The sequence below is a fragment of the Eucyclogobius newberryi genome, unplaced genomic scaffold (assembly GCF_026437365.1).
Source record: "Eucyclogobius newberryi isolate DKJ021-1_F unplaced genomic scaffold, fEucNew1.0.hap1 SCAF_7, whole genome shotgun sequence".
Lineage (NCBI taxonomy): Eukaryota > Metazoa > Chordata > Actinopteri > Gobiiformes > Gobiidae > Eucyclogobius > Eucyclogobius newberryi.
The window spans coordinates 5,493,428-5,697,762 of NW_027316389.1; the positions used below are offsets into that span (position 1 = coordinate 5,493,428).

Consider the following 204,335-nt stretch of genomic DNA (forward strand, 5'->3'; position numbering starts at 1 on the left):
ATGATGTCATGGATGTGGGTCTAATGCTCGTTGTGTGTGATGTCATGGATGTCTAATGCTCGTTGTGTATGATGTCATGGATGTGGGTCTAATGCTCGTTGTGTGTGATGTCATGGATGTGGGTCTAATGCTCGTTGTGTGTGATGTCATGGATGTGGGTCTAATGCTCGTTGTGTGTGATGTCATGGATGTGGGTCTAATGCTCGTTGTGTGTGATGTCATGGATGTGGGTCTAATGCTCGTTGTGTGTGATGTCATGGATGTCGGTCTAATGCTCGTTGTGTGTGATGTCATGGATGTGGGTCTAATGCTCGTTGTGTGTGATGTCATGGATGTGGGTCTAATGCTTGTTGTGTGTGATGTCATGGATGTGGGTCTAATGCTCGTTGCGTGTGATGTCATGGATGTGGGTCTAATGCTCGTTGTGTGTGATGTCATGGATGTGGGTCTAATGCTTGTTGTGTGTGATGTCATGGATGTGGGTCTAATGCTCGTTGTGTGTGATGTCATGGATGTGGGTCTAATGCTCGTTGTGTGTGATGTCATGGATGTGGGTCTAATGCTCGTTGTGTGTGATGTCATGGATGTGGGTCTAATGCTCGTTTTGTGTGATGTCATGGATGTGGGTCTAATGCTCGTTGTGTATGATGTCATGGATGTGGGTCTAATGCTCGTTTTGTGTGATGTCATGGATGTGGGTCTAATGCTCGTTGTGTATGATGTCATGGATGTCGGTCTAATGCTTGTTGCTTTAGCATTTCAAAACAATTACTGCCGCAACGATGTATTGAAGCTTCAAAGCAACAAAAAAACGAAATGTAGGTACAAAAAACACTAAACCCCCTGACGAAAAATATTTCGTCTTTTACATCTTCAACCTATTTTGAGATGATCCCTAATGGAGTAGAAGTACAGGGAGTACTACCTTCAAAATAAAAGCACAGCAAAACAACAAATTTGGGATTTTACAAAAAAACACTGTCAAATAAGGTTTTTGGGGTTTCAGTCCTTCACAGTGCTACTATAGGCCATTGTAGTAATGCAGTAGAAGTACAGGGAGTACTACCTTCAAAATAAACGCCAGCAAAACAAGATACAATTGTGTTAGAAATGTTTAGCTGTTTCAAATAAATCTTATGGGTTTTTTCCCTTATGACTCTTTACTGAGTTATGCATTTGTGTCGCTGTATTTACTTTAAGGACATGAGTAAATCACAGGCAGCACCAAAAGTTCTGTTCAGTCCATAAAACATGTTGAGTTTAGTTTCACTTTAGCTTTTCCAGGGTCAGAATAGTGGCCCCGCCCACTTCTCTGTCAGCTCAAACCGACTACAAACAGGTGGAGAGTTCCATCATCGAGCTCTTGGATTCATCCTTCTTTTTACTACAAACCCTCATTACGTTCTGTTCATTATCTGAGCTGCTCCGAGACAGTGACTGTAGGATTTTACAGGTTTATCAGCTTCATATGACGCAAAGACACTTTTTCACCCAATATGTCTCTGTCCTCAGGGTCAGAATGGCGGCTCTGAGGTCTGAGGACCAGTTCCTGTGCTCCATCTGTCTGGATCTCTTCACTGAACCAGTGACCACTCCATGTGGACACAACTTCTGCAAACGCTGCCTCTCCCAGCACTGGGACACCAGCGCCCCCTGCAGGTGTCCTCTGTGTAATGAGCTGTTCCACATCAAACCAGAGCTCAAAGTGAACACGTTCATCTCAGAGATGGTCTCTCAGTTCAAACAGGAAGCAGGAAGTAGGTCTGAACAAGAGTCCAGACCTGGAGAAGTGTCCTGTGATTACTGCACCAGTCCCAAACTGAAGGCTCTGAAGTCCTGCCTGGTCTGTCTGTCCTCGTACTGTGAGACGCACCTTCAGCCTCATCTGAGCGTGCCCGGGCTGAGGAGCCACCAGCTGACCCAGCCTGTGGAGAACATAGAGGAGAGGATGTGTCCTCAACACCACAAACCTCTGGAGCTCTTCTGCAGCACCGACCACAGCTACGTCTGTACCATGTGCACTGCTTTAGAGCACCAGTCTCATAAGTTTGTGTCTCTGAAGGAAGAGTTCGACCGGAGAAAGGCCTCGCTGCAGCAGACTCAGGAGCAGAGCAGGAACATGGTGGAGCAGAGGAGGCTGAAGATCCAGGAGGTCCAGAGCTCAGTGCAGCTCAGTCAGAGAGCAGTCGACACAGAGACGGCCACAGGGCTGCAGGCCTTCACCGCTCTGATAGAGTCTGTTCAGAGGAGCCGAGAGCGCTTCATACAAGAGCTCCAGGAGAGACAGAGACAGAGCCAGAAACAGGCTGAAGCTCTGGTCCTCCAGCTGCAGCAGGAGATCTGTGAGCTGGAGCAGAGAAGCACTGAGGCAGAGCAGCTCCAACACTCTGAAGACCACCTGCACTTCCTCCAGCACTGCACTAAACTGACGCCCCCTACAAGCCTGAAGGACTGGAGCAGTGTGACACTGGAGACAGAGTCGTATGAGGGAACTGCAGCCCGAGCTCTGTCTGAGCTGGAGGAGAGACTAAAGGAGACTTTCACTGAAGAACGTGAGAAGGTGTCTAAGGCTAAACTGAAGACATTGAAACTGTTTGCTGTGGATCTCACTCTGGATCCAGACACTGCACATGTTAAACTGTTTGTGTCCAGAGATTTGAAGCAGGTTCATCACACGGATGAGAGAATCTTCAAAAACAGTCCTCAGAGATTTTCATGGTACAATGTTTTAACAAAGCAGAGTTTTTCTTCAGGCAAGTTCTACTTTGAGGTTCAAGTCAAAAGGAAGACTGAATGGATTTTAGGAGTGGCCAAAGAGTCTGTAGAAAGAAAGAACATAAAGACTCTTAACAGTAAATATGGATACTGGTGCCTTTATATGAACAATACACATGACTACGAGGCCTGTACTGATCCTCGAATCCTTCTGTCTCTGAAGTCTCCTCCTCAGAAGGTTGGTGTGTTTGTGGACTATGACACAGGTCTTGTCTCCTTTTATGATGCTGATTCTGCAGATCTCATCTACTCCTTCACCGGCTGCTGCTTCAAAGAGAAACTGTTTCCATTTTTAAATCCTTGTAAAAACTCTGATGGTAAAAACTCTGTTCCTCTGGTCCTCACCACAGTGAAGAAGTGACTCTGGGGTTAAATATGACCGTTTGTGTTACATATATATCTTCTCCAGAGAGGAACTGGAGAAGTGTGTGTGTGTGTGTATATATATATATATATATATATATATATATATATATATATATATATATATATAGGGGGAGGGGTGATCGGGAAGAACGGCTTCCCCAATCTGAACCCGAGCGGTGTTCAGTTATTGGACTTCTGTGCTAGCCACGGTTTGTTCAAGCACAAGGGTGTTCATCAGTGCACATGGCACCAGGACACCCTAGGCCGGAGGTCAATGATCGACTTTGTTGTCGTGTCATCAGACCTCCGGCCGCGTGTCTTGGACACTCGGGTGAAGAGAGGGGCAGAGTTGTCAACCGATCACCACCTGGTGGTGAGTTGGATCCGCTGGCGGAGGAGGAAGCCGGACAGACTTGGCAGACCCAAGCGCATTGTGAGGGTCTGTTGGGAACGTCTAGTGGAGCCCTCTGTCAGTAGGGTATTCAACTCGCACCTCCGGGAGAGCTTCTCCCACCTCCCGGGGGAGGTTGGGGACATTGAGTCCGAGTGGACCATGTTCTCCGCCTCCATTGTTGATGCGGCTGCTCGGAGCTGTGGTCGCAAGGTCTCCGGTGCCTGTCGTGGCGGCAACCCCCGAACCCGGTGGTGGACACCGGAAGTAAGGGATGCCGTCAGACTGAAGAAGGAGGCCTATCAGGCCACTCTGGCTTGTAGGTCTCCGGAGGTCATTGACAGGTATCGGCAGGCCAAGCGAGCCGCGGCACGTGCTGTCGCAGAGGCAAAAATCCGGGCCTGGGAGGAGTTCGGGGAGGCCATGGAGGAGGACTTTTGGTCGGCACCAAAGAAATTCTGGCAAACCGTCCGGCGCCTCAGGAGGGGGAAGCAGTGTCTCACCAACACCGTTTACGGTGCGGGGGGAGGCCTGCTGACCTCGACTGGGGATGTCGTCGGACGGTGGAAGGAATACTTTGAGGATCTCATTAATCCCTCAGTCACGTCTTCCGAAGAGGAAGTAGAGACCGGGGACTCGGAGGCTGGCTCATCCATCACCCAAGCTGAAGTCACTGAGGTTGTTGACAAACTCCTCGGTGGCAGGGCTCCGGGGGTGGATGAGATCCGCCCTGAGTACCTGAAGTATCTGGATGTTGTAGGACTGTCTTGGTTGACACGTCTCTGCAACATCGCGTGGCGGTCGGGGACCGTGCCTCTGGACTGGCAGTCCGGGGTGGTGGTCCCTCTGTTTAAGAAGGGGGACCGGAGGGTGTGTTCCAACTACAGAGGGATCACACTCCTCAGCCTCTCGGGTAAGGTCTATTCCAAGGTACTGGAGAGGAGAATCCGACCGATAGTCGAACCTCGGATTCAGGAGGAGCAGAGTGGATTTCGTCCCGGTCGTGGAAAACTGGACCAGCTCTATACCCTCCATCGGGTGCTCGAGGGTTCATGGGAGTTTGCCCAACCAGTCCACATGTGCTTTGTGGATCTGGAGAAGGCTTTCGACCGTGTCCCTCGGGGTGTTCTTTGGGGAGTGCTCCGGGAGTACAGGGTCCGGGGCCCTTTGCTCAGGGCTGTCCGGTCCCTGTATGACCGGAGCAGGAGCTGTGTTCGCATTGCCGGCAGTAAGTCAGACCTGTTCCCAGTGCATGTTGGACTCCGCCAGGGCTGCCCTTTGTCACCGGTTCTGTTCATAGTTTTTATGGACAGAATTTCTAGTCGCAGTCAGGGGTCGGAGGGTGTCCGGTTTGGGGACCACAGGATTCCATCTCTGCTGTTTGCAGACGATGTTGTCCTGATGGCTCCATCAAACCCGGACCTGCAACATGCACTGGGACGGTTTGCAGCCGAGTGTGAAGCGGCTGGGATGAGAGTCAGCACGTCCAAATCCGAGGCCATGGTTCTCGACCGGAAAAAGGTGGCTTGCCCTCTTCAGGTGGGTGGGGTGTCCTTGCCCCAAGTGGAGTAGTTCAAGTATCTCGGGGTCTTGTTCACGAGTGAGGGAAGGATGGAGCGTGAGATCGACAGGCGGATCGGTGCAGCGGCTGCAGTGATGCAGTCGCTGCATCGGACCGTTGTGGTAAAGAGGGAGCTGAGCCGAAAGGCAAAGCTCTCTATTTACCGGTCGGTCTACGTTCCTACCCTCACCTATGGTCATGAGCTTTGGGTAGTGACCGAAAGAACAAGATCGTGGATACAAGCGGTCGAAATGAGTTTCCTCCGCCGTGTGGCTGGGCGCTCCCTTAGAGATAACGTGAGGAGCTCGGCCACACGGGGGGAGCTCGGAGTAGAGCCGCTGCTCCTCCACGTCGAGAGGAGACAGCTGAGGTGGCTCGGGCATCTGTTCCGGATGCCTCCTGGGCCCCTCCCTCGGGAGGTGTTTCAGGCATGTCCCACCGGGAAGAGGCCCCGGGGAAGACCCAGGACACGCTGGAGGGACTATGTCTCTCGGCTGGCCTGGGAACGCCTCGGGATCCCCCCGGAGAAGTTAGAGGAAGTGTCTGGGGAGAGGAAGTCTGGGAGTCCCTGCTCAGACTGCTGCCCCCGCGACCCGGCCCCGGATAAGCGGCAGAAAATGGATGGATGGATGGATTTGTCCTCACCCTCAGTTCTTGGGTAAATTGCACAAACAATAAGAAATATGAACGTTTCTCACACTTGCAATCATATCTTAGTTTGAAGCCATTAGAAATGTGCTAAAATGGTAAATATCTTTATTGAGGCTTAAGTGGTACAATGTGACTGGACTGTAAACATGAAACACAAAGAAGAGGAAATATCTCCTCAAACTATTGGAAGTTCAGAGTTCCAGGTTTTATGTGTTACATTGAATATATTTTTATTAGACATATCTGTTTATTCAGGAAGATTTCCATGACATTTTGTTTCAATAATGTATGAAAGTGCATCATTTATTCAATATTTTGTATTTTGTAAGTTAAATTAAGTCTGATTTGGATCTGAGCTGAGACTTGACTTACGTTTGCCTTCATTTGCTTTGGACGACACATGGACTTAATAAAGAGAAATAAAAATAACTTTCAGCTCTGTTTTCATGAACATGACGTTCTGTCAGTCTCTTTAAAACAAATACAGTCTCTTTTACTTCTCTTTCATTGTCTGAACACTGCTCTGACTCTCATCATTTACTGAGGATTGAATGTGGAGCTCTTCATCAAGAAAAGCTGATCATTGACATTTTGAAACAATTAGATCTTGATTTCCCTCAAATCTCATCAACTGCACAGACCGATCTCTAATTTAGCATCATTCCCCAAAGCAACAATTTTCACATTATCTTGTGTAGACAATATGTTTCCCTTGGCGATTCTGTCGTGTTCCAACGGCTTATTTTGAAGATCTGCCTCTGTCTGTTTGCTCCAGATCCTCAGTCACACAATGTTCCACCAGAGAACCTCCACATCAGGAGGAGATCACTGAAGAAACTAGAAGAAAGCAGAGTGCCACGCCTTGCTGTGGATCTCACTCTGGATCCGGACACAGCTCATGTACATCTGTCCAAACATTTGAAGCAGATTGGTCCCACAGATCAGCGGAACCTCACCAATGATCCTCTCAGATGTTCTTCTCATGAGGTTTTAACAAAGCAGAGTGTCTCTTCAGGCAGGTTCTACTGCTTTGATTTGGTCGGTTTATAGAGAGTTTATGTCTGACGAGCGGGAGTGGTGCACTGGCCACACCCACACAAACATGATCATAAAACCTACAATTATTAACTTAAGAAATGTGATGGCCAGCTAAAAGAATCAAAAGCCTTCTCAGCGTCCAAACTAATTATTACGGCTTTGTTTAGTTGTGTTTGTATTCGTCTCATTGTGTGTAAAGATGGTCTTATGTCGTCTTGTGTGTCGTTTGGTCATGAATCCTGTCTGATCTTTGTGGATTAAAGGTGCCATAACATGCTTTTTTCCACGTTTCGTAGTCTATCCCAAGTGTATTATTGATAATAATAAGTGTTGTGCAACACCCTTAACATAATAGTTAAGAAATATCACCCAGACCTTGGACCCCCTCACCAACCCGGAAATGCAAACGGCTTGGTTTGATATTCGCCCCCACCCTTGCGAAGAGCGATCTGGCTCCCCCGCCCAACCCGTGACATAGTCTCAGAGCGCGTGTGTGCCCCGCCCACCCGTGACGTAGTCTCAGAGCGCGTGTGTGCCCCGCCCAACCCGTGACGTAGTCTCAGAGCGCGTGTGTGCCCCGCCCACCCGTGACGTAGTCTCAGAGCGCGTGTGTGCCCCGCCCACCCGTGACGTAGTCTCAGAGCGCGTGTGTGCCCCGCCCACCCGTGACGTAGTCTCAGAGCGCGTGTGTGCCCCGCCCACCCGTGACGTAGTCTCAGAGCGCGTGTGTGCCCCGCCCACCCGTGACGTAGTCTCAGAGCGCGTGTGTGCCCCGCCCACCCGTGACGTAGTCTCAGAGCGCGTGTGTGCCCCGCGCTCTGAGACTGAGACGTAGTCTCAGAGCGCGTGTGTGCCCCGCCCACCCGTGACGTAGTGCGTCCCCCACAGCTGTTTGCTCTGCGGTGCGCCGCTCCGTGCGAGTGAGTGAGAAAGAGTCTACTTTGAGACTTAAATAAAACTGGTGTTTAATTCTACAGCGTGCGCAGAACAGATATATCTATATATATTTCACTCACTAATGTGTTTTTATGGACTTATTGGAAATAATTAATACCCATGTAACAAATTTACTCTATAGCGCCCCCTACCCATTGTCTGAAAAACTCAACATTTTCTGATTTGTTTGAAACTCATGGGTTATATTCTCCTCAAGACGCAGAATAAGAAAAAGTGCATCACAGATATTGTGTATTTTTCACTATTGGCCAGCAGGGGCGCAATGAATGACTTCACTTCCTCTTCCTCTTTTATTTTGATGGGACATTTCCTTCCGCGCCGCGGGCTTTGCATTAGCATTAGCATTAGAGTTAGCATAAGCGGCGGGTCTCTGTTGCTAGGTGACGGAGGTACAGGGAGGAGGGGGTGCAGCCGGGTCACCGAGCCTCTCTCTCCCTTTCTCCCTACTCAGGTCAGTGCAGAAGGTGCCTGGATCGTCTGTAACACTTACAAAATAAAGGCCTTTTTGTTTCAGAGATCCAGAAGGAGTTTTATTTTGACATGGCCTGACAGTCTTGACAGATTGTCTAAAGAATTAAAGTCCAAAGAATAAAGTCTAAAGAATAGAGTCTAAAGAATAAAGTCCAAAGAATAAAGACTGCTTGGTAGACGCATGGCTACCAAGCAGCGACATCAGTGGAAATATTAAAGCCTATGGAATGAAGCCTAAAGAATAAAGCTGTACGGTGGAAGCACCGAACGTCAAAGAAGGAGAGGAAGATGAAGAAGAGTCTCCCTGGAATAAAGCCGGTTGGTCTCTGAAACAACAACAACTATTCTAGTCACAAAGACATATCATGACCTCATGGGCTTTGTAACACCAAAGCAATGGAAGGAGTACTTTTACGGACTACGACAGTCTGAGGACTACGAAAAGTCTGAGGAATAAAGTCTGGCGGTAATGCAACAATTGGATGCCAACCGCCATAACACAACAACAACAACAACAACAACAACAACAACAACAACAACAAGACTAAACAATACGAAGTAAATAAGAGTTTAACTGGAGTTAAGGTAGAGGACGCTAGGCAGGTGAAGGTGACCCGGTTTGGAGAAAGATGTGACAGCCGGTTGGTAATGATAACACTTGAAGGGAAATGCCTGCATAGTAAGGTGTTCCTCGGATACGTGAGCTATGGCGTTTGGCCATATGTTCCACCGCCCCTGCGTTGCTTTAAGTGCCAGCGCTTTGGGCATATTGCAGCGGTCAGCAGAGGGACGCAAAGATGTGGTAAATGTGCAGGAGATCACGAGTATGAGAAGTGTGACGAAGGAGCAAAACTGAAGTGCTGTAACTGTGGCGAAGAACATAGCTCTGCCTACGAGGGATGCGAGTTTAGCAAAAGAGCTGCTAAGGTGCAGAAAATTAAGGTCTCTCAAGGTATATCCTATGTGGATGCAGTCAAGAAAGTGTCACGTAACGAGGTTAAAGTAAATACAGAGAGAGGAGCCAGCGCTGCTCACAGCCAGAGCGAAGTGAGGGAAGCCAGCGTTGCTCCCAAGAAGTGTGAAGGTTCCAAGTGTGCAGGTTCCGAGTGTGGAGGTTCCATGTGTGGAGGTTCCAAGTGTGTAGGTTACAACTGTGCAGGTTCCAAGTGTGGAGGTTCCAAGTGTGGAGGTTCCAAGTGTGGAGGTTCCAAGTGTGACGGTTCCAAGTGGGGAGGTTCCAAGTGTGGAGGTTCCAAGTGTGGAGGTTCCAAGTGTGGAGGTTCCAAGTGTGGAGGTTCCAAGTGTGTGGGTTCCAAGTGTGGAGGTTCCAAGTGTGAAGGCTCCAAGTGTGAAGGCTCCAAGTGTGTAGGTTCCAAGTGTGTAGGTTCCAAGTGTGGAGGTTCCAAGTGTGGAGGTTCCAAGTGTGTAGGTTCCAAGTGTGGAAGTTCCAAGTGTGTAGGTTCCAAGTGTAGAGGTTCCAAAATGAATGAGAATACCTTGGTTGTGGATAGAGGATTTTGTGGTCTTTATGGTGGATGTTATAAACTGAGCTGCTCAAACTCAAAGCAGAACTGAAAGGATCAGGATCATTGCTAAAGGAAGATTCCTTGGAACAAAAGAGCTTGATTGGACAAAAATAGAAAACCAGCTAAAAGCGCTAAGTGGGATTCTGAGTAACGGAGGTCTACTTTTAAGGAATCAGTGTGATCAGAGTGAAGATCTGGAGGTGGGGGCGGTCTCCTGTCCTCACCCAGTCTAATAGATGCACGGCTGCCAAGCAACGACATCAGTGGAAATATCAAAGCCTTAAGAATCAAGCCTGAAGAATAAAGCTGTACGGTGGAAGCACCGAACATCAAAGACCGAGAGGAAGATGAAGAAGAGTCAGCCCTGGAATAAAGCCCGGACTCTGGAAAATGGCCCCTGACAGCCTTTCTGCATTGCAAAGCATTAAATCTGGGAAATCGGATTGCAGACAGGATGTGTTGAATGGCATATTCTGTCTGATGCTCTCCCTGTCCAGGAAGGAGGTGAGGGTTTCCTTCATTTGGGTCCCTGCGCATGTGGGGGTAGATGGTAACGAAATGGCTGACACACTGGCTAAACGTTCCCTTAGGCGGCCATCAATTGATGTGGCGGTTGAGTTAAGCAATTCTGAAATCAAGCCCGTTATCAAGAGTCATGTGGTCGGCCTTTGGAAGGAATTTTGGAGCCACTGTGTTACTGGACGGCATCTCTATCACGTACAGAGTAGTGTGGGTCCTTGCAGGTCTATGGGCAGGAACGCGTGGGATGTAAGGGCCCGCATGAGGATTGGCCATACTGGACTCAATTGGTCACTGAGTAGGATAGGCAAACATCCGACCGGTATGTGTGGTCACTGTCGGGTGCCAGAGACTGTTGAGCATGTGCTGATTTGCTGTAAGGCTTATGATAGAGAAAGGGCCGGGTTGGCCTTGTGGTTTCGGAATAATGGGCGGGAGTTCAATCTGCGGAACGTTCTGGCGATCCAGTCACAGGGTTTGTGTCAGGCTGTGGTTGCTTACTTATGTAGCACAGGGCTGGGTAAACGTTTATAGAGTTGGGGGGTGTTGGAGACTGAGCCGAGGATGAGGAGCAAGAGGATGTTCTAACGCGCTTTGACTTCAGTCTGAGGAAGAACAAGCCCTGGACTAAAACTGTGAGGAGACCTTGCTCAACACCCGGTCTGGAGAGACGGGAGATGGCGGAGGAGAGTGGATCGGGGATGGAAGACGTTCTGGACGGCGTGGAGGAGCAGCCTTTTCTGCCTGCACGTGCCCGGAAACGTAAAAAGTCCCTTAGCTCGTCCGAGGGTTCTGGGAATGAGCAGCAGGATGAGGCTGAAGCTATTGATATCCGGGGTGAGAGCAGAGACTGTAAGGTGATCATAAAGCTTGCACAGGATAGTGCATCCTTTAAGGAGTGGAATTCAGTGGCATTGTCAAAGAGCCTAACTGTAGCTGTGGGAGTGATCAAGAGTGCGAGTGTCCTTAGAGATGGCTCGCTACTGGTCGTGTGCAAGGACGCGGCTCAGCAACGGAAGGCGATTGGAACTAAACGTCTGGGTGGAAAGGACATTCTTGTGTCTGATGCTGAAAGAAACACGGTCAGAGGAGTTATCGTAGGTGTCCCTACGGCGACGTCTGTGGATGAAGTTAAGGAGAATTTGACTGGAGTTACGGTGGTGGACGCTAGGTGACCCGGTTTGGGGTAAGATGTGACAGCTTGTCGGTAATGGTAACACTTGAAGGGAGGTGCCTGCCTAGTAAGGTGTTCATTGGGTACATGTGCTATAGCGTCAGGCCATATGTTCCGCCGCCCCTGCGTTGCTTTAAGTGCCAGCGCTTTGGGCATATTGCAGCGGTCTGTAGAGGGAAGCAAAGATGTGGTAAATGTGCAGGAGACCACGAGTATGGGAAGTGTGACGTGGGTGCAAAACTGAAGTGCTGTAACTGTGGGGAAGAACATAGCTCTGCCTTTGGGGGATGCAGGTTTAGCAAAAGAGCTGCTGAGGTGCAGAAAATAAAGGTCTCTCAAGGTATATCCTATGCAGATGCAGTCAAGAAAGTTTCAAGTAACGAGTTTAGAGTAAATACAGAGAGAGGAGCCAGCGCTGCTCCCAGCCAGGGCGAAATGAGAAAGGCCAGCGTGGCTCCTAAGAAGTGTGAAGGTTTCAAGAGTGGAGGTCCCAAGTGTGCAGGTTCCAGAATTAATGAGAATACCCTGGTTGTGGATAGAGAGGATTTTGTACTCTTTATGGTGGATGTTGTAAACTGTGCTGCTCAGACTCAAAGCAGAACTGAAAGGATCAGGATCATTGCTAAAGCTGCAGGGAGATTCCTTGGAACAAAGGAGCTTGATTGGGCAGATATAGAAAACAGGCTAAAGGCGCTAAATGGGAGTCGGAGTGATGGGGGTCTGCTTGTGGGGAGTCAGAGTGATCAGAGTGACGAGATGGGGGTGGGGGTGGTCTCCTGTCCTCGCCCAGTCTTGTAGATGCACGGCTACCAAGCAGCGACATCAGTGGACATATTAAAGCCTATAGAATGAAGCCTAAAGAATAAAGCTGTACGGTGGAAGCACCGAACGTCAAAGAAGGAGAGGAAGATGAAGAAGAGTCTCCCTGGAATAAAGCCGGTTGGTCTCTGAAACAACAACAACTATTCCAGTCACAAAGACATATCATGACCTCATGGACTTTGTAACACCAAAGCAATGGAAGGAGTACTTTTACGGACTACGACAAAGTCTGAGGAATAAAGTCTGGCGGTAATGCAACACTTGGATGCCAACCGCCATAAAAAAACAACAACAACAACAACAACAACAACCAAAGTGATGGAAGAGGGACTTCTAAAGGATAAAACGACAAAGACGTCCCATGACCTCATGGGCTTTGTAAAACAACAAAGACGTCCCATGACCTCATGGGCTTTGTACTTCCAAAGCAATGGAATAAGAATTTTTAAGGACTACGACAAAGTCTGAGGGGAGGAAGAACTTCTATAGGATACAATGACAAAGGCATTGTCTCGCTCATCACGCAGTCAGCGGTAGGCACGATTCCTAAGAGTGGTGGTAGTGGACATAGGAAGCGGGTGCCGTGGTGGACTGAAGCATGTGGTCATGCTGTTAGGGCGAGAAATGCGGCGTTTCGCCGGCTAAGGGTTGCCCACACTGAGGGTGCCCTCATTGACTACAAGAGGGCCCGCGCTGTTGTGCGGAAAACTGTGAGAACGGCCAAGAGTGCCTATTGGAGGCGGTATTGTTCCAAAATTGGGAGAGAAACGCGTCTCGGGGATGTTTGGGGGATGATTAAGCGGATGCATGGGGTTGAGCGCCGTCATGGGACCCTGGTCCTAATACTGAATGGTGTTGAAGCAGTCAGCGACGTTGACAAAGCTGAACTGTTGGCCAGCACCTTTGTGTCGGTGCACAGCTCTGACAATCTCTCACCTGCGGAAAGGCACTACAGGGAGAGTACTTTGGCCCAGAATTCTGAGCTGATTGGGCACCAGCCTTCGACTCAAGATGACCTTGACCTTCCGTTTAGTTTGTTTGAGCTAAGGAGAGCACTTTCTAAGGCGAAACAGACAGCCCCGGGTAAAGATGAGGTGTGCTATGACATGCTCTCTCATTTGACTGATGAAACGCTTGGGCTAGTCCTGGGTCTTTTCAACCGTGTTTGGGATTCAGGTTGTTGTTGTTGTTGTTGTTGTTGTTTTATGGCGGTTGGCATCCGAGTGTTGCATTACCGCCAGACTTTATTCCTCAGACGTTTCGTAGTCCTCAGACTCTGTCGTAGTCCGTAAAAGTACTCCTCCCATCGCTTTGGCGTTACAAAGCCCATGAGGTCATGATGTGTTTTTGTGACTAGAATAGTTGTTGTGTCAGAGACCAACCGGCTTTATTCCAGGGAGACTCCTCTTCACCTTCCTCGCCCCCTCCGACGCTCGGCGCTTTGGAAGTACAAAGCCCATGAGATCATGGGACGTCTTTGTTGTGTTCCATCTGCGTGGAAACAGTCTACGGTGGTGCCGGTTCTGAAGCCGGGTAGGCCAGCGTCTGACCCTTCAAGTTATAGGCCGATTGCCTTGACGTCGCAGCTCGGGAAAACGATGGAGCGCATGGTTACCGAGCGGTTGGATTACTTCTTGGAGAGTCAGGGTTTGCTTCCCGCGCACCAGAGTGGTTTCCGTAGGGGCAGGAACACCATGGATTCCGTGTTGTGTTTGGAATCTGATATCCAGCTGGCCAGGGCTCAGAAAGAAAAGGTTATTGCGGTGCTCTTTGATGTGGAGAAGGCGTACGATATGGTTTGGAAGGATGGGCTCCTCATTAAGCTGCGGAAGTGTGGTGTGAAGGGTAAACTGTTTAACTGGGTCCGGAGCTTTCTGTCTGGCCGGCGTATCCAAACCAGAGTGGGCGCTGCTTACTCTGGGGTCTATGGGGTGGAGAATGGGATCCCGCAGGGGAGTGTGTGTAGCCCTATCTTGTTCAATGTTATGATTAAGGACATCTTTGACGACGTGGATGGGTCTGTTGGGAGGAGCCTTTATGCTGACGATGGCGCTCTATGGGTGAGAGGGAGGAATCTCCGGTTTTACGAGGCGAAACTGCAAAGGGCAATACAGCAGGTGGAGCAGTGGACCCTGAAGTGGGGGTTTAAACTGTCCGTACGGAAGTCTCAAGTGATCTGTTTCTTCAATGGACATAGGGACGTCTCCCTTCGACTGCATGGGCAGGTGCTCGAACAGGTCAGGGAGGTGAGGTTCTTGGGGGTCACCTTTGACGAGAGGCTTAGTTGGCGTCGGCACATTGATGAGGTCAGTGGTAAATGCAAAAGGGTGAATAACTTGCTTCGTTGTCTATCCGGCCAGGACTGGGGGGCCAGCAGAAGGTCGCTCCTGGGTATTTATCGGGCCGTCATGAGGGCGGCTATTGATTATGGCTGTATAGCCTACATGTCTGCGGCTGAGACTAACTTAAAGAAGCTTGATGTGGAGCAAGCCCAGGCCTTGCGCATCTGCTGTAGGGCTTTTAGGACCTCCCCTGTCTCGGCGCTGCAGGTTGAGTTGGGGGAATTGCCGTTACGGCTCCGGAGGCTAGAACTTCTGTTGGCTTACTGGGTGAATGTGCAAGGTCATACGAGCTCTCACCCGGTGAGGGACTTTCTCAGGGTTGATGGGGGGCAGAGTGAGGCTGGCGGTATGATTTTCAGCCAGGTAGGAAATGCGAAGGCGCGGCTTGCGGGGGTTGGTGATCTGCGTGTGAGCCCGTCGGTGGCTTTGTCTGCTATAGCTCCGTGGAAGTTTGTCCCGGCTCCTGTTGATGTTAGCTTGCATGGCAAGCTTAGAGGAGTCGCTGGGAGGGCACCGCAGTTTGCCGTTCAAGCGCTCATCGATAAGCACTCAGGTGATGTGTTTATTTATACCGACGGGTCTAGGGATCCTGAGAGTGGGCGTACTGGCGCCGCTTATTTTGTGCCTGACCTGGGGCTAGCGGTCAAGAAGAGGTTGACAGATCGCCTTTCTGTTTTCACGTCGGAACTTATAGCGATACGGTTGGCGTTGGAATGGGCGGAATCTGCTTTGCAGTGTTGCGGCATTGTGGTGGCCTCTGACAGCCTTTCTGCATTGCAAAGCATTAAATCTGGGAAATCGGATTGCAGACAGGATGTGTTGAATGGCATCTTCTGTCTGATGCTCTCCCTGTCCAGGAAGGATGTGAGGGTTTCCTTCATTTGGGTCCCTGCGCATGTGGGGGTGGATGGTAACGAAATGGCTGATGCACTGGCTAAACGTTCCCTTCGGCGGCCATCAATTGATGTGGCGGTTGAGTTAAGCAAATCTGAAATCAAGCCTGTTATCAAGAGTCATGTGGTCGGCCTTTGGCAGGAATTTTGGAGCCACTGTGTTACTGGACGGCATCTCTATCACATACAGGGTAGTGTGGGTCCTTGCGGGTCTATGGGCAGGAACGCGTGGGAGGAAAGGGCCTTCGCCCGCATGAGGATTGGCCATACTGGACTCAATTGGTCACTGAGTAGGATAGGCAAACATCCGACCGGTCTGTGTGGTCACTGTCGGGTGCCAGAGACTGTCGAGCATGTGCTGATTTGCTGTGAGGCTTATGATAGGGAAAGGGCCGGGTTGGCCTTGTGGTTTCGGAATAATGGGCGGGAGTTCAATCTGCGGAACGTTCTGGCGATCCAGTCACAGGGTTTGTGTCAGGCTGTGGTTGCTTACTTATGTAGCACAGGGCTGGGTAAACGTTTATAGAGGTGGGGGGTGTTGGAGACTGAGCCGAGGATGAGGAGCAAGAGGATGTTCTAACGCGCTTGGACTTCATGGGCCTAGAAACGCCAAAGTGATGGAAGAAGGACTTCTAAAGGATAAAACGACAAAGACGTCCCATGACCTCATGGGCTTTGTAAAACAACAAAGACGTCCCATGATCTCATGGGCTTTGTACTTCCAAAGCACCGAACGTCAAAGAGGGCGAGGAAGGTGAAGAAGAGTCTCCCTGGAATAAAGCCGGTTGGTCTCTGACACAACAACTATTCTAGTCACAAAAACACATCATGACCTCATGGGCTTTGTAACGCCAAAGCGATGGGAGGAGTACTTTTACGGACTACGACAGAGTCTGAGGACTACGAAACGTCTGAGGAATAAAGTCTGGCGGTAATGCAACACTCGGATGCCAACCGCCATAAAACAACAACAACAACAACAACAATAACAAAGGCATCTCATGACCTCTTGGGCTTTGTCAAAGCACTGGAAGTCGAAGCACTGGAAGAGGAACTTTTAGGACTACGACAAAGTCTGGGGAATAAAGTCTGGCGGTAATGCAACACTCGGATGCCAACCGCCATAAAACAACAACAACAACAACAACAACAACAACAACAACAACATGAAGTCTAAAGAACAAAGTCAGGCGGTAATGCAACACTCGGATGCCAACCGCCATAAAACAACAACAACAACACTACGGGCGCCCCTTGACGCTGTTTCACGACTGACTCAACAGGGATTACCTTGGACTCTAGACTACACATTTCCTTTGTTTGGAGTAAACCAGTTGCGACTGAGATCCGGACATCATTTGGGAGACAGAGAGGTGGCTTTTTTTCTCGTACATGTATATGATTTTCGTTTTCTAATCCGAAATCAAACAACCAAAGCTAATGTTTCCGTCCTGTGACAATTGTGTGGTTATTTGGCTTCGCAGTGCTTGGTTTTGTATTTATGTTGCTTTCTCACATTTACTATTGTCTTTGGATCGACACAAACAGTAGATTCAAAGTGTTTACTTTATTTGTCAGCATAGACCACAAGAGTCCAGAAAGTCAAATGGCGCTCCACTCATTCATGCGTGGTACCTAGCACGTTGTCTCTTTAGCGCTAGCTTCATGTTCATTGTGTGCCTGGGGGAAATTGAGACTATTTTGTACTCTTTTGCTGTGTCCCAATCAATGTCCACAATCGTCCCAAACCCCTCATTCACTACATAGCCCTGTAATATTTCACAAACTTGAAACTCGCAAACAGTTCACTGAATCACAGAGCCGTTCGCTAGGTCAGAACTAGATCAGACACCAGCTGGCTCACGGAAGTCAGAATTGGCTCCAATATGGCGACCCTCGTGGCGGCCTAAAAAGACAATAATTACAATACGCGATAGGTGACGGAGGTACAGAGAGGAGGGGGTGCAGCCGGGTCACCGAGGCTCTCTCTCCCTTTCTCCCTGCTCAGGTCTAGGTTGAACACGATCTTCAATTTGTCAGGACAAAGAACTATTTGAATCGTAAACTTCGCAATCATCAACTATGAATTACTGAGCGTCATTGGTATAGCGCAAAACGCAGCAGAAAACATGGACGGGCGGGAAGGCGGTCGCGCGGGTGCCGGTCGCCATCATCAGCGCGAGCACATTTAAACTTTGATCTTTCCACTGCGCCACATCCTGTGTCGGCCGAAGCTCTGAGCAGTTCTGACCCGGAAACACTGCATTGCTTTGACATTAGATCCTCACACTTCCTCAAACACAGAAAACGTTTCAGCTCAAGAGGTCGACACACGAGCGGCTCAGAAAAGACTGGACCCTCACGAGTGCAGTGACTCTTCCTGCGCATGTAAACACCTTACTTCGATAGAAATCGGCGTTCAAAAGAATTGAGACACCCAGATTATGTGATTGCGTAATCGCACTGAAATTACACAAGGCTTGTGCGCATGCTCCACGACCCACGCTGAGGTATGACCCCGGAACAAAACCATTACAAGGAAGAACACAACACCAGGGTTAGCGTGCAATTTATGTGCACAATAACTAACGCGGACGTTACATACGAGATGAACAAAACTATCCATCTTGCTGTTGTTCGAAAATGCATTTGATAGTTGTTCATATGTGACGCAAAAGGTCAACAGGAATGGGGGGGCGCTGAAACGACGCATATCGCCACCTAGTGTTAGGAGGACAACACGTTCTTGTCAGAAATTTGACTTTCAAATCAAATCAATTTATTTTTGTAAGGCCCAAAATCACAACAACAGTTGCCTCTGAGGGCCACAGGGAGAAATGAATCAACAATGTCTGTGGTGGCGATGAAGTCAGACAATGTCTGTGGTGGCGAGGGAGTCAGACAATGTCTGTGGTGGCGAGGGACGATGTCCCAGGGTCCTCTGTCCTTAGACTCTCCTTCTCGGCCAGGAAAAACTACAAAAAAAACCTCTTTGGGAAAAAAGCGTAGAAACCTGGAGGAGTTCCAGTGAAGGAGAGATCCGACTCTCACAGACGGACAGACGGACACAAGGAGACTGGAGCTGGACCCACTCTTCAGGCAGAAGAGGGACCGTCTGAGTCGAGCTGGACCCACTCTTCAGGCAGATGAGGGACCGTCGGAGGCGAGCTGGACCCACTCTTCAGGCAGATGAGGGACCGTCGGAGGCGAGCTGGACCCACTCTTCAGGCAGATGAGGGACCGTCGGAGGCGGACTGGAGCCACTCTTCAGGCAGATGAGGGACCGTCCACACAGGGCAGGGACCACTTCACCAGGGGAGGGGCATCTGGGTCCACAGGTCCTCAGGAGTGAGAGAAAGAAAAAGAAGGCGGTGAACAGTTTGCAAGTGGAATCAAAAAATAAATATTGTTTGATAGCATAAGTAGTCAGAAGAAGATGATAGTGCTCAAGCTGTCATACTTCCCCCAGCATAGTTGCTCCTAGGGCAGCGTAGCTAAAGCTGTGGGTTTATGTTTCTGTTCCTAACTAGTCTGACCATAAGCGATTTCGAAGAGGAACGTTTTAAGCCTGGACTTAAATGAAGAGACTGTGTCAGCATATTTAACATGGGTCGGGAGCTGATTCCATAACACAGGAGCTTGGTAGCTAAACGCTCTACCTCCTACTGTACTTTTAGAGACTCCACCAGAAGGCCGGCATTCTGAGAGTGAAGAGCTCTGTTTGGATGATATGGTTCTATAGCATCTTTGAGGTAGGATGGGGCCATGTCATTTATGGCTTTGTAGGTCAACAGTAGAATTTTAAATTTGATTCTAAACTCGACGGGGAGCCAGTGAAGAGACTTCAGCACCGGCGTAATGTGCTCTCTTCTTTTTGTTCCTGTTAGTAATCTTGCTGCTGCATTTTGAACCAGTTGAAAGCTTTTTATGGAGCTTTTAGGACACGCTGCAAGCAGGAGTTACAGTAGTCTAATCTAGTCGTTACAAATGCATGGATAAGTTTTTCGGCATCACTTTTAGGCAGGATTCTTCTGATTTTGGCTCTTGTTGCGCAAATGGAAATAGGCTGTTTTACAAGCTTGATTTATATGAGCTTTAAATGAGAGCTCCTGGTCAAATAAGACTCCAAGGTTTCTTACAGTAGAACTGGAGGCTACACTGACATTGTCCAGTGTGACTATCTGCTCAGATAGAGCGTCTCGTAGATGCTTAGGGCCAAGCACAATGACCTCGGTTTTTTCAGGGTTAAGAAGCAGGTAGTTAAGTGTCATCCAGGTTTTTATCTCCTTCACACAAGCACTAAGTCTGTCTACTTGATCGCTCTGATCAGGTTTCATTGATAAATACAGCTGAGTGTCATCTGCATAGCAGTGGAAGTTAATGTCATGCTTTCTGATAATGTTGCCTAATGGCAGCATATAAAGAGTAAACAGAATTGGGCCGAGTACCGAACCCTGTGGCACACCGTAAATTACTTTAGAGCTTGGTGAGGAGCTCTGGTTTACATTAACAAATTGGTACCTATCAGATAGATAGGATTTAAACCGGCTGAGGGCTGTTCCTCCAACACCTACATCACATTCTAACCTCTGCAGTAGAATGTTGTGGTCGATGGTGTCAAACGCTGCGCTGAGGTCCAACAGGACCAGGATTGAGACCAGTCCATCGTCAGCGGCTAATAACAAATCGTTTGTGACTTTAACTAGTGCAGTTTCAGTGCTGTGGTGGGCTCTGAACCCTGACTGGAAAACTTCAAATAAGTTATTGTCCTGCAGGTGGCGACAAAGCTGTTTTACTACAACTTTTTCAAGGATTTTAGAGACGAAGGGAAGATTTGAAATAGGTCTGTAGTTTACCAATAGGTCGGGATCTAGATTAGGCTTTTTCAGAAGAGGTTTAATGACTGCATGTTTGAAGGACTGTGGAACATAGCCACTTTCGAGTGAAGTATTTATTATATTAAGAATAGGGTCTATAATTAGGGGGAGAATGTCTTTGAGGAGCTTGGAATGGGGTCTAGGACACAAGTTGAGCTTTTAGAGGACATAATGGCTGAAGTTATCTCTGCTTGATCAACAGCTGTGAACCTTTCTAAGTTTACAGGTGGATTTATATGGGACGTTAGATTTACAGCTTGGGCTAGTTCAGGGCTAATAGCGGGGGTAATTTCATCTAATTTATCTCTGATTGTTTTTATTTTATTGTTAAAAAATAGGAGGAAATCATCAGAGCTGAGTGTAGCTGGGATTGAAGGCTCTACTGCACTGTGACAGTTTGTTAGCCTAGCTACAGTGCTGAAAAGGAATTTAGTGTTACTTTTGTTGACTTCTATTAGATTTGAATAATATCTGGTTTGGGCCTTACGCAGAGCCTGCTTATAGGACAGCAGGCAACTTTTCCATGCTTTTAGGGATTCTTCGGTGTGAGAGCGACGAAATAATCCCTCTAACTTTCTAACTCTTTGTTTATGTGAACGCAGTTCTTGGTTGTACCATGGGGAGGCGCGCTTTGGCCTAATGACCTTCTGTTTTAACGGCGCGACAACGTCAAGAGCAGACTTCAGAGAATTCATGGTCAAGTCGACACATTGATCACTTAAACTGGGACTAAAGCTGTTCTCAGCAGGATCACATGACATGATCACATGACATGATCACATGACATGTCACTGAATATTGGCTCTATTATTTCTTTGAATTTTGAAATAGATTTTTCAGATATTGTCCTTTTCATTATAACTTTATTTTGTGGGACTGGATGATCTTTAAGAATAAACTGAAAGGTAATTAGGAAATGATCTGACAAAATAGGGTTTTGAGGGAGGACAATGAGGTCACTAATCTCTGTTCCATACGTTAGGACAAGATCCAGAGTGTTCTTTTGAGTGTGAGTCGGTTTATTTACATTCTGAGTGAAACCAATGCTGTCTAACAAGGCGCTGAAGGCATTACTGAGAGCGTCATCACCCATGTTCACGTGGATATTAAAGTCTCCAGCTATAACTATTTATCCCAGGCTAACACTAAGTTTGATATAAAGTCAGAAAACTCTGTTAAAAACTCTGAGTAGGGACCAGGAGGTCGGTAGATAACTATGAACAAAACTCCTTTTTGGTTTTTCATATTTGGACATGTGATTGACAGCATAAGGCTTTCAAATGAGTGAAATGCATTGTTAGTTTTAGGGCTCATGAGTAGGCTTGAGTGTGAGATCACTGCCACACCACCACCTCGGCCTGTGCTCCTGGCAGTCTGAAAGTTAACATGGCTGGGTGGGGTGGACTCATTTAGTCTGACGTAGTCGTCTTGTTGAAGCCACGTTTCAGTTAGAGCTAGAAGATCTATGTTATAGTCACTAATTAATTCATTAACTAAGAGCGATTTGGAGGAAATTGCTCTAATGTTTATCAGTCCACATTTTACGTGTTTATTCATTTGTATAGTTGTGTCATTTGTGATTGTTATTATCCTTAAGTTATTTGTTCTGACGCCTGAAATATTTTTTCTGAGATGTGACTTTTTGGCATTATTTGTACGAGGGACACGAGGGACACGAGGGCCACACACTCTCTATCTGTCTTGAATCTGAACACTTCACATGTGACAGAGCGGGCGAGAGTTCAGCGACAGAGGAGCGTCTTAAACTGCTGCTCTGCGCCCGGGGCTCATCCCTAGATGGTCACTTAACACGACTAAGACAATCGGTCAAATTCCGAACTAATAGGGATGTACCCTCCGAAGTCGGATAGATGCCATCCCTGCGTATGAGCCCGGGCTTTCCCCAAAACGCACTCCAGTTATCCAGATAACCAGCTGTTGAATGCTGAAAGACGGCTGTACAATTCAGCATTGATCCGATTGGGCAGGGGACCAGAAAATATTACAGTGTCTGACATCGACTTCGCTAATTCACTCACCGCGGCTACTTGAACTTTGAGCACCTCTGATTGTCTCCGCCGGGCGTCGTTACCGCCTGCGTGAACCACGACTCGCCGGAAACGGGTCCTACTCTGCTTTAAGATCCTAAGGTTTCCTTCGATGTCACCCATTCTGGCCCCCGGGTAACACCTAACGCTAGCAGCTGGCAGCTTCACGTCTCTAACAATAGAACTCCCGATTACAAGAGTTTCTCTCGTGTGTTCAGCGGGCGTGTGATCGCTGAGGGGAGAAAACCTATTATAGACGTGAAGCTCACGGCGCTCTAAGGTTCAGCGTTTAGCGCCTTGTCCCCTCCGAACTGTCACAAATTGGTCCCTATTCTGTTCCTGGTCTAGTCCCGGCTGCACGGGAGACGCTGAGGGGCTGAGCTCGGCCTTACTGCTACTGCTAATGCTAATGCTACGCCCTGCAGCGCGGTCCGGTAGCCCTCACGCTAAAACCGAACTATAACTGGACTTAAGCTCCTCTAAACAGCGGATCCGCGCTTCTAACTCCGTAACCCTGGCCTCCAAAACTACCACTACACTGCACTTCACGCACCTGTCATCAGAGAAGGAGCCAGGGTTCTGACTCGACATATGACAGCTCAAACAGGTAAAGGTAGATCCAGCCATGACGCTAGCGGCTAGGCTACGCTAGGCTAGTTCAGGCTGGAGCTAGTGAGTGAGGAGGGCTTTTAATCCACGAAATACTGAAAAGTGAGCGGCTTTAGGCTCCGGATTGTTTACGGAGAAATCAAACGCTCACTTTTGTGTATATGATGCGTAAATAGTGTGTATAATTTATGGATTAATCTGTAAAAGGCTCTAAGAACGAACAGCTCTGAAAACGCGACACACTCACCGGAAATGACGTCTGCATGCATACTTGGACAAGGACAGAGCTCGTCCAAGACCTCAAAACAGAATGTTATAAAAATATTTTTTTTCGTTTGCATGTAAATGCAGTGACTGTGGTGAGTACAGCCGTCGTCATGGACACAACATGAATGGACACAAGAAAGTCCAAAAAGTATTTAGATGATGTCGTTCTTCTACATTTCTATGATCCATTAGTGCGTATGAGCGTTAGAGAAAGGCACGCTGCCCTTTAGTGTAAAATCATGAAATACTAAATCAAACTGCTTTCTGTTTAGTTCAAACCTCCACAAACACGTTCTGAAATGATTCTTGTATTAGGTTAAAACTTCAGTGTCAGGACGTTCTCAAATATGCATGAACATGGAGGAGTTTAGTTTTCACTTTGACTTTTCCAGGGTCAGAATAGTGGCCCCGCCCACTTCTCTGTCGGCTCAAACCGACTACAAACAGGTGGAGAGTTCCATCATCGAGCTCTTGGATTCATCCTTCTTTTTACTACAAACTCTCATCATTACGTTCTGTTCATTATCTGAGCTGCTCCGAGACAGTGACTGTAGGATTTTACAGGTTTATCAGCTTCATATGACGCAAAGATACTTTTTCACCCAATATGTCTCTGTCCTCAGGGTCAGAATGGCGGCTCTGAGGTCTGAGGACCAGTTCCTGTGCTCCATCTGTCTGGATTTCTTCACTGAACCAGTGACCACTCCATGTGGACACAACTTCTGCAAACGCTGCCTCTCCCAGCACTGGGACACCAGCGCCCTCTGCAGCTGTCCTCTCTGTAAAGAGCTGTTCCACATCAAACCAGAGCTCAAAGTGAACACGCTGCTCTCAGAGATGGTCTCTCAGTTCAAACAGGAAGCAGGAAGTAGGTCTGAACAAGAGTCCAGACCTGGAGAAGTGTCCTGTGATTACTGCACCAGTCCCAAACTGAAGGCTCTGAAGTCCTGCCTGGTCTGTCTGTCCTCGTACTGTGAGACGCACCTTCAGCCTCATCTGAGCGTGCCCGGGCTGAGGAGCCACCAGCTGACCCAGCCTGTGGAGAACATAGAGGAGAGGATGTGTCCCCAACACCACAAACCTCTGGAGCTCTTCTGCAGCACCGACCACAGCTGCGTCTGTACCATGTGCACTGTTTTAGAGCACCAGTCTCATAAGTTTGTGTCTCTGAAGGAAGAGTTCGACCGGAGAAAGGCCTCGCTGCAGCAGACTCAGGAGCAGATCAGGAACATGTTGGAGCAGAGGAGGCTGAAGATCCAGGAGGTCCAGAGCTCAGTGCAGCTCAGTCAGAGAGCAGTCGACACAGAGAGGGCCACAGGGCTGCAGGCCTTCACCGCTCTGATAGAGTCTGTTCAGAGGAGCCGAGAGCGCTTCATACAAGAGCTCCAGGAGAGACAGAGACAGAGCCAGAAACAGGCTGAAGCTCTGGTCCTCCAGCTGCAGCAGGAGATCTGTGAGCTGGAGCAGAGAAGCACTGAGGCAGAAAAGCTCCAACACTCTGAAGACCACCTGCACTTCCTCCAGCACTGCACTAAACTGACGCCCCCTACAGGCCTGAAGGACTGGAGCAGTGAGACACTGAAGACAGAGACGTATGAGGGAACTGCAGCCCGAGTTCTGTCTGAGCTGGAGGAGAGTCTCACTGAAGAATGTAAGAAGGTGTCTGAGGCCAAACTGAAGCCATTCAAACAGTTTGCTGTGGATCTCACTCTGGATCCAGACACAGCAAATGTTAATCTGTTTGTGTCCAGAGATTTGAAGCACGTTCATCACACGTATGAGAAAAACTTCACAAACAGTCCTCAGAGATTTTCATGGCACAATGTTTTAACAAAGCAGAGTTTTTCTTCAGGCAAGTTCTACTTTGAGGTTCAAGTCAAAACAAAGACTGTATGGACTTTAGGAGTGGCCAAAGAGTCTGTAGAAAGACATATTAAAGACCCTCTGAACAGTGAATATGGATACTGGTGCATCCACATGAACAACACACATGACTATGAGGCCTGTACTGATCCTTCAGTCCCTCTGTCTCTGAAGTCTCCTCCTCAGAAGGTTGGTGTGTTTGTGGACTATGACAAAGGTCTGGTCTCCTTTTATGATGCTGATTCTGAAGATCTCATCTACTCCTTCACCGGCTGCTGCTTCAAAGAGAAACTGTTTCCATTTTTAAATCCTTGTTTAAATATTGTGGGTATAAACTCTGCTCCTCTGGTCCTCACCACAGTGAAGAAGTGACTTTGGGGTTCAAACATACAGGTCACAGTTTTCCACTGAAACTGTTGGAAATTAGTTACTGTGATTTATTTTACTTGTGTCCCAGAAACTCTTGAATTCAAACAGAAAGTAGGCGTTTCAAGCCAGATTCACATCTTTGAGTAATCCTGTGTCGTCCATTTTGGGCATCAATGCTCAGAAAACGTTTGCACCCGTCCCGTTTGCACCAATGGACAAACTTGATGTTCTTTAGAAAGATTCAGGGTCCATGTGGTAGAAGGTTCAGTATTGTTTTGTTGCTTAGTTTGTAGGTCTGCAACTGCTTCAGTATTATTTTATGTTGGTTCCTTTGAGGAAATTATGTATATGTATATAATATGAATATTTATATATATATATATATATATATATATATATATATATATATATATATATATATATATATATATGTGACTGACCGTGGATAAACCAGTTACAAGTCTACCCGGAGACATTTTGAGTTATTCACAGATTCTAAAGGTGTGAATTCAAAGCTATCCAATGGTGTCTCACTCATGCATATCTGATAATATTTGAGTGAGTTGTGGTCATTTGAATGTAAACAACTCTCAAAACCTTTCACTGAGAAAACTGCCTCTAAAGTTTCTCACCGGAGTGAGCCCAGAGTCACGGGGGCTCATTTGCATCTCATTGAGATAAGCCCTCCCCCCTGTCACACTGACAACCCCTCCCCCTACAGCTGTCACTAAAGACTCAAGAGGAGTGTTGTTATTGATGTGAACTGGACTTGAATCAGAATTAGAAGTTACTATATTAAAATGGAAATACTTGGATTACAAAAGAACCTGAATAGCATCAAAGAATCAGAATCAGAATCAAAATAGGGTTTATTGCCAATTGTCGATTTCCGAATTTACAGAATTCACAGGTGATTCAGTAAACAGATGCCAGGCCGGTATGCGAACTGCAACGGGTCCATGGCTTTGAATATATGAGATATGAGATAATAGATATGAGGCAGGCAGATAGGTCTGCCTGTCAATTGTCCGTCCAGGTGGGACTAGGACATGGAGATGTCAGCCGGAGGCATCCATCCATCCATCCATCTTCTGCCCCTTTATCCGGGGCCGGGTCGCAGGGGCAACAGTCTGAGCATGTTGCAGGTCCGGGTTTGATGGAGCCATCAGGACAACATCATCTGCAAACAGCAGAGATGGAATCCTGTGGTCCCCAAACCGGACACCCTCCGACCCCTGACTGCGCCTAGAAATTCTGTCCATAAAAACTATGAACAGAACCGGTGACAAAGGGCAGCCCTGGCGGAGTCCAACATGCACTGGGAACAGGTCTGACTTACTGCCGGCAATGCGAACACAGCTCCTGCTCCGGTCATACAGGGACCGGACAGCCCTGAGCAAAGGGCCCCGGACCCTGTACTCCCGGAGCACCCCCCAAAGAACACCCCGAGGGACACGGTCGAAAGCCTTCTCCAGATCCACAAAGCACATGTGGACTGGTTGGGCAAACTCCCATGAACCCTCGAGCACCCGATGAAGGGTATAGAGCTGGTCCAGTGTTCCACGACCGGGACGAAAACCACTCTGCTCCTCCTGAATCCGAGGTTCGACTATCGGTTGGATTCTCCTCTCCAGTACCTTGGAATAGACCTTACCCGGGAGGGAACACACCCTCCGGTCCCCCTTCTTGAACAGAGGGACCACCACCCCGGTCTGCCAGTCCAGAGGCACGGTGCCCGACCGCCACGCGATGTTGCAGAGACGTGTCAAACAAGACAGTCCTACAACATCCAGATACTTTAGGTACTCAGGGCGGATCTCATCCACCCCCGGAGCCCTGCCACCGAGGAGTTTGCGAACAACCTCAGTGACTTCAGCTTGGGTGATGGATGAGCCAGCCTCCGAGTCCCCGGTCTCTACTTCCTCTTCGGAAGACGTGACTGAGGGATTAAGGAGATCCTTAAAGTATTCCTTCCACCGTCCGACGACATCCCCAGTCGAGGTCAGCAGGCCTCCCCCCGCACCGTAAACGGTGTTGGTGAGACACTGCTTCCCCCTCCTGAGGCGCCGGATGGTTTGCCAGAATTTCTTTGGTGCCGACCGATAGTCCTCCTCCATGGCCTCCCCGAACTCCTCCCAGGCCCGGATTTTTGCCTCTGCGACAGCTCGAGCCGCGGCTCGCTTGGCTTGCCGATACCCGTCGATGACCTCTGGAGACCTACAAGCCAGAATGGCCTGATAGGCCTCCTTCTTCAGTCTGACGGCATCCCTTACTTCCGGTGTCCACCACCGGGTTCGGGGGTTGCCGCCACGACAGGCACCGGAGACCTTGCGACCACAACTCCGAGCAGCTAGCACAGAAGTCCAATAACTGAACACCGCTCGGGTTCAGATCGGGGAAGCCGTTCTTCCCGATCACCCCTCTCCAGGTGTCACTGTCATTGCCCACATGGGCGTTGAAGTCCCCCAGTAGAACAACGGAGTCCCCGGTCGGTGCACTGTCCAGTACCCCTCCCAAGGACTCCAAGAAGGCCGGGTACTCTGCACTGCTGTTCGGCCCGTAGGCCGCCACAACAGTGAGAGACCTGTCCCCCACCCGAAGGCGGAGGGACGCGACCCTCTCGTTCACCGGGGTAAACTCCAACACGTGGCGGCTGAGCTGAGGGGCCAGAGAAGTGGAAAGTCCAGCCCCTCTCGAGGAGATGGGTTCCAGAGCCCAAACTGTGCGTGGAGGTGAGGCCGACTATATCTAGTCAGTATCGCTCAACATCCAGCACAAGCTCAGTCTCTTTCCCCCCCCAGCGAGGTGACATTCCATGTCCCCAGAGTTAGTCTCTGTGTCTGGAGATCTGGTCAGGACCCTGCCGTCGACTGCCGCCCAGATCTCTCTGCACCGGCCCCTTATGGATCCTCCTGCGGGTGGTGGGCCCACGGGAGGGCAGCCCCACGTCGCTCTTTCGGGCTGTGCCCGGCCGGGCCCCATGGGGTAAGACCCGGCCACCAGGCGCTCGCCATGGAGCACCCATCCCAAGCCTGGTTCCAGGATGGGGCCCCGGCGACGCCGATCCGGGCGACGTAAACGGCCTTGTTCTTGTAGTCGTCATAAGAGGCTTCTGAACCGATCTTTGTCCGACCCGTCACCTAGGACCTGTTTGCCTTGGGAGACCCTACCAGGGGCTTGAAGCCCCCAACAACATAGCTCCCGGGATCAGTCAGGCACTCAAACCCCTCCACCACGTTAAGGTGTCGGTTCAAGGAGGAGTCAACTGGAGGCAGATCAGCTGAATTGCTTAGTAGCTGAAATTCCACAGGTTCTGCTTCACAGTGACTTTTTGCAAGCACCACACCTGGTCTCTTGGCATCAAAGCTGTAAGCAAATAACAGGACATTTAAGAAATGGCTAACTATTTCACATAAAACACTCATTAGCTCTTTTTTTTAACACAATGTGAAAGTTTCAATATAAATACCTGAAGTGCTGATAACTCTTGATCTTTGGAAGCCGTCTGAAGAAGGGACTCAGATGCTTCTGCCAGTCGAAGTTCTTGACAAACACTCCAACAAGCTGTGGGATACTGAGGTGACTCTCAGGAGAGCCGTTTTCCACTCCCTGATGACAAGGGCGACAATGTAAAAAAATGAGAACAGAAGAAACATACTTACACAACAACTTAAGCAGAACAGAGAGCAGCACTGAAGTTTTGCCAGGCTAATGTTTACACATTATAGTAGTCAAATAATATAAACTAACCTCAGTGATGTCTTCCAAAGTGTCAACCCTGGTCTTCATGTATGCTTGCTTGATAAGTCCAAAGTCGCAATCAGGGGAGAATTTGGTGTGGCCAGCAATGAGGAAGTGGATGTCCATTGTGCTGAACGAGCGTCGCCTCCGTGCTGAAAGCGCGTTGCCTCCGTGCTGAACGCGCGTCGCTCCGTGCTGACCTGCTGCACAGGGTTTGAGGGAAAGTGTATCTGTAGAAGACAGAGGGAGAGAGGGAAGAAATTAGATGAAGACATGTGACATTTGATAAGATATTCCTTTATTGTCCACACATGGAGAAATTTCATTGTTGCAACGCAGGAAGATACAGATTGGGCTTGAATTTAATGCGACCACTTTCTGAATAATTAACATCACGTAGTCTCTTGAAACTAGCTGTTTTGCGATGATATAATGTCTGTATCTTCGTGTTTTTTACTGTTTTTTACTGTAGCCCGCGTTAGCCGCTTAAGCTCGCTACATTCCAAGCTAGCACCGGGCTGTGTTCTTTTTTCCTCTGCTTAGGCATAACAAATACGGGCTTGAATTTAATGTGACTACCACTGAATAATTACCATCACGTACTCTCTTGAAACTAGCTGTTTTGGGACGGTGTAATGTCTGTATCTTTGTGTTTTTTTTACTGTTTTTTACTGTAGCCCGCGTTAGCCGGTGTTGGTTCTAATTACTGAGAATAACAACCAAGATTATGGTCTTTAAAATAAAAGTATTTATTCCCTACGATTACAAAACTAACAGATTAAAAACGCATGTCTTGTCCCTCAAGTTCCCATCAGACGTCTGTGCTCCTCATCTGGGGGCCTCTCACACACAGGACAAAGAATATGAATATTCATAAGAAGGTGGATCTTTTCTGGCACCTCTTGGTACCAGGCTGTATCTTCCAGGACATCCTAATATGGTCGTGAGATGCGACCCTTGACCCAGACAGAGAAGCTGGGGGAGCAGAGACAGATCAAGCAGACAGAGCGTGTGTGTGTGTGTGTGTGTGTGTGTGTGTGTGTGTCCAGTCTGCAATAACAATGAAAGGTATATTAATGCATTACAATATTAAATGCTTATTAATTCCTTCATTCCCTCTTTTGAACTCATTTAGGAGTTCACAATTTAATTAATGTGGTTCTGTAACTGAGGGAGCATATAGTCCCTTCACTTCCTACTTTATAAGTAGGAGATTATTATTTCATAATTATTCTCTTTGTAATATATATAAAAAGTGGAATTTTAGTCTGAAGGTTCATAGCCAATCTAGTCCTACGTAAAATTCTCTAGGAGGTGTCCAGGCAGTCCGATTGTATTGGAACTGAATCTAATCTTGCGTAGAATATACTGTCAGTCTGTGTTATATGTGTTTGATGTCTAATGTTTTCCGATGCGTCCCAAAGAAGAATACCTATTACTCTACCTATTATTCTAAATCCTTTTAAAACAATGACTGCATAAACTAACCTCATAAACCAACCTCCCTCTCTTGGACTGGGGAATACCCAGCCCACCTGAAAAAAGCAATGTAAGCGTGTGTGTCACCAAACAGGACCCTGGAGAGTGCACGTGTTAGAAGACCACCAGACCATCTCTAAGCCAGGTGGCTCAGAGATCAACCGAGTCCTAAAAGAAGCACTCAAACGGAGTCTACAACACAGAAATGATTAGCAGAAGCACAGGAAAAAATAAATGTAAAAAGTTCAATTTAGAAGGAAATGTTCTTTAGAGAGTCTCTTGTGGCAGGGGTAATCTGAGATGTAGATGATGATCCTCCTTTATCCACCGGTTTCACTGCGTGGGAGGTCCTGGCTTTGACAGTGAATGGACCAGACCAGCGAGGTTCAGTCCAAGATCTCCGGAGCACTTTCAGGAGAACCTTGCCGGGCAGAGGTTCAGCCGTAGCCGGGACCGCCTCCTTGTGGATCTGGGTGGAAAGACTAGATGCCCAAAGCATGTAATTGAGAAAACAGGAGATGTGTTAACATTAGGATATAGGGGCAGAAAAGATGTCCCAGTCAACAGTTCAAATGGGGAGTGTCCCGTTGCCCTGCACACGGTCTGTTTTACTGTAAGCAGAGCAAGGGGAAATACATCAAGCCAATTCACCAGTGACAACCATAATTTAACCAAACGTAATTTCAATTAAAAAAAATATATATATATATATTTTTGAAGCGTTCGAAATTTCCTTTGGGACTGGGGATGATAACAGTGCCAAAAGATGTGTCGAAGGCCAAACACGGCAACAACAGTTTGCAGATAAACATTCTTAAAATGGGAGCCTTTGTCAAATTTGATTCAAAGCTAGGATATGCTTTTGGCCAGTGGCAAGTCAATTATAGTCAAAAGGAAACATTTGCCACAAACTCTGGTACTTATGTTCATAATATAATGTGTGGGCCGTACCAGGGTGAGGCAAACATCAATTGCAGTGCGGTTTAACATGTGACGGACTTGGGCGTCAGTTAATGCAGCGTCTACTAGCGGTCCAGTGAGAAAAACAGGCTTCCCTTTGGGACCCCACCAGAAGCCAGTGTCACCCTGGTAACAATGATAGAGTCACTGTCAAAGCTTAGGCTTTGACAATGACTTCAGTAGATAATGTAGTGTGGAGAGCAGAAAGTTACTCACCATCCGACAGCGTCTGAGGCGATATAACCCGCCGCTCTCCTGGCCAAGCAATCTGCGGCCTCAGTGCCCCTGGAAACAAAGTCCTGCCCTTCGGTGTGGGCAGGGCATATAACAAAAGCGATAGCTGAGGGCAACACAGGTGCATAATCTAACCTTTTGATTAAATCTGGATGTCTGACTGGACCTTCTTTAACTGTCCTGAAATTTCCTTCACTATTCTGCCAGTTGAGTGACTATAACGCCCACGGCGTAAGCAAAGTCCAAGTAGATAGTCACCGGTCAGTCATCTGAGTCCCCAAGAGTAAGCACAATATCCAAGATCTCTGCACGTTCTGCAGATGGGCAGTAAAAGAGTGTAGAAGAATACCAGTCAACAAAAGAATCTCCTCCAGCTTGAACAACAGCAGCGGCAGCAGACAGGTAGCTGTCCCGCTTCCTGAAACAACAGCCATCAGTAAAGAAAACTATGTGTTCAATCAGAGGTTTAAAAGAAAGGCACAATATGACCTGGGAAACACAGTCATGAGGAGAAGGTCGAGGTTGTCAGCCATGTTGACACCCTCCACAGAAAATTAAGCCCAGTCCAAAGTGTGGTAGTGTTCTTCATCCGTTTTTCACAAATAAGTGCACGCAAAGAGGCAGTGAACAACGTATAGTCGGGTATGAACAGGCAGCTGTAGCCACAAAGGCTAAGAAAAGAGAGCATGTGTCCACAGTCATGGGTTAAAGATGGGTCAGAATCATGTTTTTATATTCAGGAGAAATACAATTATCTATACTAGACACTGTTCATCCTAAGAACTTCACAGATCTCCTACAGCATTGTAGCTTCTTCTGAGAGATTTTAAAGCCGCACTTGTGAAGCCTCACCAAGACATCTTTGGTGGCGGACAGACACGTTGAGACAGTGGGAGCAGCCAGCAGGAGATCGTCCACATACTGCATCAGTATGACTCTCTGGCAGCTGAAAGGTTGAAAGCATTTTCTTCAGCACCTGGTTAAAGATTCCAGGACTTAATTTGAACCCTTGTGGCCATCTAGTGTGTTGCAATTTTGCACCCTTGTGGGTGGAAGCAAAAACATGTCGGATCCCAGGAGACAGTGAGATGCACGTATGAGAAGGTTCCAGTATCTGCAATGGGGGAGGGGTGAAGGGTGGGGGGTAGGGGGGATACAGTTAATTGATTTTCCTAAAGTCATGAGCAGGTCTAAATTTAGAATTTAGAGAAGTCCTTCTTAAGTACAGGTAGAATAGGAGTGTTCACGTTAGATGATGATAGTTCCAGCACACAGGATGCCAATCAGTAACAGACGTTTTTTTAGTCAGTGGTCCTAAATCTTTTACCTGATGAGCCGGTGAGACACGTGTGGCACGCTACCCTCAGACCTTCTATACCAACCCAATTGTTCTTTGATCAGCTGACAATAAACAGCTACACCTTCTTTTTCGACCAAAATTGTATCAAATGCTACAGTTTTAGTATGTACTGACATTTTTAACATCAAATTTAGATGGAAATACTTCATTTTTGAACCTGTCATGAAACGAGTACAATGGAGGGAGTCATGTGGTGCGTGGTAGGATGCCAGAGTTCCATTCAGGGTGTCCATGCCTGATACTGTGCAGCCACGCCTTCTGTGATGTCGGTCAGGCGGGGCCAGTAATGCAACAATTAGTCCTTTATCAGAGCATAAAATAGTGGCTCCAGTCTTCATCAGGAGATTGCGTTCAAGCAGGTTCAATGTCAGTGTGCAGAGGTTAAGTCCATGGCAGAAATGAGTGAGTCCCAGAGAAAACAACCAAGGAGAGTGACAGCTCAAAAGTTGGTTGCGGTGGAGGGGGAAGTTGACAAGTGCGTGGCTCCGGTGTCCACCAGCATAGGTACAGCTTGTCCCTCCACCTTCACATGAAATATAGGCTCTGCTTGACATGGCTCCTGCCTCTCTGGACACCCATAGTATTCCTTGTCTTTGTGGCCAGTGTAAAACTGCCAACTGTGGGAGCCTCAGCATTTGGTTGTGCATCAGGTCGGGGCCTGTGCACAGTGGGGGCTCCTCCTCTTCCCCGGTGAGGAGCCGGTTGTGGGCAGGTTCGCACCCAAAGGTCAGTGGATCCACACTGCTAGCATGTTCCTTCCTCCCGTTGTTGATCAGTCTGAAATCCTCGACCACGACTTATTCCACCTTGGGCTCCTCCAAAGCCTCCTCTGAGTCCTCCCTTGAAACATCAACCTTTCTTATCTACATTGTCTTTTAGAGCTTTTACTTTTAAGTTTAATTGTTCCTGCAATTTCTGTGTCTCTGATTTGTTACCTTTTTCCTTGCTACGGTGTTGAGTCAAAGCGTACACCACGTGTCTCCTGAACCAAGCGTTATCACCATCCATGAGGTCAGAGTTCATATTTAGATGTTCTTTAACATTCGGGGGAAGGGCTGCCATGACTGCGGTCATGCATATTATTTTCTCATTGAGTTTCTTCCTGTTGCATCTATCCACTGAGTTAAACACTTCTGGAACCAGAGCTACGTGTGACCATGGACGTGACGGAGTCGACAGAGGATGCAACAACCCGGGCGATGGTTGATTTCCTGATTTGGCAGTAGCACAGACTGGGCATGCGGTGACGTATTCTCGGGAGTCCTTAGCCAATGATGGCCACCAGAATCTCTGTCGGACGGCAAATATGGTGCGAGCCACTCCCGGATAAACTGCAAGCCGTGAGGCGTGGCACCACTCCAGGACACAGGGTCTGAGACTCAAGGGCACAAAAAGACGTTTGGGAAGACAATTGTCCGGTACCTCATTCAGTAGCACTGCGGACTTCACCTCCTCCTCCACGGGCCACGTCACTGCTCTCACGAAGCCTCTTGCTGGTAGCACATTGTCCTTAGTCTCCTGTGATACTTCACGTTCATAAATTCTGGAAAGGGCCTCCGGCCTGACATTCTTAGCGCCCCGACGATAAGTCAGAACAAAATTAAAACGGTTAAAGAACAGGCTCCACCTAGCCTGCCTGGGGTTCAGACGTTTCGCGTCTCGTAGATACTCCAGGTTCTTGTGGTCTGTCCAGATGAGAAATGGAACCGGGGTGCCCTCCAGCCAGTGCCTCCACTCCTCGAGTGCCAACTTAATAGCCAACAGCTCCTTGTCACCAATACGATAGTTGGACTAGGCCTGAGTCAGCCTTCTAGAAAAAAAAGCACAAGGGTTTTATGAGTTATCTGTGACTGACCTCTGTGAGAGTATTGCTCCCACTCCAAGGTCCGAGGCATCAACCTCTACCACAAACTAGCTGGAGGGATCGGACTAAACCAGGATAAGTGCTTGGCAGAAGGCTTCCTTAAGCCTACTAAAAGCTCTGTCCTCGGTGGGCGTCCAGATGAATGGCTGTTTAGCAGAAGTGATACGATGCAGAGGGGCGGCCACATTGCTGTAACAGTGGATGAACTTGCAATAAATGTTGGCAAAGCCCAAAAAGCTCTGCAACTTCCTCCTGGAAGTGGGTGTAGGCCACTCTGCTACCGCCTTAATCTTGCTAGGATCCATTTCAATTTGTCCAGGCGAAATGACATAACCCAGGAAGGAGGTCTGGGTAACATGGAACTCACACTTCTCAAGTTTTACAAACAGTCTTTGGTTTAACAGCTTCTCCAGAACGGCACGGACGTGTCGTTGATGTTCCTCATTCGCCGAGAAAATCAAGATGTCGTCTAGGTAGACAAAGACAAAAATGTTCAGAAATTGAAAAAGCGCCTGGAACGTAGCAGGGGCGTTACAGAGCCCAAAAGGCATCACCAGATACTCGTGGTGACCATTGGGGGTATTAAACGCTGTCTTCCATTAGTCACCCTCAAGGATACGGATCAGGTGATAAGGATTTCTGAGCTTGGTGAAGATCCGGGCGTCCTTTAATAGTTCAAAAGCAGATGACATGAGAGGCAGTGGATAGCGGTTCTTTACCGTGATAGCGTTAAGGCCTCTGTAATCAATGCATGGCCGCAGGGATCCGTCCTTCTTTCCCACGAAGAAAAATCTCGCCCCGACTGGAGAGGACGAGGGACTGATCAGCCCCGCCTTTAACGAGGTAGAGATTTTCTCGTCCATGGCCTCTCGATCTGGAATTGACAGAGAGAATAACCGGCCCTTGGGAAGTGTGGCTCCTGGCAGAAGGTCAATAGCGCAATCACCGTCTCTATGAGGATCTGACTGCGGACCTCTCCTGAGAAAAAACTTCCCTTAGATCCTGATAAGCTTCGGGTAATCGTGTCGACTCACTACTGGTGAGATCCAGCGACATGATCTGACTCTGCTTCACCTGGCTTACTCTCAGAGTATTCTCAGTCTCGTCAAAACAAGTGACTTTACAAAAATTACTCCACTTGATGATTTCTCCGGTAGACCAGTCAATCTGTGGATTGTACAACTTAAGCCAGGGGTACCCCAACACAACGGGAAACTGGGGAGAACTGAAAACATGGAACGACAAATCCTCCTGATGATTATCAACAAATGTCACCCGTATTGGTCTGGTCTGATGGGTAATTGTTGATAGGATTCGTTCATCCAGGGCTCTCGCTTCCAGCGGGCTTGACAGTGGTTCGAGGGGAACCCGCAAGCGTCGTGCCAATGCTGCGTCCAGTAGATTAGCGTCTGCTCCGGAATCCAGCGGCATGAAAGTCTGAACAGAAACAGATATGAGAGAGACGAAGATGCGTTCTCGGACGACAAATAGCAACGTTGCATTCGCTAGATTGAGGCTTATGAGACTCCGATATCATTTACTTTGCTTAGGACAATTGGCAATCATATGTCCCTCGTTCCCACAATATAAACACAATACGATGTTCGTGTTCCAGGGGGGTTAGATGAGCTCGTCCAACTTGCATGGGTTCAACGGGTGTTTCGGGACTGCGGGGTGGAGTAACAGCCGTAGCTAGCACCTCCCGTTCACTGTTAGCTCTGACCTGTGGCTGACTGTAAAAAACGGCTTTCCCTGTTCTCCTCTCACGTAAACGATTGTCGAGTTTAATTGTCAAAGCTATTATTGCTCCAAATCATCTGGTTCGTCTCGAGGTGCCAACTCGTCCTTTAATTCCTCATTCAGACCCTATGGGAACAGCGTCTGTAACTTAAACTGTCCCCACCCTGTTTGTGCAGCCAGAATGCGTATTCCGAAGCTGAGTTGCGCAAATACAACTACAACTACTAAGGACTATTGCAGTAATGCAGTAAAAATACATAGAGTACTACCTTCAAAATAAAAGCACAGCAAAACAAAAATGTTGGGTTTTCACAATAAAAACACTGTCAAAGAAGGATTTTGGGGATCCAGTCCTTCTCAGTGCTATTATAGGCTATTGCAGTAATTCAGTAGAAGTACATGGAGTACTACCTTCAAAATAAAAGCACAGAAAAACAACACATTTGGGTTTTCACGATAAAAACACTGTCAAAGAAGGTTTTTGGGGGTTCCAGTCCTTCACAGTGCTACTATAGGCTATTGCAGTAATGCAGTAAAAGTACATAGAGTACTACCTTCAAAATAAAAGCACAGCAAAACAATGAATTTGGGATTTTACAACAAACACATATTTCTAAACAAACTTTTTAAGCTTTTTCAAGTATTTTTCCCAAACGTTTCAGTCATTTATAAGGAGCCACTTTAAAAAAAAAACATCAGTTTTTAAAATTCTAAAATTTACATACTCTGGATACTTTTCAGTAAATTTGGGCACAAGTTTGACACCTGTGCTCTAATGTGAACTATGATCTTTCCACTGCACCACACCCTGTGTCGGCCGAGGCTCTGAGCAGTTCTAACCCGGAAACACGGCATTCCTTTGACATTCGATCCTCACACTTCCTCAAACACAGACGACGTTTCAGCTCATGAGGCCGACACACGAGCGACTCAGAAAAGACTGGACCCTCACGAGTCCAGTGATTGTGGTGAGTACAGCCGTCGTCATGGACACAACATGAATGAGCAAGAGAAAGTCACAAAAGTATTTAGATGATGTCGTTCTTCTACATTTCTCTGATCCATTAGTGCGTATGAGCGTTAGAGAAAGAAACGCTGCCCTTTAGTGTAAAACCATGAAATACTAAATCAAACTGCTTTCTGTTTAGTTCAAACCTCCACAAACACGTTCTGAAATGATTCTTGTCTTAGGTTAAGACTTCAGTGTCAGGACATTCTCAAACATGCATGAACATGGAGGAGGCTACTGTCTTTACACTCACAAATATTGTATGCAGGTGTAAAAAGTATCTCCACTTGATCAATGCAAGGATAGAATATGATACTTCTTTTGTCAGTCTTTTGAAAGTACAGCTTTCCTTTCTCTTTCTCTTATATCAGGTGCTGTCACTTTAAGGCTCTGCTGGTCTCGTCACTTTGCCAGTTTCACACTGACACTGGAAACAACATGCAGGAGTTTTAAAGTGACGTTTTCAATCACAAAGATAGAATTGTGTTAGAAATGTTTAGCTAACCCTTACGACTCTTTACTGATGTGGTATTCTGATGGTCGTTAGCGTAACCCTTCTCGTCCATAGTGGCTAAACCAGACTAAACCATCCAATGTTTATAAAAGTCAACAATATCACCTGGGAGTTGACCCAGGACCAGCTAAATATAAAGGCACTTATGTTCGTTGCTGATAGGCAGAGACTTGAAGTTAGCAAAAATACATGTTTATTCATAGATTGTTAATAAATTAGTGGATTAGTAGGTGGACATTAAAGTTGGCATAAAGTAAGCACATAAACGCTCATGTCATTCACAAACAGTTGAATACTACCTGAGAGTGGCTTGAGCGGCGTAAACACCGGGAGACCGGAAATAAGAGAGAAAGAGAGGTCAGAGGCCGCAAGGTAAGGAAGGAAGTGCTTTTAAGACTGGTTGACGTCACCGCCAGCCAATAGAACGCCTGATCAGTGGTAGAGTCCAACTGCAGGCTATACTGCCACTCTGAGTTATGCATTTGTGTCGCTGTACTTACTTTTAGGACATGAGTAAACGACAGGCAGCACCTGTCGAAGTTTAGTCTATACAGACTGCGGGAGGCGAGGATCATTCTCAAGTTCTTTATTTGATGAAAACATGGAAAAACAGGCAAAACAGAGGCGTGTTGTTCGTCTTGCAGCTGAGATTCGACTCTCCACAAGATTTAGCTGTGTTTTATAAAGCTGTTGCTTGGGTCTGATAAAAATGGCCTGACCTTCGCTATGACGTCCGCTTTAAGATTGTTTACACTAGTCCACAGATAATCAGAAAATACACAGAATAGTTAAAATTCACAGAATAGTTCATTGTGACCCATTTGCAGCAAGATCGTCGTGACTCATGATAAATAGGACACAGACATGACAATAATTGATCAATATCTACACACCCAAAAGTTCTGTTCTGTCCATAAAACATGTTTAGTTTCACTTTGGCTTTTCCAGGGTCAGAATCGTGGCCCCGCCCACTTCTCTGTCAGCTCAAACCGACTACAAACAGGTGGAGAGTTCCATCATCGAGCTCTTGGATTCATCCTTCTTTTTACTACAAACTCTCATCATTACGTTCTGTTCATTATCTGAGCTGCTCCGAGACAGTGACTGTAGGATTTTACAGGTTTATCAGCTTCATATGACGCAAAGACACTTTTTCACCCAATATGTCTCTGTCCTCAGGGTCAGAATGGCGGCTCTGAGGTCTGAGGACCAGTTCCTGTGCTCCATCTGTCTGGATCTCTTCACTGAACCAGTGACCACTCCATGTGGACACAACTTCTGCAAACGCTGCCTCTCCCAGCACCGGGACACCAGCGCCCTCTGCAGGTGTCCTCTGTGTAATGAGCTGTTCCACATCAAACCAGAGCTCAAAGTGAACACGTTCATCTCAGAGATGGTCTCTCAGTTCAAACAGGAAGCAGGAAGTAGGTCTGAACAAGAGTCCAGACCTGGAGAAGTGTCCTGTGATTACTGCACCAGTCCCAAACTGAAGGCTCTGAAGTCCTGCCTGGTCTGTCTGTCCTCGTACTGTGAGACGCACCTTCAGCCTCATCTGAGCGTGCCCGGGCTGAGGAGCCACCAGCTGACCCAGCCTGTGGAGAACATAGAGGAGAGGATGTGTCCCCAACACCACAAACCTCTGGAGCTCTTCTGCAGCACCGACCACAGCTGCGTCTGTACCATGTGCACTGTTTTAGAGCACCAGTCTCATAAGTTTGTGTCTCTGAAGGAAGAGTTTGACCGGAGAAAGGCCTCGCTGCAGAAGACTCAGGAGCAGAGCAGGAACATGGTGGAGCAGAGGAGGCTGAAGATCCAGGAGGTCCAGAGCTCAGTGCAGCTCAGTCAGAGAGCAGTCGACACAGAGACGGCCACAGGGCTGCAGGCCTTCACCGCTCTGATAGAGTCTGTTCAGAGGAGCCGAGAGCGCTTCATACAAGAGCTCCAGGAGAGACAGAGACAGAGCCAGAAACAGGCTGAAGCTCTGGTCCTCCAGCTGCAGCAGGAGATCTGTGAGCTGGAGCAGAGAAGCACTGAGGCAGAGCAGCTCCAACGCTCTGAAGACCACCTGCACTTCCTCCAGCACTGCACTAAACTGACGCCCCCTACAGGCCTGAAGGACTGGAGCAGTGAGACACTGGAGACAGAGACGTATGAGGGAACTGCAGCCCGAGCTCTGTCTGAGCTGGAGGAGAGACTAAAGGAGACTTTCACTGAAGAACGTAAGAAGGAGTCTGAGGCAAAACTGAAGAAAATCAAACAGTTTGCTGTGGATCTCATTCTGGATCCAGACACTGCAAATGTTAAACTGTTTGTGTCCAGAGATTTGAAGCAGGTTCATTACACGGATGAGAGAATCTTCACAGACAGTCCTCAGAGATTTTTGTTGCGCAATGTTTTAACAAAGCAGAGTTTTTCTTCAGGCAAGTTCTACTTTGAGGTTCAAGTCAAAGAAAAGACTATGTGGACTTTAGGAGTGGCCAAAGAGTCTGTAGAAAGAAAGAACATAAAGGCTCTTAACAGTAAATATGGATACTGGTGCATCTATATGAAAAACACAGATAAGTATGAGGCTTGTACTGATCCTTCAGTCCCTCTGTCTCTGAAGTCTCCTCCCCAGAAGGTTGGTGTGTTTGTGGACTATGACAAAGGTCTGGTCTCCTTTTATGATGCTGATTCTGCAGATCTCATCTACTCCTTCACCGGCTGCTGCTTCAAAGAGAAACTGTTTCCATTTTTAAATCCTCGTTATAACTCTAAAGGTGTAAACTCTGCTCCTCTGGTCCTCACCACAGTGGTGACTGACCGTGGCCAATCCAGTTACATGTCTACCCGGAGACATTTTGAGTTATTCTACAGATTCTGAAAGTGTGAATTCAAAGCTTTCCAATGATGTCTCACTCATGTAGATCTGATAATATTTGAGTAACTTGGTCATTTGAATGTAAACAACTCTCAAACCCATTCACTGAGAAAACGGGGCTCAAAGTTTCTCACCGGAGTGAGCCCAGAGTCACAGGGGGGCTCATTTGCATCTCATTGAGACAAGCCCTCCCCCCTGTCACACTGACAGCCCCTCCCCCTACAGCTGTCACTCAAGACTCAAGAGGAGTGTTGTTATTGATGGTAACTGGACTTGAATCAGAATTAGAAGTCACTGTATTAAAATGGAAATACTTGGATTACTAAAGGCCCTGAATAGAATCAAAGAATCAGAATGAGAATAGGGTTCATTGCATTTGTCGATAAACATAATTCACAGGTGATTCAGTGCAACACAAACAACAAAAGATAAGATAAAATAGCCTTTAATGTTACAACGCAGTAGATACAGGGGGAAAGGACAGTAACTTATAGGAAGTTTAAAAAACACTCTTAATAGAAGAACTCTTATAAACAGATGCCAGGGCCAGGTATACGAACTGCAACGGGTCCATGGCTTTGAATATATGAGATAATAGATATGATATGTACACCACCAGAGTCCAATTACATCAGAGATCACATCCTCATCCTCTTCTTCGTCTGTGCACTCTTCTGTGCTGTGACTCTCGGCTCTTGGCATCAAAGCTGTAAACAAATAACAGGACATTTAAGAAATGGCAAACTATTTCACATAAAACACTCATTTACTATTTTTTTTTTTTTTAACACAATGTGAGAGTTTCAATATAAATACCTGAAGTGCTGATAACTCTTGATCTTTGGAAGCCGTCTGAAGAAGGGACTCAGATGCTTCTGCCAGTCCAAGTTCTTGACAAACACTTTGCCATCCGCCGTTCCAACAAGCTGTGGGATATTGAGGTGAGACTCAGGAGAGCTGTTTTCCACTACCTGATGACAAGGGCGACAATGTAAAAAAAATGAGAACAGAAGAAACATATCTTAAGCAGAGAGCAGCACTGAAGTTTTGCCAGGCTAATGTTTACACATTACAGTAGTCAAATAATATAAACTAACCTCAGCGATGTCTTCCAAAGTGTCAACCCTGGTCTTCATGTATGCTCGCTTGATAAGTCCAAAGCCGCAATCAGGGGAGAATTTGGTGTGGCCAGCAATGAGGAAGTGGATGTCCATTGTGTAGTGAAGCTTGGCCCCGGCTGCAGAGGGTTGGACGGAAAGTGTGTCTGTAGTAGACAGACACAGAGAGAGAGCGAGAGAGAGAGAGAGAGAGCGAGAGAGAGAGAGAAAGGAGATTAGATTAATACATATAACATTTGATTAAGACGTATATGTCTCTATAATTGCTATTCTGCATTTGCACTATTATTAGTACCTGCTGTGCAAAGTCAAAGCTGTAATGCATCCTGATGTCTTTGCTTGCTGGCGGTGAGGGTCCGAAAGACAGCCCATTAGATTCTGTTGTAGAGATCTGTGCGTGGCCTGCAGCTTCTGATGTGTTGGAGAAGCTGTTTCCACAGTGATCTGAAGCTTGATGTACAAACTGCAGGCTCACCTGAAAAACAGATGTTGCTTATGGTTAATTATACTCTAATCATTAAAACATGAAAATCACCAAAATAATGTTTTACACTTAACACGCTCCTTAGCAGACTTCACGTAGAGACAGGTCATGTCAGTCAGAGTGTCTTTGCCAATTCTGAAAAGGGGGATAAAAGGATTAGGGTTAACAGTAATATGGGAATAACACGCTTCACAGATAACAGTTCACATTGTGACGTTAACGGTGTATTTAAGATGCAAAACGCGGAGATATTGGGACATCTGCCCTCGGCTAGCGATGCTAGCTAGCTCACTTGAGATAACACTGCTCGTAAAAGGAAAACACTTGCAGAACAGCACACCAAAACATAAACATACACTCGAGTTTAAAACCGGCGCACATTAAAGTGATTAAAAGCGGGTGTTTTAGTCGCAAAGCTTTCCTGGTTCAGCCGTCCTGTTGTCTCTTCCAACACCGTGCACAGAGAGACACACAGGAAGCTGATAATGGCCAGGCAAGCGCGTGATTGGTTCGAGTGACGCAGTGCATGCGTGACGTGCAACGTACGTAAGGCACGTGACCAGAAGTGGTATCGGGAGTTGTTGTTTTTTTCTCTTCCCACGCCGAAAAATAACCCGATAACATAGCAAAGTTTAGCTTACAACTTAGCTCCGAATAGCTGCGTTTAGCTCCGGGCTCTGGGGCTAACAGCCGGTTTAGCACCATAAAACACACACAAAGCACGACCCACACAACCCACGGGCCAACCCACGCCGAAAAATAACCCGATAACATGGTGATAACAGCAAGTAATCACATTAAGCCCGTATTGCAGAGTGCACTGAAGCAACATGTTAGCTTAGCATTAGCTCCACCGGAGCAGACAAGTAAGATTCTAAAGTGATCACGAGACCGCCTTAAAACACAGCTTTAAAGCAATAATTTAGTAGTAAAGTAAAAGTGTACCTGAGTAAACAGTTCCGTTGCAATGTAGTCCAGGAAATGTAAGCTCTGAAGACTGTGCTCTGAAGACTGTGCTCTGCAGACGGTCTGGAGTGATGAGAGAAGCACGCAGAGCACGCAGCTGTAGCCATGCGGATCACAGTTGATTGGTGGAAAATGTAAACAACACGTTGGCTAGAAAAAGGTGACGCCCCCCAGGAGAGCAGGAAAAAGACCCGAAAACTCCACATTTTTAACAGCTCAATGTATATGTTTAAGACAACCAATAGTGTTATCTGAAGCACACAGGGGCTTATTCATAACTTCAACTAGCACATTCTGCAAAAAAACGAAAATCAAAAATTTGGGGGAAAAAAAGTAAAATGCTGTTTTTCTCAGTTTCACCGAGGCCGACATGGTCCGACAATTGCGGCGGCGGGGCACAAGAAGTGACTCTGGTGTTCAGACCAATAATCATTAGTTTAATCAAATGTTAAGCCAAATACTTTGTAGTACTGCATGACTATGTGTGTATTTGAAGATGAATATTGTTTAAGGTTAAAAGATGTATCTGTGCATATTAAGTTATTCCATCTAAAATAACTGTCGTGTCCATGGCAACACAGTAAATAATCTCTTGTCTTGACAAACCTCTAACGGTTCTGAAAGTGTCACTGCTCTTTCCATCCCATAATCCTTTGCTGCCTCCCTGGGTTTGTCTCCGTTTCTAAACCGCTCCACCGCCGTTAGCGCGCTCCATTAGCTCGTCTCCGCTGATTTAACCGCGACTAACGCAGGTCAAAGCGTCTGAGAATCTTAATTAAGGCTAAAGTCGGCGGCAGATGGCGCCTTCGCCGACGCTCGCGAGCCGTTTGTTACCGAGCGCCGTGTCCGGGATCGACGCCGGACTAAACTTAGCAATTACACCAAACAGACAAAATAAATCTGCTGAATTGAATCGCATTTTTCTAATTCTATTGTAAAAAAACTAAAAATATTTTCCGATTTGTATTTGATTTTTACTTATGGTTATGGGTTATTGGACTTTAAATGTAAAGCTCTTTGTGTTATGTGTGAAAACATTTGTGATTCACGTTAAAGATTGATTGATTGATTGATTGATTGATTGATGGATGTAACGTTTAATTTGCTTACACTGTCTTCTTTTTTTAAACAAACTGCATTAAAAAGATCAAGTGGAAACGTGATGTAATTAAGTGCGTCTTTGACCCCAGATCTGCAGCGTAAACACGTAAAGGTCGAGGCTAAATCTCCTGCAGGAGTTGCAAATTCACCACGTTAAATCTCACATTTGAACGTTTCCTGGACGTGCGCCGACTCTTATCTCGCCGTCGACAGTCGCCACAACGTTGACAAGTGCAAACATCTGGGATCGTGCGTCCGTAGATAATATTACATACCTTTCGAGTCAATTTGTTCAATGTAGAGAAATAAACAATACCATATTTTCCGGAGTATAAGTCGCACCAGCCAAAAAATGCATAATAGAGAAGTTGCACTGGAGTATGAAATGCGGTTGCAAGTGTGAAAATAACAAATAATATCACATATAAGTCACTCCAGAGTATAAGTATAAATATAAGTCGCACTCCGGCCAAAACTATGAAAAAAGTTGCGACAAATTGCTCGTGATATTCTGCAAGTACCAAATACATTTTAACAACAGTACTTCTTTGTTAAACCTCAGACGTAGTAGAAAACGCACAGTTTCATCATCAGAACAGTGAAAACATCGATGTCGTGCGCAACACTCGGCTCCAAACAAACAACATCGTCAAATAATTGTTAAATACTGTCGTCCGATCCGTGAAGCAGACTCTACTGCTTCAGGGTTTGTCATAAATACAACTGTAATTGAGTAAATGTACTGCACTGTGAGGCATTCAAGGGCAAGGTAAAAACAGCGCCGTCTCTTCTGTCCCCGTGCGTTCTCGCTAAAGGTTAGCGCTAACTAATATGAAAAGGTTAACGTCGTTAGCCTCCATTCCGCTCTAAATGAAAGTTAGTTACGTACTTCAAAAAACGGCCTGCTCCATCTTAACCTGGTTAGTTTCATTCTGGGTTGAAAAGAGCAAATTATCAGCGAATGATCTTTCATCTTATGAGGTGTAATCGGATTGTGAGCCGTGGACTCGCTGGACCTGCTGCAGCCGCCGGAGACTGTACTCACTGCACTTACGCAGTACTTCACCAGGATTTACCACATCTTTCAATCAAAAAAGTACTTTCAGACGTTCTAAACTTTACCCGTGGTCTTCAAAAGTGCAGTACCTGATGTTCGCCTTCGTTTGCAAAGTCATTTCTCGCTCACTTTGACTTCAGAGCAACAAACCGACTCTTATTTAACCGGGGAAAGTTCTGCCGAGTTCTGCCTGTCGTGCACGCCCAGGAAGCGCGGAAAAGTGTAACGTTATCAAACGTTTCCGTCTCATCGCCGTCGTCGCGTCTTCGTCTTTCCGACAGTTCTACATCCAACGTTTCTCTTCGGTCGCTCTCTACCGCCCCCTGCTGTCCGTGAACCTGCTGCTGCTGCTGCCGTCGAGCCCCAGCGGTTGCAAATGCATTGTGGTGTTGATTATTTTTCACACGGACAACCACATGAGGGCGCTCTAGGCTCTAAGCGACGCAGAAGAAGAATCTGCACTTCCTCTTCCTCTGGAGTTTGTGGAGTTGTTTAGAAGTGACACAGAGGAAGAAGAATTCAGTGGATTTAGTGATTTGGGGTAAAACTGATGCTTTGCTAAACTTGTTAGCATGTTCTTTATGCTATAGTTATCTGAATAACTGTTCATATGTTACGTTAACATACCAGACACTTACCACAGTTCTGTCTGTGCCTCATGTAGCTGAAGGTGTTAGCGTTAGCATACGTCATGTAGCTGAAGGTGTTAGCATACGTCATGTAGCTGAAAGTGTTAGCGTTAGCATACGTCATGTAGCTGAAGGTGTTAGCGTTAGTATACGTCATGTAGCTGAAGGTGTTAGCGTTAGCATACGTCATGTAGCTGAAGGTGTTAGCGTTAGCATACGTCATGTAGCTGAAGGTGTTAGCGTTAGCATACGTACACCTATTCACCATGTTCAATAAATTTCCCTCAAAAATGCATTTCACACTCCAGTGCGACTTATATTTGTTTTTTCTTCTCTATTATGCATTTTTTGGCTGGTGCGACTTATACTCCAGTGCGACTTATATCCCGGAAAATACGGTAGATATCACGTCCGGGTTTAGTTCGTGCTTTAGTCCATATTTTGGTTTGTCCGAGTGAGAGACGCCGGAGACGCCGGATCAATGCGAGTCGATAAAAGTCCTCGAAGGCTTTCACTCAACCCTTGTAATCATGAAATATTAACGACCACAGGGGGGCGACGCTTGGACGCGCCGCAGCAAGCGCCTGTCAGAAGAACATGTGTGTGTTTCCGTGAGCGAGCGAAGGTCAGTGCGGGTTGAACAAAGCCTCGTCCCGTCCGACGCATCGACCTTCGCGCTCGTCTGGACGGAAACTCAGCGGAATCGCCATTTCATTTATTACATAAGCGGAAAGAGCAGCGGCAATTAAAACAAATTAAATGCATCTAAATTGTGTCGCGATATCACAGTTTTGTTTTACAGTTATTGTGAGGGAAAACAAATATTTTCACGATTTTTCAAAAAAAAAAAATTAAATTTAAAATAAAAAAAAAAAAATCTAAATTTTTCAATTTTTCACGAATTTTCTAAATTTTTCACGGAGAACATGACTGAAGAATATGAAGAAGAATTTCAATTTTTATTTTCTTCAATTTCCTCAAGGGTTTATCCAGCAAGTTAATGTGATAAAAATGTGTCTGATACAACAGGGTTTATTATTATTTTGAACATTTAAGTGAATTTGTCTGGACTAAAGCAGAAATTTTTTATTTTGTTTCTAAAAATCGTCACAATTATTATTCTTTAGTTCTTTTTTACGATTACATTGTGACATAAATAATCGCAATTGTCGATTCAATGAATAATCTTCACGTCCTTAAATGTGTGGCCAAAATTGTAATAATGACACAATTAAATATGTTTTATTAATTTCACTATTATCCAATCAAATGCAGTTTTGATTATGTTGATAATGAATTACTGTAACAAATATGACATGATTCAAGCGTTCAAGCGAAAAAAGGACATTTTATATATTTTATGCCTTTTGTATTTCATTGTTTTGTATTATTATTTTATATGTATCATAATGTATCTAATAACTGGATATTTAAACACAAAAACGGGTAAAAAATGTCCAAAAATTGGCTAAAAACATCACTAAATCCAATGTTTTCCGCACAAATATTGTCCGTCCGTTTTGAAAATCGCATTTAAAAAACGACGCGGCGTAATTAGTTTGTAAAATGTCTCACTGGAGCCTCTTCGTTAAGTGAATTATCCGCGACTGTAACTGATCTCGTTAGTGTTTGACTGTGGGCCTTTGTTCACCGCTCGACGACAGCCAAGCGCCCCCTGCTGTCGGGAACGAACATCTACAGCTCGTCGTCACGGACGCCAAACGTATCCGAGTAAAGAAATACAAGTGAAAATAAATGGGACGTTTGAGTAGCTTTAGTTTTGTTATTTTAATACATTTTTAAATACAAAATGTAAAGCTTTATTTGTCCAATAGGAACAACAGAAAAACATGTCAAAAAGTAAATAAATTGTATTGTATGGAGACCTGATAATTCCATAAATAATACTTAACTGAGTCAATATTTTTTTAAGAATTAATGTATATTTTTCCTACACGTTAAGTAATTTCTTTTTTTGGGGGTTATTTCTTTGTGAGATTTGAGCTGCAGACTTTTATGACTCATTATTATTCATATAAACTGACACTTATTAAGTTTTCATTCTGATATTTATCCGTGGCCACTTTGTTTTTTAAAAAAGAGGCATGAAGTAGTTTAAATATGATCGTTTAGTGATTAAATACTTTCTGTGGAAATAAAACGCACTTCAAATTGTGGCAGGTTCAGCAGCACATTTTTGATTCGATTTCACTTTATTTCGAGGCAAAATCAGTCTTTTTCCCTCTTTAAAGTAAAATCATACGCATTCACGTATTCATCGTCGATTAGTTCACTTTAAACGCGATGGCAAACGTCAAAAACGACTCTTAACCGTCCCGAGTAAATGATGAATGTCTCCCCTCGTTGCATATTCCCAGATAACACGGGATATTCAGATCGCCGCTCGGATGCTTGACACTTCTGACACGTCGGTAACAGGACCCAGAGCCGCTGACCCCCGGCAACACCCCGCCCCCTGTACGCCCCCCCCCCCTGCCCCCTGTACGCCCCCCCCCCCCCCCCCCGCCCCCTGTATGCCCCCCCCCCCCCCCCCCCCCCCGCAGCGTCGCTCATTTAAATAGCGCTGAATAAAAGAAGCCGCGGACGGACGGGACGGGTGAAATCTGCTTATAATGAAATGCGAGCGGGGGGCCCATCGAGCGTTTGACAGGTCGGATCGGAAGAGGGGGCCACGGATGGACGCGCAGGGGGGCTACGGAGGGGGGGCTACGGAGGGCGGAGGGGGGGGGGGGGGCGCCGCGCGTTATGCAAAACAAAGAGGCGGGGCTGAGAGGGTCGAGAAGGCCTAAAACAGAGCTAACGCCGCGATCGAGGCGACTTCAGCTGTATTTATTTATGATTTATTATTTATATTTATGTATTCTTGTAAATGAGTCGTTTTGTTTCCTCCCCAGAGAGATGAGTTACATTAAAGATTAGAGATTAGTTACATTAAAGATTAGTTACATTAAAGATTAGAGATTAGTTACATTAAATATTAAAGATTAGTTACATTAAAGATTATAGATTAGTTACATTAAAGATTAGAGATTAGTTACATTAAATATTAAAGATTAGTTACATTAAAGATTAGAGATTAGTTACATTAAAGATTAGTTACATTAAAGATTAGAGATTAGTTATGCTCAAGAGGTCATGCAAATAACATCTACTTATACAACAAAATACAAGAGAACTGTGTTTATTATGATTTTTTTTTTACTGTCGTCCACGATTTGTCCTTTTTTGTCGATTGTTACAGCTCTGACCGAGAGGACTGAAGGCTGCTCTCCACTTTTAAATAAATATGAATCATAAATAATCATAAATAATAGATGAATAATAAACAAATAATAATAAATGAATAATAAATGAACATTAAATAACTCGTAAATGGCTGGTGAATATAATAAATAAATATGATGACATGATTAAATAAATAAATAATAATAATAAATAAATGAATAAATAAATGAATAAATAAATGAATAAATAAATAAATAATTAATAATAAATTAACACATAATACATAATAAATAACATGTAAATGGCTGGTGAATATAAAAACTTATCAGAGACTAAAAATAATTATAATTTAGATTTTAAAACCTCAAGTATCCGGGCGACCTTTGCGTTATCGTGATATTTCTGCAAAACATTGCAGCTTCGGCGGTCAGACCAAATCCTGTCGACTTAAATATGTGGACGTGTCGTTTCTGTTACACGAGTCGTTTCTGTTACACGAGTCGTTTCTGTTACACGAGTCGTTTCTGCTACACGCTACAGGCTACAGGCTACACACTACACGCTACAGGCTACAGGCTACACACTACACGCTACAGGCTACAGGCTACACACTACACGCTACACGCTACTACACGCTACAGTCTACGTGCTACACGCTACAGGCTACAGGCTACACGCTACAGGCTACTACACGCTACAGGCTACACGCTACAGGCTACTACACGCTACAGGCTACTGTCATGGAATTAGACATACACCGATGCTATTCCGTAACACATCGAGAACACAATTCAACTTAGAATATGAAACGACACAGAAATATCAGACATTTGTATGGCAAGCTTAGGAGAAAACGCCGGGCTGTGTCAGCCAGGCCGTTGTAAGCAGCCTGGCTGATCCTCCTGCGTCTCACCCTGTTTTTTCCCATGCTGGTTGGTTTTATTAGATATTCTGGAATAGGCGGGTCACATTTCTCATTGGTCAGCTTCACATCAAGGCACTTGGTATTTTTACGTAGAGATCAAGCCTTGGGTAAACATTACCCAAACTCCTCTGGGCTGTCACCCCCCTAGGGTAAACATTCTTTGGCCCATCTTTACGACCCCTTCACAAATGCAGTTTGTCACACACCCGTTTTTCTCTTAGACTAATGATGCAGATAAAATATCACTATTATGCAGATAAAATACATGACAGAAATATACTCATATATTCACATTTTATCACAGCGACAGGCTACAGGCTACACGCTACAGGCTACTACATGCTACAGGCTACACGCTACAGGCTACACGCTACAGGCTACACGCTACAGGCTACACACTACAGGCTACAGGCTACTACACGCTACAGGCTACACGCTACAGGCTACACGCTACAGGCTACTACACGCTACAGGCTACACGCTACAGGCTACACGCTACAGGCTACATGCTACAGGCTACTACCGCTATAGGCTACACGCTATAGGCTACAGGTTACACGCTACAGGGTACTACACGCTACAAGCTACAGGTTACACGCTACAGGCTACTACACGCTACAGGCTACAGGTTACACGCTACACGCTACAGGCTACTACACGCTACAGGCTACAGGTTACACGCTACACGCTACATGGTACTACACGCTACAGGCTACAGGTTACACGCTACACGCTACAGGGTACTACACGCTACAGGCTACAGGTTACAGGCTACACGCTACAGGGTACTACACGCTACAGGCTACAGGTTACACGCTACACGCTACAGGGTACTACACGCTACAGGCTACAGGTTACACGCTACACGCTACAGGGTACTACACGCTACAGGCTACAGGTTACACGCTACACGCTACAGGGTACTACATGCTACAGGCTACAGGTTACACGCTACAGGCTACTACACGCCCACGCTTCAGCAACTGTTCCTGGATTTCAGAATGATGACAAATTAGGCCCGTCGCCGTAGCAATTGACAATTTTAAACAAAATCTTTACCCAAGAACAGCTTACTGCAGAGCAACTGTGGTTAAAACGCCCCCTACAGGTCAGATGACTCATTGAACTAAGACGCAGTTCAGATAAATATATTTAACATTTAGCTTTTTTTTTTTTTAGAAATGTTATCACAGAGTAGCACAATTTTTAGGTTTACAATTTCACTTCCTGTTTGGGAAGTAGAAAATTACCCAGCAAACACTGGGACAAAACTAATTTGACAAATACAAATATCTGAGAGCGATTTTATTTAGTTGAATTAATGTTTAAAGAGTCAAAAAAGTTGTTTTTTTGTGTAAATTCTGCATAAACTTAGACTGGAATGAATGTCACTGGTGTGATGTCACTTCCTGTCATTTTCTACACAACAGGTATAAATACACCATAAAGTCAAATGTACAACATTGTTAAAACCTGTCACTTGAACCAAAAAGCTTCTGAATCAATTGCACGATGCAGCGCAGCATTTTACACGCGTGTGCGTCATATTCATAACAAGACCCCGGTGAGGCGCGTCCATAGTTTTGCATTCATTACCTGCTATGTGGCGCCACCTGTTGGTAGATGGAGGCTCGACCACTTCCAGATAGAAGAATAAACCCAGATTTAGCGTGAAAAGTGAGACTAAAGTGTGAACAGAATCACATTATGACCTTAGCGATCTTTACCAGTTCAATGAGATGAATCACGTGCATTAAAACCACAAAACAAATGGAAATATGGATGATATATCGTGAATGTTGTTTTGAAGATCTGCCAAATCTGAATATCGTTTATAGTTTAAAGAATAAAATAAAAACTGCTACAAAAAGAGCTGGTTACAGACAAAAGTTAAGTATGTTATAAACGCTCAAAGGGTTTAAAGTTTAGAGACTAAATCGAGGTCAGAGTTCGTTTGAGGCGTCTGGGCCGGACATACACAACACCACATACACAACACCACATACACAACACCACATACACAACACCACATACACAACACCACATACACAACACCACATACACAACACCACATACACAACACCACATACACAACACCACATACACAACACCACACTGTAACAACATTTGGGTCGCACACAAAATACCCAATAAATTAAGTTAAATTAAATTTGTGAAATTACAAATAAAATACTTTAGTCCATCCGAGTCTGAACCAGGACTAACCTTGAATCAAAACAGGTCCAAAGCAGAATTATATAAAGACTTAACCAAGACCAAAATTAAACCAGTTGAACAAGATGAGGTGAGGGCCGGATTAAATCACTTGGAGGGCCTGATTTGGCCCCCGGGCCTTATGTTGAATAGCCTTGGACTAAATTAAGGCTAATTTCAGACACGTTGTTTTTGAATTGACATATCGTCTGATTATTGTTATCGGGACGCTGACCATCGACTAAAGAACTGACCGATTATCTCGATCAATCGCCGTGTCATTTGATTGGACAGATCTATATCGATCAAACGCACACGTCGTGACCCCGCCCGCGTCGCCCCGCCCCCCCTCGCCCCGCATAACCCGCGTCTCCGGCTGTCCACGGACTCCTGCCGCGGCGCATTCGAGTGAGGGAGGGGTCAGAGTGAGTGAGGGAGGGGTCAGAGTGAGTGAGGGAGGGGTCAGAGTGAGTGAGGGAGGGGTCTGAGTGAGTGAGGGAGGGGTCAGAGTGAGGGAGGGGTCAGAGTGAGGGAGGGGTCTGAGTGAGGGAGGGGTCAGAATGAGGGAGAGGTCAGAGTGAGGGAGGGGTCAGAGTGTGGGAGGGGTCAGAGTGAGGGAGGGGTCTGAGTGAGGGAGGGGTCAGAGTGAGGAAGGGGTCAGAGTGAGGGAGGGGTCTGAGTGAGTGAGGGAGGGGTCAGAGTGAGTGAGGGGTCAGAGTGAGGAAGGGGTCAGAGTGAGGGAGGGAGGGGTCAGAGTGAGGGAGGGGTCAGAGTTCACCGTGCTGCGATGCCGACCCGCCACGCCCTGCTGATCGCCGCCGCCGGTGCCTGAAGAAGCTCTGACATCGACCCGTCCGAGGAAAGCGCGCTCATCTCGCCGCTAAACGAGGCGCGGCGCCCGCTCGCCGAGACCCCCTGACATCTGACAGCCCCTCCGCGCCCGGCATGGTAAACAGGCCCGAGACGTCCGGCCCGAGACGTCCGGCCCGGCGCTCTGATTGGTCGACGGCGTCTGAAGAACGTCAAGGCCGAGGAGACGAGGAAGAACTGACACTGAGGAGAAAACGCAAATGAAAATGTTATTCCCGAAACCTCCACAAAATGAGGAATGAACAGTATTTTCAAATCAAATCAATTTATTTTTGTAAGGCCCAAAATCACAACAACAGTGGCCTCTGAGGGCCACAGGGAGAAATGAATCAACAATGTCTGTGGTGGCGATGAAGTCAGACAATGTCTGTGGTGGCGAGGGACGATGTCCCAGGGTCCTCTGTCCTTAGACTCTCCTTCTCGGCCAGGAAAAACTACAAAAAAAACCTCTTTGGGAAAAAAGCGTAGAAACCTGGAGGAGTTCCAGTGAAGGAGAGATCCGACTCTCACAGACGGACAGACGGACACAAGGAGACTGGAGCTGGACCCACTTTTCAGGCAGAAGAGGGACCGTCTGAGTCGAGCTGGACCCACTCTTCAGGCAGATGAGGGACCGTCGGGGGCGAGCTGGACCCACTCTTCAGGCAGATGAGGGACCGTCTGAGGCGAGCTGGACTCACTCTTCAGGCAGATGAGGGACCGTCGGGGGCGAGCTGGACCCACTCCTCAGGCAGATGAGGGACCGTCCACACAGGGCAGGGACCACTTCACCAGGGGAGGGGCATCTCGGTCCACAGGTCCTCAGGAGTGAGAGAAAGAAAAGAAGGCGGTGAACAGTTTGCAAGTGGAATCAAAAAATAAATATTGTTTGATAGCATAAGTAGTCAGAAGAAGAGGATAGTGCTCAAGCTGTCATACTTCCCCCAGCATAGTTACTCCTAGGGCAGCGTAGCTGAAGCTGTGGGTTTATGTTTCTGTTCCTAACTACTCTGACCATAAGCGATTTCGAAGAGGAACGTTTTAAGCCTGGACTTAAATGAAGAGACTGTGTCAGCATATTTAACATGGGTCGGGAGCTGATTCCATAACACAGGAGCTTGGTAGCTAAACGCTCTACCTCCTACAGTACTTTTAGAGACTCTTGGCACCACCAGAAGGCCAGCATTCTGAGAGTGAAGAGCTCTGTTTGGATGATATGGTTCTATAGCATCTTTGAGGTAGGATGGGGCCATGTCATTTATGGCTTTGTAGGTCAAGAGTAGAATTTTGAATTTGATTCTGGACTCGACGGGGAGCCAGTGAAGAGACTTCAGCACTGGCGTAATGTGCTCTCTTCTTTTTGTTCCTGTTAGTAATCTTGCTGCTGCATTTTGAACCAGTTGAAAGCTTTTTATGGAGCTTTTAGGACACGCTGCAAGCAGGGAGTTACAGTAGTCTAATCTAGTCGTTACAAATGCATGGATAAGTTTTTCGGCATCACTTTTAGGCAGGATTCTTCTGATTTTGGCTCTTGTTGCGCAAATGGAAATAGGCTGTTTTACAAGCTTGATTTATATGAGCTTTAAATGAGAGCTCCTGGTCAAATAAGACTCCAAGGTTTCTTACAGTAGAACTGGAGGCTACACTGACATTGTCCAGTGTGACTATCTGCTCAGATAGAGAGTCACGTAGATGCTTAGGGCCAAGCACAATGACCTCGGTTTTTTCAGGGTTAAGAAGCAGGTAGTTTAGTGTCATCCAGGTTTTTATCTCCTTCACACAAGCACTAAGTCTGTCTACTTGATCGCTCTGATCAGGTTTCATTGATAAATACAGCTGAGTGTCGTCTGCATAGCAGTGGAAGTTAATGCCATGCTTTCTGATAATGTTGCCTAATGGCAGCATATAAAGAGTAAACAGAATTGGACCGAGTACCGAACCCTGTGGCACACCGTACATTACTTTAGAGCTTGGTGAGGAGCTCTGGTTTACATTAACAAATTGGAACCTATCAGATAGATAGGATTTAAACCAGCTGAGGGCTGTTCCTCCAACACCTACATCACATTCTAACCTCTGCAGTAGAATGTTGTGGTCAATGGTGTCAAACGCTGCGCTGAGGTCCAACAGAACCAGGATTGAGACCAGTCCATCGTCAGCGGCTAATAACAAATCATTTGTGACTTTAACTAGTGCAGTTTCAGTGCTGTGGTGGGCTCTGAACCCTGACTGGAAAACTTCAAATAAGTTATTGTCCTGCAGGTGGCGACAAAGCTGTTTTACTACAACTTTTTCAAGGTTTTAGAGACAAAGGGAAGATTTGAAATAGGTCTGTAGTTTACCAATAGGTCGGGATCTAGATTAGGCTTTTTCAGAAGAGGTTTAATGACTGCATGTTTGAAGGACTGTGGAACATAGCCACTTTCGAGTGAAGTATTTATTATATTAAGAATAGGGTCTATAATTAGGGGGAGAATGTCTTTGAGGAGCTTGGAATGGGGTCTAGGACACAAGTTGAGCTTTTAGAGGACATAATGGCTGAAGTTATCTCTGCTTGATCAACAGCTGTGAACCTTTCTAGGTTTACAGGTGGATTTATATGGGACGTTAGATTTACAGCTTGGGCTAGTTCAGGGCTAATAGCGGGGGTAATTTCATCTAATTTATCTCTGATTGTTTTTATTTTATTATTAAAAAATAGGATAAAATCATCAGAGCTGAGAGAAGCTGGGATTGAGGGCTCTACTGCACTGTGACAGTTTGTTAGCCTAGCTACAGCGCTGAAAAATTTTTTTAGTGTTACTTTTGTTGACTTCTATTAGATTTGAATAATATCTGGTTTGGGCCTTACGCAGAGCCTGCTTATAGGACAGCAGGCAACTTTTCCATGCTTTTAGGGATTCTTCTGTGTGAGAGCGACGAAATAATCCCTCTAACTTTCTAACTTTTTGTTTATGTGAACGCAGTTCTTGGTTGTACCATGGGGAGGCGCGCTTTGGCCTAATGACCTTCTGTTTTAACGGCGCGACAACGTCAAGAGCAGACTTCAGAGAATTCATGGTCAAGTCGACACATTGATCACTTAAACTGGGACTAAAGCTGTTCTCAGCAGGATCACATGACATGATCACATGACGTGATCACATGACGTGATCACATGACGTGATCACATGACATGATCACATGACGTGATCACATGACATGATCACATGACATGATCACATGACATGATCACATGACATGTCACTGAATATTGGCTCTATTATTTCTTTGAATTTTGAGATAGATTTTTCAGATATTGTCCTTTTCATTATAACTTTATTTTGTGGGACTGGGTGATCTTTAAGAATAAACTGAAAGGTAATTAGGAAATGATCTGACAATATAGGGTTTTGAGGGAGGACAATGAGGTCACTAATCTCTGTTCCATACGTTAGGACAAGATCCAGAGTGTTCTTGTGAGTGTGAGTCGGTTTATTTACATTCTGAGTGAAACCAATGCTGTCTAACAAGGCGCTGAAGGCATTACTGAGAGCGTCATCACTCATGTTCACGTGGATATTAAAGTCTCCAACTATAACTATTTTATCCCAGGCTAACACTAAGTTTGATATAAAGTCAGAAAACTCTGTTAAAAACTCTGAGTAGGGACCAGGAGGTCGGTAGATAACTATGAACAAAACTCCTTTTTGGTTTTTCATATTTGGACATGTGATTGACAGCATAAGGCTTTCAAATGAGTGAAATGCATTGTTAGTTTTAGGGCTCATGAGTCGCTTGAGTGTGAGATCACTGCCACACCACCACCTCGGCCTGTGCTCCTGGCGGTCTGAAAGTTAACATGGCTGGGTGGGGTTAACATGGGTGGGTGGGGTTAACATGGGTGGGTGGGGTTAACATGGGTGGGTGGGGTTAACATGGGTGGGTGGGGTGGACTCATTTAGTAGTATCCAATTTTGTTACCGTATTTTTGGGGGTATAAGATAAGATATTCCTTTATTGTCCCACATGGGGAAATTTCATTGGTGCAACGCAGGTAGATACAGAGGTAGATACAGAAGAACAGATCACTTATAGGAAGTCTGAAAAACACTTTCAGTAGAAGATCTCCTATAAACAAATAAAAACTCCCATAGACAAATAAATAAATAAATACATAAATACCATTGCATGTGATCACGACAGTAATTGCACATGAATATGTGTCACGACAGCACATGGATTGCACAGTAATTTCACAGTAGTTGCACATGAATTCCAACAGCAATTGCACATATGACAGAGTTGCACATCAGTATTAGGTTAGGTCAGTATTGCGAGTGTTCAGTACTAACAGTTTTTGTTATAAAGTCTGACAGCAGCAGGAAGGAAAGACCTACGGAACCTTTCCCTCACACAGCGAGGGTGGATCAGTCTCTCACTGAAGCTGCTCTCCAGAGCGGAGAGAGTGTCCTGCAGGGGGCGACACTCATGATCCAGCATAGATGTGAATCTAGCCAGGACCCTCCTGTCCCCCACCTCCTGCACCGAGTCCAGAGCACAGCCCAGGACGGAGCTGGACTTCTTGATGACTCTGTCCAGCCTCTTCCTCTCCCTCTCTGTGATGCTGCTGCTCCAGCAGGCCACACCGTACAGGAGGGCTGATGCCACCACAGAGTCGTAGAAGGTCTTCAGGAGTGGCCCTGTCACTCCAAAAGAGCTGAGTCTCCTCAGGAGGTAGAGCCAACTCTGGCTCTTCCTGTACAGTACGTCTGTGTTATGAGTCCAGTCCAGTTTGTGGTTCAGATGAACACCCAGGTACTTGTATGAGTCACTCTCTCAATGTCCCGTCCCTGGATGTTCACTGGTGAGGGGGCAGTGGGGTGGCGTCTGCGGAAATCCACCACCATCGCCTTGGTCTTCCCCGCGTTGATGAGGAGGTGGTTCCGCTGACACCAGTCCACAAAGTCCTGCGCCAGTCCTCTGTACTCCTCGTCATCGTATAAGTCGCAAAAAATGCATAATGGAGCAGAAACAAATATATATAAGTCGCATTTTTGGGGTAAATTTATTTGATAAAATTCAAGTCCAAGAACAGACATTTCATCTGTAAATGCAGTTTAAAATAATAACAGATGAGAGAACATGGTGAATAGGTGTACGTATGCTAACGCTAACACCTTCAGCTACATGACGTATGCTAACGCTAACACCTTCAGCTACATGACGTATGCTAACACCTTCAGCTACATGACGTATGCTAACGCTAACACCTTCAGCTACATGACGTATTCTAACGCTAACACCTTCAGCTACATGACGTATGCTAACACCTTCAGCTACATGACGTATGCTAACGCTAACACCTTCAGCTACATGACGTATGCTAACGCTAACACCTTCAGCTACATGACGTATGCTAACACCTTCAGCTACATGACGTATGCTAACGCTAACACCTTCAGCTACATGACGTATTCTAACGCTAACACCTTCAGCTACATGACGTATGCTAACACCTTCAGCTACATGACGTATGCTAACGCTAACACCTTCAGCTACATGACGTATGCTAACGCTAACACCTTCAGCTACATGACGTATGCTAACGCTAACACCTTCAGCTACATGACGTATGCTAACGCTAACACCTTCAGCTACATGACGTATGCTAACGCTAACACCTTCAGCTACATGACGCACAGACAGAACTGTGGTAAGTGTCTGGTATGTTAACGTAACATATGAACAGTTATTCAGATAACTATAGCATAAAGAACATGCTAACAAGTTTAGCAAAGCATCAGTTTTACCCCAAATCACTAAATCCACTGAATTCTTCTTCCTCTGTGTCACTTCTGAACAACTCCACAAACTCCAGAGGAAGAAGTGCTGATTCTTCTTCTGCGTCGCTTAGAGCCTAGAGCGCCCTCTTGTGGTTGTCAGTGTGAAAATAATGAATAATATCACATATAAGTCGCACCCCGGCCAAAAGTATGAAAAATGGTGAGACTTATAGTCCGGTAAATACAGAATTAATTATCCAATGATGCTCGTCTTCTTCACCGTGGGTTCTGCTTGGTTCCCTCTGGCTCCAGGTTCTGGTTCTCCACATTGAGCAGGAACAGATACGAGAACTCCCTGCAGCGTTTTCTCTTTCAAATTAAATGTATAAAAAACTGAAATTCTCTCTCACTGGAATTATTTAGAATTGGAAAAATATGACATTTGGACTTTTTTGATGACGTAAATGTTGATTAATTTTGCTTTTGTCAGGTTGATTTCTTGATTTCTGTATTTTCATTTAAAATTTCGCTCTCTGGTCGTGTTCTGTGTTTGTTCCATGATAATCTAAATAAATATTGCTCTTATCCACATTTAGTGTTCCTGGTTTGCTCTAGGGCGTGTACTAGGCGTGTTCAGGGCGTGTTCTGGGCATACTCTGGGCGTGTTCTGGGGCGTGTTTTGGGCACGTTCTTGGCCTGTTCTGGGAGTGTTCTGGGAGTGTTCTGGCGTGTTCAGGGCGTGTTCTGGGCATGCTCTTGGCGTGTTCTGGGCATGTTCTAGGCGTGTTCTGGGAGTGTTCCGGGGCGTGTTTTGGGCACGTTCTTGGCCTGTTCTGGCGTGTTCAGGGCGTGTTCTGGGCATGTTCTAGGCATGTTCAGGGCCTGTTCTGGGAGTGTTCTGGGCGTGTTCAGGGCGTGTTCTGGGCATGTTCTTGGCGTGTTCAGGGCGTGTTCTGGGCGTGTTCTGGCCATGTTCAGGGCTTGTTATGGACGTGTTCTGGGCGTGTTCAGGGCGCGTTCAGGGCGTGTTCTGGGTATGCTTTGTTTGTGTTCAGGGCGCGTTCTGGGCGTGTTCAGGGCGTGTTTTGGGCAAGCTCTGGGCGTGTTCTGGGCATACTCTGGGCGTGTTCTGGGCGTGTTCAGGGCGTGTTCTGGGCACGCTCTGGGCGTGTTCAGGGCGTATTCTGGGCGTGTTCAGGGCGTGTTCTAGGCATGTTTAGGGCGTGTTGAGGGCGTGTTCTAGGGCGTGTTCAGGGCGTGTTCTGGGCGTGTTCTGGTGCGTGTTCTGGGCATACTCTGTACGTGTTCAGAGCGTGTTCTGGGCATGTTTAGGGCTTGTTCTAGGGCGTGTTCAAGATGTGTTCTCGGGCGTGTTCAGGGCGTGTTCTAGGGCGTGTTCTGGGCGTGTTCAGGGCGTGTTCTAGGGCGTGTTCTGGGCATGCTCTGGGCGTGTTCAGGGCGTGTTCTGGGCACGCTCTGGGCGTGTTCAGGGCGTGTTCTAGGCATGTTTAGGGCGTGTTGAGGGCGTGTTCTAGGGCGTGTTCTGGGCGTGTTCAGGGCGTGTTCTGGGCGTGTTCAGGGCGTGTTCTAGGGCGTGTTCAGGGCGTGTTCTGGGCATGCTCTGGGCATGCTCTGGGCGTGTTCAGGGCGTGTTCTGTGTTTGTTCCATGTTTTGTGCTGCATTTTAAAAGCTTTTAGATAATATAAAGAAAACAGAAGTTCAAAGGTACAAAAACGCTTTATTCAAACAAAATACAAGAACACTGTAAAAAACAAAGTGTGAGGAACAAATGCCACTTGTGTCGTCAAATATCACAAACTGTTCAGAACATATAAAAATAATCTAAATAAATACTGCTCTTATCTACATTTTGGACACGGTCACAGTAAAAAACAAGAGAATATGGCAGTCTAAAAACACACACTCAGAATAAATCTATAAAAACATGTTTGACAATAAAACTTATAATTCTGAGGTTAATATGAAAACACACGATTTTAAACATTTCATTTAAAGCACAAAATGAGAAACTCTGATTCTTACTAATTTCACATCAATTGTCTAAAATTAATTCATTCATTTTCTACCACTTTATCCTGTTCGGGGTCACGGGTGACCGGAGCCTCTCCCAGTGACTTTGGGCCTTCGGCGGGGTACGACCTGGACAGTGGGCAGCTCGTCACAGGTTTAACACAGAGACATAAACACTCACATTCATTCACTAACACGTCTAAAATATGTTTCCTACATACGTTTTGTCAACAACAAACAAAAACAGGATGTAATGTTTTCTTCCGATGTCCCACATTCACTCTCACAACACACTTTCATACACATGCAGTCCAGTTGTGTTGCGTGTCTCAGTCCAGTTGTGCGTCTCCAGTTGTGTTGCGTGTCTCAGTCCAGTTGTGCGTCTCCAGTTGTGTTGCGTGTCTCAGTCCAGCTGTGCGTCTCCAGTTGTGTTGCGTGTCTCAGTCCAGCTGTGCGTCTCCAGTTGTGTTGCGTGTCTCAGTCCAGTTGTGCGTCTCCAGTTGTGTTGCGTGTCTCAGTCCAGTTGTGCGTCTCCAGTTGTGTTGCGTGTCTCAGTCCAGTTGTGCGTCTCCAGTTGTGTTGCGTGTCTCAGTCCAGTTGTGCGTCTCCAGTTGTGTTGCGTGTCTCAGTCCAGTTGTGCGTCTCCAGTTGTGTTGCGTGTCTCAGTCCAGTTGTGCGTCTCCAGTTGTGTTGCGTGTCTCAGTCCAGCTGTGCGTCTCCAGTTGTGTTGCGTGCCTCAGTCCAGTTGTGTGTCTTCCATGACGGCCTGCAGTGTGGACAGCGCCTCCACAGACACAGTGAGGACGCCCATCACTTCACTCTGGTCCTCTGCGTCCAACACTGGAAACAACAAGAGCAGGACAAGATTACACCAGAGACGCACTGAAGCAGAACAAGAGCAGTATTCACACGTGTAACACCAGTAACGTGTTCTGAGGCGTGTTCTGGGGCGTGTTCTGGGGCGTGTTCTGGGGCGTGTTCTTGGGCGTGTTCTGGGCATGTTCTGGGCGTGTTCTGAGGCGTGTTCTGGGGCGTGTTCTTGGGCGTGTTCTGGGCATGTTCTTGGCCTGTTCTGGGCGTGTTCTGGGGCATGTTCTGGGGCGTGTTCTGGGGCCTGTTCTGGGGCGTGTTCTGGGCGTGTTCGGAGGCGTGTTCTGGGGCGTGTTCTGGGGCGTGTTCTTGGCCTGTTCTGGGCATGTTCTGGGGCATGTTCTGGGGCATGTTCTGGGGCGTGTTCTGGGGGCGTGTTCTGGGGCGTGTTCTTGGCCTGTTCTGGGCGTGTTCTGGAGCGTGTTCTGGGGCATGTTCTGGGCGTGTTCTTGGCCTGTTCTGGGCGTGTTCTGAGGCGTGTTCTGAGGCGTGTTCTGGGGCGTGTTCTTGGGCGTGTTCTGGGCATGTTCTGGGCGTGTTCTGAGGCGTGTTCTGGGGCGTGTTCTTGGGCGTGTTCTGGGCATGTTCTTGGCCTGTTCTGGGCGTGTTCTGGGGCGTGTTCTGGGGCGTGTTCTGGGGCCTGTTCTGGGGCGTGTTCTGGGCGTGTTCGGAGGCGTGTTCTGGGGCGTGTTCTTGGGCGTGTTCTGGGCATGTTCTTGGCCTGTTCTGGGCCTGTTCTGGGGCCTGTTCTGGGGCGTGTTCTGGGGCGTGTTCTTGGGCGTGTTCTGGGCATGTTCTGGGCGTGTTCTGAGGCGTGTTCTGGAGCGTGTTCTGGGCATGTTCTTGGCCTGTTCTGGGCGTGTTCTGGGGCATGTTCTGGGGCGTGTTCTGGGGCATGTTCTGGGGCATGTTCTGGGGCATGTTCTGGGGCGTGTTCTGGGGGCGTGTTCTGGGGCGTGTTCTTGGCCTGTTCTGGGAGTGTTCTGGGCGTGTTCTTGGCCTGTTCTGGGCGTGTTCTGAGGCGTGTTCTGAGGCGTGTTCTGAGGCGTGTTCTGAGGCGTGTTCTGGGGCGTGTTCTGGGGCGTGTTCTTGGGCGTGTTCTGGGCATGTTCTGGGCGTGTTCTGAGGCGTGTTCTGGGGCGTGTTCTTGGGCGTGTTCTGGGGCGTGTTCTGGGGCGTGTTCTTGGGCGTGTTCTGGGCATGTTCTGGGCGTGTTCTGAGGCGTGTTCTGGGGCGTGTTCTTGGGCGTGTTCTGGGCATGTTCTTGGCCTGTTCTGGGCGTGTTCTGGGGCATGTTCTGGGGCGTGTTCTGGGGCCTGTTCTGGGGCGTGTTCTGGGCGTGTTCGGAGGCGTGTTCTGGGGCGTGTTCTTGGGCGTGTTCTGGGCATGTTCTTGGCCTGTTCTGGGCCTGTTCTGGGGCCTGTTCTGGGGCGTGTTCTGGGGCGTGTTCTTGGGCGTGTTCTGGGCATGTTCTGGGCGTGTTCTGAGGCGTGTTCTGGAGCGTGTTCTGGGCATGTTCTTGGCCTGTTCTGGGCGTGTTCTGGGGCATGTTCTGGGGCGTGTTCTGGGGCATGTTCTGGGGCATGTTCTGGGGCGTGTTCTGGGGGCGTGTTCTGGGGCGTGTTCTGGGCGTGTTCTGGAGCGTGTTCTGGGGCATGTTCTGGGCGTGTTCTTGGCCTGTTCTGGGCGTATTCTGAGGCGTGTTCTGAGGCGTGTTCTGAGGCGTGTTCTGGGGCGTGTTCTGGGGCGTGTTCTGGGGCGTGTTCTTGGGCGTGTTCTGGGCATGTTCTTGGCCTGTTCTGGGCGTGTTCTGGGGCATGTTCTGGGGCGTGTTCTGGGCATGTTCTTGGCCTGTTCTGGGCGTGTTCTGGGGCATGTTCTGGGGCGTGTTCTGGGCATGTTCTTGGCCTGTTCTGGGCGTGTTCTGAGGCGTGTTCTGAGGCGTGTTCTGGGGCGTGTTCTTGGGCGTGTTCTGGGCATGTTCTGGGCCTGTTCTGGGCGTTTTCTGGGGCATGTTCTGGGGCGTGTTCTGGGGGCGTGTTCTGGGGGCGTGTTCTGGGGCGTGTTCTTGGCCTGTTCTGGAGCGTGTTCTGGGGCATGTTCTGGGGCATGTTCTGGGGCGTGTTCTGGGGCGTGCTCTGGGCGTGTTCTGGGGGGGGGGGCGTGTTCTGGGGGGCGTGTTCTGGGGGGCGTGTTCTGGGGAATGCTCTGGGCGTGATCAGGGTATGTTCAGGGCGTGTTCAGGGCGTGTTCTGACCTTGGAGTGGCGCTTCGTTCAGGTCGCGCTGGTTCTGGAGGATCTCGGGGAGTGTCAGAAAGGCCACGCCCACGTCCTCACACTCCTGCTCTTGCTCCTCCTCCTCCAGAGGCTCGCTCACCACCGTGAACCGGACCCTGAGCACAGAGAGTCGCCACAACTTTATTATCAATCCAACTTTATTGAGTTTAATCATTGGGCTGCAACTAACGATCACTTCAGTTTTGCCGTGGCAACAATAACAGTGATATGTTGTCGTTAGGAGAAGTGGGCGTGGCCGGTTTCCTTCCTCTGATTGGCTCCTGAGCTGTTGTTTCGTACGATCAGTGTTTGTTCAGAAACTGGAGCTTTCCACAGAGTTTAGACCGGGCTCGACTCCGGCTCCGCTCCCCGTTGTCTCCGCCCCGTTCGGGCCCCGAAGCCACACCCCTTTCCGATGGCTGTGATTGACAGGCGGATAAACAAACATGGAGGCTTACGACATAGAGGCCAAGTCTACTTCTTTATAACCAATTCAGCGTTTTGACAGTTGCGTTTTTTTACTTAATTAAAGAGATTTTTAGCTTCCCGACTTTCACAATATTAGACCCAGAAATGACGCAAACTCGACTTTTACGAGCGCTTAACCAGATTACAATTGCTTTTCCTTCCGGTTTAACCACTCGAACATCTGCGAACACGAGAGAAACTGCTCTTTATTTACACCGTTCCGACGTTTTATTTTCTCAGACGGCGACGCGTGCGCAGGAGTCAGCGGCGTCGCGTTGCCAGTTCATTACAGTGATCTGCAGCGATGTAACGAAACCGGCGCAAAACAGAACATTTTAGATCCATATTTCAGTTTGTCTTAAATAAGACGTAATGGTCCACGGGTGTCGCAGATCGGAACTATCCTGCAGCAAAAAGCACTTCGGAAATTAAAGTTTTAAAGCGTTATTGATTTTAAATGTATGTGCACTCGTTAAACAGCTTATTTTAAACTATTTGTGTGGGTCTGGGATTGTCTTTTGAGAGCTTTTATTCACAGCTCTCTGAAAAATCTAAATCTTCCTGCAGAGTCGAGGAGCAAAGCGTTAAACTTTTATGTGTCGGAGGTAAAATAATGATGAACGATAATAAGAGAGGACTCGAGGGGCGCGTTTGCTCGACGCGCTTTGTGGTTTGGTTCTAAAGAGACGATCCTTACGTTTCCATGTGAGGACTCTTTCCCTGGAGGACGCTCCTGAGCAGACGCCTCCTCTCGCCGTGTTCCTCTGCGTCCACCGGAATCACTGGAACGGAAAAAAACATGAGAAACTGGAGCGACAGCAGCATCCTGAAGCCTCCCTGAAGAGTCCCTGAAGCCTCCCTGAAGCCTCACTGAAGCCTCACTGAAGCCTCACTGAAGCCTCCCTGAAGCCTCACTGAAGCCTCACTGAAGCCTCCCTGAAGCCTCCCTGAAGCCTCCCTGAAGCCTCCCTGAAGCCTCCCTGAAGCCTCCCTGAAGCCTCCCTGTGTTCTCATCCGTGCTATTTATTTTACTGTAAATTCTGGCAAAATTAAAAAAACTAAAACAAATTAAAAGTAGAATTTCACCAAAGCAAAAATCACATTTGAAAAAGCACAAACGACTCAAACTAATAAAGATCAACAAATGGGTTTACTCGGGCAAACATATGCATCGTTTTGATTATTGTGTTTTTTTTTAGTAGTGTGTGGTAAAAATAGCCTCATTGTGTTAGCGCTCCACCTTTGCTGTGGTTGAAGCTGACGCTGTGGCCTGGTGGAGGTTTGGGCAGCGACACGGGCGTCTCCACGGTGCCCACATCCAACAGAGAGTACTCCACGAAGAGCCGCACCACCGAGGCGTCCCGGGACACTCTGGACTCCGCCCGCAACGACAGCGACACCACCTCCACACGCAGACGCTCGGACGCCTGAAGAACACCGGGGAATCAAGACTGGGAACCAATCACAATCTACCGTATGTTCCAGACTATAAGTCGCACCGGCCAAAAAATGCATAATAGAGAAGAAAAAACATATAATTCACATTTTTGGGGGAAATTTAATTGATAAAATCCAAGAACAGACATTTCATCTTAAATTGCAGTTTAAAATAATAACAGATGAGAGAACATGGTGAATAGGTGTACGTAAGCTAACGCTAACACCTTCAGCTACATGACGTATGCTAACGCTAACACCTTCAGCTACATGACGTATGCTAACGCCAACACCTACAGCTACATGACGTATGCTAACGCTAACACCTTCAGCTACATGACGTATGCTAACGCTAACACCTTCAGCTACATGACGTATGCTAACGCCAACACCTACAGCTACATGACGTATGCTAACGCTAACACCTTCAGCTACATGACGTATGCTAACGCTAACACCTTCAGCTACATGACGTATGCTAACGCTAACACCTTCAGCTACATGACGTATGCTAACGCTAACACCTTCAGCTACATGACGTATGCTAACACCATCAGCTACATGACGTATGCTAACGCTAACACCTTCAGCTACATGACGTATGCTAACGCTAACACCTTCAGCTACATGACGTATGCCAACGCTAACACCTTCAGCTACATGACGTATGCCAACGCTAACACCTTCAGCTACATGACGTATGCTAACGCTAACACCTTCAGCTACATGACGTATGCTAACGCTAACACCTTCAGCTACATGACGTATGCTAACGCTAACACCTTCAGCTACATGACGTATGCTAATGCTAACACCTTCAGCTACATGACGTATGCTAACGCTAACACCTTCAGCTACATGAGGCACAGACAGAACTGTGGTAAGTGTCTGGTATGTTAACGTAACATATGAACAGTTATTCAGATAACTATAGCATAAAGAACATGCTAACAAGTTTAGCAAAGCATCAGTTTTACCCCAAATCACTAAATCCATTGAATTCTTCTTCCTCTGTGTCACTTCTAAACAACTCCACAAACTCCAGAGGAAGAAGAAGTGCAGATTCTTCTGAGTCGCTTAGAGCCTAGAGCGCCCTCTTGTGGTTGTCAGTGTGAAAATAATGACTAATATCACATATAAGTCGCTCTGGAGGATAAGTCGCACCCCGGGTAAAACTATGAAACTTATAGTCCGGAAAATACGGTAATCGTTTAAAGTGTCCGCGCTTAGGCATTTTTCATCAAAAAGTCGACATAAATCATCGGCTTTAGAAAGGATTTTGGAATTGCGTTTGCATTCTGATCTTTTCTGTCAGTTTGCTCCGCCTCCCTCGGTTCTTAAAATCACTGTTCTTCCTCCCGACTCCACACTAGAGGGCGCTGTGCCTTCTCCACCCGTTCTCCACCTGTTGCACATCTATTCTCTGTCCGTGTGGCATTTCTTTCACGTGTGCTTCCAGCCAGGACGGGACGACACATCCGATCATTCGTCGCGGGGGGGAAAGGACGGACGGTAAATGTTTGCGTTTTGTAGAATCGCGAGCGTCGCCGACAGAAACGATCGCCGACGTCGTTCGGTCACAGTTTTGGGATCTGGAGTTGATTGTTGAGGATAGAGAAGTTGACTTTTCTCACGTTACAGGCTGATCACCTTCTATAAACCTTTCTGTGTGACTGATAAACAAACAGACCTGTGGCTCTTTATCAAACTAAAGACATAAGAAATATATAAAAATGTTTCCCTTATAGTCTGTAGTAAATAATCATAGTTAACCCTCCTCCATAAGTATTTATTTGACCTTTCTTTATGTATTTCTTTCAGTTTATTACTATTAATAATAACAATGATAATACTACTATTAATATCATTATTAGTTCTACAATTATCTTTATCATTATTATTATTATTATTTCTATTAAAATCTGTATTATTTTTTAATGATTATTATTTATATTATATTTTTTTAATGATTATTATTTATATTATTATTGTTTATATTATTATTGTAATTTATATTATTTTACCATTATTATGTAACTTTTATTTGTATTTTTTCTTCCGTAACTATATTTTTTACTCTTTAATAAGTTGATGATAAATGTATGAATATTTGGTCTTATTCTGAAAAGACTGTTGTTTACAAACGCTGCTTCTTAAAACTTAAAAGATTCAAATAAATGTACAAATAAAATTAATAAATCACTTTATCACCAGATTGTGTCGATAAAAAGCTCTTGTGGATCGTCCAAAGAACAAAACTATAAAGTCGTTTAAACATGGACTTTGTTCTTAAACTGAATTTAAATGATCATATTTGTGACGCTTTTGACGTTTACGACAGTCAAAATGTGTTTGTTTGTTTGTTTGTTTCTATGATAAATAACACTACGTCATCAAAATCTGTCATAAATTCGGTCTTGTTTCATCAGCTTTTGCCGCACGAGTTGAAACTTTGACGAGTTCATGTCTTCGTCTGGAGTCAAAGTACAAATACGAGCATTATATTTGCCCGCGTACAAACCTAAATGATTCATAAAGTAACAAACACTGAGCGCGGACGGCCTCGTCCAGTTTGGCGGCGCTTTTGTCGTGCGTCGTATGGATTATTGCGTTTGTTTCATGCTTTACGCTCTTTGGATCCATCGCTCTGTTTAGAGAAGCAGAAAACGCTCCCGAGATTCAGGAAACGCCGGCTCGTCCGACACAAACAAACACAAACCCTTTCACCGGCCGCGCCTTTGCCTCCCGCGTTTCCCCCAAAGACGCCGCCTCCACTCGGACCGATCGAAATCTGTCCTGAATTCACTGTTTTCTGAGCCAAACTAAATCCAGCCGCACAGTCTCTTCTCACGTGAATTACCGTATTTTCTGGACCATAAGTGGCACCTTTTTTCATAGTTTTGGTGCGACTTATACTTATATTTATACTTATATACCTATACTCCAGTGCGACTTATACTTGTATTTATACTTATATACTTATACCTTATATTCCAGTGCGACTTACTTATATTTATACTTATACCTTATACTCCAGTGCGACTTACTTATATTTATACTTATATACTTATACCTTATACTCCAGTGCGACTTATACTTATATACTTATACCTTATACTCCAGTGCGACTTATACTTATATACTTATACCTTATACTCCAGTGCGACTTACTTATATTTATACTTATATACTTATACTCCAGTGCGACTTATACTTATACTTATACTTATATACTTATACTCCGGAGCGACTTGTATGTGATATTATTTGTTATTTTCACACTTGCAACCGAATTTCATACTCCAGTGCGACTTATATGTTTTTTTTCTTCTCTATTATGCATTTTTTGGCTGGTGCGACTTATACTCCAGAAAATACGGTATTTTACATCATCGTTTAATTCCTCTCCAATATTTATCATTACAGATCACGTGACATGATAGAAGCTTGTTACGTTTGAATTAGAGACGTTTTCTGTGACGTTTGAGAGTTTATTGTGTACGAAACAGCCACGTCAAAACAATAAAAAACATATGAATGAAATGATGGGAGAAACAAAGTGAGAACAAAAGACAAAAGGTGAAAACAAAGTACAGTGAGTTGTGATGATGACAAAAAAGAATGTTGATCATGTGTATCGGTTTATGCTAATGTATGTGAGAGAATTACACTGTGGTAAAAACAGGCAGAAACTTGAGGAAACATGCAGAAACAGGTAAAAACGGGCAAAAAGGGCAAAAACTGGGAGAAACTGTCAAAAAACTGGAAGAAATTGGGAGAAACAGGCAGAAACGGCCAAACATTTTCAAAAACAGGCAAAAACTGGGAGAAACAAGCAGAAACAGACAGAAATGTGTAAAAACAGCTACAAACAGGCAGAAACTGGGATAAACAGGTAGAAACAGGCAGAAACTGGAAAAAAAAACTGGAAGAAATTGGGAGAAACAGGCAGAAACATGTAAAAACAGGTAAAAACTGGAAGAAACTGGAAGAAACTGAAAGAAACTGGGAGAAACAGGTAAAAACAGGCAGAAACTGGGATAAACAGGCAACAACAGTCAAAATGGGTAAAAACAGGCAAAAACAGTCAGAAACTGGGAGAAACTGGTAAAAACAGGCAGAAACAGGTAAAAACAGGCAGAAACAGACTCCAGCGTGTCAGTCATGTCATCATCTGTGTGTCGCATCCGTCACTGTCAAATCAAGTCATTCAACAATAATCAGAGTGAGAGGAGGCGTGGCTCACCTTCCTCCCCGCGGCCTGGGCGTGCACGATGCAGTCGTCACTGTCCGTCGACGGGCTCTGGTTTTGGTTCTGGTTCTGGTTCTCTTTTGGGACGTTCTGAACATCTGCAAAGAGCGAATAAGTTCATGGACCAAAAGTCCAGTTTATGAACCGAGATATGGACTGCACCGTGTTCTGTGCTCTGCACCTACTGGCTCTGGACCTGGCTCTGGACCTGGCTCTGGACCTGGCTCTGGACCTGGCTCTGGACCTGGCTCTGGACCGGGTTTAGACCGGGTTTAGTCTGGGTTTAGTCTGGGTTTAGTCTGGGATTAGACCGGGTTTAGACCGGGTTTAGACCGGGTTTAGACCGGGTTTAGACCGGGATGAAGGCGAGCTCTCCGTGTTGCTCAAAAACAAATAAAAGTGAATAAAGAAACGACGCTCCGAGGCTGCATTTCAATATTGCATTTAATTTCATTTTTTTTATTTAATTGTATAATAAAAAATTTGAGGAACAAATTGAAAAATGAGAAATCAAACAATGTTGTTGCTCTCTTCTTTCTTTGCCTGTGTATGAGGCCATGACACACGTCACCCACAGGGGGCGCTTTGAATGCCACAGTTATCTGTCATTGGCTCAAACACTATCACCATATATGGACTGGCACCGCCCACTCCAGCCTCCAAGTCTTCTTCTGTTCTCGTCTCTTCTGAATGTCTCTCTGCTCTCTCAAACCGGGAGTTACAGAATCTATTTTGAAAATCGAATTACATGTTTTTTTCGATCCCATCATTCGATTTTAACATCTGGAGTCGCTTCGCACAGGATATGAAACCGCTCACTTCTCTGCAATTCTGATCATTATTTCCACCTTTTCGCTGGCGTAAAGAGGCGGGACTTGTCCGCTCGAGGCTGGAGTGGGCGGTGCCGGTCCATATATGGTGATAGCGTTTCATCCAATGACTGTTCGTGACGTTTCGCGGTCAATTTTGTTCCCGTAATTGAACGTGATGAGCACGTCGGGCCCGAGGAGAGACGAGGTGCAGGTTTGTGGTGTTTTTGGTGGACTAAGAACAGCCGAAACTTCAGAGGGCGCCACCTATGGAGCGATTTGTGTGCGGTCTCAGAGTGAATGTGGTGTATTGGTGCGGGGCTCTTCCCGGGACAGTACCCTCCTCCGCGTGGTACGAGAGCGGGTCCGAGTCGTCGTCGGACTCGGAGCTGGAGGCCAGGAGCTGTCCTTCGGAGAATTGAGACACGTCGTCGTCGTCGTCGTCTGGGGCCGCGAGGAGTCGCGAGGGGCCGGGCTGGGGACACGACAGGAGCGCGGGCGAGTTAAGAGTACAAACGCGGCATACACGTGTATTATTACGGCAGCTCTTAAGTACACGGGTCCAGCTCCTACCTGCGTCTCCAGGGCCGACATAAACGAGACTTTTTTCCCGTCCTTCAGCGACGTCCTCTGTCGCAGCTTTGGCAGTGGAGCCTCCAGAGAAGAAGAGAAGGAACGCTTTATTTACAAATGGAACGCCACAATCACAGATAAGAGTCATTCTCAATCTGCGAATCAAGACCGGGAACTCAGATATTTATCCTGCTCTGAGTAGGACCTTCTGATAAAAGGTGTTATTGGTTTCACCAGAAACTAAACCTCTTTGTTTACTATCAGTCCTTTAATGCTAATCAGGTACTCAGTGAGGAGAGAGAGTGTGAGTCAGGTACAATAGGAGGCTGATAGCCCGTTAAAGGACTGATAATAAACAAAGAGGCTAGTTTGATAGTAAACAAAGGTTTAGTTTCTGGTGAAAGCAATAACACCTTTTATCAGGAGTGCAACCACAACCACATTTACCGTATTTTCCGCACTATAAGCTGCACTTAAAAGCCTTTCATTTTCTCAAAAAACGCCTTAAATGTGGATGAATTCAGGCTGTGCTCACTGACCTTGAGGAGATTTTGTGTGGTACACGTTTTGTTTCGCTTTTGCCTTATAGTGCGGAAAATACGGTACCTCAACCATTTTGATTTATTTGTCATTTCAGATGCATGTTTTATCTTTGTCTGTTCTTCACAGCACGAGGATTCAGTAAACAGGATGATTCAGGACATTACCTTGGACACGCCCACTCTCGGATGAACCATGGGGACACCTGCCATCGATCTGGTCCCGGCCCGCAGTCCCTCTGTCGCCCTGGTCCCGCTGGTCCCGGCCCGCGGTTCTTCTGTCGCCCTGGTCCCGCTGGTCCCGGCCCGCGGTTCCTCTGTCGCCCTGGTCCTGCTGGTCCCGGCCCGCAGTCCCTCTGTCGCTCTGGTCCCGCTGGTCAAGGCCCGCGGTTCCTCTGTCGCTCTGGTCCCGCTGGTCCCGGCCCGCAGTCCCTCTGTCGCCCTGGTCCCGCTGGTTAAGGCCCGCGGTTCTTCTGTCGCTCTGGTCCCGGTCCGTGGTTCCTCCATCGCTCTGGTCCCAGCCCGCGGTTCCTCCGTGACTCTGGTCCCGGCCCGCGGTTCCTTCGTCGCTCTGGTCCCGGACTGCGGTTCCTTCGTCGCTCTGGTCCCGGTCCAAGGTTCCTCTGTCGCTCTGGTCCCGGCCCGCGGTTCCTCCGTTGCTCTGGTCCCGGCTCGCGGCTCCTTCGTCGCTCTGGTCCCGGCCCACGATTCCTCTGTCACTCTGGTCCCGGCCCACGGTTCCTCTGTCACTCTGGTCAGTGGTTCCTCCGTCCCTCTGGTCCCGGCCCGCGGCTCCTTCGTCGCTCTGGTCCCGGTCCAAGGTTCCTCGGTCGCTCTGGTCCCGGCCCACGGTTCCTCTGTCACTCTGGTCCGTGGTTCCTCCGTCCCTCTGGTCCCGGCCCGCGGCTCCTTCGTCGCTCTGGTCCCGGTCCAAGGTTCCTCGGTTGCTCTGGTCCCGGCCCACGGTTCCTCTGTCACTCTGGTCCGTGGTTCCTCCGTCCCTCTGGTCCCGGCCCGCGGCTCCTTCGTCGCTCTGGTCCCGGTCCAAGGTTCCTCGGTCGCTCTGGTCCCGGCCCACGGTTCCTCTGTCTCTCTGGTCCCGGCCCGCGGCTCCTTCGTCGCTCTGGTCCCGGTCCAAGGTTCCTCGGTCGCTCTGGTCCCGGCCCACGGTTCCTCCGTGACTCTGGTCCCGGCCCGCGGTTCCTCTGTCGCTCTGGTCCCGGCCCGCGGCTCCTTCGTCGCTCTGGTCCCGGTCCAAGGTTCCTCGGTTGCTCTGGTCCCGGCCCACGGTTCCTCCGTCCCTCTGGTCCCGGCCCACGGCTCCTTCGTCGCTCTGGTCCCGGTCCAAGGTTCTTCTGTCTCTCTGGTCCCGGTCCGCGGTTCCTCTTTTGCCTGTGTTTGTGGACCTTCTGCTGGTTTCGGCCGCTCTGGATCCAGTTCCTCCGCTCCCTCGCTCGCTCTGGGTTTAGCGGCGGATCCGGGCCCCTCCGCCGTGACCTCTGACCCCGGAGGAGGCCGGTACGAGCGCGCCCACGTCAGAGAGAGCTGGATGTGTCCCGCGGGGAGTCTGGACGAGTCGCTCAGCTCGAACCACCCTGAAGAAGACGAGTGTGGTGACATAGTTACAGTTTGATTTATTCATGCATTTATATTTTTATTTATTTGTCTGTTTATTTGTTTGTGTGAGGCATTTAGTTTGTATTATGTAATATTCAATAACTATTTAAAGTGTCATGTTCTGTGTTCTTTTTTTGTTCTGTTTTATACATTTAAAAATAAAAAGGGAAAGTGGTTCAAAAAAAAATAAATAAAAAATACAGCGTGTAATACAGCAAATGTTGTTTTGTATGTATGCAAAATGTGAATATTGAGAATATTGTCTATAATAAAAAGTATATTGAAAGTGACGTACGGCAGGTTTTTACAATGTCCTTATTTTGACTTTATTTGGTGTGCTTATACCTGTTTTACATATATATTACAGTTTTACACCAATCGAGCAGGTATTTGTGGAGAAAATTTGGAAAAATCTGTAGAAAAATGACAGGAAGTGACACTTATTCCAGTCAAAATTTCTGCAGAATTGACACCAAGAAACAACATTTTTGACTCTCTAAACATGAATTCAACAAAATAAAGTCGCTCTCAGATATTGTTATTTGTCAAATGAGTTTTGGCCCCGTGTTTGCTGGGTAATTTCCTAGTGTGACGTCATCAAATACAAACAGGAAGTGGAATTATAAACCTCAAAAATGTGCTCTTCTGTGACATTTTATTTATTCATTTTTAGCAAAATCCTAAATATACTTATCTTAACTGCATTTTAGTTCAATGAGTTCCATTACTGATGTTTTATTGCTCAAAGACAGTGAGACGCTCGCCAAAACTCACCGCTGATGTCCTCGTCCCGGGCCAGAGCCTCGAGCGGGACCTTGGTTTTGCCCAGATACACCTCCATCTCCTCCTCCTTGTGGTCGTACACGGAGAACTGCACGGCTTCGGAGCTGAGGTACCGGTGCAGGGCGCGGTCCACCACCACGGCGTAGCGCTCGGCGGCGTCGAACCGCGGCTCGGCCGAGTCATGCGCCGTGCGCGTGGGGTTCTCCGGCCGGTCGTAGAAGCGGTAGACCACGTACGGGCTGGGGGCGCCCGAGCGTCCGGACCGGAGGCCGCTGCAGCCGTGGACCGCGATGCGCAGCTCGTTCCGGTCGTCCGGGAGCGGCAGCTGCAACCGACATTATCACCGGGGCAAAAGTGAGCGTGAACGTCGTCAGTGTTTTCTGATCGACTGCGTGGTTTGGACCTTAAGTGTCCCGTTTTGGCCCTCCGAGGACCACCTGGGCCGACCACACCACTATTCTATCTAGAAACTAAGAAGAATACACAACTGCTCCTCTAGTTCTAAACAAGAAAGAACCTAAATGAGGACAAAAGCGTGGATTAAATTGACTCTAAATTCAGCAAATAGACAATTGTGGGGATTTAAACTCCTGCCTCTGGGTTCTAATGCGTTAAACGTAAAGAGGGACTGTGTTACCTGTAGATCCGAGGAGCGGGCGCGGTCCTCGGCCTTCAGCTTCTCTTTGTACAGGAGCAGAGTCCGTCTCATGGGAACCTGGAGCCTGAACCAGTAATCCAGCGATCCGAAGGAGCGCGCCTCGTCCGACACACCTGAACACACCACACGGGATATAATCATTTACACCTTAATTTATCCTGACAAAGCATGAACAAAGAGTTTTTTAAGCATGAATCAGACTTAGTAACTACTTAATTAAGGTAAAGGTTAAGAGTATTAAGCCTGAATCACTATGTATTCAGTCTTTGTTTATGCATTACTGAGGAATAAGTGTATTTATTATAAAAAGTGCTCTCCCCAGAATCTTTTAAAGATGGTAAATATTCCTCATATGGGGTTGCATTTTCCTCCAAGGATAGTTTAACAAACCTTCATTATTTCCAAAGGTACATGCACCATAAACATACTATTGCATGGTAATAACATAGTAATTCAAATGTATTCCCAGTGAGCACTGTATAATAATAGACAATTTCATTCCCAATTTTGGTTTGTAATGAAAATTGGTACAGTTTTAGCAAATGGATGAAGGCAGTAATATAATAATTTAGACACATCAACTCTTCTTGGCCTTTTCATCCATTGGACACAGGCCTCATAGTCAGGATCATAGAAGATCATAGTCAGATACTTTAGAGCTGAGCAGAGTTTAGTGAAGATCTTTATTTGCTCCAAGAGCTGCGTCTTGAGGATTTAAAAAAAAATTGTTTATCGTTGCGGGGCTTGTTTTGGGTCTTTTTCGGCTTTTACACGACTTTACACAGACTTTAAAAAGTTTCGTCAAAGTCAGCAATAAAAGATCAAAATCACACAAAAACATGATTAATATTTAGAGCAGCGCTGTTATTATGCTCAGGGAAAGTTTCAGACACAGACCAAGTTTCAGTTTCTTGGAGCACATTATGTTTGACATGCTAATCACCAAAGCTAATCTTTCATTAGCATTTTCAACGCCACATTTGTGTTTTAAAATGCAGTTATACTTTTGTACGATGTCATTTGTTGTCGTATAAATGTCAGAACCACAGCCGACAGTGAAGATTTGAACTGTTCTGATATTTGAGCCGTTTATACAGATTTCCTTTTTTGAGTTTACATTAGCGACCAGAGCCAAGATGGCCGCCGCGACTCACCTATGAGCGGGATGGAGCCGTGCACTTTGCCCTCCCGCTCCATCAGAGGCTGCAGGCGGATCTGTCCCGTCGCCAGGGTCCTCCACTCCTGCCCCAGCGCCTGGTGCAGCTCCACCGTCACCGCGCTCCCGCTCACGTAGTCCACGAACGCCTGGTCCACCAACACGTCGTACCGGGAGGTGTAGCCGTACTTCGGGCACGGGCCGCTCGCGACGCGGGTGGAGTGCAGCTCGAACGTGTGGACGCAGTAGGTGCAGAAGGTGGACGGCTCGGGGTCGGACGCGGCCCCGAGCGCGGCGGGGGACAGGGACGCGCTGCAGATCTGGAGCTCCAGGACGTTCTCGCCGCGCTCCAGGTCCAGGCTCTCGTTCAGCTCGTCCGCCTCGTCCTCGTCCTCCGCGGGCGTCGGGTCGGGTTTGAAGACAATGGTCTTGGTATCGTAGGCGATGTCTTTGAGTTGAGCTGGAAGAACGGTGTTATGGAAAAATATTATTTGGCTCTTTTTGCCTTGTGACAGTGTGAACGCTTCGGTGCCTCAACTCCCCGGGAGACCTCTGCTAGCATAGAACAGATACTTGCATGTCTGGATACCCTGCTGTACCCTATGCCAAAGACCCTCTTAATATTTGAGGGAGAGAGCCCGGGGGTCCAAAACAAGGTGTTGTGATTTAACACCCTCTCTGTTACCGGTCATCGTCCCCCGTCTCGGCACGAACGGCCTAGGTGGTGATCAACCTCTTTTTTCCTCAGAAGTCGGTGGCTTTCCTCCTCTCCAATCCCGCCTCTGTGTGGAGTGGGCTCCGGCTTCTCACCAACTACAAGCCCAGAGCCCCCCCCCCTTCTGTAGATGACAGAAAACTGGCCCAGCAACTCAACTCCTGCTACTGTAGATTTATTTTTATTCATTTTATTCATTTTATTCATTTTATTCATTTTATTCATTTTATTCATTTTATCCATTTTATTATTTATTTACGGTAGTCTAGCTCTTTGGTCCTGTTTCGTGTTTCTTGTATATATATATATATATATATAAAAATACTGTATGTAACTGTGTCACATTATTACTGTGAGGATAAAGAGTAAATGACTTACGTAAGCAGAAACACAACATAATGAACTGTGATAAACTGTGATAAACTGTAATGAAACTGTGATAAACAACCAAAACAGTTGGTCGGGTTGTTCAAGCTTTAGTTCAGCTCGAGTTCTGTCGGATTCACATTACTAAGACTAGGAATGTCACGATACGAAATGTTAGAGTTACGATTATTGTGGGAAAAAAACATCACAATTTAACGATTATGCGCGATGATTGAGACCGTCATGTGACTGTTCAAGTTTGTGACCGAAAAGTAAAAAATAAAAGTAAAAATAAAGATCTTTACATTTATGTCTAATTCTTGTGCTGTATATTGAACAAAAAATACTTAATTTTGCTTTTAAAAACAGCCATAATTATTATTTTTTGGTTATTAACCCTAACCCTTAATAAAGATCTAACGCCTTTTTCCTCTGCACGTTCTGCGCTCGACAGTTTGTAGAAAGATAAAACCCGCACGAACCTTCTAGTTTCTGGATCCTCGCCGCTCTCGAGTCCAGAAGTCTGGCCTGGCTCTCCAGCCTTTGGTCCAGCTCCGCCCGCTCACTTCTGACCTTTGACGACACCGTGTCCAGCTCAGCCTGCGACAAGAGGGGAAGCGGCCACGCGTTATAGACTCAGAGCGGTCGAGAGACACCGTGTCCAGCTGTTCACTCTTATGCCTCTTTCATCCAGAAAACGTTTGAAAAGGCAGACGATCAATACGACCAATGAGCGATTGAGAAATATCTTTGACATTTCCATCCTTCTGGACTTTAGAGCTTTGTACCTGGGCCTCAGAACTCCTACCATTGGACCGTGCTTTTGGCCATAACAAAGAGGTGGACGACAACAACGTCACCAACGATCGAGGACAGACAAATGGAGGGAAAAAAATGACATTCGGACTCAATTTGGAAATGGACAAAAGGTTCAGTTGCATCATCTGGACTCAGTTTTAGAAAAAATAAGACGTTTCGACTCTCATCCAAAAGTCATTGTCAATTTGTGAATTTAGACCGGGAACTCAGATATTTTTTCTATTCTGTGGTAAGCTCTGCCCACCGGGCGGGCCCTTCTGAGGTAGAAGAAAAAGTTGTTTGTTTCAACAGAAACTTACACCTCTTTGTTTTCTATCCAGCTAGCCTCTTGTTTACTATCAGTCCTTTAATGGGCGATTAGTCTCCCTTTTGTCCCAGTCTCACTCTTTCTCTTCTCTGAGGACCTGATTAACATCTGAATTCCCTGGGCGTCGACCTCTCCAGGGGTTCAAGATTCAATTATAAACAACAAGGAAGATTGAACCTTAACCTTCCATTCCTGTTTAAAGAAAGTCTTTCTTTTTAACAAAAATAGCCTCTTTAACTCCTCTTTCAAACCATCTTTTCTCCTGCTTAGAGTCTTCTCCTCACTGTCTTCAAAAGAGTCATTAGAGGCTTCAAGATGAAGATTCACGGCGCTCTGTGGTCCTGAACTTGTATTTCTTCTGCCACTGCACAAGAGGTTCTAACTTGTATCCATGAGAGACTGTCATGCTGGCCCTTTAAGGGGCGCAGCCAAGACCACCGGCAAGCGGAGCGAGGGAGAGCGAAAAGAAATAGTGTGGTGCGTCGGAGTTCGCCATCTAAGTTTACAGTTTAAATTAGCAGTTCGTTTGCCTTCCCCGTCTAGCAGTGTGTTCGTTATAAAAGAGCACACACCCGCATAATGTGACTTAATGTGACATAATGTGACTCACTTTTCTTTTCCTCATCTGACGGCATTTCCATGTACGACTTCTTCCGCCCATAGCCAATCTCGCCCTGTGCGCCCCCTGGCTAACTCCAAAGAAGTGTCTCAACAAAGGAAAAATGAAAAGAGCCATTTATAGCGGCTTTTTACAACGTTAAAAGATCGATGACGACTTGAGTAAATATCGCGATATATCGCCATATCGATATTTTGGCGCACCCCTACTCGTTAGCAACGGGCACCGTGTGAATGCGGCTGCACCTTGTATCCTCTGCTGATCCGGCTCTCCACGCTCAGCAGGCTCCTGGTCTTCTCCAGCTCTTGGGCGGTCTCCGCGAGCGCCGCCCTCAGCTCTCTCAACTCACCGTCCACGGCGTCGCTGACCGGCGCGAGGAAAGCCAGCTCGCCGCTCCGCTGGGACTTACGCTCCTGTGAAACGCAAGCAGAACCGTCAGCACAAGTCACTAGGGGTCCATCTATGATCGTGAGAAGCACTTACTTTGACAAGCAGCAGCGCCTCGGTCAGCTCCGAGACGTCGTAGTCGCCGTCCTGGAAACAGACACAGAAACTGATTAAACGAGAGGAACGCGGCTTTATTCTCGTCACAGACTAAACTGTAATTGACGTGCATGTGAATACCAGTCATGTTCTAAAGGGTTTGTGAGCGATAGATTTAAAGGGATGGTTTTCATGTAATTAAAGTGACGTACGACGGGTTTTTACGATTTTCTACTTCGAGAAAAGTATCGAGTAGGTACTTGTGGAGAAAAGTTTAAAAATCTGTAGAAAATAAATGACAGGAAGTGACATCACACCAGGGACTCTCATTCCAGTCAAAGTTTATGCAGAATTTACACAAAAAAACTACTCTTTTGACTCTGTAAACATGAATTCAACAAAATAAAGTCGCTCTCTTATATTTTAATTTGTCAAATTTTAAAAATGTGACATTTGATGAGTTTTGCCCAGTGTTTGATGGGTAATTCCCAAGTGTGACGTCATCCACAGTACAAACAGTAAGTGAAATTATAAACCTAAAAACAGTCAAAATCAGGTAGAGCGCCTTTAAATATCTACTTAAATTACTAACTTTGAAAATTGTTTCTCTAATAGGCCCTTCAAATCATAATCTTATTTATTTATTTTCTGTTTTTTGCTTTTAATTAGGTTCTCATAACACAAGCCAAAATTAACTTACTTGGCTGTAAACATTTAATTTGTCTTTCATCTCCTCCAGCTGCTGCTTCTGCTCCAAGAACTGAACGTGCAGTTTTTGATTCTCTTCAGTCAGCTTCTCATTGGTTTCTACAGAACAGGAAAGAGACAACATGGCTTTTTATACATTTGTCCACAATAGAAGCACTAGAAGAACCTCTGCAGATACACATTATTGGTCTGTCTACAGTAGAAGCACTAGAAGAACCTCGCCAGATACACATTATTGGTGTGTCTACAGTAGAAGCACTAGAAGAACCTCTGCAGATACACATTATTGGTGTGTCTACAGTAGAAGCACTAGAAGAACCTCTGCAGATACATATTATTGGTGTGTCTACAGTAGAAGCACTAGAAGAACCTCTGCAGATACACATTATTGGTGTGTCTACAGTAGAAGCACTAGAAGAACCTCTGCAGATACATATTATTGGTGTGTCTACAGTAGAAGCACTAGAAGAACCTCTGCAGATACACATTATTGGTGTGTCTACAGTAGAAGCACTAGAAGAACCTCTGCAGATACATATTATTGGTGTGTCTACAGTAGAAGCACTAGAAGAACCTCTGCAGATACATATTATTGGTTCGTCTACAATAGAAGCAGTAGACACACCTCTCTCCGACTTGACTTTGTCCAGGATCTCGTTCTTGTCCGTGAGGTCGGCCTGAAGCGCCGTCTCCAGCTGTGAGATCTGCACCATTAACTTCTGCTCCTGGATATGCCACTTCTGCTGCTGGGACACGTCGAAGGCGCTAGACACGAGGACCACAAACACTTTTAACGAGATCAACTAGAGACGTTTAAGTCGAGGACGGCGGGATGGACAAGTATTAGAAACCTCTTGAGGAGTTTGTCGTTGTTCTCTTTCAGAAGGTCTCGCTCCTGCTCCAGTTCACAGATTTGCTCCTGGAGCTGAGAAACAGGAAAAGTAAATGTAGAAAATTTAAAAATGACAAATGAAACTCGATTGTTTATTGTGTAATTTATTAAAAACACCATGTATGAGACTGCCTTATGTGTGAGATTATTGTCTCTACCTTAAGTCATTGCCAGAAAACCAGATTTTTTTCAAGTCAATGAAATTTTTCAATACTTTTTAACTGTCCAGACTTCTTTTTTTCTGTTTAAATTTGATTGAAATAAACGGCCCGAAGAATCGTCCAAAGAGAATCCATCTGCCGTTTTAATTTCAGGAGCTTTTTGTCCCACGTACATAGTCTTAAACTTAAAGAGCTTTATTAAAATCTGATAATAATTATGAGCTCCGAAACACGTGATAACGGAGAACTACTGTATTCGACAGCAGTAAGTCCAGCAGTAAGTCATCTCCAGTGAATATTGCGCCCTTTGACGGTGTGAGAGTTTGTGGTCTAGAGCAAAAAAAATGTCTGTTTGCCATAACCCGACCGAATTGGTAAAAAAAATATTCGACTAAAAAAAAAAATATCCCTGGCAGAATCAAAAAATGGCGACAACAACATGTGCATTCAGTGCAGTTCAGTGTGTCGGTGACAGATCGGCCGAAGCGAGGAAACAGGGTGAGAATTAAGAATGGTTTTAAGACTGATACGTGGCGTGATGTGCTAGTGGACTTGGGATGGGAGTTAATTATCATTAAATGGGTGGATTTTATATACAAATTTTGATTTTTTTTACGTCTTCAAAGTAAAAAAAAGAAAAAAGAATTTACCTACCTACCGACCCACTTGAAAAATGTTGTCGGGTTACAGCAAACATACAATTAATTTGGATATCTTTTTTTGCCTTCAAAGTAAAAATAATAATAATAATAATTGACCTACCTACCAACCCACTTGAAAAATGTGTCGGGTTACAGCAAACATAAAATTAATTTGGATTTTTTTTTTTTGCCTTCAAAGTAAAAAAATAATAATAATAATTGACCTACCTACCGAACCACTTGAAAAATGTTGGTAGGGTTACAGCAAACATACAATTAATTTGGATTTTTTTTTTTGCCTTCAAAGTAAAACAAAAAAAAATAATTTACCTACCTACAGACCCACTTGAAAAATGTTGTGTCGGGTTACAGCAAATATACAATTAATTTGGATTTTTTTTTTTGCCTTCAAAGTAAAAAAAAAAAAAAAATATTATTGACCTACCTACCGACCCACTTGAAAAATGTTGATAGGGTTACAGCAAACATACAATTAATTTGGATTTTTTTTTGCCTTCAAAGTAAAACAAAAAAAAAGAATTTACCTACCTATCAACCCACTTGAAAAAAATTGGTAGGGTTACAGCAAACACGCAATTAATTTGGATATTTTTTTTGCCTTTAAAGTAAAAAAAAAAAAAATTTACCTACCTACCAACCCACTTGAAAAATGTTGGGTTGGGTTACTGCAAACATACAATTTATTTGGGGCAGCCTAATTTGGTTGACATAGATGTAGATAATCTGTAGTACATGTATGTTTCGTGTCTCTGGACGTCTGCTCTGACCTGCTGCACAGCGCTGCTGGACACGGCGGCACTCCTGAGATTCTGCTCCAGCTCCAGACTCCGGAGTCGCTCCTCCTTCAGCTCCTGAGTCACAGAGTCCAGTTGGGACAGAGCGGCGTCGTGACTGGCCTTCAACGTCTGCTGACTCTGGGACGGAACCAACGTTGAAACTGTGAGAGAACCTCCACACCTCTGTTCTGTGCTCTGCACTATCACTTAGAGCAACATCGCGGAACTTTCTGGAAGTGGCACTGGCATGAGTCCACGGGAGAAGACGGTTAAAGCCACACTTACGAACTTTCTCCGTGCCAGAATCAGAATCAGAAAAGGTTCTATTGCCGTTGTCAATGCACAGAATTCAAAAACATAGACATAAAACAATGAACAATGATTAAAAAAAAAACTATACAAGTCACAAAGAGGAACAATTTAAATCTGCTATTGGATAAAAATAACAATAGGCTACAAGATGTAAAAAATAAGAACACAAGTTTGCAAAGAATATTATAGCCAAAGAAACATGTCCATGGAAACAAGCAAGAAGAGGCGCCACCAGGCCAAGGACGAGTCAGGTTTTTGGAGATGCAAGCCACTCACAGTAAGGACGTGTGTTTTTCAAAGTTTTCAAACATTTTCAAAAATGTTCACAAATTTTCAAAGTTTTGAAAAAATGGTCAACATTTTTCAAAGTTTTTCAAAGTTGGATGAAGATTAAAACAACAACAACAACATGCTTTTACTTGACTACTAGTATTTTTTAACTAAACGTTCTGAGGTGGGCGGGGCTTCATGTGTCACAGAAAACTGTCAAATCCACAACGTCTCTATTCATCCAAGTTGATTATTATTTGAAGTAGTTAGATCTGCTTTTATGTTTTCTTTTCATCCTAATCAAATGCGTTTACATATTACAAAGCATTACTACACTATGAACAATACATTTAATACCACGAGGAGGTACTATTATGATGAATATAATGTAACAAAGCACCGGCAGCTTGTGCGCGATGCCCGATGATACATACAAATCAATAAAGTGCAGCTTTGGGCCCCGCTCGCCTTTGCTTTTTCCTCTTGTGCACAGGTGGGAGGACGGAGTGTTGTTTTCTCACCTCTTGCAGCTGCAGAAACCTCCCCTGCAGCTCGGCGATGGCGTCGGAGCGCTCGGCCAGTTGCTGCTGCACTTTGATCATGTTCACGTTGCTGCTCACGCTCGTTCTGAGGCCAAACACAAGCAAACACAAACAACCATAAACACGCGGACGGTGGGAATGTGGAAACGCCGGTTAAATTTAATGAAGGAGCGATCGATCGGCGGTGCCAGAGGAGCTCCGGCGGTATTCAAAAGGGGCACGGCGGGTCGGGTTTAACGAGAAGAGTCTAAAAAGATCCCAAACATACATGGGCCAAACTCTGGTAATTGCCCAACGCGAGGAAACGAGATGATGGTTTTTTGGGGCAGAATTTGACTTCTCCAGCTGGAGAAATGTGCAGTGATTCCTGACGATAAAGAAACACGGCCAATGATTAGTTTAGTCAAAGATTAAGCCCTGATTTTGTCCCTGTTTATTGGTGTTTTTTCCACAATTTAGTCCCATTCATTTTCTGTATTCAGTTCAGAGCATTTGTTATTGTCAAATGAAGATTCAGGGAAAAGCAACAGCAAAAACTGATTTAAATTGAGATGAATTACAATCTTTAAGCATTTACAGCCTAATAAATATGTTCACGTTGCACTGATGGTACAAAAAATACTGCTTAAAAGGGAATTAGATTATTCACACTTTTACGATAATAAAGTTTAACATACCGTAATTTCCTATAATACATATAATATATAATTTACATAATATACTATAAGTCACGCCTTTTTTCATAGTTTTGGTCGGCTTATACTCCAGAGCGACTTATATGTGACATTATTTGTTATTTTCGCAGAAGAAGAATCTGCACTTCCTCTTCCTCTGGAGTTTGTGGAGTTGTTCAGAAGTGACACAGAGGAAGAAGAATTCAGTGGATTTTGTGATTTGGGGTAAAACTGATGCTTTGCTAAACTTGTTAGCATGTTCTTTATGCTATAGTTATCTGAATAACTGTTCATATGTTACGTTAACATACCAGACACTTACCACAGTTCTGTCTGTGCCTCATGTAGCTGAAGGTGTTAGCGTTAGCATACGTCATGTAGCTGAAGGTGTTAGCGTTAGCATACGTCATGTAGCTGAAGGTGTTAGCGTTAGCATACGTACACCTATTCACCATGTTCTCTCATCTGTTATTATTTTAAACTGCATTTCAAGATTAAAAGTCTGTTCTTGGTCTTATATTTCATCAAAAAAAATCCCCCAAAAATGCGACTTATTATGCATTTTTTGGCTGGTGCAACTTATAGTCCAGAAAATACTGTAATAGCTCTAAACGCAACACAAAGCTTTGTAGCATTTATCCACAGTTCCTAAGAAAATGATCACAAATCTAAATAATTAAGTTTAAAACAGGCTGTAATTTAGGTCTAGATGTTGTATTTTATAATGGATATCCGTGGACACTTTCTTGGTCGTCTAAATCGCCGGTTCTCAGTCGCGGATCGACACATGCCCTGCCTAAAGCACTCAAAACTATGAAGTATATTCGATCCACGTGTCTGACTCAAACCGCGGGTAAGTTTGTGCCATTATTGATACATTATCGATACAGAAAAGTACTGGGCAACGGGGTATTTATGTGAGAAGGTCGGTTAAACTCACGGTTCACCCCAAAATCTTCAGATCGCTCTCTCCTTTCTGTCGTGGTCCCATTTAAATCCTTTTAATCAACTATGTCACCATCGACCGATTAATCAACTAAATGACTGAATGTGTCCAGCCCCAGTGGCCACATACACCAGGTAAATGCACCAAACAGCAGGTTTTAGTGGGGTTAAAGGCCCTCCAATGCCGCTTGCGGATATAGCTGTCCCACATCACTAGTTTTAGTCTTCACAAACGACCTTCATTTTGCTAAAAGTCAATTATTTTTGATTTTTCCTTAGCAGGACAACATTTGAACTTGTTTTTACAAAATTAATGTGTATTAGTGTGACAAGGGCCAGTTTATTTCCACACAAAAGAGTGCGCATTTATTTTATTTAACCTTTATTTATCGAGTGAGAACTACTTCATTCACAACGACCTGGTAGAGCAACAAAGTTATGATTAAAGTGTCTTTTATGAACAGAGGTTTGGTATAGCGTGAGCTTAAAGTGCCCCCTACAGGTCAGAGAACTCATTGAACTAAAATGGAGCCGAGATAAAATGTATTTAAAATGTAGCTGAAAATTAAACTAATAACATCCCAGAATAACACATTTTGTAGGTCTATAATTGTACTTCCTGTTTGTAAATGATGACATCACACTAGGAAATAAGCTCGCGACCGCTGGACCAAAACGTATCTACTGTCAACTTTTAATACATTTGACACATTAAAATATAAGAGAGCTTAGAACTTAATTTTGTTGAATTCATGTTTAAAGAGTCAAAAAAGTTGTTTCTTTTGTGTAAATTCTGCATAAACTTTGACTGGAATGTCATTTTCTACAGATTTTTCAACGTTTTCTCCACAAATACCTGCTCGATTGGTGTAAAAGTATAATATATGTACAACAAGTATAAATACACATGAACCTGTCATAGGCACTTTAACATAATTATTCTTTTTTTCTGGCGCTTTAACACAAGTAGATCTAAAAAGGCTTAATAATAGAATCCGTAGAACTGATTGTGATATTTCATCGTAACAAGCAGCAGATTGTCATGACACTTCACTCAAACAAAAGCGCACAGGCAGCTGTCGTACCGGAGACTGGCGCTCTGCTGTTGCTTGGCGTCCACAAGCCTCTGCTCGAACTCAGCCTCCTTCCTCGACAGCTCGTCCCAGAGCAGCTGAGCGTCTCCCTCCAGCGCCTCCGTGTGGCTCCTCTGGGACTCGATCACGTTCTCCCTGAGGCGCACGCACGAGGTCACAGGCACGAGGTCACAGGCACGAGGTCACACGCACGAGGTCACACGCACGAGGTCACACGCACGAGATCACACGCACGAGATCACACGCACGAGATCACACGCACGAGGTCACACGCACGAGGTCACACGCACGAGATCACACGCACGAGATCACACGCACGAGATCACACGCACGAGATCACACGCACGAGATCACACGCACGAGGTCACACGCACGAGGTCACACGCACGAGGTCACACGCACGAGATCACACGCACGAGATCACACGCACGAGGTCACACGCACGAGGTCACACGCACGAGATCACACGCACGAGATCACACGCACGAGATCACACGCACGAGGTCACACACACACAAGGTCACAGGCACGAGGTCACAGGCACGAGGTCACACGCACGAGGTCACAGGCACGAGGTCACACGCACACAAGGTCACAGGCACGAGGTCACACGCACGAGGTCACACGCACATAAGGTCACAGGCACGAGGTCACATGCACACGAGATCACAGGCACAAGGTCACACGCACGAGGTCACACGCACACAAGGTCACAGGCTCGAGGTCACAGGCACGAGGTCACATGCACACAAGGTCACAGGCACGAGGTCACACGCACGAGGTCACACGCACACAAGGTCACAGGCTCGAGGTCACAGGCACGAGGTCACATGCACACAAGGTCACAGGCTCGAGGTCACAGGCACGAGGTCACATGCACACAAGGTCACAGGCACAAGGTCACACGCACGAGGTCACACACACAAGGTCACACACACACACACACACAAGTCTCAGAGGTCAAACACACACTCACAAGGTCACACACACAATGTCACACGCACGAGGTCACACGCACAAGATCACACGCACAAGGTCACACACACACAAGTCTCAGAGGTCACACACACACAAGTCTCAGAGGTCACACACACACAAGTCTCAGAGGTCACACACACGAGGTCACACACACGAGGTCACACACACACACACACACACAAGTCTCAGAGGTCACACACACACACAAGGTCATACACACGAGGTCATACACACAAGTCTCAGAGGTCAAACACACACACAAGGTCATACACACAAGGTCATACACACAAGGTCATACACACAAGGTCATACACACAAGGTCACACACACACACACAAGTCTCAGAGGTCAAACACACACACAAGGTCATACACACAAGGTCTTACACACAAGGTCATACACACAAGGTCATACACACAAGGTCATACACACGAGGTCACACGCACACACCAGGTCACACACACAAGTCTCAGAGGTCAAACACTCACACAAGGTCATACACACAAGGTCATACACACAAGGTCATACACACAAGGTCATACGCACACACGAGGTCGCACACACACACACGAGTCGTCACACACATCTGACATCAGAACAGTTTGGACGGCACTCACAGTTTGCGTATCTCGGCCCGGGCCTCCTCCAGTAAGCTCTGACCATACCGGGGCAGCTGACCGGTCGGAGGTCGGCCCTCTGCACCTGCCGCCGCCCAAATCAAACGTGTGCCTGTTAGACTGTTATTTTTATACACTTACGTCATGTAGCTGAAGGTGTTACCGTTAGCATACGTACACCTATTCACCATGTTCTCTAATCTGTTATTATTTTAAACTGCATTTCAAGATTAAATGTCTGTTCTTGGATTTTATCAAATATATTTCCCCCAAAAATGCGACTTATACTCCAGTGCGACATATATATATGTTTTTTTCTCTCTATTATACATCGTTTTGGCTAGTGCGACTTATACTCCTGAAAATACGGTAGATACTTCATGGTCTCTGCATTTGCCCCACACCTTTTCACCCAGGACTCACTTCTGGGCCGCGCGGGAGCCGGCGAGGGCGTGTCCCGGAGCTTCCTCATCCCGCTGTTGATCCGAGACTGGACGTGGTTGTACGCCGTGTTCCTTCTGTTCTGCTGGAGGATCTGCTGCTTGGCCACACGGAGGCGCCGCTTCAGGCTCTCGTTCTCCGCCTGCAGGTCGCGGACGTTGTCCTGGAGGTTCTCGACCAGCTCCTCCATGCCCACGTCCCTCACCCTGTGCCCGGGCTGGGGCGCCACCCCCGAGGCCAGCTGCTCCAGGCGATTGCGGTCCTTCACCAGGCGCATCAGCTTCGTGGCCAGCCTGAAGGAGCACGTTTGGGACGGTTTGAGGAGCACGTTTGGGACAGTTTGAGGAGCACGTTTGGGACAGTTTGAGGAGCACGTTTGGGACAGTTTGAGGAGCACGTTTGGGACAGTTTGAGGAGCACGTTTGGGACAGTTTGAGGAGCACGTTTGGGACAGTTTGAGGAGCACGTTTGGGACGGTTTGAGGAGCAGGTTTGGGACAGTTTGAGGAGAACGTATGGGACAGTTTGAGGAGCAGGTTCGGGACAGTTAGAGGAGCACGTTTGGGACAGTTTGAGGAGCACGTTTGGGACAATTTGAGGAGCACGTTTGGGACAATTTGAGGAGCACGTTTGGGACAATTTGAGGAGCACGTTTGGGAAAGTTTGAGGAGCACGTTTGGGACGGTTTGAGGAGCACGTTTGGGACAGTTTGAGGTGCACGTTTGGGACAGTTTGTGGAGCAGGTTTGGGACAGTTTGAGGAGCAGGTTTGGGACAGTTTGAGGAGCAGGTTTGGGACAGTTTGAGGAGCAGGTTTGGGACAATATGAGGAGCACGTTTGGGACAGCTTGAGGAGCACGTTTGGGACAGTTTGAGGACCACGTTTGGGACAATTTGAGGAGCACGTTTGGGACGGTTTGAGGAGCACGTTTGGGACAGTTTGAGGAGAACGTTTGGGACAGTTTGAGGAGCACGTTTAAGACAGTTTGAGGAGCACGTTTGGGACAGTTTGAGGAGCAGGTTTGGGACAGTTTGAGGAGGAGGTTTGGGACAGTTTGAGGAGCACGTTTGGGACAGTTTGAGGAGCACGTTTGGGACAGAATGAGGAGCACCATTTGGACAATTTGAGGAGCACGTTTGGAACAATTTGAGGAGCACGTTTGGGACAGTTTGAGGAGCAGGTTTGGGACAGTTTGAGGAGCAGGTTTGGGACGGTTTGAGGAGCATGTTTGGGACGGTTTGAGGAGCATGTTTGGGACAGTTTGAGGAGCATGTTTGGGACGATTTGAGGAGCACGTTTGGGACAGTTTGAGGAGTATGTTTGGAACGGTTTGAGGAGCACGTTTGGGACGGTTTGAGGAGAACGTTTGAGACAGTTTGAGGAGCACGTTTGGGACGGTTTGAGGAGAACGTTTGGGACGGTTTGAGGAGCACGTTTGGGACAGTTTGAGGAGCATGTTTGGGACAGTTTGAGGAGCACGTTTAAGACCGTTTGAGGAGCACGTTTGGGACAGTTTGAGGAGAACGTATGGGACAGTTTGAGGAGCAGGTTCGGGACAGTTTGAGGAGCAGGTTCGGGACAGTTTGAGGAGCACGTTTGGGAAAGTTTGAGGAGCACGTTTGGGACGGTTTGAGGAGCACGTTTGGGACAATTTGAGGAGCACGTTTGGGACAGTTTGAGGAGCACGTTTGGGACAGTTTGAGGAGCACGTTTGGGACAGTTTGTGGAGCAGGTTTGGGACAGTTTGAGGAGCAGGTTTGGGACAGTTTGAGGAGCAGGTTTGGGACAGTTTGAGGAGCAGGTTTGGGACAGCTTGAGGAGCACGTTTGGGACAGTTTGAGGACCACGTTTGGGACAATTTGAGGAGCACGTTTGGGACGGTTTGAGGAGCACGTTTGGGACAGTTTGAGGAGAACGTTTGGGACAGTTTGAGGAGCACGTTTAAGACAGTTTGAGGAGCACGTTTGGGACAGTTTGAGGAGCAGGTTTGGGACAGTTTGAGGAGGAGGTTTGGGACAGTTTGAGGAGCACGTTTGGGACAGTTTGAGGAGCACGTTTGGAACAGAATGAGGAGCACCATTTGGACAATTTGAGGAGCACGTTTGGAACAATTTGAGGAGCACGTTTGGGACAGTTTGAGGAGCAGGTTTGGGACAGTTTGAGGAGCAGGTTTGGGACGGTTTGAGGAGCATGTTTGGGACGGTTTGAGGAGCATGTTTGGGACAGTTTGAGGAGCATGTTTGGGACGATTTGAGGAGCACGTTTGGGACAGTTTGAGGAGTATGTTTGGAACGGTTTGAGGAGCACGTTTGGGACGGTTTGAGGAGAACGTTTGAGACAGTTTGAGGAGCACGTTTGGGACGGTTTGAGGAGAACGTTTGGGACGGTTTGAGGAGCACGTTTGGGACAGTTTGAGGAGCATGTTTGGGACAGTTTGAGGAGCACGTTTAAGACCGTTTGAGGAGCACGTTTGGGACAGTTTGAGGAGAACGTATGGGACAGTTTGAGGAGCAGGTTCGGGACAGTTTGAGGAGCAGGTTCGGGACAGTTTGAGGAGCACGTTTGGGAAAGTTTGAGGAGCACGTTTGGGACGATTTGAGGAGCACGTTTGGGACAATTTGAGGAGCACGTTTGGGACAGTTTGAGGAGCACGTTTGGGACAGTTTGAGGAGCACGTTTGGGACAATTTGAGGAGCACGTTTGGGACAGTTTGAGGAGCACGTTTGGGACAATTTGAGGAGCACGTTTGGGACAGTTTGAGGAGCACGTTTGGGACAGTTTGAGGAGCACGTTTGGGACAGTTTGAGGAGCACGTTTGGGACAATTTGAGGAGCACGTTTGGGACAGTTTGAGGAGCACGTTTGGGACAGTTTGAGGAGCACGTTTGGGACAGTTTGAGGAGCATGTTTGGGACAGTTTGAGGAGCATGTTTGGGACAATTTGAGGAGCACGTTTGGGACAGTTTGAGGAGCACGTTTGGGACAATTTGAGGAGCACGTTTGGGACAGTTTGAGGAGCACGTTTGGGACAATTTGAGGAGCACGTTTGGGACAGTTTGAGGAGCACGTTTGGGACAGTTTCTATTGTACATTGACACATTCTTGACGAATTTAGGGTTAAAAATGGAGGCTGAAGACTTCTAGATGGAGAATATTTATTATTCAAATGACTTATTGGTGAAGATCAGAAATAGTTTAATATTTTGTTTGTTTAAACTTTAACAAAGCCACTGTCTTTGCCAGAAAAAGGTCGTTTCGTATGCGTTTTAGACTGTTTTGTCCAGATAATGTTCAAAATATGACCATAATTTGATTCTTTTTTACAGTCGACTGGTCACAATTCCTAAAGATTCAAATCACTTAAACATTTCTAAGAGATGAAACACATTAGTCTTGGTCTGTGGCACTGACTTCTTCATCTTTTCGTCTTGTTTGTTGATTCGTTGTTTGAGGCTCAGGTTCTCGTCGTTGAGGCGCAGGAACTTGTCCTCCAGCTGCTCTCGGGACATGCGCACCACATCCTGACGAGCGCGGACATTCGCAGCTCCCGAAATGCCTGCAACGAAGGTGATTAGCACACACAATTCAAACGTCTTTAAAAGAGAAGAAACCCGTCATCATAAAGACACGGGTGAAGGTCGTCAGGAGGGCACAGACCTAGAGCGATGTGACCTAGAGCGAGTCTGGGAAGGTCCAGCGAGATGTCCTTGACCGGGACATCTGCAGCGGTGTCATCAAAACACGACATGATTCAGCCTGAAACAGAACAAATACAGCATCAGAAGCAAGAAATATGTTCTGTCCTCATTGCAGCCACTTACTATCATTTTCCTATTATTTACACGTTTTTGTCTATCTACGTTTATACCAGATTTAAGTATATTTATACCAGATGTTACACGTTTTTATTAATTAGATTCTGTGGCTAATCTGAGTTGAAACACTGGAATTTCACCATTTTGGGACAAATAAAAGGTTCTCTTCGCTCTCATCTTAAACCACACATGATGTAACCAAGTAAATGTGATCTTAATCAAATGTGGACCACACTCAAGTCATGGCACGATGTAAACTCAGCGGTTAGTGCTCTCGCCTCACAGCATGAAGGTCCCGGGACCCCTCACTGCATAGGTCTCCACTGAGAAACATGAGAGTGAATGCAGGACGACGGCTGGAAATATGTCCATGGCTATGTTTACATCATGTGTCCATTAAAATGCACGGTCCTGACAACGGTAAGAAAAGCAGACGTATAGAAGAGTGTAGAAGGATCAGGTTAAGCATTTTCAGCCGTGTGAAGTTAAATTCAAAACTTCCTGAACCTAAACTTGACTCAAACCCTTTACTCATACAGCACATCTTTATAAACACAACAAGTGCAACAATAGAAAATAAACCACAGACTATTAACCATTCGACTTTAACCTAATTCAACCATAACCAACCAAGCTTTGCGTTACAGATACTATTTAAATTGTGTTATTATGTTTTATATAGTCAGCCAATTTAATGTATGACGTGTTATTTTCTTATTTCACCTGAATAATGTGATTTTTCTGTGACTTTCAGACATAGCATTTAAGTATATTAACCTTGCAAAGTGAAATAATGTGTTTTTTGAGTGCCGGTTGGTGTTAGCATTAGCATTAGCTTGTGCCCAGGGCCGAACATTCGCGGACTTTCTCACCTTCCCGCGTTGACTTCCGGTTTCAGCAACAAACCACGCGTTTAACCCATTTTAAAAAGTCCCATTCCCGACACGGTTAAAGTTTAGAAAAGTCCTGCTCGTCTTTTAAAACGCGTTTATTCGCGTCAGAATGAACGGTTGCTACACAAAACATCCCAATCGCGTTGTTAGGACGAAGCTACGCATGCGCCACAGCAAGGGGTTGTGGGAAATGGAGTTCAGTTCAGGAAAATGACAAAAACAACGCCAAAACAAGCATTAATATGAAAAATAAAATGAAACTATTTAATTTACATCCAAATCCGTCCATAACCAAGACTATAAATGGTTTCATTTATACCACATGGGAAAACTTTAATACTTTTTTATGCTACTTTGCGCCAAAACAAAAGCGTACTCGAGTCTAACAGGCACTTATACTTCATTTGCGCTATCTTATATACTTTTATTCTACAGCAGGAAAAAAAGCAACACATTTTGGTCAAATGCGGAGGGAATTTAATAGATTTAATTTAATTGCAAGAACACTAATTTCCAGGACACGCTCATAACCTCTGACCTCCTCCACGTCTCCACTCCCTCTCTCTCCCCTCTCTGGCTCTTTGCTCCTCCTCCTCTCTTATCACCATGGGGACGGGGGCAGAACCTGCAGATCTCCCTCCTGACACTCCCGAACAAACACTCCCTTCCGCTCTTCAAATCCAGACTCAAAACAAGTAGAACTTCAGACAGTCTCTCACTTTCTCTCACTCCATCATCCACTTTTGCGTTGTACGTTTGTGTGTATGTGTGTTGTGTGTTGTCTTGCACAGTGTCCTTGTTATGTTGTTGTCTCGCCTACAGTGTCCTTGTTGTGTCGTTGTCTTGCACAGTGTCCTTGTCTTGCAAAGTGTCCTTGTTGTGTCGTTGTCTTGCACGGTGTCCTTGTTGTGTCGTTGTCTTGCACGGTGTCCTTGTTGTGTCGTTGTCTTGCACGGTGTCCTTGTTGTGTCGTTGTCTTGCACGGTGTCCTTGTTGTGTCTGTGTCTTGCACGGTGTCCTTGTTGTGTCGTTGTCGTGTCGTTGTCTTGCACGGTGTCCTTGTTGTGTCGTTGTCTTGCACGCTGTCCTTGTTGTGTCGTTGTCTTGCACGGTGTCCTTGTTGTGTCGTTGTCTTGCACGGTGTCCTTGTTGTGTCGGTGTCTTGCACGGTGTCCTTGTTGTGTCGTTGTCTTGCACGGTGTCCTTGTTGTGTCTGTGTCTTGCACGGTGTCCTTGTTGTGTCGTTGTCTTGCACGGTGTCCTTGTTGTGTCGTTGTCTTGCACGGTGTCCTTGTTGTGTCGTTGTCTTGCAGGGTGTCCTTGTTGTGTCGTTGTCTTGCACGGTGTCCTTGTTGTGTCGTTGTCTTGCACGGTGTCCTTGTCTTGCACGGTGTCCTTGTTGTGTCGTTGTCTTGCAGGGTGTCCTTGTTGTGTCGTTGTCTTGCACGGTGTCCTTGTTGTGTCGTTGTCTTGCAGGGTGTCCTTGTTGTGTCGTTGTCTTGCAGGGTGTCCTTGTTGTGTCGTTGTCTTGCAGGGTGTCCTTGTTGTGTCGTTGTCTTGCACGGTGTCCTTGTTGTGTCGTTGTCTTGCACGGTGTCCTTGTTGTGTCGTTGTCTTGCACGGTGTCCTTGTTGTGTCGTCTTGCACGGTGTCCTTGTTGTGTCGTTGTCTTGCACGGTGTCCTTGTTGTGTCGTTGTCTTGCACAGTGTCCTTGTTGTGTCGTTGTCTTGCACGGTGTCCTTGTTGTGTCGTTGTCTTGCACGGTGTCCTTGTTGTGTCGTTGTCTTGCACAGTGTCCTTGTTGTGTCGTTGTCTTGCACGGTGTCCTTGTTGTGTCGTTGTCTTGCAGGGTGTCCTTGTTGTGTCGTTGTCTTGCACAGTGTCCTTGTTGTGTCGTTGTCTTGCGCGGTGTCCTTGTTGTGTCGTTGTCTTGCACGGTGTCCTTGTGTGTTTTGGCAGGTTTGAAGATAAAACGCATTATTGAGCGACTGCGGAATTTAAGTTTCCAATTCCTCTGCATCTGTTCTGAGCAGTTCTCCAGCCACTGTGCGAGACCTTCATGCTGAGGGCCCCGGGAGTCAAACCAGGGATGTCCTGATTAGTGGTCGAATGCTCTGCCACTAAGCCATGACTCGTGCAGGAACTATGACACAAGCACGAGGTCATTTTGGTGGGAAACGTAGACTAGAACAGATTGGTTGGTCGGACGGTACGACGTAAACGACGTACGACGACACAAACCAAACACTGAAGAAGAAGAAGAAGAAGAAGAAGAAGAAGAAGAAGAAGAAGAAGAAGAAGAAGAAGAAGAAGAAGAAGAAGAAGAAGAAGAAGAAGAAGAAGAAGAAGAAGAAGAAGAAGAAGAAGAAGAAGAAGAAGAAGAAGAAGAAGAAGAAGAAGAAGAAGAAGAAGAAGAAGAAGAAGAAGAAGAAGAAGAAGAAGAAGAAGAAGAAGAAGAAGAAGAAGAAGAAGAAGAAGAAGAAGAAGAAGAAGACCTTTTTTGAGTTATAACATTGGTTTCCGTCGCTCTTCTGTCCACACTCAATCCAGTAGGTGGCGGTAAATGCTGCCCACCACAATTAAAAGTAACAGAAGAAGAAGAAGAAAAATAGAGTCTAAATAATAAAAGTCTGTCTACGACATAATATAACACTTTGACATCAACCGCCATAAAACACCAAAGAAGAAGCAGAAATGAATCCTAAATGACGTTCTAGAATCTTAGCTTTTATGACCCTGAATCCTGATGTCATGGTTACGCTTTAGCGCGACAAATACTTTAGACGTACACGTACAAGTACAACTACTGCAGGAGTTCTGTAGTAAAGCTCTACTAAAGAAGACGGCCAGCTGGAATGTCTGAGGAATAAAGTCTGGCGGTAATGCAACAATTGGATGCCAACCGCCATAAAAAAACAACAACAACAACAACAACTACTACAACAACAGCTACAACAACTACAACAACAACTACAACAACAGCAAAAACTACAACAACAACAACAACAACTACAACTACAACTACAACAAAAACTACAACAACAACAACAACAACAACTACAACTACAACAAAAACTACAACAACAACTACAACAAAAACTACAACAACAACAACAACAACAACTACAACTACAACAAAAACTACAACAACAACTACAACAACTACAACTACAACTACAACAAAAACTACAACAACAACAACAACAACTACAACTACAACAAAAACTACAACAACAACAACTACAACTACAACTACAACTACAACTACAACAACTACAACTACAACTACAACTACAACTACAACTACAACTACAACTACAACTACAACTACAACTACAACTACAACAACAACAACTACAACAACTACAACTACAGAAGACGTAATACTACAGTCGGTGGTAGTAAACGCAGCTTTTCAGTTGGCCGCCAATTGCCATTAAAAGCAACACGACAACAAAAACAACAACACCAAAGAAGAAGAAGATGTGGCTACTTCATACACAAGTCTTTCTTCACAAAACTTAAAAATAATGTCTTAAAAAAAGAAAAAGATTCACACTAAACTCTCAAACGTCGCACAAAACGTTTGACGCTTTTATCATGTCACGTGATCTGTAACGGTAAATATTGGAGAGGAATGAAACGATGATGTAAAATACCGTATTTTCTGGAGTATAAGTCGCACCAGCCAAAAAATGCATAATAGAGAAGAAAAAAAACATAAGTTGCACTGGAGTATGAAATTCAGTTGCAAGTGTGAAAATAACAAATAATATCACATACAAGTCGCTCCGGAGTATAAGTATATAAGTATAAGTATAAGTTGCACTGGAGTATAAGTATATAAGTATAAATATAAGTATAAGTCGCACCACGGCCAAAACTATGAAAAAAGGTGCCACTTATGGTCCAGAAAATACGGTAATTCACGTGAGAAGAGACTGTGCGGCTGGATTTAGTTTGGCTCAGAAAACAGTGAATTCAGGACAGATTTCGATCGGTCCGAGTGGAGGCGGCGTCTTTGGGGGAAACGCGGGAGGCAAAGGCGCGGCCGGTGAAAGGGTTTGTGTTTGTTTGTGTCGGACGAGCCGGCGTTTCCTGAATCTCGGGAGCGTTTTCTGCTTCTCTAAACAGAGCGATGGATCCAAAGAGCGTAAAGCATGCGTCAAAAGCGTCACAAATATCATGATCATTTAAGTTCAGTTTAAGAATAAAGTCCATGTTTAAACGACTTGATAGTTTTGTTCTTTGGACGATCCACAAGAGCTTTTTGTCGACACAATCTGGTGATAAAGTGATTTATTAATTTTATTCAGACATTTATTTGACTTTTTTAAGTTTCAAGAAGCAGCGTTTGTAAACAACAGTCTTTTCAGAATAAGACCAAATATTCATACATTTATCATCAACTGATTAAAGAGTAAAAAATATAGTAGTTACATAATAATAGTACTAATAGTAATTAATACTATTAATGATAATAATAATAATAAAACAAACAATAATCATATAAATAATAATCATTAAAAATAATTATGATAAAAATGATTATAAAAAATATTTATAATGATACAGATTATAATATAAATAATAATAATACAAATAATGATACAGATAATAGTAGAAATAATATTAGTAGTAGTATTATCATTGTTATTATTAATAGTAATAAACTGAAAGAAATACATAAAGAAAGGTCAAATAAATACTTATGGAGGAGGGTTAACAATGTTTCCCTTATAGTCTGTAGTAAATAATCATATTTATATATTTCTTATGTCTTTAGTTTGATAAAGAGCCACAGGTCTGTTTGTTAAGATGATCAGCCTGTAAAGTGAGAATGGGCGGAGAAGGCACGGCGCCCTCTAGTGTCGAGTCGAGATGGGAGCAGTGAGAAGAGCCAAGCTTAGGGGCCAATTTTATTTAAAAAACGCTTGAAAAAATGACCTTTAATTCAAACTGAAGCTGTTCTTGAACCTCTGGAGCTTTTGTGAAGCTGAGACGGTGACGTCTGTTTTATTCTGATTATAAGTAAATGGATCGGCTGATAAAAATTGTTTTAGTTTAAAAGAAAAAATTAAGATTATTCTTCTTTCGTTTTATTATAATTTACATTATTTTTTTTTCCATTTATCATTATGGTTTATTATTATTATTTAAATTATGATTATTTAAATTATTATAATTATTTGAAATTAGTATTATTTAAATTCGTATCATTATTATTTGAATTATTACTATTTTTACATATTTGTCTTTACATAGGTCAGCATGTACATCTTTGTTGCTGTATGGTTTGTTTTAAAAAGAGAAAAAAAAGAGCATTTGTCGGGTTTTTACCATTATTTTTTAAAAGCGGAAGAAAATTCACAAAAAAATTGTTTTTGGGACTTGAAATAAACGTCAGAACAATGTAAATAAAGAGCAGCCTCTCTCGTGTTTGCAAATGTTTGAGTGGTTTAACCGGAGGAAAAAACAATTTTAATCTGGTTAAATGTAATAGATTTAACTATCATTTCTGGGTCTAATATTGTGAAAGCTAAAAATAATCTCTTTAATTAAGTAAAAAAACACAACTGTCAAAACGCTGAGGTGGTTATAAAGAAGCAGACTTGGCCTCTGTCGTAAGCCTCCATGTTTGTTTGTGTATTGCGATTGGTTTAGCCGCCTGTCAATCACAGCCATCGGAAAGGGGTGTGGCTCTGGGCCCAAACGGGGCGGAGACAACGGGGGGCAGAGACAACGGGGGGCGGAGCCGGAGTCGAGCCCGGTCTAAACTCTGTGGAAAGCTCCAGTTTCTGGTTTCGTACACTGATCGTACGAAACAGGTCAAGAGCCAATCAGAGGAAGGAAACCGGCCACGCCCACTTCTAACGACAACATATCACTGTTTTTGTTGCCACGGCAGCAAAAGTCAGGAAACATGTGTTGAACCTGAGCGTGGACAGGTGGACGAGCCGGTGTTCCTCGTCACAAATATGTGTCATTGATTAATCACATTTAATCAAGGGAAGGGAAATGTGAAGAACTATATTATTAATACAAAATAAAATAGATCAAAGCGCCCCCTACAGGTCGGACGACTCAATGAACTGAAATTAAGTTAAAAAATATATATTTTGAATTTTGCTAAAAAATTATAAAAGTTTGCTCCCAGAATAGCAAATTTTTTAGTTTTATAATTTCACTTCCTGGTTGTAATTGATGACATCACAGTAGGAAATTACCCAGCAACCACTGGGCAAAAACTCATCTAATGTGACCATTTTAAAAATTTGACAAAAAATAAATACCGTATTTTCTGGACTATAAGTCGCACCTTTTTTCATAGGTTTGACCGGGGTGCGACTTATATGTATATATAAGTATATACTTATATTTATATACTTGTACTCCGGAGCGACTTATATGTGAAATTATTTGTTATTTTCACACTTGCAACTGCATTTCACACTCCAGTGCAACATATATATATATATATATATTTTTTCTTCTCTATTATGCATTTTTTGGTGCGACTTATACTCCGGAAAATACAGTAAATGCGAGCGGCTTTATTTTGTTGAATTAATGTTTAGAGAGTCAAAAAAAGTTGTTTATCCATCCATCCATCCATCCATCTTCTGCCGCTTTATCCGGGGCCGGGTCACGGGGGCAGCAGTCTGAGCAGGGACTCCCAGACTTCCCTCTCCCCAGACACTTCCTCTAACTCCTCCGGGGGGATCCCGAGGCGTTCCCAGGCCAGCCGAGAGACATAGTCTCTCCAGCGTGTCCTGGCTCTTCCCCGGGGCCTCTTCCCGGTGGGACATGCCTGAAACACCTCTCGAGGGAGGCGCCCAGGAGGCATCCGGAACAGATGCCCGAGCCACCTCAGCTGGCTCCTCTCGACCTTATCTCTAAGGGAGCGCCCAGCCACACGGCGGAGGAAACTCATTTCGACCGCTTGTATCCGCAATCTTGTTCTTTCGGTCATTACCCAAAGCTCATGACCATAGGTGAGGGTAGGAACGTAGACCGACCGGTAAATAGAGAGCTTTGCCTTTCGGCTCAGCTCCCTCTTTACCACAACGGTCGATGCAGCGACTGCATCACTGCAGCCGCTGCACCGATCCGCCTGTCGATCTCACGCTCCATCCTTCCCTCACTCGTGAACAAGACCCCGAGATACTTGAACTCCTCCACTTGGGGCAAGGACACCCCACCCACCTGAAGAGGGCAAGCCACCTTTTTCCGGTCGAGAACCATGGCCTCGGATTTGGAGGTGCTGATTCTCATCCCAGACGCTTCACACTCGGCTGCAAACCGTCCCAGTGCATGTTGCAGGTCCGGGTTTGATGGAGCCATCAGGACAACATCGTCTGCAAACAGCAGAGATGGAATCCTGTGGTCCCCAAACCGGACACCCTCTGACCCCTGACCACACCCTCCGACCCCTGACCACACCCTCCGACCCCTGACCACACCCTCCGACCCCTGACAACACCCTCCGACCCCTGACAACACCCTCCGACCCCTGACTGCGCCAAGAAATTCTGTCCATAAAAATTATGAACAGAACCGGTGACAAAGGGCAGCCCTGGCAGAGTCCAACATGCACTGGGAACAGGTCTGACTTACTGCCGGCAATGCGAACACAGCTCCTGCTCCGGTCATACAGGGACCGGACAGCCCTGAGCAAAGGGCCCCGGACCCCGTACTCCCGGAGCACCCCCCAAAGGACACCCCGAGGGACACGGTCGAAAGCCTTCTCCAGATCCAAAAAGCACATGTGGACCGGTTGGGCAAACTCCCATAAACCCTCGAGCACCCGATGGAGGGTATAGAGCTGGTCCAGTGTACCACGACCGGGACGAAAACCACTCTGCTCCTCCTGAATCTGAGGTTCAACTATCGGTCGGATTCTCCTCTCCAGTACCTTGGAATAGACCTTACCCGGGAGGCTGAGGAATGTGATCCCTCTGTAGTTGGAACACACCCTCCGGTCCCCCTTCTTGAACAGAGGGACCACCACCCCGGTCTGCCAGTCCAGAGGCACGGTCCCCGAACGCCACGCGATGTTGCAGAGACGTGTCAACCAAGACGGTCCTACAACATCCAGATACTTCAGGTACTCAGGGCGGATCTCATCCACCCCCGGAGCCCTGCCACCGAGGAGTTTGCGAACAACCTCAGTGACTTCAGCTTGGGTGATAGATGAGCCAGCCTCCGAGTCCCCGGTCTCTACTTCCTCTTCGGAAGACGTGACTGAGGGATTAAGGAGATCCTCAAAGTATTCCTTCCACAGTCCGACGACATCCCTGAAGAGTGGGTCCAGCTCGACTCAGACGGTCCCTCATCTGCCTGAAGAGTGGGTCCAGCTCGACTCATACGGTCCCTCTTCTGCCTGAAGAGTGGGTCCAGCTCCAGTCTCCTCGTGTCCGTCTGTCCGTCTGTGAGAGTCGGATCTCTCCTTCACTGGAACTCCTCCAGGTTTCTACGCTTTTTTCCCAAAGAGGTTTTTTTTGTAGTTTTTCCTGGCCGAGAAGGAGAGTCTAAGGACAGAGGACCCTGGGACATCGTCCCTCGCCACCACAGACATTGTCTGACTTCATCGCCACCACAGACATTGTCTGACTCCATCGCCACCACAGACATTGTTGATTCATTTCTCCCTGTGGCCCTCAGAGGCAACTGTTGTTGTGATTTTGGGCCTTACAAAAATAAATTGATTTGATTTGATCCCCAGTCGAGGTCAGCAGGCCTCCACCCGCACCGTAAACGGTGTTGGTGAGACACTGCTTCCCCCTCCTGAGGCGCCGGACGGTTTGCCAGAATTTCTTTGGTGCCGACCGATAGTCCTCCTCCATGGCCTCCCCGAACTCCTCCCAGGCCCGGATTTTTGCCTCTGCGACAGCTCGAGCCGCGGCTCGCTTGGCCTGCCGATACCCGTCGATGACCTCCGGAGACCTACAAGCCAGAGTGGCCTGATAGGCCTCCTTCTTCAGTCTGACGGCATCCCTTACTTCCGGTGTCCACCACCGGGTTCGGGGGTTGCCGCCACGACAGGCATCGGAGACCTTGCGACCACAGCTCCGAGCAGCCGCATCAACAATGGAGGCGGAGAACATGGTCCACTTGGACTCAATGTCCCCAACCTCCCCCGGGACATGGGAGAAGCTCTCCTGGAGGTGCAAGTTGAATACCCTACTGACAGAGGGCTCCACTAGACGTTCCCAACAGACCCTCACAATGTGCTTGGGTCTGCCAAGTCTGTCCGGCTTCCTCCTCCGCCAGCGGATCCAACTCACCACCAGGTGGTGATCGGTTGACAACTCTGCCCCTCTCTTCACCCGAGTGTCCAAGACACGCGGCCGGAGGTCAGATGACACGACAACAAAGTCGATCCTTGACCTCCGGCCTAGGGTGTCCTGGTGCCATGTGCACTGATGAACACCCTTGTGCTTGAACATGGTGTTCGTTATGGACAATCCGTGGCTAGCACAGAAGTTGAAAGAACAGAAAAAAGTTGTTTATTTTGTGTAAATTCTGCATAAACTTTGACTGGAATGAGTGTCCCTGGTGTGATGTCACTTCCTGTCCCTGGTGTGATGTCACTTCCTGTCCCTGGTGTGATGTCACTTCCTGTCACATTTTCTGCAGATTTTTCAACGTTTTCTCCACAAATACCTGCTCGATCGGTGTAAAACTATAATCGATAAGTACAACAGGTATAAATAAACCAAATACAGTCACAATTATAAAACCTGTCATAGGCACTTTAATAATTGAGATTGATCGATGTCAGAGGAAAAAGCTGATTATTTAAAGCTGCAATGATGAATCAACAGTCGTATTTGTAAATTGTTTCCTGGACTAAACAGACTCTAAAACAAAGACATTATTAAAGCAAATGTCAAATAAGAATAAACTCTTTCTGATTCTGATCTTTCGCTCTCAATATTTCAACCTTTATTTGGCTTATAATGTGTTCAAAAGTCTCAATGTGAAATAGAAATAGTAATAACAGTTGTAAATGTTCTTTCTCTTCCTCTGGGCGTGTCGACTCTGGCGTTGGTCCAAGAGTCACGTCTTTGCACATTTCAATAGTTTTGACTTTCATGTGGTTGTGATTGAAACATAACTCCACATTTAAATACCAAAGGGACATTTTTATTATTTTAAACTATTTTTATTACAGGGAAATGTGACCGTAGAAAGTCTGACCTGTCCAGCCCAAATATGAATCAGGAATAGTCTTGACCGATAGTCTTAGTCGTGTTAAGTGACCATCTAGGGATGAGCCCCAGGTGCAGAGCAGCAGTTCAAGACGCTCCTCTGTCGCCGAACTCTCGCCCGTTCTGTCACATGTGAAGTGTTCAGATTCAAGACAGATAGAGACTGTGTGTGTCCCTCGTGTCCCTCGTGTCCCTCGTACAAATAATGCCAAAAAGTCACATCTCAGAAAAAATATTTCAGGCGTCAGACCAAATAACTTAAGGAAAATAACAATCACAAATACACAAATGAATAAACACGTAAAATGTGGACTGCTAAACATTTGAGCAATTTCCTCCAAATCGCTCTTAGTTAATGAATTAATTAGTGACTATAACATAGATCTTCTAGCTCTAACTGAAACATGGCTTCAACAAGACGACTACGTCAGACTAAATGAGTCCACCCCACCCACCCATGTAAACCCCACCCACCCATGTAAACCCCACCCACCCATGTTAACCCCACCCACCCATGTTAACCCCTCCCACCCATGTTAACCCCACCCACCCATGTTAACTTTCAGACTGCCAGGAGCACAGGCCGAGGTGGTGGTGTGGCAGTGATCTCACACTCAAGCCTACTCATGAGCCCTAAAACTAACAATGCATTTCACTCATTTGAAAGCCTCATGCTGTCAATCACATGTCCAAATATGAAAAACCAAAAAGGAGTTTTGTTCATAGTTATCTACCGACCTCCTGGTCCCTATTCAGAGTTTTTAACAGAGTTTTCTGACTTTATATCAAACTTAGTGTTAGCCTGGGATAAAATAGTTATAGTTGGAGACTTTAATATCCACGTGAACATGAGTGATGACACTCTCATTAATGCCTTCAGCGCCTTGTTAGACAGCATTGGTTTCACTCAGAATGTAAATAAACCGACTCACACTCACAAGAACACTCTGGATCTTGTCCTAACGTATGGAACAGAGATTAGTGACCTCATTGTCCTCCCTCAAAACCCTATTTTGTCAGATCATTTCCTAATTACCTTTCAGTTTATTCTTAAAGATCATCCAGTCCCACAAAATAAAGTTATAATGAAAAGGACAATATCTGAAAAATCTATCTCAAAATTCAAAGAAATAATAGAGCCAATATTCAGTGACATGTCATGTGATCATGTCATGTGATCATGTCATGTGATCACGTCATGTGATCACGTCATGTGATCACGTCATGTGATCATGTCATGTGATCCTGCTGAGAACAGCTTTAGTCCCAGTTTAAGTGATCAATGTGTCGACTTGACCATGAATTCTCTGAAGTCTGCTCTTGACGTTGTCGCGCCGTTAAAACAGAAGGTCATTAGGCCAAAGCGCGCCTCCCCATGGTACAACCCAGAACTGCGTTCACATAAACAAAGAGTTAGAAAGTTAGAGGGATTATTTCGTCGCTCTCACACCGAAGAATCCCTAAAAACATGGAAAAGTTGCCTGCTGTCCTATAAGCAGGCTCTGCGTAAGGCCCAAACCAGATATTATTCAAATCTAATAGAAGTCAACAAAAGTAACACTAAATTCCTTTTCAGCACTGTAGCTAGGCTAACAAACTGTCACAGTGCAGTAGAGCCCTCAATCCCAGCTACACTCAGCTCTGATGATTTCCTCCTATTTTTTAATAATAAAAAAAAAACAATCAGAGATAAATTAGATGAAATTACCCCCGCTATTAGCCCTGAACTAGCCCAAGCTGTAAATCTAACGTCCCATATAAATCCACCTGTAAACCTAGAAAGGTTCACAGCTGTTGATCAAGCAGAGATAACTTCAGCCATTATGTCCTCTAAAAGCTCAACTTGTGTCCTAGACCCCATTCCAAGCAGACTCCTCAAAGACATTCTCCCCCTAATTATAGACCCTATTCTTAATATAATAAATACTTCACTCGAAAGTGGCTATGTTCCACAGTCCTTCAAACATGCAGTCATTAAACCTCTTCTGAAAAAGCCTAATCTAGATCCCGACCTATTGGTAAACTACAGACCTATTTCAAATCTTCCCTTTGTCTCTAAAATCCTTGAAAAAGTTGTAGTAAAACAGCTTTGTCGCCACCTGCAGGACAATAACTTATTTGAAGTTTTCCAGTCAGGGTTCAGAGCCCACCACAGCACTGAAACTGCACTAGTTAAAGTCACAAATGATTTGTTATTAGCCGCTGACGATGGACTGGTCTCAATCCTGGTTCTGTTGGACCTCAGCGCAGCGTTTGACACCATCGACCACAACATTCTACTGCAGAGGTTAGAATGTGATGTAGGTGTTGGAGGAACAGCCCTCAGCTGGTTTAAATCCTATCTATCTGATAGGTTCCAATTTGTTAATGTAAACCAGAGCTCCTCACCAAGCTCTAAAGTAATTTACGGTGTGCCACAGGGTTCGGTACTCGGTCCAATTCTGTTTACTCTTTATATGCTGCCATTAGGCAACATTATCAGAAAGCATGGCATTAACTTCCACTGCTATGCAGATGACACTCAGCTGTATTTATCAATGAAACCTGATCAGAGCGATCAAGTAGACAGACTTAGTGCTTGTGTGAAGGAGATAAAAACCTGGATGACACTAAACTACCTGCTTCTTAACCCTGAAAAAACCGAGGTCATTGTGCTTGGCCCTAAGCATCTATGAGATTCTCTATCTGAGCAGATAGTCACACTGGACAATGTCAGTGTAGCCTCCAGTTCTACTGTAAGAAACCTTGGAGTCTTATTTGACCAGGAGCTCTCATTTAAAGCTCATATAAATCAAGCTTGTAAAACAGCCTATTTCCATTTGCGCAACAAGAGCCAAAATCAGAAGAATCCTGCCTAAAAGTGATGCTGAAAAACTTATCCATGCATTTGTAACGACTAGATTAGACTACTGTAACTCCTGCTTGCAGCGTGTCCTAAAAGCTCCATAAAAAGCTTTCAACTGGTTCAAAATGCAGCAGCAAGATTACTAACAGGAACAAAAAGAAGAGAGCACATTACGCCAGTGCTGAGGTCTCTTCACTGGCTCCCCGTCGAGTCCAGAATCAAATTCAAAATTCTACTCTTGACCTACAAAGCCATAAATGACATGGCCCCATCCTACCTCAAAGATGCTATAGAACCATATCATCCAAACAGAGCTCTTCGCTCTCAGAATGCTGGCCTTCTGGTGGTGCCAAGAGTCTCTAAAAGTACTGTAGGAGGTAGAGCGTTTAGCTACCAAGCTCCTGTGTTATGGAATCAGCTCCCGACCCATGTTAAATATGCTGACACAGTCTCTTCATTTAAGTCCAGGCTTAAAACGTTCCTCTTCGAAATCGCTTATGGTCAGACTAGTTAGGAACAGAAACATAAACCCACAGCTTTAGCTACGCTGCCCTAGGAGTAACTGTGCTGGGGGAAGTATGACAGCTTGAGCACTATCCTCTTCTTCTGACTACTTATGCTATCAAACAATATTTATTTTTTGATTCCACTTGCAAACTGTTCACCGCCTTCTTTTTCTTTCTCTCACTCCTGAGGACCTGTGGACCCAGATGCCCCTCCCCTGGTGAAGTGGTCCCTGCCCTGTGTGGACGGTCCCTCATCTGCCTGAAGAGTGGCTCCAGTTCGCCTCAGTCGGTCCCTCATCTGCCTGAAGAGTGGGTCCAGCTCGCCTCCGACGGTCCCTCATCTGCCTGAAGAGTGGGTCCAGCTCGACTCAGACGGTCCCTCTTCTGCCTGAAGAGTGGGTCCAGCTCGACTCAGACGGTCCCTCTTCTGCCTGAAGAGTGGGTCCAGCTCCAGTCTCCTTGTGTCCGTCTGTCCGTCTGTGAGAGTCGGATCTCTCCTTCTTTGGAACTCCTCCAGGTTTCTACGCTTTTTTCCCAAAGAGGTTTTTTTGTAGTTTTTCCTGGCCGAGAAGGAGAGTCTAAGGACAGAGGACCCTGGGACATCGTCCCTCGCCACCACAGACATTGTCTGACTCCCTCGCCACCACAGACATTGTTGATTCATTTCTCCCTGTGGCCCTCAGAGGCAACTGTTGTTGTGATTTTGGGCCTTACAAAAATAAATTGATTTGATTTGATTTGATTTGAGGAAGAGAGAGGGGGGTTCATCTGGGGGAGAGAGGGAGGTTCATCAGGAGGAGAGAGGGAGGTTCATCAGGAGGAGAGAGGGAGGTTCATCAGGATGAGAGAGGGAGGTTCATCAGGATGAGAGAGGGAGGTTCATCAGGAGGAGAGAGAGAGGTTCATCAGGAGGAGAGAGGGAGGCTCATCAGGAGGAGAGAGGGAGGTTCATCAGGAGGAGAGAGGGAGGTTCATCTGGGGGAGAGAGGGAGGTTCATCAGGAGGAGAGAGGGAGGCTCATCAGGAGGAGAGAGGGAGGCTCATCAGGAGGAGAGAGGGAGGTTCATCAGGAGGAGAGAGGGAGGTTCATCAGGAGGAGAGAGGGAGGCTCATCAGGAGGAGAGAGGGAGGCTCATCAGGAGGAGAGAGGGAGGTTCATCAGGAGGAGAGAGGGAGGTTCATCAGGAGGAGAGAGGGAGGTTCATCTGGGGGAGAGAGGGAGGTTCATCAGGAGGAGAGAGGGAGGCTCATCAGGAGGAGAGAGGGAGGCTCATCAGGAGGAGAGAGGGAGGTTCATCAGGAGGAGAGAGGGAGGTTCATCAGGAGGAGAGAGGGAGGTTCATCTGGGGGAGAGAGGGAGGTTCATCAGGAGGAGAGAGGGAGGTTCATCAGGAGCAGAGAGGGAGGTTCATCAGGAGGAGAGAGGGAGGTTCATCAGGAGAAGAGAGGGAGGTTCATCAGGACGAGAGGCGGGTTCATCAGGGGGAGAGAGGGCGGTTCATCAGGAGGATAGAGGGCGGTTCATCAGGAGGAGAGAGGGAGGTTCATCAGGAGGAGAGAGGGAGGTTCATCAGGAGGAGAGAGGGAGGCTCATCAGGAGGAGAGAGGGAGGCTCATCAGGAGGAGAGAGGGAGGTTCATCAGGAGGAGAGAGGCAGGTTCATCAGGAGGAGAGAGGGAGGTTCATCAGGACGAGAGGCGGGTTCATCAGGGGGAGAGAGGGCGGCTCATCAGGAGGAGAGAGGGCGGTTCATCAGGAGGAGAGAGGGAGGTTCATCAGGAGGAGAGAGGGATGTTCATCAGGAGAGAGGGAGGTTCATCAGGAGGAGAGAGGGAGGTTCATCAGGAGGAGAGAGGGAGGTTCATCTGGGGGAGAGAGGGAGGTTCATCAGGAGGAGAGAGGGAGGCTCATCAGGAGGAGAGAGGGAGGCTCATCAGGAGGAGAGAGGGAGGTTCATCAGGAGGAGAGAGGGAGGTTCATCAGGAGGAGAGAGGGAGGTTCATCAGGAGGAGAGAGGGAGGCTCATCAGGAGGAGAGAGGGAGGTTCATCAGGAGGAGAGAGGGAGGTTCATCAGGAGGAGAGAGGGAGGTTCATCAGGAGGAGAGAGGGAGGCTCATCAGGAGGAGAGAGGGAGGCTCATCAGGAGGAGAGAGGGAGTTTCATCAGGAGGAGAGAGGGAGGTTCATCAGGAGGAGAGAGGGAGGTTCATCTGGCGGAGAGAGGGAGGTTCATCAGGAGGAGAGAGGGAGGCTCATCAGGAGGAGAGAGGGAGGCTCATCAGGAGGAGAGAGGGAGGTTCATCAGGAGGAGAGAGGGAGGTTCATCAGGAGGAGAGAGGGAGGTTCATCAGGAGGAGAGAGGGAGGTTCATCAGGAGCAGAGAGGGAGGTTCATCAGGAGGAGAGAGGGAGGTTCATCAGGAGAAGAGAGGGAGGTTCATCAGGACGAGAGGCGGGTTCATCAGGAGGAGAGAGGGAGGTTCATCAGGACGAGAGGCGGGTTCATCAGGGGGAGAGAGGGCGGTTCATCAGGATGAGAGAGGGCGGTTCATCAGGAGGAGAGAGGGAGGTTCATCAGGAGGAGAGAGGGAGGCTCATCAGGAGGAGAGAGGGAGGCTCATCAGGAGGAGAGAGGGAGGCTCATCAGGAGGAGAGAGGGAGGTTCATCAGGAGGAGAGAGGGAGGTTCATCAGGAGGAGAGAGGGAGGTTCATCAGGAGGAGAGAGGGAGGTTCATCTGGGGGAGAGAGGGAGGTTCATCAGGAGGAGAGAGGGAGGTTCATCAGGAGAAGAGAGGGAGGTTCATTAGAACGAGAGGCGGGTTCATCAGGGGGAGAGAGGGCGGTTCATCAGGAGGAGAGAGGGCGGTTCATCAGGAGGAGAGAGGGAGGTTCATCAGGAGGAGAGAGGGAGGTTCATCAGGAGGAGAGAGGAAGGTTCATCAGGAGGAGAGAGGGAGGCTCATCAGGAGGAGAGAGGGAGGTTCATCAGGAGGAGAGAGGGAGGTTCATCAGGAGGAGAGAGGCAGGTTCATCAGGAGGAGAGAGGGAGGTTCATCAGGACGAGAGGCGGGTTCATCAGGGGGAGAGAGGGCGGTTCATCTGGGGGAGAGAGGGAGGTTCATCTAGAGAAAAGAGGGAAGTTCATCAGGAGGAGAGGGGGAGGTTCATTAGGAGAGAGGGAGGTTCATCTAGAGGAGAGAGGGAGGCTCATCTGTAGGAGAGAGGGAGGTTAATCAGGAGGAGAGAGGGAGGCTCATCTGTAGGAGAGAGGGAGGTTCATCAGGAGGTGAGAGGGAGGTTAATCAGGAGGAGAGAGGGAGGTTCATCAGGAGGAGAGAGGGAGGTTCATCAGGAGGAGAGAGGGAGGTTCATCAGGAGGAGAGAGGAAGGTTCATCAGGAGGAGAGAGGGAGGCTCATCAGGAGGAGAGAGGGAGGTTCATCAGGAGGAGAGAGGGAGGTTCATCAGGAGGAGAGAGGCAGGTTCATCAGGAGGAGAGAGGGAGGTTCATCAGGACGAGAGGCGGGTTCATCAGGGGGAGAGAGGGCGGTTCATCTGGGGGAGAGAGGGAGGTTCATCTAGAGAAAAGAGGGAAGTTCATCAGGAGGAGAGGGGGAGGTTCATTAGGAGAGAGGGAGGTTCATCTAGAGGAGAGAGGGAGGCTCATCTGTAGGAGAGAGGGAGGTTAATCAGGAGGAGAGAGGGAGGCTCATCTGTAGGAGAGAGGGAGGTTCATCAGGAGGAGAGAGGGAGGTTAATCAGGAGGAGAGAGGGAGGTTCATCAGGAGGAGAGAGGGAGGTTCATCAGGAGGAGAGAGGGAGGTTCATCAGGAGGAGAGAGGGAGGTTCATCAGGAGGAGAGAGAGAGATTCATCAGGAGGAGAGAGGGAGGTTCATCAGGAGGAGAGAGAGAGGTTCATCAGGATGAGAGAGAGAGGTTCATCAGGAGAGAGGGAGGTTCATCAGGAGGAGAGAGGGAGTATTATCAGGATGAGAGAGGGAGGTTCATCAGGAGGAGAGAGATAGGTTCATCAGGAGAGAGGGAGGTTCATCAGGAGGAGAGAGAGAGGTTCATCAGGATGAGAGAGAGAGGTTCATCAGGAGAGAGGGAGGTTCATCAGGAGGAGAGAGGGAGGTTCATCAGGAGGAGAGAGGGAGGTTCATCAGGATGAGAGAGGGAGGTTCATCAGGAGGAGAGAGAGAGGTTCATCAGGAGGAGAGAGAGAGGTTCATCAGGAGGAGAGAGGGAGGTTCATCAGGATGAGAGAGGGAGGTTCATCAGGATGAGAGAGGGAGGTTCATCAGGAGAGAGGGAGGTTCATCAGGAGAGAGGGAGGTTCATCAGGAGGAGAGAGAGAGGTTCATCAGGAGGAGAGAGAGAGGTTCATCAGGAGGAGAGAGAGAGGTTCATCAGGATGAGAGAGGGAGGTTCATCAGGATGAGAGAGGGAGGTTCATCAGGAAAGAGGGAGGTTCATCAGGAGGAGAGAGGGAGGTTCATCAGGAGGAGAGAGAGAGGTTCATCAGGATGAGAGAGGGAGGTTCATCAGGATGAGAGAGGGAGGTTCATCAGGATGAGAGAGGGAGGTTCATCAGGAGGAGAGAGAGAGGTTCATCAGGAAGAGAGAGGGAGGTTCATCAGCAGGAGAGAGGGCGGTTCATCAGAACTAGAGAGGGAGGTTCATCAGGAGGAGAGAGGGAGGTTCATCAGGAGGAGAGAGGGAGGTTCATCAGCAGGAGAGAGGGCGGTTCATCAGAACTAGAGAGGGAGGTTCATCAGGAGGAGAGAGGGAGGTTCATCAGGAGGAGAGAGGGAGGTTCATCAGCAGGAGAGAGGGCGGTTCATCAGGAGGAGAGAGGGAGGCTCATCAGGAGGAGAGAGGGCGGTTCATCAGGAGGAGAGAGGTAGGTTCATCAGGAGGAGAGAGGGAGGTTCATCAGGAGGAGAGAGGGAGGTTCATCAGGAGGAGAGAGGGCGGTTCATCAGGAGGAGAGAGGTAGGTTCATCAGGAGGAAAGAGAGAGGTTCATCAGGAGGAGAGAGGGAGGCTCATCAGGAGGAGAGAGGGAGGTTCATCAGGAGGAGAGAGGGAGGTTCATCAGGAGGAGAGAGGGCGGTTCATCAGGAGGAGACAGGGAGGTTCATCAGGACTAGAGATGGAGGCTCATCAGGAGGAGAGAGGGCGGTTCATCAGGAGGAGAGAGGGAGGCTCATCAGGAGGAGAGAGGGAGGTTCATCAGGAGTAGAGAGGGAGGCTCATCAGGAGGAGAGAGGGCGGTTCATCAGGAGGAGAGAGGGAGGTTCATCAGGAGGAGAGAGGGAGGTTCATCAGGAGGAGAGAGGGAGGCTCATCAGGAGGAGATAGGGCGGTTCATCAGGAGGCGAGAGGGAGGTTCATCAGGAGGAGAGAGGGAGGTTCATCAGGAGGAGAGAGGGAGGCTCATCAGGAGGAGATAGGGCGGTTCATCAGGAGGCGAGAGGGAGGTTCATCAGGAGGAGAGAGGGAGGCTCATCAGGAGGAGATAGGGCGGTTCATCAGGAGGCGAGAGGGAGGCTCATCAGGAGGAGAGAGGGACAAACCAATACTCGATCCCGTTATTCCCTCCGCCTTTTCCCTCATTCTTTGCACGCTTTAGCTTGTGTTTATCCTCCACGTTCTCGTCCTTGGTGAACTCAACCTTACTCTTTTACTCTTTACTGCTCCTGCTGCGTTCGCACACCATGAGCAGCGTTTGAGCGCTTGAGCGTTTCCGTGTGACGTTCGAGGGCGGTGGAAAAGCAGGACTCTCGGCGGGTTGTCAGAGGCAGCTGTCGCCCCGAAGAAGCAGAGGAAGAGAGGAAGAACCGAGGGAGCAGAGGGAGGAGAGGAGGCTTGGACCGGAGACGAGCACTGCCACTTCCAGGTAAAGCACTTTTAGTTCAGTTTATTCGAGTTTTGTTTCAGTTTTCCTCATTTCAGATTGAAAAATGAGTCAATTCAGGTGAAATGGCGATGGAAAGTCGTTGGGATGAGCTGTAAAACGTTGAGATTTTGAAAATAAATACAAAGATTGCCTCTGATAATTGACCACTATTGTTTTTGCACAATTAATCAACCACAAGTGAGTTTGATGATTGAAATTGACGTGTTTAAGATTTTAAGATGAAGAAATGACAAGGGAAGACTACATAATTCTGCATTAAATATTCTAAACACTATTAGAATCGTTGGGTCTTATGATAATGCAAAAATAATGATTCACTTTTTTTGTTTTTGGTTCTTTTGGACACTTTACACACTTTTAAAGAAAGAAATGAAATAAAACGGCGGTGTTACAATTATTATATTATACATTAAAAGATGCTAACGCCACGTTTCGATGTAACAACATGATAAAACTTGCTCTCGCCACCTACAGTGCTCTATAAAAAGTTGAATTGCAAGTTTAAATATGTCTCAAATGTGTTTAAATGTGTTTAAATGTGTCTTATATGTGTTTAAATGTGTTTAAATGTGTCTTATATGTGTTTAAATGTGTTTAGATGTGTCTTAAATGTGTCTTAAATGTGTCTAAATGTGTTTAAATGTGTCTTAAATGTGATTAAATGTGTCTTATATGTGTTTAAATGTGTTTAAATGTGTCTTAAATGTGTTTAAATGTGTCTGAAATGTGTTTAAATGTGTCTTATATGTGTTCAAACATGTTTGAATGTGTCTTAAATGTGTCTAAATGTATTGAATGTGTCTTAAATGTGTTTAAATGTGTCTTAAATGTGTTTAAATATGTCTTGAATTTGTTTAAATGTGTCTTAAATGTCTTTAAATGTGTCTTAAATGTGTTTAAATGTGTATGAAATGTGTTCAACTGTGTCTGAAATGTGTTTAAATGTGTATGAAATGTGTTTAAATGTGTCTTAAATGTGTTTAAATGTGTTTAAATGTGTCTTAAATATGTTTAACTGTGTATTAAATGTGTTCAACTGTGTCTGAAATGTGTTTAAATGTGTTTAAATGTGTATGAAATGTGTTTAAATGTGTCTTAAATGTGTTTAAATGTGTTTAAATGTGTCTTAAATGTGTCTTAAATGTGTTTAACTGTGTATTAAATGTGTTTAACTGTGTCTTAAATGTGTTGTTTTGCAGCAGAACAAACATTTACAACTCAAATAAGACAACAAGTTAAAAGTGATGGATTACAATCGTATTTATCTTGATTTAAGTTTATTTTGACTATCTTAAAACAGGATTTGCCAATAAAACGAGCACGTTTTTTCATAATTTAAAGTTTTGGAGCATTTTTCAGTCATTTTAAGTGAGAAAACTCTCGTCTTTTTCTCATATTTATCTGTTAAAGGCGTCGGCCTCTTCGACATGTGGAACAGAAACGTAAAGCGGCAGATTCACGGACGCAGTGACGTGTTGTGACGTCATCATTACGTAACATTTAACGCTAAAGAGCTCTGGACGGTCACGTGACGGAGCCTTATGGAAAACACGTCTGATTGCAGTTTTGTTGACACGTTTACCGTATTTTCTGGACTATAAGTCGCACCTTTTTTCATAGTTTTGGCCGGGGTGCGACTTATACTTATATTTATACTTATACTCTGGAGCGACTTATATGTGATATTATTTGTTATTTTCACACTTGCAACCACATTTCATACTCCAGTGCAACTTATATATGTTTGTTTCTTCTCTATTATGCATTTTTTGGCTGGTGCGACGGAAAATACGATAAATTCAATGAAAGGTTTAGTTTTATGAGACTGTTGGAGACTAAGGACGTAACGAAGTGCAAATCTCACGGGACGATGTTTACCTTTGTGAAGCTGAGACTCTGACGTCTGTTTCACTCTCATTATAATTACTATAATTGACTCTAAATTGGGTTTTGATGATTGATTATTTTAGTGCCCGATGGATTTGACTGGAAATAAGAGCGTCACAGCTTTATTTTGACGAGCAGCAGATCGAGTTCCCTTTTATCAGATGGTGGACTAAATGGAGTAAATAGAGTTGAATTCCCGCGTGGGACGTCCTGAGTGAGAAGGGTTAAAACGCCTCGTTGTGTATCTTATGCCAAAGAATGAGGATATAAAAGTGCTTCATAACTGTTGTTTCTTCCACATCAAATAAATACAATACAATAAATACAATGAATAAAATAAATAATGTATTAAATTCAATTAAATTAGATAAATAAAATAAATAAATACAATAAAAACAATAAAAACAATAAAAAGGAATTCAATAAATACAATAAATCCAGTAAATCCAGTAAATAAGAAATAAATAAATAAAATAAATAAAATAAATAAAATAAATAAAATAAATAAAATAAATAAAATAAATAAAATAAATAAAATAAAATAAATAAAAAAATAAAAAAATAAAAAAATAAATAAAATAAATAAAATAAATAAAATAAATAAAATAAATAAAATAAAATAAAATAAAATAAATAAAATAAATAAAATAAATAAAATAAATAAAATAAATAAAATAAATAAAATAAATAAAATAAATAAAATAAAATAAATAAAATAAATAAAATTTGTATTTGTTAAAAACTGGTCCCCACTAGCCTCCTTTTTTGGAGAGGAATGGAATAAGGTGATTACCATGGGCTTTTCAGATTAAGAAAACTATCACTAAATTTACGGGATAGACTTATTAATCATTAAAGTAGATATGCTATAACTTGATAAATTGAAGGGATCATGGTGAGCAGATATTACTGTAGATATGGAACTCAAGGTAAAGAACATAATTGGTGCCGCTCCAAAACCTCTTATAGATGTAAAATACAGTACTTACTATTATTATTTGTATTTATTTATTATTTATTATTATGATGATTATGATTATGTTTTATTATTTTCATTATTATTTTTAATTATTATTATTATTTTTCTTCCCCTTTCTCCTCTCTTCTCTTTTTAGGGGGTGTAAGGGTGTAGGGGTGTAGGTGCGTAGGTATGTATGTGTGTATGTGTATATGTCTGTGTATATGTATAGTGCGGTGCTGGAGACCCAGCTTCGGCTTGGCGCAGGGTAAGAGGCTTGATCCCAATTTCCGTGCCTTCTCTTGGACGGTCGAGTGGATTCCTGGACACGGGATGAAGGCGGCCCTGTGAGCTCCGCATTTTGGATCAGTACTGGCTCCGGCATGGGTGGGGGCCGCCCGGAAGTTAATTGGGGGGGGTCCGGTGTTGGCTTGCCCGTGCGTTTGCCCTCGACACTGGTTCCAGTTGGGGTGGGCCTCAGTTTGGGATGCTAGGTTCCTCGGTCAAGTGGTGGGTACCAATGTTACATGACCTGATGTGTATATACATGTACATGTACCGGTATATGTGTATATAGATATGTATAAGTTTATGTAACTTATGATTATACTTGCTTTGATGTTTTGAGTGCACTATGCGGTGTCTTTTAAATGCAAAATCAATTAAAAAATAAAATAAAATGAAAAAATAAATCCAGTAAATAATAAATATAATAAAGTGAACAAATATTTAATAAATAAAATAAATAAAATAAATAAAATAAATAAAATAAATAAAATAAATAAAATAAATAAAATAAATAAAATAAATAAAATAAATCCAACTTAGTGATAACCCCATGGAGACAAAATGAGTCAGGACGTCCTGCACGGCTCCAAACATCACAGTACGTTTATTCGTTTGCTCTGGTTTTCGCCACGTCGACTGATGATGACGAGCATTTCTTGATCTATTCACTTCAAGAGTAAAATGTTGGTTTTGCTTCAGTTCCAGCGCCTCTCGTCTGCCGTGTTCTGAGGCGCGTTGTTCTGAGGCGCGTTGTTCTGAGACCGTCTTGGGCTGACATCGCCATGGAGACGCAGTGAATGAATGAGCTCAGTTTTGTTTCTCTGTGAACGCAGCAGGATTTCTGTGGAATTTCAGCTGTTTCTGAAGGACGGGCTTTTAAATCTGTTCTTTTGTTCAACTGGGCAGCAAAAGAATCATGTATTTGTGAGAAAGGGTCTTCCACAAAAGCAGATGCTACGATTCTAATGCATTTATAATGAGTCAACATGATTATATAGGTTTCCACAAATTCCACAACTGCTACCTAGCAACCATATTGTAAAAAAAGGTTCATTTAGACAATATTTATCAGTGGTGGGCCGTCAGGGCCAAAAAGGCCTTCTCTGCTGGCCCAAACATAATCAGAATATCATTAAAAATATATATATATATTCCCTCAAATATGTATTAAATTATTCCCCAGAGTAAGACTAATAGTCTTTATTTCATGTCTTTCCTCTTGTTGCACTGCTTCTGCCCCAGGTTCAGATTTGGAGGCTGGTCTTTATTTTAGATCTTTATCCAATCATATTCAGCCGTCATGTGTTGCCAGGGATCTAAAACCTGCCGAGGCCTTCAGACTCAACAGTGAGGGTGCTTATGGCTTAAAGTGAATGGAAATGAAAAGGATGTGTCAACCAATCAGCTTTAGCGTTTCTTACCTTTAGAGAGACGTTATCTTTACCTTTAGAGAGAACCAACGGCGCTGCACAATGAAAAGGTAAACAAAAATAGGGAAATATTGAACTGTATTGTATTCTTCACCTGCAATTCTCTCAAAATAAATGTCAATTTCAAGGTGACACAACGCCTGGTTGAACTGCGTTTCTGTCTAAATGTGTAGTGTCTAGAGCCATGGCTCATTGGGGTGGGACTGTGTATGACCTCACTGAAGGCCCAAGCCCCAGACCCACGGCCCGCCACTGATATTTATCATTAGGGCCTGTTCTGCCCGTAGTGATAGCGTCTTGTATTTCTTAAAAATACGTAATAGTACAGCCCAGTCTTATTCCAAAGTCAGGACAGGCTCAACACATCATTCAACATCAACATTCTAAAACTTAAACCAAACACCCAAGAAGAAACAACAGTTGGCCTGATCCACTCATACTAAAATGATTGAAGGTTGTATTTTGACGTTTTGTGTGTTTTTGGTTCAAACTCTTGCCAGTTCTCACAAACTCTCTCTTAGTTTTCATTGTTCTGGGTCAAAGCCTTTTCAAACAAAGATAACGGCTGGGAATGTGCGGCTTCTTTCTGCTCCGACGCCAAAACAAACTCTCTCCAAACGCTCTGGGTGTTTTTTACTCTGTTTGTTCAGTCGGCATCATGAGTCTGGACGAGGACGCGCGCTGGCTCGAGTGGGTCACCAAGCAGTTCGAGAGCATCGCCGGAGAGGACAAAGAAATCGACCTGGAGGAGTTTAAAACGGCCCTGAAAGTCAAAGAGGTGAACTGAACACAGCCTCCCTTAAATCCAGCGTTTAGGCCCGGTTCACGGCGCTTGTTTTGGGAGATTTCAGTGTCTTAAATGTTACTTTTATGGTTCCTCAGAGCAGGACAGTGAGAGCATTGCTCTGACATCTTAGATGAACTCTAAAGTGTTTTTTCCTATCTTAAATGGGTTTAGGAAGTGGGGCATAGACACTCTGGGGCCAGGACTCGCCTTCACACTGCAGTAGTTGAAAAAGTATTTTTCAGTATCAGGTACTGAGGCCCTGAGGTCATGGTTTTACTAAAGAAAAAGTAAAGATACAGGAGAAAAGAAATACTACTAATAATTTCACACACAATTCTAGAACTGATAAAGCAGTAAATGTGGTGATTTTGATAAATAACTGTTTATATTTTTATTACCATTATTATCATTATTATTTAAATTTTGAAATGTATCATTTAACTTTTTTTTACATTTTTACATTTTTATTATTTTGTATTATTTTTTTATTATTACATTTAAATTTAAATAAACGTCCTATTTTTTGTATGAATTTTCCGTGTATTTTTGCCTTGAACTCCAAACCTTTCACCTTTTTACACCTGTTATTTTCATACTTTAAGGCGTGTGGTCTGAGCATGTGGTCAGAGCGTGTGGTCAGAGCGTGTGGTCTGAGCGTGTGGTCTGAGCATGTGGTCAGAGCGTGTGGTCAGAGCGTGTGGTCTGAGCGTGTGGTCTGAGCATGTGGTCAGAGCGTGTGGTCAGAGCGTGTGGTCTGAGCGTGTGGTCTGAGCGTGTGGTCAGAGCGTGTGGTCAGAGCGTGTGGTCTGAGCGTGTGGTCTGAGCGTGTGGTCAGAGCGTGTGGTCTGAGCGTGTGGTCAGAGCGTGTGGTCAGAGCGTGTGGTCTGAGCGTGTGGTCTGAGCTTGTGGTCAGAGCGTGTGGTCAGAGCGTGTGGTCTGAGCGTGTGGTCTGAGCGTGTGGTCAGAGCGTGTGGTCAGAGCGTGTGGTCAGAGCGTGTGGTCTGAGCGTGTGGTCTGAGCGTGTGGTCAGAGCGTGTGGTCTGAGCGTGTGGTCTGAGCGTGTGGTCTGAGCGTGTGGTCAGAGCATGTGGTCAGAGCGTGTGGTCACTTCTGCCCATGTTTCGCTCGCGTTTCGCCCGCAGTCGTTCTTCGCCGAGCGGTTCTTCGCGCTCTTCGACTCGGACGGCAGTAAAAGCATCAGCCTGGACGAGCTGCTGAAGGCGCTGGAGCTGCTCATCCACGGCAACGAGAGCGACAAACTGCACTTCCTCTTCCAGGTCTACGACGTGGACGGTCAGTCGGCCCGAGGGCGCTTGACCAGGGGACACTTGACCAGGGACGCTTGACCAGGGACGCTACACCGGGTACGCTTGACTAGGGACGCTTGACCCGGGACGCTCGACCAGGGACGCTCGACCAGGGACGCTTGACCAGGGATGATGAATCAGGGATCCTTGACCATGGATGCTTGATCAGGGACGCTCGACAAGGGACGCTTGACCAGGGGCGCTTGACCAGGGACGCTCGATCAGGGACGCTCAACAAGGGATACTTGACCAGGGACTCTTGACCAGGGGCGCTTGACCAGGGACGCTCAATCAGGGACGCTCGACAAAGGACGCTTGACCAAGGGGACGATTGACCAGGGGCGCTTGACCAGGGGCGCTTGACCAGAGACGCTTGACCAAGGATGCTTGACCAGGGGACGCTTGACCAGGGGTTAAACGGGTGTGACTGTCTGTGGGACTCGAGTCAACGGCGTTTGTCCCGCTTGTCCAGGCAGCGGCTCCATCGACCCCGATGAGCTGCGCACGGTGCTGAAGTCGTGCCTGCGAGAGAGCGCCATCTCTCTGCCGGAGGAGAAACTGGACGACCTGACGCTGGCGCTGTTCGAGTCGGCCGACAAAGACAACAGCGGCTCCATCACCTTCGAGGAGCTGAAGGCCGAGCTCGAGACCTTCCCCGAGGTCATGGAGAACCTCACCATCAGGTACCGAGGCCCCGAGGTCATGGAGAACCTCACCATCAGGTACTGAGGCCCCGAGGTCATGGAGAACCTCACCATCAGGTACCGAGGCCCCGAGGTCATGGAGAACCTCACCATCAGGTACTGAGGCCCCGAGGTCATGGAGAACCTCATCATCAGGTACCGAGGCTCCGAGGTCATGGAGAACACCACCATCAGGTACTGAGGCCCCGAGGTCATGGAGAACCTCACCATCAGGTACTGAGGCCCCGAGGTCATGGAGAACCTCATCATCAGGTACTGAGGCCCCGAGGTCATGGAGAACACCACCATCAGGTACTGAGGCCCCGAGGTCATGGAGAACCTCATCATCAGGTACTGAGGCCCCGAGGTCATGGAGAACCTCATCATCAGGTACCGAGGCTCCGAGGTCATGGAGAACACCACCATCAGGTACTGAGGCCCCGAGGTCATGGAGAACCTCACCATCAGGTACTGAGGCCCCGAGGTCATGGAGAACCTCATCATCAGGTACCGAGGCTCCGAGGTCATGGAGAACACCACCATCAGGTACTGAGGCCCCGAGGTCATGGAGAACCTCATCATCAGGTACTGAGGCCCCGAGGTCATGGAGAACACCACCATCAGGTACTGAGGCCCCGAGGTCATGGAGAACCTCACCATCAGGTACTGAGGCCCCGAGGTCATGAAGAACCTCACCATCAGGTACTAAGGCCTCAGACGACACAATTTTATTTATTAATTTTATTAATTTCATTTATTGTATTGTCTCTCTCTGTGTCCTGTCTCTCCCTCCCTCTCTCTCACCCTCTCTCTCTCTCTCTCTCCCTCTCCCCCATCCCTCTCTCTCTCTCTCTCCCTCTGTCCCCCTTCTCCCCCCGTCCCTCTCTCTCTCTCCTCCCCCCCTCCCTCTCTCCCCCCACAGTGCGGCGAACTGGCTGAAGCCCCCTCAGGTGGACCAGAAGAAGCACCAGGCGCCCCGGTACCTGACGGCCTCGTACTGGCACAACAACAGCCGGAAGCTGCTGTTCCTGATGGGCTACGTGCTGCTCAGCATCGCCCTCTTCAGCACGGCCGTGTGGAGGAACCTGGACGGGGGCCCCTGGTACATGCTGGCACGGGGCTGCGGGCAGTGCCTCAACTTCAACTGCACACTCATCCTGGTACGGCTAGAGTGGCAGGGCATCCGGGGAAAATGCCTTTCTTTGCTTTGTTTTTGGGCCTCATTTTTGTCCGCGGGGCTTTTGTTTTGTTGAAATTAACTTTATACTTTGTACGGTAAAATAAAACATGTGAAAGTAGTTTTTCTGTGGTTTCTCCGACGGTGCAGAGTTTGTTTTCTAAGGGCAGGGGGAGATAAAGGCCACTTCATCTCAACGAGGTGCTGATGCTGTCGTTTTTGTCGCCGGCGCTGTTGTTGTTATCGCTGTCGTTGTTGTCGTCTTCGCTGTTTTTGTTGTCGCTGCTGTTGTTGCTGTTGTCGTTGTTATCGTTGCTGTTATCGTTGTTGTTGTTGTTGTCGTCGTCGTTGTGACCCTGCCTCTTGCCCGTGTCTCAGGTGCTGGTGTTGTCGTTGTTGTTGTTGTCGTGGTGACCCTTGCCTCTCGCCCGTGTCTCAGGTGCTGATGCTCGTGTTGTCGTTGTTGCTGTTGTCGTGGTGACCCCTGCCTCTCGCCCGTGTCTCAGGTGCTGATGCTGTTGTTGCTGTTGTCGTGGTGACCCCTGCCTCTCGCCCGTGTTTCAGGTGCTGATGCTGTTGTTGCTGTTGTCGTGGTGACCCCTGCCTCTCGCCCGTGTTTCAGGTGCTGATGCTGTTGTTGTCGTGGTGACCCTTGCCTCTCGCCCATGTCTCAGGTGCTGATGCTGTTGTTGTCGTGGTGACCCTTGCCTCTCACCCGTGTCTCAGGTGCTGATGCTGATGTTGTCACTGTTGCTGTTGTCGTGGTGACCCTTGCCTCTCACCCGTGTCTCAGGTGCTGATGCTGATGTTGTCACTGTTGCTGTTGTCGTGGTGACCCTTGCCTCTCACCCGTGTCTCAGGTGCTGATGCTGATGTTGTCACTGTTGCTGTTGTCGTGGTGACCCCTGCCTCTCGCCCGTGTTTCAGGTGCTGATGCTGTTGTTGCTGTTGTAGTGGTGACCCCTGCCTCTCGCCCGTGTTTCAGGTGCTGATGCTGTTGCTGTTGTTTTGTTGTTGTTGCTGTTGTCATCGTTGTTGTTGTTGTTGTTGTCGTCGTGGTGGTGACCCTGTCTCTCGCCCGTGTCTCAGGTGCTGGTGTTGTCATTGTTATTGTTGTCGTGGTGACCCTTGCCTCTCGCCCGTGTCTCAGGTGCTGATGCTGGTGTTGCCGTTGTTGTTGTTGTCGTGGTGACCCTTGCCTCTCGCCCGTGTCTCAGGTGCTGATGCTCATGTTGTCGTTGTTGCTGTTGTCGTGGTGACCCCTGCCTCTCGCCCGTATTTCAGGTGCTGATGCTGTTGTTGTTGTTGTCGTGGTGACCCCTGCCTCTCGCCCGTGTTTCAGGTGCTGATGCTGTTGTCGTGGTGACCCCTGCCTCTCGCCCGTGTTTCAGGTGCTGATGCTGTTGTTGTCGTGGTGACCCTTGCCTCTCGCCCATGTCTCAGGTGCTGATGCTGTTGTTGTCGTGGTGACCCTTGCCTCTCACCCGTGTCTCAGGTGCTGATGCTGATGTTGTCACTGTTGCTGTTGTCGTGGTGACCCTTGCCTCTCACCCGTGTCTCAGGTGCTGATGCTGATGTTGTCACTGTTGCTGTTGTCGTGGTGACCCTTGCCTCTCACCCGTGTCTCAGGTGCTGATGCTGATGTTGTCACTGTTGCTGTTGTCGTGGTGACCCCTGCCTCTCGCCCGTGTTTCAGGTGCTGATGCTGTTGTTGCTGTTGTAGTGGTGACCCCTGCCTCTCGCCCGTGTCTCAGGTGCTGATGCTGGTGTTGCCGTTGTTGTTGTTGTCGTGGTGACCCTTGCCTCTCGCCCGTGTCTCAGGTGCTGATGCTCATGTTGTCGTTGTTGCTGTTGTCGTGGTGACCCCTGCCTCTCGCCCGTATTTCAGGTGCTGATGCTGTTGTTGTTGTTGTCGTGGTGACCCCTGCCTCTCGCCCGTGTTTCAGGTGCTGATGCTGTTGTTGCTGTTGTCGTGGTGACCCCTGCCTCTCGCCCGTGTTTCAGGTGCTGATGCTGTTGTTGTCGTGGTGACCCTTGCCTCTCGCCCATGTCTCAGGTGCTGATGCTGTTGTTGTCGTGGTGACCCTTGCCTCTCACCCGTGTCTCAGGTGCTGATGCTGATGTTGTCACTGTTGCTGTTGTCGTGGTGACCCTTGCCTCTCACCCGTGTCTCAGGTGCTGATGCTGATGTTGTCACTGTTGCTGTTGTCGTGGTGACCCTTGCCTCTCACCCGTGTCTCAGGTGCTGATGCTGATGTTGTCACTGTTGCTGTTGTCGTGGTGACCCCTGCCTCTCGCCCGTGTTTCAGGTGCTGATGCTGTTGTTGCTGTTGTAGTGGTGACCCCTGCCTCTCGCCCGTGTTTCAGGTGCTGATGCTGTTGTTGCTGTTGTCGTGGTGACCCTTGCCTCTCGCCCGTGTTTCAGGTGCTGATGCTGTTGTTGCTGTTGTAGTGGTGACCCCTGCCTCTCGCCCGTGTTTCAGGTGCTGATGCTGTTGTTGCTGTTGTCGTGGTGACCCCTGCCTCTCGCCCGTGTTTCAGGTGCTGATGCTGTTGTTGCTGTTGTCGTGGTGACCCCTGCCTCTCGCCCGTGTTTCAGGTGCTGATGCTGTTGTTGTCGTGGTGACCCTTGCCTCTCACCCGTGTCTCAGGTGCTGATGCTGATGTTGTCACTGTTGCTGTTGTCGTGGTGACCCTTGCCTCTCACCCGTGTCTCAGGTGCTGATGCTGATGTTGTCACTGTTGCTGTTGTCGTGGTGACCCTTGCCTCTCACCCGTGTCTCAGGTGCTGATGCTGATGTTGTCACTGTTGCTGTTGTCGTGGTGACCCTTGCCTCTTGCCCGTGTCTCAGGTGCTGATGCTGATGTTGTCACTGTTGCTGTTGTCATGGTGACCCTGCCTCTCGCCCGTGTCTCAGGTGCTGATGCTGCGGCGCTGCTTGACCTGGCTCAGGGCCACGTGGCTGGTCAAAGTTCTTCCTCTGGACCAGAACGTGCTGCTGCATCAGATCGTGGGCTTCGCCATCCTCTTCTACACTCTGCTGCACACCTGCGCTCACCTCTTCAACTTCGGTAAAACACGGATTCATGGAGCAAAATCATGAGTTTTTAACCATGTTGTGCCACCGAAAACACAGCTGGAGGTGTGGCCTGTTTCATCTTCTCTGAGCGTCTCAAAAACACGCTCTTGAGCTGTTTTTAAATCATCTCCAGACTCGTTCTGACCATTTCTGCCTCCGATCACGCTCATCATAACTGTGTGCTGACATCTACACATCGGGGCAAGCTAGCTTTTGTGTTTCCCACTGCTGTAATCCCTTCTGCCGCCAGTAGATGGAGTGTCAACACAGATCTTTACTCATTGAATCTACTGCATCTCGCTGATCTTCAGTGTCGTGTGTGTTTAGTGTTTTGTGTCCTTCAAGAGACATTATTTTAAGTTCAAAAACACGATGAGCCAAAGTAAAGGTACAAATAATGCAGAAAGTACAAATAATGCAAAATACGTGTACTTTTTTTGTCATTTCTTCAGCCAAACTGTCCGAGTCTGGAGAGTTCAGCTTCTGGGAGTACGTGTTCACCACCCGCCCGGGGATCGGCTGGGTCATGGGCACGGCGTCGCTGACTGGCGTCGTGCTGCAGGTCCTCATCGGCCTCATGGTCGTCTGCTCCATGACCTTTGTGCGCCGCAGCGGTCACTTCGAGGTCAGACTGATGAAGGACTTTTTAACACTGTTTATGGTCGATGTTTACGTTATGTATACAGTGAGCCCTCGTTTATCGCGGGGGTTACGTTCCAAAACGAACCCGCAATAGGCAAAATCCGCGAAGTAGAAACCTTTATTTTTTTACAGTTATTATACAATGAAATGCTCCATAAAACATTGAAGCTCACGCGCGGCGCCGCTCTCACCGGCCTCTCACGCGCGCCGCTCTCACTGGCGTGTCCCGCAGCTCACACGCGCGCTCTCACCGGCCTCGCAAACTTCAATTTGGCAAGCGGTTTTACGTACGTGTACATATTAATCCATAACGTTATTGACACACAGGTAGAGAAGACGCGGAGAGACTGTTTAGCCAATCAGAATGCAGAACACAATGCATGATGAAAATCCGCGAAGCAGCGAGAGCGCGAAAAGTGACCCGCGTTATAGCGAGGGTTCACTGCATATGTTATATTCTTTCTATTGACCTCTGCTGGACAAATGAGGGATTACACAGAATTAAGAATGGAATTATTTGTTGACATTCAAGTCTTCTCGTGATCTTATTTGTCTCACTTTTTATCTTTGTTACCGTATTTTCCGGACTATAAGTCGCTGACCCCGCCCTCTTCATCCTCTTCATCCTCTGCCCTGTCTGACCCCGCCCTCTTCATCCTCTGCCCTGTCTGACCCCGCACTCTTCATCCTCTGCCCTGTCTGACCCCACCCTCTTCATCCTCTGCCCTGTCTGACCCCGCCCTCTTCATCCTCTGCCCTGTCTGACCCCGCCCTCTTAATCCTCTTCATCCTCTTCATCCTCTTCATCCTCTGTCCTGTCTTTTTTCATATTTTTGCCCGGGGTGCGACTTGTATGTGATATTATTATCGTTATTTTCACACTGACAACCACAAGAGGGCGCTCTAGGCTCTAAGCGACGCAGAAGAAGAATCTGAACTTCCTCTTCCTCTGGAGTTTGTGGAGTTGTTTAGAAGTGACACAGAGGAAGAAGAATTCAATAGATTTAGTGATTTGGGGTAAAACTGATGCTTTGGTAAACTTGTTAGCATGTTAGCATGTTATTTATGCTATAGTTATCTGAATAACTGTTCATGTTACGTTAACATACCAGACACTTACCACAGTTCTGTCTGTGCCTCATGTAGCTGAAGGTGTTAGCGTTAGCATACGTCATGTAGCTGAAGGTGTTAGCGTTAGCATACGTCATGTAGCTGAAGGTGTTAGCGTTAGCATACGTCATGTAGCTGAAGGTGTTAGCGTTAGCATGCGTACATCTATTCACCATGTTCTCTCATCTGTTATTATTATAAACTGCATTTCAAGATTAAATGTCTGTAAATAAATTTCCCCCAAAAATGCGACTTATACTCCAGTGCGACTTATATATGTTTTTTTCTTCTCTATTATGCATTTTTTGGCTGGTGCGACTCATATTCCGGTGCAACTTATAGTCCGGAAAATACGGTAGTTATAAACTGCCACGCTCCGAGCTGAACGGGTCACATGACACGAATGAAAGCGCCGTTACCGTGGTGAATGTGACTCCCCGCTGCCCCCTGCAGGTGTTCTACTGGTCCCATCTGTCGTACATGTGGGTCTGGACGCTGCTCGTCATCCACTGCGCAAACTTCTGGAAGTGGTTCGTGGTCCCGGGACTGGTGTTCCTGCTGGAGAAGATCGTCGGGATGGCGCGCTCTCGGATGGGAAGCCTCTACGTCACCGAGGTCAATCTGCTGCCGTCCAAAGTGAGGGACAGGTTTATCTCACGCCAAAGTGTTGTTTATTGAGGTTATTGAGGTGGAAGGTAAGAGTCATTGGGGCCAATTCACAAACGTTTGAGGACCACATTTGCCCCCGAGCCATACTTTGAACATGCCTGACCGGGACAAACGTAAACACAGACGAAGAGGGCGGGGTCAGACAGGGCAGAGGATGAAGAGGATGAAGAGGGCAGGGTCAGACAGGGCAGAGGATGAAGAGGATGAAGAGGGCAGGGTCAGACAGGGCAGAGGATGGAGTGAATGAAGAGGGTGGGGTCAGACAGGGCAAGGGATGAAGAGGGCGGGGTCGGACAGGGCAGAGGATGAAGTGGAAGAAGAGGGCTGGGTCGGACAGGGCAGAGGATGAAGAGGGCGGGGTCAGGCATGGCAAGGGATGAAGAGGGCGGGGTCGGACAGGGCAGAGGATGAAGAGGGCAGGGTCATACATGGCAGAGGATGAAGAGGGCCGGGTCAGACAGGGCAGAGGATGAAGAGGGCCGGGTCAGACAGGGCAGAGGATGAAGAGGGCGGGGTCAGAGAGTGTCAAAATGAACTTTTTTTTAAAACGGCGTGGACTTTTGCAGGTGACTCATCTGGTGATCAGCCGCTCGCAGTTCTTCCAGTTCAAGCCCGGCGATTACGTTTACATCAACATCCCGGCCATCGCCAAGTACGAGTGGCACCCGTTCACCATCAGCAGCGCCCCCGAGCAGTCAGGTACGGTACTGCGGCTGGACCGTTACTCCTCGTTTCACTGGTTCTGTGTTTGTTTTTCCCTAGTTTGACCGTTGACAAAGTGTATAAGTTGACTTCCTTGTTACTCGTTGTAAACATAAGTGTACATTTGGCTTGGTACCGCCCACCTCTGTGCACTGGGCGTGTCTTTAGTCGACCACAGGCTCAGTTTAAGGGGGGTCATCCGTGTTAAAGGGGCTCCCCTCTGTGCTTGGCCTCTCCTCAGACACTCTGTGGCTGCACGTGCGCTCTATGGGCCAGTGGACCAACCGTCTGTACGAATACTTCAGACAATCGGAGCTCCACGACAGCCCCAAGAGACTGAGCGCCAGCCTGAAGAAGAAGAGGCAGGACTCCGAAACACAGGTGCCCGCTCTTCATTCTCCAAAAAAATCAATTCTTACTGTCCAACGTGGAGATAGAGCGGAATGTTTCATCATACCGTTGCCAGGCAAAGTTCTAACATTTCTCTCTCTTTAAAGTTTGCCTTTTTGTTGAACGAACCACAATAAAACTCAAAAAGGTCCTTTAAAACAGGTTTATCTCACACCAAAGTGTTATTTATTCAGGTTATTGAGGTTCGGTGGAAGGTAAGATTCATTTGGGCCAATTCACCAACGTTTGAGGACCACATTTGCCCCCGGGCCATACTTTGAACATGCCTGAGCGGGACAAACGTAAACACAGACGAAGAGGGCGGGGTCAGACGGGGCAGAGGATGAAGAGGGCGGGCGGGGTCAGACAGGGCAGAGGATGAAGAGGGCGGGGTCAGACAGGGCAGAGGATGAAGAGGGCAGGCGGGGTCAGACAGGGCAGAGGATGAAGAGGGCGGGCGGGGTCAGACAGGGCAGAGGATGAAGGGGGCGGGCGGGGTCAGACAGGGCAGAGGATGAAGTGGATGAAGAGGGCGGGGTCAGACAGGGCAGAGGATGAAGAGGGCGGGCGGGGTCAGACAGGGCAGAGGATGAAGAGGGCGGGCGGGGTCGGACAGGGCAGAGGATGAAGAGGGCGGGGTCAGACAAGGCAGAGGAGGAAGAGGATGAAGAGGGCGGGGTCAGACTCCAGGCAAAGTTCTAACATTTCTCTGGAGAAAAGCAGGCGACGGAATCTCTACCTAATAAGCCACATTCACTGTCTGTGGTAACGCCCTGGTGCTCTGCCAGGAGGCGCTGTTCTGCTCCACAGACTTCCTCGGAGCCGTGGCGACCAACGAGGACGAGGCCGTGGAGCTGACAATGTACCGGCACAAAAGGACCGTTTCGGAGCGGACCGAGAACGGGGTCAAACCGGTCCAGGGGCCAGGGAGCGAGACCGGACACGACCAGGGGCCAAGGAGCGAGACCAGACGCGACCAGGGGCCAGGGAACGAGACTGGACGCGACCAGAGTCCAGAGCCCGGGTCCAGTCCAGAGGGGCCCGCGGGAGGCCTGGACCAGCTGGACCAAACAGAGAGAGGAGAAGCACTCAACCCCAAAGAGGTCAGGGAGGAGTTTAGAGAGGGCGGAGCCTCTAAACTATGCACTTATACTCCTGAAATAAAGGACGCGTGGGAAATGTTATGTTTATGTTATGTTATGACACATTAGACTGCACTGTTCAGTAAAACGATGATTATATTTAAGATTTTATCCAAAATGTTGCCTGTTTTTCTACAATGTAGCCATTTTGGTAATGTTTATAGTGTCACTTCCTTGTTTGACATGTCCAGTATATATGACATCACTGTAATTTAGAACGTAAACAAGAGCCAAACTCCATTAAAATCACACAATAGTTATGTTATGTTTGACACATAATTATACCTGACAACACCTTTATTTTGTCAAAAAAAAGAAAGTAAAAGAAGAAGTTTCTCCGCATCTTTTAATGGAACGGCGCTTTTTGATGACATCACAGAGCTTCCTGTCATTTTCAACTTTTAACTGTCAGATTTTCTCCACAAACTGCAACATGACTGATAAAACTATGATAATTGTTCACCACGGTGACCAAACCAGGGCGGGGTCGGACAGGCCAGAGGATGAAGAGGGCGGGGTCAGACAGGCCAGAGGATAAAGAGGGCGGGGTCAGACAGGCCAGAGGATGAAGAGGGCGGGGTCAGACAGGACAGAGGATGAAGAGGGGGGGTTAGACAGGACAGAGGATGAAGAGGATGAAGAGGGCGGGGTCAGACAGGGCAGAGGATGAAGAGGGCGGGGTCAGACAGGGCAGAGGATGAAGAAGATGAAGAGGGCGGGGTCAGACAGGGCAGAGGATGAAGAGGGCCGGGTCAAACAGGGCAGAGGATGAAGAGGGTGAAGAGGGCGGGGTCAGACAGGGCAGAGGATGAAGAGGGTGGGGTCAGACAGGGCAGAGGATGAAGAGGGCGAGGTCAGACAGGGCAGAGGATGAAGAGGGCGGGGTCAGACAAGGCAGAGGATGAAGAGGGCCGATTCTGACAGGGCAGAGGATGAAGAGGATGAAGAGGGCGGAGTCAGCCAGGGCAGAGGATGAAGATGATGAAGAGGGCGGGGTCAGACAGGGCAGAGGATGAAGAGGGCGGGGTCAAACAGGGCAGAGGATGAAGAGGGTGAAGAGGGCGGGGTCAGACAAGGCAGAGGATGAAGAGGGCCGATTCTGACAGGGCAGAGGATGAAGAGGATGAAGAGGGCGGAGTCAGCCAGGGCAGAGGATGAAGATGATGAAGAGGGCAGGGTCAGACAGGGCAGAGGATGAAGAGGGCGGGGTCAGACAGGGCAGAGGATGAAGAGGATGAAGAGGGCAGAGTCAAACAGGGCAGAGGATGAAGAGGATGAAGAGGGGGCGGGGTCAGACAGGGCAGAGGATGAAGAGGGCGGGGTCAGACAGGGCAGAGACTGAAGAGAATGAAGAGGGCGGGGTCAGACAGGACAGAGGATGAAGAGGGCCGATTCTGACAGGGCAGAGGATGAAGAGGATGAAGAGGGCGGGGTCAGCCAGGGCAGAGGATGAAGAGGATGAAGAGGGGGCGGGGTCAGACAGGGCAGAGGATGAAGAGGGCGGGGTCAGACAGGGCAGAGGATGAAGAGGATGAAGAGGGTGGGGTCAGACAGGGCAGAGGATGAAGAGGGCCGGGTCAGACAAGGCAGAGGATGAAGAGGGCCGATTCTGACAGGGCAGAGGATGAAGAGGATGAAGAGGGCGGAGTCAGCCAGGGCAGAGGATGAAGATGATGAAGAGGGCGGGGTCAGACAGGGCAGAGGATGAAGAGGGCGGGGTCAGACAGGGCAGAGGATGAAGAGGATGAAGAGGGCAGAGTCAAACAGGGCAGAGGATGAAGAGGGCTGATTCTGACAGGGAAGAGGATGAAGAGGGTGAAGAGGGCGGGGTCAGACAAGGCAGTGGATGAAGAGGGCCGATTCTGACAGGGCAGAGGATGAAGAGGATGAAGAGGGCGGAGTCAGCCAGGGCAGAGGATGAAGAGGATGAAGAGGGCAGAGTCAAACAGGGCAGAGGATGAAGAGGATGAAGAGGGGGCGGGGTCAGACAGGGCAGAGGATGAAGAGGGCGGGGTCAGACTGGGCAGAGACTGAAGAGAATGAAGAGGGCGGGGTCAGACAGGACAGAGGATGAAGAGGGCCGATTCTGACAGGGCAGAGGATGAAGAGGATGAAGAGGGCGGGGTCAGCCAGGGCAGAGGATGAAGAGGATGAAGAGGGGGCGGGGTCAGACAGGGCAGAGGATGAAGAGGGCGGGGTCAGACAGGGCAGAGGATGAAGAGGATGAAGAGGGTGGGGTCAGACAGGGCAGAGGATGAAGAGGGCCGGGTCAGACAAGGCAGAGGATGAAGAGGGCCGATTCTGACAGGGCAGAGGATGAAGAGGATGAAGAGGGCGGAGTCAGCCAGGGCAGAGGATGAAGATGATGAAGAGGGCGAGGTCAGACAGGGCAGAGGATGAAGAGGGCGGGGTCAGACAGGGCAGAGGATGAAGAGGGCTGATTCTGACAGGGAAGAGGATGAAGAGGGTGAAGAGGGCGGGGTCAGACAAGGCAGAGGATGAAGAGGGCCGATTCTGACAGGGCAGAGGATGAAGAGGATGAAGAGGGCGGAGTCAGCCAGGGCAGAGGATGAAGAGGATGAAGAGGGCAGAGTCAAACAGGGCAGAGGATGAAGAGGATGAAGAGGGGGCGGGGTCAGACAGGGCAGAGGATGAAGAGGGCGGGGTCAGCCAGGGCAGAGGATGAAGATGATGAAGAGGGCGGGGTCAGACAGGGCAGAGGATGAAGAGGGCGGGGTCAGACAGGGCAGAGGATGAAGAGGATGAAGAGGGCGGGGTCAGACAGGGCAGAGGATGAAGAGGATGAAGAGGGTGGGGTCAGACAGGGCAGAGGATGAAGAGGGCCGGGTCAGACAGGGCAGAGGATGAAGAGGATGAAGAGGGCGGGGTCAGACAGGGCAGAGGATGAAGAGGATGAAGAGGGCGGGGTCAGACAGGGCAGAGGATGAAGATGATGAAGAGGGCGGGGTCAGACAGGGCAGAGGATGAAGAGGGCGGGGTCAGACAGGGCAGAGGATGAAGAGGATGAAGAGGGCGGGGTCAGACAGGGCAGAGGATGAAGAGGATGAAGAGGGCGGGGTCAGACAGGGCAGAGGATGAAGAGGATGAAGAGGGTGGGGTCAGACAGGGCAGAGGATGAAGAGGGCGGGGTCAGACAGGCCAGAGGATGAAGAGGGTGAAGAGGGCGGGGTCAGACAGGCCAGAGGATGAAGAGGGTGAAGAGGGCGGGGTCAGACAGGCCAGAGGATGAAGAGGGTGAAGAGGCAGGGGTCAGACAGGGCAGAGGATGAAGAGGGCGGGGTCAGACAGGCCAGAGGATGAAGAGGGCGGGGTCAGACAGGGCAGAGGATGAAGAGGGCAGGGTCAGACAGGGCAGATGATGAAGAGGGCGGGGTCAGACAGGGCAGAGGATGAAGAGGGCGGGGTCAGACAGGGCAGAGGATGCATAATTAGGGAAACATGAGAAGGTGGAGTTTGGGCCCTTTGCTGCCAGTAGATGGAGCACTAACACAGATCCTGAGGAGAGAACGCCTGTCAGAAGGTTTTCATTAAATACATTCTTTCTAACGTGATGTAAATGTCCTCGAGAGTAATAAACAATACAAATAATGCAGAGTATGAGTCCTTTAAGACTCCTCGTTTCTATATTCTCCATGTCAACAGTAACAATATCATGAATTTATTGTTGGAATAATTTTATAGTAAAAAGAGCACTATGTATGTTTCTTTCACCTGCTCATCTATGTTTTATTTATTAGATTCAGGATGTTTTTATTGAAACAAATGCATGTTACATTTTTGTGATTCTTCAGGCGCCTTCCAAGTTTGCTGAAAATCACAGATTCTGCAACATCAAGGTAAGTGCCTGAAATATACTCTCCTAGATCATTACATTCAATATGTTTTATTCTAAAACGATTCTACAGAGTGTCCATGCCCCATCTCGGTCCCACGTAATCCTAGATTATTATTTCCATTTAATTTAATTTGATTTAATTTATGTTATTTTATTTTATTTTAGGGTGCACGGTGGCAAAGGTGGTTAGCGCTCTTGCCTCCCAAGAAGGAGATCATGGGTTCGTTTCCCAGACGAACATCACATGATCTCTCTGGGTGGAGTCTGCATGTTCTCCCCGTGTTACCGTGGGTTCTCTCCGGGTTCTCCGGCTCCTCCCACCGTCCAAACACATGCATGTGTTAGGTAAAATTGGTGACTCTAAATTGGCCCTAGTGAATGAATGTGAGCGTGAACTGTCTGTAATGTCTATGTCTCTGTGTTGGCCCTGCGACGAGTTGGCCACTGTCCAGGATGTACCCCGCCTAAGGCCCAAAGTCACTGGGATAGGCTCCAGTCACCCGCGACCCCAAAAAAGGGAACAAGCGGTAGAAAATGGATGGATGTTATTTTATTTATTTGTTTGTTTTTATATTATTATTTTTAAATAATCCCACAAAGTTCCCATGCCCCATCTTGGTCCCACATCATTCTAGATTATGAATTCCATTTTATTTAATTCCATTTTATTTTATTATATTTAATTTAATTCGAGTCTATTTTATTTTATCTAATTTAATTTAATTCTATTCAATTTTATTTTATTTTATTTTAATTTATCTAATTTAATTATTATTTTTTTTATTTTTTTATTGTTATTTTTTAAATAATTCCACCGAGTTTCCATGCCCCATCTCGGTCCCATGATATATTACTTTGTGGTATAATTTAGGTTGTGGCGCTTTTACCGTCTGCGTCTTCAGTATTTAGAAGTCCCGTCCTCGATCGTGGACGTTCATGAATGTGATCTTGACCTGGTTTGTCTTTCGTCTGTCTTTTGTTTGTCTTTCGTCTGTCTTTCGTCTGTCTTTCGTCTGTCTTTCGTTTGTCTTTTGTTTGTCTTTCTTTTGTCTTTCTTCTGTCTTTCGTTTGTCTTTCAACTATCTTTCGTTTGTCTTTCGTTTGTCTTTCGTCTGTCTTTCGTTTGTCTTTCGTTTGTCTTTCGTCTGTCTTTCGTTTGTCTTTTGTCTGTCTTTTGTTTGTCTTTCGTCTGTCTTTCGTCTGTCTTTCGTTTGTCTTTCGTTTGCAGTGTTACGTGGACGGACCATATGGGACCCCCACCAGGCAGATCTTCGCCTCCGAACACGCCGTCCTCATCGGTGCCGGGATCGGAATCACTCCCTTCGCCTCCATCCTCCAGAGCATCATGTACAGGTAACGCTGGGGTCCCGTGCGCTCGGCCCCGTGCGCTCGGCCCCGTGCGATCGGTGCCAGGAGGTCGCGGGTTCGAGTCTCAGGGGCGCCGTGTCTTTGGTCTCTGCAGGTATCGAATGAGGAAGCAGAACTGCCCCAACTGCAGCTACTCCTGGTGCGAGAACATCAAGGACGGCGACATGAAGCTGCGCAAAGTGAGGAACTGATGGTTACGAGTTCACAGTAGAGTTCACAGTAGAGTCCGCAGTAGAGTCTACAGTAGAGTCCAAAGTAGAGTCCACAGTAGAGTTCACAGTAGAGTTCACAGTAGAGTTCACAGTAGAGTCTACAGTAGAGTCCGCAGTAGAGTCTACAGTAGAGTCCAAAGTAGAGTCCACAGTAGAGTTCACAGTAGAGTTCACAGTAGAGTCCACAGTAGAGTTCACAGTAGAGTCTACAGTAGAGTTCACAGTAGAGTTCACAGTAGAGTTCACAGTAGAGTTCACAGTAGAGTCCACAGTAGAGTCCACAGTAGAGTTCACAGTAGAGTCTACAGTAGAGTCCAAAGTAGAGTCCACAGTAGAGTTCACAGTAGAGTTCGCAGTAGAGTTCACAGTAGAGTTCACAGTAGAGTTCACAGTAGAGTTCACAGTAGAGTTCACAGTAGAGTCCGCAGTAGACTCCACAGTAGAGTCCACAGTAGAGTCCACAGTAGAGTTCACAGTAGAGTTCACAGTAGAGTTCACAGTAGAGTTCACAGTAGAGTCCGCAGTAGAGTTCACAGTAGAGTTCGCAGTAGACTCCACAGTAGAGTCCATAGTAGAGTTCACAGTGGAGTCTACAGTAGAGTCCAAAGTAGAGTCCACAGTAGAGTTCACAGTAGAGTTCACAGTAGAGTCCACAGTAGAGTTCACAGTAGAGTCTACAGTAGAGTCCAAAGTAGAGTCCACAGTAGAGTCCACAGTAGAGTCTACAGTAGAGTCTACAGTAGAGTTCAGAGTAGAGTCCACAGTAGAGTTCGCAGTAGACTCCACAGTAGAGTTCACAGTAGAGTTCGCAGTAGAGTTCGCAGTAGACTCCACAGTAGAGTCCACAGTAGAGTTCACAGTAGAGTTCGCAGTAGACTCCACAGTAGAGTCCATAGTAGAGTTCACAGTGGAGTCTACAGTAGAGTCCAAAGTAGAGTCCACAGTAGAGTTCACAGTAGAGTTCACAGTAGAGTCCACAGTAGAGTTCACAGTAGAGTCTACAGTAGAGTCCAAAGTAGAGTCCACAGTAGAGTCTACAGTAGAGTTCAGAGTAGAGTCCACAGTAGAGTTCACAGTAGAGTTCACAGTAGAGTTCGCAGTAGAGTCTACAGTAGAGTCTACAGTAGAGTTCAGAGTAGAGTCCACAGTAGAGTTCACAGTAGAGTTCACAGTAGAGTTCACAGTAGAGCTCACAGTAGAGTTCACAGTAGAGTTCAGAGTAGAGTCTACAGTAGAGTTCACAGTAGAGTTCACAGTAGAGTCCGCAGTAGAGTCCGCAGTAGAGTCCGCAGTAGAGTCTACAGTAGAGTTCAGAGCTTAGTTCACATTAGAAACCGGAGTAGAGTCCGCAGCAGTGTGTCCTAGAGTCCGCAGCAGAGTCCACAGTCCACAGTATTTTATGTATTATTTATCCTTTATTTATTTATTTTGTTTTGCATTTGATTTTGTTTTGTTTTATTTCATTTTGTTCCTTTTTAATCCAAATTTAATTAAAACATTTTTTCATATGATTTTATTGTATTCATTTATTTCTATTATTTTATTACATTTTCATAACACATAAGATGCAGATGCACGACGCTCTGTGGTCCTGAACTCCAGTGTCTGACGTGCTGATAAAGCCTCTTGTGCAGTGGCTCTTTAGTCTCACTATGTGGCGCTCTTTACAACTTTCTTCACTGCATTAATGACTTCACTTTTGCCGTCATGTTACATCCCCATGGTTACATCTCACGTCTTTTTGCCGTCACGGTTACATCTCACGACTTTTTGCCGTCACGGTTACATCTCACGTCTTTTTGCCGTCATGGTTACATCTCGCGTCTATTTGCCGTCATGGTTACATCTCACGACTTTTTGCCGTCATGGTTACATCTCACGTCTTTTTGCCGTCATGGTTACATCTCACGTCTTTTTGCCGTCATGGTTACTTCTTGCGTCTTTTTGCCGTCATGGTTACTTCTCGCGTCTTTTTGCCGTCATGGTTACTTCTTGCGTCTTTTTGCCGTCATGGTTACTTCTCGCGTCTTTTTGCCGTCATGGTTACATCTCGCGTCTTTTTGCCGTCATGGTTACATCTCACGTCTTTTTGCCGTCATGGTTACTTCTCGCGTCTTTTTGCCGTCATGGTTACTTCTCGCGTCTTTTTGCCGTCATGGTTACTTCTCGCGTCTTTTTGCCGTCATGGTTACTTCTCGCGTCTTTTTGCCGTCATGGTTACTTCTCGCGTCTTTTTGCCGTCATGGTTACATCTCACGTCTTTTTGCCGTCATGGTTACATCTCGCGTCTATTTGCCGTCATGGTTACATCTCACGACTTTTTGCCGTCATGGTTACATCTCGCGTCTTTTTGCCGTCATGGTTACATCTCGCGTCTATTTGCCGTCATGGTTACATCTCACGACTTTTTGCCGTCATGGTTACATCTCGCGTCTATTTGCCGTCATGGTTACATCTCACGACTTTTTGCCGTCATGGTTACATCTCGCGTCTATTTGCTGTCATGGTTACATCTCACGACTTTTTGCCGTCATGGTTACATCTCGCGTCTATTTGCCGTCATGGTTACATCTCACGACTTTTTGCTGTCATGGTTACATCTCGCGTCTATTTGCCGTCATGGTTACATCTCGCGTCTTTTTGCCGTCATGGTTACATCTCACGTCTTTTTGCCGTCATGGTTACTTCTCACGTCTTTTTGCCGTCATGGTAACATCTCACGACTTTTTGCCGTCATGGTTACATCTCACGTCTTTTTGCCGTCATGGTTACATCTCACGTCTTTTTGCCGTCATGGTTACATCTCACGTCTATTTGCCGTCATGGTTACATCTCGCGTCTATTTGCCGTCATGGTTACATCTCGCGTCTTTTTGCCGTCATGGTTACATCTCGCGTCTTTTTGCCGTCATGGTTACTTCTCGCGTCTTTTTGCCGTCATGGTTACTTCTCGCGTCTTTTTGCCGTCATGGTTACATCTCGCGTCTTTTTGCCGTCATGGTTACTTCTCACGTCTTTTTGCCGTCATGGTTACTTCTCACGTCTTTTTGCCGTCATGGTAACATCTCACGACTTTTTGCCGTCATGGTTACATCTCACGACTTTTTGCCGTCATGGTTACATCTCACGTCTTTTTGCCGTCATGGTTACTTCTCACGTCTTTTTGCCGTCATGGTAACATCTCACGTCTTTTTGCCGTCATGGTTACATCTCACGTCTTTTTGCCGTCATGGTTACATCTCACGTCTTTTTGCCGTCATGGTTACTTCTCACGTCTTTTTGCCGTCATGGTAACATCTCACGACTTTTTGCCGTCATGGTTACATCTCACGTCTTTTTGCCGTCATGGTTACTTCTCACGTCTTTTTGCCGTCATGGTAACATCTCACGACTTTTTGCCGTCATGGTTACATCTCACGTCTTTTTGCCGTCATGGTTACATCTCACGTCTTTTTGCCGTCATGGTTACATCTCACGTCTTCAAGTCTTTCTTCTGCTCTTGGCCTCTTGAGGTGGACTTCATTTGGATCAACCGAGACCAGAAGTCGTTCGAGTGGTTCGTCAGTTTACTCACCAAACTGGAGATGGACCAGGCCGACGAGGAGCCGGAGGGTGAGGAACGCTGCAGAGACGGCGCACGAAAACACCCGCGGACATGTGCGCGTGGACTCGTTCCATCTCTTTCTCCTGCAGAGGTTTTCGAGCCGGTTTAGAGTCGTTTTTTGTGTTTCTTTTGGCTCAAATAAATAGTAAATCACACGTAAATACATTAAAAAGACACAAACGATCATTGAAATCTGTACAAAACTCGTGAGATTTATTCAGATGAAATTATAGCATCAATAATACTCATTTAACTGCAACACGTATCACGATTGGATTAAGGAGCGAGAGAATACCTTAGGGTCTTGTAGTCGCTTCTCTCAGATGTTTCACGCTCTTGGACGTGTTTCAAATCTAATTATAATGAATAAACAAACTGTAAATCACACATTTCAATTCACCCATGAATGAATAACTAATACAAATTCATTTAGACTATTTTAAAACGTAGACTCAAATGCTTCTGTGCTGTGAGCGGGCTTGCATCTCCACAAACCCGACTCGTACTCGGCCTTGAGGAGCCTCCTTCTGCTTGTTTCCGTGGAAATGGTCCACAGTATGGCAGTAAACGTGTCTATCTGCATGGAGAATGTTCCGGAGTGTGGTATTAACTTTCTATTTCTTATTTCAATCATGCCTCTTGGACGTGTTTAAAATCTACTCTGAGTGGAATTATAATGAATAAACACACTGTAAATCACACTTTCAATTCACCAATAAATGAATAATTAATACAAATTAATTTAGACTATTTTCTCTATTAAAAATGAACTCATTGTCTGTTTTACACATTGACAGTTTTGTTTAATTAGTCAGTGTTGGGGATAATACTTGACGAGGTCCAGAGTACTTTGTTTTTGGAATACATTATTTTAGGCAGAGCAAAAAAGTATGTCTTTATGCCATAACCCGACCGACCCGGTAAAAAAATAGCCGACTGAAAAAAAAAAATAGCATTTTGTCAAAATTATGCCAAATATTTTTTTGTCTTATTTCTCGCCGACACACGGACCATTTAAAAAAAAAAAAAAAGCGCCGTGTTGAATAAGCTGGTTTCACTGGAACTCACTAGAAATATTTTAAAGTCGAAAATGAAATGAAAATGAAACGTAACACGTTCTCCGTCATTGACTGTTGAAGCCTGACCCCTGGCGGTCACTGTGGGTCACTGCCAGAATCCAAAAATGGCGACGATTTTGATGTTTTTTTTTTGCTGGGTCGGGTTACAGCAAACAGACAATTTATTTGGGGCTTCCTTATATTAAAGAGTAGAACGCACATGTTTTCTGTCCCTCTTACCGTGGGTTTGACGCGTTGCAGGGCGTTTCCTGGAGATGCACATGTACATGACGTCGGCGCTGAGTAAAAACGACATGAAGGCGATCGGCCTGCAGATGGCGCTGGACCTGCTGGCCAAGAAAGAGAAGCGGGACTCCATCACGGGCCTGAGGACCAGGACGCAGCCGGGACGCCCCGAGTGGGGAAAGGTCAGACGGGGAAAAACACGCGGCGGCGTAGTGTTCTCGAGCGTGTCTGCCCCGCCATGAGACGGTTCTTAGTTCTGCGCTCGGGTTGTGGCGGCTTCGCTTTCTTTGTGGTGGAACGCTCAGTGAGACGTTCTGAAAATTGACTTTTTTGGAGCTTTTAATCGCGTCGTCAGGTTTTTCCCTCGTCAAAAACACACTTGAAGTTGTATTTGGCTTCATTTACGCTTTTTTTAATTCATCTTGTTTACGAGGTCCTCACAAAGACACTCTGTTTCAAATTTCCCAGATTTTTATATTCATTTTTTTTTATATTTTTGCTTTTTAGTGAGACAAACAAACAATGACAATACCAACATAAAAATATACAGAAAAGACAAAGAGAAGACTAAAATGTAAAATTATAATTAAAACAATATCTATATAATTAAAAACATTCAAATAAAAAGGGGGAGGGGTAAAATGGGTAAGGAAGTATCGGGGTACAATGCAGAGTTCATGGAAATTTCCCAGATTTTTATTTTATTTTATTATATTTTTGCTTTTTAGTGAGACAAACAAACAATGACAATAGCAACATAAAAAAATACACAGAAAAGACAAAAAGATGAAAAAAAATAAACAAAAAAAATAAAATATATCTGTATAATTAAAAATATAAAAAGGGTACAGTTCAGAGTTCCTGGAAATTTCCCAGATTTGTGATGTCAAATGTAGGTGTTTAGTTCATAAATCATCAGCAGACTCTCACTGAGCATTTCTAACTCAACGATACAAATAATGCAGAATATGTGTCCTTTAAATAATCAAAATGGCGAGTAGAGTAAAAGTACATTTTGGTTATTGCAATATATCGATCAATTATTACATGAGCCGATACTGCGACGTCGATACTTTTGCGATCTCTTGCGGCGCCCTAATATACGCGTTTGCTTGAGTAATATACTTGTCATTGACTCTGTTGCTAAGTTACTGTTGTACTTCCAGGTTTTCCAGAAGGTGTCGGAGGAGAAGAAGGGCAAAGTGCACGTGTTTTACTGCGGCGCTCCGGCTCTGGCCAAAGTCATCAAGGCCGAGTGCGAAAACTTTGGCTTCAACTTCTACAAAGAAAACTTCTGACGTGCGTTTGGCGAGTTTGGAATCGAGCGCAAACCGAACGCGGCGGCTAACGACACGGGACGTTTGCTTAAGTGTAATAGTCCACAGTATGGCATTAAACGTATCTATCTGCATGGAGAATGTTCCGGAGTGTGGTTTTAACTTTCTGTTTTTCAATCACGCCTCATCCAGAAGGTTACATACTGTTACTTTAAAAATACTACAATATAGTGGCTCGTTTCTTGAAAAAAGTCCTTTGAGTGTATTTTTCCCCTTCACATATTAGTTACTCTTTCAGTGGTGGAAAATAACAAAGTACAAAAGTAAAAGTACTGTTCCAAGTACACATTTTAGACTCTGTTCTTTACTTAAGTACATTTGAGTGGATATTTACTTATACTTCAGTACATTTGAGAGCTGATATCTGTACTTTCTACTACGCAATATTTTTTTGAAGGACTGAAAAGTACTTTCTGTGTAGTTTTAGGGGTTATTTTTTGTTTGCACGTTTATGAGAGTAAATTTAGAAGAAAAATATACATAAAAAAAGGAAAATTCTTTATTAAGATCAGGACATTTCAGTCTTTAATATTGATCAAAAGTCAGCTTGAAATACTTTTAAACACACACACAAGTAGAGTTTGATAAGCAATAATTTTACTTTTGTCCTTTTTCCGCTCCTGTATATGTACTTTTACTTGAGTATCAAAACGGAGTACTTCTTGCATCTCTTTCGTTACCGTCTTGTTGATGAAGTTAACCAGCAGGGAGCGCCCAACACAACCCTCTGAAAAGTGAAGGAGAAAATGCCACAAATAATAAATAATAAGGCATAAAATAAAAGATTAAATAGCAATGCAAAAATTTCTAAAAATCTAATTAAATTTCTAAAAATACTAATATTTTATCATAAGTCTGATACGTGCCCTTTAATAAACAAGGACAATAAACAAGTCATTTTGAAAAGATGGATTTCGACAGCACTTTTACCTGCTTTTTTACCGCTGTGTTAGACGTTTGACAGTTTGTGCGTCAGGATGTCGTTCTTGTCGTCTTTGTGATCGCCCGTGAAAGCAGAAACACTGTGAATATGTAAATAATATTGTTCTATGTAAGTGTTCTATATGGATCAGTCATGCGTTTTCTTTAAAAGGCCATACTCTTCTGACATCATAATAAGTTCCTTTACTGTACAATATATATGTAACTACAGTGTACTTGCTTCTGTATATATTTCAGTGTTGTTTTTTTGAGTTTTGTCTTATATTTTAAAAGCTGGTGTTGAATCATTTGAGCTTTATGACTTTTGATCTCTACCTGGGGAAAATATACGTGGTCATAATTACTTCCAAGAATATTGAATTTAGGAATTACAGATATAATAACATGATATAAAGATATAATAATAATAAAACCGCTGTCCCGCATAATGCATATGGAAACCAGGAATGTGCTAAAATGTAATGTAATTTGTGATATACAGTCAGAATAATCACCGTTTGATTTTTAAATTAAGTGTATTTCATAATTGGAATGTGCATGTAGTGGTTTCACAAATTAATACAGTTGTAAATCTGTTTATTTATGTATTTTAAGAACAGGAACATGTTGCAGAATTCATATCGATTATCACACTTATTGCAAAACCATGACGTGATCGAATTGTGGGTGATTCCTAATAAATAAGAAACAGAAAATACAGTCTACATTTATACATGAGCAATTATGCCGGAGAAAAACATGCAAGAGATTAAATTATAATATTTTGTGTCATTCATTTCAACCCCCAATAACCCTATAATAAACATTGAATCAACTGTTGGCTTGTTTTGTTTGGACATGTTTGACGCTGATGTAATAAATATTGAATTAATCGTTGATCTGGCTTGTTTTGTTTTGTACATTTTTGATGCAGATGTAATAAATATTGAAGTAACAGAAGTTTATCGTGGTGAATCTGGCCTTTGTGCTCATCCAAAAAACTGCACTATTAACGCCGCTGTCAGACTTACGAGTCGATCCCAGAGGCGCGATCGGTTCGTTCCCAGCCGTCATAAATCGTTTCCCCTCCATTTCCGGCACATCAAACCCGCTCGAACGTTCACTCAAAGTATTCAAACGCGCCCGGATTCGATTAATTTGTCAGACACGCGCGTTTTTGTCTTTTCCTGAATGAATACGTGCCGTTGCGAGGGTTCGACTTTTGCCCAATCGGCGCTCCGCTCGCGCGCCTGAGCCCATGCTAGCTAGCGATGGCGTTAGCGGCTAGTTACGCAGCATCCGAGCTCCCCCTGGACGTATAATGCCGTAGAAAAGACTCAATATCACCCGCGCTCGGACCGTACGGATGGTGTCCCGTTCACCCGCGTCGACGCCGCTCTGCCACGGTCACCGATAAACGCCGATGTTCGCGTGCGACGGAGCGATTTTACCCCCGCGGTGGCCACATTTCCCGTGTTCGGCCGTGCTAGTTAGCCTGTTCGCATAGTTAGCCGACGATGGCTCAGTGGGGGAGCGACGCGAAAAAACAAGGTAGGCCTTTTAAGTCGGTGCATATCTTACGTTTGGCAGTATTTCCCCGCACACAAACGTCGCCTTCACGTTTGGTGCGATTTTCGGCTCGTGTGGTGGTAAAATAAGTGCAAATATCACGTTTCGTTGTGGCACGGTTTGACTGGGCAGCGAGCTGTATCCGGACTGGGCTAAATTAGCTTTGGCGTTAGCTTCGTCGGGTTGGAAATTGAAGCTGCTCATGCCAAATCTAACGCGTTAATGGTGTTTTAAGCAGCTTTTAACACGATCTGTTTCGTTTTGCTGTTTACTTTCTTGTCTAAACCGTTAAAATCGACGACACGAACACGTCTAAACCCGTAGCTACCAGTGGCAAATTGTCAAGGGACGAAAGAAATAATGCCCAGTGTCTCATTTTTATGTATATTCTAGCTTTTAATTTGAATACTTCGTGTCGATTGTAAAACGTGACGTGTTTGTGCAGAAAAATGTGCAACAATATTCATACTTTAAGGTGCTTTGTGTCGCCGAAACGACCGCCAAACAAACGTAGGATAATCCCGGATATAACCCTGTGTAAAACAGGCACAATGACATAAAAATATGCTATAAACACATGTTAGAATGACATATTTGGTTGTTTGTGGCTGTGATGAGTCGATGATGGATTTGTTCGACCTTCTGCTGCTCAAATCTGATCAAATTCCAGCACGAAACGGAAATAAAAATAGAAGTTTAAAACAACAAATGTTCAGCCCTGAATAGTCACATCGATCGTTTATGGAATTGTCGATTATTATGATCGTTACAGGCCTCGATTCGTGTCAAAAGTATCAAAAATCGGATGCTAAAACCGGTATCGAAGCAAGATACTGGTTTGAACAAGTATCGACGGTAAATAAATCGTAAACATGACAAAGTTTGGCCTCTACAGAATGACAGCTCGAGTACTCAAAATACTATTACTTTGTGTTGAAAATGTCAGGCTATTGGTTGTTTTAAAAAGCTTGACCTAAATTAGAGGATTTTGTCATTTTTATTGTGGCATTGAAATCGAGAATCAAATATTTTCCGTGGTTTTGAAATTGAGTTTGAAGCGTTAATATCGTGACGACACTAAAGTCGTTTGTCTGTTTTGTTTGTTGCCTCCGTCATCTGTGATTTAAACATACTTTAGTAGATAAGAATATACTCACATTTTTATCGTTGTTAGAGTCATCTGGACTTTACAGACTCTAAAACGCAACGAAAAGACTTGTAGTAGCAAAAACAACGGCATTAAATCAGAATGTCACAAAACTTTCGGATTTTCTCATGAATATTACTGTTTATTCGTAAATATTCTCTGCCACGATCACATTTCAACCTTTATTCGATCGTGTATTTATGTATTTAAGTTGGAGGTGGTCTTTGCAGTTTGAAATCCTGTTACGATGGCATGAATTTGGCGCAAAGAGAAGTTTAGTTATTTTCTTTTTTAACCACGTCCAAGAGAAGGTGGAAGCGTTACACTAATACAAGAATCGTGTACGAGTTTGTGAGTTAAACACAACATAATCAAGACTCCACGAGACACTTACAAAAACACGGAATAAACACAACACAATTGTAACGTCCGCTTTCCGTTGTGGCTTTTTCTTTCTGTGATTCTCTCGGTTTGCGTGAAGAGCGGTGGTTTCTGGTGTTGACGCTCTTTGAGTTCGCTCTTCCTTTTGGGGGCGTGATCTTCATCAGACTCGGCTTATCTCTCCCCGAAGTCGTCTGAGGGCGGCGATTACGATCTGCTTCGCTAGAGTCACGTTCAGTTCACGCAGGAAGCGTCGGAGCCCACAAGACAAACAAACAAACAAACAAACGAGGGCTGCAACGACTTTACGGATCAATCGCGACTGATCGACCGAACAAATATCATTGTCTTTTTATCAATCGTCGCGTACGGACTCAAAAACAGATGCTGGAAGATGTTTTATAGCAAAGACGGCGACTTTATTCCATCAAAACGACAGTAAAACACATTGTTTTGTAAATATTCTCGATTCAGAAGTCTTCGCTCAACGTATTTCTACCGTAATCTGGTTAAAATGCGAGTTTAAAGTCTCGATGTGCGGCAGAAATATTGGTTTGACTTGTCGACCGCTGAAATGATCATTAGTTGGAGCACGAAACTGTCAGAATTGATTTGTTAACACAATAAATTGGTCGTCTAATGATTATTTTATTGGGATGATAAGAATCTTGGCGGACCACAGCGATCAGAAAAAAATTCTAATTGCGATTCCTCTGACGCGTTACGATTTCGAGTCGCGGTTTTTGCTTCGGTCGCAGGATTTGGTTCAAAGTTCATCTGCGTTTAAACTGATCCGTCACATGAGGTCGAAACTGAAGTGTCAGCAGTTATTTTTGTTCAGTCATATTAATAAAACCGGATCGATTGTCGTTTGTGAAGGAAATCACAGCTGAATGTTACGGTTATTGTGAGGAAAAACATCTCAATTTGTCCCGATTTATTGTGAGGAAAAACATGATTTGTCACGATTATTCACGTGACATACAATTACACACGTTTTGCATACAATTACACTCGTTTTACATACAATTACACTGCACACAGCGTTTCAGGGGAAAATGATTGATCTAAAAGTATTAACGCCACAATAATCTGAATGAATAGCGTGGGAAATTTTGATGCTGTATCATCTCAAACGATTAAAAGTATCTATACTTTAAAAAAACGACTGCTTAAAGATGAAATATAGACAGTTTAGTGATGATATTATTCAGATGGAAACGGTTTGTGCCTCTAGTGTTTGAAAGGCCTCCTTTAAGCCCTGGTTTTATTCTAATCTGGCGTCCGAGGTCGCGCTGACACGGAGCCGGCGCCCGTTTTAGAATCTTTCGTGAGAGCGAAACTTCAGGGACACCACGGGGATTCTGAGGAACGAGGGAACGAGGCGGCGACGGTCGATGCACCGTTTTTACCACCGTTACGCTCCGGTTTACAACGCGGCCGAACAACTCTGCACATCACTTTAATAACTCGTTCTCTTCCAAGTTAATCGGTTACTACGGCGACTTATCGAGGGACTGACTCGTGGTTATTGTGAGAGGAGACGACTCACGACTCGGGAATTGCATAACCACGAGTAAACATGAACGTTTAGTGTCGTCTTTGTCCGTAATTATGAAAAAAATCTCCAAACGGTTAAATATTAAATCAACGATCGAAAGGATAATCGTCAGTTGTATCTCTAGTTTTTACGAATTAAACTAGTGATACTTTGATCGATCGATTTGTTTGGATGGTTAAAGGCCGGTGAATACGAGAAGTGCTCAGATATTTGTAGTAAAAAGTAGACTTATCTCGTAGATGGTCGTACTGTGCCTGGTGAAGCTGCAGGTGTCGAAATTGTGCCGTGAATTAATGACTAACGACCAAAAATGTGTGTACTTTATGTAGATAATGAGGAGTTTTATGGGACAACGGCAGAAGGGAAAAGGCCGAGTGAGTTGGGTGAATATTCAGGGGAGAATTGTTACTTTTATCTGTATAAATGGTGCAGTTTGGGTCAGATACAGGTTTAGATCGCAGAGAAACTGTTCTTTTTAGTCAACTACAGCCATAACAAACTCATAATGATGATTATTCAGAGATGAAGCGATTATATCTTCTTCTTTTTTGTTGCTATTTTGTTTTTATGAGAATATAAATCAACAAAACAGAAAAAAAACTCCCAAAGAACGCACAAAAAAACGCAGAAATCACACACAAAAACCCCACAAAGCGCGAGCCGGAGCAGGTAGAACATGAGGAAAGTGGAGGAGTGACGGTAGAGGAGTGACGGTAAAATAAGGGCGTGGCATCCGGAAAAATAAAGGAGGACTTGGTGCATATTAATCTGAATAATTGTCCCATTTTGTCCATCAGGTGAAGAAGATGAACACAAATGAAGCTTTTTGGTTTCTCCGTTTGACCCTTGTCTCCCCCCCCCCCCCCCCCCCTCTGCCGCAGCCTAGAGGCGGAGCCCGGGCCCGGAGCAGGACTGACCCCCTCGCCATGGCGTCCCGTCAGAGGAACTCGGTGCGGATCCTGTCGAACCGAGAGCGCGGCTCCCAGACTCGCGGCTCCCAGAGGCTCCTGCAGCTGCTCGTGGAGGAGAAAGTGCGCTGGATGAAATGGCAGAGTCAGGTGCGACGCGACGACCCGCCCGCTGTCTTCGGACGGCGTTCAGCCTCCGTTACGTCACTACTGTACGATGCTGTGTGACTCCATCGTGAGCGCCGCGCCGGTGCACCTTATATATGGATTAATTCTGGTTATGCTCACTGACCTCGAAGAGATTTTGTTGTTGTTGTGGTACACGTTTTGTTTTGCTTAATGTGCCTTATAGTCAGTTTTATATGACAAATGAACAAAAATAGACCATTCATTGACAGACCTGCCTTATAGTGCGGAAAATACGTTAATACTAAATTTGTCTCTTCGAGGTCAGTAAGCACAACCAGAATTAATCCATTTACAAGGCGCACTGTCGTTTTTTGAGAAAATTACCGTATTTTCCGGATTATAAATTGCACCTTTTTTCATAGTTTTGGCCGGGGTGCGACTTATACTTATATTATAATAATACTTACATACTTATACTCCAGAGCGACTTAAATGTGATATTATTTGTTATTTTCACACTTGCAACCGCATTTCATACTCCAGTGCGACTTATATATGTGTCTTATGGTCCAGAAAAATACGGTAAAGGCTTTTAATAATGCTGAAAATACGGTAATTTAGACTAAACCTGTCTAGACGCATGTAATTAAAGGCAGTTTACAATGAAAGTGTCGTGAGCTTGCTCTGATGAAAGACCAGCAGTAACTCCTGACATTAAATCTATCTAAAATTGTACTCGTGCATAAATGTCCCTGAAGCCCCGAAATGCGACTGAAATCTTTGCTTTTTTTACACAATAAAGCTTGTTGTTAGAGACATGACTGATTGTGGTGTTCTTTTGACAGAAAGTGGAGCTGCCGGACAGCCCTCGCTCCACCTTCCTGCTGGCCTTCAGCCCCGACAGGTGACCACCCCACACTTGAGACTCCCACGTGTCCCGTCCAGTCCTAATCTGTGTGTTTTCACGCCTGCAGGACGCTTATGGCCTCCACGCACGTGAACCACAACATCTACATCACGGAGGTGAAGACGGGGAAGTGTCTGCACTCTTTGGTGGGACACCGCAGGACGCCCTGGTGTGTGACCTTTCACCCCACCATCCCGGGGCTGGTGGCCTCCGGCTGCCTCGACGGGGAAGTCCGCATCTGGGACCTGCACGTACGTCCTCTCGTAACGCTTTATACTTCGCGATGCGCCTGTTTGACCCCCGTTTGACCCCCGTTGTCCTCCGTTGTCCTCAGGGCGGCAGTGAGAGCTGGTTCACGGAGAGTAACATCGCCATCGCGTCGCTGGCCTTTCACCCGACGGCGCAGCTGCTGCTCATCGCCACCAACAACGAGCTGCACTTCTGGGACTGGAGCCGGCCTGAGCCCTTCGCCGCGGTGAAGACGGGCAGCGAGACGGAGCGCGTGCGGTACGAGTCGAATGCACAGTGTTAACGCAGTAACTGCAATGATAGAGCTCCCCCTGCTGCACCGTCGTGAAAATACATGGTCTGAAAATAGACAAAAGCTTTTTTTTTCTTTTCACATGTTTTACTTGGTCGTACTAAGACTGTAGAATCACTTACAGAACATTTCTCTTTGCCAAACAGAAGAAAAAAAGAGTTAGGCTCTTTCAGGAGAGTCTTCTTTGGGTTGATGTCTGATATTATAAGGCTGGTTTTCCGCTCAGAGACAGCAGGGGGCGACGATGAACAGTTCAAACGCACTGAAAATACATATTTAGCCCTCACAGTGACTTACTAAGACGTTCACTGAGGTCAAAATGTGACTTAGTTCTGCTTTAAGAGAGCGGCATCACAGTGGCTTTATTTAACACTGTGCTTTTCAGTTTGGTGCGGTTCGATCCTCTGGGACACAACCTGCTCACAGCCATCGTGAATCCGTCCAATCAGCCGGTAAGTGTTCTGTTTTGATTCATTGCAGCTTAAATGAGGTGAATAACCTGTGAATAACTCTGTCTGAGCAGAGCGAGGATGACTCCGAGGTGCCCATGGACAGTGTGGAGATGCCTCACTTCAGGCAGCGCTCTTTTCTGCCCTCGCAGCCCGGGCGGCGCACGCCGATCCTCCATAACTTCCTGCACATCCTGTCGTCTCGCTCTCCGGCTCAAAGCTCGGAGCAGCAGCGCCCCCTGGGGGAGGGGCCCCCCGCAGACACTCCTCTGCCTCAGTTCCCCTCAGAGCGTAGCCCGTACCCCGGCTGCACGCAGCACCTGGGCCTGGTGTGTCTGTGCAGTCGCTGCTCCGCGGCACGCCCTCCTACTTTGGCCCCAGAGCCGTCGGGAGCCCCCCCTGAGGCCCCCTCGACCTTCTCTTCCGCTCGGACCGAGCCGCGTCCTCTGCCTGAGCGGCCGTCCGCCTTCACCAGTGTTTACTACAGCGGCGCAGGCCTGTCGAACCTGCCCCCCACGCTGCCCCCCACGCTGCCCCCCACCCCAAGCCTGGAGCCTATCAGAGCCCCCCCAGAGTGGCCCCGTGGACCCCTGCTGCACCCCCGCAGCTCCACCCCAACCTCCGTCAGCCTGCTGTCCGCGCTGCGGCAGGACGGCCGCTCCTACTACACTTCAGCCAACGAGGGCCGGGAGCGGGACACGGGCACGAGCTCCGGGCATCACCCGTTTTGGGAAGGCGCCCGAAGCTCCGCCTCCTTCAGAAACGTGCTGCAGTGCAACCTCAGCCGCTACTTCATGGAGTTCGACCGCATGTCGGAGCTGGACCCTCCAAACCAGGAGCTGCTGAACAATAACCTGGAGCCGGAGCGTCCGGGGCCCTCGGCGCCCACCATAATCCACTACCAGCCGCCAGCGCCCCCAGTGCCCCACCCTGCCCCTACCTCTGAGGGCCCCTCAGCCGCCGGGGCCCGAGGACACCTGAACCGCTGCAGAGCCTGCCACAACCTGCTCACCTTCAACCACGACTCGCAGCGTTGGGAAAGGACTGCGCCCACCGCATCCACCTCTGCTACGCCCCTCGACGCTCCCTCGCCGTCATGGCGACCGGAGGAGGGGCCAGAGCGGCGGCCGGAGCCCGAGCAGCCCCCGGCCCCCCCTCCACAGGAGCAGACTGTGGGCCTGGTCTACAACCAGGACACGGCGCAGTGGGAGCGCGTTTATCGCCAAACCTCCCGAGAGCAAGAGGCCTTAAGCCAAGAGGTGCCTGTGGACCCGCCCGACGAGGACTCGCTCCGACGGTATGCTCGGGACCTCAGGGCCGCTTTAGATCAGGTCTTAAACTCAGTCTAACCCTGCTCTGTGTCTCCTCAGGCGTCTGCTCGAGTCTTCGCTCTTATCTCTGTCCCGGTACGACATGACAGGCTCCAGGGACCACCCCATCTACCCCGACCCCGCCAGGTACAAGAACCTCAGAGTAACAAACCATCTTCAGAGTCTGATCCTAACTTCCTCTGCTCCTCAGACTGTCCCCAGCTGCCTACTACGCCCAGAGGATGATCCAGTATCTGTCCCGGCGCGACAGCATCAGGCAGCGCTCGCTCCGGTACCAGCAGAACCGGCTCCGGGCCATGTCCTCCTCCACCGACGGCCCCCAGAACAACTCCACCGGCTCCATGGACAACAGCGACGTGGACTTCGAAGAGCTGGAGTGAGTCCTGCAGGCGCTTTGGAACCTAGATTATCCACACCGTTTTAGAAAATAAATTTAGTGTCTTTAACTCTCTAAGAATTTAAAAGCTTGAGATGACAAACCAGGAAAGAGAAGATGTTTTACTATTTCTCCTTTTCCCTCAGTGACACTGGAGACCGAGCGAGACACAGGACGCCTCGAAACGCCCGGATGTCTGCGCCTTCACTCGGGCGGTTTGTTCCACGGTGAGATTCCCATTCTGCATCCCAATATTTTTGTCCTCTTTAAAGGACACATATTATGCTAAATCAACCTTTTTTGAGCTTTAAACCATAAAAAACGGACCTGGAGTTGTATTTGACTTCATTTATTCATCCTCTGCTCCTTCTGAGTCTCAAACACTCCCCCAGTTTGTGTCGTCAAATGTAGAGATCCAGAAGTCTCCTGTGCAAACCATCTACACAGTGCTGAAAAAAACAAGCGGGAAATAGGCAGAAAACGGGCAGGAAACGAGTGGGAAACGTGCTGAAAAACGAGCGGGAAAGAGGCAGGAAAAGAGCAGGAAACGAGCGGGAAACGTGCTGGGAAACGAGCGGGAAATGTGCGGGAAAGAGGCAGGAAACGAGCGGGAAAGAGGCAGGAAACGAGCAGGAAAGAGGCAGGAAACGAGCAGGAAAGAGGCAGGAAACGAGCAGGAAAGAGGCAGGAAACGAGCAGGAAAGAGGCAGGAAACGAGCAGGAAAGAGGCAGGAAACGAGCAGGAAAGAGGCAGGAAACGAGCAGGAAAGAGGCATGAAACGAGCAGGAAAGAGGCTGGAAACGAGCAGGAAAGAGGCAGGAAACGTGCTGGGAAACGAGCGAGAAATGTGCGAGAAACGAGCGGGGAAACGAGCGGGGAAACGAGCGGGAAACGTGCTGGGAAACGAGCGAGAAACAGGCAGGAAACGAGTGGGAAACAGGCGGTAAAGAGGCAGGAAACGAGTGGGAAAGAGGCAGGAAACGAGTGGGAAAGAGGCAGGAAACGAGTGGGAAAGAGGCAGGAAACGAGTGGGAAAGAGGCAGGAAACGAGTGGGAAAGAGGCAGGAAACGAGTGGAAACGAGTGGGAAAGAGGCAGGAAACGAGTGGGAAAGAGGCAGGAAACGAGTGGGAAAGAGGCAGGAAACGAGTGGAAAAGAGGCAAGAAACGAGTGGGAAAGGGGCGAGAAACAAGAAGGGGAAACGTGCTGAAAAACAAGTAGGAAACAAGCGGCAAACGAGGGGGAAACGTGTGACGTCAAATGTAGAGATCCAGAAGTCTCCTGTGCTGTCTTTAAGTCCATCAATCCAGAGCATTTCCACGTCCAAATCAATCAAATACGAGCTAACTTTTGTTTATTTCCCCTTGGTAATCCCCTCTGCTGCCAGTAGATGGTGCGCAAACACAAATATAGCGACGAGGGAACCAATACATACATTAAGTTCTAACATGAGATGCCAAAGTAAAGGTTCAAGAGCAAGTTTAAAGGCCGAGAACAATACAAATAAAGCAGAATATTTGTGTTATGTAATAAACTATAATCATGTAATAAAGACAGTGTTGTTTGAACTGTTCCCGGTGTGTTTCCTCCAGGCGTTTCCTCCTCCCCGAGTACCTGCCGTACGCCGGGATCTTCCATGAGCGAGGGCAGCCCGGTCTGGCCACGCACTCCTCCGTCAACAGGGTCCTGGCCGGTGAGGAGCGCTCTAGACTTTTACTTTACAGCGTTGTGTAGTCTCGAGTCAGAAGTCAAAAAGAACACGACGGCTAGTAATGAAATGGATAAAAGCGAAACGGCAACGAATCAAGGAGCGAAGCACGAGGTTAAAATGTCTTCCACATTTAAAGAGCTGCATCGATTTGTCGACTGCCGTATTTTCCGGAGTCGCACCGGCCAAAAAATGCATAATAGAGAAGAAAAAAAAGATATATTAGTTGCACTGGAGTATGAAATGCAGTTGCAAGTGTGAAAATAACAAATAATATCACATAAGTCGCTCTGGAGTATAAGTGTAAGTATAGATATAAGTATAAGTCGCACCCCGGCCAAAACTATGAAAAAAGGTGCGACTTATAGTCCAGAAAATACAGTATCATAAATGTGATCTGGAAATACAACTGAAAAACATTATCAAATCAAAATGACAAAAAAGTACGAAGAACTCAAATGTACAACCGTATGTCAGCCTTTTATTTGCTAGATTATCTAAAGTCTTAATGTACAATAGTAATAATAGTTTGACCACTAAAATAATCGTTCATTGCAGCTAAGGATGTCGAGATTAACCGTTTGGTCAATAACCGCAAATATTTGTAGCTGCGGGAGGTTATCCGCGTGGCTATGCAGCAGAGTTTACATCATAGATCTATTAAAGTTTCTGTACGCGGTGTCGTTGGCTTAAAGAGGGAAGCAGCTGTGATTGGACCGTCCCAGACTTTGTGCCTCAGATTCACCCCTGACGTTGAGTTTGTTTCCTGCAGGAGCCTCTATCGGAGACGGTCAGTCGGCGGTGGCCAGCAACATCGCCAACACCACGTACCGGCTGCAGTGGTGGGACTTCACCAAGTTTGACCTCCCGGAAATCAGCAACGGTGAGAAACGGGCAGGGAAACGTGAGGGAAACGGGCAGGAAATGAGCAGGAAACAAGAGGGAAACGTCCTGAAAAACGAGCAGGAAACGGGCAGGAAATGAGCGGGAAACGGGAGGGAAACGTGCTGAAAAACCAGCGGGATACAGGAGGAAAATGTGCTAAACAGGCAGGAAATGAGCGGGAAACGGGAGGGAAAGGTGCTGAAATATGAGCAGGAAAAAAAGCGGGAAACTGGCAGAAAACGAGTGGGAAACGGGCAGGAAACAGGAGGGAAACTTGCTGAAAAATTAGCAGGAAACAAGTGTGAAGCGGGCAGGAAATAAGCGGGAAACAGGCGGGAAACGAGTGGGAAACACGAGGGAAACATGCTGAAAAACAAGCAGTAAACAAGCGGCAAACGAGTGGGAAATGAGCCGGAAACGAGCAGGAAACAGGAGGGAAACGTGCTGAAAAAACGAGCGGGAAACAAACTTCTTCGTCTTGTTTTTCATCTTCATCTTCTTCCTCTTCTTTTTCCTTCTTGTTCTTGATTTTCTTGTTCTTGTTGTTCTTCTTGTTTTTCTTCTTGTTCTTCCTCTTCCCCTGTTCTCGTTAACGTCTCCTCACCGTGTCCCCCTCCAGCCTCGGTGAACGTCCTGGTGCCAAACTGTAAGATCTACAACGACGCGAGCTGCGACATCTCGGCGGACGGTCAGCTTCTGGCCGTCTTCATCCCGAGCAGTCAGCGCGGTTTCCCCGACGAGGGGATCCTGGCCATTTACTCACTGGCCCCGCACAACCTCGGAGAGATGCTCTACACCAAGAGATTCGGTATGTCCGAAGCCCCGTCCCGAGCCCCCCGAGGGCCATTTATGCTTTTGAAATAAAGACGGGTCGTGTTGAAAGCAGAAACACTGGAATCTGAACTGCTAAACGAGTACAAGAATATCTTAAACTATCTAAACTTCAGCTTTTATAATAGATTTAAACTTATGAATAACAGTAACAGCCTTTTTAAATCTTACTTTCTAAATTAAAATGTTCACTGGGATGTTTTAAATGTATTTGTTTTGTTTAGCAAAGCCTAAGTTGCTCAGTATTAGACACGTTTATGACTAAATCTATGGTTATTATTATCATCGAGAGAATTTAATAATTTTCCTTCAGCACAAATATAGTGTTAAAATATCTAGGATCACAGCTCTAAATATTATAAATATATGAAGAAGAGATTCTGACTCTCAGTGGCATTTTATTCTCAGTGAAGCAGGAAGTGTGGCGTTAGCATGCTAATGTTTGTTAGCTCAGGTGGGTGAAAAGTGCTTGTATAAAGTCCTCACGGTGAATATTTAGGATGTTCAGAATGCAGTTTTACATGAACTACTTCTGTTTGTCATGTTTTAAGGCTGCAAAATCAGGTTCAGCTCCTTTTTTAAATGCATTTGTATCAATTAATACTTTTTTATAATTGTTTACATTAAAGGCGGTATGGACGATTTTTCGGCGATTTGAGAGCGCAGGTGGAAGTGCGCATGCCACTCCCCCGTGTGGACTGATACAACACACATGTGCGTTTGTTTATTAGCGCAACAGAGCGCATCGCATCGCATCGCTCGTCTCCCGTAGATTTCTGTCCACTTCTGCGTCAGCTCCAACTGTCTTTCTCCGTCTTCATTTTGCCCCGTACACTGAGGGAACTATATTATGATAGATCCATGCGCTTAGGCACGCGGAAACGTGAGGACGAGCCTGACGCGGCTGCAGGTGAGCGATAGGTGCGTTTTATGATTGATACGTGGCAGGACAAATGATTTATCCACGCCACGAGGAAATATGATAAAAAAGATTGCTGAAAAAAAACGTCCATACCACCTTTAATGCCGATACTGGAGGAAACTCATTTCAACCCTGTTGATAATAGTAACACATGTGAAACTCACTTTAGTATTAGTTTATTTTTCTGTAATATGTGTATAAATAATATTATTAGCATATTAACAACTCTTAATCTTTCAGGACGTTTTAATAACATGTTGACATAGTTTTAAGGAAAGAACCGTGGTATTAGTTTATCAAGTATCCAGATATACTCAAACGTATTCGTGTAAGTCTAATGATGGATATTGCTGTTATTGCGATAATGAATATGTTTTGTGAGTTTTGTGGAGCCAGATGTTGTCTCTGTCTCATGTCTCGTCCCGTCCCCAGGGCCCAATGCCATCTCCGTCAGCCTGTCTCCCATGGGCTGTTACGTGATGGTGGGTTTGGCCTCGCGCAGGATCCTGCTGCCTCCCACCACCGACCACATGGTGGCGCAAGTGTTCCGCCTGCAGCAGCCGCACGGAGGAGAGACGTCCATCAGGGTCAGTCACAGGGGGACCACCGCGCCGAGTCTAAAGACACGTCTGTGATGAGATCGTTCCCTCGTCGGGACAGACGGGAACAAACGGGACAGACGGGAACAAACGGGACAGACGGGAACAAACGGGACAGACGGGAACAAACGGGACAGACGGGAACAGACGGGAACAAACGGGACAGACGGGGACAAACGGGACAAACGGGACAGACGGGACAGAGAGGACAGGACAAACCTGGACCTTTACCTTCATTCACACTTGTTCATTCAGCTTTCTTGCTCCGAGCCTCAGAAAATACTCCGTTTCAAATGTCTTTGTTTTGTCTTTGTCTTCAGATGGTGTTTAACGTGGTCTACCCCATGGCTCCGGACCAGAGGCGTCACGTCAGTATAAACTCGGCCCGATGGCTGCCGGACCCCGGGATGGGCCTGGCCTATGGGACCAACAAAGGGGACCTGGTCATCTGCCGCCCCGTGTGAGTAAAGACACGCCCAGCAGACAGAACGGGCTCAACCAGGGTTCAGAGGTCAGACTGTGCAGAGCCAAACAAACCTGGCTCACATGGAACAGATGAATGAAATGTACAGACATCTGACATACATACATACTGTATTTTCTGGACTATAAGTCGCACCAGCCAAAAAATGCATAATAGAGAAGAAAACGACATATATAAGTCGCACTGGAGTATGAAATGCAGTTGCAAGAGTGAAAATAACAAATAATATCAACTATAAGTTGCTCCGTATAAATATAAGTATAAGTCGCACCCCGGCCAAAACTATGAAAAAAGGTGCGACTTTTAGTCCGGAAAATACGGTAAATGTGCTCTGACTCTTAGAGACATGACGAACTGTAAAGCTGACTTGGATGTGGCTCATGTTTGCATTTTTTGGCTGGTGCGACTTATACTCCGGAAAATACGGTACTGCTTTTCACAACAAAACCGCGGTACGATACAATAATTATCCCATTTCTGATTGTCTCTCTGTGTTAATAACCCTGTAACGAGCCGGCCCATGTCCAGGGTGAACCTACGGCCCCTGACCCCCTTGTCCCCTGACCTGAGCGAGCGGTAGAAACTGAATGACCGAATCATCGTCTCTCACTGTAATTAAACCCTACCTCCTTGTCAAGTTTGCTGTCTTGGATCAAACCTCGCGCTGCTTCTTCTTCCTCTTCCTCCTCCTTGTCGCTCTTTCTCCACCTTCTCGCTCTTCCTCCTCCTTCTCGCTCTTCCTCCTCCTTCTCGCTCTTTCTCCACCTTCTCGCTCTTCCTCCTCCTTCTCGCTCTTCCTCCTCCTTCTCGCTCTTTCTCCTCCTTCTCGCTCTTCTCCTCCTCCTTCTCGCTCTTCTCCTCCTCCTTCTCGCTCTTTCTCCACCTTCTCGCTCTTCTCCTCCTCCTTCTCGCTCTTTCTCCACCTTCTCGCTCTTCCTCCTCCTTCTCGCTCTTCCTCCTCCTTCTCACTCTTTCTCCACCTTCTCGCTCTTCCTCCTCCTTCTCGCTCTTCCTCCTCCTTCTCGCTCTTTCTCCACCTTCTCGCTCTTCCTCCTCCTTCTCGCTCTTCCTCCTCCTTCTCACTCTTTCTCCTCCTTCTCGCTCTTCTCCTCCTCCTTCTCGCTCTTCTCCTCCTCCTTCTCGCTCTTCCTCCTCCTTCTCGCTCTTCCTCCTCCTTCTCGCTCTTCCTCCTCCTTCTCGCTCTTTCTCCTCCTTCTCGCTCTTTCTCCTCCTTCTCGCTCTTCTCCTCCTCCTTCTCGCTCTTTCTCCTCCTTCTCGCTCTTTCTCCTCCTTCTCGCTCTTCTCCTCCTCCTTCTCGCTCTTTCTCCTCCTTGCTCTTCTCCTCCTCCTTCTCGCTCTTCTCCTCCTCCTTCTCGCTCTTCTCCTCCTCCTTCTCAAATCAAATCAAATCAAATCAATTTATTTTTGTAAGGCCCAAAATCACAACAACAGTTGCCTCTGAGGGCCACAGGGAGAAATGAATCAACAATGTCTGTGGTGGCGATGGAGTCAGACAATGTCTGTGGTGGCGATGAAGTCAGACAATGTCTGTGGTGGCGAGGGACGATGCCCCAGGGTCCTCTGTCCTTAGACTCTCCTTCTCGGCCAGGAAAAACTACAAAAAAAACCTCTTTGGGAAAAAAGCGTAGAAACCTGGAGGAGTTCCAGTGAAGGAGAGATCCGACTCTCACAGACGGACAGACGGACACGAGGAGACTGGAGCTGGACCCACTCTTCAGGCAGAAGAGGGACCGTCTGAGTCGAGCTGGACCCACTCTTCAGGCAGATGAGGGACCGTCTGAGTCGAGCTGGACCCACTCTTCAGGCAGAAGAGGGACCGTCTGAGTCGAGCTGGACCCACTCTTCAGGCAGATGAGGGACCGTCGGAGGCGAGCTGGACCCACTCTTCAGGCAGAAGAGGGACCGACTGAGGCGAACTGGAGCCACTCTTCAGGCAGATGAGGGACCGTCCACACAGGGCAGGGACCACTTCACCAGGGGAGGGGCATCTGGGTCCACAGGTCCTCAGGAGTGAGAGAAAGAAAAGAAGGCGGTGAACAGTTTGCAAGTGGAATCAAAAAATAAATATTGTTTGATAGCATAAGTAGTCAGAAGAAGAAGAGGATAGTGCTCAAGCTGTCATACTTCCCCCAGCACAGTTACTCCTAGGGCAGCGTAGCTGAAGCTGTGGGTTTATCTTTCTGTTCCTAACTACTCTGACCATAAGCGATTTCGAAGAGGAACGTTTTAAGCCTAGACTTAAATGAAGAGACTGTGTCAGCATATTTAACATGGGTCGGGAGCTGATTCCATAACACAGGAGCTTGGGAGCTAAACGCTCTACCTCCTACTGTACTTTTAGAGACTCTTGGCACCACCAGAAGGCCAGCATTCTGAGAGCGAAGAGCTCTGTTTGGATGATATGGTTCTATAGCATCTTTGATGGGATGGGGGCCATGTCATTTATGGCTTTGTAGGTCAAGAGTAGAATTTTGAATTTGATTCTGGACTCGACGGGGAGCCAGTGAAGAGACTTCAGCACTGGCGTAATGTGCTCTCTTCTTTTTGTTCCTGTTAGTAATCTTGCTGCTGCATTTTGAACCAGTTGAAAGCTTTTTATGGAGCTTTTAGGACACGCTGCAAGCAGGGAGTTACAGTAGTCTAATCTAGTCGTTACAAATGCATGGATAAGTTTTTCGGCATCACTTTTAGGCAGGATTCTTCTGATTTTGGCGATGTTGCGCAAATGGAAATAGGCTGTTTTACAAGCTTGATTTATATAAGCTTTAAATGAGAGCTCCTGGTCAAATAAGACTCCAAGGTTTCTTACAGTAGAACTGGAGGCTACACTGACATTGTCCAGTGTGACTATCTGCTCAGATAGAGCGTCTCGTAGATGCTTAGGACCAAGCACTACTGCACTGTGACAGTTTGTTAGCCTAGCTACAGTGCTGAAAAGGAATTTAGTGTTACTTTTGTTGACTTCTATTAGATTTGAATAATATCTGGTTTGGGCCTTACGCAGAGCCTGCTTATAGGACAGCAGGCAACTTTTCCATGCTTTTAGGGATTCTTCTGTGTGAGAGCGACGAAATAATCCCTCTAACTTTCTAACTCTTTGTTTATGTGAACGCAGTTCTTGGTTGTACCATGGGGAGGCGCGCTTTGGCCTAATGACCTTCTGTTTTAACGGCGCGACAACGTCAAGAGCAGACTTCAGAGAATTCATGGTCAAGTCGACACATTGATCACTTAAACTGGGACTAAAACTGTTCTCAGCAGGATCACATGACATGTCACTGAATATTGGCTCTATTATTTCTTTGAATTTTGAGATAGATTTTTCAGATATTGTCCTTTTCATTATAACTTTATTTTGTGGGACTGGGTGATCTTTAAGAATAAACTGAAAGGTAATTAGGAAATGATCTGACAATATAGGGTTTTGAGGGAGGACACTGAGGTCACTAATCTCTGTTCCATACGTTAGGACAAGATCCAGAGTGTTCTTGTGAGTGTGAGTCGGTTTATTTACATTCTGAGTGAAACCAATGCTGTCTAACAAGGCGCTGAAGGCATTACTGAGAGCGTCATCACTCATGTTCACGTGGATATTAAAGTCTCCAACTATAACTATTTTATCCCAGGCTAACACTAAGTTTGATATAAAGTCAGAAAACTCTGTTAAAAACTCTGAGTAGGGACCAGGAGGTCGGTAGATAACTATGAACAAAACTCCTTTTTGGTTTTTCATATTTGGACATGTGATTGACAGCATAAGGCTTTCAAATGAGTGAAATGCATTGTTAGTTTTAGGGCTCATGAGTCGCTTGAGTGTGAGATCACTGCCACACCACCACCTCGGCCTGTGCTCCTGGCAGTCTGAAAGTTAACATGGGTGGGTGGGGTGGACTCATTTAGTCTGACGTAGTCGTCTTGTTGAAGCCACGTTTCAGTTAGAGCTAGAAGATCTATGTTATAGTCACTAATTAATTCATTAACTAAGAGCGATTTGGAGGAAATTGCTCTAATGTTTAGCAGTCCACATTTTACGTGTTTATTCATTTGTGTATTTGTGATTGTTATTTTCCTTAAGTTATTTGGTCTGACGCCTGAAATATTTTTTCTGAGATGTGACTTTTTGGCATTATTTGTACGAGGGACACGAGGGACACGAGGGACACGAGGGACACACACAGTCTCTATCTGTCTTGAATCTGAACACTTCACATGTGACAGAACGGGCGAGAGTTCGGCGACAGAGGAGCGTCTTGAACTGCTGCTCTGCACCTGGGGCTCATCCCTAGATGGTCACTTAACACGACTTCTCGCGCTTCTCCTCCTCCTTCTCGCGCTTCTCCTCCTCCTTCTCGCTCTTTCTCCTTCTCGCTCTTCTCCTCCTTCTCGCGCTTCTCCTCCTCCTTCTCGCTCTTTCTCCTCCTCGCTCTTCTCCTCCTCCTCCTCCTCCTCCTCCTCCTTCTTCTCGCTCTCCTCCTCCTCTTCCTCGGCCCGTGTTTTATTTCGGTTCCTCGTGTTGGAGCGTCTCCACGGTGATGAGATTACTCTAATGTCCACGACAACAGGAAGAGCCTTAATAGCGGCAGGTCGTTTGTGTGGTTAACCAGATCGTCCCTCCTCTGCTTTCGAGTCTTCCTGTGTCCAACTCGATTACCTCTTTACACTGTTTTTATGGATGTATTTGTGGAGAAGTTCTGTGGCCACGCGGGGAACTCCCGGGCCCAGAACTTAAAGAACTATCTGACGGCGTGGAAAGATTCAGAGCGCACTGTCAGTTCACAAGAGCTGCAGCGATGAATCGGCCGACTACTACGACCGCAAAACATATTTATCTGGACCAAACAGACTGTTATAAAATGATCTTTCTGGACGTGTCTCACAGACGGCAGCAGTATTACATAAAAATGGCTGAAAGGCATAAAAAAAAACTGAATCCGTCTGCCGCCGCCCTGTCGGTCGCTCCCCCATCTGCCGCTCTCCCCTGTCGGTCCCTCCCCCGTCGCTCTCCCGTTGTGTGCTCGGGTTGAGTATAATATGGCTGCTTTCCTCTTGCTTGTGCAGGTTTTATCGCAGTGATGGAGAGAGTCCGGCCGAGTCCAGCTCTGAGCCGCTGTTCAGTGTCAACAACAGTGGGACAAGTCGGACCAGAGGCACAGACCGGCCCGGGTGAGTGCGGCCCACATCGCTCATTCTTTCTGGACCATTGAAAATAATCCTGGACATATTTTGATCACAATCTGGACTAAACGGACTCTAAAACACATATGAAATGACCTTTTTATAATGACATTGCTTGTTAAAAATGTCTCGTTCTTTCAGTCCGACGCGCTCTGGCTGGAGGCTGGACCGGGACATGGGCCTGATGAACGCCATCGGCCTGCAGCCCCGAAACCCCGCCCCCTCCGTGACGTCGCAGGGCACGCAGACGCCGATCGTGCAGCTCCAGAACGCCGAGACGCAGACGGAGCGGGAGGCGGAGCCCAGCACCTCGCGCGCCGCGCTCAGTAAGCGGAAAAAACAGAACAGAACAGGCCTCGGCAAACGTCTGACCGTAACCGTGACGTCGAACGCCAACAAACCCCGTCTCTCTCTGTCAGATGTGTCCACAGATCCCCCCTCGACCAGCGCCGCCGCCGCTCAGTCGTCGTCACTGGAGTCGGGCTCGGAGGCGTCTGCGGAGGGAAACAACGCCTCCGCCGCGTCCGGTAACTCGAGCAACACCACACGCCAACATCCACATAAATGACACAACAGTTCTGATCTGACACACAATAACACCATAAAACATCTTTTTATTTAGTCCAACCATGGTTTAAACTGTCAGAAAAGTGTGTCAATGTGTAAACTCTCTCTGTGTCGCACGCTGATGACATCACAGAGGGATTCAGCTCGACTTCCTGTCACTTTAACCTCTTTATTTTTCTAAATTTCTTCACAAACTGCAACTTAACAGAAGTAAAACTATGATATTCACCACAGGTTCTACACCATCAAACTAAGTCAGAATTAAAAAACAGGAGAACCTTCAGAGGGACTTTAATGCCATGGATTTAAAAAAAAGTGTGAATAACAAAACATCTTGCGGTATCAAAGTATAAAACTGTATCGAAACAGACGTCTAGTGCGACTAACTTCTTGCCAATCAAAACCATCTCATACGCGTGTGTGTCTTCCAGGCGAGTCGTCGGAGCTGGTCTCGGGCGAGGACGCTCTGGCCCGTATCCGGCGCCTGATCGCCGAGGGCGGGATGACGGCGGTGGTGCAGCGCGAGCAGAGCACCACCATGGCCTCGATGGGCGGCTTCGGCAACAACATCATCGTGAGCCACCGCATCCACCGCGGCTCGCAGACCGCCACCGGCAACGCCCCGGCGGGCCACGCCCCCTCGGCGGCCCACAACCCTTCTACTTCTGGCCACGCCCCGTCTGCCTCCAGCCACGCCCCTTCCTCGTCGAGTCGCGCTTCCTCCGCTTCCTGTCACGTCGTCTCGGCGCCGGACCATGCCCCTTCCACTTCTAGCCACACGCCCTGCCGCACTGGCCACGCCCCCTCCGCGCCGGCACATTTAAACACATGCCACACCCCTTCGACGTCGGCCAGCCCCACCCCGTCCTGCTCAAACTCCGCCCCCTCCTCCTCAATGGCAATTTCCACCGTTTACACTTCCTCCACGTCGTCGTCCTCGTCGTCTTTGCCCCGCCCCTTTTCCCAATCCGCCCAATCACAGCAGCAGCAGGCGTGGGGGCACCAGGCCTTGCTCTCGCTGGAGGACGTGTTCGAAGGACCCGCCTCCTCCCCGTCAAACTCCTCCCCTTCCTCCCAAAGCCCCGCCCAGAGCCCCGCGCCCGGCCCGAACTCGTACCATCACCACGGCGACCCGTACAGTAGGTAGACGACGAGGCAAAGGCGAGAAAGAGACGCTGGAAATGGCGGTAAAGTTACAAAGCGAAACAAAGAAAACGCCTTATTGTCCAGGGTTCCTACACAGAAACAGGGCGGAGCTTCCAACCGTTCGGCGCCGTCGTATTTATAGTTAGTGAAAATCAAACCGGTCAACGAGTACTTTTGCTATTTGGTTACTACCTATTCCCACTTTCAAGGTCAATATTTTGGGGGGCAAATTTAGACTTCTGCTTTTCAAGGTAACAAAGGTGCAGAACTGCGTAACTTTTTTGCTCGTCGTGTCACAGCGATCTCTATTTGAATATCAGGGAAAAGGCTTGATACTTGCGAACAATAATAATAATTTAAAATGCTCTTTTTGTTTTAGTAGATTTTTTAATAGATCATTATTTTGTCATTTTCAACACAAAATAGTAGCACTTTCGTTATGTTTCCATGTTGACTTCTGATGAAAGCTCTAGAACTGTTCCAGAACGGTCCTTTTATGTGATTTTCCGATTGTCCGTATCTGTTTTCAATACTTTTCACATCCGTACTTGCTTGTCTCCATGAACATGTCGTTGCTCCGTCTGGAATTCCCACGATATGGCATTAAATTAGTCGTTTAACAATTATTTAAACGTGTAGTATTACTGAGAGCGCTGGCACCTCTCCACAGATCAGACCTGTAACTGCCCGGAGGCGCCAACTGGTGGTGAAAATCAATATGTGGAAAACGTCTAGGCCAAAGTTTATCCAGCTCGTCACAGCGAGCATAACCAAGGAACCGGCCGGGTCTAAACCTGGTCTGAACCGGCCCCAGTTAGTGAGAAAACTGGACTATTCTAGGTCTAAATTGGGGCTAAACCAGGTCAAAAATAGAGACGAGCCCAAAAGAGTAAAAAAAAAAAAAAAAAGACATTAACTCTTAACGTTGGTGAATAATTCAACATGAATCACGACTGAACGACATCTCCATGGAAATGAGCCGGCGCCGTGTTCTCCAGCAGAAAAGTTGCGCAGTGCACCTTTAAATCACTTTGTCGTGATCGTGTCGTTGTATCATGTGATTCGAATCATGTCAGAAAATACCCAGTTTGAGAACCACTGCCCATCGAAACCTGTCGCTCTGGCAAAAATAAGAAACTTTAAAAAAAACATGTTTTTGGTGAAGGCCGGCTGAAAAAAATCATGTTTGTCATATTTTTTTATTTAACTTTTCTTTTACTGTCTGTAAAATAAGCGGATGTGCGGTCAAAATAAAGCATTACATCATCTGTGAACATTTTATTAAACGCCAGAACAAACGAAGAATTCACAAATTTGAAAAAAAAGAAAAAAAGTTGCAAATTTGCTGCATAGTTTAGTTGTAAAAAAAACTATGTATATAGTAATTACTTACTATAAAGTAAAGTAAAGTAATTATTTTTCACAATCTTTGTCCTGGTCGCTTTACTTCCTGCTTTTGTGGTATTTTGATTTTCTTTGGAGCAGTGGTTCTGAAACGTCTGATGCGTTTGTTACATAAAAAAATAAATAAAAAAAACGCTAAATATCAATCTGGCAAAACGGCTGTGTCTGAAGAAGCTTTAACAACAAATTAACTAAAGGGTTATAAAACAAACAGATGATTTAAAAATTGTGATCTAATTTGGATTAGAATTTGAGAATGAATCGTCATTTAAGTGGGAATTAACCAGGTGTGAACGAATACTAAGAATTAAATGGAACTTAATGTTTTAACGTGACAGATTTGGGTTAAAAATACAATTTTCTGCTGACATTTTCACCTCTCAGTGGCCCCGGTTTTACGTCACACGAATTTCACTGGCTCAAACTTTCATCGTCTTGGATAAACCTCGACAAAAAACCTGGAAATTTGTGTAAAAATTGTGAAAAATGTAACGAGCGGCTCGTGTAGGAACCCTGTGTCCCATTGAAACGGTGCTGCTTGGAAGGGACATGATACACCAAGAATACTACTACTACTACTACTACTACTATTACTACTACTACTTCTACGAGTATCCCCCGGATCCTTTGTTGCATTTTAAGAGATTTTACTATTGAAAAAACCTGAAAAAACGTCAACACTTTTGCCCTTGTGCTCCTTACGTGGCATTTTTGTGCACTTAAAGCAACAAAAAAACTTCTGCTTGATCATTCCACAGTCGAGGAAATGGAAGAAAGGGCTCGTACTTGAAAAGTTTAACAAAAAACCTGGAGGATTTTTGCTAAAAACTAGAGGGGAGGAAAAAAAACAACAAAAACAAACAACGAACTCAAAAAGTGCCATTGTTAAAACGGCGGGACATGTACAAAAAGCAAAACAAAAAAACTCAGACAAAAAATGTTTAAAAACCGGGGGATGTTACGGATGGAAGAAGAAACTTTTTACTCCAAAAAAACGTGCTGCATTGGTGCCATGTGATTTGTGTGCGTGAGTGTGATTGAAGTGTTGAAATTGTGAAAAATTGGCCGACATTTTCGGAAACCTGGATTTTTTTTTTTTTTTCTACATTGTTGTAAAATCAAAAAACCGAGGCGGGACATTAGTAAAGTTACGGTGGTCGGTGCGGGTTCGGTCAAATTGAGGGACGCGCCGGGCAAAAAAATTGTTTAAAAATGCGACGTCTTTGGTATTTGAAGCCAGCGTTTTGTGTTTTTTTTTTTTTTGCTCATTAATTTCATATTACAGGACATTTATAAACATACGATGCCCCAAAGCGCTGCACATGTTCAATAACTCCGGATAGAACATGATACAAGTTCAAAATACATGTGAAAATGGACAGTTAAATGCTAAAATGTAAAAAATAAAAAATCATATAGATGTTTCTCCTGCTTGAGCTGGTTTGTTAGATTTGAGAGTTTAGTTTTAATTAGCTTTAAGTGACAATGTTCAGAGACATTTCACTGATAAAGGCTGATTTTCCGCCCCGGATTATGGCTAAATGGCTCGTTTCCCGCTGCACTCTTTGATTATAAGCAAATAAATTAGACAAATTCAATAAAAAATGAGGACAGCCCACGGCTTTGTCACTCGGACCGATGAAAAGCAAAAAAAAAGAGTCCCGAGCAGCAGTTTTGAAGCTTTTTCAGATAAATCGGAATTGGACTTAAAAACAAACAATATAAAAGAAACAGTTTAAGTAAATTATTTATTCGTAAAAATTAAGCCTGTTACAAAAACAAACTGTGAAATACACTCTTTTAAATGATAATTTATCTCCTTCGAGCAGGATAATTCCCCCATATCTGAAAGTACAATATATCGTTAAATAGAGTAAATAAACAAATATCACACACACTGTCATGCTCTGGACGTTGCTAATTGTTGCTACATCTATAGCGCAAATATGACTGTATATTACAAAAAACTAACTTCCGTCCAAAATCTGTTTTGTCTTTATCAATGACGTCTGAGCAAAAACATTCAACGATAACAAATTAACTAAATAACGTGTAGTTTACAGTTTGAATGCTCGTGTTAAGATAAAAACTACAGCTGAATTTACCAAATATTAGAGCCCAAATGACAGAGAATTGAAAGTACAGAAATAAAATAGTTTGTTCAACACTGTGCGGCGCTTAAACTCCTGTGTTGGACGTTACCGGCAAAAAAAAACAGTTAATCTGTCAGTTATTTGCTAATTTGAACACTTAAACTTGCATTTCTTTACATTCACTCCGCGTTTATGGCACAAACTTAAACGTCAAAGCTCGTAAACCATTTTGAAGTTTTACGGATCATTTATGTGCATTTCGCTGGACTCATTCTGCTCATTTTAGCACTCGCGCCGTCTCCGCCGCTACCATCGCTCTACAAACCATTTCCGCCGCCGCTTCGAGCGACCCTGGACTAAAGCGCCGTAAAATCCTACAATCGCGCTTGGTTTACTTGGACGTGGAGTGTTTGTAACCCGTTCGTAACCCGGGGCGTCCCTCGGTAGTGTCCCGCCGGGCGGCGCCGGTAGCTCTTGAATCTGTTCTCGACAAACTCGATCCAATCCATCGACTGAATGAACGCGAGCTGTTGCCGCGACGATGCTGCAGCCCATTCTGTAAAGACTTGAGTTGTACCGGTGACACTTAATAAAAACTGCTCACAGCCTCGACAAAGCAGGAAGAAAGGCTTAAGTCATGACGAACAAATAGTTTATCCTGAATTTATCCTTTTGAGTTTTAATTAAACGATGATTTTGAGCTTTTAAACCCGTTTTAGCGTTATTCCTAATCCAAAACAGGCCTGGAGTTGTATTTAGCTTAATTTACACATACACATATATCCCATCAAATTTCTTCTGTTCAGTTTTCAAGTCCATAAATTATCACCAGACCAGAAACGTCTCAAGTTTTCATAATTTTTTTATCTGAAATACTGAACATTTTAGGTTTTCTCCACGTATATTTATTTTTACATCCGTTCAAGCTGGAGGCAAAATAATGACGTTTCCATGAATACAAAGATGTCTGATCCATATTGCGACACTTGCCACAGTATTTCTTGGTAGAGTTTAATTTAAAATAAATAATCAAGCTAGCTTTTGGTTATCTCCATTGCTAAACCCCCCTGCTTCCAGTAGACGGAGCACTAACACCAATCGTGATGAGGGGAACGCCTGACCTGGGTTATACATTATTACAAAGGCCGATAACGATCCAAATAAAGCAGAAAAAGTCGTTCTTTGTGCTTTTTTTAAGGCGCAGCGTTCATAAAGTGTCGCCGTTTTATTTGTTTATTGATGTTACCAATGACGACGAGTCACATTTTGCTTCTGACGCCGAGGTCACGACGCGTTTGACTAAGAAAATCCCCTCACACTCGCCTGGTTGCACTATCGATATTGTTGTTCAAATGTTGAGATTTCTCTTCTGTTTTTTAAATCATTTCTAACATCCGAGACTGGGGAAAACTGTTCGACTCTGCGTCAAACAGTATTATTATTATGTCATTATTTAGTAGTCTTTTTGTCAAATAACCGCGCACGATATTGTGGTTTTTCGTACGTTTTGTGAAAATATTTGGACACGTTTGATTTTCTCTCTTTGATCTTTCATTCCAAACTTATTTTTGCCAATTTAATACACAAAACGTGATAAATTCCAAGTGATCTGCCCATTTATTTGCATACATTTAATTATTTGAATACTCATTTCTTGTTCAAATGTAATTAACAAGTTTAAAATGGCAGCTTTTGCATTTAATTCATACTTTACGTGTTCACTTTTTAATTTCGGGTTAAATCGCAAACGTTTCAAAATGGCCGCTCGGTTCTCTGCCGTTTTTGGCGCTTTTTTTTTTTTCGACGAATCGAATCAAGCGCTCAGATGTGTGTAATATGTCATTTCCCCCCAGGTTTGAACAGTTTTCCCCTCAAATGTCCATACGACTGAACATTTCTCAGCTGAAACTTTTGCCGAAAGAATCTTTGCTCAGATTTTCTTTCGTGTGATTGGACAGTTTTTGGCTGTTTTCTTTTCAAATCTTCTCTTTTTTTTCTTGTTATAAGACGTTTTTTTCCTTCTTTCTGCGTGAGTGAATTGTTATTATGGACCTATTTATTGAGGCCGTTTTCTTGGTGGATTTTGTGCGTCGTCAGGGTTACCGCGTCGGGACTTGACTCTGCGGCGGCGGCGGAGGAAAAGACGACGCGGAAAACAAAGGTTGGCTTTGGACAAAAGGGGGCGGCGGCCAGTTCAGACAAACATTTGTGAAGTTGTCCGTAAATTTGACCGTAGACTTTTCAAACTTGTCCAAGGAGAGTTAATTTTATTAATTAACACAATTGGATATTCAACGTATCTTTGACTTTAATCAAATGTAAATCTTGTTCAATGCGCAAGAATTTCAAACGCAAAAGGAGGAAGTTTGCGTTTTTAAATCCGTCCGACACGTTCCGAGCGTTAAATATTAATATTCACATGTGTTTCATACAAACTGACCACAGCGACGCTCACGGCTTTTGCTTCCAGGTTTACACGAGATAAAACGTGTGATTTTGTCTAAAAAGTGCTCGTTTTAGAAAACAAAATGTACTAATTTACAAGAATAAAGATAGTTACGACATAGTAAGTGTTAATATTAAAGGTTGTGGCCTGGTCTTTACTGTTTTAGATGAAATATTTCAGTTTTTAAGATTGTTTAGAGCGATTTAACATCACGGTTATGCTAACAACAACTAGAATGCGCACTTCCTGGATCTAAACCCTAAGAGCGGCGTTTACAATAAAAAATATCAGGTACAGCCCCTTTAATAACGTTAAAAACATTTAAAACCGTTTGCATTTCTTGCCTCCAAATAATTAATTTTGATTTTTAAAGCTTTTCACAACTTTTAAGACCAGAGCAGAGTTTCGCCGCTACGCTAATGCTAACCACAACTAGCACGCTAACAGCGCCACTTCCTGTTTCACGGCGGTCTCATTTTGACCCCGAGCGCTGCTCTTACAACACAAATGTCACTTTATTAACACTTTAAAACTCAAACGCAGCACATTCTCTCCAATCGTATCAAACCGCTGTGCAAATAGTTGTAAAAAACGAATGAAGATGTGACGTTTTTGAAAAGTCTTTGGTGAAAATTTAACTTCTAATGTCAAGCGCCATCGTTTTTTAACCTGGTTCTGGTTAAATAAAAGTCAATAAACAGTGAAAAAGGCACATGTTACTTTTTAGATGACATTTATTATTTATTTGACTGCTGTTTTGGTCAAATAAAAACAAGTTAAGGTGTAATTTCTATTTAATGCACGTTTTAAAAAAAGAGTCACATTTTATACATTCAATAGTGTAAATCTGTGAATCTCTCAAATCAAATACGTGCCCAAATCAAACCTTTTTTGAATTGTCTTCTCTGGTTATTCCAAATTTGTGGTCGTTGAGGCGTCGTCGAGGCGTCGTCGAGGCGTCGTCGAGGCGTTTCCAAAACCAACCTGGGTTTTCCGAGGGACCTTTGTGAGCAGCCGTAGAACTGAATGCTCCTGACTTTACTTGATCAACCAACACTTTTTCCCAACAAAAAAAACTCCAAAACAATTTCGTTTTCGCTTTCTTTTTTTCCCGCGAATCCAGAAGAACGCAAACAAACACAGTACAACTGCGGAATCCTTTAGCTTCGCGGCGTCCCCCAGCGCGGCGCCGCCTTGTACAGACCCCTTCGATTTTAGTTTATTGTTTAAATGTAATTAAAGCTTTTTTTTTTCTTTTTGGACAAGATCGTGGTTGAGACATTTTGGTGAAGAAAGGATTTTGGCAGATTTTGTGCCTCGAGAAGTTTCCGGAAATCGAAAACGTATCGAGCGCGAAATCGTTCACGTCTTTTACCCGTTTATTCTCTTATTGCTTTTATTAGCAACTGGCAATGTAAAAAAGGCTCAGGTTGTCATTAGAAGAGTAGTTAATAAATTATCTGGATGAACCTGTGCCGAGTGTCACGTTGTCTTTTTTTCATATTTATTTATTATGTTCATTTCTAAACTTTTGTTTTAAATCTTAATGAATAAAAGACTGTTTACGTTCAGAAAATGAGTCAATCAAATCCATAATTAAAGATGAAAATAACCTCAGAACCCCTTTTATGATGAGCTCAAGATCAAGGCCAGTAACGTCGCCCGGATCGGCGTCACCGGGGCCCCATCCTGGAGCCAGGCCTGGGATGGGTGCTCGATGGCGAGCGCCTGGTGGCCGGGTCTTTCCCCACGGGGCCCGGCCCGGGCACAGCCCGAACGAGCAACGTGGGGCCGCCCTCCCGTGGGCCCACCACCCGCAGGAGGATCCATAACTGTGGGGACATGGAATGTCACCTCGCTGGGGGGGAAAGAGCCTGAGCTTGTGCGGGAAGTTGAGCGATACCGACTAGATATAGTCGGCCTCACCTCCAGCACAGTTTGGGCTCTGGAACCCATCTCCTCGAGAGGGGCTGGACGCTCCACTTCTCTGGTGTTGCCCGCGGGGAGAGGCGGCGGGCTGGTGTGGGCTTGCTGATAGCCCCTCAGCTCAGCCGCCACGTGTTGGAGTTTACCCCGGTGAACGAGAGGGTCGCGTCCCTCCGCCTTCGGGTGGGGGACAGGTCTCTCACTGTTGTGGCGGCCTACGGGCCGAACAGCAGTGCAGAGTACCCAGCCTTCTTGGAGTCCTTGGGAGGAGTACTGGACAGTGCACCGACCGGGGACTCCGTTGTTCTACTGGGGGACTTCAACACCCACGTGGGCAATGACAGTGACACTTGGGGAGGGGTGATCGGGAAGAACGGCTTCCCCGATCTGAACCCGAGCGGTGTTCAGTTATTGGACTTCTGTGCAAGCCACGGATTGTCCATAACGAACACCATGTTCAAGCACATCAGTGCACATGGCACCAGGACACCCTAGGCCGGGGGTCAAGGATCAAATTGTCGCGTCATCTGACCTCCGGCCCCGCTCCGCTCGGTGAGTCCCACACAGATCTAATCAAAGCATAATGTGATGTAAGTGTCCGATCATGTGACCACCTCCGCCGCTGCCGCTGCTGATTGGTCGAGAGGGATGAGGGGACTCGGACGATGACGGCGGAGGAGGATTTCCCCCTGAGTATAAGAAGAGTCCGGGAGAGACTGAGACGCAGAGGGGACTCAGAGGAGACTCGGGAGACTCGGAGGGGACAGGGGACGCAGAAGAGACTCAGAGGGGGCAGGGGACGCAGAAGAGACTCAGAGGGGACAGGGGACGCAGAAGAGACTCGGAGGGGACTCGGAGGGGACAGGGGACGCAGAAGAGACTCGGAGGGGACAGGGGATGCAGAAGAGACTCGGAGGGGACGCAGAGGGGACGGGACGCAGAAGAGACTCGGAGGGGACGCAGAGGAGACTCGGAGGGGACGCAGAGGAGACTCGGAGGGGACGCAGAGGAGACTCGGAGGGGACGCAGAGGAGACTCGGAGGGGACGCAGAAGAGACTCGGAGGGGACGCAGAGGAGACTCATGGAGCTGGACAAACGGTGAGGCTCTTTAAAGTTGAACTGTGTGTTCAAAGTTAGGAAATCAAAGGAAATCTTTATCTGATTTCTGGAGTACTCAGATTATCCAAGTGTCTGATGTGAGTAATCTGATTTCTTTCTGATTGCTTTTCACTTGGACGAGGAAAAAGACTTAAAGACATTTCTTCAAAATAGAATTGTACTTCATCAGATTAGATTTCTCGTGTGTTTACTGTAAACAAACGCCCAAAATCAGATCACACTATTGGGTTATCTGATTACTCTAGTTATCTGAGTTTATCATTTGCCTTTATAAAGAATGAACAGTTTATTAACACTGATTCAGGCTGAGCAACTAAATAGTGACCGATCTTAAATGAATCCTAATAAATCCCACATAATAAACAAAGTCTTTGTTCGTAGTTTATTGAAAGTACTTTTCTTCATGTGATGCAGAGAAATTGGTTTTGCCACAGCACAGATATTTTGTAGAACCTTTTATTCTTTTAATTTTAGAGCGTTTTATTCTCCTTGAGGCAGACATGGTCCGTTATCGCGCTCCGTTAGCGCGCTCCGTTAGCGTGCTAATGATGTAACGGCGGGCAATAAACGTAATAAAGTTCCATAAACGTGGTTTTTCCCGTGTTCCAGAGACGCGCTTCAGTCTCCGGACCTGAACTTCACCTCCTGCCGCTCCTCCCACTCGCCGGACGCCGCCCCCTTCTCCTACAGCGCCGCCTCCCTGGTCCTCATCTCCATGGCGACCGGCTCCCTCAGCATCATCACCGTCGCCGGCAACACGCTGGTGCTGCTGTCCGTCAAGGTCAACCGGCGCCTGCGGACCGTCCACAACTACTTCCTGCTGAGCCTGGCGGTGGCAGACCTCATCATCGGGCTGGTCTGCATGAACCTGTCGTCGCTGCACCTGCTGCTGGGGCGCTGGCCACTAGGGGGAGCGGTGTGCGACCTGTGGCTGGTGCTGGACTACGGCGTGAGCAGCGCGTCCATCATGAACCTGCTCATCATCAGCCTGGACCGCTACTTCTGCGTGACGCGCCCGCTCAGCTACCCGACGTGGCGGACGGGCCGGATGGCGGCGGGGATGATCGGCGGCGCGTGGGCCCTGTCGTTCGCCCTGTGGACCCCTCCCATCCTGTGCTGGCAGCGCGACGACGGGCGGAGGGCGGTCCCCGAGAACGACTGCTACATCCGCCTGCTGGCGAGCCCCGCCGTGACGCTCGGGACCACGCTGCTGTCGTTCTACCTGCCGGCGCTGGCCATGGTGGGGCTGTACGGGAGCGTGTCGGCGCACAGTCGCGGCCGGCTGGGCGGGGCGCGGCAGGGCGGGGCGCGGCAGGGCGGGCCGTCCGGAGGAGGAGGAAGAAAGATGAGCAGGAGGTTTTCCAGCGCGTCGTTCAAAGAGTTGAAGGTCGTGAGGAAGAACAGGAACCGGAGCTTGAGCAGCGAGCCGGAGATGATGTCAGAGCTGTCCCAGACCATCATCCAATCAGAATCAAGCCTGCCCAAACATGGACAAGGCAGGAAGTGCTACTGGAGTCCAGGTATGGGCTTTGTCGTCAGGTGAAGGGCACATATCATGCTCTTTTAACCCTGTTCATCACAAACACTCCTGGTTGTGTCACTTTTATCTTCATTTACGCTCGTTTGGAGAAGATCTTCTCTCCGAGCGCCAAAAACACTCTGAGAATCTTCTCTTTTGTCCAGACTCGTCAGATCATGACCAGAACGAGCTTCTCTTTTTATGTAATTCTCTCTGCCGCCAGCAGATGGAGCCCTCAGATCAGTTCCTCTTGTGGGAAGACATTTTTTGTTGGTTTTAAAACATGAAATAGTAAATAAAAGATTCTCCTGAGCAAGTTAAAACAATAACACATATGATTTGTCCTGTCAATAATGTTCCAGGTCAGAACAGAACTGACCAAACCTGTTTTAAATAATGAAAGAGGCAGAATGTCAAAGATTCACAATTCATCAAAATATATGCTCTCCTGACCACGCCCTGACCTCTCCTGACCACGCCCTGACCTCACCTGACCACGCCCTGACCTCTCCTGACCACGCCCTGACCTCTCCTGACCACGCCCTGACCTCACCTGACCACGCCCTGACCTCACCTGACCACGCCCTGACCTCACCTGACCACGCCCTGACCTCTCCTGACCACGCCCTGACCTCTCCTGACCACGCCCTGACCTCACCTGACCACGCCCGGCTCGATACGCAGGACCTGACGAAGCGAGACGTCTTCACTCTTTAAACTCGTATCCGGTTGTCATAGTTACGTGTTCTGATGTGTTGTGCTTGTGCGTCTCCAGCGGACTCGTCTCCCTCTCACGCCCCGGACCTGCCCCGCCCCGCCCCGGACTCCGCCTCAGACTCGGGCCTGGACCTCCACAGAGCCGCCTCCGAGCTGTTCAGTCGCTCGTGCTCCAGCCTCAGGTGGAGCGAGCGGAGACGGAGCCGCGCCCTGGCCCGCGAGCGCCATGTCACCCGCACCATCCTCTCCATCCTGCTGGCCTTCATCGTCACCTGGACGCCCTACAACGTGATGGCGGTGGTGGCGACCTTTTGCCACGAGTGCGTCCCGCGGCAGCTGTGGCGCCTCGGCTGCTGGCTCTGCTACGTCAACTCTGCCATGAACCCGTGCTGCTACGCCCTCTGCAACACCAGCTTCAGGAAGACCTTCTGCCGCCTCCTGCGCTGCAGAGGCCGCAAGGCCTGAGCACGGACCCGCTTTTGACCTGGTTTTGACCCGGTTTTAAGCCGGTTTAGACCCAGTTTAGACCCGCTTTAGACCCGGTTTTAACCCGGTTTAGACTTGCTTTAGACCCGGTTTTCACCTAGTTTAGCTTTAGAGCTGGTTTAGACCTGGTTTGGACCCGGTTTAGTCCTGGTTTAGATCCGCTTTAGACCAGGTTTAGACCCGGTTTAGACTTTGTTTAGAGCCGCTTTAGACCTGGTTTAGTGCCATTGAAAAGAGCACAGAAGGTCACTCTGCTGCCATCTGCTGGTCACGTACAGCTCATGTTCTTTTAACTGTTTATTGTTCTTCAAATGTGTAAATGCAGCGCTTTTCTTTAAATCCTGAACATTCACATGTTCAGATATTTTCACTTGCATTTATTCCTTTTTGTCAGCATTTGATAAATATGATTTACAGGTAAAACATACAAATAAAGTTATAACCCACTCGAGTCAAATCAACCGGGGCGAGTCAGGCTCAGTTTGTGCAGAAAACTATTTAAGAGACATTTCTATCACTTTAGTACAATTTAAATGGGAATTGTTCAAACCTCCAACAGCAGCTTTAATTATCCTTTTATTTACCAAAATATATGACTGACAGGTCTGAAAGGCACAGAAATCTGTAATATAAGATAGCGAAACATTTATCCCATAAAAATATTTAATACAATTTTACATTAAATGCCCGTGTTTCAAAAATATTTACATTTGAAGCATTAAAATACATTCTGAAGTTGGCTTCGCTTCAACAGTTATAACGTTTAGAAAAGTTTCAATAAAAGCCCCCCAAAAAAAGCAGATTTCTATCTAAACAATGTCCCAACCTCTTATTATATATTTCTAGGTTATAATGTCCTGGTTTAGACCTGGTTTAGACCTGGTTTAGACCTGGTTTAGACCTGGTTTAGTCCTGGTTTAGACCTGGTTTAGTCCTGGTTTAGTCCTGGTTTAGACCTGGTTTAGTCCTGGTTTAGACCTGGTTTAGACCTGGTTTAGACCTGGTTTAGACCTGGTTTAGTCCTGGTTTAGACCTGGTTTAGACCTGGTTTAGTCCTGGTTTAGACCTGGTTTAGACCTGGTTTGGACCTGGTTTAGTCCTGGTTTGGTCCTGGTTTGGTCCTGGTTTAGTCCTGGTTTAGACCTGGTTTAGACCTGGTTTGGTCCTGGTTTAGACCTGGTTTAGACCTGGTTTAGACCTGGTTTAGACCTGGTTTAGACCTGGTTTAGTCCTGGTTTAGTCCTGGTTTAGACCTGGTTTAGACCTGGTTTGGTCCTGGTTTGGTCCTGGTTTAGTCCTGGTTTAGACCTGGTTCGGTCCTGGTTCGGTCCTGGTTTAGACCTGGTTCGGTCCTGGTTTAGACCTGGTTTAGACCTGGTTTGGTCCTGGTTTAGTCCTGGTTTAGTCCTGGTTTAGTCCTGGTTTAGTCCTGGTTTAGACCTGGTTTAGACCTGGTTTAGACCTGGTTTGGTCCTGGTTTGGTCCTGGTTTGGTCCTGGTTTGGTCCTGGTTTAGTCCTGGTTTAGTCCTGGTTTGGTCCTGGTTTAGTCCTGGTTTAGTCCTGGTTTAGTCCTGGTTTAGACCTGGTTTAGTCCTGGTTTAGTCCTGGTTTAGACCTGGTTTAGTCCTGGTTTAGTCCTGGTTTAGTCCTGGTTTGGTCCTGGTTTGGTCCTGGTTTAGTCCTGGTTTAGTCCTGGTTTAGACCTGGTTTAGACCTGGTTTAGACCTGGTTTAGTCCTGGTTTGGTCCTGGTTTGGTCCTGGTTTAGTCCTGGTTTAGTCCTGGTTTAGACCTGGTTTAGTCCTGGTTTGGTCCTGGTTTAGACCTGGTTTAGTCCTGGTTTAGTCCTGGTTTAGTCCTGGTTTGGTCCTGGTTTGGTCCTGGTTTAGTCCTGGTTTAGTCCTGGTTTAGACCTGGTTTAGACCTGGTTTGGACCTGGTTTAGTCCTGGTTTGGTCCTGGTTTGGTCCTGGTTTAGTCCTGGTTTAGACCTGGTTTAGACCTGGTTTGGTCCTGGTTTAGACCTGGTTTAGACCTGGTTTAGACCTGGTTTAGACCTGGTTTAGACCTGGTTTAGACCTGGTTTAGTCCTGGTTTAGTCCTGGTTTAGACCTGGTTTAGACCTGGTTTGGTCCTGGTTTGGTCCTGGTTTAGTCCTGGTTTAGACCTGGTTCGGTCCTGGTTTAGACCTGGTTTAGACCTGGTTTGGTCCTGGTTTAGTCCTGGTTTAGTCCTGGTTTAGACCTGGTTTAGACCTGGTTTAGACCTGGTTTAGTCCTGGTTTAGTCCTGGTTTAGACCTGGTTTAGACCTGGTTTAGACCTGGTTTGGTCCTGGTTTGGTCCTGGTTTGGTCCTGGTTTAGTCCTGGTTTAGACCTGGTTTAGTCCTGGTTTGGTCCTGGTTTAGTCCTGGTTTAGTCCTGGTTTAGTCCTGGTTTAGACCTGGTTTAGTCCTGGTTTAGTCCTGGTTTAGACCTGGTTTAGTCCTGGTTTAGTCCTGGTTTGGTCCTGGTTTGGTCCTGGTTTAGTCCTGGTTTAGACCTGGTTTAGACCTGGTTTAGACCTGGTTTAGACCTGGTTTAGTCCTGGTTTGGTCCTGGTTTGGTCCTGGTTTAGTCCTGGTTTAGTCCTGGTTTAGACCTGGTTTAGTCCTGGTTTGGTCCTGGTTTAGTCCTGGTTTAGTCCTGGTTTAGTCCTGGTTTAGACCTGGTTTAGTCCTGGTTTAGTCCTGGTTTAGACCTGGTTTAGTCCTGGTTTAGACCTGGTTTAGTCCTGGTTTGGTCCTGGTTTAGTCCTGGTTTAGTCCTGGTTTAGACCTGGTTTAGTCCTGGTTTAGACCTGGTTTAGTCCTGGTTTAGTCCTGGTTTAGACCTGGTTTAGACCTGGTTTAGACCTGGTTTGGTCCTGGTTTAGTCCTGGTTTAGTCCTGGTTTAGACCTGGTTTAGACCTGGTTTGGTCCTGGTTCAGTCCTGGTTTAGACCTGGTTTAGACCTGGTTTAGACCTGGTTTGGTCCTGGTTTAGTCCTGGTTTAGTCCTGGTTTAGTCCTGGTTTAGACCTGGTTTAGACCTGGTTTGGTCCTGGTTCAGTCCTGGTTTAGACCTGGTTTAGACCTGGTTTAGACCTGGTTTAGACCTGGTTTAGTCCTGGTTTGGTCCTGGTTTGGTCCTGGTTTAGTCCTGGTTTAGTCCTGGTTTAGACCTGGTTTAGTCCTGGTTTGGTCCTGGTTTAGTCCTGGTTTAGTCCTGGTTTAGACCTGGTTTAGTCCTGGTTTAGACCTGGTTTAGTCCTGGTTTAGTCCTGGTTTAGACCTGGTTTAGTCCTGGTTTAGTCCTGGTTTAGACCTGGTTTAGACCTGGTTTAGTCCTGGTTTGGTCCTGGTTTAGTCCTGGTTTAGTCCTGGTTTAGACCTGGTTTAGTCCTGGTTTAGACCTGGTTTAGACCTGGTTTAGACCTGGTTTAGACCTGGTTTAGTCCTGGTTTAGTCCTGGTTTAGACCTGGTTTAGACCTGGGACTTCAGCCCAGGTATTGTGGGATGCAGCCGCTCAGGTCGAGGACTTCAGGCCAGCCATCGTACTTGTTCTTCTCTTGGTCGTTCTTTATGTGCTGCAGAGAGACACAAACACACTTAAAGCCACACTACGTCACTTTTCACCTGCACCGCTATCAACCTGACGAGTGCAGAGAAAACCCTTTCAGTCCCAGAAAAAAAAAGCATGGATTTTTTAAAATCATTATTTTAAAATATTCACCGGTATTATCACTTTTCATTTTTGAACTTAGCAGTAAATGTTCAATGCATTTTTTTAAATAAGAGACAATTTGTTACATAATTTAAAATGACAATAATAAACTGAAAATAATAAACTGGCGATAATCGGCCCTCGCCACGCCGGCACAAGAGGAGGGGGCACTAACACGCCCCAATTTACCTTTTATTACACCCACTGCTGAATCTGTGGCGCTGTGGCGCCTTCTCCCCTTTGCTTTACATATGAAGGGAAAAGTCCGTGACTCTTAGAATAAAAATGTGGAGAACTTTTGATGGTCCACTCCTGAATACGAGTCACCAAATTTCAGGTTAATTGGCCTAACGCCCTGGGAGGAGTTCGTAAAAGTATAAAGTGTAAACATGTTCTGGCGATTTCCCCATTGGAATAACATGGGAGGTTTCTGTCATCGCTACGGCAACGCCATAACAAATTTATAAAAATGTAACATTTTACCCTCCATATAAAATTTTATGTCATTCTGTAGGGGGCGCTGTTGCGCCAAATTAATTCATTTAACTTGAAATAGGTTTAGGAAAAAGGGTTTAAGAACCGATTCAAATTTGACGCAATTCAGATTTTATCTGCGCAAACGGCAGCAAATTTAAAATTTGGGAAATTTCCTAATTGTAGCTACAGTTTGCGGCTTCGCTGCTCAGAGACCGTGACAGATAAAGTCATTTGAATAACTTTTGATGTCCCACTCCTCAGCACCATTTTCACCAAATTTCAGCTTTTTAGAGCCAACGCCCGGGGAGGAGTTTGTAAAAGTACGACGTTTGGAAAAACTCCTGAGTCATGCTAAGCAAATTTTGATCCAATATGACAGACATTTGGTTGGGCGGACGGCGTTGCCGTAATAATATATTTTACTTCTCTTGTCACCATCTAGCTCTGCGCCAAATTTCATGATTCGACGATTTGATTTTTTTTGGCCATTTCCTATCCCATTTGGGGGCGCTGATGTGCCAATTTTTTTAATTATAGAAAAGGAAGATATCCAGAATGTAGAGAGGCACGATTTTTAGAGGTGTGCAAATTTTGGTGACTTTTTTTCAATGTTCACTGGGTGAAAAATAGGGGAGTTGGTCCCGAGAAGAAAGAAAGAAAGAAAGAATAATATTCCGATGTGAAAACGATGTTTCCCATTTTTCAAATATCATAAACTATACATTTTCTCATGGTGTGGGTCCCTGGACACTGACGGGTACTTTCGTTAATCTTTGTTTTTGGCCCTCTATACAGTAATAATGTTCAATTTTTGCATTACATGTTTATATGTACGGAACATGCAAGAGATGGGGAACGTATTCGTGAGCTACTTAGCGCAAACAAGCGCTTAACATGGGCTCGGTCTCCACCACCTCCTTAACGTTTAGTGTGCACTTTTGCACGGGCTTCGCCCGTTTACAACGGTAATGTTCCATTTTCCTACTACTAATTTGTATGCACGGGGCGTGCATGAGGGAGGAGTGAGTGTTTGGAAGTGGTGATTTGGTGTGCACTTTCACAGCTTTGCACTGCTCTATGGAGCGAACAGGCCTCTCGCCAGCTTGTGGCAATCGGGCCTAATTAAGATGAATACGACACATTTCAAGCATTTATTCACACATGAACTGATTTGCGTCCCATAAAAAATGATCTAAATTAAACGAGGCCTTTTCTGCCCGGGCTCGTCTTCATCACTTTGCCTGGAATGTTCCGCAGTACGGCATTAAACGTATCGGGAAAAACACTTAAAACAACAACATCATCATCGACCGGCTGGAACCTAAATAAAGCGGTGCATAATTGACTTTATATTTTCTTGACCTTTTCAAACGGGCTCTTGACAGCAGCTCCTTTTCCGCCCACAAAGACCCAGTTGTCCCTGAACGCGAGCGACTGAGCGGAAGAACTGCCCAGATCCAGCAGCAGCGTCCGAGCCTCGCCGTTTAATCTACGAGAGAAAACATCCACAAACGACCTTTAACTGTTCGTTTGACCTTGTGATCGCCGTGAAAAGAGACGGGCCAGAGTCAGATCGGCTGGTGTCGAGTTTAGGTCTGGTTTAATCCTGTTTTAGTCCCAGCTTTAGTCGCAGACTTAGTCCCAGCTTTAGTCCCAGCTTTAGTCCCAGCTTTAGACCTGATTTAGTCCTGCTTTAGTCCTGCTTTAGTCCTGCTTTAGTCCTGCTTTAGTCCTGCTTTAGTCCTGCTTTAGGCCTGCTTTAGTCCTGCTTTAGACCTGCTTTAGTCCCAGCTTTAGTCCTGCTTTAGTCCTGCTTTAGACCTGCTTTAGTCCCAGCTTTAGTCCCAGCTTTAGTCCTGCTTTAGTCCTGCTTTAGTCCTGCTTTAGACCTGCTTTAGACCTGCTTTAGACCTGCTTTAGACCTGCTTTAGTCCTGCTTTAGTCCTGCTTTAGTCCTGCTTTAGTCCTGCTTTAGTCCTGCTTTAGACCTGCTTTAGTCCCAGCTTTAGTCCCAGCTTTAGACCCAGCTTTAGTCCTGCTTTAGTCCTGCTTTAGACCTGCTTTAGTCCTGCTTTAGTCCTGCTTTAGACCTGCTTTAGACCTGCTTTAGACCTGCTTTAGTCCTGCTTTAGTCCTGCTTTAGTCCTGCTTTAGTCCTGCTTTAGTCCTGCTTTAGTCCTGCTTTAGTCCTGCTTTAGTCCTGCTTTAGACCTGCTTTAGACCTGCTTTAGTCCTGCTTTAGACCTGCTTTAGACCTGCTTTAGACCTGCTTTAGACCTGCTTTAGACCTGCTTTAGACCTGCTTTAGACCTGCTTTAGTCCTGCTTTAGTCCTGCTTTAGACCTGCTTTAGTCCTGCTTTAGTCCTGCTTTAGACCTGCTTTAGTCCTGCTTTAGTCCTGCTTTAGACCTGCTTTAGACCTGCTTTAGTCCTGCTTTAGTCCTGCTTTAGTCCTGCTTTAGACCTGCTTTAGTCCTGCTTTAGACCTGCTTTAGACCTGCTTTAGACCTGCTTTAGTCCTGCTTTAGACCTGCTTTAGTCCTGCTTTAGACCTGCTTTAGTCCTACTTTAGACCTGCTTTAGACCTGCTTTAGACCTGCTTTAGTCCTGCTTTAGTCCTGCTTTAGACCTGCTTTAGTCCTGCTTTAGACCTGCTTTAGTCCTGCTTTAGACCTGCTTTAGACCTGCTTTAGACCTGCTTTAGTCCTGCTTTAGTCCTGCTTTAGTCCTGCTTTAGACCTGCTTTAGTCCTGCTTTAGACCTGCTTTAGACCTGCTTTAGTCCTGCTTTAGACCTGCTTTAGTCCTGCTTTAGACCTGCTTTAGTCCTGCTTTAGACCTGCTTTAGACCTGCTTTAGACCTGCTTTAGTCCTGCTTTAGACCTGCTTTAGTCCTGCTTTAGTCCTGCTTTAGACCTGCTTTAGTCCTGCTTTAGTCCTGCTTTAGTCCTGCTTTAGACCTGCTTTAGACCTGCTTTAGTCCTGCTTTAGACCTGCTTTAGTCCTGCTTTAGACCTGCTTTAGACCTGCTTTAGACCTGCTTTAGACCTGCTTTAGACCTGCTTTAGTCCTGCTTTAGACCTGCTTTAGTCCTGCTTTAGACCTGCTTTAGACCTGCTTTACTCCTGCTTTAGACCTGCTTTAGACCTGCTTTAGACCTGCTTTAGTCCTGCTTTAGACCTGCTTTAGTCCTGCTCTAGTCCTGCTCTAGACCTGCTTTAGACCTGCTTTAGTCCTGCTTTAGACCTGCTTTAGTCCTGCTTTAGACCTGCTTTAGACCTGCTTTAGACCTGCTTTAGTCCTGCTTTAGTCCTGCTTTAGACCTGCTTTAGTCCTGCTTTAGACCTGCTTTAGTCCTGCTTTAGTCCTGCTTTAGACCTGCTTTAGTCCTGCTTTAGTCCTGCTTTAGACCTGCTTTAGTCCTGCTTTAGTCCTGCTTTAGTCCTGCTTTAGTCCTGCTTTAGTCCTGCTTTAGACCTGCTTTAGACCTGCTTTAGTCCTGCTTTAGACCTGCTTTAGACCTGCTTTAGACCTGCTTTAGACCTGCTTTAGACCTGCTTTAGTCCTGCTTTAGTCCTGCTTTAGACCTGCTGTAGTCCTGCTTTAGTCCTGCTTTAGACCTGCTTTAGTCCTGCTTTAGACCTGCTTTAGTCCTGCTTTAGTCCTGCTTTAGTCCTGCTTTAGACCTGCTTTAGACCTGCTTTACTCCTGCTTTAGACCTGCTTTAGACCTGCTTTAGACCTGCTTTAGTCCTGCTTTAGACCTGCTTTAGTCCTGCTCTAGTCCTGCTTTAGACCTGCTTTAGACCTGCTTTAGTCCTGCTTTAGACCTGCTTTAGTCCTGCTTTAGACCTGCTTTAGACCTGCTTTAGACCTGCTTTAGTCCTGCTTTAGTCCTGCTTTAGTCCTGCTTTAGACCTGCTTTAGTCCTGCTTTAGACCTGCTTTAGACCTGCTTTAGACCTGCTTTAGTCCTGCTTTAGACCTGCTTTAGTCCTGCTTTAGACCTGCTTTAGTCCTGCTTTAGACCTGCTTTAGACCTGCTTTAGACCTGCTTTAGTCCTGCTTTAGACCTGCTTTAGTCCTGCTTTAGTCCTGCTTTAGTCCTGCTTTAGACCTGCTTTAGACCTGCTTTAGTCCTGCTTTAGACCTGCTTTAGTCCTGCTTTAGACCTGCTTTAGACCTGCTTTAGTCCTGCTTTAGTCCTGCTTTAGTCCTGCTTTAGTCCTGCTTTAGGCCTGCTTTAGTCCTGCTTTAGACCTGCTTTAGTCCCAGCTTTAGTCCTGCTTTAGTCCTGCTTTAGACCTGCTTTAGTCCCAGCTTTAGTCCCAGCTTTAGTCCTGCTTTAGTCCTGCTTTAGTCCTGCTTTAGACCTGCTTTAGACCTGCTTTAGACCTGCTTTAGACCTGCTTTAGACCTGCTTTAGACCTGCTTTAGTCCTGCTTTAGTCCTGCTTTAGACCTGCTTTAGTCCTGCTTTAGACCTGCTTTAGTCCTGCTTTAGTCCTGCTTTAGACCTGCTTTAGACCTGCTTTAGACCTGCTTTAGTCCTGCTTTAGACCTGCTTTAGTCCTGCTTTAGACCTGCTTTAGTCCTGCTTTAGACCTGCTTTAGACCTGCTTTAGACCTGCTTTAGTCCTGCTTTAGACCTGCTTTAGTCCTGCTTTAGACCTGCTTTAGTCCTGCTTTAGACCTGCTTTAGACCTGCTTTAGACCTGCTTTAGACCTGCTTTAGACCTGCTTTAATTCTTAAACAGACTTTACTTTGAGGCCGGCTCGTCGAATGAAGCGATGAGGACCAGGGAGCCGGTTTCTGTTTTTTTCAGTGTTTCTATCAGAGGACCAACTTCTGCAACAAAGAGAAGAGAATATAGTGTTTATTATTATTAAACATAATCACATCATAATCACCATCACATCATCATCACCATCATCACCATCACATCATCATCATCACATCGTCATCATCACATAATCACATCATCACCACCATCATCATCATCATCACCATCACACCACCATCATCACCATCACATCATCATCACCATCATCACCATCATCACCATCATCATCATCACATCGTCATCATCACATAATCACATCATCACCACCATCATCATCATCATCACCATCACACCACCATCATCACCATCACATCATCATCACCATCATCACCATCATCATCATCACATCGTCATCATCACATAATCACATCATCACCACCATCATCATCATCATCATCACCATCATCACCATCACCATCACATCATCATCATCATCACCATCATCACCATCACATCACCATCATCACATCGTCATCATCACATAATCACATCATCACCACCATCATCATCATCATCACCATCACACCACCATCATCACCATCACATCATCATCACCATCATCACCATCATCATCATCACATCGTCATCATCACATAATCACATCATCACCACCATCATCATCATCATCATCATCATCATCATCATCATCATCATCACCATCATCATCATCATCATCACCATCATCATCATCATCACCATCATCATCATCATCATCATCACCATCATCATCATCACCATCACATCACCATCATCATCATCACATCGTCAACATCACATAATCACATCATCACCACCATCATCACATCATCATCACATCATCACATCATCACCATCATCATCATCATCATCACAGCATAGTCACATCATCATCATCATCACATCATCATCATCATCATCATCATCATCATCATCACAGCATAGTCACATCATCATCATCATCACATCATCATCATCATCATCATCACATCATCATCATCACAGCATCATCACATCATCATCATCACATCATCATCATCATCATCACATCATCATCAACACATCATCATCATCACATCACCATCACCACATCATCATCATCATCATCATCACATCATCATCATCACAGCATCATCACAGCATCATCACATCATCATCATCATCATCACATCATCATCATTACAGCATAGTCACATCATCATCATCATCACATCATCATCATCATCATCATCACAGCATCATCACATCATCATCATCACATCATCATCATCATCACATCATCATCAACACATCATCACATCACCATCACCACATCCACATCATCATCATCATCACATCATCATCATCACATCACCATCATCACCATCATCACCATCACCACATCATCATCACATCACCATCATCATCATCACATCACCATCATCACATCGTCATCATCACCATCATCATCACCACATCATCATCACATCACCATCATCATCATCACATCACCATCATCACATCACCATCATCACCATCACCACATCATCACATCATCACATCATCACATCATCATCACATCATCACATCATCATCACCACATCATCACATCATCATCACATCATCACATCATCATCATATCGTCATCATCATCATCATCACATCGACATCGTCATCATCATCATCATCATCATCAACACATCATCATCATCACATCATCACCACATCATCACATCATCACATCATCACATCATCACATCATCATCACATCATCACATCATCATCACCACATCATCACATCATCATCACATCATCACATCATCATCATATCGTCATCATCATCATCATCACATCGACATCGTCATCATCATCATCATCATCAACACATCATCATCACATCATCACATCATCATCACCACATCATCACATCATCATCATATCGTCATCATCATCATCATCATCATCATCACATCGACATCGTCATCATCATCATCATCATCATCATCATCATCAACACATCATCATCATCACATCATCATCATCATCACATCATCACCATCATCATCACCACATCATCATCATCATCACATCACCATCACCGCATCATCATCACATCATCATCATCATCATCATCACATCATCACCATCATCATCACCACATCATCATCATCACATCATCATCATCATCATCATCAACACATCATCATCACATCATCACCATCATCATCATCACATCATCATCATCATCACATCATCACTATCACCATCATCATCACCACATCATCATCATCATCACATCGTCATCATCACATCACCATCATCACATCATCATCACGACATCGTCACATCATCATCATCACATCGTCATCATCATCATCACCATCACCATCATCATCACATTATCACCATCATCATCACCACATCATCATCATCACATCACCATCACCACATCATCATCACATCATCACCATCATCATCACATCATCACCATCATCACATCATCATCACATCATCACCATCATCATCACATCATCACCATCATCACATCATCATCACGACATCGTTACATCATCATCATCACATCGTCATCATCATCATCACCATCACCATCATCACATCATCACCATCATCATCACCACATCATCATCATCACATCACCATCACCACATCATCATCACATCATCACCATCATCATCACATCATCACCATCATCATCACCACATCATCATCATCACCACATCATCATCATCACATCACCATCACCACATCATCATCACATCATCACCATCACCACCACATCATCATCATCATCACATCATCATCATCATCATCATCATCATCATCATCATCACATCATCACATCATCATTACATCATCATCATCATCACATCGTCATCATCACATCATCATCATCATCACATCATCACATCATCATCATCATCACATCATCATCATCATCATCATCACATCATCACCATCATCATCATCATCATCACATCATCACCATCATCATCATCATCACATCGTCATCATCATCATCACCACATCATCATCACATCATCATCACATCATCATCATCATCATCACATCGTCATCATCATCATCACATCATCATCATCATCATCATCACATCATCATCATCATCATCACATCATCATCATCATCACATCATCATCATCATCATCATCATCACATCATCATCATCATCACCACATCATCATCACATCATCATCACATCATCATCATCATCATCACATCGTCATCATCATCATCACATCATCATCATCATCATCATCACATCATCATCATCATCATCATCACATCATCATCATCATCACCACATCATCATCACATCATCATCACATCATCATCATCATCATCACATCGTCATCATCATCATCACATCATCATCATCATCATCATCACATCATCATCATCATCATCACATCATCATCATCATCACATCATCATCATCATCACATCATCATCATCACATCGTCATCATCATCATCATCATCACATCATCACCATCATCATCATCATCATCATCATCATCGTTCGTGCTCCGCCCTCTAACATGAGCTTTTAGAACCAGAGCGGACAGCAGCTCTAACTGAGCATGTGCAGAGGAGAAGCTCTAACTGAGCATGTGCAGAGGAGAAGCTCTAACTGAGCATGTGCAGAGGAGAAGCTCTAACTGAGCATGTGCAGAGAAGCTCTAACTGAGCATGTGCAGAGGAGAAGCTCTAACTGAGCATGTGCAGAGGAGAAGCTCTAACTGAGCATGTGCAGAGGAGAAGCTCTAACTGAGCATGTGCAGAGGAGAAGCTCTAACTGAGCATGTGCAGAGGAGAGAAGCTCTTTACCTCCAGCGTACATGTCGTAGTTTCCCGTCATAATGAGTTCCCCAGTTTTCCCTGAAGAAAAACATAAATAAAACTTTAATCTTTAAAAATGCTTCACGACGTAAAATGATGGACACAAACCGTTAAAAATTGCAGCGTTTATTCCAACTCCAGAATTTTCCTTTGCTTTTCCCAGAACTCTGCAGAAAGAAAACAAGTCCTGGTTAAGTCCTGGTTTAGTCCTGGTTTAGTCCTGGTTTAGTCCTGGTTTAGTCCTGGTTTAGAGCAATTTTATTCCTGTTTAAGACTGGGTTTTAGTCCTATTTTAGACCCAGTTTTGACCTATTTAAGTCCTGCTTTAGACCCTCTTTAGACCTCTTTGGCCCCTCTTTGGCCCCTCTTTGGCCCCTCTTTGGCCCCTCTTTGGCCCTTCTTTGGTCCCTCTTTGGTCCCTCTTTGGTCCCTCTTTGGTCCCTCTTAGGCCCCTCTTAGGCCCCTCCTCTTAGGCCCCTCTTAGGCCCCTCTTAGGCCCCTCTTAGGCCCCTCTTAGGCCCCTCTTAGGCCCCTCTTAGGCCCCTCTTTGGTCCCTCTTTGGTCCCTCTTTGGTCCCTCTTTGGCCCCTCTTTGGCCCCTCTTTGGTCCCTCTTTGGTCCCTCTTTGGTCCCTCTTTGGTCCCTCTTAGGCCCCTCTTAGGCCCCTCTTAGGCTCCTCTTAGGCTCCTCTTTGGCCCCTCTTTGTCCCCTCTTTGGCCCCTCTTTGGCCCCTCTTTGGTCCCTCTTTGGCCCCTCTTTGGTCCCTCTTTGGCCCCTCTTTGGCCCCTCTTTGGCCCCTCTTTGGCCCCTCTTTAGACCCTCTTTAGACCCTCTTTAGACCCACAGTTGGTTCCTGAAGCAGATCGTCGGTGGGACTAAGTTGGCGGCTCCGCTCTGAATGAAGAAACTAAAATGATCTTCGGCGCAGATCATCGTCGGACACGGATTCTCTGAACAGGAGAAGAAATGACAAACACTTAAATGTTGCTCAAATACATTAAATAGTATTTAGTATTATTAATATAATCATTACCAGACTTCTTCTTCTGCTGTGACGTTTCAGGCACTGCCCTTTTCTCTGTCATGACTGAAAAATATATTAAATGTATTTTAACTAATTTAACATTCAGAAATGTCCTGATTTTACTGTTTTTATTACTCAATTTGAAAATAAGCAACAAAAAAACCTGGTTCAATCCTGATTTAGTCCTGGTTTAGACCTGGTTTAGACCTGGTTTAGTTCCTGGTTTAGTTCTTGGTTTAGTTCCTGGTTTAGTTCTTGGTTTAGTTCCTGGTTTAGTTCCTGATTTAGTCCCTGGTTTAGACCTGGTTTAGACCTGGTTTCATGTGTAGAATCCTTTCCATGACTTCCTTGTTTAATATTGCGTCTCCTGAATGAGGTCATTTTGACCTTTGACCTTTGAAACATTGACACAAATGAACAAACATTAGAGTTTTTAGACTCACCACTGAAAATATCACCGTAACTTTGGATCAGAAAGAAGAAGAGCGCCACCACCAGGCCAGCGGCGGCGGGGAACTTCCAAAACTCTGACAACAAATGAAGCCTTTTTAGACACGTTCAGGGCCCGTTCTAGACCAGTTCTAGTCCCCTTCTAGCCCCGTTCTATTCTCATTTAGATCCCCTTCTAGACCAGTTCTAGTCCCCTTCTAGTCCCGTTCTAGTCCCGTTTAGATCCCCTTCTAGTCCCCTTCTAGTCCCGTTCTAGTCCCGTTTAGATCCCCTTCTAGTCCCGTTCTAGACCAGTTCTAGTCCCCTTCTAGTCCCGTTCTAGTCCCGTTTAGATCCCCTTCTAGTCCCCTTCTAGTCCCGTTCTAGTCCCGTTCTAGTCCCGTTCTAGTCCCGTTCTAGACCAGTTCTAGTCCCCTTCTAGTCCCGTTCTAGTCCCGTTTAGATCCCCTTCTAGTCCCGTTTAGATCCCCTTCTAGTCCCGTTCTAGACCAGTTCTAGTCCCCTTCTAGTCCCGTTCTAGACCAGTTCTAGTCCCCTTCTAGTCCCGTTCTAGTCCCGTTTAGATCCCCTTCTAGTCCCGTTCTAGTCCCATTTAGATCCCCTTCTAGACCAGTTCTAGTCCCGTTGTATCCCCTTCTAGACCAGTTCTAGTCCCGTTGTAGTCCCATTTAGATCCCCTTCTAGACCAGTTCTAGTCCCGTTGTAGTCCCATTTAGATCCCCTTCTAGTCCCGTTCTAGACCAGTTCTAGTCGCCTTCTAGTCCCGTTCTAGACCAGTTCTAGTCCCCTTCTAGTCCCGTTCTAGTCCCATTTAGATCCCCTTCTAGACCAGTTCTAGTCCCGTTCTAGTCCTGGTTAATTTCAAAGTATTTACAGCTAAATAGTTGTGATTTGTTCCCAGGCCCAAATGGAATGTTACTTTGTTACAATGTTTCCTCACAAACTTGAAACTTACTGAGAATCCATGAACGTTGCATTTGATGTCGACCTATAAAATAAAATAAAACCATTTAGTCAGTGTTAAAACATTTGAACACAAGTGAAAGTACTTTCTCACAATAAAATACGTAGCTGAGAGTAAAAGTAAATTACAAAATACATTTAATAGGGACTTATGAATTTAGTCCGTGTATGGACCCGGTTTAGACCCGTTTTTTTTAGGGTGCACGGTGGCAAAGGCGGTTAGCGCTCTTGCCTCCCAAGAAGGAGATCATGGGTTCGATTCCTGGACCAGACGAACATCACATGATCTCTCTGGGTGGAGTCTGCATGTTCTCCCCGTGTTACCGTGGGTTCTCTCCGGGTTCTCCGGCTCCTCCCACCGTCCAAAGACATGCATGTGTTAGGCAAAATTGGTGACTCTAAATTGGCCCTAGTGAATGAATGTGAGCGTGAACTGTCTGTAATGTCTATGTCTCTGTGTTGGCCCTGCGACGAGTTGGCCACTGTCCAGGATGTACCCCGCCTAAGGCCCAAAGTCACTGGTATATATATATATATATATATATATATATATATATACATATATATATATACATATATGTGTATATATATATGTTGTTCTGTTTCAGAACTCGGCTCGACTTTCACCCGTCGATCTTCCTTCTCAGACCGCCACACGACGAAGGTAAAACAATGATAAACATTTAGCACAGGTTCTTTTCCATCAAACGGAGTCATAATGAGACAAACACGCACTGGTTGTTTCAGCGTTTTTTGTCACGAATCGGCGATTGCGTTGCATTGCATTGCTGTGTATATACACAGAAGACGCGACCCTCGAGATCAGTGACATTTGTCCTGCTGTATTTATTCAAACACGCCTATAAAACGTCACCTGTCGATCAACAATAGTAACTTATTTACCTGTTAAAAGTTGTGATGTATTGAACAAAACCAGAGGAAATGGCTGTAGTAAAGATTAGGACTGAAAATAACCGTCATTTTAGTGGTCAAACGATTATTTCTATTGTTTACATAGTATTTTAAGTGAGGCGTGAATGTTTAGCTTTGGTATTTCGCCCTCTTTGTTGGCGTAATCGTTTTAACTTCCAAGTATTTAAGGAGTGGTGCCGGGGACATTTTCTCTTTGTCTTTGCGTTTGTCTAGTTATCCATTTACAGAGCAAAAGTTTGGACACGCCATGTGGAATTATATACTTAAAAACAAATGTGAAACAACTGAAAATATGTTTTATATCCTAGGTTCTTCAAAGTATCTCCACCTTTAGCTTTGATACTGCTTCACACACTCTTGGCATTCTCTTGATGAGCTTCAAGAGGTCGTCACCTGAAATTGGAAAGTCTTCCATCAGTCTCGAAGGAGGTCTTCCATCAGTCTCGAAGGAGGTCTTCCATCAGTCTCGAAGGAGGTCTTCCAACAGTCTTAAAGGAGGTCTTCCAACAGTCTTGAAGGAGGTCTTCCAACGGTCTTGAAGGAGGTCTTCCAACGGTCTTGAAGGAGGTCTTCCAACGGTCTTGAAGGAGGTCTTCCAACAGTCTTGAAGGAGGTCTTCCAACGGTCTTGAAGGAGGTCTTCCAACAGTCTTGAAGGAGGTCTTCCAACGGTCTTGAAGGAGGTCTTCCAACGGTCTTGAAAGAGGTCTTCCAACAGTCTTGAAGGAGGTCTTCCATCAGTCTTGAAGGAGGTCTTCCATCAGTCTTGAAGGAGGTCTTCCATCAGTCTTGAAGGAGGTCTTCCATCAGTCTTGAAGGAGATCTTCCATCAGTCTTGAAGGAGGTCTTCCATCAGTCTTGAAGGAGGTCTTCCATCAGTCTTGAAGGAGGTCTTCCATCAGTCTTGAAGGAGGTCTTCCATCAGTCTTGAAGGAGGTCTTCCATCAGTCTTGAAGGAGGTCTTCCAACAGTCTTGAAGGATGTCTTCCAACAGTCTTGAAGGATGTCTTCCGTCAGTCTTGAAGGAGGTTTTCTATCAGTCTTGAAGGAGGTCTTCCAACAGTCTTGAAGGAGGTCTTCCAACAGTCTTGAAGGAGGTCTTCCAACAGTCTTGAAGGATGTCTTCCGTCAGTCTTGAAGGAGGTCTTCCGTCAGTCTTGAAGGAGGTCTTCCAACAGTCTTGAAGGAGGTCTTCCAACAGTCTTGAAGGAGGTCTTCCATCAGTCTTGAAGGAGGTCTTCCAACAGTCTTGAAGGAGGTCTTCCAACAGTCTTGAAGGAGGTCTTCCAACAGTCTTGAAGGATGTCTTCCGTCAGTCTTGAAGGAGGTCTTCCGTCAGTCTTGAAGGAGGTCTTCCAACAGTCTTGAAGGAGGTCTTCCAACAGTCTTGAAGGAGGTCTTCCATCAGTCTTGAAGGAGGTCTTCCAACAGTCTTGAAGGAGGTCTTCCAACAGTCTTGAAGGAGGTCTTCCAACAGTCTTCAAGGATGTCTTCCGTCAGTCTTGAAGGAGTTCCAGAGATGCTTCGCACTTGTCGGCCCTTTTGCCTTCACTCTGTGGTGTGTGTCAAAACGTTTGGTCTGTTCTGTATGTGACCACGAAAATCAGAAGTGTTCATTCTTTTGTGGCGTTTTGATTGAATAATGTCGTCACCGTTGTTGTTGTTGCGAGTTGGTTTTAAGTTGCAGTTTATGAAGACATTTTTGAAGATACGAGGCGATGACAGTGAGTGGAGCTGAATCCCTCTGTGATGTCATCAGCGAGCGACACTGACACTTTTCTGACAGATTAAACCATGATTGGACTAAATAAAGGTGTTTTATGGTGTTATTGTGTGTCGTTTATGTGGATTTAGGCTCTTGTTTACAGCCTGGTTGCTAGGTAACAGCTGTGGAATCACCTCTTCCCGTGTCATGTTTGTGGTCACATCCAACCAGGAAGTTCAAGTATAAACTATATACATTTTGGTGACTCTTATTTAGAACCAGTGTTTTTTTGTTTGTGTTTTAAATATTCTTTTATTTTACTTTTACATTTCTGGCTCCTCTGCGTGTTTGTTGCCCATTTTATAAACTTTAACCATAGAATTTAACCAGGTTCGAACCCATTGAAATTGAGAGCTCTTTTTTAAGACCTAAAAACATTGATTTTGTAACGAAAAAAATTAAGAATAATTTGCAAATTTTCAATCTTTTCATTTAAAAATACCCCTATTGTTGGGAGTATTTTATGGCTAATTTGTACAACGTTTTACTTCTAACTATACTGTACTTTTTAGTTTGTTATTACTTTGAATATTAATAAGACTTTTCCTTGGTTTTGTTCATTTCTCTTGAATATAAATCTAGTAAAGTGAACTCACCGATCTTGACATGCAGCATGTTTCCTCTTCACGCTTAAATGAAAGCTGCTCCACAAACCAGTCCTTCCCGTTTCACCCTTCTGCAGCGTCCACCAATCACAGAGCAGCTGCCGCCCGCTCCACCAATCGCAGGCGAGGATCGGGTCGCGGTCCAGCAGAGGCGTTTGTGTCGAGGCGAAATAGAGTTGCAACCTCAGACAAAGAGGATAAGAGGGACATAAGGGACAAACGGCATCAAGTGACAGGGTGAGCGGCGAGTCAGGTCCCGAGTCAGGTCCCGAGTACAGAGCCAGGTCCAGAGTCAGATTCAGAGTCAGGTCCCGAGTCAGGTCCCGAGTCAGGTCCCGAGTCAGGTCCCGAGTCAGATTCAGAGTCAGGTCCCGAGTCAGGTCCAGAGTCAGGTCCCGAGTCAGGTCCAGAGTCAGGTCCCGAGTACAGAGCCAGGTCCAGAGTCAGATTCAGAGTCAGGTCCCGAGTCACGTCCCGAGTCAGGTCCCGAGTCAGGTCCCGAGTCAGATTCAGAGTCAGGTCCCGAGTCAGGTCCAGAGTCAGGTCCCGAGTCAGATTCAGAGTCAGGGCCCGAGTACAGAGCCAGGTCCAGAGTCAGATTCAGAGTCAGGTCCCGAGTCAGGTCCCGAGTCAGGTCCCGAGTCAGGTCCCGAGTCAGATTCAGAGTCAGGTCCCGAGTCAGGTCCAGAGTCAGGTCCCGAGTCAGGTCCAGAGTCAGGTCCCGAGTACAGAGCCAGGTCCAGAGTCAGATTCAGAGTCAGGTCCCGAGTCAGGTCCCGAGTCAGGTCCCGAGTCAGGTCCCGAGTCAGATTCAGAGTCAGGTCCCGAGTCAGGTCCAGAGTCAGGTCCCGAGTCAGGGCCCGAGTCAGATTCAGAGTCAGGTCCCGAGTCAGGTCCAGAGTCAGGTCCCGAGTCAGGTCCAGAGTCAGGTCCCGAGTCCAGAGTCAGGTCCCGAGTCCAGAGTCAGGTCCCGAGTCCAGAGCCAGGTCCAGAGTCAGGTCCCGAGTCAGGTCCAGAGTCAGGTCCCGAGTCCAGAGTCAGGTCCCGAGTCCAGAGCCAGGTCCCGAGTCCAGAGCCAGGTCCCGAGTCAGGTCCAGAGTCAGGTCCCGAGTCAGGTCCAGAGTCAGGTCCAGAGTCCAGAGTCAGGTCCTGAGTCAGGTCCCGAGTCAGGTCCAGAGTCAGGTCCAGAGTCAGGTCCAGAGTCAGGTCCAGAGCCAGGTCCAGAGTCAGATTCAGAGTCAGGTCCCGAGTCAGGTCCCGAGTCAGATTCAGAGTCAGGTCCCGAGTCAGATTCAGAGTCAGGTCCCGAGTCAGGTCCAGAGTCAGGTCCCGAGTCAGGTCCAGAGTCAGGTCCCGAGTCCAGAGTGAGGTTCCGAGTCCAGAGTCAGGTCCCGAGTCAGGTCCCGAGTCCAGAGCCAGGTCCCGAGTCAGGTCCCGAGTCAGGTCCAGATTCAGAGTCCAGAGTCAGGTCCCGAGTCAGGTCCAGAGTCAGGTCCCGAGTCCAGAGTCAGGTCCCGAGTCCAGAGTCAGGTCCCGAGTCAGGTCCCGAGTCCAGAGCCAGGTCCCGAGTCAGGTCCCAAGTCAGGTCCCGAGTCAGGTCCAGAGTCAGGTCCAGAGTCAGGTCCCGAGTCAGGTCCAGAGTCAGGTCCCGAGTCAGGTCCCGAGTCCAGAGTCAGGTCCCGAGTCCAGAGTCAGGTCCCGAGTCCAGAGCCAGGTCCCGAGTCCAGAGCCAGGTCCAGAGTCAGGTCCAGAGTCAGGTCCCGAGTCAGGTCCAGAGTCCAGAGTCAGGTCCCGAGTCCAGAGTCAGGTCTCGAGTCCAGAGTCAGGTCCCGAGTCCAGAGCCAGGTCCCGAGTCCAGAGCCAGGTCCAGAGTCAGGTCCAGAGTCAGGTCCCGAGTCAGGTCCAGAGTCCAGAGTCAGGTCCCGAGTCCAGAGTCAGGTCCCGAGTCCAGAGCCAGGTCCCGAGTCCAGAGCCAGGTCCCGAGTCAGGTCCAGAGTCAGGTCCCGAGTCAGGTCCAGAGTCAGGTCCCGAGTCAGATTCAGAGTCCAGAGTCAGGTCCCGAGTCAGATTCAGAGTCCAGAGTCAGGTCCCGAGTAAGGTCCAGAGTCAGGTCCAGAGTCCAGAGTCAGGTCCTGAGTCAGGTCCAGAGTCAGGTCCCGAGTCAGGTCCCGAGTCAGGTCCAGAGTCAGGTCCAGAGTCAGGTCCAGAGTCAGGTCCAGAGTCAGGTCCAGAGCCAGGTCCAGAGTCAGATTCAGAGTCGATTCAGAGTCAGGTCCCGAGTCAGGTCCCGAGTCAGATTCAGAGTCAGGTCCCGAGTCAGGTCCAGAGTCAGGTCCCGAGTCCAGAGTCAGGTCCCGAGTCCAGAGTCAGGTCCCGAGTCCAGAGTCAGGTCCCGAGTCCAGAGTCAGGTCCCGAGTCCAGAGCCAGGTCCCGAGTCAGGTGCAGAGTCAGGTCCAGATTCAGAGTCCAGAGTCAGGTCCAGAGTCAGGTCCCGAGTCAGGTCCAGAGTCAGGTCCCGAGTCCAGAGTCAGGTCCCGAGTCAGGTCCCGAGTCCAGAGCCAGGTCCCGAGTCAGGTCCCGAGTCAGGTCCCGAGTCAGGTCCCGAGTCAGGTCCAGAGTCAGGTCCCGAGTCCAGAGTCAGGTCCCGAGTCCAGAGTCAGGTCCCGAGTCCAGAGCCAGGTCCAGAGTCAGGTCCAGAGTCAGGTCCCGAGTCAGGTCCAGAGTCCAGAGTCAGGTCCCGAGTCCAGAGTCAGGTCCCGAGTCCAGAGTCAGGTCCCGAGTCCAGAGCCAGGTCCCGAGTCCAGAGCCAGGTCCCGAGTCAGGTCCCGAGTCAGGTCCAGAGTCAGGTCCAGAGTCAGATTCAGAGTCCAGAGTCAGGTCCCGAGTCAGGTCCAGAGTCAGGTCCAGAGTCCAGAGTCAGGTCCTGAGTCAGGTCCCGAGTCAGGTCCAGAGTCAGGTCCAGAGTCAGGTCCAGAGTCAGGTCCAGAGCCAGGTCCAGAGTCAGATTCAGAGTCAGGTCCCGAGTCAGGTCCCGAGTCAGATTCAGAGTCAGGTCTTGAGTCAGATTCAGAGTCAGGTCCCGAGTCAGGTCCAGAGTCAGGTCCCGAGTCAGGTCCAGAGTCAGGTCCCGAGTCCAGAGTCAGGTCCCGAGTCCAGAGTCAGGTCCCGAGTCAGGTCCCGAGTCCAGAGCCAGGTCCCGAGTCAGGTCCCGAGTCAGGTCCAGATTCAGAGTCCAGAGTCAGGTCCCGAGTCAGGTCCCGAGTCCAGAGTCAGGTCCCGAGTCCAGAGTCAGGTCCCGAGTCCAGAGTCAGGTCCCGAGTCCAGAGTCAGGTCCCGAGTCCAGAGCCAGGTCCCGAGTCAGGTCCCAAGTCAGGTCCCGAGTCAGGTCCAGAGTCAGGTCCCGAGTCCAGAGTCAGGTCCCGAGTCCAGAGTCAGGTCCCGAGTCCAGAGCCAGGTCCCGAGTCAGGTCCAGAGTCCAGAGTCAGGTCCCGAGTCCAGAGTCAGGTCCCGAGTCCAGAGTCAGGTCCCGAGTCCAGAGCCAGGTCCCGAGTCCAGAGCCAGGTCCAGAGTCAGGTCCAGAGTCAGGTCCCGAGTCAGGTCCAGAGTCCAGAGTCAGGTCCCGAGTCCAGAGTCAGGTCCCGAGTCCAGAGCCAGGTCCCGAGTCCAGAGCCAGGTCCCGAGTCAGGTCCAGAGTCAGGTCCCGAGTCAGGTCCAGAGTCAGGTCCAGAGTCAGATTCAGAGTCCAGAGTCAGGTCCCGAGTCAGGTCCAGAGTCAGGTCCAGAGTCCAGAGTCAGGTCCTGAGTCAGGTCCAGAGTCAGGTCCCGAGTCAGGTCCAGAGTCAGGTCCAGAGTCAGGTCCAGAGTCAGGTCCAGAGTCAGATTCAGAGTCAGATTCAGAGTCAGGTCCCGAGTCAGGTCCCGAGTCAGATTCAGAGTCAGGTCCCGAGTCAGATTCAGAGTCAGGTCCCGAGTCAGGTCCAGAGTCAGATTCAGAGTCAGATTCAGAGTCAGGTCCCGAGTCAGGTCCCGAGTCAGATTCAGAGTCAGGTCCCGAGTCAGATTCAGAGTCAGGTCCCGAGTCAGGTCCAGAGTCAGGTCCCGAGTCAGGTCCAGAGTCAGGTCCCGAGTCCAGAGTCAGGTCCCGAGTCCAGAGTCAGGTCCCGAGTCCAGAGTCAGGTCCCGAGTCAGGTCCCGAGTCCAGAGCCAGGTCCCGAGTCAGGTGCAGAGTCAGGTCCAGATTCAGAGTCCAGAGTCAGGTCCAGAGTCAGGTCCCGAGTCAGGTCCAGAGTCAGGTCCCGAGTCCAGAGTCAGGTCCCGAGTCCAGAGTCAGGTCCCGAGTCAGGTCCCGAGTCCAGAGCCAGGTCCCGAGTCAGGTCCCGAGTCAGGTCCAGAGTCAGGTCCCGAGTCCAGAGTCAGGTCCCGAGTCCAGAGTCAGGTCCCGAGTCCAGAGCCAGGTCCAGAGTCAGGTCCAGAGTCAGGTCCCGAGTCAGGTCCAGAGTCCAGAGTCAGGTCCCGAGTCCAGAGTCAGGTCCCGAGTCCAGAGCCAGGTCCCGAGTCCAGAGCCAGGTCCCGAGTCAGGTCCAGAGTCAGGTCCCGAGTCAGGTCCAGAGTCAGGTCCAGAGTCAGGTCCAGAGTCAGGTCCAGAGTCAGATTCAGAGTCCAGAGTCAGGTCCCGAGTCAGGTCCAGAGTCAGGTCCAGAGTCCAGAGTCAAGTCCTGAGTCAGGTCCAGAGTCAGGTCCAGAGTCAGGTCCCGAGTCAGGTCCAGAGTCAGGTCCAGAGTCAGGTCCAGAGTCAGGTCCAGAGTCAGGTCCCGAGTCAGGTCCCGAGTCAGGTCCAGAGTCAGGTCCAGAGTCAGGTCCCGAGTCAGGTCCCGAGTCAGGTCCAGAGTCAGGTCCCGAGTCCAGAGTCAGGTCCCGAGTCAGGTCCCGAGTCCAGAGCCAGGTCCCGAGTCAGGTGCAGAGTCAGGTCCCGAGTCAGGTCCAGATTCAGAGTCCAGAGTCAGGTCCCGAGTCAGGTCCAGAGTCAGGTCCCGAGTCCAGAGTCAGGTCCCGAGTCCAGAGTCAGGTCCAGAGTCCAGAGCCAGGTCCAGAGTCCGGTCCAGAGTCAGGTCCCGAGTCAGGTCCAGAGTCAGGTCCCGAGTCCAGAGTCAGGTCCCGAGTCCAGAGCCAGGTCCCGAGTCCAGAGCCAGGTCCCGAGTCAGGTCCAGAGTCAGGTCCAGAGTCAGGTCCCGAGTCAGGTCCCGAGTCAGGTCCCGAGTCAGGTCCAGAGTCAGGTCCCGAGTCCAGAGTCAGGTCCCGAGTCCAGAGTCAGGTCCCGAGTCCAGAGTCAGGTCCCGAGTCCAGAGCCAGGTCCAGAGTCAGGTCCCGAGTCAGGTCCCGAGTCCAGAGTCAGGTCTCAAGTCCAGAGTCAGGTCCAGAGTCAGGTCCAGAGTCAGGTCCAGAGTCAGGTCCCGAGTCCAGAATCCAGAGTCAGGTCCAGAGTCCCGAGTCAGGTCCCGAGTCAGGTCCCGAGTCCAGAGTCCGGTCCAGAGTCCAGTCAGGTCCAGAGTTCCGAGTCAGGTCCCGAGTCAGGTCCCGTGTCAGATCCCGAGTCCAGAGTCAGGTCCCGAGTCCAGAGTCAGGTCCCGAGTCCAGAGTCAGGTCCCGAGTCCAGAGTCAGGTCCCGAGTCCAGAGTCAGGTCCCGAGTCCAGAGCCAGGTCCCGAGTCAGGTGCAGAGTCAGGTCCAGATTCAGAGTCCAGAGTCAGGTCCAGAGTCAGGTCCCGAGTCAGGTCCCGAGTCAGGTCCAGAGTCAGGTCCCGAGTCCAGAGTCAGGTCCCGAGTCCAGAGTCAGGTCCAGAGTCAGGTCCCGAGTCCAGAGTCAGGTCCCGAGTCCAGAGTCAGGTCCCGAGTCAGGTCCCGAGTCCAGAGCCAGGTCCCGAGTCAGGTCCCGAGTCAGGTCCCGAGTCAGGTCCAGAGTCAGGTCCCGAGTCCAGAGTCAGGTCCCGAGTCCAGAGTCAGGTCCCGAGTCCAGAGCCAGGTCCAGAGTCAGGTCCAGAGTCAGGTCCAGAGTCAGGTCCAGAGTCCAGAGTCAGGTCCCGAGTCCAGAGTCAGGTCCCGAGTCCAGAGCCAGGTCCCGAGTCCAGAGCCAGGTCCCGAGTCAGGTCCAGAGTCAGGTCCCGAGTCAGGTCCAGAGTCAGGTCCAGAGTCAGATTCAGAGTCCAGAGTCAGGTCCCGAGTCAGGTCCAGAGTCCAGAGTCAAGTCCTGAGTCAGGTCCAGAGTCAGGTCCCGAGTCAGGTCCAGAGTCAGGTCCAGAGTCAGGTCCAGAGTCAGGTCCCGAGTCAGGTCCAGAGTCAGGTCCAGAGTCAGGTCCCGAGTCAGGTCCAGAGTCAGGTCCAGAGTCAGGTCCCGAGTCCAGAGTCAGGTCCCGAGTCCAGAGTCAGGTCCCGAGTCCAGAGTCAGGTCCCGAGTCAGGTCCCGAGTCCAGAGCCAGGTCCCGAGTCAGGTGCAGAGTCAGGTCCCGAGTCAGGTCCAGATTCAGAGTCCAGAGTCAGGTCCCGAGTCAGGTCCAGAGTCAGGTCCCGAGTCCAGAGTCAGGTCCCGAGTCCAGAGTCAGGTCCCGAGTCCAGAGCCAGGTCCAGAGTCCGGTCCAGAGTCAGGTCCCGAGTCAGGTCCAGAGTCCAGAGTCAGGTCCCGAGTCCAGAGTCAGGTCCCGAGTCCAGAGCCAGGTCCCGAGTCCAGAGCCAGGTCCCGAGTCCAGAGCCAGGTCCCGAGTCAGGTCCAGAGTCAGGTCCAGAGTCAGGTCCCGAGTCAGGTCCAGAGTCAGGTCCAGAGTCAGGTCCAGAGTCAGGTCCCGAGTCAGGTCCCGAGTCCAGAGTCAGGTCCCGAGTCCAGAGCCAGGTCCAGAGTCAGGTCCCGAGTCAGGTCCCGAGTCCAGAGTCAGGTCTCAAGTCCAGAGTCAGGTCCAGAGTCAGGTCCAGAGTCAGGTCCAGAGTCAGGTCCCGAGTCCAGAATCCAGAGTCAGGTCCAGAGTCCCGAGTCAGGTCCCGAGTCAGGTTCCGAGTCCAGAGTCCGGTCCAGAGTCCAGTCAGGTCCAGAGTTCCGAGTCAGGTCCCGAGTCAGGTCCCGTGTCAGATCCCGAGTCCAGAGTCAGGTCCAGAGTCAGGTCCAGAGTCAGGTCCCGAGTCAGGTCCAGAGTCAGGTCCAGAGTCAGGTCCCGAGTCCAGAGTCAGGTCCCGAGTCCAGAGTCAGGTCCCGAGTCCAGAGTCAGGTCCCGAGTCAGGTCCCGAGTCCAGAGCCAGGTCCCGAGTCAGGTGCAGAGTCAGGTCCCGAGTCAGGTCCAGATTCAGAGTCCAGAGTCAGGTCCCGAGTCAGGTCCAGAGTCAGGTCCCGAGTCCAGAGTCAGGTCCCGAGTCCAGAGTCAGGTCCCGAGTCCAGAGCCAGGTCCAGAGTCCGGTCCAGAGTCAGGTCCCGAGTCAGGTCCAGAGTCCAGAGTCAGGTCCCGAGTCCAGAGTCAGGTCCCGAGTCCAGAGCCAGGTCCCGAGTCCAGAGCCAGGTCCCGAGTCCAGAGCCAGGTCCCGAGTCAGGTCCAGAGTCAGGTCCAGAGTCAGGTCCCGAGTCAGGTCCAGAGTCAGGTCCAGAGTCAGGTCCAGAGTCAGGTCCCGAGTCAGGTCCCGAGTCCAGAGTCAGGTCCCGAGTCCAGAGCCAGGTCCAGAGTCAGGTCCCGAGTCAGGTCCCGAGTCCAGAGTCAGGTCTCAAGTCCAGAGTCAGGTCCAGAGTCAGGTCCAGAGTCAGGTCCAGAGTCAGGTCCCGAGTCCAGAATCCAGAGTCAGGTCCAGAGTCCCGAGTCAGGTCCCGAGTCAGGTTCCGAGTCCAGAGTCCGGTCCAGAGTCCAGTCAGGTCCAGAGTTCCGAGTCAGGTCCCGAGTCAGGTCCCGTGTCAGATCCCGAGTCCAGAGTCAGGTCCCGAGTCCAGAGTCAGGTCCAGAGTCAGGTCCCGAGTCCAGAGTCCGGTCCCGAGTCCAGAGTCAGGTCCAGAGTCCGGTCCCGAGTCCAGAGTCAGGTCCAGAGTCAGGTCCCGAGTCCAGAGTCAAGAATCCCGAGTCAGGTCCCGAGTCAGGTCCCAAGTCAGGTCCCGAGTCCAGAGTCAGGTCCCGAGTCCAGAGTCAGGTCCCGAGTCCAGAGTCAGGTCAGTCGGGTCTGAAGACTAAAAGACAAAACTAAGACTGAGTCAAATCTAATCCAAGTCTAAACAGTGTAAACCAAGACAGTTCTCTGCATTTGACCCAGATCTCGGTCAAGTCTTGGTCTCTTCTTGGGCTCGTCTTCTTCTTCTTCTATAGTTGTTGTTGTTGTTGTTTTATGGCATCCAAGTGTTGCATCATCGCCAGACTTCATTCTTTATTCTTCAGTTCAAAGCCCACAAAATCCAATCACACGAGATCCTCCTACTCGGCGTCTCAGTCTCTCTCTAGTCTCAGTCTCGTCTCTCTCTAGTCTCTGTCTCGCTCTAGTCTCTGTCTCGTCTCGCTCTAGTCTCAGTCTCGCTCTAGTCTCTGTCTCGTCTCGCTCTAGTCTCAGTCTCTCTCTAGTCTCTGTCTCGTCCTCTCTCTAGTCTCCGTCTCGTCCTCTCTCTAGTCTCCGTCTCGTCCTCTCTCTAGTCTCCGTCTCGTCCTCTCTAGTCTCTGTCTCGTCTCTCTCTAGTCTCTGTCTCGTCTCGCTCTAGTCTCTGTCTCGTCCTCGCTCTAGTCTCGGTCTCGTCCTCGCTCTAGTCTCGGTCTCGTGCTCGCTCTAGTCTCGGTCTCGTCTCGCTCTAGTCTTGCTCTAGTCTGTCTCGTCTCGCTCTAGTCTCAGTCTCGCTCTGGTCTCGCTCTAGTCTCTCGCTCTGGTCTCGCTCTAGTCTCGTCTCCGTCTCGCTCTAGTCTCTCGTCCTGGTCTCAGTCTCGCTCTAGTCTCGGTCTCGCTCTAGTCTCCGTCTCGTCTCGCTCTAGTCTCCGTCTCGCTCTGGTCTCAGTCTCGCTCTGGTCTCAGTCTCGCTCTGGTCTCAGTCTCGCTCTGGTCTCAGTCTCGCTCTGGTCTCAGTCTCGCTCTGGTCTCAGTCTCGCTCTGGTCTCAGTCTCGCTCTGGTCTCTTCTCGTCCTCGCTCTAGTCTCTGTCTCGTCCTCGCTCTAGTCTGTCTCGTCCTCGCTCTAGTCTCTGTCTCGTCCTCGCTCTAGTCTCTGTCTCGTCCTCGCTCTAGTCTCTGTCTCGTCTCGCTCTAGTCTCTGTCTCGCTCTAGTCTCTGTCTCTGTCTCGCTCTAGTCTCTGTCTCTGTCTCGCTCTAGTCTCTGTCTCGTCTCGCTCTAGTCTCTGTCTCGTCTCGCTCTAGTCTCTGTCTCGTCTCGCTCTAGTCTCTGTCTCGTCTCGCTCTAGTCTCTGTCTCGTCTCGCTCTAGTCTCTGTCTCGTCTCGCTCTAGTCTCTGTCTCGTCTCGCTCTAGTCTCTGTCTCGTCTCGCTCTAGTCTCTGTCTCGTCTCGCTCTAGTCTCTGTCTCGTCTCGCTCTAGTCTCTGTCTCGTCTCGCTCTAGTCTCTGTCTCGTCTCGCTCTAGTCTCTGTCTCGTCTCGCTCTAGTCTCTGTCTCGTCTCGCTCTAGTCTCTGTCTCGTCTCGCTCTAGTCTCTGTCTCGTCTCGCTCTAGTCTCTGTCTCGTCTCGCTCTAGTCTCTGTCTCGTCTCGCTCTAGTCTCTGTCTCGTCTCGCTCTAGTCTCTGTCTCGTCTCTCTCTAGTCTCTGTCTCGTCTCGCTCTGGTCTCGTCCTCGCTCTGGTCTCGGTCTCGCTCTGGTCTCGGTCTCTCGCTCTGGTCTCT

General features: G+C 46.8%; 8 protein-coding genes across 9 annotated transcripts; 6 read left to right on the forward strand and 2 right to left on the reverse strand.

Annotated features, from left to right (window-relative positions):
• Window positions 1-1,483: 1,483 nt before the first annotated feature.
• Window positions 1,484-3,143, forward strand: LOC140348907 (E3 ubiquitin-protein ligase TRIM21-like). Its single transcript, XM_072435041.1, has one exon. It carries the CDS (start codon window positions 1,520-1,522, stop codon window positions 3,134-3,136), a length of 1,617 nt encoding a protein of 538 aa, XP_072291142.1. The 5' UTR covers window positions 1,484-1,519; the 3' UTR covers window positions 3,137-3,143.
• A 20,768-nt stretch (window positions 3,144-23,911) lies between these two features.
• On the forward strand, window positions 23,912-25,522 carry LOC140348870 (E3 ubiquitin-protein ligase TRIM39-like). Its single transcript, XM_072434987.1, has one exon. The coding sequence runs from the start codon at window positions 23,918-23,920 to the stop codon at window positions 25,520-25,522; it is 1,605 nt and encodes a 534-aa protein (XP_072291088.1). The 5' UTR covers window positions 23,912-23,917.
• A 14,084-nt stretch (window positions 25,523-39,606) lies between these two features.
• Window positions 39,607-113,911, forward strand: LOC140349618 (E3 ubiquitin-protein ligase TRIM21-like). Its single transcript, XM_072436043.1, has 2 exons — window positions 39,607-41,211; window positions 113,900-113,911. Exons 1-2 carry the CDS (start codon window positions 39,607-39,609, stop codon window positions 113,909-113,911), a joined length of 1,617 nt encoding a protein of 538 aa, XP_072292144.1.
• Window positions 62,341-93,243, reverse strand: rpgrip1l (RPGRIP1 like). Its single transcript, XM_072435525.1, has 24 exons — window positions 93,158-93,243; window positions 92,897-93,041; window positions 89,470-89,780; window positions 89,047-89,131; window positions 87,443-87,586; window positions 84,718-84,823; window positions 83,606-83,752; window positions 81,975-82,048; window positions 81,749-81,888; window positions 81,116-81,222; window positions 80,416-80,466; window positions 80,178-80,345; window positions 78,670-78,787; window positions 77,105-77,566; window positions 75,930-76,063; window positions 75,284-75,617; window positions 73,061-74,487; window positions 72,294-72,434; window positions 72,120-72,255; window positions 70,966-71,069; window positions 66,523-66,709; window positions 65,980-66,064; window positions 64,794-64,930; window positions 62,341-62,506 (listed from the first exon to the last, which is right to left on the reverse strand). The coding sequence occupies exons 1-24, from the start codon at window positions 93,231-93,233 to the stop codon at window positions 62,403-62,405; spliced, it is 4,923 nt and encodes a 1,640-aa protein (XP_072291626.1). The 5' UTR covers window positions 93,234-93,243; the 3' UTR covers window positions 62,341-62,402.
• On the forward strand, window positions 113,602-141,598 carry nox5 (NADPH oxidase, EF-hand calcium binding domain 5). 2 transcript variants are annotated; one of them, XM_072436041.1, is made up of 17 exons: window positions 113,602-113,660; window positions 118,895-119,022; window positions 120,174-120,324; window positions 120,811-121,021; window positions 121,944-122,181; window positions 125,117-125,270; window positions 125,731-125,903; window positions 127,484-127,666; window positions 128,266-128,398; window positions 128,643-128,782; window positions 129,580-129,894; window positions 133,746-133,790; window positions 135,018-135,142; window positions 135,252-135,336; window positions 138,881-138,980; window positions 140,292-140,458; window positions 141,443-141,598. In XM_072436041.1, exons 2-17 carry the CDS (start codon window positions 118,903-118,905, stop codon window positions 141,572-141,574), a joined length of 2,472 nt encoding a protein of 823 aa, XP_072292142.1. In that variant the 5' UTR covers window positions 113,602-113,660; window positions 118,895-118,902; the 3' UTR covers window positions 141,575-141,598. The 2 variants fall into 2 exon arrangements, with proteins under 2 accessions (XP_072292142.1, XP_072292143.1); XM_072436042.1 differs by lacking the exons at window positions 113,602-113,660; window positions 118,895-119,022; window positions 120,174-120,324; window positions 120,811-121,021 and adding an exon at window positions 121,661-121,684.
• A 2,271-nt stretch (window positions 141,599-143,869) lies between these two features.
• On the forward strand, window positions 143,870-166,410 carry ambra1b (autophagy/beclin-1 regulator 1b). Its single transcript, XM_072435044.1, has 19 exons — window positions 143,870-144,085; window positions 148,074-148,250; window positions 149,075-149,133; window positions 149,204-149,387; window positions 149,471-149,643; window positions 150,063-150,129; window positions 150,201-151,423; window positions 151,497-151,583; window positions 151,648-151,833; window positions 151,980-152,060; window positions 153,427-153,527; window positions 154,315-154,425; window positions 155,047-155,235; window positions 156,613-156,767; window positions 157,100-157,239; window positions 162,343-162,447; window positions 162,601-162,785; window positions 162,879-162,986; window positions 163,458-166,410. The coding sequence occupies exons 2-19, from the start codon at window positions 148,119-148,121 to the stop codon at window positions 164,171-164,173; spliced, it is 4,002 nt and encodes a 1,333-aa protein (XP_072291145.1). The 5' UTR covers window positions 143,870-144,085; window positions 148,074-148,118; the 3' UTR covers window positions 164,174-166,410.
• A 6,296-nt stretch (window positions 166,411-172,706) lies between these two features.
• LOC140349304 (muscarinic acetylcholine receptor M4-like) lies at window positions 172,707-175,862 on the forward strand. Its single transcript, XM_072435587.1, has 3 exons — window positions 172,707-173,140; window positions 173,771-174,681; window positions 175,456-175,862. Exons 1-3 carry the CDS (start codon window positions 172,707-172,709, stop codon window positions 175,860-175,862), a joined length of 1,752 nt encoding a protein of 583 aa, XP_072291688.1.
• Window positions 175,863-178,898: 3,036 nt separating this feature from the next.
• On the reverse strand, window positions 178,899-190,320 carry LOC140349577 (protein FAM3C-like). Its single transcript, XM_072435965.1, has 8 exons — window positions 190,243-190,320; window positions 189,809-189,862; window positions 189,620-189,725; window positions 188,885-188,943; window positions 188,765-188,815; window positions 184,864-184,948; window positions 181,466-181,592; window positions 178,899-179,489 (listed from the first exon to the last, which is right to left on the reverse strand). The coding sequence occupies exons 2-8, from the start codon at window positions 189,858-189,860 to the stop codon at window positions 179,400-179,402; spliced, it is 570 nt and encodes a 189-aa protein (XP_072292066.1). The 5' UTR covers window positions 189,861-189,862; window positions 190,243-190,320; the 3' UTR covers window positions 178,899-179,399.
• Between the last annotated feature and the right edge of the window lie 14,015 nt (window positions 190,321-204,335).

Excerpts from the sequence above, each read along its gene's own strand:
- LOC140349577 (XM_072435965.1), bottom strand. The coding sequence starts at position 189,860 with ATGACAGAGAAAAGGGCAGTGCCTGAAACGTCACAGCAGAAGAAGAAG. Across the intron at positions 189,726-189,808 it reads ACAGCAGAAGAAGAAGTCTG|AGAATCCGTGTCCGACGATG; the intron begins GTAATGATTATA and ends TCTCCTGTTCAG. Across the intron at positions 188,816-188,884 it reads AAACGCTGCAATTTTTAACG|GGAAAACTGGGGAACTCATT; the intron begins GTTTGTGTCCAT and ends GTTTTTCTTCAG.
- LOC140349304 (XM_072435587.1), top strand. The coding sequence starts at position 172,707 with ATGACGGCGGAGGAGGATTTCCCCCTGAGTATAAGAAGAGTCCGGGAG. Across the intron at positions 173,141-173,770 it reads CTCATGGAGCTGGACAAACG|AGACGCGCTTCAGTCTCCGG; the intron begins GTGAGGCTCTTT and ends CCCGTGTTCCAG. Across the intron at positions 174,682-175,455 it reads GAAGTGCTACTGGAGTCCAG|CGGACTCGTCTCCCTCTCAC; the intron begins GTATGGGCTTTG and ends GTGCGTCTCCAG.
- rpgrip1l (XM_072435525.1), bottom strand. The coding sequence starts at position 93,233 with ATGTCGTGTTTTGATGACACCGCTGCAGATGTCCCGGTCAAGGACATC. Across the intron at positions 75,618-75,929 it reads CCCGCTCCTCGGATCTACAG|CTGCCGCTCCCGGACGACCG; the intron begins GTAACACAGTCC and ends TGTCGGTTGCAG. Across the intron at positions 72,435-73,060 it reads CGAGAGTGGGCGTGTCCAAG|GCTCCACTGCCAAAGCTGCG; the intron begins GTAATGTCCTGA and ends TCTTCTCTGGAG.
- ambra1b (XM_072435044.1), top strand. The coding sequence starts at position 148,119 with ATGGCGTCCCGTCAGAGGAACTCGGTGCGGATCCTGTCGAACCGAGAG. Across the intron at positions 151,424-151,496 it reads GACGAGGACTCGCTCCGACG|GCGTCTGCTCGAGTCTTCGC; the intron begins GTATGCTCGGGA and ends GTGTCTCCTCAG. Across the intron at positions 153,528-154,314 it reads CGTCAACAGGGTCCTGGCCG|GAGCCTCTATCGGAGACGGT; the intron begins GTGAGGAGCGCT and ends TGTTTCCTGCAG.
- LOC140349618 (XM_072436043.1), top strand. The coding sequence starts at position 39,607 with ATGGCGGCTCTGAGGTCTGAGGACCAGTTCCTGTGCTCCATCTGTCTG.
- LOC140348907 (XM_072435041.1), top strand. The coding sequence starts at position 1,520 with ATGGCGGCTCTGAGGTCTGAGGACCAGTTCCTGTGCTCCATCTGTCTG.
- LOC140348870 (XM_072434987.1), top strand. The coding sequence starts at position 23,918 with ATGGCGGCTCTGAGGTCTGAGGACCAGTTCCTGTGCTCCATCTGTCTG.
- nox5 (XM_072436041.1), top strand. The coding sequence starts at position 118,903 with ATGAGTCTGGACGAGGACGCGCGCTGGCTCGAGTGGGTCACCAAGCAG. Across the intron at positions 128,399-128,642 it reads CAGCGCCCCCGAGCAGTCAG|ACACTCTGTGGCTGCACGTG; the intron begins GTACGGTACTGC and ends GCCTCTCCTCAG. Across the intron at positions 129,895-133,745 it reads AAGCACTCAACCCCAAAGAG|GCGCCTTCCAAGTTTGCTGA; the intron begins GTCAGGGAGGAG and ends GTGATTCTTCAG.